General features: G+C 43.0%; 1 protein-coding gene across 3 annotated transcripts; it reads right to left on the reverse strand.

Annotated features, from left to right (window-relative positions):
* Window positions 1–41,264: 41,264 nt before the first annotated feature.
* Window positions 41,265–224,915, reverse strand: TBC1D1 (TBC1 domain family member 1). Of its 3 annotated transcripts, none has more exons than XM_065405016.1 (21): window positions 224,499–224,915; window positions 137,532–138,065; window positions 133,722–133,811; window positions 128,781–128,885; window positions 128,102–128,234; window positions 126,142–126,233; window positions 121,580–121,690; window positions 117,355–117,483; window positions 113,291–113,377; window positions 109,862–110,097; window positions 108,068–108,226; window positions 105,794–105,913; window positions 104,418–104,557; window positions 83,653–83,838; window positions 75,282–75,443; window positions 71,744–71,902; window positions 58,589–58,833; window positions 57,852–58,011; window positions 48,683–48,852; window positions 42,821–42,991; window positions 41,265–41,465 (listed from the first exon to the last, which is right to left on the reverse strand). In XM_065405016.1, exons 1-21 carry the CDS (start codon window positions 224,913–224,915, stop codon window positions 41,265–41,267), a joined length of 3,807 nt encoding a protein of 1,268 aa, XP_065261088.1. The 3 variants fall into 3 exon arrangements, with proteins under 3 accessions (XP_065261088.1, XP_065261087.1, XP_065261089.1); XM_065405015.1 differs by having other exon boundaries at window positions 109,823–110,097; XM_065405017.1 differs by lacking the exons at window positions 105,794–105,913; window positions 108,068–108,226.
* Window positions 224,916–258,016: the final 33,101 nt, after the last annotated feature.

Here is a 258,016-nt window from a genome sequence, read left to right on the forward strand (position 1 = left end):
GCTTTCTATAAGATTTATCCAGAAGTTATGAGGACTCGTACAGAAATTACTGGGTGAAATTCTATGGCCTGTATTATGCAGGAAGTCAGACTAAATGATCATAGTGGTCTTTCTTTATCTTAAAACCCATGTAAAAATCAGTCATTTTCCCTGAGGTGTACAAGTCGGTAATATGAAGTGGACAAAACCATTGCACCAGAGGCCAAATGGTACGATAAAAGATGATTAATTGAACCCAGCAAGAAACATATCACTTTACTCACAAAAGCCAACATCAGAAAGACCAGTCCTGCCACTGCTGTCAGTAAGTTACTTAATGGCTGAAGATTAACATCTGGGGCTGGATGCTCAAAAGGAATTAGGAGCTCAGTTTAGGCACCTAAGTGCCACTTTTGGCTCCACAGTGATGCCCAAAACCTCCCCTCGAATGCTGTAGGCGACTGAACAGAGTCAGTGCCTAGACTAGGCTTTCATGGTTAAAGTTCCCTAAGCACATAAATTGTCACTGGTAAAGTGCCCTCCGTATCTCAGCACCCACCCATGGGCACATGCACTGCTACCTTACTCCAGGAGTCTGGGTGCCTCTCTCATCCCTCAGCCCCAGAGTAATGCTCAAAACACCTGGGGATAGACGTCCACACACCTATCATGTCTGCAGGGCCTGATCTAGTAAGTGTGTGCAGACCACGCCTAACACCTGATTTCTCCCCACCACCACGGGGCAGAATGAAGGGCACCGATGAGTACACAGCCCCCTAGTCCATACATAGAAGCCACATAGGGGCCACAGAGAAGTATAAGGTGAGTGAGAGAGAGGTGTCTAGCCTGAGCCAGTGAAACAGAGAGTGAGAGACAGCAATTCGGGGACCCAGCAGACTAGATAGAGCTAGATGTAGGGTGCAGATGGGAATGGGGATTGGGTTAGTATGTAGGTGGACAAAGCAGAGGTTAAGGACAGCTGGGGTAAACAGCTAAGGAGGGGAAGGGGAACCACCGATAGAGCAGGGAAGCAGAGAGGGTATCCTAGGGAGGGAGACGGACAACTTGGATTAAGCTAGAGGGAGGGGGAAGGACAACTGTAGGTGGAAGAGGGTGAGGGAGGGGGAACGGCTGCTTGGCAGAGAAGGGGCAACCAGACCTACACCAATGATGAGCAACAGCACATTCATGCTGCAGCACTGTCTCCAGCAGCAGCATCAAGACGGGGAGCAGAGGCAGAGGGCAGAGGTGCCCCACCCTGAGCCCCAGTCCAAGCCTGATGGCAGCTGGCTATGCTGCAACTTCCTGGGCCTTTTATGGGGGACATGTATGCAGTGCTACCATTCGGACCCAGACACAGTGCCACACCAATGCAACATGCTGCAGAACAGTCTCACCATCACCACACACAGGAGCCATGCATCCTTCATCTCCATGCGGATCAGCATAGCCCTGGCTGCACTGTCCTCGGGATCCTTTCAACAAGTCACTGCCCAGACCTTCAACATCACTTCGACCCTGGCCTTCAAGGTACTACAACAGTTTCTGGGGCCACCATCAACCACGGGGGAGAATACAATCAGCTCTTTTCCGACCCAGCCACCCAAAGGTGAAATATGCTAGATTTTTCCCTTACTGCAGTCTTCCCACACATGCTATGGCTGGTGGATGGCACGTATGTTACTATCAGAAAACCCCAGCACAAGGCGCATATCTACATCTCCAGGCATTGAATGGATGCCATGAACATGATGGTCATCAACAATGCACATCTCAAAAGCCACTATTATTTACACTTGCCGTTCAGAGGTGAGCACCATCACCAGACACCCGAGAGTGCCAACCTTGAGGACCTCCTCTGGATTCACATTGTGTAATGCATAAAACAGATACTTTCATTGACCTGCTCTCCTGGGACAGGGAAGGGGGAGGTGGGTTGGAGGGGGCTAGAGCAGAGGATGAAGGGAAACAGAACCTTCCTGCTTGGTCATTGTGGCTTGTGCCTTTGCAGTGGTGTAAGTACCTTACCCAGCCAGCTGCCTTCTGTAACTGATGACCCATAAAGTGCCTTCCAATGTTTTCTTGAATCTGTCCTACTTCTATTACTTATGGCATGGCCAGTGAGTGATCCACATGGTGTCCAGCTACCCAATCTCCAGCACTGCCAGGGCAGAGAGGGTGACCATTGCCACTCTCAGATGTTTGGGGAGCTGGGACACCCAGGCTTTCCCCACACTGGACCTCCCCTTCACCTAACAATCACCTGCAAGGCAACCTTAGCCTGCTTCCAAATAAGCCTCCCCTTCTTCTTAATGTCCTCCAGTCCCTGTGACCTCCCAGGGCATTGACCCAGGAGCTGCCTCCAATGCCTGTCACTATCAGCGGAGCTCCATTCCTGAGGCCAGGCATGGGTGAGTTCCTCAGCGTGGGCTGCCATAAAGTTGTTAATGGTTTCAGTTTCAGGCTCAGTGAAATTAGGCCTACACTGAGCATACCACCACCTCCATCCTTGTGCCCAGTGGCTGCTCCCTTGCTCTGGGGCCTGGGACTTTTCATGCTGGTGCTGGGGTACAGACCAGATAGGACCCAGGCTTCAGCTTTATTGAGTGGTCAAAAGTGGTACTGTACTGTGACTTCATGAGCCCATGCTTGTGTGTGCTGCTGAAACCTGATCCTTTCTCAGCACAGAGCAACTGTGTAATGCCCAGGTCCAGCCGCTTGTGTGCTACTAAGCATCTCTCTCTGCCATAGGCAGTTAAGTAGTTGCTGAACTCCTACCTTGTTTGGCTGCATCTCTCTACAGACTGGCAGCACGCCAGCCTGACCTGGAGCTGGGCGCTGGGTTGCACAGCAACCAACAGCTGGCACTGAGCCCAGTTGTAGAGTAATGCAAGACATTCTGGCAGCAGGCGGGAGGGAAGAGGGAGGACTACCCATGCCCGGGAGTTTTGAAGCAAAGGATTGCTCTCCGTTGAGGGTCAGGATGTGAGGGGATCCCTTTCCCTGACACAGATTTGTGTCTCCCCACGTTCATACTTATCTCTTCCTATGGCTGTGTATGGCCCTGATGGAGTGGTGGGGTTCCCCAGCTGGGTCCCGTGGAAGGGGGTGGGCTGTGCCTGTTCTGGGGTGGCTGTTGATGCTGTGTCCAGGTGTATGACTCCTGTTCTTCCCCTGCTCATTCTGTCCACAGCACTGGTGAGTATTATGGTGCTGGGCGTCCTATTGTGGTGTTCTGTGGGAGCTATGTATTGTGGGGGGGGGCAGTGTTTGGGGTGCACGGGCCAGGGTGGCAGGGGTGCCTGGTGGGGGTGTTGTTTTGGAGAGTGGGCAGGGGCCATCTGTGCTGTCTTCCCTGCCATCTTGAGGCTGCCATGTGGTCCCAGAGTGTGTGTTTCAGCATAGGAATGAGTTGATGGTGGATTTTTGCAGTGGCCAGCTGGCACTGTGACAGACATTTGGATCACCAGGTCCTCTAGGGCAGCGACTAGTCCTAGAGGGAGAACAGCCTTATTACAGCTGCCATGACAGGAGACAGCACCCCTCCCTATGAAGATCAGATCAGGGAAGACCATTATCTTAAACTGCTCTAATGCATAGACCCATGGGTCCGCTGCTGCCAGAAGGTGCAGGGCTTCTCTGATGTTCCCTGGAATGTGACTGAGTGTGACTTCTGCTAGAATGTGCCTTGGCTGGATCTGCCAGGTTGCTGAGCCTGTGGAAAAGGGATAAGGCAGTGGGTATGTGTGTATGGAGTTTCCCTTGTTCACACCTTGGTTACTTTACCCTCCTCCTTGTGTCTGAGGCTACATGTTTCTCCAGTGATTTGGAAGGATTTTTAAACGTGTACAGTCGGTTGCCTGTGTATCTAGAGTACTGGAGCAGCGGAGCTGCTTGACAGTCAAGTGAAATGGTGTTTTTTGAGAGGAGCGGGTGTCTGCTTAGTCGGTGTCCTTGCGATTTCATGTTTTAAGATAGCAGTTTTTAGGAGGTTCTGTACGTGTCCGTCTGATTACATCAGAGCTGACTTTCAGTGGGTCTATTGCTCTCCTTGACCATCAGAGGTGGAGAGGCTGTCATGTGCATGTCAGTCAAGGCTGCCGTGTGTGGGCCTTGCCAAGTCTCTGGGCTGGAGTGAACACATCCTCACAGGTATTTACTTCTGACTTCCATTGACATCAATGGCAGTTAGTCACCTACATACCATTGACCATCTGGCCAATGGAACCTCACTTGGTTTTCTTCCGAGCACCGTTTGGTAAAGCGTCTCTCTCTCCCCATTCATACCATGGGAGCCTAAGAGGCTAACTCAGGCTTTGAGCAGCTCCGTGCTGTTCCTGTGATATTTTTAGCAGCCTAACAGTTAGGCAGTATGACGCTCAGTGTCACAACACCTAAATCCTTTCAAGCATCCAGCCCCTGCTCCATAGGAATACTGCTCAGATGAGAGTAGAAATGGATATGACTGATGCCTTGAACTCTTGGCTAACCAGAAGTTGAAACAGACAGACTGAATAGAGACTCTTTCAAACCCCTGGAGAAACTTCACCAGATGAATCATCCAGACTGTTAAGATGTTTTAATGTCAAATTGCATATATTTAAATTTATCCATACAGACTCACTTTGGTTTAAATCTTGGTCCTTTTCAAGTCCATGGAAGCTTAGCCATGGACTTCAGTTGAAACAGGATTTAGCCTTTTTAACATTTAGAATGGAAACATTGGGCCTGATTCTCTTCTCACTTACACTCATTTTACACCAGTATAACACCATTGAGTTCATTTACCCCTCAAAAGGATCAAGCCCAGTCATCTTCTGGACAAATGTATTCTTATATTGAAAGAGACACAAAACAAGAGAATAACTGCAATGACCCTAAGGGACATCTTAATTCACATAGGGGGAACTGAGAGCCGAATTTGGCCAATAACGTTAAAGCAAAATGGACAAAATTGATCAGAATGGCATAACCCGGTAATACAATTATCCGGTTTCCTTTGCCAGTCTGATGTTCAAACAAATCATAAATGGTGTGTTTGAAATGCATTAGTTCACTGGAAGGCATCTGGCCTCAGGTCAGGAACTGAATGACAAAGTGTATGACTTCAGGCATTTACTTTAGGATTGTATAGCAACCTGCATGGATACACCCTCCCTACTGAAACGTATCCAGCTGATCTGGTTCATCAGGTCAAAATAGTCTTTGCTTCCAGTTCCAACCCCATCCAACATCCCCCTAAAGACTAAGCATGCAGTACACTTTTAAATTGGTAGTGACGGCAGAATAATATCAAGAAGAGCTCTGTGTAAGCTCAAAAGCTTGTCTCTTTCACCAACAGAAGCTGGTCCAATAAAAGATATTACCTCACTCACTGTTTTCTCTCAATCTAAACTGGCAAGACTCTATTACAAATGTACAGTACAATGATCCACCTTTCGAAAAGTATGTGCTGAACTGAGAATCTAGTGTGAGGGGCCAAAACAAAACACAGAAACCTCTTCATTCCTGTTAAACCATCTCAGGTTTTCAAACACACTTTTCTAACTCTCGTCCCTTTGAAGTCGATAGTAAAACTCCCATTCGCTTCAATGGGAGCGGAGTTAGGTCAGTCATGAGTGCTTCTGAAAATCCCACTCACTCATCCATCCAGTAATTTAATCAGTGAATCCGCTCTTCCAGTTGAATTCATTTATTTTTACAGCACCCAGAACTGTGCTTGATGCTTCAGAGTACAAAGAAAAAGCCAGAGACCCAGATCCTCAAAGTTTTTTAGGTGCCTAACTCGCACTGTGGATGCCTTTGAGGCTCTGGGCCAGAGTCTCTTCCTGAAAAGTTTACAGTCAAGCTTTTGAATGAAACACAAGAATAATAAAACAGAAAGGGGAAGGGCTGAGGCAGGACAAGCAAAAGCGCCGACTCTGGGGGGTGCTCCGGGGCTGGAGCACCCACTCAGGGGCGGCTCCAGGCACCAGCACAGCGTGTGCCTGGGGCAGCAAGCCGCGGGGGGCGGCCTGCCGGTCATCGTGAGGGCAGCAGTGAGGCAGCCTTCGGTGGCATGCCTGCGGGAGGTCCGCCGGTCCCGCGGCTTTGGCGGCAATTCGGCAGCGGGTACAGCGAAGGCGCGAGACCGGCAGATCACCCGCAGAAACGCCGCCGAATCCGCTTGAGCAGCGGACTGCCCGCAGGCATGCCACCAAAGGCTGCCTGACTGCCGTGCTTGGGGCGGCAAAAAACAGAGCGGCCCCTGCACCCACTGGGGGGAAATGGTGGGTGCTGAGCACCCACCGGCAGCCCTCCATCAGCTTCCCCACCCACCCCCCGCAGATCAGCGCTTCCCGCCTGTCATAAACAGCTGTTTCGCAGCATGCAAGAGGCTGGGGGGGAAGGGCGCAGGGCGGAGGAGCGAGGACGTGGAGCACTTGGGAGGAGGGGGTGGAACAGGGCAGGAAGAAGGGAGGTGGGGGTGGAGTGGGGGCAGGAAGAAGTGGGGCCTTGGGGGAAGAGGTGGAGTGGGGGCAGGACCTGGGGTGGAGCCGGGGTTGAACACCCCCCGGCACTTTGAAAAGTCGGCACCTGTGAGAACAAGTGTTAATGACACAATGATGTAGTCACACAGTTATGGCATGCGCATAAACTGGCTGTTCCACTGTTTGTAGTATTTTCTTTTACCCCTGGTGCTCAGTTAAACCCTCTTCCAACAGCCCCCTTGATTTCTCCTTCCAGTCCCTCCATACTACAAATCTCTTCCCCTCACTTCCCTCAGGACAATAAACAGTCCTTTGCTGCAGACACAGTCACACCTGGAGTGTGTTACTAATCACGTCTGGGGGACTCTGAGCTCCAGGACTAGTGAAGGGGTCTCTCCTAGTGCTCCTACTCTTCTGCCTGGGGAAGAAGGGGCCTTTCACCCTGGGAGGTTTGTGGGAGGGGGCATCTCCTGTCCATGTGGTAGCTAGAGGGGAAAGGCTAAAGGCCCTACTTCCCTCAAACTCCTCAGCCCCTGAGCTTCTGGCCCTGATTGTTTAAAAAAATAAAATGAATACTGAAAACTCAACTAGGCTACCGCATTAAGGTTCTAATCTATTTGCACCAAGTCCTTAATTAGGGGGGTGAAAACGTGCTGGAGGGCATTTTTTCTATAGATAAATCTCCACACAACATTCTGCTACATTTGCCCCCAAAAGCGAGCTGAACTATACACTAGCAATTAGATGACCCGGAGCAAATAATTTGGAGCTTAAGCAGAAATATAAACAACTGTTTTCTCTTCACTAAAGAAACGATCAGTGACTTCTCATAACTGAAATAATCTGTGGAGAAAAGACATACTCTGGCTCTTCCCTACCCTTCTCCCAATGCAGAAAGGCATGTCCTGCTACCGCCTTCCCTCTCCTTTGTCATGCCCTGCAGAACGTACTTCCACTGCCTCCTTCACTCCCATAACTGACCTGAATCCAGGTGTCCATCCTAGCCACGCATTTCGTCCCTCTCCACTTGACTCTGCTCCACAACACAAACCCCCTAACCAGCTGTACCTTCCTTACCTTACACTATCATAGTGAAATGGGAGAAGTGGGTGTGTTACATGTGTGCTTGTCCTGGCGGGTGACTGGCTGCTGTTGTACTTGCTGAGAAAGGACTTTGGAGGGTTAGTGCAGTATCAACCCTCGCCAAATTGGTGTCTCTCCAAAGGAATTAAGATGAGCACACAATAGAAAAAATATAAACAAACCTCTTTGAATCTTTGTACAAAGTATTGATGAGGCTTAGCTCAATTAGCTGCTAATCAGTGGCTGCCCCTAGAAACTATTATAGTTTCAGTTTGTTAATATAAACTATCTGGCAGTAATTTTGTAGGTTTATTGGTTAGGTTGTCTCAATACTAAAGAGTCACAGTATGTATTGCATCCACCATTTTAGAAAGACATCCTGGCGTATGGGTGGAGACTGGAGTCTAAACAAGTGAGCAATACTGTATGAAGCCAGAATATGAGAAGACATCCTGTATACCATGTCACAGAGGAACTTCCACAAAGAAATGTGTGAGGCACCTCAGCCAGTGACAGCCAAGGAACTATCATTATCTCTCAGTGCCTGTATTGGCTGTCTGGCAAGTAGGTATGTGTGGTATTCATTGAAGTAGTTTTCCTATCAAGTAAGCATCCTCAACTCTTATTATCTCCAGCTGGTGAGGAGGATGGTCATCCCCTATTTGGCAGCAGGCCAATGAACACCTGGTAGGATTGGGTCCCTCAGTAATGCCAAAATGTTCTTATTGGATCATGTTAAATATTTGGATTTTTTTAAATGAAATAAATAGTGAAAACCCAGCGGTGCTATGTAATAATATGCTAATTTCTTGCGTTAAGACCCTGAAGTCCCATGTTTAGGCTCCCCTGCAATCCACAAGACTCCGACTGAACCCTGCAGGCACCTAAACTCACTCAGCGCCTACGTTTCCAGGATAAAAGTTCCCTAGGTGTCTAACTTTCTGCCTCTTGCACATGCACTGCTGTACATCCAGATGCCTATCTCCTGCCTAAGCCCCATAGTGACACACAAACTAGGGAAAGAAAGGCATTTGCGTGCGGGTTTTGAGCTGGTAGGCATTCTGAGAGACTGCCTACCAGAGCAGGTTCCATTCAGAATTTGGCCATCACAGGAGAAGGAAGAGGTGGTGGTGCTGCTGCCACCCACAGTATAGTTTTTATCCCAGTGGTTAGAGCAGTCACCTGGGATATGGGAAACCCAGCTTCAACTCCCCACTCAGGAAGAGGAGAGAAAGGATTTGAACACAGGACTCCCACATCTCAGGCATGTACTGTGACCACCGAGCTATGGGGATATTCTGATGTGAGGCTCCCTCACTTTCTCCTGTTGAAGCTCCTCCACTGGAACCCCCTGCCTAGCATGCTGGCATTTGTGGATCACAGTCGAAGGCCCCTGTCTCTCCCCATTCATTGTATAGGGAGCCATGGTGCTTAAACTCTGGCTTTGTGGATTGCAGTGTAGTTCCTGTGATTTTCTAGGCATTGTGACACTGAGCGCAGCAACACCTAGATCATTTTGTGCATCCAAGCTAGGGTGACCAGATGTGCCAATTGTATAGGGACAGTCCTGATATTTGGGGCTTTTTCTTATATAGGTACCTATTACTCATCACCCCTTGTCCTGATTTTTCACACTTGCTAGCTGGTCATCCTAATCCAAGCACAAACGTCTCTCCACTAATTTGGGATTTGTAAACATACTGCAGTGTACTTCAGCTAAACAAGCCTTGTATGCATTCTCTTTTAGTGTAAACTAAATATTAGCTAAGTGACCAGGAGCCAGCAGTTTAGAGAGGACAGCAATGCTAGCACAAATATAATAAACACAAGCATTCTCTCTTCACCAAAAAAACTATCAGGGGCTGCTGATGCCCCAAGTTATTGGTCGTGCAAAGACAATGCAGATGTTTCTTATGCTGCCCCCAGAACAAAGCTCTCTTCCCTCTGTACAGAGCCCGTCTCTGCTACCTGTTTCTCTCACTCTTTTACTGCTGAACCTTCTACTTCTCCCACACCCTACCCAGGACCAGGTGCCCAGCTCAGCCACCCCTTCCTTCCCTCTTCATCTGAATCTGCCCTAGAGACATGCCCCAAGAAGCCACCTGCTCCTTCCTTTCCTTACACAACTTTGGTGGGACAGAAGAAGTGGTAACAGCAAGATTGATTTTAAATTATGGGCTATATTCTTCCTCTCCATAGTACAGATGCTGCTTGTGGGGGACGGCACAAGGAGCCTTGCCCCACTCTGTGCACTTGCTATGAATGGGATACAGCAAATAGCACACTCTGTGCTTATCGGAGTATCAGGACTGTTCCTTCCAGGGGCGGCTCCAGGCACCAGCGCAGCAAGAGCGTGCCTGGGGCGGCCTGCCGGTCGCTGTGAGGGCGGCAGGCAGGCGGCTTTCGGCGGCATGCCTGCGGGAAGTCCTCCGGTCCCGCGGCTTCGGTGGCAATTCGGCGGCGGGGACGCCGATGGCGCGGCACCGGTGGACCTCCCGCAGGCATGCCGCCGAATCCGCGTGACCCGCAGGCGCGCCGTTGAAAGCCGCCTGCCTGCCGTACTTGGGGCAGCAAAACACATAGAGCCGCCCCTGGTTCCTTCCTAGCACCTCACGGTACAAACAAGGAGACTGAGCAATACCAGTTCTCCCACCTTCCACACCAGCTCACAGAGCTGGCTAGACATGGCAGGATGAGCAGTCTGCACCATCCAAAGGCATAATGCAGAGTCCACACTTACGCTTTGTGTGGAGGAGCTCCTGAAGTAATTGTGTAACCTTTGGCTAGCATTTACTTCACCTCTCCACTCCTAATGCTCCAACACAACTCATATAGTAAAGCACACGAGACCTAGAATTCAGTCATTGAGGATTTTCAGCAAGGATTGCATAGAGTCAATCTCCTCACAATCAAGTCCAAAAAGAACAAAAGGAATTAACTTAATTCTTAAGTACCAATTTTATATAATCTTATAATGCTAAAAAAAATAATCATAATTTCTACTAACAAGGCCACATCATAATCCACATAATCTTCAGTGATACATAAATATAAACAAAAGAAAAATTAAATCTAAACCAATCAGTACCCTTAGGGTATGTCTACACCCAGCCGCTAGTTCGGCGGCTGGGAATCGAAGTTCTGGGTTCGACTTATCGCGTCTTGTCTGGACGCGATAAGTCGAACCAGGAAGTGATCGCCGTCGACTGCGGTACTCCAGCTAGACGAGAGGAGTACCGCGGCATCGACGGGGGAGCCTGCCTGCCGTGTGTGGACCGAGGTAAGTTCGAACTAAGGTACTTCGAACTTCAGCTACGTTATTCACGTAGCTGAAGTTGCGTACCTTAGTTCGAATTGGGGGGTAAGTGTAGACCAAGCCACAGAAACACTGCAAGAAGTAGTTCAGTTTCAAAAGTTGAAATTGAGTTCATCTGTGTCAGTCTTTGTTCATCAACTCTATACAGTCTGCTGAGTCAAAAGCAGCACAATAATATCTTCCCTCTTCTTGCTTACAAAAATCTTCAGTTGGAATCCATGCAGATTCTTTCTCCTTCTCTGGTGGATTGTGGCATTACTCAATTAGCTAATCAGCTAACTAATTAAACAGCCAATCAGTATTACCTATATAAATGAAAAACCATGATGCAAAATGCTTCAGAGTTAGGGGAAATGAGCCTGCTTTCTGATGCTATGGTTGAGCTTCTCCCTACCCATGCAGGTCACATGTCTTATTGCAAAGCAGCTGCCCTGACTACTTGCTTTCAATGGAATCTATTAATCCAGCTACAAGAAATCTATTGAGGATGCCTAAATCACCACACCCAATGCCAGAAACTTCTGGGCATGGAATGCTAATTGTGCATCAGCCTAGCAATAGTGATCTAGAGTAGACAACTCATTCCTCTCCCCTCCTTCTCTCTAGATCTCTTTAAGAGATCCCTATTAGGCATGTGGTTAGAATGCAGGCCAGAGGCTAAATGTCAGAGTCTGGCTCTTTGCAGAACTAATTATTCACCAAATACATACACAAGTATTGTCACACAATTCACTGGCACTGGACAGGTCGGGAATTTTCTTCTGGCCATTAATGAAATTCTGACTTCCAGAGTCAGGAATCACTACCAAGATGTATCGAACATATGAGATCCATGTCCAAATGTACTGACATAATGTACAAAATGAACAATGCAAGTCTTGACTGCTGGTGCCATAACCAAAACTTTTACCATGTAGTAATTAAGGATTTGTAAACTGATTTGGATCAAAGTAAGAGCCATGCGCATATTACACTAAAGTCAAACCAAAGTGTGGACATCAAAATAAGTTAAATTTAAAAAAGAAAACACTTCTACATAAGCCTGCACTTCCTGGGTTTGGCTGAGACTGGAAGTACCAACATACCACAAAAAAGGCAGCTGTTCTAATGTTTCCAGCCCAAACTGTGCATCAAAAAATTGAGCTAACATCCTCAACTGCTTTGGATAAGAGCACAAACTTTTTAATGACTTATCCAAACACAGCTACTGAATCTTCTGAGCTTCACTCATCCCTAGCTGTCATGGAGTTCTCTCATGACTCTTCCTGGCTCAGGAAAGGTAGTCTTTACATTACAGGTATCTATGGGACAATAGCTATAAACTGACTGACGTGGCAGACTGGCAGGGGAATCTCGAATAGGAGCAGAGAGGTTATTTTACCTCTGTATTTGGCACTGGGGTGACCACTGCTGGAATACTGTGTCCAGGTAAAGGTGCCAGAGTGGCATACAAACTTGTGGGGAGGATTTCCTTGGTGCAGAAACAGAGGGAGACAAGACTTAAGGCTTCCTTCTGGGCTTTGCCAGAGGCAGAGGCTTTGCCAGGGGCAGGACAGCAGCATGCAGTGCTATGGAGATTCTGTGCAGCACTACAGTCCATGTGGCAGCCCTTGGAGGCTGTTGTAACTTAGGGTACCTCTACACCAGTGCTACAAGGTGTAAACGCAAGCTCGAGGAGACACACCAACACTAGCACTCTAAAAATAGGGTTTCACTGCTGTGGCTATTGGGTTAACTGCCCCGAGTACATACCCATTCAAGACACTCTACTTTTAGCACAGTAGCTCGCTCAGAGCTAGCGGGAGTATGTCTTCTCAAGCTGGGAATTACACCCCCCACTCTGAAGTGCAGCCATATCCCTATGTAAGCGGGGGAATGGTCCCGCTATTGTGGGGAACTTTCCTGGCTTCTGCACTACCCCGGTGAAGTGGGCTAGCGAAAGGATCCGAGTCCTCGCTCCCACTTCCTTTACCCAGAGGCCTCCCTGCCCTTGAGGACTCCCCTTCCACTCTCCTGTCTGGCAGAGTCCTCGTAAACCCCGACAAGGCTGGGCCCAGGATTCCTGGGGGGCTTGACCCCCAACCCTGCTGTGGTCACCTAGGACAGGGGCTAGGGTGTCCCCACTCCGGGGTACTCTCTTTGCACTGGGCACCTCCCTGACCCACTGATCATCTTATACAATTTAAAGCAAATACAAGTTATTTAATTAACAATTACTTTTAAAAAAGAATAAGGAAAAATGGAAAAGGTTAAAGGAAACACATCACCCTGCTCTGAGGCAGGGAATATCACAAGCAGTGTCTCTGGAACGTCAGGGCAGTTCACAGTCTGTTCCTTGTAGGTCCCGGGCCTCCTTCTCAGGCCCTGGCTGTGCTGCAGGGACGCTGTGGGTTGGGCACTTGCTCTGGCGGTGGCCACACGCTCTCAGGCTCTAGGTGGCAGGACCCTTCTTCCCAGCGTCGCCCCCGCCCTGTCAGGGTTACGATCCCCCTCCAAGTCTGGCCTGCAAGGCCTCTTGGCTGAGGTATCTCCCTGCGCTGGGCCCACTGCCAGGGTCCCCCTCACTCTCCCCAGCTGCTCACCGCACCCAGCTCCGGACTGCTCCAGCCCCAGCTCCAGCTCCACTCTGCCTCAGCACGGCTGCTGCTGCTGCTCTGCCTCCAGCTCCCTGGGCTGCTTCTCTGGCCCCTCTGGCTCTGGTTGCTGCAGCTCTCCTCCCAGGACAGGTCTGCTCTGCAGGCTGCTTCTGTAACTGCTTTGGGGCTGCAGCTCTGCTCCCAGCAACTTAGCTCAGGCCCCTCTCTCTCCTGGCTGTGCTCTGGCTTTGGGGCTGCAGCTCTGCTCCCAGCAACTTAGCTCAGCCCCCTGCTCTCTCCTGGCTGTGCTCTGGCTTTGGGGCTGCAGCTCTGCTCCCAGCAACTTAGCTCAGGCCCCTGCTCTCTCCTGGCTGTGCTCTGGCTTTGGGGCTGCGGCTCTGCTCCCAGCAACTTAGCTCAGGCCCCTGCTCTCTCCTGGCTGTGCTCTGGCTTTGGGGCTGCAGCTCTGCTCCCAGCAACTTAGCTCAGGCCCCTGCTCTCTCCTTAGCTCGGCCCCACTCAGTCTGACCCAGGCAATTCCAGCTCACACGGAGGACGGGGCCTCCCTCGCCTCCTGACCCTCTGATTAGCCTGGCCGCCCTGTCAATCAGGCTGATCTGGAGCATTGGCCTCTCCCCATTGTTCCTGGGGACTGTCAGTCTCAGGCTCCTGATTTGCCATCGACCCTTCCCCTTTTAGTACTGGGAGCAAGCCAATCAAAACACCCCCACTGAATGTTAGTAAGGGGGCAACAGTCCCCTTACATTCCCCCTTGCTAAAATACTGCCATATCCACAATATTCACACCGGTACATCCGGGCCCCATAGTAACAACATATACCCACATCATTTTATATCAACAACCCATTAACAATTATCAAAAGAACATTTAACATATTTAACATTCCACATCTACTTCTTAATACCATACATAACAATATTCATTAAAACACTACATAGAACCAATAACATAATTATCTCTAAATCTAACAGGAAGTACACCCTTATTAGCCCTCTGCGACCTTCTTAAGACTGGTGGTTCGTTACCCATATTTTCTATTTCCCTATCCTCAGGTAATACTGGGTCAGTTTGAAGGATCTGGCCATTCTCGTTAGGGTTTGGGTTTGCCCCACTCTGTCCCCCTCTGTATTCGGTTTGTGGGACTAGAACCATTTCCCAATTGGTTTCAGCCTCCTCGGGGTGTACTGATCTACGCCTCCTATGGTCCCTATCTGGACTAAGAGTGCAATGTTTCAACTGGTCCCTATGTACTACTCTCTCAGGACCCCCTCGTTCAGGCCGGATGGTGTAAACTGGTAGCTCGGGATTGTTGTGAGCGACTACAATGTGGGGATTTGACTCCCATTTGTCCTGTATTTTATTACATCTCCGGCGTCTATGGCTACGAACTGGTACACAGTCACCAGATCTGATGAGAGCCCCACTGGACTTGCTATCATAAGTCCTTTTCCTACTTTGGGCTGTGTCTTTAGTTGTACTGAGAGCAACTTTCCAGGCTGTCTTCAGCCTGTCATGGTGACCTTTGACCTGGTCATCATAATTGGTCACCTCATCCTTAGAAAAGACTTCTTGATGCTTCTCTGGCAACGCCCTTATGTTAGCCACATGTGCAGGAATCAGCCCTTGGCGTGCCGCTTGAACTGGAACTGGCAGTCTCCCATCACATCTTTCTTGAAGAAAGGTAACTCGTCCTCTCTTCTCCCTCGTCACCTGCAGCTCATTTCCTGGTACACAGCTGTGTTCGTCAAGGATCTTCCCTCTCCAAGGAGGAATAATGGTCTTCCGTTTTCTGCCCACTTTAACATTTCCCATATGCCTTGTGGGGCCCAGAGAAAGACTCTGCCTCTCCGCTCGAGCCAGTACTTTACTCAGCACAGCATTCTTCGTAGAGTGCTCGTGACAGTTCATCCTCCTGGTCCCTTTTCCTGGTAAGAGTAGCTCCTTCAGCTCACTAATGATGTTCATCCCTAGAATCCCTGAAACTCCTTCTCCTATATGGCTCCCTTTTGAGGCTTTGTCTTTCAGGATGAAGATGCATTTTCCTGGCAGTGTCTGGCCCATATACTCTATGTCTGCTTCAAGGCACCCCACCACTGGGATTGCCAGTCCATTAACAGCTGTTAGACGTACAAACCGTGTGCTGTGCATGGTCAGGTCCTTGTCCTTCAGATATTTTTGAAAATGCGACTCAGTAATGGTGGTGACTTCTGAGCCAGTATCTAACAAACATCTGGTCTTCACCCCTGCTATACATACTTCAGCAGTTAGACAGTCTCCAAATGCTCGCTTACAGAAGTCGCTAGATATGCTGGCACTGCCCACGTTCCTCTCAACACTGTATGCAGAGGGATTTTCCACGAAGGACAGGCCTAGGAATCCTTCTGCCACTGCTTGGCCTTCTACTGTAGATGGACCACTTGCTCCTGGTGCCCCATTGGTTTCGAGTGCCTGGGACTCTGTTCTCCTTCTCAGTGGACATTCTCGGCTAGTATGTCCTGGCCTTTCACAAGTGTAACAAATGTATCTTCCCAGCTCGTCCTTCAGTGGGGCTCTTCGGGATCCCGGTGCCCTTGGATACTTTGGCATACTAATGGGATTTTTTTCTTTCATCAACTCGGTCATCACTTTCAGCATCTCCCCCTGTTGGACCGCCAGTTTTTGGACAGCTTCACTTAAGCTTTCCAATGTTAGCTCTGTTTGAGGCAGGGCCTTTTCCCCAGCAGCTGCATTCACTAGGCCCCCACTTCGTGTATGGGGGTTAGGCTTGGCCGTCTCTGCCACAGGAACTTCCTCTTCTTCTGACCACATAATGGCAGCCTGCATGAGTTCATGGAACTTCTTACTGGGCTCTTCTTTAAACCTCCTTTTCATTTCACGTCGGAGGGAGTCGTCTCGGAGCCCCAGCACCAACTGCTCTTTCAGAACCGTATCTGGGTCTGGAACTCGCTGAGGGTCTCGCCGCTCCACTTTGCTCATTCTCTCCTGGAGGTCATATGCGTATGCCCGGACAGTTTCACCAGGCTCCTGCTTTTTCTCAAAAAACTCCTTTAGTCGGGTTCCAATAGGTACCTTGTCTCCATACACTTCTAGGAGGAGTTCAAATACCTTTTCCACATCTTTCTTGTCTGCCACTGCCATGAACTTTACTGTGGCCTTGGCCTGGCCCTTGAGGTGCTCCTCTATGAAGTCCACATGATCTTCTTCAGGTACTCTTAGCACACGCAGAGCCGCCTTCACAGACTTGACCCACTCCTCTACTGTAATGTCTCCTGGTCTAGTCGGGAAGCCACCAAACTCTGTGACCTTCCGCTCCCGTGGGACATAAATAGTAGGGGGTTTCTTAGCTTCTGCTGTCTGTTGGTCTATTACTGCCTTGGCCAGCGATAAGGCTTCTCTCTGTTCAGTTCTAGCTTGCTGTAATGCCTCCGCTTGGTCTGATAATCTGCGCTGAAGTTCAGCAAACTGGGTTCGTAGTTCTTCAATTCCAGCCATGGTAGGGTGCTCAACCAGGCCCGGACCGTGCTACTAGAACTTAACCAGAAAACCAATGGGATGGACCCTGTGGATAGGATCCTGTTCGTGACGCCAATTATGTAAGCGGGGGAATGGTCCCGCTATTGTGGGGAACTTTCCTGGCTTCTGCACTACCCCGGTGAAGTGGGCTAGCGAAAGGATCCGAGTCCTCGCTCCCACTTCCTTTACCCAGAGGCCTCCCTGCCCTTGAGGACTCCCCTTCCACTCTCCTGTCTGGCAGAGTCCTCGTAAACCCCGACAAGGCTGGGCCCAGGATTCCTGGGGGGCTTGACCCCCAACCCTGCTGTGGTCACCTAGGACAGGGGCTAGGGTGTCCCCACTCCGGGGTACTCTCTTTGCACTGGGCACCTCCCTGACCCACTGATCATCTTATACAATTTAAAGCAAATACAAGTTATTTAATTAACAATTACTTTTAAAAAAGAATAAGGAAAAATGGAAAAGGTTAAAGGAAACACATCACCCTGCTCTGAGGCAGGGAATATCACAAGCAGTGTCTCTGGAACGTCAGGGCAGTTCACAGTCTGTTCCTTGTAGGTCCCGGGCCTCCTTCTCAGGCCCTGGCTGTGCTGCAGGGACGCTGTGGGTTGGGCACTTGCTCTGGCGGTGGCCACACGCTCTCAGGCTCTAGGTGGCAGGACCCTTCTTCCCAGCGTCGCCCCCGCCCTGTCAGGGTTACGATCCCCCTCCAAGTCTGGCCTGCAAGGCCTCTTGGCTGAGGTATCTCCCTGCGCTGGGCCCACTGCCAGGGTCCCCCTCACTCTCCCCAGCTGCTCACCGCACCCAGCTCCGGACTGCTCCAGCCCCAGCTCCAGCTCCACTCTGCCTCAGCACGGCTGCTGCTGCTGCTCTGCCTCCAGCTCCCTGGGCTGCTTCTCTGGCCCCTCTGGCTCTGGTTGCTGCAGCTCTCCTCCCAGGACAGGTCTGCTCTGCAGGCTGCTTCTGTAACTGCTTTGGGGCTGCAGCTCTGCTCCCAGCAACTTAGCTCAGGCCCCTCTCTCTCCTGGCTGTGCTCTGGCTTTGGGGCTGCAGCTCTGCTCCCAGCAACTTAGCTCAGCCCCCTGCTCTCTCCTGGCTGTGCTCTGGCTTTGGGGCTGCAGCTCTGCTCCCAGCAACTTAGCTCAGGCCCCTGCTCTCTCCTGGCTGTGCTCTGGCTTTGGGGCTGCGGCTCTGCTCCCAGCAACTTAGCTCAGGCCCCTTCTCTCTCCTGGCTGTGCTCTGGCTTTGGGGCTGCAGCTCTGCTCCCAGCAACTTAGCTCAGGCCCCTCTCTCTCCTGGCTGTGCTCTGGCTTTGGGGCTGCAGCTCTGCTCCCAGCAACTTAGCTCAGGCCCCTGCTCTCTCCTGGCTGTGCTCTGGCTTTGGGGCTGCAGCTCTGCTCCCAGCAACTTAGCTCAGGCCCCTGCTCTCTCTGGGCTGTGCTCTGGCTTTGGGGCTGCGGCTCTGCTCCCAGCAACTTAGCTCAGGCCCCTGCTCTCTCCTGGCTGTGCTCTGGCTTTGGGGCTGCAGCTCTGCTCCCAGCAACTTAGCTCAGGCCCCTGCTCTCTCCTTAGCTCGGCCCCACTCAGTCTGACCCAGGCAATTCCAGCTCACACGGAGGACGGGGCCTCCCTCGCCTCCTGACCCTCTGATTAGCCTGGCCGCCCTGTCAATCAGGCTGATCTGGAGCATTGGCCTCTCCCCATTGTTCCTGGGGACTGTCAGTCTCAGGCTCCTGATTTGCCATCGACCCTTCCCCTTTTAGTACTGGGAGCAAGCCAATCAAAACACCCCCACTGAATGTTAGTAAGGGGGCAACAGTCCCCTTACACCTAGATAGGCCAGGTCCCTGTCTGGAAAGGGTTAATCAGCAGCCTGAGGCTTAAGGAGTCTCACTCTGCTGCATCTTGTTAAGCTTGAGAAGGGAATTTAAAAGGGGGAAGCCCAGCAGAGCAGACAGGCTGCATTGTGGTGTCTGGCTTATATCAGAAGCCAAACAAGTGCTACAGCCTGCTTGAGGCTCTGGGTAGGGGGAGGCTGTGCTAGTCTCTAGATGGTGAGTTTGAAGCTCAGGAATAGGGGGGGTTGGCATTGGCACAGTTTATTGTAGCTGGTGCTTTCCTGCAAAGAACAGGGCTAATCACTGAGACTATGTGGGCTGAAGATTTGGCTGTTTTATTATTTTCTGTTGGACTCTAAGCAAAGGCCCTGGAAGGAGCTGGACTCTATAAAGTTGCCTGGCTAGAGAAGACACTGGGGAAACTGGAGTGGAGCTGCTGCAACACTACTTCTGGCCATGAAAAAGAGTGCTAGAATGGTAGGGTTTGTCTCAGATACACCAGAAGTAGCCCAGGATTGGGGTATGTGTGTGTGCGTGCAAAGATAGCCCCACCCTCTCCCTAGGCTGTGAGTTCTGTGCTGTCACTCCACTATGTTGTGTCCTGAGGAAGGTGTGGTTGGTGGCAGAGAGGGAGAACTGGCTATTCCAGTGGAAGGCAACGATCTGCTGGAATCCAGCCATTCATAGCAGATCTCCCCCTTTTCCTCACACTCCCCGATGTCCTCTCAAGTGCTCACACCACAACTCTTATCTGTCTGGCACCACCAAGCCAGCCCCTCCTCCATGTTACCTCCCGTCCACAGCTGGGTAAAGCTGCAGAAGGCGAGGCACTGTTGCTCATGCAGCAGTGCATTTTGCATTTTTAACGTACTTGTTCCTGAAAAGGGAACATGCTGCACAGTCAGGATATTCTCCACACACTACTCTCTCTTGCTTTACCATGTCCCTTTCACCCCTCTCCCCAGCATTCCATAGCTTCTGTGGGGCTAGCAGCAGCTATGCTCGGAGGGGGATACTTCTACATAGATACCATTTTCTTCTTGGCAGGTGTCCCATTGGCTCTGCTTCCCTCCTCACTGTGTGGCAGAGATGGACGATATGTACCTTTATGACTTCCCATAAGTACAAAGGACTGAAGAGACCTCCTGGGTCATCAAGTCCAGACCCCTGCTATCTCAGGCAACCACATCATCTAATCAAATCCTTATCAGCCTCTTGCTATCAACATGTCTAGTCTTACAAAAGTCTGCCACTTTGAGTCTGCAACACTCCCTTTTGCTGAGTAACTCAGCACAATCTCAGAGCTAGGCTCATACTGCTATGTGACCTTGCAAGTCTCCTTATTGTTGGGTTAGCACAGCCCGGCCAAATCCCTGCAATAACGCTGCCGGTGTGAATTCAGTTTCACAGAACAACATGTATTTGTTACTGGGCGAGGGTACAAGGGCAGCGTTCCTCGTGCTGCTGGTAAAAACAGCTTCCCTTCCTTCCCAGGGCAGGAAGTGCACACCCCCTTCAACTTCCTCTCAGAGTTACTTACTGAGACGGGGTCCTTTCTCACTGAGAGAAGTCACACCCTTAGGGTTGGGTGTGGATATACCACATACAGACCCAGCCAGAACAGAAACTATTACAATATTCAGCCCTGCATTGGAATCCCCCAGGCTGCATCTACGCTGGCCTGTATGGGATCATAACTAATCACTAGTGCCCTTGTATTCAGAGCAGGGTTAGACAAGGCCCCTGTTAAGGCAACTTTGCATAGACTTTTGCTGTCTTATCACTTGATTCCTTAAATGCTGAAGTTCTCTCTGTGTTTGTTAGATTGTTATGCTCCCAAAATAGTCGGTTAGCTACAATAAAAAGGTGTGGGGTGGGAGGAAGAGTTGTTGGGATGGCCACAACATTTTTTTGTTTGCAGTTCTTAATCCTGAAACACTCTAAGGACTGAAGAAAATATGGTTGCTCCAGTGTTTGTCAGTAGACATGCAGTTGGGTGTGAATTACTTCACAGGGAAATCTTATCTTTTAGAATCTTCAGCCAATCAGGTTTTTCAGACAATTAAATCAGAGGATCAGCTTGCTAATTTGGACTCTGAATGTTCAGATTTAGGCAGTGTGATCTCTAGTTCCCATAATGTTGCCTGTAGCATCTTGCAGAAGTTATTTCACTTCTATATTTGTGTTACAAATAGTTGGCACTTACTGTGTGTGTTTCACTTTTGTGTGTTTTGTGAAAATACCCATTTCAGGGTCTCTGTCTATCGAAACACATTCATTCGGAGCAATGGAAGTTAGTAGCCTTTTGCTAAAGTAAATCACCCACTGTACTTTCCCTCCCATTCAAAGCTGTCAATAATATGAACCTGGGTCATTGTATTTTTATGGCACTCTGTCTGAAGAATGTGTAAATATTTCTGCTATTTAAGGGTTAAGATTTCAAGTAAATGATTAACCATGCTCTTGCATTATGCACTTTTTCATTTACCCTCCTGTTTCATTACATTCCCCCTTCTTGTACTATCCATCACACACACAACTAAATTCTGTATTTATTTGGGCAGTAGATTGTTACAGTTCTCTGTTCAAAATGTATATGTGACATGGCTGAAATGCTGTCAGTGGTTAGGACTCGGCAATAATTTAGTTTCAGCTCAGTTTTTCTGAGAACAAAGGATGCTATCTAGCATTTGCTATTCATCACTTGAGTGAGACTAATATGGAATTCCAGTATTTAATTGTAAAAGGCTCGTATGAGAGTATATAAGGATCTAGGTTGCATGCATGCATAAATCCAGTGTACATTTTCTTGGGGGGGGGGGGAGGGGGATGTTGTGGGAGAACCCTAATATCTAATTACATTCATTGCCTGTTGCTGAAAATGTCTCTTTCACACAAGGTAATACTCCTGTTCCTTTGCGCCATGCGACTGATTAGTAGTGTTCTGCATGTTAGCTAATATTCTGTATTTATTTTTATGAAAGGCAGTGTGGCCCAGTGGCTAGGTCATTGGATCAGGACTGAGGACACCCGGCTACCATTCCTAGCTTTGTCTCTAGCCTCCAGGGTGCCCCTGAGCAAATCAATTCATCTTGCTGTGCTTCCATTTCTCTGCCTGTGAAGTGGGGATAATAATATCTACCATCTTTGTAAAGTACTTTGAGATTTACAGAGAAAAAGTGCTATGTAAGAGCTAAGTAGAGCTGGTTGTAAAATAGAATTTTACACAAAATGCGCACTACTCAAAATTTGTTTTTGTTCTGAACTAGAACAAAAAGCTGAAATTTCAAAATTCCTTACAGGCAGGAAATTCCAAAACATCTTGATTCGGAAACAGTAAAACATTACATTTTTGTAATGTCAAAACATAATATTAATGGATATTATATATTAACATTAGAATACAATATAAAAGTCAAAATGAAATGATAACATATGACTTTCCTTTTGAAAATGTCTCAAATAGACACATGCATACAAAAAGTTAATCTTAGACAAAACTGGACTTTCTGACAGAAAAGTGTTCCATCAAGAATCTTCTGGCTAGCTAGAGCTAACTTTTTTTAAAAATACAAATCTAGGGGATAAAATCAACGTGACATGAATCATATGCACTGGTATGCTACCAGTGAGCCCATTTGTGTCCAAAATAGTCATGTGCAAGGCAAAAGTGACATAAGGCAGGCCATCTATTGTCCCTCTTTCCCCCATAAACAGCAGAACAAGTGAAATTGTTGGGGTCAAATTCTACTCGCACATATGTCAATGTAAATCCAGAGCAACTCCTTTGATTTTTGAATCTATACTGATAGAGCTGGTACATGGAAATAGACGCAAACTGAGATAAAGGTGGTGGTTTCTCACACTTCCCATGCTTTGTATATGAAATCCACCAAATTGACTGTACTGGCTCTGCAGTCAAGCATGCTAGAGAAAGAAGTGACTGTAACACCCACATATGACTTATCATTCAGCATGCTTTCAATTTTGTGTGGTTTAATAAAGCCAAGGGAGAGGCTCTGGGTGTGGGTGACACACCTGCCTTGTTTTTGTTTTTAGAGGTTGGCTGCTCAGTGTTTTCCCTGAACAGGAACACCTTGTTCACAAGAGCTAGTCGCAGTCTGGGTGCAGATAGACCACAATATGAAGAGATGAATTCTTACACCAATGGAGGCTAGTGATGGACTTATTACTGATGATAATGAAAAGGTTAATTTTTAATTGCTCATATTAAAACAGCTGTTTGACAGAGGGCTAGATTCTGATCTCAGTTACACCAGTGAGATTGAGATCAGACTATGAGCCAAGGTGTCCAAGAACCATGTAACTCTACTCTTTTAAAATAAGACCATCATCACGCTGAACACAAGCTTCTCCTCAGATTAACTTGTTCTTTAATCTACAGGCACCCAGTCCTACTATTTGTATTTGCTCCTTCCTTACCTAAGCAATACCCCTGTAGTGGTGGTTTTGCTTGTGCAAAGACTGCAGGGTTTAGCATGATTATAACTTAAAGCAGGCTTACACATTATAATTGCATGTCTTGTTTGAGATATAAAGACCTGAAATAGATGGATGTAACTATGACACTGTAGAACAGTGAGTAAGAGAGGATTCAGGACTGTTCTGTACTAGATAACTAAAGATAGCGCCACAGTTGCATGATACAGACGTGTTTATGGTACATGGTACTTACAGGGGACCTGCAAAGATTTCAGAAAGTATGAACTAACAGCAGGGTTATGAGTGCGATGAAGGCTTCAAAACAGCCAAGGCACCAATAAATAGCTTAGTTTATAATTAGATATTTATTATCTTTACCAAAAAGTCCAGGTTTCCCATCAATAGGCATTTGTTACCTGACTGCACTGTGTCTCATTCTGGGATGTCACAAGTACCACTCAGCCTTTCTTGGGGTGACCAGATATCAAAGGATATTTAACCCTTTATCCCGTGTCCTGATCAATGTACGATCAGGACGCCATTTGTCCCGATATTCAGGTAAGGAGGCGAGCGGGAGGGGAAAATTTCAGCCAAGCTCCCCCCTCCTCGCCTCCTTCTCCTCTCCTCCAGTGCTTCCCGCTGCCTAACAGCTGTTTGGCAGCACTTAGTGCTTTCCAGGAGCGAGGGGGGAAGAGCAGGGATGCAGCGCGCTCAGGAGAGGAGGTGGAGAAGAGGCAGGGCAGGGGCGGGGACTTGGAGAAAGGGGTGGAATGGAGGCGGAGCAAGGGCGGATGCTTGGGCAGGAAGAGGCGGGGGGTGGGCGAACACCCACCCAGCAGAGGGAAAGTCGGTGCCATAGGGGTGAGTGGCAGGTGGGCGGGGAGGTGAAGAGGCGAGTGGCGGGCAGGCAGGGTGAAGAAGCGAGCGGGCGAGGTGAGCGGTGGGTGGGGGACTGAGGAGGGATGCAGCAAGCCAGCAGGGGGCTGGAGGATGAGGAAGGGTGCGGTGGGGGCTGAGCGGGGGGAGGGCGGGACCTGGGGCAGAGTGGGTTCAGAGCCTGGGAGGAGCGGGGGTGGACTGTGGGCGGGGCTGACAGCACCCCATTGTGTCACTACTCTGACGATAGACTACTGGTGGCCAGTGGTTAAAGCAGCACCTTCTACTGTGAGAAAATCACTCATCACTTTGATTTAAAGAAAGGGTTGGCTTTGTTATCCATGCCATGATCAAACTGCATATCAAAACTCGCATAGCAAACAGAAACACACACCCCCAGCACCGTCCCCGCAGCTCCCATTGGTCGAGAACTGGCCAATGGGAGCTGTAGGGGCAGCGGGTGCGGGCAGCACATGGAGACACGCTGTCCCCCTCCCTCCAGAGGCGCACAGAGATGACTGCTTCTTGGAGCAGCATGGGGCCATGATAGGCAGGCAGCCTGCCTGAGCCCTGCTGGCTGGGAGCTGCCTGTGGTAAGCGCCTCCCGACTGGAGTGTGCACCTCGCACCCCAACCACCTGCCCCAGGTCAGAATCCCCTTCTGCACCCAAACTCCCTCCCAGAGCCCACACCCCTCACCCTCTCCTGCACCCCAACACTTTGCTCCAGCCTGGAGCCCCCTCCTGCACCCAATCTCCCTCCCAGAAAGAAACTAATATAACAGCTGTTCTAAGGTAAGAAGTAGGCTATTTTGAATTAACTTAACTATATTCTACATGTTTTAAGACTGAAATGTAACCACAGAATGGCTTTATGTTAATTAAAAGGCAAGTTTAGTATAGCATTAGTAGCCTCGATGCCACAATTGTGATCATTTTGTTTTAAATTAGGATAAAGGGCCCCACAAAATCTAATAGCCCAGGGCCCACAGGAGAGTTAATCCAGCCCTGCTCCAATCAGTCCATTCCCTCTTTTGTTCCTGGCACACAGGTAACGTAAATATTAAGAGTATATCTGTATGGAGCTAGTACAGGTAGAAATGCCAAGGTACTTAGTTTTGACCTTTCCTACTATATACACCTCTACCTCGATATAACGCCATCCTCGGGAGCCAAAAAATCTTACCGTGTTATAGGTGAAACCGCGTTATATTGAACTTGCTTTGATCCACTGGAGTGCGCAGCCCCGCCCCCCCGGAGCGCAGCTTTACCGCGTTATATCTGAATTCGTGTTATATCGGGTGGCGTTATATCGGGGTAGAGGTGTATATATATTGAAGCATTCCAAACACAGTATATGAAGTGAAGTCAGTGGTTAGGGTGCTAGCATGGAATGCAGGAGACCTGAGTTCAAGTCCTAGTTCTGTCTTGAACTACCTGTCTGACCATCAGTAAGTGATTTAGTCTTTCTGTACTTCATTTCCTCCTCTGTAAAATGGGGATAATAGTACCTTCTTACAACATCCCTGTGAGGTAGGGATCAAGGCACCAAAGATTTTGAGGTTCTCAGATACTATAGTAATACCTGAGATAAGTAGTATAATTGTATAAGGTATTATACTAGTCTTTCCCAAAGGTTCTCCCCACCCCAGTAGTTGCTCATGCGTTAGGATTCTCTTGAAAGTTATCAGCGCTGGTCAAATTTTCTATAAAAAAATATTTTCAACAAAAAATGTTTATTAAATGGAAATTGTCACAAAAAATAGATTGTGTGTGTGTGTGTGTGTGTGTGCGCGCGCGTGTGTGTGTGAGAGAGAGAGAGCGAGAGAGAGAGAAAATCTGTACTGGGGAAAAAATGACTTCCTGACCAGCTCTTCTCATAACTACCACCACCTTGAGGAGTTTGTTTCTTGGCCAGGGAAAACATCTTTAAACACAAGTTGTCTGAAACAACATCGCCATCTAGTGGAGAACTAAATTCACTGTTAAAGAGTATTCCTTAAATAAACAACGAGATACTGTCCCCATCTAAGACGTTCCTCCATCCAAATCTCTCAAAGATTTACAAACAGTGAGTATATCCCTACTTTGCAATGGGAAAACTAAAGCACAGAAAAGTTAAGTGACTTGCCCAAAGTCACAAAGATATTCCAGTCCAAAATATGAATCCAAGGGCCAAGATTTTCAGAAATGCATGCGTGACGTTACGCTCCTAATTCCACATTTAACTACTTAAAGGGGTTAGTAGAAGCTGCTGGGAGCTCAGCACTTTTGAAAATGTTTAGCTGCCTATATGTGGCCTTAAGAGCCTAACTTTAGATACCCATTTTGAAACTCAAGGCCTATTCACCACTTTAAGAACATAAGGGTCTTTGATTTGTCCTGTAGTTCAGGTCTTTATAGAAAACTCTTTAACAGTGAACAAGAGCCTATAAATATCATTTGTAACTCCATATTTATAACCTTTTCAAAAGGAAAGCATTTAAATGTTTACTCCACCACCTTTTCTTTTTCTGAAAGAAAAAAAAAATAGAGACAATTCAGCTGACTTCTAAATACATATCAAATTTGGAGACTAAGTCAATCAGTAAAGGATTTTTTTTTTTAGCAATGCTGTAAGTGGAAATCAGAACACAGCCTTAACTAGGGAGTTGCTCCTGATGCCTCAATAATTGGGCATGACCAACCCCCTTGTCCTTTAAAAATGATTTTTCCATTTATAGGAAGGTTGGTACCAGTGAGGATGAAGACTGTAGTGGTTTCAACTGATGTAACATCTGTTACAGTTGATTGGTCTATTAACGAAGTAGTGCTGGCTACAGGAGTTTCAGTTCCTTCTCCTTCACCCCTTCCTATCTACATTTTCCTCATTAACATATGCCTTGTTTACCAGTTCTCTTTAAAACACTTTTTCAGGGCCAGTTGATTTCTTGGTACTGGCATAGGAAGCTATGGATTGTTTGGGGTGAGTTGGGAAATTCAGAACAATCAGGAACCTTCAAATTGCGCAAAAGTTACCTATTTAACAGTGATCTTATTTTTGTTACCCATATCCTCCCATCCCTCCTTTTGTCTGTCATATTCTTGTTGCATCTTTTCTCAAATGAGATTGTAAGCTCTTTGGAGCAGTGTATGGGATCAGAATCCATCCCTATAGATTGGATAGATTTGCTCTACTTCAACCAGAAATTATGGACTTGATGAAAGAATTACTGGCTGGGGTTTTATGGCCTGTGTTATGCAGGAAGTCAGACTATGTCATAATGGTTCCTTATGGCCTTAAAACCTATGAATTTAGCAAGAAAACAGTATTAAACAGAGAAAAATACCCCTCTCTGTGAACAATTTACCATTTTGTGAGGCATTCGGATGTCAGTGACAGATTTGGTACTTGGTGCAAGAGAGAGTGTGGATGGTGGGAGGGCATGTCAGGCAGTTACGGCTCCCTGATTCTCAGGGCCAGTGTGCATTAGCTCCATCAATAGAGCAGCCCCGCAACTGCTCTAAGTTAAGCCACAGGGGTAGGTTCCATTAAAGGTGTACTTCCTATGCCAGTAGAGGTTAGGCATAGAAGAGCTCTGGGCTGATACATCTCTTCTCTCCACTCTTTTCTTCCACCAATGCAGTTCTATGCTGGGAGGGTGCAGAGTGGGAGCAGGGTGATAGCACAGGACCGAGTAGTGGCACAGTTACACCAGTAGGGAGCTCTCATCTCAGAGGGGGATTCTCTGCTGGCCATTCGCGTCTCTGCTCTGCCCGAGTGATACAAAGTGTAAACTACATTTAACCTGCACCACACTGAGTAGAACTAAGTGCCTCTCATACCTACTTCGGTCAGAGAAAAACTGCTTATCTGCTTTGGAGAATCATAGGCCTAGGTCTAAACTTTAGGGGGAATAAATGCACGAGGGGGGAAAAAAACTGCTCCCCCCCCAGCAGACTGCCCATCTAATATGGAAAAAAGTAAGGGCCAGATCATGTCCCTGTTGAAATTAATTATAAAACTCTCTCTGGAAACAAGTCTGGGTCCCTAATATTAAGCAATAAAGAGGAGATAAAATGAAACAAGAAGAGGGGGCTCTGCCAAAAGGGGTCTTTTCTTTAAAAGCTACTTCTTCCCTTCCTGATAAACATAAAATAATTTTAAAAAATATAAGTGCAGAAAAGTCACAAATTACTTGATAGCTGGAGAAAATGCCTTACAGTGAGACTTACAGAGCTCAATCTATCTAGTGTATCAAAAAGAAGACTCAGCGGTGCCTTGATTAGGATGAATAAGTACCTTCACTGGGGATAAAATACTTGGCACTGAAGGGCTCTTTAATCTACTGGAGAATGGCATAACAAGAACCAATGGCTGGAAGCTGGAGCCAGACAAACTCAAATTACAAACAAGGCATAACTTTAAACAGTGAGGGTGATTCCCAAGGGAATTGATGGGTTCTCCATCTCTTCATGTCTTCCAGTCAAGACTCTGTGCTGTTCTGGATGATATGCTCTAGCCAATCACAAGCTACTGGGCACAATACAGGGGAAACTGTGTGAAATTTAATATCCTGCAATACACACAAGGCCAAACTAGATGATCTAATGGTCCCTTCTAGCCTTAAACTCTATGGATACTCCAGCAAGTACCTCAGTATTCAACTACTATGGCTGTTACATCTTAATGCCATTAGGCTAAGTGGTAGGCAACACAGCTCACAGAAGACTCATCTTGGGTCTTTGTGTCCCATCTTTGGTTTATGAGATATGGTGGATGATGGGAGAGGAATTGAGAATGGGCTTTTAATGGAAAGTCTACAACAACCTTCCTTATGGAATCAAAACACTATGGCTTCATCTTTTTTTTCCAAAGTCACCCATGTAGTCCACAGTGCAGAGACATTTCATGGCACTTGCTGGGCTCTGGCTGGGTTTGCTAAAACCTACAAGTCACCCAGAGGTTTTGGATAAATCCCTGTTGTCAGCTCTTTACTTCTTAAACTCTCATTTCCTCCTTCTTTCACGCATGCTTTTATTCTAAAATGTCCTATAACCATTGAACTTCCTACTTCTTTTTTAAGTAAAGGCTGACAATGGAATTTTTTTTCCCCTTTGGGTGAGGCATGAAGCCATAAAAAAGGGGAAACAAGATTTACTGCCTTTCAAGGCATAAGCAAATGCCTGGTGATTAATAATTTATATGAACCCATTAACACTAAGCTCTTAGTTAGCCCAGAATCTGCAGTCAGGGCTGCCCCATTCTGAGGCAGTTTAATAATGTCTTGTAAACATCTGGTGGAAGGAAAATAGACATTCTCTTCTTTCTGAAACTAATGTACATGGTTTGAAAGAGGCATCCATTTCACAATGCACCTTCTAAAGGAGAGGATCTACAATGTTGCATTGGTAGAATAGAAATAATGAACAGTAATTAAATACGCTACCTAAAGATGTTCTGAGGATAAGACACGCCAACAATTTTGTTCACCATGGGACAGATTCTGTGAGAAAGAAGTTTTATGGAACTTTCTCCTTCCCCCATGCAATGTCTACCACAATTGGAATGCAGATGCAAGTATGCCTTACCATCCTACCTTCTACACTTGCCAACAGAACTGACGTGAGATATGCATGGTTCAGCTTTTCAAAGGAGAGGGGATATGTGGCACCACCATGGGCTCCCCTTAAGCTCCAATAGGAACCCTGAGTGAGTCAGCTGCAGTTTCCGCTGGGGCTCCCACTTCAATACCCCACCTCCCTTTTCCCAGCCCCCCCCCCAACAAAGTCAGTGAATTAAAGCAGTGATCTGACCCTATTGATCTAGTTTAGCAACCTAATGATTACAAAGATTTTATGGCCACACTGTTGAACTCAGGTGCCTAAAAATTAAATCCATATTTAAGTACCTTCATCTTTTTTCAGGCATTTAAAGAGGAGACTGTGGGAAGGTTTGAGGTTAACTGCGGATAGCTTAGTGATACGATTCTGGTGAGGAGCTTCGAGTTGTAGGGCAGTGCAATGGACTAACTATATTTATTTCTGTCTGACCCAAGGCACTGAACTGCTGCTTGTTACTATTTAGAAACCAAAATTAAATAATGAATGGCCTGGTTGTCTGAAGTATTGCGCCCCCACTGATATCTCAGATGCAGTTTGAAGAGGTTTTCCTATTACGCAGACCACTTTCCCCTCTCTCTCTTGCAACAGTCACAAACCTTCACGACACCAAGGCTCAGTTACTGTAATTGGTTCTTGGTAGGGCTTCTTCACTGCTTAGAATTGGACAGTGCATTTACTCACTGGTTTGAGAAGCCATGAACACACTTAGGCCATCCCGCATGCATTCCACTGGCTGCAAATAAAGTTGCACGTTTTGTTAAGCTGGCACAGTCAATTTTGTAGGCCTTGGATGTACTTAACTAAGCACAAAATCATGTCTCTGAGACGATGGGCCTGAAGGTACATTGCTTATGCTCCTTTGCCGTCAAGCTCAGTCCACTTCTCCCAACTTCTAAAAAGTACCCAAATATTTACCCCTTCTGAAAAAAGTAGCAAAATACTTATTACCTCTCTGATGGCTCATTTTTCCTGTATGGAGTCGACTCAAAATGCATTATTATTATTGCTCACTTTAATATTTCTAATTTCATTGCACTGTAGCCATTTGTAGGGTCCCATATTCTTTTTTATCTGTATATTGCTTCAACTCCCAACACTGAAATCACTGTTCTGGATTCCTCACCAAAAATACTTGATATGGATCACACTCTGTGGTACTGGCCTCTCTGATGGTTTGGCTTGGGATGAGGTGCCCCTACAGAAACAAACTATTTTCCTCAGTTGAAAGCCACGACACCTAGCGGTGTCATTTCAAGTATCTCTGGCTTGACTGAGAACACAAAACTCAACAACTATTCAATTTTCCAGGCTCCTCTGCTCTTTCTAACACTGGCAAGAAATGCAGCTGTGAAGGGACCAAGGCTACACTTCCATTCCAAAACCTTTCAAACTGCAGAAGCCAGTACTGACAGGGAAAACATCCTGAAACAGAGGAAATCCAGTGCTGGAAATGTACAAGAAACAGACTCCAGGCAGGAGTAGTAATACGCCTATACATTCTACAATAGATTTTGCAAATAAATCTGCGAAAACAGGACAAACCATGCTGTTTCTGGAAACAGAGGACAACTTCCTAGTTAACTAGTCAGGAACAAGCACTTTCTGAGGAACAAGAAGTATCAAGGAGTAGCGAGCAGGCTCTCTCCTCCCAAGGGTCACCCTGAGTAAGTTTACTTACAAATAACCTTTTAATTGGAAACTTGCCATCTTGGAAGAAGAGAAAGCCACAGTTGGGTAATGGCCACATTCCACTTTTAGTCAGAAGAAAAGAAACTTAGTCACATTTTAAATCAGTTATTCTAGCACATCATGTTAAAGCAAGGAGAGAGATTAAAGAATTGTCATAGTCACTTCTGAGGGAAATAGTCATCTTATCAAAATGATACCTGGGGGCTGATATGATCATGTAATATCAGAGTGTTTTCCTTCCTGGGACCTGGATCCAATTCCAGAGCAGATTTAGGATTCCACACCTCTCACTCTCTCTCACCACCTCCTGCTAGAGAAACATTCCCTTTTAGAAATATCAGATAAAAGTTTCCCAAAACCTCTTTGTGGTTTCCAAATAATGCATATAGTTTTACATTACTGATTGGGGCGAGGGGGACGTCCCTAAAACACCCAGAACATCCCTATGCCTTCCTTATAATCACAATTTTATTGTCTCCATCTATTCTCTATAAGAATAGCCCATTCTGTCTTGCTTTTCATATATAAACTACAATCGTGACAACTTCAGTGGTGTCCAGTTTGTTAAAAGAGTAATCCCCTTTAAGCCATTTATATAAAGAGGCCAGAAGAGTCTCCCTGGTTATGAAATATTTGTTGACTTGCTTTTGGTTAACCTGAAAAGGCCTGTTTTGAGGGACTGGACCTTGCAGCCTCAGACTATTCAGGTGAAAGGAACATTTTCTGGCAACATCATTCATCAGCAAACGATCCACCCTGTGTTAGGTTATATAAAACTAAGGAGGGGTAACCATCACATTCGCCTTTCAAAGGAGGTGTCCGGGTTCTACCCGAATCAGTTAGTTTTATTGCCCATTCTTTGTCCTCCCACATTCATTTTAGTGAAGCTCTATTAAAGAAAGACTATTCCACATCACAGGGTGTCTGTGGTCATAAGTGAAACTCTACACCCAGTAGATCAACCTAAGGAAGGTTTGGCCTCCTGTATTCAAAGCATGTGGTCATCATATTTACTGGGTAATCAATTCTATCTAGGTACTTACGTGGCCACATCGCCATGGCATTATATCATTTCACAGTCTTTAACATATTTATTCTTGCGACACTCCTGGTAAGGGAAGGATGTAAATCCCAATCTCTCTAAACAGATGGAGAATGAAGGTAGAGAGAGACTAAAGCCCTCCAAAGGGTATGTGTACACAGCAACTAGACACCCGCGGCTGGCCCGTGCCAGCTGACTCAGGCTCGGGCTGTGGGGCTGTTTCATTGCTGTGTGCACTTCTGGGCTCAGGCTGGAGCACCCTGTGAGGTGGGAGGCCGCAGGCTCTAGCCCAAACCCAGAAGTCCACACAGCAATGAAACAGCCCTGCAGCCCAAGCTGGCTGGCATGGGCCAGCTGCAGGTTTTTCTTTGCCGTGTACACATACCTGAAAGTTTTTAGGCACCTAACATTCACAGAGTTAGGTGCTTAAATACCTCTGAGGATCTGGAATTAAGTGACATGCCCAAAGTCACAGAAACTATGTGGGGGAGTAGGGAATTGAACCTCTACCACCTGAGTTCCAAGTCAGCACACTAACCACTGGGCCATTCTTCTGGTGTTACTATGTTTAAATTTGGGGAAAAAAAATCTTAGGACAGAGGTTTGACGGCAGTGCTGTACTGTGTAATTGTTAGATGGTTTTTGGCAACACTCTCGCACTGACTAACTACATCACTAATGCTACAAGGTGCTAGACATTCAGAGTATTTTGGGGGGAGGGGAAAAATGACACTGCAGCAGTCACTATTAGAACTTATCAAACAGGGTACAATGATTTTTCAATTAAGAAACAGGGATATTAGCCAAATATCATGGAACAAATAGTATTCAATCAGCTCTGGTCACCATTAGGAAGTCACCGTTTAGGTACAGGTGCCACACAATGGTATCTGAGATACCTCCATTGCAGCCTCTTGTGTATATAGGGAAATACCCATAAAAAACTGCTCAGCTGTTACAGGTTACTCTAGTGTCTCCCTCAGTTGCATTATGCTTTAAATGAAAGTTATGTGCACACAAGTAAAAACACTCTTCTAAAAATAGGTCACTTGCAAGAGGGGGAAAAAACCTAGTAAAATATCAAGATTAATTATAGTAATCAGATCATGTACAGGAAAAGATTTTTGGATTTGAGAGAGAAAATTGTCAAAACCATTTCAATGAAAAGGAAGGCACCATCTGCCTACACTCAGGCCGAAAGACTGAGCAAGCATAATGTTTAGCATATGGTTCCTTGCTCCCCTCCCAAACTTCTAGCACACAGCATAAATAGTATATAATGCAGCTCAAGTCTATCCATAGGGGGCAGGGAACTGTCCTGCTAAAAGAACTGTGGGGTATTTTTTTTTTTTTGGTTGCTAAACAGGGAACAGAAAATACTATTGATACAATTAAAGCCTGGCTCATATATGTGTTAGATTTTCTAAATTCCTTTTAAAGTGTCTTATAGCCATCAGTCTATTCACCAGCTCCCCACATTTGTTCCATTATAAGTCTTAAATGAAAATGTAGAATACTACAGTTGCCCTCCTACTATTGGGCCATTGCCTTCAGATTCCTGGAAGTACCTTCCAACTACATAACCAAAACCCATGGAACCATATTGGCAAAGGAGAAACATTCACCCAGATGTTCAGCCCTCAGAATCCCCATTCACCCAATCAACACTCCAATTAGCCGGCAACTTGGAGACATTCGATGGGCAAATGGAGGCTATGATGCTGGTATGATCCATTCCCTCATACCCTCACCCTTTTAGTACAGATGCAACCTAACTGTAAAATGTTTCAACTCCAGACATATTGGCAGGGAAGTTTGAGTTTTGGAGAGAAAGGAAATGGGATCTGGGAGTGACATGGGATGGGCTTCTGTACAGGATGGAGAGAAACAGCAGCTGGAAGGAATCAGCAACAAAGATCAGACGTGTCTAGAAAAAACAGGAATTCCTTCAGCTGGTAATGACGTGATTTAAAATGTTAAATCCATTAGATTTAGGAAAATATTTTTCTCTGCTCTGGTCTTCCATGCCTTCTGTATTCAGTAAGGGGAGTGCAGAGGAGAAGTGGGATATAAAGATCTTATGTTTTCATATATAGACTGAGTGAAATCCTGGTCCCGTTGCAGTCAGTGGCAAAACTCCCACTGACTGCAATGAGGCCAGGATTTCAGCCATTGAGCATTTTGTTCTTTTAAAATTAAAGCATGCAGTTTAATGGTCATATTATCGTGTAATACATGCTCGTCTGTACTGACAGAAGAGGAGTGTAAAAAGTTAGTAATACACGTATCCAATCTGGGTGTGAATGCATCAGACTGATCATTGTGGAAGACAGTTCCATACATCATTGACTTGGATGGCGCTTGGGTCTTTCAAACCTTAGCAATTGGTTTTGCCCTATGCAATAGAAGCCCATCAAATAGATTTCAATTTTAAGTTATATAAATATTCCAGTGCTTTATTTTCATTTTGTTAATCAGCTGTATATTCAGTTATAGCGCACTAACCTCCATGCAGAATGTGCTTACTATAGCAAAAAATATACAGGTGGAAATGAGTGTAATGGAAACACCGATATTCACACACACTATCACTACAGTAATTTGATAAAACAAGACCAGAAGAGGTTAACATTCAAAAATTAAATTTACTGGGTAAAAACTGCAATGTGCAAACTTAAGTTCACTGATATAAAAATACAAGTCATTTATATGTTGTATACACACAAAATATATATGGAAATCATTTACACAGCTAGAAACCAGGAATAAAGTTCAGGATATGATCATGCAAAGCTTCACTCCTGTCACTCGCAATGATACAGGTCTGTCTCATCTTACGCGGGGGTTCCGTTCCACGGTTAACGCGTAAAGCGAAAACCGCGTATAGCCAAAACCCCATTGAGTTCAATGGCGGGCGAAATCGCCCGCACTACAGGTATAGTATTACAATTGTTGTTTTTCTCTTTTTTTGCTTTTGCTGACCGCGTAAAGTTGAAATCGCGCATGTTAAATGTGCGTAAGATGCGACAGACCTGTACTGCCCAGAGACTGCTCACATATGTAAGGCTCGCAGGAATGGTCTTAAGTCTCTTAAATTCAAGGGGAGAAATGTGTAATTGTTAAGGTTGAATGTGGAGACCATTACTGGGTAGCCTTAAAACTTGACAGATGTGTTGTTCTTATTCCATAATAAGGGTGAAATTGTCTTCAAATAGACATGATACGTGCACTGAAAAGAATGGGAAAGGTGTATGCATATAAAGTAAAAATGTGGCTTATTCTTCTCCCGCGAGCCAGCTACAGAATTTCTATTAATTAATGGATGTTTATTTGAATGCAACATAAAAGAATGCCCATGCTGGGTTCTCATTAATATTCAAATACAATACACAAATCATTGTAGGGCCCCAACCTCCCCAGATGCTCTCCCCTGCCCAAAGGAACTCACACTTCTACCCCATTCTTTCCTCTGACCAATGAGAGAAATAGGATTCTACGAAATTCTATGTCCTTTTGTGGAACTTGCTCTCATCCCTGCTCTCTAGCCTAGACCTAGCAATTGATTCCTAATGACTAGCAAAAACAGACAGAATCTCTCACCCTCAGGCCAAAAGGATTTGCTGCCCATCGCATCTCTGCCCCCTGACACCAGACCACCTTGTCTGTGTTATAGGAGTGCTCTATAAAAGAGATGTCTGTACATCTGTTAAGAGTTAGTTGATAAAGTACCAGTAGATAGCACTCAGGAATACACAGCACACTTCCCAGGTCTTTCAGGTCCAAAACTCTTGTTGCTGTGCATTTCCAAAGGCTTCTTTACTTCACCTCTCAATAGCTTGGGAAAGGGAACCAATTTAACAAATATTAATCTGCTCCAAGAAAGGGAAAGTGGCCAAACCACCCAAATAAAGGTATACCCTTTTTGCCAATACACCCATTTTCAAATGAGTCCCACAGCCCAACACAAGACGCCCCCATACGGCAAGCACTGATGAAACAAACAAAGCTTAATTTTCACTACAGTAAACAAATAACGCTTTAGTTCAATATTCAAATTCTGCAATTGTGAGGGCAGAATTTTTTTTAAAAATTGCTCCAGCAGTTCCGTAATATCTACATGTGTCTCAGAGATGGGGACACATACGTTAATGTAGCGCATTAAGTAGGGTGGGTCAGAAATTTTCCATCAAACCTGGTTTTGGGCAGAAAATTGGGTTTTGACTAAATGAAATGCTTAATGTGAAGTGTTTGGTTTCCATGGAAAATTTCAATGTGTGTTGAAAAACCAAAGACCCAAAACCTCCAATATGAAAATACATTCATGGTGCCTCAGGCTCCCATTCTTCTCCATGAGCCAAGCTTCCCAGCTGAACTACGCCTGCCCATCAGGCTCTGAGGGTGTGTGGGTGTGAGATCAATGGGCGAAGAGTGTAATTACAGTCATTGGATCAGATTCCAGCCCGTGCTCTGCCCATGCTCTGCTTTTTACACTGCTCCAGCACTGTGTCCTCTGGACATTCTGGGCTGCAGAATAGCGGATTAGAAAGTCTGAGGAAGCTGTTAGTAGTCAGACCAGCCCCAAGACACTGCTCTAATTAGTGCTAGAATCTGAGAGCCACAAAGTTAGGCTGAAGCCACCATCGATCCCCTCTGCCTTCCCGTGTTGTCTCTCCTGAGAGTTGCAGCACAGAATCTGGCCTAAGGTTTATCCACCTCCTTTGAAAGTGTGAAGAAGCACTCTCATTTTGGAGCGGGGAGGGGGAGGAAAAAGGGGAATTGAAAGTGAAAAGAAAATGTCACGGCTCTGAAGACCATAGTAACATCACACTTCAACTGCTAGCAGAGGACCTCACCCTCCCTGATTGAACTAACCTCGTTATCTCCAGACTGATTCTTGCCAGCATATTTATACCTGCCTCTGGAAATTTCCATTACATGCATCCGACGAAGTGGGCATTCACCCACGAAAGCTTATGCTCCAATACATCTGTTAGTCTTAAAGGTGCCACAGGGCTCTCTGTTGCTTTTTACAGATCCAGACTAACACGGCTACCCCTCTGATACAGTAACATCAGAGAAAGCCAGAGATTTTGCAGTAACCAACGAGGGGCAGAATTATTTAGTGTTTGAGAGCGCAGGTCTGGGACTCAGAAGACCTGGATTTTAGTCCCAGCTACCACTAACACATTGTGCAACCTGTGACAAGTCTCTCAACTCCTTTGTGACTCACTTCCTCACTCTGTATTAAAGGGGAATCATAATGCTTACCCACCTTTGTAAAGTGCATCGACCTCCTCAGATGATGGGCGCTGTGTCATTATTCTCAGGTTCTATATAATGATCTCTTAAAAATAAATGGGCCAAGGTATTGACATGCCAATTAGCCAGCAATGAGGGCAGCGGCATGTTCTCAGATGCGGGACAAGGAAAAGAAAGCCTGCTATTGCAGGGTGGCATTCCACATGCCAGACCAGCTCCGCAGTCCACGGGGCACTGTTGACTGCAAAGCACTAGTGGAGCAGATTCTTTCTTGTCACAGACGGCATGATTAGCTCCTGCCACATTACAGGCCAAGTCTCTCTTCTGCACTAGCTGACACCCTCTCCTGTTCACAGTGCATCTCTGAGCTGGTACGCTAGTGTGCGTCATCAGCACCCTTATATTAGTCACAGAACGAGCACAGCAGAGCACCTCATAAGACGCAAGTTGTGCATGGAAATGAACTCTTGGGACCATCTCCTGGGGAATCCTTGGAAGTCGCTCTCTTTTTCCCCCTTTCTTTTTTCTCCCCCTTTTCTGTGCACCATTGGGGTTGGGGGGGGGGGGGGGGAAGGGAGAGAGACTAATCACCTGTGGGAGAGGCAAGGGGGAGAAAATTCTGTGAGCTTCAACTTGCAGCTTTCCTCAGACCGTTCCCTCGGGAGGGAGGAGTTTTCCCTTTTGGAGGCTAGGACATGGATTTATGGGTTTCCAACTCGCTAGTATCTCTTAACTACAGGTAAGGGAGCTGCCTTCTGTTCTGATACAGCAGCCAGCCTGTAGGGATAGTTCAGGATCCTCTCCACCTGGCAACACAGAACTATACTGCTATTGGTAGAGTCCCCAGAAGCAGAGGGGACCTGAAGGTGTGTGTCAGGGGTGTCATACAGCACCAAGCTGTATTACTTCTCTCTCATTTCTGCATGGAAACGCCTGGGCTTTGCAAGGGTTGGTGACTTGGAGCAGGGCACCTCCCTTACTCCATGTTCTTCCTTCCTGCCCCCCCTTGAGATCTAGTGGCACAGGGCAGAAGAGGCAGGAAAATGATCCCACAGAAACAGCATGCTCATCTGATTCCATGTAAGCAAGGGAGATCCTAATGCAGTTGTCCCATTAATGCTCAGATCCTGTGCTGGGGATGGCCTGGGCCTCAGTGTGTCAGTCAGGTATGCTATTTGCAACTTTAGCAAAATCTGGTGCATTTGTACATGGACAGGTTTCACCCTGGAAAGCTCTGCTTCTTGGCAAAATCAAACTGTCACAAACATGTGGACACTTGAGACTGAAAACGGATGCCTACCTACTAACCACACTCTCCTCTGGGAACAGTTGTTCTAACCCCCTTTCAACTCAGCATCATATTGTCTGAAGGAAAATAAATTCTTGAAAAAGTCGTTGGGCCAGAGGCTTTCCTCCACTTACACTGGGAGAGAAGCAGAACATGAGCCGAATTACTGCACAACTTGAGTCATACCAAAAATATACATCCTGAGCCAAGAGATATAGACGCAGGTCCCAAGTTCACAATTGGGGTTCTTAGTGTGTCTAAAAAAGTTTGATGTCCATCAGTTTTCATTAATAACTATTTAAAAATGATACTGTGATCTCAGGGAAACTCTTAACATATTAGCTTCTGAACTATCACACAGAAAACTTTGTTTTTGTTCTTAGATGCAACAAAACGTGCAAACATAAATTTTGGCATGGATCACTAACTTTTCTCTGTTGCTCTTTTGTTTAATGTAAAAAGCCAGTGTATGAGTAATGGCCCCTAGATGTCCAAATGCAACATAACTTAGCCCTCAAACTGTAAAAGGGTATGATGTAAAGAGATTTTAAAATGTGAAGTGTGAGCTTCTGTATGGTTTCTCAATTCAAAAAAAAACAACACAAGAGGTAAACAGATTTGTAACGTCTGGCTTGTATGGAATTTAGACTCTAAGCAAACAATGTGGATTTGGAGAACCAGCCACATCTAAGAAATTACAGGAATCAATCTGTAACATAGAAATTAAAGAGCAAATTCTCCACTTTAATCCACATGCTGGTATTGGATTCGCACCAGAGTGCACATTACAGCTGTAAGCAGAATGTACCATAGAGAAACATGCATGAAGTAAAAGATCTTCCACCACATTGTGGATTAGAGAAATAAATGTGCCTTAAAATTTTAAGAATAAGAAATTGACAATTTAGGAAACTCACATCTGAAATACTAATCTCCACTATAGCAGCAAGTTGATACCTGTAACACTGAGTTTGGGGAAGAAGAAATTTGTGATACTATTTGGTCTAATTAAACAACAAGTTAACTGGATCTCCTTGGATATTATTGCACCTGTAGTTGAAACAGTGGTGCTTTAACTGGCCGGAAAACTACTTTCATTGTATATTCCAGAAAAGTGAACTTTTTAAAATGTGTAATCTTCCTCAAAAGAGGCATTTTAAATAGGCCGCGGTCCTAATTCATACTTTAGCCCAATATCCTTTATAAAGCAGTGTAAGTATGTCTGGCACAAAATCAAGCTCTGAAGTGCCTCCATCATTTCAGAGAAAGAGTCTTAAATATTGTTTTTCTCCAAAGGGTGGATGGGCACCGAGTACCAAATGAAACTAAAAATCAGCAGGCATTCAGTTCCCCGAAAGAGGCTGTCTGACATCACACAGCAGATCAGAAATAAATAAAATGATGCCTTTAGGCATGATGATAAATCTACTACAATGCTGTGAGAGTGACAGACTCCGCCATGACAATGTCAGTGTATTCTGTTGAGAAAGTAAAATGCAGTTACCTTCAATGGTACATTTATCAGATCATGTCAATCAACAGTACTAAAACAATGGATGTCAAAACAAAACGTATTAAAACAGTATGTTTTATAAAGACTGATGGCAAAATGCCCCACAATTATAGTTACGTATAACCAAGTCCAGCTCTCCAGGGTCCACTAAGTTAACACCTTTAAGCACACAAAGCAGTTATCAGAGGCCTTAATAACATGATTAGTTGAACCCAGCCAAGCCGCAGGAGAATTACACCCTCAGAAATCTATCGAGTGTGATCACAAACCTATCTGTGAATGCTAATACTTTGTAGTCCCAAAAAGGCAGAGTCAGTTCAAAAGCTCTTCACTGCTGTAGTTCTCCAGCCTTTTACAGGACACCTATTAAACGTGGAGTTTTCTAATAGAAAAAGGAACACACGTAACCAATATGAAGCACTTAGGTTTAGAAGCACTTATGGAAGAGTCCATGACCGCAGATATTTACAGTACATTGTATCTGGAGTGTACATATGTTATTTAGTTATTTATTCCTGCCCATCATTATATTGCATATTTTATAGTTCACAAGAATTCTATAAGTTAACAAGCAAGAGTCTCCTCCCTGAGAAACGTGCTTCTCGTATTTTTGCAGACACTCCCATTCCCTCACTCGGCTACAGTAAGGCATGGACAATGCTAAGAAGACAGTGTCAAATCCCAATGATGACAGTAAAAAACAGTTCTTCCCTTTCTCTTTGTGGAACTTGTCTGCTCCATTACAATTGCAGCTGTCAGTTGGCATCCATGCACTCTTGCCTGGTAAGTAGATGTTTTCCACCTGGGCTGCCTGTCTGCGTGCGTAGATCTTCCACTGTCTGCAGCAAAGCTTTCCTCTCCAACTCTAAAGTGAGAATGGATTGCTTCAATTTGCACTCGTTGTTCAGTAAAAATTCTACTGTAGCTTCTAGGTTTTGGATCTTTCCATTTGCCACCTTAAGGGGAAAAAGAAAACAAGAATTTCCTAAAAACTGTGAAACCAGTGGACCTTACAGACGGAGTTCTCCTCAGTCCTTCAGGCTTTTAAAAAGTCCTACTGAGATATGTCATGTTTGCAACAGATTTTCTAATTATGTAGAAAACACACACTGAATTAAAGCGCAAGTACCGCTACTTCCACAAACTTAGTATTACTTATAAATAGCATTGTCTACAGACAACAATCCATTTTTTTCTCTTTCTCTCTCTAATCTTTATTGTTTAGGCTCTAATATGATTAAACCTAGAATATACTACAGAGCAGATTAAAAGTTAAATCTACATATAATTAGCTAATAGATCTTTACATTTATTAGCTGCCACCTTTTAATTAAAGATAGCATCACTATTAATCCAGGGCTCTACTCACTACAAAACTACACTCCATAGGTATCAAGGTGCAGAAACATCATGACTCAGAAGGAAAAAATGTGTCTGCCAACGATTGAGGAACAAACCAAGCTGAGTAGGATTTGAATAAGCATCCAAAGGCCTGTATTCCATCTTACCTACTCTGTCATCTAGCTTCCAAGTTTTTGTTTTTGATCCAAGAAGCTTGAAAATCTAAATATAGAGCCCATCATTTACCCCCATATTCCCTTTAAACTACCCATGTACTCAGAAGTTGTATTAACATGTTTCTTTGCAAATCAGACAGAAAGAAGGAGCCCTGAGGAGTTCAGAGTGGATCAGCTCCTTCAGAGACCAACTGTACCATCTCTGAAGACCTGCCTTGTCTCTCTCATCCCACAGAGGTCAAGTTTTGAAGCAGCCACCAACACAACTGCAGACTGAATGGACTGAGGGCAGATACTGGACATCCAAGATGTACTATTTCATGTCTTTCTCATCATCCTGGATCATGGGTTCTCAAACTTTCTCATAACAAGGATCGCCTCTTAATAGAGAATGTGTCTCAGACATCTCTCCCGTTTGTGACTGCCTGACTACAGCAATTGCTTAAATGCGAAAATAATGTTAAGACTGCATTAATGTATCTTCAGCTGTCTTCTCCAGCTGCTAAATTTCATTAATTGAAGTGAGCCAGCATCATGTGACCCCAGCCAGCTTTCCACAGGCCACCAGCAAGCCCTACATTCGGGAACCTCTGCTCCAGACAAACTTAAAAGGTTTTAAATACTGGTAAGTTCACCTGGTACCAACTGTAAATAGGAAATACTGAAGACAGTAATTTCAGTTATGCCTTAACCTGGATCAAATCTGGCCCCCGTCTCCTCTATACAATGGTCTCTTCTGAAAATATGTACAAACAATGGTTCAATGGCTCGTTAGCTGGAAATATAAACAGTACCTGCAACTCCTCCAGTAGATCAAAGTTCTGTTTTCTCAAACTAGTGTTTGCCTTTTCCAACTTATCCATTCTCTGATTGTCATTGAGAGACGAATCTATCAACTCATCCTGAAGCACGTGATATTCAACTTCGTAAGCTTGCAACTGCTTGGCGATATCCATTTCAAACACCTGTTATATACATATCGGTATTAGATGTTATGAAGATCAAGAGAATCAAATGCATAAAAATTCTGTTGGTTTATTTTTAGGGTGTAGAGTACTTTTCTAGCTTATGTCCCATAGTCTCGAGACAGTGATGTCCAATGGGTAGAGGACACGCACGGGAGTCAGACATGAGTTCATTTCAAATTCTGACATTAACTTGTTGTATGACTTTGAGAGGTCACTTACACCAAAGTTTCCAAAAAGTGGCCACCGTTTTAGGTGTTTCCATTTTTAGGTATCAAACTTAAGTCAAGTTGGGCATCCAAAAATGGAGGTGCCCAAATTTAGGTGTCACTTTTGAAAACTGTAGCTCAAACCCCTTTGTGCCTCAGCCACCACACATGTAAAATGTGGATAATACCTATCTACCTTCATATAGCACAGTAAAAGCTTCACATGAAAAGTACTGTGTGCAAACTACTTCACCTATTTCTGATCTCGTTATATAACAACATTTTTAGTGTCTGAAAAAATATTAAAATTCTATCATTACTTCAAAAGATTTAATAGAGCAAACATTAAACCATGTTGGAGCAGAATTCTATTTTTAATCAATAGCTGTTAATTATTGACAGTATCCTCAGTCTGTATCAAGACAAATATTGAGCCACACCCTGCTCAAGAGACCTTATACTTTAAAGGCAGACAAATAAAGCAAAGTACATTGAGAGACAGCCAGAGGAAAGAAATACTATAATGTTCTCCCCTCTGCTTGTGGTCTTAGTATATCTGCTTTCCAATTTTCCAGGAAAGCTAAGTGGTAGACCGTATTACTCTAAGGCCCCTGAAGTACCTCACTGAATGCAATGAAAAGATGAAATGAGAATGACACAAATGTCAAATCACAGAAACGAATGGAAAACTAAACTTGAGTCACTCAATAAAGATACAATAGGAAAATACCCCAAGTACGGAAGTTAATCATTGTTCCTTATTTTAACTTCTTGTATCATATTTCTCTTGGAAAGGAGTCAAAAGTCAATTCCCATCTGAGATACTCATTGAAGTAATGAGAAATATTGCCCGTTTCCCTCCTTTGCTTTGGGACACAAGGGGTAAAGTTTTCATTGCTACAGGAGGGATATAATTTAAGAAGATATCAGCTATATAATAAAATGACTGTAACAATCTTAGAATTCATGTTACCTGTTTATTACTCACACTATAAAAATGATCCCTAATAGTTTTACTGCAGCATGAGTGTAAATGTTTGGGCTTCTGAACATTAAAGACTGGATCTCAAACATAGTTTAGGTACAAGTAAATCACAGAATCATAGAAACATAAGATTAGAGGGGACCTCAAGAAACAGGACCGAGAATACATAGATTATCCCTGACACCATCTTCTTAATAGCAGCCCTTAACATATTTGAAGATTGTTATAGGTCCCCCCCGGTCTTCTTTTCCCAAGACTAAACAAACCAGGTTTTTTTTAAATTTACAGGTCAGGTTTTCTAAAACTTTTAACATTTTTGCTGCTCTCCTCTGGACTCTCTCCAATTTGTCCACATCTTTCCTAAAGCGTGGCACCCAGAACTGGACACAGTACTCCAGCTGAGGCCTCACCAGTGCTGAGTGGAGCAGGACAAGTACCTCCCATGTCTTATATATGACACTCCTGTTAACATACCTCAGAATTATATTAGCCTTTTTAGAAGGTGCATCACACTGTTGACTCATATTCAATTTGTGACCCACTATAACCCCCAGATCCTTTTGATCAGTACTGCTGCCCAGGCAGTTATTCCTCATTTTATAGTTGTGCATTTGATTTTTCCTCCCTAAAGGTAGTACTTTATTGAATCTCATCTTGTTGATTTCAGACCAATTCTCCAATTTATCAAGGTCATTTTGAATTCTAATCCTATCCTCCCTAGTGCTTGCAACCCCTCCCAGCTTGGTGTTATCTGCAAATTTTATAAGTGTACTCTCCACTCCATTATCCAAGTCATTAATGAAAATATTGAATAGTATCGGGCCAAGGCCAGATCTATGCTGGACCCACTAGATATAGCCTCCCAGTTTGACAGCGAACCATTGATAACTACTACTTGAATATGGTCTTTCAACCCATCTTACAGTAATTTCATCTAGACAACTTCTCCTAGTTTACTTATGAGAATGTCATGTGGGTCTGTAAAAACCTTACTAAAATCAAGATATATCACATCTACAGTTTCCCCTGATCCACTAGGCTAGTAACCCTGTCAAAGAAGGATGTGAGGTTGGTTTGGCATGAATTGTTCTTGACAAATACATGTTGGCTATTACTTATTATCCTATTATCCTCTAGATGTTTACAAATTGACTGTTTAATAACTTGTTCCAGTATCTTTCCATGTATCTATGTTTGGTTGACTGGTCTAGAATTCCCTGGCACTTCTTTGTTCCCTTTAAAAAAGAACAGTTACTATGTTTGCCCTTCTTCAGTCCTCTGGGACCTCACCCATCACCCATGAGATCTTGAAGATAATCGCTAATGGTTCTGAGATTGAATTGGCTAGTTTGTTAAGTACTCTAGGGTGAATTTCATAAGCCTCTGCTGTTAGATGTATACATCTAACTTATCTAAATATTGTTTAACTTTTTCTTTCCCTATTTTGGCTTGTGTTCCTTCCCCCTTGTTAACATTAAGGCTTGGTCTACACTTACCCCCCAATTCGAACTAAGGTACGCAACTTCAGCTACGTGAATAACGTAGCTGAAGTTCGAAGTACCTTAGCTCGAACTTACCTCGGTCCACACGCGGCAGGCAGGCTCCCCCGTCGACGCCGCGGTACTCCTCTCGTCTAGCTGGAGTACCGCAGTCGACGGCGATCACTTCCTGGTTCGACTTATCGCGTCCAGACAAGACGCGATAAGTCGAACCCAGAACTTCGATTCCCAGCCGCCGAACTAGCGGCTGGGTGTAGACATACCCTAATTGTGTTAAGAATCTGGTCACAATTTACCTTTTTAGTAAAGACTGAAGCAAAATAGGAATTGAACACCTCAGCTTTCTTGATGGCATCCATTAGCAATCCTTCCCCACTAAGTAGAGGACCTACACTTTCCTTCAGCTTTTCCTTGCTCCCAATGTATTTATGGAACCTCTTCTTATTGCTTTTTATGTCCCTTGCAAGGTATAACTCATGTTGTGCCTTAGCCTTTCTGATTTTGTCCTTATATGCTTTTGCTATCTTTTGTACTCATCTGTAGCAATTTGTCCACATTTCCACTTTTTGTAGGATTTCTTTTTGATTTTCAGGTAATTAAAGAGCTCCTGAGGGAGCCTCATTGGCCGCTTACTATTCTTCCTATTTTTCATTTGCATGTATGGGATTTCCATTTTCTATGAAAATGAAAGTTTCAGTAGAAAATACACAGTTGTGACTTTCAGAATCAACCTATGCAATTCAGCAAAGCAAACTGTTAGTTTTGTCATGACCGCTGTCTTCCAAACTCCTTTGCACTCAGAGAGGGGAGGGAAGTCCCTGCTGTCATAACCAAAGCATCAACTCCAAAAGGACAGAACATTAGGCAAATCAAAAATTTCACCTAAAAAGCTAACAAACTTAGGGCAAGTTATGGCATGGAAGCCACAGGCTACAGTTGGGGGAGGTGGGAGGATACGGAGTTGCCTAGTAGCCTTGTAGAATCTGCGATCAATTAGCTGCTCTCTCTAGCAGCAGTCCTTATCAAAGGAGAGCAGCTGTTCAGTCCTCAGGTCATTTTACCTGCCTGCTCTGAAACTAGAGCAGTTTGAACGCGGGGCAAAATACCCCGTCGCTTCTGCTCAGACCTAGCAGTTTCCCTCAGCTCACCTAGGCATAGGTCTCTCTGTACAACCCTGCACTCTGGCTTTTGTGCACTGTACATAATCTACCCCTCCGGAGAGTACCAACACTGTTAATGTCCTTCCCCCTTAGACACCAATCCCCTCTAATTTTGCCCACCTTCCTCTGATATTAAGTGTTGGGGAAAATCCTTAGCTACTTTAATGAGCCTGTTTGTTTTAAAGGAGCATTGCTGCAAGCAAATGGAAAGCCATTCCCCCAAGGCCATTCTGCAGGGTTGTAGTGCTTTCACCATGGATCCTTCTGGTTTGAAGCCCACTCTCACTTCTCGCCCCCAAGGCTATCTGTGGACAGGCAAATGCAGCTCCAACTGCAGAGTGAACCTCACCATGCTTTGGGGAAAGGAAAGGGGAAAAAGTCACCACATTTCTGTTCTGTGTTTGTACAGCACCTAGCACAAGGAGATCCTGGTCCATGATTAGGGCTCCTAGGCACTACAGCAATACAGATAATAAAATAGCAATACTTGCTGTCTGTATTTCCCCTCACTGTGAATCAGTTGTCATGGCCAGGTCGTTTTCAGGATAATAGGGTCTATATGCAGATCACTGCAAACACGGGTTATCCGTGTTCTTTACAGACCCACAAATACAGTATACTCCCGATTATCCAAACATCCTGGGCGACAGATAATCGGGATTTCGGATAATCGACAGGGCAGGAGCCGTTCAGCAGTGGGGTGGCCACCAGGTCCTCCTCCTTGCAGTCCAGGCTAGGGGGAGTTGTCTCTGCTCTATCCTGCCAGAACCACAGCCACCCTACCATCCCCCGGCACCTTCTGGGATCAGGTGTCACTGGTCCTGCAGCAGTGACGGGAGAACTCTGCAGCTCTGCTGTCATGACCCGGCTCCCTCACTCATGTGACAGCGAGGCTGCAGAGGTCTCCCTGGCTGCCACAGGAGCCATTCAGCAGCAGGGTGGCCTCCTCTGCACCCGGGGTCTCGTCCTCCTCTTCGCAATGCTGACTGTGGGTCTTTTCTCTATTATCCAGACCTCCACATTATCCCAATCCCTTCCTTGTCCCCCAGCATGAGATAGATGCCCTCTGTAGCATGTACCTCACACTGAGGGACAAGGAAGAGATTTGGATAAATGAGACTACACTGTGCATCCGTTAGAACCACCTTTTAATCACAGTAGTGTTTCATCATTTCCCTCCCCAATGGAATAACTGCCATCTTGAGGGATGACTCAATGTTTCCCAGTACTATGACTGAATGCAGGAGACTGCACCATCCCATCTCCTCTGCCTGGAAGACAAGTTTGATGTTCCACAGCATTTTGCTACGTATTAACAAACTTGCATCATACAACTTGGCAGAGCAGACATCATCAACAAAGAGAAGTCTATGGCGTGGGTAAGACAAGTTAACATGCACGAGGCTCTTGTAAAACTATTTTTTTCTTCTGAAATTAGATGTAGAGAATCAGACTCTGGAAATGGGTAAGCCTAGTAGTCATTCAGCCCACCTTATTGCCTATCCTGTAGAATGCACTGTATCTGGGATACAGTATTATTGCCAACAAAATGAAAATCAATTAAATACACTTAGTAAAAATCAGAACTGTAAATGTAATTAACAATGTAATTAATGATGACTTACTAATATGTAAGGATGCCCAGGTACTGTATAAGTAATATGGTTTGAAAGCTTCTTTAACATATTCCACTACAATTAGTAACCTATTCTCAACTAGGAATAGCACAAGCACTTTTCTCCATTGTGATTTTACAAAAGAATACTACTGCTCCTAACTTCTGCTAATAAGAACTTCATTTCTCTTGATAATAGGTAAATGTTCAGATTGTCTCATACTTGATTAATGGTCTTTTCCATCTGTACCAAGCCCAGGTTTGGGAGAGTGTTTTTAATAAAATCCACTATGGTTTCTAAGTTCTCATGTTGCAGAATCAAGGGTTTGTGACTTCCCAACAGGCTTAAAGCCACTTTAAATATAACCTCTGATCCCTGAAGAAAGAGCATATCTGTGAAAACAAAGAAAAACCAAAAGTATATAAAACAAGCACATCTTTTGATAAGAATAATACAACAGTAAAATTTCCAAAGTATAACACCTTCATATACTATAGAGATCAAGAGGCTAGAAATATTCACCAATCAGGCATTTTTGTAATTGTGTTTTCTAGTTAAACAATTTTTTTTTTTTAATAGTACCTTCCACTGAAAGGGGAAACGGAACTTTTGTAAAAGTTTTACATTGAAAAAGAAACATTTCTTTAATCCATGGAATCTGCATCACAGGAAGTCAATAAGACACACAGTGTGTGGGATTTTTGAAAGGATCATATATACATATATTTTATGTAGGAACTGTATTTTCAGCTATGCTAGCTAAGTCATATGCTTCAAGGGCATGAACTGAGCAATGCTATGTAAAGGAGTTCCTTCTCCTGTTCTGCCGAAATAGTGTACAAATAGCCACATGTAAGAGAGAGTGAATGTGCGTGTGTCCACACATGCATGCGTTGTGTAGTGGGCTGTGATTTTTTCTAAAGCATTAATATACATGTGGCATTATGCCCCATATTCTTCATAGCAATATTATTATATGGTATGATTATGGCATAACTATGATGTATTTTATGCAAGAGGGGTCATGTAAGATATCATTGAAAAGATATGATTCACTGAATATGATTATCCTATTTGTATGCGTGTATCATTTTGGTATCTGAAGTTAGGAATATTGCCTATGCACCTATTACAAATGTGTTTACACCTGGGGAATGCCCAGTAGGCAGAAGGCAATCAGTCTAGATGGCTGGCTGGGAAGGGCCATTAGGTCTTAGAAGATGCTAATCTCCCACCAGGGAGCCTTCCTGAGGACGCTATAAACAGCCTCTGACTCATGGCTGCTATGACCCTATAGGGACATGTGACCAAGTCACCTGGTACTGGACTCCATCTTGGAATACCAGTGTGTTTCCACTGAAAGGCATGGGAACTAAAGTTGGAGACAAAGAGTTCCTGCCATATGCAAAAGCTATTTAAGGGGAGTGACATCACGTGGTTCTTCACTGACTCCCCGCCCAAAGGAGATGCTTAGAAACACCTTAGAAAAAAGGACTGAACTGGGGGAGAAGGGATGAACCCAGGCTAGAGGGATTTCTAGCCTGTGAAAGGAATACCTGGGGTTTTAAGCTGCAAGCAAGTGAAGCATGCCCTTAAGAGCCCCCAGCCAGCTTAAATCATCATTTAGGGTGAGAATTTGCTACTCATATCCAATTTCTTTAGTATATTAAGCTCAGATTGCGTTTTTGTTTTATTTGCTAGGTAATCTGCTTTGATCTGTTTGCTATCCTTATAATCACTTAGAATCTATCTTTTGTAGTTAATAAACTTGTTTTTGTTTTGTCTAAAACCAGTGTGTGCAGGAGTTATTAGTTGGGGCAGAAACCTGTGTATATTCCTCTCTACATTGAGGGAGGGGGCTAATTTCATGAGATTATACTGTACAGTTTCCTGTGCAACGCAAAACGGTACAATTTTGGGTTTACACTCCAGAGGTGAGTGCGTGCCTTAGGAACTGGGAGGTACCTTAGCTGAGCCTTCCCTTGAAGAGCTGATCTCAGCATCTCTGTGTAGCTGCAGCTGGGTGTGTCCCTACCTGTACGTGTGCTGGAGGGGGGTTGAGGGCCTGTCACAGCAATATAGTGTAAAGGGAGCCCAGGCTGGTGGGTCAGGTGGGCTCAGTGGTACCCCAGTTCCAGGTGGCACCCCAGGGGGAACCCGTCACAATACATCAGGACCATTATTATTCAATTTTTTAAGTGACAATAGTGTGTTTCACTAGCTAGATCAATTGCCCTGGTTGGTAGGGTGATCAGACAGCAAATGTGAAAAATCAGGATGGGGGTGGGGAGTAATAGGAGCCTATATAAGAAAAAGACCCAAAAATCGGAACTGTCCCTATAAAATCGGGACATCTGGTCACCCTACTGGTTGGTGAGTTATCACCCGAGACATCCAGTACATATTTAAGCTATGTATAAGCTAGGCAATGCAGTGAAATTGGACAGTGTTACTTCTTCTTGTATGTGTTATGTTTTTTGAAGGGGGTCATGAGAACTCTATGAGGAAGTAAATGGAAGCAGCAGAATTTATTGTTCAGCTGTCAGTTCTGAGCTTGAATGGGATTACAAATTAAAGAACTTTAATAAATCAGTAGGTACCTACACTTTAATTATAAGGACTGAGTGTAATCTTTCTTCAGCCCTATTTCTTACCTACTGGAGGGAAGTGGAAAACTGCATTAGGAAAACATACCACACTGTGTATGGGACTTGAGTTAAAGAAATCAGTTTTCTAACAGCATCTGGTTTATTTGCTTTTTAATATGAGTATCTGATAAACATATTAATATCCTAACAAGCCACACTAGTAATCACATTTGTAGTGTATCTTGATATCTCACTAATGTAGGCTGTGTATTAATGCTGCAGGTGGCCCCATAAAGACAGCATCCTGGTACACATTCAGCACAGTGCAGCCACAGTATCTAGCTACCTTTCAGCATTAACTTCCTTTCCATCTCTTCCTTTTTCCTTTACAAACAGCCTACAATCTAGCACAGATCTTTACGGAGACAGGAAATACATGAGAGCAACCCTGCAGCAGCCAACGATACCGCTCACAATCCATCTGGCCAGGGGAGATACAAAAAGCTCTTTTCCTCCATAGACTCTCTTGCTACTAGACCTCAAAATCTGCTCTGGGTTTTAAAGAGCGACTTTCATACAGGAGGAAGTATCCAGTATATTACAAAAAGTTATTAAGGGGAGGAGGAAACCATATGGAGAGTAAGTGGATTTTTGTTTTCAGTTCAGGTTTGCTAATTACCAAATATATCTGTGTTTATACAAAGGCTTCCTATCTCTCTTCCTTCTACTTGAACCTGCAAATGAAGTCATGCTGCTGAACTGGTAGCATCACAATAACTTACATGGTAATAGGCTGATGCCAAACACATTAGGACTTCATGATCAAATAGAAGAAGAAACTGAACAATGAGGGAAAATGCTGATGTCAAAACCTCAAGTCTCTCCAGTGCAGCAAAGAACATAAGAAAACACTTGCTGACTACATTTCTCTGTATAAATATTCTCCCCTTTGAAGCTTGTATCAGAATGAAAGTTTCCCCCTACAGTTCCTTGACTTTACCCTGAAGTCATAACTCATTTCACTCCTTTCCTGTATTCATCTCTCTCTCACACAGAGGGACAGAAAGAGCATGAAGCACATGCAAAAACTGATAATAAATCTTATATTTCTGCCCCAGTCATCCTAAAAACAGTGCAAACAGCTCCAGTTCCAATTCAGTACATTCTATAAGAGGTAGGGCTGCTCTGAAAGATGTAATGGAAAGTGAGCATCTGTCTTCATATGTCTATAGAAATCAGAGAGTATCAGGGTTGGAAGGGACCTCAGGAGATCTGCTTTGAGCAGGGGGTTGGACTAGATGGACAAATCCTCAGACATTTTTTTTTTTTTTTTTACCCCAGTTCCCTAAATGGCCCCCTCAAGGATTGAGCTCACAACCCTGGGTTTAGCAGGCCAATGCTCAAACCACTGAGCTAAACTTCAAAAATACAGGACATTGCTCTTTAAGGGAATCTACAGTATTTAATATTAATATAGCGAACACCAAGCAAGAATCAAGAAAGATGAAGTACAAAGCAGAACCTAATTAAGCAGAGAATAATACATCTACATGACCCAACACCTGCCCCTAGAAAAAATGCAGATTAACTCAAAGTGACCTATTCGGTATTAAGGTATGAGCTAGATTGATTATATACTTCTGAAATCCCTCACTCGTATATAAAATAGTGAGCAGTGAACAAAGGCCCATTTGTTTTAGGAGCTTATCCATCCCTAAGGCTTCCTGTAAGTGGGCTGCAAGCCAGCGACAATGCAATGTAGGCATCCAAATTAACGTCAGCATGACTGGCAGACATCAGGATTTAAAATCAAGTTATCTACAATCTTGGAACAGAATAAATGTTGTTCTTCCAAGTCTCCTCCACCACTAAGTAAATAGGAGGTTTTAGAGAACCTTTGTTTTGCAGTACCCTCACATGACCTTCTATTCTGAAGTGTTGAAAGTTTGGACAGATGGAGAAAAAAGGAAAAAGGCAATTTTGCTACTTTCTAGCATAACACAGCTTTGTAACTCCAGAACTTCTTTATAACCTATGGCTTTAATACACTGGAGTATAGCCTTCAGAAGACAGTGGGCTCTAAGGTAGACTAAACGCATTGTACCTTTAACTACTACATTGTTACATAGCAATTGGGTTGCAGGAGTCAATGGCCTGTCCACTATTGGTGCACATGTGCCTCATGCACTTCAGTCCAGAGTCTTTAGCCAGCAGTATCCTGGCATGCACCCTGGTCTTTACCCAGCAGGACCAGGCAGTGTGCATGCGCCCTGAGAATCCTCATGCTCTGCATCAAGGGCATGTAAGGGCAGAGTGCACCAGTGCTCCTCAGTGCTTCTGGCTTTGAGAGGGAGCTTGCAGTCTGTGCGACTGCCAGCTAATTTCTACTGAGTAGTTAATAGTTTTGATATTTTTAATAGCTTTCAGTATGAAGTGGTCAAAGCGGAGACTCTGAGGTTACTGCCTGGGAGTAAGCAATACTGGAATGTGCATATGGACAACCATGCGAAGGAGAATGGGAAGTTACTTACCTGTACAGTAACAGGAGTTCTTCGAGATGTGTTGTCTATATGCACATTCCACAACTTACCCACCACCCCTCACCTTTAGAGTCCTTATCCTTGAGATGCTGCAGTTGAGAGGAAACTGAGGAGCACTGGTGCACTCTGTTCTTATATGCCCTCGATGCAGAGCATGAGAACTCAGGGTGCACGCACACTGTTTGGATACTGCTGGCCAAAGATTCCAGACTCAAGGGAATGAGGTGCCCATGCACCTATAATGGAAAGTGCATATGGACAACACCTCTCAAAGAACTCCAGTTCCTGTAGGGTAAGTAGCTTTCCATTGAATGGGCTGCACAGTCAAAAGTTGGCAGGTAAATCAGTTTGCCTGGTTAGTCTGCATTTGAGACACTAGAATTCAACTTTTTTTTCTTCCTTCCTAGGAATCTAATAAATGAGTGATAAAACCAAAACCTGTCAGGTTGTGCAAAACTGAGTGACCAGTTGTGTAGGAATTACTTGGTTCCCAGCACTATGTGCAGTATTGCCAACTCCAACCATTCAAAAATCATAAGATTGGCTTAAAATCGTGACAATTAAGAAAGAAGTTTGAGGTTTCTATCTTTCTTCAGGTTTCTGAGCCTTTGGCATGGCTGAGGGTGAGAAACTTTCATTTTATAAAGGTGTCAGTTCAAGATTCTCACCTAATCATATGCTTCCAGGAGTTGCTGTTTAAAGAAAGCCACCAAATATTGTGAGACTTTCAACGCTGGACTTGTTCTTCTGGGAAACAACAATGATTTTTAGAAGGTGGTTTTAGTCTCACATGCTCCTCTGCTGTGACAAGACCCTAGTTCCACATAGGTCATTTACTTATCTCAAGCTTTTATTCCACTGTAAATTCTTTGCTTTTTAAAGCTCTATAATCTTCCAGTGGCAAATTAAAAGCAAAACACATGATATGCAAATCTATATATTGAGGAGTCACAAATGTATTAGGTTGGGCATAAACTAAAAGCATGTGTCTTTTGTATATCTGCAGTCAAGCAGTTCACACAGGAGCATACTGAAACATGATAATTGATAATACAGTTAATCATGGATGATTGAAAAGAGGAATGTTGATTATAAACTCAGTGCATGACACTTTCATTTTCATTCCATTCCTGAACAGAATTATTGTCAGTTAGACATTGATTATTGTGAGGCTAACCTGTTTAGAACACAACCTTGTTCCTTGATTAGGTGCTGTGCTCACCATAACTAGCTGTGTATCAAAAAATGCAGCAAATATAGATTTTATCTATATAATCTATTCCATCCTTATCACCATGGTATCTTCCAATTCCATATTTTGCATTGACTTAAATAGGAACAGGACTATTCTCCTTGAAATATATATTTATTATTTGCTTTTGTATTGAAAAAGAGACTGATTAAAAAGGTTAGGAAAGTGGTCATTTTAATGCATGAGTAAATCATTGCACCTTGTATGCTTGAGCCCTCAAATCTATTTACCAAGATAGGAAATGAGAATGATTAGAGGTACAGAAACAACTTCCATATAAAGAAAGCTTTAAAAGATTGGGAAGAGAGGAGACAAATGAGAGGACACGCTAAAGATATATGCAATGATGAAGGGCATAGAGAAGGTAGACTGGTAAATAGAAGTGCTCATTCTCATAAGAATAAGATCATGGGGACATTCAATGAAATAGAAAAGCAGAACATTTAAAACTGATAAAGGGACATAAATACCTTTTCACGTAACATGAAGTTAGTATACGGAACTCATTGCCACATGATATTATTGAGGCCAAGTTCTTAATAGGATTTTTTTTTTTTTTTTAAAGAATTGGACATTTACATGGATGCAGACAATGGGTAACAATTTTCAAAAAAGTGATACAGCAGCCTAAATCACGTTGGGACTTAAGTGCTTTTGAAAATTTTACTCAATAGCCAGAGTTAAAATAGCCAGGATTATTCTTTGGGGCATCACCCAAACTCTAACTAACTAAATGTTATTTAGGAAGAAACTTTCCCTGTGGAGAAGTTGTTCCATAACTGTGACTGAAAGGTTTTTTGCACCACTTTCAGAAGCAGCTGGCCCAGACAATTTTGGACGCAAGCATACTGGAGTATGTGGACCACTGATTTTACAACAATTCCTATGCTCTGAAAACAATGCTTGATTGTATGTTTCTCTCAATGTGTTTCTCTGTGGGGTGAAGCTAATGTATTTCTAGGATATATAGCACCACTGTGCTATACTGTCTCCTTGGCTCTTACATGCATCAGCTCCTGCCTACTGCCTAAGCCAGTTGCTCTCCAGACTACTGTACCCCTTTCAGGAGTCTGATCTGTCTTGCATACCCCCAAGTTTTACCTCACTTAAAAACTACTAGCTTACAAAATCAGACATAAAAATACAAGTGTCATAGCACACTCTTACTGAAAAATTGCTTACTTTCTCATTTTTACCATATAATTACTAAATAAATCAACTGGAATATAAATATTGTATTTCCATTTCAGTGTACAGTATATATAGCAATATAAACAAGCCATTGTCTGTATGAAATTTTAGTTTGCACTGACTTCACTAGTGCTTTTTATGTAGCCTGTTGTAAAACTAGGCAAATATCTAGATGAGTTGATGTACCCCAGGGGTACGCGTACCCTTGGTGAGAACCACTGCCCTAAGCAAGCAACTAATCTGGTTGAAATAAGTCATTCTTGCTGTGTCTTATTAACTTTTGGCCACTGTATTTGTTCTTAGTGAGGCAAGTCATTCATCTAAGCGTGGCTCCACTACAGTGATCCAGGCAAAAACACACTTTTTATTTCAATATGTACGTATAGTTAGTTGAGCCACCCATTTATGGGTATACTGATTTAGTCATGGGACACCAATTGCCTGGTTTCGTGCCCCTCTTGAGTATGTATTGTATTGTATTCCTAGACCACTGTGTGACAATACTGGTCTTGTTCACCTAATAATAAAATGTTAGGCATATAGCTCCTAGAATATCTAGCCCCATATTCATTGGGAGATATTGGAAAGAGAAAATGCTGATGAAAGAGATGGACCACAAGTTCTAATGCAAAGGATCAAAGAGATTGATCCAGGATTCAGAATGATCTACCTGTTGAAGTCAGGGTGGAAGCAACGTACAGAAAGTCAACAGATCTACACTACCACTTAAGTCGATGTAACTTACCTCATTCAGGGGTGTGAAAACAACACCCCCCTGAGCGGTGTAAGTTACATCGACTTAAAACAGTGTCCACACCACACTATGTTGTTGGGAGACTCTCTCCCGTTGACATAGCTTCCACCCCTTGCAGAGGTGGAGTAATTATGCCGATGGGAAAGCGCTCTCCCATCGGCATAGTGCATCTTCACCAGATGTGCTGCAGCACCGATGTAGCACGGTAGCGTAGGCTTGCCCTAAGGTGTAAAGAGAAAGACAGAGAGACCTACCCACCACTTGTACGCAGCACTCTGTGATGTCAGCAAGAGGGGATGAGAGGGAACAGGCTCTATGAGTTCGTTTATGCAAGCTAAATTGAAGGGACGGACAAAAATCTAACAGTTACTATTATAACAAAGGTACACCAGAAATAAGATATGAGAGGATTAGTGCATATGGAATACTGGTGAACCTTGAAAATATATAAGGAATAGTTACATCAACAACAGATGTAATGCCTGCAAGAGAATGGGCAATGATGGGTCTGGAGTCAGGCAAGCAGAACAGTGTAAAATCTCAGACAGTGTCCGACCAGATGTTATATGAAAAGATTAGATACACACTGAATACTTCAGGAGCAAAGCAGGCTAAAGTTAGCACGATTATACAGCACAGAACAATGTTGGTAGAGCCTCACTGCAGCAATGCCAGCATTCCTTTGTGAAGGGAAAGCCTGGGACATTGCTGAAGTGGGATTTCCAACTTAATGAACGCAGGAGGGCTCAGTAATTGGGAAGTATTATAGCACTCAGCTGAAATGAGAAGAATGAGGAAATCCAAAGAGAAAAAAAATTAACAATCGAGGTGAAGAGACAAGACAGTCAGTTCCAACCTTCTACTGTCTCTGAACAGCATTTTGCTATAAACTCCACACCTTCACTTCCTATAAGTTGACTTTTGTCACTACACAATACATCAGTGGCAGGGACTATTAATCAAAAATAGCATAAATATTGTCTTAGGTGTATGAAACAGGCTGGAACCTGTAGCAATGCAAACACAGTTTCAAGAAGACCAGAAAGGTATTTTTATGAAGAGTTACCGAACACTCTGGCAACAAATCCCAGGGGAAACTGAGAGGCAAACATGGTCAGAAACCAGGGGGCAGCATAGAGACTAGGGCCAATCTCATGCTCCTCCAAGTGATTGTAGAGATCTCTATGGTAATCGTGAAGAAGTCTGGAAAGTTGATACATCTGGATCTGCAAAGAAGAGAAAGAGAAAAAGAAATGAAGAACTGACTAAGAATAACAGACTAGCTGGAAGTTATAAGAACAAAGCTCATGCTACACTTTCTCATGAGAAAGAAGGAGTGAAAAATATCTACCAATTAATGTTCAAACACACTTATAAGAAACTAAAGTAACCTGGAGCCTTTTCAGTGACTCAATGGGTAGCACTTCATGATTGCCCACATTAACCATCCCTCTCACCCCTAAGCTGGCAGAGGTAATGCTCCCTGTTTCAGGGTTCCCTGTATTTTCTCCCTACAATAGCAAACTATGCAGGGCTATCTGAAGACACACTTTCATACAAGGACTACTTGAATGTAAATTAGTCTTAAGCAACAGAGTTGTGTGTGTTTTTCATAATTTCCCAATGGCCTCTCTCAAACTGAAACATTAATCTCTTTAAGATCTAATCCTCTTTATAGCGCCCCTTCTCCTCTTTAGTGATTCTGCAGTGGAGTCAAAAAGCAGAATCTGACAATCACATCACTAACAAATTATATTGCTATTATTAGCAGCATCCTTTTTACAGAGGCATAAAAACAAATACCTGTAAAATAGTCATGTCGGGACGATACTGTTTCCTTAGGCCCATGTCAAACATAAGAAACTTCAACATCTTAAAAGCATCTTCTTCAGTCATATGAAGCAGCAGAACTCCTGCTACAAAACTAAGGCCCTGGCAATACCCTACTTCTGGGTCCAGAAGAGAATAGGCCTTCAAAATATTGTAGAGTGACAGCTGCCCAGCTCCCAGTTGTGCTGAGAAATAAGGATGTGTTGGAAAGGTGCGTCCTGTGAAAACAACTGAGGTTAGCAATTCGAACTTTAAACAAAACAAAACAAGCTTGCTAGGTTACCAAGTTAAACAAACAATCTTTTAAAGTCAACTTTCAATGCTGACATTATTGAGTTTATTATATAAGGCAAGGAGAGCTTTTGTACCTTAGAAATATATATTTTTGTAATTTAAAAAAAGACATGGCTTATGGACAACTGCTGGGGTTCAAATAAAGGAGTCTTAGACCAATGTTCAGCTATCTGGGCCAGATTCTGATCTCAGTTTCTCAATCATAAATTGAAGTCAATGGTGTAAACTTCAGATTTACAGTGATGCAATGATAAGAATCTGATCCTCTAAACCTAAAGCAAACAGGACCACCACTTCCCCCCTCTACTCAATTATCAATTAAAATCAGGTTTTTTATCAAACAGAGCCATTTTATTGAACTTTCCCTACAGATTCCTATCAGTATGTAAATGATCACATTGAAGGTCTAATGTTCACAGAATATTAGCAGGTGTTTCAGAAACAGAACATTTACCTTTTTGGAAGAATAAAAAACAACCATGAGATTTCCCCCCAACAAGTTATCTGAATTCAGAGGAAGTTTTAATACTTCTTTTGTTCCAGGGCAAGTGAAGTGTCTTTTGTAGTTGCCCGCTTGTTAAATATCACCCCACCCTTCAGCTTCTGGAATGTTGCTGTATTGCTCCTGCTGGAGGTGTGCTGGCAGATAGCATCAGGGCTCTTGTTTCAAAAAGACAAAGCCTGGGGCCGGTTCTTCCTGCATTCTGGTTAGTGCTCTGCGCTACCAAGTGAAAAACCCGCATTTGATTATTTCTGAGTCTGGTCTCATGGCTGCCAAGGCTGTTAAGGAATTGAGCGCTGCAGAGGCAGTGTGATTAGCTTCCCAAGCGAAAGAGCAGCTTGCATTTTTCTGCAGGGACTTCTTTGCCTAAGCTAGAAGTTATTCTAATACATTCTGATGAGAGACCCATGTAGCTTCTCTCTGTCAGCAGCAAGGCCCCTCCGGCACAAGTCATTCAGGGAGAAGGTATAAATTGGGGTCTGGAAAAAATCCAGTACAGAGGGGTCCTGAAAAAGGAGTGGGTGGGCTGGAAGCAATGTTGCTAATCTCACTATTTGGTGTATTTCTTAAAGCTCTAGCTGCTGCTGGAGTCCTGTAATTAGATGAAAATCAGCTTTTCCTTAAAACAAAAAAGTTTGTGGCCCTCATAACTGCAGAGAAAAAGCTTTAAAATGTGATCTAAATGCACCCTTAAAGGCTCAGATACTAAAAGGTAAATAAAAAAAACCCTACATTTATTTTTGAAAAATACTAATTTTTACGCTAATCTTGTGATTTTTGAATGCTTGAAGTTGGTAAGTTTGGGAGGAGCAAGAATACTGCAGGCATTTACCTCTGAACATGGCACATCCCTACACTGTAGCGCCAAAAAGCCACAAGCCAACAAGCTCAGCAGGAGAAAAAAGTGAATGTAAATCCAGTTATTTGTTCCACATTCACTCGTGCATTTTGGGTCAGAAGTCTCCCATTGACTTCAATAGGCTTTGGATCAAGTTCCATGAAAGGCAAAATATAAAAGTCATCTTAAAGTTAAGTAGACTGATTTTTTTTTTTTAAAATGTACTGAAGCTACAACAAACTCCTAAGAGTTCTGTAACTGAAAGATGAGACCAAAAAAATCCTCTAATTCTTAGTTTATTTTGTTCATACACAAAGTGCTGTCAAATCCACAAGCGAGACAATCTCAGATTATCCCCCTCAACTCGCCAGTTAAGACTTTGGAGGATCAGGACCTACATCAAATGAACCTCGTGGCTCTAAGGTGAGCAGAGATGCTCATGTGTAAGTCTTTGCAGGATTGGCCCCTCAGTTTGTATAGATATTTCACAGAACAAGAGGGAAAAGACGTTTTTTAAAAACCCAAACAGGAAAATGTGATTAAAAAAATAATTTAAAAAAAAAATGGCAGAGAAACTGAGGCAGGTGCAGTACATGATTCTACATTTTTTTTAATTGAGCAGAGTGTAAGCTCCTTGGGGCAGGGACTGATTTTTTGTTCCATGTTTATACAGTGCCTAGCACAATGGGGTCCTAGTCACTATCGCAATACCAATACAAGTACATTTCAAGTAGACAGTGATCATCTGATGGTTCTGATAACAATGGCTGTACCACTGTACAATTCAGTGTGACTTCAGAATGAGACACAAATATTTAAATATTTCTACTAATCCATAATCACAACGGGGGGGGGGGAGGAATAGCTCAGTGGTTTGAGCATTGGCCTGCTAAACCCAGGGTTGTGAATTCAATCCTTGAGGGGGCCACCTAGGGATCTGGGACAAAATCAGTACTTGGTCCTGCTAATGAAGGCAGGGGGCTGGACTCGATGACCTTTCAAGGTCCCTTCCAGTTCTAGGAGATAGGATATCTCCATTAATTTATTTTTATTTTATTTATTTTAACTGGATGCTCCAGCTGAACTGATTTATATTGATTCATGGCAGCTGTGCTGTCAATGCAGAGTCTTCAGTGCCTAGCAGCACACTGGGCATTGTTTAATACAATTCACGTCCTTTTGAACCTTGTTTTCTTAGGCAAGGTTAACATCAACAAGGATTTGTCTTTCTTCGCTATTCCAGCTCTGACAAGGTCAGATTCCGACGCCCTTACTCATAGTTAGCTGTACTTTTCAATTCCGTGAATTCATTGGCACTTCTTGTGCTGCTCATTAGTCTTAACTATGAGCCTGGCTGTGCACCTGCTCAGGAGTGGGGGCATGAACTACTCACATTGCCAGCTGCAACACAGGGAGGGAGAAAAGGCCGGCATCTTCCAGTGGGCTGCTACTGCATGTGGGCAGAGAATGGCAAGAGCCATGGCCCAGCAATACCAGGAGAGATGAGCTGGAGTGCCGATGAGAAGCACAGTCAGGAAAGTAACAAATACTTTCCTCATGGACAACCAACCTAATTCTCAATTACTGAGGGACAACCTCCACTTATTGATATATTTTGCTTTCCACAACCAAATCTCTGTACAACTTTTCATGAGTGATGTACCCGAGTATTCAGATTCTAATACACCTCTACCCCGATATAACGCTGTCCTCGGGAGCCAAAAAAATCTTACTGCGTTATAGGTGAAACCACGTTATATCGAACTTGCTTTGATCCGCCGGAGTGCGCAGCCCCGCCCCCCCGGAGCACTGCTTTACTGCGTTATATCCGAATTCGTGTTATATCGGATCATGTTATATCGGCATAGAGGTGTATCTAAACTTTATTATTAAATCTATTCACCTAAATTTGGGTTATTGCTGATTATGTACTCTATGTATCATGCCTCGAAAAACAAACTCTGTATTTGTGGATAATCTAAGCACTATATCCAGATGTACAGATACTCTTTTCTCAACCTATGTATTATATAATTTTTTTAACATTAGCTTTAATAAAAAATTTAAGCTACATGTTGAGAAAATCCCTCTTGTCCTCAGAACACACAGGTTCCACCACACAGCTATGCATTCTTACACAAGAATTCTTGAAGATCTATTTCAGATAAACGTAGCCTAGAGAAATGCTAGTTGAAACATGCAAATTCTTTGCAACTACCTGTCCAGCTGTTGCTGCTTGCCTGTTCACAACATTTTTTTTTTACCTCCCTCCTTAGGAGTATTTAGTTTTCTTGGTTCATCTTATTAAAGTTTTAGGGCTTGGTCCATCTTTCAGATACAGCTTTCTCATACAGCTTGAAAACATTAACGACTGAATTTATGCAAAAGCGCACAATTACTACTTTTGCCAGGACATGCATTTGTTTTATATATCTGAGCACATAACTGAGACCATGAAGAGACAGTGTGTGCACACACACTTTTATTAGCATGGGGCAAAAGACCTGTAGACTACTGAACCATCAAGCCCCAAAAGTCTGCTGGTGAGCCATACCATGCACTATTGACTAACTACAGGAAAGGCTAGCCAACCCCCCCCTACCCCCCCAAAAAAACCCACCTTCATACTGTGGAGCTGACTAGCCAGAGTTGATTTCAAATAAGATCACTGAAGCCTATATTCCCTTCTCTATTCTTAGCTTATCTGTGTCACACTGGGGCATGACCCAGGTACCCCTTGGTGCCAACTGGCAGAGGAAACAGGGATTGTACAGGGTTTTAGAGGGATCCCCTGGGTTGGATATCTGCATAATAGTTCACCAAAGGTGGCATGTGAGGTCTCTACCAAGAGTCAGTTGCTCACTGGTCGACACAATCATTGTGAGATGTACATATAGATAATCCTTAAAGAGTTGGGTATCTATACTGAAAATTATGCTCTTAAGATCTTAGAGTTAAGTCAGGTCACCGAGAGGTGACATACCTTGGAAATGTTCCTGTCAGGCAGGTCGTAACTGACACGTATAGTTGGTCCAATAAAAGATATTACCACAACCACTTTGTTTCTCTAATATCCTGGTGCTGACGTGGCTACAACACTGCATACACCTATCTCCCTTTCTGGCCATTTGTGTATTGTATGTCTCTCAGTGTATGCTATTTTGCAAACTGATCCAGGTGCAAATTGAGAGATTGCAAAATTTACAGGAGAGGAAATCTACAGCAGAGGGTCTCAACCTTTCCAGGCTATTGTACCCCTTTCAGGAGTCTGATTTGTCTTGCATACCCCAAGTTTCACCTCACTTAAAAACTACACCTCTACCCCGATATAACACTGTCCTCGGGAGCCAAAAAATCTTATCGCGTTATAGTGAAATTGCTTTGATCCGCCGGAGTGCGCAGCCCCGCCCCCCCGGAGCACTGCTTTACCGCGTTATATCCGAATTCGTGTTATATCGGGATAGAGGTGTACTTGCTTACAAAATCAGACAGAAAAATACTAGTGTCACAGCACACTATTACTGAAAAATTGCTTACTTTCTCATTTTTACCATATAATTATAAAATAAAATTGGAATATAAATATTGTATTTACATGTCAGTGTATAGTATATAAAGCAGTATAAACAAGTCATTGTATGAAATTTGAGTTTGTACTGACTTCAATAGTGCTTTTTATGTAACTTGTAGAATTAGGCAAATATCTAGATAAGATGATGTATCCCCTGGAAGACCTCTGCGTACCCCTGGTTGAGAACCACTGATCTACAGGACCAAACAAACAGCAGGGAGCTGCCCTGTTAATGAATCCAGACAAAGGATCGGTGTGGTACATCTTGGAGTTCAAAGAAACACCTTCACCTAGGAGGCAACTGACAGCATGCCTGCCTCATGGAAGAAGGGTCATAGCCTACCTGCTATAAAGCACTGCAAGGATTTTGGATCAGCAATACTTGGTTAGACATGAGAGTATCTTGTTAATTAACTCTAGGCTCAGTCTAGAACATGTGTTAGGAGGGGGCGGAAGCCGGAAAGAGGTGTGGCGGGGGTGGGGACTTGGGGGGAAGGGGTGGAATGGGGGCATGAGAGGGCGAAGCAGGGGCAGGAAGAGGTGGGGAAGAGGCGGGGCAGGGGCAGAGCAGGGGCTGGAAGAGGCGGGACAGAGCAGGCTGGGGCCAGGTCGCTCCCTGCTGCCGGTGCCAAGCCCCCCGCTATCTCTCAGGCCGCCCTGGACCCCAAATCCCCCTGAAGCACAGGGTCCCCCAACACGCAGGGCCCCGGGCAGTTGCCCCAGTCTGTCCTATGGACAGCCCAAACATTGGTGGAGCCGGGCCCACGTTCCTGAATATTGGTGGAGCACGGGCACCACGGGCCCATATAACTTGCCGCCTATGTGCAGAGGGACAGTGGGTCCTGCGAGGCGTAGAGTAGAGTGCTTGTGTGTTGCCTGTGGCCGGTGAAGATGGGGAGCTGACCAGGGCAGGCACAGCCAAGGCTTCCTGATGCTAAGGACAGGTAGTGCCTCACAACACTAGGTACCGCTGGGAAGTGTCACATTGGGACCATTCTTAAAAGTTATTAAAGGCAGATCAATGGCCACTGCTCAGCCAACAAACTGTACAACCGGAAGTGCTCTATATTCTTTTTCTTTTTTCTTATTTTTTGTGCTGCTAAATGTTGGAATGCGATAGGCTAATAATCCTCAGCACTGGCTGTGACAGAGCAGTGGCACTGGGTAACACAAATATTTAAATACTCATAATGTGAATTGCAAGCAGTTGGTTGGCAGCCGTAGAAGTAATATCATGATCAAATCTACGTCAGCCAAAAACCCTGCACAAAAATGTCCTCATTTTTAATGTGCTTTTGGCCTTTTACTATCAGCCATAAAACAAACAGCTTTGTAATATAACAAAAATATTTAGTCAGATTCCCTCTCCTTTATTAGTAATTATACATCTCTCTCCACTTTTCCGAAGAATGCTAAGCTCTTTGTAGTAGATGCAAGTGTGGCCATCCACCAACTAGAGGGGAGAGGAAACATTCTTCTCTACCATACAACATGTGTGTCACTTTAACTAATCCTAGCCAATTCCCTCACAGCTTGGTACCTGTGTAAGCTCACCTGCCTCTGCTGAAGGAATTTACCTCTGTTCCTCACAAGTAAGAGCTTGTCTACACATAGAGTTGTTCAGGTACAACCCTAACCACTAAGATAATCTCTTACAGTAGTTATCTCAGAGTTATGAACACCAGAGTTACAAACTGACCAGTCAACCACACACCTCATTTGGAACCAGAAATATGCAATCAGGCAGCAGCAGAGATCCCCCCCCCCCCCCCCAAAAAGCAAATACAGAACAGTGCTGTGTTAAACCTAAACTACTAAAAAATAAAGGGAAAGCAGCATTTTTCTTCTACCTAGTAAAGTTCAAAGCTGTATTAAGTCAATGTTCAGTTGCAAACGTTTGGAAGAACCATGACGTTTTTTTCAGAGTTACAAATAACCTCCATTCCCGAGGTGTTCATAACTCTGAGGTTCTACTGCATTTCAGGAAAGGATGTAAAACCTCCTCATACCCAACTACTTCTGGTAAACCTAGATTCTAGGTTTAAAGTATAGTTCATTCAGTTATACTCTCTATACAAAGAATTGTAGTTTGTCTTCCCACATGCATATTATTGCCAAAGTTTACTGATTTTATTAGTCTCAAACACAATTTTACCATAATACTTGGTTACTGGGGAAAACCAACCTAGGGCCCCAATCCCGCAAGGGGTTGATTACGGCTCTGTGCTGATGCAAAAAAATAAAAATAAAAAGATCCAATTGCAGGATCAGAATCTGAAGGCTCAGTTGTGCCCAACCTCTCAGAGAGAGCAAAGACTGTATATTGTATCGATGACAACTTCTATATGAAGAATCAGGCCATGGCCAACCTATTCCACACTAGCCAGTGATATTAGATAGGGGCAGACGGAGAAAATGTTACACCCTCTTCAAGGGTGACACAGCAGCCATGCTTTCTTGCCACTCCTGAAAGCATCGACCTTGTGTGAGGCACAATGCCTCGCAGGTGCTCTTGCTGGAGTGGTGAGTGCATCTCCCTAACATGGAGCTGAGGTTTAATGCAGCAGTTTAGCCCCTATTGCTCTCAGCTAAATTACTATTCTACAAAAATTCTTTATTGGACTAATAATAATAATAAATATGAGGTCCACTAGGTTAGCTATGTGCTACCTCTTTAGGATTACCAAACGTCATCTAAAATGCACAACGTGTATTAGTCATTTAGATTAAAGCAAAAAGTAGTACCGATTTTCCCTCAAGTTTTAACCAATTAACCAAATGACAGTTGGTTAGCTATTTACAATTCATGCCTTCCATAAATGACAACAGTTTCATTACAATTTTTAGTAATCGATCCTAAAGATTATTCTTTCATGGACACGTGAAAAAGACCAAATCATAAACCACATTCTCCTTCCATAGTACTCTGAAATACAGGACCAGTTTATTCATTTATTATTGTAGAATTCAATGCATGTTCTTTAGTCTTAGAGTTAATCAGGGATTACAACCGAGGAATAGTTGGAGTCTTCTTAGAAAAATAGATTAAATGTTTGTGTTTGAGACTGTACACGGCATTAAAACAATATCTAGGAGGAAAAAGGAGAATATTTATTTGAATTCTAATATGTTTTCAACATGGCTACAGGCCACAACATACCAAGTAATTATGGCTATGTAGGCAAAATTTTAATTGCCCTTCAGCCCCTAGCAGATTACTCCTGGGGGAATTCCGTGCCAAAAAATTCTGTGCACAATATTTCAAAATTCTGCATATTTTATTTGTTAAAATAATACCAAAATAATTGAAACTGGCCTGATTATATTGTAATTTATTTTAGAATATCTGTCAGCAAGTATTCCTGTAACAATACAGACAACAAAAAAGATTCAGGAAATGTTTTTTGACAAACAGATTCCTTACTAGGCATAGTAATACTGAACTCTGAATGCAAATTAATTTAAACTACAATACAGAAACGTATTCCCTGCACCCCTCAAAAGCAGTGCAAAGGCTGTGGGAAGGGGTGTGTGTGGGGGGTAACAGAGGAGCTGAGGGACGTAATTGCTCAGAAGGAGCCTGGGTGTGATCTTGGAAAGTTGTTGGGCGCGCGTGGGAAAAGTATGCAACAGAGGGTTTTTTGTGGGGGAGGGACCGTTAGGGAGTTGGGGAGCCTCCCCCGTGCAGACCCTGGCTGACCCCTAGCCTCTCCCATTTAGTCAAGCACATCTGTCCTTGTATGTCCCTGCACCCTCCCATGTGTCCCTGCATCCCCACTCGGCCACCGCTCCTCCCCCCATCCTCACGTGTCCCTGCATCCCCACATAGCCAACCCGTCTCCCTCCAGCCCCAATTGTCCCTGCACCCCCACTCAGCTACCTGTGCTCCCCCATCCCCATGTATCCTGCACCCCCACTCAGCCAACCATCCTCTCCTGTTCCCATATGTCCCTGCACCCCCTGGTCCCCGCAGCCCCATGTGGCCCTGCACCCCCACTCCCATTTAGCCCCTAGCTCAATGCTGTCACCCCACTAGCTCCTGTGACCCCACCCCATCTGTTCCCACCACTAGCCCCTCCACTAGTCTACGTGACCCCCCCCCCACCCCCAACAGCTCCTCATGCCCTGCTCTATCCATCCCCCTTATATCCCGTACATCTTTACTTGGCTCCCGGGCAAGGAGCTGTGAGTAAGGCAGCCTCTCCCCCTTCCTCGCCACGGTTGGCTTAGCTGGCTGCCCTCTCTTCTGGTGCCACAGCAGCCCCTGATGGGCGAAAGGTGTAATTGCAGCACCTTCCTGGCAGAACGTATTTTTCTGCGGGGGGAGGGGAGAGTAGTCTGTAGGGGACATGAATTCTGTGCATGCAAAGTGGCACAGAATTCCTCCAAGAGTAGTAGATGCCCCAAGATATCTGGGTTCCAATGAGGAAAGACAGCTAACGGTAAGGATAAGCCTGTGGCTGGGATCATGGAAGGTAGGGACAGTCATGGGAAACCTATCTCGGAACAGAAAAAACAAATCTCTTTTGGGTGGAAGGTATATACTGCCAGTGGGGAGGAGAGGCTGGAGTTGGTAGGGAACTACCGTTGAAAGAGGAGAAAGACTGCAATAGAAAATACCAGGAGAGGACAAGAAAGCAGACTAACAAAGTTTGTGAAACAAATTGAGTCAACATGGCTGGTATGCTGGCCGGAGAAGAGCATCGCTGCTGGTCACAGCTCTTAAGAGGTCAGTCTTGGCAATGCGCCGACATAATAGTGTTCAATAGGGATCCACATCTTAAAGAACACATGCTTTTAGGATTCAAAGTCTTTTGAGCTTAGTCCTCTTTTGTGTTTTGGGGCAGAACTGTTATATTTTGGCAATTTGAGAGAGAGAAGTAATGCTGACAAGGACAGAGAAAAGGAAAAGGAAAATGAACTGATATGTATTGTGACAAAGTTCCTCCTCTATCTTGGTGGGTTCTGCGCTTATTGGCGGATTTTCTTGCCTCAGAGATTCACCATGTGGGTTGGGGAACAGCCCAGAGACCTTCCCCTCTGGAAGAACCCACAGTCCAGGTCAATTGGGAGGTTTGGGGGGAACCCAGGCCCGCCCTCTACTCCGGGTTCCAGCCCAGGGCCCTGTGGACTGCAGCTGTCTATAGTGCCTCCTGTAACAGCTGCATGACAGCTACAACTCCCTGGGCTACTTCCCCATGGCCTCCTCCAAACACCTGCCTTATTCTCACAACAGGACCTTCCTCCTGGTGTCTGATAACGCTTGTGCTCCTCAGTCCTCCAGCAGCACACCCTCACCCTCTCACTCTCAGCTCCTTGCGCCTCTTGCTCCCAGCTCCTCACACTCGCACCACAAACTGAAGTGAGCTCCTTTTTAAAGCCCAGGTGCCCTGATTAGCCTGCCTTAATTGATTCTAGCAGTTTCTTCTTAATTGGCTCCAGGTGTCCTAATTAGCCTGCCTGCCTTAACTGGTTCTAGCAGGTTCCTGATTACTCTAGTGCAGCCCCTGCTCTGGTCACTCAGGGAACAGAAAACTACTCATCCAGTGACCAGTATATTTGCCCTCTACCAGACTCCTGTACCCCACTGGTCTGGGTCTGTCACAGTATGAAATAATGTCTTTTGGGTGGCCAAAGACTGTCACCTTTAACTCCCTCTCACTCTTAATAAAATTAGCTCAAATCACTCCTCCTTGACCCCACCCTAAAACAACAGTTTCACACAATTTAGTCTTAGTATCTTGTATTTCATCCTGATATTATGAACACCCTGACAAGCTTTAAATGAGATACAAGAATGAAATGGAAGGTGGGTACAGGCTACGATTTTCTAAAATGTTTGCCTAAGGTTAAGACTCCTAAATCCATAGTAACTGGCTTGACTAACAAGGGTGCTGAACATTCAATAGCTCCCTATGAAGCCCAAGGGCAACTGCTGAGTGCTCAGCACCTTTGAAAGTCAGGCTGCTTGTTCAGGTGCCTAGATATGAATTTAAGAACCTAATCTAGGCTCCTCTTTTTAAAAACCTTGACCATAGTGTGACGCTGGCAGACCAGATGCCAGCTCATGCCAAGGCCTCAGGCCTCACTGAACACTTACAAATTCATAGCTGGAAACCAGTCTTCCTTACCTGTGTGTCAGCATTATCAAAATAAATGTTAGATGTTATGTTGATAAGAATGTGTTTAGTGTTTTCTGAAATGCTTGTAGGATGCTGCATGGTATTGTTCTCACTCAGCTATATCCCATGTTGTAAAGCGAAAGCAATCATTTGCATTGTAAACCTCTGTAACTATGTAACTCATCAAACAGGAAAAAAACATTGTGTAATGAAAATGAAGGTGGTCTGACAAGAAAATGTTAAATTCTGTTAATTAAATGCAAATGAGCCATGGTATGGAATCATAGATCAAAGACTTTAAGCGCATTCGCCCTCCACATGAAGAAGGGACCTGTGTGGGGACTGTCAGTTTGGTTTCTGTGAGAATAAGCTATAAATCGGACACAAGAAAAAATCCTTCATATCTGGAGTGTCCGGATCAGTGGTTCTCAACCAGTGGCCCAATTAGCACACAGCTGCGGGTCCAGGGGTGGGGTCCAGGACTGCAGCCTGGCTCCGTGAACTCCGGGGCAGCCGCGCAGCAGGTGTCTGGGGCTTCCAGCCAGCCCCATGGGGTCAGGCGCAGCCGCCTGGCCCCGCAAGCTCCAGGGCAGACGTGCCACAGGAGTCTGGTGCCCAGGGGGCTGGGCATGTGGGCAGCTGGCTGGCCCTGCACGGCGGGGGTCGGGGGCAGGGCTGCCGCTGCCATGCCACCCGGTCCCTGCGGCCCAGGTAACACATTGTAGGCCACGATAGATAAGTTGAGAACCACTGGTCTGGATTCTAACAGAGCAGAATAACTGAACAAGAAGTTTGAGATCCCCAGAGTTACTCTGGGTAGCCCTTAAAGACTTTTAGGAAACGGTCAGAGTACTACATCTCTGCTGCCTTTTGAAATTACAGACCGTGACTCACATGTACATATATTTTTACCTGCTTTAACCTCTCAATAACTCTCATTCCTTTTTCTTAGCTAATAAATCTTTGGTTAGTTTACTATGGAAGTAACTTCTATAGCGTTGTCTATGGTGTGAGATCTATGGTGCAAACTGACCTGGGTGAGTGACTGGTCTCTTGGGAGTCAGTGTAAACTGAATATTTTGTAATTTTTGGTGTAAGTGACCATTTATCACATAGTCCAGCTTGCCTGGGTGGCAACATAGCCTGGAGTGTCGAAGGACGCTGTCTGTGACTCCACTATAAGACTACTGTATTACTTTGGGAGTTCACATTTGGTTCTGGGTTTGTGAAGTCTAATGATAGAACATACCAGGGTGGGGTGTCTGCCTTGCTTTTTGACAGTCTGCCCGGAGGTTGGCATTCTGGTCGTGAGCCACTCCAGACAGCATGACACACAGTATTTTAGAGGAGAAACTGAGTGAGACTCAATAAATATCTTGCAAGATATTTGAACTTCCGTCAGAGAGAGTTGTTTTACCAAAATAAAACACCTATTTTTAAACAAGCCTCAACTCTTACAAACAGATTTGATTCCCTGACAGTTTCTGTCCCATTGACTTTAGCAGCTCCCTGTCAATATCTGAAATATAGCTGCATTAATCACATATACCAAAGTGCTTATTAATGCCCTATCTAATGAGAGGAGATTGTAGAACATTTCTGTATTTGAAATATGGATTTAACGATTTGCTAATAATGTGAAGTAATTATTGTCAGTTATATCAGATTAAAATCACTTCTCACCCATAATCTGTTATTAACCCAAGAAACATTTTTACTAGTTATTTTCTTTGTTAGAATTCTCCGGCTCCAAAGGTTGTGAAACTTTAGTTCTCATTTCACAATACTGCTGTAGACTTACCAAGGTCGATAAGTATTGCATGTTGCTGGGAAGTTAATTGTTTTAAGAGTTCTTTGTAGGGAGTGTCCTTTGGCTGCTGCTTACTTGGAAACTGATGTTTAAGATGGTATTGTTCTGCTAAAAACTTCCAGATCTCACCCCTGTGATGACGTGGTACTCCTTGCAAGAAAGGGAAAAAAATAAGGGTGAGTGGGAAATACATTACTCTTCTAATCACAAGAGTTAAAATATGTCTCAAGTAAACAGTCCAGTAGAACCTGAGAGTTCTGAACCCCAGAGTTACGAACAACCTCCATTCCTGAGGTGTTCATAACTCTGAGGTTCTACTGTATTAGCAGGAGTGAGGCTTGGGAGATCTATCTAACAGAAATTATCTGTAACATTCCTGCGAAAGACTATAGAAGCTGGCTATGCAGCACGCCTACCTAGTTGGAATTCAGGTTGATCTGGTTTGCAAAATGTACCCTCTTTCCCCCACCTGCCAAAGCATAAAAATCCTAACAGGGGAGGCGCACACTGGTCATGGGGTTGGCCTGGCAGCTGCATAAGGCTGAAATTAGCATTATGCATCCATTTCGAGAGAAAAGCACCATTAACAAACAGCTGCTGTACCAGCTTCCTTACGCAAGTACCAGCCACATAGGCCTCTAAGCAACCTAAGACTGTCAAACTGTGAAGTTACTAGTCTTCTCCACAGCTTTCCAAGCTGAAGTACACAACTTAAAGCTTTTTGATGGAATTGATATAGATTACTTTCTAATACCGCAAACTGCACTGTTGTCCTTCTGGTTGGCACAAGGTACAGTGCACTAGGATTCATGCACACCATAAGCACCCAGCATGTGCAATTCAGACATCATCTAGAGATTAAAACACAGGCCTGACAGTTAGGAGACATGTGTCCTATTCCTACTTCTGCTACAGGCTTGCTGTGTGACCGTGGGCAAGTAACCATGTTTTAAAGCCTCACTTTCCCCATCTGGAAGAGGAGATAATGCTACGTTCCCAAATCACATAGGTGATGGGAGGCTTAATTCATAATTACTTGCAATGCACTGAAATCTGTAGATAGAGAAGTGCAAAGTATTATCATAACTAGGGCCCTACCAAATTCACGGTCCATTTTGGTCAATTTCACGGCCATAGGATTTAAAAAATCATAAGTTTCATGATTTCAGCTATTTAAATCTGAAATTTCATGGTGTTGTAATTGTAGGGGTCCTGACCCAAAAAAGAGTTGTGGGGGGGCCACACGGTTATTGTAGGGCAGGTTGCGGATCCGCTATACTTACTTCTGTGCTGCTGTTGGCTTTCAGCTCATGAAGAGTTGCTTTCAGAGCTGGGCAGCTGGAGAACAGTGGCTGCTGGCTGGGATCCCAGCTCTGAAGGCAGAGCTGCCGCCAGCAGCAGCGCAGAATTAAGGATGACATGGTATGCTATTGCCACCCTTACTTCTGTGCTGCTGCTGGTGGGGCACTGCCTTCAGAGCTGGGCATCTGGCCAACAGCCACTGCTCTCTGGCTCTACCCAGCTCTGAAGGCAGTGCAGAAGTAAGGGTGGCAATACCGCAATTCCCCCCTAAAATAACCTTGCGAACTCCCTGCAACTCCCTTTTAGGTCAGGACCCCCAATTTGAGAAAAACTGGTCTCCCCGTGTAATCTGTATAGTATAGGGCAAAAGACCAGATTTCATGGTCTGTGACGTGTTTTTCATGGCTGTGAATTTGGTAGGGCCCTAATTATACTGGGTCAGGCTGTGTTACTATTCAACATGCGTAAAGGTACACTAAGAAGTCAATAGGACTACTCATAGCATAAGATTCTACTCAATGCAAATAAGGATATTCCAATCTAATCTTAAATGTGTTGGAATCAAGGGTTCAGTTTTAGAGTAATCTGTGAGTTATGGTTTTTATTGTTTCTTTTGGTAAATATTTAAAACATAGGAAGAGGTCAATACAGGAGGTCAAAATTAACTCAATTATCAAATACGGGCTGAGTGAAGTCAGACCAAAACTTTTTTCTTTTTTCTTTTGGGGGGGGGGGGGAGAGGAATGCAGATTCTGCTACACTAAAACAACTTTTGTCAATTTCACTCAATTGTTTCAATTGGGGGAAAAACATAAATGTTTCATTTTTGATATTTGTGAGAAAAATTATTTTTATTCAAAACAGCTTTGTGTTTTGAAATTTCTTTTAATTTTATTTTAAATTTAAAAAAAAAAACATTGAAAGGTTGAAATCAAAGATGTTTTGTTAAACAAAACAAAAATTTTCCTTGACTTTTCAGAATTGCCCATGAATTGAAAAAATCTGTTATTGGCCTAGCTCTAGAAGAAATATATACAAGAACAATTTTACAGTACTTCCTTACATAAAAACTAAAATGAATAAGTATTTTTCTGATATGTATTTTTAATAGACCATCGTTATCTCCAGATCATTACTTTATAATGAAACTTCAGTAGAAACAAGTTAAGAGCAAAACTGATATTTGAAGCAAAACCACAGCACAATGTACAGAGGGAGTATTTTCACAAACTACTTTCAGTGTTTTGAATTTGGTTACTGAATAAAAACACATCAAATGGTGTAAACAGGCTTTTGGATTCACTGAAGGAACCAGATTCTGTTCTCAGTTACGCTCCTGCAATTCCATTAGCTTCAATTGGGTGAATAGGTAATTGACAGTAGACTTTGGCCAACAGTATAAATCTATTGCTACTGTATACACCATTATAGATCAATTAAATCCCCTTCAGGGCAAATAGTTGATAAATTATTCCCATATCAATTATAGCTGTGCACACTGCAACATCCACATAAACAAGGTATTTAGTCCAGCATTTCCACAATTGAAGATATTTTGTATTTAGATTCTATTATTGACTAAGACTCATACTGGTTGAAGCAAGCAGATAAATATATTTAGTATAACAGTAAAAAGTTACTAGAAAAAACTCATTTTGAATTAGGATTTGGTGTATAATATATGTTTGTTAAATTCTGCCTTTTTTTTTTTTTTTGCCATTCATCTCATGTTTTCCTCCCCGTTTTTTTCTTTTTTGGTGGAGTTTCTTTCTAAAATCAATTTAAGGACATTTTTTTCATGGTCAGGAATTAAGTTAGAAACTTGAAGCCTCACACTGGTATTTTGGAGTTATAAATCAACTGGTCTGGTGTCACTTGCCTATCTAACAGTGGATAGATAGACAGGCTCAACAATTTTGCTGTCCAAATCTCTTTTCCCCTTAGGATGAAGTTTATTAAAAGTGAATGTCACATACTTTATACTCAGCTCCATGGTTGCAACTATGGTTTAAAATCAATGGGGGTGGCACATGTGTAGCTAAGGGGCAGTGGACCTCAAATGTATCAATTTGAACAGTGTCAATTGTTTATTTAGACCACTGTGAACACCCCCATTTAATAAGGTGATAAGAGAGAACTGATATTGGTAGAGAAAAGCAATTAGAGTGACTTCTAACATTAAGTTGTACATGAATTCCACCATTTCAAAAACATAGGCTATGCTTACCTCGCCCAACAGCAGAATGTATTGTTTCCATGTCAATTTTTGTCTTTGACCTTCCTGGTGTACTCAGCATTTTTTCCCAAACCAAAGTTACATCTTTCAAGCACGGAGTGATTTCTTCATAATCAAGTTTCAGACGCCTGTTCAGCAAATTGTTTTCAGAAGCTAAGAAATGATATTAACAGTGTACCAGTTAAGACTGACAATACTATCAAACAAATTCACTTACACAGGGCCTTATCATGCAAACATCCACGCTGATGCCTGTCTACATAACTGAAGACGTAGAACTTTTGACAAGCACCGTAAGAATTTCAGGATGCTTTTTTGTTTTAAACTGTTCTAGTTGTGCCGTTCTGTTGGAAGCCATTCTGTTAAAATACATTCTGCATGGCAGCTCAGATGAAGAGCCTCACAACTAGTAAAATCTTTAAAACTGAAAGAGACATTGAAGATGGTTAATGAAATAGGCAAGATATCACAATTGTCTAACTTTTTCCTCTTCACAAAAAGGATTTAGTGTAAACAAGACCAAAACTGAATATGAGATATAAAAGTAATATAGTCTGCCCCTTTGTAAGCTACTCTCCCTTTCAATTCAGAATTATCGAGGAGTACTGCTATTTATTAGGAGTACAACACAGTTACAACAGAGCACATGCCATAATAAAAGTCTGTGGCAAGTTTACCGAGAATTTTAGGGATAGCATTTTTTAACAGGATTTTGAAGGGATCAGGGAGTCAGTTGATTTTGTTGGAGGATGGTGGTGATATGGTCAGAGTCTTTGCACATGTGGGAAAGTGAGCAGAAGCACTATTTTGAGCATGGGGAGGCTTGGGGAGACCCTAGAAATGAGAGAGAGACAAGAGGAGATAAAGGGTATGTCTACACTGTAGACACCCGCTCTGGCTTGTGGGGCTCGGGCTAACTGTGGTGTCAGCAGGATCCTAGTGCCTGGGCTGTAGCCCGAGCCTGAATGTCTACATTGCAATTAAACAGTCCCTTAGCCTGAGTCAGCTGGCACAGGCCAGCTGCAGACTTTTGATTGCTGTGCAGGCATACCCAAAGAGGAATGAGGATTTAAAGTGTTAAAAAAATTAACTCATATTAAATCCCAAGCAGCTCTCCTGAGTTGAAACCATGTTTAAAAAGTAGTGTCATAAAGTTTCCATCTCTCTAATGATGTTTGTGTGATATATGCATAATACCTAGTTGCTGTGACGATGCATTACTGTAATGCATTACAGTGTACCGTCATTCTGAGGACATATTACCATACATCATAAGACTACTGTCACTTTGGTGATTTAATACCATAATACTTCATCAAAACAACACTCCTATTTATTACTGTGTTGAGACAATCTAAGTTAAAAGGACAAAGTAATTTTTTAATAGTTTAACTCTCAATTGTTAAAGCTGTTTATACAAATTTAAGTCTTGTTTTCCTTGCTGGTTTTTCCTCTCTCCCATTTGCTGTAGTTAGTATATTGAGAACAATACTTTAAAAAAAAATTAATTTACAGAATCTCTGATCATGCCAAAATACTTTGTGTAACAGCACTATTGACTGTGTCATTACAGCTCTGGGTACAGTTTGTTATATAACTACTGCCACTGAAGTTTTTAAAGCACTGATTTTTGTAGGTCATATGAAGCAAGGGCTATTTTTCAATTTGTCAGAAAAGAATGGTAAATTGGATATAGTTAGAAAATTTTCACCTTTAAATTATATAACAATTCAGGCCCTGATCCTGCCAGCTTTTATGCATGTGAACAACTCAGTGGAATTACTTGTGCGAGTTAAATTATGAGTTTTTGCAGGATCAGGGCTGTTTAGTTTCCCAATGAATCAATTTGTAGGCCTTTTATGACATTTCATTAAGCTGAATAACCTAAATCCTTGAAATGTATTTAAAAAAATTTTTTGTTTATAAATCCATTTTGAGGTAACAGGTTTCCTAGAAAGTAAATTAAAGGCATCAGCAGAGACTTTAATCACGGCAGTGTTTTCCAGGGCAAGCGAGCCCATCTTATAACTTAGTTTACTGGGGCTCAGGCAAGCAAAAGTAACCAGTGAATCCAGCTGTTTTGTTTCACATCCCACACTAGTATGATATACTCTTCTAGAATGCTATCTGGCCTTAGAAGCATAGATTGCAGCACTGAATACTGAATTCAGACTGTGTAGGGAAGATTACGCAAACTAAACAGTTACACTCATATGGCACAAGACTGAATTCCCACTTCTGTTTCAACTATGTGGTTTTTCCTCCTCCCAAGTTAACTACGTAGGAATTTACAAAATTAAAAACAAAAATGCTTCACCCTTACTGGATAACATTATAATGACCACCATTTTCCAGATGGATAAACCGAGTCACAGGGACATCACAGATTAGATTTACAAAGGCATGTGCCTAAAGATGCAGACAGGCACCTTACAAAAACACCTAGTCGGGTTAGGCACTTAACTCCCATTGAGTTAGGTGCCTAACCTGCTTATGTACATCTGTAAATCCCACTGGGTACCTGACTGCATCTTTAGGGGCTTAAATACACCTCTACCTCAATATAACGCGACCCGATATAACACGAATTCGGATATAAAGCGGTAAAGCAGTGCTCCGGGGGGGCGGGGCTGCGCACTCCGGTGGATCAAAGCAACTTCAATATAACATGGTTTCACCTACAACACGGTAAGATTTTTTGGCTCCCAAACGATAACAGCGTTATATTGAGGTAGAGGTGTATCTTTATAAAGATAGCTCCAAGTGACCTGCCCAAACCTTTGATGATGTCAAATATGAAATTGCTTAACATTAATCTTCAAGATAACTGACTGCAGTAATGATAAGAACTAACATGAGAATTAGTGGTATAGTTTACTATATGCTTCTAATCTCTGTCTGTTACCCTAAACTTTCTGATAAAGAACCTCTCTGTTTCCATACTCAAAAGTCCTTAAGATTGATTTGTTTTAGGATTTCAAATGATGCATTCTAACTAGAAATTATTATTTAAAATGCTTGTAAGAGGTCGCTTTTTTCATGTTTGTCTGTTTCCAAATCACAGTTGCCAACTTTCACGTGGTAAATAAGCACCCCGTCTTTCACAATAAGCCAAAAATCAAGCTAATCCCATTTCAAAACAAGGCCAAAACAAGCCAATCCCTAAGAACCCCAACACTCTATGTGACTAGATCCCCCCAGCGTGCAGTCTGGGACTGTGGTAGGCCCTCTGTGCACCCCTGACTCTCTCTCCACCCCTCGTCCCTGCTTGCCGGGAGCCGATCAAAAAAACAGAAGCAACAAGCTACAACAAGCAACAAGCCAAACAAGCAACAAGCTACAAGCCAAAAACTAGCCAACAAGCAACTCACAAGTCAAGTAAGCCAAAAACAAGCCTGATTTCTGCATTTTTTTTGCGGGTTTGGCATGTCTGTTCCACATATCCATCCTGCTATGCCAAAGGTATGGTTAAAAAACCCAAACATAAATTTTATCCAGAATTTTCTTTTAATATACCAGAGATTTGATTCCGAGGAAAGGAATGTGGGGGGGAGGGGGGCAGGAGGGCCATTTGGCCTGGGTCTCAAGCTCAAAGGGGGCCTCAAATTTAGACATTTGTTAATTCTTTGGCATTTGATAAGTTTCGCAACTTGTTTTTATGTGCATCCCTATCGGACCAGAAAAGCATTTGTTAAATAAAAAAATATTCAAATTATGTCTCACTCTTTTTTTGATGCCTTACTTTGTTTTCGTGTGTTGTCTTTTTTTTTTTTTTTTTTTTTTTTACTATGGCTAGGGTCCTCAAAAGCTGGAAGTGGCCTGGGCCCCTCTGGACCTCAGAGAGGGCCTGCCCAGGGTCATACAAAGTTGGCCCAGGAATGGAATTACAACCACAAAACAAAGGACACATCTACATGGGGACTTTTGGTGAGAAGCCATGAGAGGAGTTAGTGAAACTAGGATACAAAAAGAAACCCTAAAGATTAAAAGAAAGCAATGCACCTTTGTTTTTGTAATGGTTGGCTGCAAATTAAAAAAAAAGTCTAATCCTTAACTTCTCCTTCTCTTTCCTCCTCTTCACACTGCCATCATGGCTGTTTACCTTCAGTACTGCTGAAAGCAAGGCTTCAAAGAATCTAACCTCCTGTGACCTCACTCTTCAATTTCTGCAGTCTGGAGATGTCCCTCCTTCAAATGATGAGACTTTTGCAGTGAACGTGAGCAGTGCTAGTGACAAAGGAGGTTTGTGCAGAGAATAACATACAAATAATGTGATTTATTCTCCCGTAGGTCTGTGCACCTACCTACCAAAGGGAGGGAGCTCCAGACTGAAGGGAAAAAAATTGTCTGTTGCTATGTTAGCCAGGACTACTCCTTTCAGATCCGTGTTTAGACTCACTGTACTGTTATGGTCAACAAATATGCAATATGTAATTAGAGGTGAGCCAAACTACTATAGCAAAATTAGAATAGGGTATTATACATGTTGATCTTTCTGTAGGACAAGAATTAGGCACTCTCGGGCTAAACGAATTCAGACATATTGTGCTTACACTTCTATTGAAGTGTGATTTATCTACACGTTCTTGTTAGGACATGTCATAAGTTACACCCTGATGATCCAACATCTTTTTTACTACAAATTGATCTATGCTTAAACATTGAATTAAAAGAATTACAGCACCAATGAGCATTATAGTTATGTGTCAGCTTAGAAAGTAACTCTATATCTCTAAATAAATGCAACTCCATTCAATAGAGGAGCCAACTTGTTCACATTTTCTTCAAGTCAAAAAGAATATCATATAAAAAAAACCAACAACAACCAGGAGGCCCCTGGTTTTCCTACCTGAAGATAATTTTAAAATAAGCTCCACAGTGGCAGCTTGCATTAGAGCTGATGGGCAAACTCACTGTTAGTCACTTTTTGTTTATCTTTTGCAATTAACAGTATTATCTGGTCCTTGAACATTTGGAAGCATAATTTTACCTTGCTATTCAACATACAGAATGCCCATGAAAGTCAATGGTAGTGGTATGCAAAGACTGAGGGTAGGATATACCCTTAGTAAGTGAGAACACCTGGACAGCAACAGTAAATATTTAAATGTGCAATAATGTATCAGGAGCTAAAGATGGTAAGTAATGAATATTATACTGCACATTTAATGTTAGCACTTTTACTGCTTAATTTAGTAGTAGTCAAAATGAACGTATTCTGTGCTTATTGAAACATTATTGCATATTAAAATATTTACTGTTAGTTCCCAAAGATGAAAACCCCAGAATATGTGGCTGCCAAGCCTGCTAAAGCATGTTCTCATCTGCTTTTCAAAACGTGTCACGGGCTGGTTCCTTTATATAACAGCAACTCAGAACACTTCTTGAAATGTATCTGCCTGCAAGGAAGAAGAAAAAGCAATTCCAAGATGCATGTGCTCCCGTTTCTTTGAAATTCATAGCACACACCCAAGACTTGTTTCTTTCATTTATTGACAAGTTTCAGACATACCTATTTTTAGTGTATTTGTGGTTGTTTAGTAATTAGTGTCTATTTTCTCTGGACAGAGTGGTGATCAACATCTGACTAAGCTTATTTTCTTACTTTTCATAGATATAAGTGTCACACAGTGATTTAACATGTTATCCGTGGGTTTCATGTGGGTTTCACTTTGAAAGTGGAAGAGGCAAGAAATAAATCATCGGAGTATTTAAAGAAAAAAAAGAGGAAAAATATACTTTTTAACGTTAAGTCCCCTAAGAACAGAAAAAACCTTAGGTTCCCACATGTTCAGAAATTCCCACAGCAACTGCATAATACAGCTACCAGCTAAAGTTCCAACTGGAAGTTTTAGAAATCTCTGCCTGAGTTGAGCTTCCATATTACACAAAATCTTTCAGGACTGGCACGGACCTCTGCCTAAACCAACCTTCCCTGGGTTGGGCTAATCTTTCAAGACTAGACTCCCAGGCTAGGCTAGGTCTTTCAAGACTGGCGCAAATCTTTTGTGTTGGGCAGGCCTTTGCCTGAGCCAGGCTTCCAAGCTAACTTCAGTTACAGGCTGACTTCAGAAATTGGAGCAGGAGTTTGCCTAAGCCAAGCTCCCAGGCTAGACTTGACACTTTCACAGTTGGGACAAGCTTTGTAGCTCCTTAACCCCACCCCCATTAAACTCCAATCCATCAGCAATCACTCAGTCAATGACCACTCCATCACAGCTATCTAGGACAACGGATAACATTGTTAAAAGTGACTCAGGTACGTAAGTTCCATTTTCAGAAGTGACTTGGGCTGATTTTTCAAGTGCACAAATGGCACTTAGGTACCTAACTCCCACTGAAAGTCAATGGGAGTTAGGAGCTAAATATACCTTTGAAAAATCTGCCCCCAAGTCAAGACTGAAAATGGGACTTAGGCACTTTTGAAAATTTTACCCTAGGTCTCAATATTTTGACTTTGTAGTGAGACACCAAATTAAGTCAACCTTATTTTAATGTCAACAACCTGATCCTTAAAACAAGAAGGGCTAATAATGGAATGATGTAGATTCTTTCTAAAAAAAGGTAAGGCAAGTACAGAAACACAAGTAGATGCTTAAGGAAATACCACACAGTGCACATCATATAGCTCAATCATCCATTCAGATTTCAAGGTACCACAGAAACCTGAACCCAGGTTTCACTGTCTCCCAAGAGCTTTAGCTCAGCTTTGAGAGAGGATTCCATTCAGGACTACTGCAGCTCCTACAACCCTAGGCCTCTTTCTATACATTTGTCCACCTTGATAGACAACCCTTCCTCTCCACACATCTTACTCAGAGATTTATCCGAGGGTGGGGGGAAGGAGGGGTGTTCACCCTCACACACAATCTTGGTGCCAGGTGCTCCCTCCCTCAGAAGTCTTCAGAGGATCATCATGGCCACTCTCACCATTAGTGTCTTTGACAGGGCTAAGAGGTCCTCCTCCTCCAAATCCCAAACGGTCTTTGGACTCCCTCTGATCTCACCTCAAATCAGAGAGGCATGGCCAAGCCAACAAACAAAGTTTAATCTTGGGCTTTCTGTAAAATGGAGGACTGGAGAATAGGGAAAGAAATGAATAGGAAGGCCAGAAACCTCATCTATTTAAGTAACCATTAAAGACATTTTCAAAATACTTTAATAGTGGTACCTCCGTCTATTTAAATTAAAGGAAATATACATTAAAAAGGGAGTCATAAGTGCTGGAGATGATGTGAGGGAATAGTGACCTTTCTGCATATATGGTGGGAATGCCCTAAGTTAATAGTGTTCTAGAGGATAAACAACAAATAAAAATGTCAAAATAACTGAAGTTAGGTTACCCACAGAACCCATAATGATTCTTTTAGGTTACAGTCCAAAGGAGGTTACTGACTCAGGGAAGGACCCACCGATAACACAATTACACTGCTAGCAGACAGATATAACATATCTCACTTTTGGAAAAGGACAGGTCCCCCCAACATTAGCATCATGGAGAAAAGTATAGGGAACCCTTTTAATGGAAAAATGACAGACCCCTTTGCATCAGGATCAAGTAGATGTTGCAGTCTTTTGGAATTTGTATAAGAGGTTGACTATACACAAATAGGTCTATGAAAAAGGTAACAAAACCAGGTTATGCATAAGATTTGTTAATATTTGTATGGAAATTTCATGTATATTAAAAATGACAAAATAAAAAGATTAAAAAACAATTAAGCAGAAGGGAGAAACTCTACTAGGATGAAAAGCACTTAAGTATTACTACCCTATCTTCATTTCTAATACTTTATAACTGTTTTCTGATCTTCCTACACAAAACGCACAGTTAACATTATATTACACAGTTCCTATTATGTTACTAAGTGTCTACATAATGTGCGCATAATTGTCAGCACCATGGTAATCAATATTTCACCCATAGCTTAAAGTACAAGGCCAACTCTTTGAGGACTCTGTTTAACTCCCGGAACGGCTAAACAGGATTTAGTGAATGACCAATATTTAAACAATCACCTGTGCATCAGAATATACTAAAGAGGCAGTTCAGAAGGACAGCACTGAGCTTCTTATCAGCACTTCCAGGCACCAGTCTAAAAACATCCAATGAAATGCCAACAATAAAGTGGCAATTAAGATAATCTTTTACCTATGGCTTATTTACTTTAAGAGTAAATGAAGGAAAGAAGGAAACACCATACATAAATAAAGAGGATTGGGAGAGACAGTGCTAGATTGACTTATCTATATTGCTTCTAAAACATTTTGTTAAGACCTGATCCTATTCACCGCGAAAGCTTCAATACAAACCAAGAACACAATTTGTTCTCCATAGGATCTAATCAAAATTTTTACTAACCTTGCAACTTTTGATTTTCTTTTTCCATTCTGAGGAGCAGTATCTGTTGAAGAATGGCTTTCTGCCACAGTTCTCGAAGCTCCCGAGTTGTCCGTTTCCTGTCTTCTTTCACTGGCCCAAAGGGGCCATTTTCACAAACTGGTTCTAACGGGGACCTGGGTGGAAGATCTCCCAATTCAGAGTAATCTTCAAGAGACAGAAATGAGCATTACCCATTTAGGTTTCATAGTCAAATAAAAGGGCACTTTTTCAAAGGCCTGCTGCCACTTGTGCACATGTAAAAAATGTACTATGTATGCATCTAAACTTTGCAAGCGCAAACATCTGTGTGCACTTTAACCCATGCATAAGCAGTCTCAATAGTCTAAACACCTATCCAAGTGCAAGTGGAACCAATGGATTTTGCAGATGCAAGTGTTAATATTTGTGTGTGCAGGTGCTTAACTATTGGAAGTACTGGTGTAGGTATTAGAATTTCTGAAGTGCACACAGAGATATATTTGCTCTCGCATATGTACAGAATTTTGGACACTCGTGTCAAGAGAATGCCTTTTGTAAAAGAGAATCCCTTTTGTAAATCTATCTTATGTTACCAGGATAGGGCTACATTATTTAAACAATGCATTTGTATTGGAAACCTAAAACTGGAAATTTCATGCTTAATTGGACATGCACTTGCATTGTGCCCATATCTGTACCTTCTATCTATTCAGGCTCTCTTTCCTTAACATCAAATGTGTTATCAAATGTTGTTATCAAATGTTGTTATCAAATGTGAATTTAAAGTCTCCACACTCTTAACCCATCTTTATTCTTTCTTCAGGTGTCTCTCTCTCATCCAGTTTGAACACCATCCAATCTAAACATGTTTAATCCAGGTGCTGATATTGGCCATTTGTATCAATGGGAGTTTTCAGACACTGACTTCAGAGGAAGCAAAACTGGAGAAATATGGGCCTGATTTCCACCTTATGAAATTTCAATTCCAGCATTTTATTACTGACAATATCTTTCTGTTCCCAGTATTTCCTGTCTGTTGGAAATAGCGCTGAATACCATTCTGCAGTGGTTAAGAACTATTTTATCTCATAGTCTGAATATTGTACTTATACCATATAATCCTGTTTCTTCAGTGAGCTCTATGTGAGCGGACCACATGCAGACCCAGTGACTCTGTGTAGGTGCAGGGTTCTAGCTACACACAGCTCATCTTCCTGATCGGTTAGAAATTCTAATCGATACACCACAAATTTTCATGAGATCAGATGCACTAATTAATAGGCCAGACAGTTCAGGATGCTAGCTGTTTGTTTATTATTATTTGACATATTTTACATTTGTGCAAATAAAATATGGGACTCCATCCAGGCAAAATTATAAACAGCCCAGTATCAATTCCATAGACACCACGGATACAAAACACACTTCTCCCTCCCTCCCCTTTTAAAAATAGGCTTGGTAACATAAAAACATAAGAACGGCCCTACTGGATCAGACCGAAAGGTCCATCTAGCCCAGTATCCTGTCTTCCGACAGTGGCCAATGCCAGGTGCCCCAGAGGGAATGAACAAAACAGGTAATCATCAAGTGATCCATCCCCTATCACCCATTCCCAGCTTCTGGCAAACAGAGGCTAGGGACACCATTTCTGTCCATCCTGGCTAATAGCCATTGATGGACCTATCCTCCATAAACTTATCTAGTTCTTTTTTGAACCTTGTTCTAGTCTTGGCCTTCACAACATCCTCTGGCAAGGAGTTCCACAGGCTGACTGTACATTGTACATTTTCGTCTTTCCTTCTCTTCTTCCCAGCTAATACTCCAGACTGAAATAAATTAATTTACCAAAGAACAGACAGCACAAGCAGTAGATGGGCCAGATTCTCTAATACCTCCCTGCCCATGTCTCTCAACTCTGACCTAGAGGAATTTAACTTATAGGGTTGAAACTATAGTTCAGGCACATGCAGTCAGTCCTTGACCATTTGGCTGAGACCTCCAAGAAGGGAACTAAGGGTGATGATGGCAGAGATTTTTGGTGATGTGCAGAATTCTCCCTTAGGAACCTGACAATAACATAGGCCTCATAGAAGAATTATGTTTTCATGAGGGACCTGTTGGTGGAGTGAAGACATAGACCAGGTCAAGGAGAGGGATTCGAGCATAATCATTAGCTTTATCCTCAAATCTAGTTGCATGCTGCTCAAGATAGTACTACCTGGTGGTGAAATGGGAAGCCCAAAGGGTATACCACTTTTACAGCACCTTTATCTGGATACCTCAGGGCTGTTCTCTAATTTATACTGGCTTGTATCAGCCCTACGGCAGCACTTATGCCAGCAAAGGAGTGCTGTAGCACCTCCCCTACCCAACACACTTCCTACGCCAGAGGGAGCGGAGTTGGCAGAGAAATGGCTTTGCCAGGCAAAATTTCACCAGCTGCCAGTTTAGGGCAGCTTTCAGCTCTTTTGCACCACTGGAGTGACTCAAAGGATCTGTAGCAGAGGCCAGAGACTGGCCCATTATTTCTCAAAACTATAAAGGCATTAAAACCACATACTTATCCAATGGCCTGCTAACTAAAGCTTTATAAACAGGACACTTCAATTAATTACAGAAGCATATGCTAGCAACTGAAAGCTAGTATGACTCAGAATTTTTAAAATAATCAAAATTAGTATATAAAAAAATAGCTAAACTAGGCTTGACATAGAAAACACACAAACCTTAACTGCATAAACACAGCACCAATACAGTTCATAATACAGTGGGATGAATACCAGTTCCCAATGTAAATATTCAGCAATGTAGTCACGAACCCCTACGACTAATGCAAACAGAACAACATTCAAGAAGTGTTTGTTCTAGCTTCTAGCTTTTCTGTCACGTCATAACCTTTACCTTTCACCAAATTTTTCACTTATGATTGTGTACTTAAGTACCTTTTGCAGTAAGTCAAGCATGCAGATAGCCCACTTAAAAAATTAATTACAGCAGAACTCTTAAATTAGTCACAGAAAAAAAATTCATGAGAATATAAGAGGAATTATTCTTTATTTTTAGCGAAACATTGAACAATATTGTTCCTTACCAAAATAAGTACTTAAGCTTTTATTTTTTATTTTTTTGGTAACTCCTGCTACAACAACACCAGTAATTAATTTAATCTGTCAACTCTATATATACAGATTTAATTTCACCCATCCACTGATGTGTAGCCATTTTATATCACTACACTGATGGACTCATTAGCCTTAGATGCATACAGTATCTAGAGGAAAAATAACTGATTTCCCCACCCATGTGTCCTGTCTCCCATGCATAGTTGTGGTTGAAAATATACATGTCTTTATCCCAAGTTCCAACTATAAGGCCATGGGACTTCTCCCTTCAGCCAAACAGAATGGCTGCACACCCTATCCCAAGGGAAGAGCCAGGTCAGTTTGAGGTTGCCTGGTTCCAGAACATAGGTTGTCAAACACAAGGCAAAACTGATTGGACACACGCAAACCAGCCTTTCTAACTCTTCCATAACGTTAGAAGTAAATACACCCAGAGAATGTGATCAGAATTCCAATCTTCCTATTTTTCATCTGTACATCCTCCCCTCTCAGTGAAAATATGAGCATATTGATCTTCTCCAGTTTTAGGGAAAACCTACGACGGATCATCTTTTAGTTCACTGCACGTGTTATTTAAACAATTTTAGCTCTTGTGAATTCTCCAATAAAAAACTTCATCATACCAACATGCATCAGTGTGGGATATTAACTAGTCAACATGACAGTTTTTGCTTCCAGTTCAGCCAATAATTTTAAACTGCAGGAGGGGAGAAAATTTTGTGTCATTTTTGCCTAAACTGATCCTGGTTATTAGACAGGAAACCTTAAACCATGGCACTTAAGGCTATAAAAGAGGGATCCATAATATGGAGATTATGGAAATTATAAAATAAATTATCATGGTGACCAACCCTACCTCTAATCCCACCAAGAATGTATCCTAGGCTCAGTTTTCCCCTTACAATTGTCGGCTCCTCTTGTGTTTTTTTCTTCTTATTGTTACCAGACATTAAACAGACATCTTAGTCTTCTCAGACAGAGTTTAATACACTAATTTACCTTCTCTCCCTTGGGAAGCTGTATCAAAAAGGAAACAGACACTTGACAATTCAGCCCTTACCAGTATTCATGAACATACAACTGTATCAATGATGGCCATGCAGTACAGCTTCCAGAATCAGAACAGGAGTCAAAGGACTATTTAAAAAAACATTTGAATGTTTCAATCTTTCCTGCAAATGTTTTGAAGGAAGACAAAGAAAGGAGAGATAAAAGGGAGAATAATTCATTTGAAAGTAATTAGAAGTGCACATTCCAGTGAATCCAACTGTCATGTGCAAAAGGTTAAACAATGTGCAACTTTCAAGACCTATAAAAGGATAGCAAGTGCACTGCGGCACAACTTGAATATCTAAGCATACTATTAGTGGAAACTGAAGGAATCAGCTTCCCTGTTCACTTGCCAACCTTATAGGATTTTGTTGACCCTGCTTTGCATCTAACCCATATAACTTTAATGCACTGTGAATGAAAAATAGCCCTGTGACGGGTTGGATCACAGAAACCCCCTTGGGAGCTGCCACCTAATGTGCAAAGACTACCCCTGCTCCTGTTTTCCCTGCCAGCTCTAGACTCCAGCACCCTGTCTTGCTGAGCCAGACACTCCAGTCTGCTCTAACAAAGACTCAGGGTCTGAATCACTTGTCCTAAAGCTGCAAGTTTACCCAAAAACAGCTCACAGGAGTGTGCTTGTCTTTAGCACTCAGATGCCCAACTCCCAATGGGGTCTAAACCCAGATAAATCCGTTTTACCCTGCATAAAGCTTATGCAGGGCAAACTCATAAATTGTTCGCCCTCTATAACACTGATAGAGAGATATGCACAGTTGTTTGCTCCCCCAGGTATTAATACATAATCTGAGTAAATTACTAAATAAAAAGTGATTTTATTAAATACAGACAGTAGGATTTAAGTGGTTCAAAGTAGTAACAGACAGAACAAAGTAAGTCACAAGCAAAATAAAATAAAATGCGCAAATCTATGCCTAATCAAACTAAATACAGATAAGTTCCTCACCAGTTCCAGAATGCTCCCTTTTACAGGCTAATCTCCCTTTAGCCTGGGTCCAGCAATCTCTCACAACCCCTGTAGTCTCTGTCTTTTGTTTCAGTTTCTTTCAAGTATCCTGGGGGGGTGGAGAGGCTCCTTCTTTAGCCAGCTGAAGACAAAATGGAGGGGTCTCCCCCAGGTTTAAATAGGCTCTCTCTTGTGGGAGGAGACCCCCCTCCTCCCTCCTATGCAAAGTCCAGCTCCAAGATGGAGTTTTGGAGACACCTGGGCAAGTCACATGCCCCTGCATGACTCAGTCTTTACAGGCCGACGCCATTGTCCACATGGTATCTTGCATGTCTCCAGGAAGACTTCTTATGTGGATTGGAGCATTCCAAGATGCATTGTTCCCCAAGTGTTTCCCGATCAGGTACTTAACCTGGCAAATTCCTTCCTAAAGAAGCTGACCAAATGCCTCACCAAGCTTACTTAGAAATCAAGCAAGCATACAGCCCATATTCTTAACCTCAAGTAGAAAATGGTATATAAGTACAAAGGATGAATAGATATAGTAGACCATAACCTTTACGGAGATATGTTACATGGCACAGGCAGCACAAAACATATTTCAGTTATATCATACATACATTTATAAACACCCCCCCCATAAAGCCTTATGGGGTACGCTGTCACAAGCCCTCCCTAGGAAAATTAGATATAAAACTCTAATTTAAATTCATAAAATGCTTTGCTGGTTCATATTTCCTGGCTGGAGACAATTTTTTAGTTCAGAAGGTGGAGAAAGCTATTGGGGAGAGGCTGTTCTAGATTTGATTTTGACAAATAGGGTGGAACTGGCTGAGAATTTGAAAGTAGAAGGCAGCTTGGGTGAAAGTGATCATGAAATGGTAGAGTTCATGATTCTAAGGAACGGTAGGAGGGAGAACAGCAAAATAAAGACAATGGATTTCAAGAAGACAGACTTGAGCAGACTCAGGGAGTTGGTAGGTAAGAGCCCATGGGAAGCTAGTCTAAGGGGAAAACAGTTCAAGAGAGTTGGCAGTTTTTTTAAGGGCACAAAAGCAAACTATCCCACTGTGTAAGAAAGATACCAAGTATAGCAAGAGACCACTCTGGCTTAATCAGGAAGTCTTCAGTGAGCTGAAACTCAAAAAAGAATCCTACAAAAAGTGGAAAATAAGTCAAATTACAAAGGATCAATATAAACAAATAACACAAGTATGTAGGGACAAAATTAGAAAGGCCAAGCCACAAAACGAGATTAAACTAGCTAGAAATATAAAGGCTAACAAGAAAACATTCAACAAATACAGTAGAAGCAAGAGGAAGACCAAGGATAGGGTAAGGGCCCTTACTCAATGAAGGGGGAAAAACAATAACAGAAAATGTGGAAATGGCAGAAGTATTAAATTACTTTTTTGTTTCAGTTTTCACCAAAAAGGTTAGTAGCAATTGGATGGCTAACATAGGGAATGCCAGTGAAAATGAGGTAGGCTCAGAGGCTAAATAGGGAAAGAACAAGTTAAAAATTACTTAGGCAAGTAAGATGTCTTCAAGTCAGCAGGGCCTGATGAAATACATCCTAGAATACTCAAGGAGTTGACTGAGGTGGTATCTGAGCCATTAGTGATTATCTCTAAAAAGTCATGGAAGACAGGAGAGATTCCAGAGGACCTGAAAAGGGCAAACATAGTGCCCACCTATAAAAAGGGAAATAAGGACAACCCAGGGAATTACAGAGCAGTCAGCTTATCTTCAGTACCCGGAAATATAATGGAGCAAATAATTAAGCAATCAATTTGCAAACACCTAGAAGAAAATAAGGTGATAAGTATCAGTCAGCATGGATTTCTCAAGAACAAATCATGTCAAACCAACCTAATAGCTTTCTTTGACAGGGTAACAAGCATTGTGGATAGAGAGGAAGCGGTAGATGTGATATATCTTGACTTTAGTAAGTCTTTTGATACTGTCTTGCATGACCTTCTCATAAACAAAAGAGGGAAGTACAATCTAGATGGAACTACTATAAGGTGGGTGCATAACTGGTTCTCAGAGAGTAGTTATCAGTGGTTCACAGTCAAGCTGGAAGGATATAACGAGTGGGGTACCGCAGAGATCAGTTCTGGGTCCGGTTTTGTTCAGTATCTTCATCAATGATTAGATAACAGCATAGAGAGTACACGTATAAAGTTTGCAGATGATACCAAGCTGGGAGGAGTTGCAAGTGTTTTGGAGGATAGGATTAAAATTCAAAATGATCTGGACAAACTGGAGAAATGGTCTGAAGTAAATAGGATGAAATTCAAAAAGGACAAATGCAAAGTACACCACTTAGGACAAAACAATCAGTTGCACATATGTAAAATGGGAAATCACTGCATAGAAAGGAGTACGGCAGAAAGGGATCTAGGGGTCAGAGGGGATCACAAGCTAAATATAAATCAGCAGTGTAACAAACACTACTGCAAAAAAAGCAAACATCATTCTGGGATGTTTTAGCAGGAGTGTTATAAGCAAGACACGAGAAGTAATTCTTCCGCTCTACTCCTCACTGATTAGGCCTCAGCTGGAGTATTGTCTCCAGTTCTGGACACCATATTTCAAGAAAGATATGGACAAACTGGAGAAAGTCCAGAGAAGAGAAACAAAAATGATTAAATATCTAGCAAACATGACCTATGAGGGAAGATTGAAAAAATTAGGTTTGTTTAGTCTGGAGAACAGAAGACTGAGCGGGGACATGATAACAGTTTTCAAGTACATAAAAGGTTGTTACAAGGAGGAAGAAAAATTATTCTCCTTAACCTCTGAGGATAGGCTAAGAAGCAATGTGCTTAAATTGCAACAAGGGCGGTTTAGGTTGGACATTAGGAAAAACTTCCTGTCAGAGAGGTTAAGCACTGGAATAAATTGCCTAGGGAGGTTATGGAATCTGTGTCATTGGGGATTTTTAAGAGCAGGTTGGATAAACACCTGTCAGGGATGGTCTAGATAATACTTAGTTCTGCCATGAATGTAGGGGACTGGACTAGATGACCTCTCAAGGTCCCTTCCGGTCCTATGATTCTATATTCTGAGGTAGGAACTTCAGCTTTATAATTATTACATCTGGTCCAAAAACTGTATTTTGTTTTACATAAAAAAGAATATTTTTGTCTACATTTTCCATGGAATTTCTCTTAGTTCCATAGAAAATCTCCATGAAAATTTTCAGTTTTTCAACAAAGGTGGACATTTTCATGAGAATTTCTAAGTTGCCCAAAACTGATTCATTTTTCATTAAAAAAAAAGAGTTTTGACTCCCTCCCCCCCCCCCCCCAGCTCTCATAATCATACTTCTACAGAATATACATCACTAGCCTGTGATCGCCAATGACGAATACATGGAGAGATTCATGTGGTGTGGTGGGCCGGCAGAAGGCCCTCTTCATTACTAATTGCCCTGCACAGGTGTGAGCTGGGGATGGCACTGAAGTGCAAAAGTACTGGTGCACTTCATACTTGTCATGGAAAGGATTTCTGTGCTGGTCACATATCCTACTGCCTGTGAAAGGACATGCTGGGAGCAGGCCAAATATCGGTGTTTACTCTTACCCGATAGACTACACCCCCTGCACAATTGTCTGCCTATAGGCTGGAATAGAATCTGTGCAGCAGCTCCACCCTCCTATATCCAGACCAATCCCTTGAGCTTGATGTGAGCGGAGTTAATTCATTATATGCATTAACAAGCTCCTGCCCTGAGAAGACTAAACAAACGTATGCACAAAGATGAGACACACAAAACAATAGGCCACAAAATATTACAAAGAAGGCACTACAGTACAGTATCGTCACAGAGCACATGAGAAAAGTTTAAGGAAACTGGTGACTGAATGTGATACAAATGAAGTCAAACAATATTTATCTGTTAGAGTAACAGAATTTGCAACCTATGCTACTGGACTTTATAAGCTTCAAGAGAAGAAACAGAAATAGAAAACATCGCTGGGACCTCACAGAGATTCATACTTTCATAACAAGTAACTAAAATTTTGCCTTCAACCTTTTTTCAAAAGATAAAATGAGTTCCCTATACTAGTTTTCAATGAGAACAGTTTTGTTGTATTCGCCAGTAGTTTCTTGGTCACACAATCTCATTTTTTAAATATGACTTTACCAAAAAGCCTATTTTAAAAAATTATCTCAGAAGCACATAGTTCAATTAACCTCAAATATCCAGAATAAGATGTGTATCCAGTTAGAGACCACAACATTTTAGGTAGAAAAGAGGATTTTGTTGTTATTTGTTTTAAAGAATATTAGGGGGAGGAAATTTAACTTAGAATGTTAAGTGTTACATTGGTAAGCCTGTTACAGACTACAGAATTGCTACATGGCTCTATAATCTGACGTTTTGATTCCTGCTCCTATCAAACTTGCCCTCTGGGGTGTCCATGAAAACAAAACCAGAAAAAAAGAATTGCTATCTTACAGCCATATCCCCGTGGACATGTGACCTTTTCAGAGTTTATAAACTAAGCAAGATATGCCTTGGTCTGAACTCGGAGAGGACAATTCCAAGGAGTTTTCTCTTTTGTGCACTAGAATATTCATACTTTCTCTTGTTGCACTTCTCCCACTTTAAAATAATTAAATTTTTTAAAATAGGAAATTCTTTGCAATCCCTCATTTTAAATTGCACAAAGAAGCGGATTTCACAATAACCTTAACTCTTCCCAAACGTTTGCATGCATGTATTTCAACAGTTTATTTCATACATGATCACAACATGAGGCAATGCTGCATGCTATTCAGCTAGTAATACAAAATCAAAGAGAAACTGCATCTACTGCTATAATTGTAGATGTACAAGTACACCATTTTGCATTATTTTACATACATGTCTGGAGTTTTTAAGTCTACAACAGATGCTATAAAGCACATATAGCTAAAATAGTCAGAGTCCTTTTGCTTCCAGTAGAGTCAAAAACTGGAACCACATTAAGTAACAAATTCCTTTAGTCTCATACACTGTTCTAAGGGCGGAGGAGAAAGACAACTGAATAGCTAAATTAGGAGCTTTTGAAAAACTGTATATTTTAAGATAGCTGTTTAAATATCAGCACTGGGAAATTGTTTTGGGTTTTTTGTTTGTTTTTTAGCCAAGAACTTGCTATATTCTGCCAAAGCAATACTATATTCTGCTTACAAAATCACCTCATTTGCTTATGTTATTAAGACTTCACAAATTAAAACCCAGGCATTTCAATGGGCACACCAGCTGTCAGATCCCAGTGGATTACAAGTGGCAAAGTCTACACCCATAATCCTGCCCAGCAGGTCAATGTGGGCACATGAAAGCTATCAACAAGTATGTGTCTGAAGGGAAGAAAACCGAAGAAGAGCTCTCTATAAGCTCAAAAGCTTCTCTTTGTCAGCAACAGAAGTTGGTCCAATAAAAGATATTACCTTGCCTACCTTGTCTCTCAAACTTTTTGTGAGAGTAGATATTTCAAACTCTAAACTCTTTTGTTCCAATGTCAGCTCTCAGCTTAACTATTCTGAGTTTCGAGACTAAAGCTATTTCAAAAAGATCTGTCCCCTTTGAAAAGACAATACACTACATGGGCTCCAAAAGAGGAGGTACATTCCAAAGTATGTTAATGAATTGGACCCATCAAATTTAAGGCACCAGGCAGAGGGTGTGTCTGCAGGAGGCCTGCTAACCCCCGACTCACCCCTGGAGCAACTAATTATCATAAAAGAGTGGGATCTAGAAAATAAACCTCTCTGACTAGCCTTCTGCAGAGTTGCAATATTTTCCACCGAGTTCAAAGCTGAACAAAACAGTTACATATACTTCATGTTCTCTAAATAAAGTATTATAATTAGGAAACGTAGAATGAAATGGGCCTTAGAAGTTTCTTCCCCATGGGCCCAGCTGTAGCACTCTAAGACCTGGTCTACACTAGAAAATTAGGTCACCATAACCATGTTGCTCAGAGTTGTGAAAAATCCATACCCTAGTTAAGCCGACCTAAGTCCCCACATAGACAGTGCTATGTGGATGGAAGAATTCTTCCATTGACCTAGCTACCGCTTCTTGGGGACTACCTATGCTGATAGGAAAATCGCTCCTGTCGGTGTAGGTAGCATCTAAACTGAAGCGCTGCAGTTGAGCAGATGTGCTGCTGTAGTATTTTAAGTATAGATATATCCCAAAACAGATTTTGAGTAAGACTAAGGTAGAGAAGAAATTTTCTTTGAGGAAGGTTTTGTGGTAAATAATGCTACAAAACATAAGATGATAAGACTTCTTATAGTTAAGTAATAGTAAAACTTATTCTACATATTTAAACTAGGATTTCTAAATATTGTAACCCAAGAAACAAACTATAATAGTTCTCTCTGCAGGAAAACAAGGGTTGTTAAAACAGTGGTGGAAGAAAGTTTCAAGTAAATAATTCACTGACTCAAATTGTATACATTTTCTGAGTTATGTGCATCAAACAGAGAAATAAAATACAATCCTTAAAGTATTTGCCATTATGCACTGTTGCTAAATGAATTTATGAGTATTTTTACAAATAATTGCTAATGTTTTATGTTTTTTTGTATAAATGATAAAACTGAAATAGTCTTTGTTTATCCACTTACCAAATAAACTGGCAAGCTTGGAGAACAGGATTCCCCCAAGACTTTTCTAGCACTATAAAGCTGAAGTATTTTTTAGGACCTGCTGTTCACTAATATGCTGTAATATTAATGCTATAATATAGTCTATCTCAAGCATGACTACAGTTTGCCAGAGTTGGAAACCTGATGAAAAGATTTTATTTCTAATATGCTTCTTTTTTTTTGTATTTTTTGAAAAAATGGAAGTAATTCTTACACGCAGGGAGTCAGATATCCAAGTGCGGTATAATTACTTTGGAAAAGCAGTCTCTTTGTTTCATCTGAAAGCCTTCTCTGAAATTCTGAGTATTGCTAAGCAGTACTGAATTTCTCATTCTCCGAAATTATGGTTTGATTCTTATATCCCACTATAATGCCCATCCCAAAACAGATCATTACTCATTCTCGAATCTGAAACTGACAGAGCTGTCATAAAAATCTTATTAACCCTCCTATTACTAAAACACCACTCACAGCTGCCAGCATGATACTTTCAGTACAAAAAATGGATTGTTTCCCCACCATTTATTCCAGGAGATTATATACACGTCTATTTAAACCTGATATTTTATTTTTATGTTAATCTCTACTAAGAATTTTTGATGTAGTGTTTGAATATGTAGCCATTATGATAAATTCTGAAAAATTATGTACTAAATCAAGAATTGAAACTGGAAATAAAACTATGAAAATATACTGCAGCACCAGGATTTAATCTTTCCAGCCATTTAAGAAAGAGGGCTAACGAGCAAATTAAGGCCCCCACACCTGCAATTAGATCCAGAGGAGCAGACCCTTGCACTTACAGTTTCTGAGCACAATCAATGAGGCTCCATACAGGTGCAAGAACAGTCTGTGTGAATCTGACTGCAAGTTGGGGCTCAGAGAAGCATAGCTTACAAATCCAGGAATTCTAAACATTTGAACATTTTCAAAGGATTGTTTGTGATGTTTCTTTTGAGGATTTAGTCATTCCCTAGAAACAGACAAAAGATTAGAATTGAATGAAGAACCAGATTATTCTGCTCTCAGAAGAAATACTGTAGCAAGTCATAATGCATAAAAGGACTAAGATCAGAAGCTACATTTTCCAGTAGGAACACAACACCAGAAAGACAGAGAAAACAAAACAGTAGCATACAAATTTAATATGAATTCTCAACAGTTCTAGCATGAGAAACACCACCACCTAGTGTTCATACGACTACAGCTATTCACAGTAAATTTATTCAACTGTATTTTGCTCTCTTATCCATAAACAAAATAATATAATATAATATAATATAATATAATATAATATAATATAATATAATATAATAATAATAATAATATAACATTTGTTTTTGTATTAATTTGTTTTTTGAAACTGTTGTAACACTTTACAAAGACTGTGTCCACAAACTATGTCTTAGACTGTTTTTGGTGTGTGACTGGGGAATAGTCACATGGCAATGTTCCTTCCTGCTCAGACTGGATGACCAAAAAAAGAAAGGATATTAAAGAGGGCTTCATGGACACATTTTTCAGAAGACTAACACATCAGGACTGTTCTTGTGATTGTGAACAATTTATGTTACTTTATGTTCTTACTTTATGTTAATTACACTGGTCTACAATTTTTGAGAAGTTGTCTGCTTCAGAGATAAAATGTGCTATTTATTATGTATTTTGATGTGCTGAATTCAAATATGACAATTAAAACAACTGATTGGCTACTGTTTCTAAGATATTTAAGTTTTTACATTTTATGTCTATGTATATTGTGTAGATAGTAGATTTTACAATCATAAATTGTAAACCTAGGTCTTTTCATGTGTTTATGGTTGCTTTACATGATAATATTTCACCTGTCCTGTTTATGTAACACTTTAAAAATCAGCAAAAGGGTTATATAAATAAAATGTATTATGAAACAAAAGGCAAAAAACTATTATGTACATAGTTTAGTCCTATTCAGTGTCTACTCGGTGCTTCTTGGCTTGTCTCTTGTATTCATTAAATGGAGCATCTCTTGTCACTGTCCAGCAATAGTCTGCAAGCATTGATGGGCTCCATTTGCCCTGATAGCGTTTCTCCATTGTTGCAATGTCCTGGTGAAATCGCTCGCCGTGCTCGTCGCTCACTGCTCCGCAGTTCAGTGGAAAAAAATCTAGATGAGAGTGCAAAAAAATGTATCTTTAGTGACATGTTGCAACCAAGGCTTTTGTATGCCTTGAGGAGGTTTTCCACCAACAACCTTGTTGTTTCCGAGAAAATGTATTGCCACTAACTGGAAGGCTTTCCATGCCGTCTTTTCCTTGCCACGCAGTGCATGGTCAAATGCATCATCTCGAAGAAGTTCACGAATCTGAGGACCAACAAAGACACCTTCCTTTATCTTAGCTTCACTTAACCTTGGAAATTTTCCACGGAGGTACTTGAAAGCTGCTTGTGTTTTGTCAATGGCCTTGACAAAGTTCTTCATCAGACCCAGCTTGATGTGTAAGGGTGGTAACAAAATCTTCCTTGATTCAACAAGTGGTGGATGCTGAACACTTTTTTCCTCCCAGGCTCCAATGACTGTCGGAGTGGCCAATCTTTCTTGATGTAGTGGGAATCTCTTGCACGACTATCCCATTCGCAGAGAAAACAGCCGTACTTTGTATATCCAGTCTGCAGACCAAGCAAGAGAGCAACAACCTTCAAATTGCCACAAAGCTGCCACTGATGTTGGTCATAGTTTATGCACCTCAAAAGTTGTTTCATGTTGTCATAGGTTTCCTTCCTATGGACTGCATGACCAACTGGAACTGATGGCAAAACATTGCCATTATGCAGTAAAACAGCTTTAAGACTCGTCTTCGATGAATCAATGAACAGTCTCCACTCATCTGGATCGTGAACGATGTTGAGGGCTGCCATCACACCATCGATGTTGTTGCAGGCTACAAGATCACCTTCCAAGAAGAAGAATGGGACAAGATCCTTTTGACGGTCACGGAACATGGAAACCCTAACATCACCTGCCAGGAGATTCCACTGCTGTAGTCTGGAGCCCAACAGCTCTGCCTTACTCTTGGGTAGTTCCAAATCCCTGACAAGGTCATTCAGTTCACCTTGTGTTATGAGGTGTGGTGAGGATGGGAGAAAATGTGGGTCCTGTGACATTGATGGTTCAGGACCAGAAGTTTCATCCTCTTCCTCTTCCTCGTCTGACTCAAGTGAGAATGATTCTGGTGCATCAGGAACCGGCAGTCCTTCTCGGTGGGGTACTGGGCGTATAGCTGATGGAATGTTTGGATAATGCACAGTCCACTTTTTCTTCTTTGACACACCTTTCCCAACTGGAGGCACCATGCAGAAGTAACAATTGCTGGTATGATCTGTTGTCTCTCTCCAAATCATTGGCACTGCAAAAGGCATAGATTTCCTTTTCCTGTTCAACCACTGGCGAAGATTTGTTGCACAAGTGTTGCAGCATATGTGTGGGGCCCACCTCTTGTCCTGATCTCCAATTTTGCAGCCAAAATAAAGGTGATAGGCTTTCTTAACCATAGTGGTTATACTGCGCTTTTGTGATGCAAAAGTCACTTCACCACAAACATAGCAGAAGTTATCTGCACTGTTCACACAAGTACGAGGCATCTCTGCTCACTTTGGCTAAACAGAAATGTGTCCCTTTGCAAAATCAAACACTGACAAATAAGAGAGCATGACACTGTATGATTTCTAGAGCTGATATAGGGCAATTTGTTCAGCAGAGTGATGTAAGCTTCGTTATGATTGCATCATCCATGACTTCTAGGAATAACATGATGCAATTCATATCATGTATGACGCAATACCAGCTTCAGATTGCATCATTCATTGTTTTGCCTAAAAAGCAAGTACTGTCCAAACCCAGTCATAGATTTATTCATAGATCCAGTCAAAGATGTATTTTAGTCATTTCTGGTTTAAATTGAGATCCCTTCCCTTTATAACTCACTTATCCTCCGCCATTCCCAAGTCAAGGGTCGTATATACTGACCCAATAGCATATCTTGAAAACTAGAGCCAATCAACAATGTTAAGCATCATTTTCATTCTCAGTGACCCAGAATTAGTTAAGTTTGACTACATTTATTTCAGAAGCATTTTGGCTGTAGAGCAGTGTTATTATTTACTATAGTTCTATTATGTACTTAACAAGGCAGTATATCTAGCAGCAGCGAACAGAACATTCATTTTAACAAGTCTTTCACTGGGTCATTTGCTTGTAAAAAACTACTCAAATAAGCGTCACTCCAATCTAGATCTGCCTATTTTTATTTTTTGATCTAGAGATGTAAAGCTTGAAAGGTTCCATGGTTTGTGACATTTACACCCACACCCAATTTATCCTATGAAGTTTAATAGAGAACTCAGTCTTTTCCCTAATATTTTTTAAAACCACATATAGGTGGTACAAAAGCAAGTATAAAGTGCTCTATTCAGTTCTTCAGGCTGATTTAGAACTTTTATAGGAAGGACCTTTTACACACTATATGTTTAAGAGTAATTTTTATAGAAGATGGTTGGTTTCATCCTTTTGAAATTCTACTGACCTGATTCTCAGGTCTGGGCAAGCTTGTCTTTTCCACTACCCCAGATTATGAGGCTGTTCAGGCAACTAGCTATTCCTAGAGTGCAGAAGCATTCCAGCTACTGTACCTTTCCGTTGGCCACATCCCCTATGAAATGCATTGTCACAGAACTGCTGAAATCAATTTACAGCCTGAAGCATGAAAGTTTATTACCCCATTATTGCATGAAAACTATCCAGGTAGGAATTGTGCAAAATATTATAAGAACGTAAGAATGGCCATAGTGGGTTGGACCAATGGTCCATCAAGCCCAGTATCCTGTCTTCTGACAAGTGGCTGGTGCCAGATGCTTCAGAGAGAATGAACAGAACAGGGTAATTATCGAGTGATCCACCCCATCATCCAGTCCTAGCTTCTGGCAATCAGAGGTTTAGGGACACCCAGAGCATGGGGTTGCATCCCTGACCATCTTGGCTAATAGCCATTGATGGACCTATCCTCAAATGAACTTATATCATTCTTTTTTAAACCCGGTTATACTTTTGGCCTTCACAACATCCCCTGGCAACAAGTTCCACAGTGCGTTGTGTGCTGTGTGAAGAAATATTTCCTTTTCTTTGTTTTAAATTAGCTGCCTATTCATTTCATTGGGTGACCCCTGGTTCTTGTATTATGTGAAGTGATAAATAACACTTCCTTATTCACTTTCTCCATATCACGCATGATTTTATAGACCTCTATCAGGTCCCCTTCTCAGTTGTCTCTTTTCTAAACTGAGGAGTCCCAGGCTTTTTTAATCTCTCCTCATTTGGAAGCAGTTTAATACCCCTAATCATTTTTATTGCCCTTCCCTGTACTTTTTCCAATTCTAATATATCTTTTTTAGAGATGGGGTGACCAGAACTGCACATAGTATTCAAGATGGGGGTGTGCTATGCATTTATATAGTGGCATTATGATATTTTCTGTCTTATTAGCTATCCCTTTCCTAATGGTTCCTAACATTCTGTTAACTTTTTTGACTGCAGCTGCACATTGAGCAGATGTTTTCAGAGAACTATCTACAAGGACTCCAAGATCTCTTTCTTGAGTGGTAAAAGCTAATTTATACCCCTCGTTTTGTATGTAGAGTTGGGATTATGTATTCCAATGTGCATTACTCTGCATTTATCAACATTGAATTTCATCTGTCATTTCGTTGCCCAGTCACTCAGTTTTGTGAGATCCCTTTGTAACTCTTCGCAGTCAGTGTTGGACTTAACTATCTTAAGTAATTTGTTATTGTCTGCAAACTTTGCCACCCGGCTGTTTACCCTTTTTTCCAGATGATTTATGAATATGTTGAACAGCATAGGAGCCAGTACAGATCCTTTGGGGACACCACTATTTACCTCTCTCCACTGTGAAAACTGTCCATTACTCCTAATCTTTATTCCCTATCTTGTACTCAATTACTGATTCATGAGGGGACCTTCCTTCCTATCCAATGACTGCTTTACTTCTGGGGAATTCTTCGCCAAAAATTAAAAATTCTGCATCAAAAAATTAAAAGTTTTGCATACAATATTGTAAAATTCTGCAAATTTTATTTGTCAAAATAATACTACATAATCACGCCAGTTTCAATTATTTTGTTTATTTCAAAACTAGGGTGACCAGATGTTCCAATTTTATAGGGACTGTCCCGATTTTTGGGTCTTTTTCTTATATTGGCTCCTATTACCCCCCACCCCCTGTCCTGATTTTACACATTTGCTGTCTGGTCACCCTATTTCAAAACACCTGTCAGCAAGAATGTCTCTAACAACACAGACACACACAAGAATTCCCTCAGGAGTAGAGTGTTAAAGAAACACCTATGACCAACCCAGTTCCTGTTTCTCTGCACCCACCCCCATCCAAGAGCCCAGCCGGGAGGGCAGCCACCAACAACCCCTCCCCCAGAGTCCACGCACAGGGCCCCCCGCAGCCAATACACCCAAACCTCCTTCCCCCCCAAGCCTAGCCGTGGGCCCCCCCCCCCAGCCCAGACACCAGCCCCCCTCCCTCCCAGAACCCAGCCATGTCCCCCCCCAACCCAGACACCAGCCCCCCTCCCTCCCCGAATGCAGCCGCGGCTCCCCCAGCAAAGACATTAACCCACCCCCTCCCAGAACCCAGCTGCCCCCTAGTGGCGATCAGCAGCACTGCAGTCCGTTTCTGTGGGGGAAAGGAAATTCTGTGCAAAAACCATTAATTTCTGCAAAATTCTGCATTGCACAGTGGTGCAGAATTCCCCCAGCAGTACTGCTCACTTTATCTAAGAGCCTTTGGTGTTTGCCCTTTTCAAAGGCTTTCTGAAAATCCAAGTACACTGTATCAATTGGATCACTCTTGTCCATATGCTTGTTGACATCCTCAAAGAATTCTAACAGACTGGTGAGGCATGACTTCCCTTTACCAAAGCCATGTTGACTCTTTCCCAACATATCATATTTATCTTTGTATCTTATAATTCTGTTCTTTACTATATTTCAACCAATTTGTCTACTGCTGAAGTTAACAAGTTCTTTGAAAAGAAGCCAAGATAAAGTAGAGCAGTTGTGCATATACTAAGCTAGTCTTAACTGTCCATCATGATAAACCCTTGGGAGCGAGAGATGCACAAAAGGTAAATATCTTACATTAGTAAGAAATTCAAAGTAGAAAAAGTGAATAGTAAGCTATAGTGAATGAGTTTAACACTCTGGTTTCTATTCATAAATAGATATATACATGAGGGAAGAGAAAGAAATTCACATAGATTTACACAGAAAAGGGAGAAAAGTGACCAAATCATGTAAATAGATCCCCTAATTAATACTTACTGCTCACATCTTAGCTTCCCTTATTTCTGCAGCTACAATGTTTATCCAGCTGTAGATTGTTAAGACAGTATCTTGCAGCTGCAGTGCACAGCCAAGCCCCAGAGGAAGAGCCAGAATAGGCAATCTAGGTGGTATTTCTTTTTTAAAAAGAGAAACTTTGAAATCACGTGTAAGACTATTTCTGTCAAGGACGTCAAACTTGCAAAACTTAGCAGATTCACTGCATAGCTCAAGTTAAGCAGCACTCTATATCCCTATTCTGTTCAAGTTCTTATACTGTGCCCTCACCATGGTATCTGAGCACTTGTGAGCGATGAATTAAGTGGTGTGACTGGTATCTGTCATGTACGGTGACTTTCCCATTCCTCTGCTCTTTCCAGCAGGGGAAAAAGGTGTAAGGATTTGTCTTTGTTTGGCATGAAGCACTAGGGTTTTATTACAGAAGGCCAGGTTGAAGAATTGTGCTTTGCACTTGGAACTGAAAGTAGTGAGCTTTGGGGTGATGCTTTAGAGAAAAACCACACAGCAAATCTGTAAAATTACAAAGGAGGTATATAAACCCCTTTATGCTATTTGTGGGCTCCTCTTGCTCTTGCATGTTGCATTAACATTTGGAAGTCAGAAATCCTGACTCTATGGGCAATGGTCTTCAGTTTCATTTTTGCTTGTTCAACTTTTAGTCCAAAATAATAAAAGCCTTGTGGGACAAGACTCCCTTTTCATTGTTCTTGGTGTGCCTTATGGAAACTCCCTATAAGATTTCTACAAATGGTTTAAGAAATTCACAGTAATGAACACCACCTAATTAGAGGTAGGCAAAAATTCACTAGCTACTCTCTGGGAGAGTTTTTTATTTTCAGCCCTTCCTACAGCCATATTCTATTTTTTTTAAAAGTCAATCGATTGAGATTCCTTAAAGGAATTAAAGGAAAAAATTAAGAGGAGGGAGATAAGAAATCACTATTTAAGATGAAGGTTTAAAGAAGGCAAATGTTATGGACTGAGGGTACATAGTTAGAGCTAAATTCAGACCAGTTTTAAGCAGATATAACTCCACTGTGATCAGAAATGTTACATCCCTTTGCACCAGGTAGATGTGAATTTTGCCTTTGAGAGCTCAGTTCTATGGCCAATACGCCAATATATAGCGATACTGTAGTTTCTTTTCATGATACATAGTGATCCTCACTCTGTACTAAAAGGCATCACTGAGAAAACAATTATTTTCACAGAATTAATTAAAGGAAATAGGTATAACAAGGTATGCCCCATCCTCTGCCCCCACTTTTCTTTAGCTAGCTGGTATAATGCAGTCACAAATATTATTGTAGATATAACCTAGAGTTGAAAAATAAAAGCTCCATAGCTGAGTAAGCCATGCTATGACACAAAAGAGGGTGGGAAACTGACAATGGAAATGAGCCACCTGGCAGCTGATTAAATAGCAACCAAAAATTAATACAGGTAGTTCTCCTCAAGCTGTTTAAATTGTCACCACCCTACTTACTAATCTCCTGTACGTATGTTTGCTACTTCAGCGGTCATTTAGGGCTGTTTGTGTGCAGCCAGATATGGATCTTACCATCATGTCGGCTGGGAGAATCACATCCTTTCTGTGGAGTTGCCACTCGAAGGAATATCTGTTGTCTCCATGAATGCCGGCGAGTCCTTACAGGGGTGTCATTGCCAACATCCAGCTGGCTTTGTTTAGACTCATAGTCACTAAAATTACAGAGTACAGAATGTCTTATGAATAAGTTATGACAGACACAAGAGTCGTCTAATGACATTGAAGTGTTAGGTTTCAGGGGACATAAAAACCAAAGCTATCAAGGAAGGAAGGCTGTGTCCCCCACACATGCTTGGTCAGCATCCATGTGTTAAATGGGTGAAATTCACCCCATTGCTGCAGGCCTGCACAAGGACATATGTATCACTCAAGTTAGTGATTGGGCATATGGCTTTGTGCAGAGTTTGCTTTCCAAGATTTAATGAACTTATTGTCAACATTTTACAATTTATTTTGTGATAATACCTAAATACACACAATGTGTAGCAGGTGTACATACAGAACGGTGAAAACAGTGCATATACACACTAACAAACCTTTACATTATTTGTTAACAGCACTTTTCATTTCTCTAATGCCTTTAATTAGTGGATCTCAAGGAGCTCTATTAACATCAGTTAAAACTCTCAACTCCCTGTGAATTAGATGCATATCATACTCCTTTTTCATATACATAAAATAAGTAACATAGAGGTTAAGTGACTTTCTCCAAGTCACACTATAAAAATCAGTCACAGAGCTAAAAATAGTCCCCAGAAACCGGCCTTCTATTCCTTTGGTCTAATTGATAGGCTTCACAAAGAGCGTTTTGTTAAAATTCAGAATTAAATAATGAACAACAATGATATCTGTCCATTTAAAAATCCCACTATTACCTCTTCTAGGAACTCAAATCATTCTTTATTTTTCTTTTCAGCTACCATGGATTGAGAGTGTTGAGGGAATTTGTGTTGAATGCTGAAGGGGACAAATAAGCTTCAAAGAGCACTGGTAGTAACTGATTTTCTAGGCCAGGAACCATTTCAATAGGCTCATTCCAGCCTGAGAACATTGATGTAGTGTGGGATGTATCCTGTATTTTCTTAATGGTGAACTGGTAATATGGATATGCCCCTTTGGGCAGGAGTAGTCAGATAGTGGGAATTAAAGTTGTATTATCACAACATCTGGGTTCAGAAATGGACAGCAGATCCATAGTCATTTTAGAACAGAAACCATGGTAACCTCCCGACCTTTGATGGCATCCTCATTTAGCTTACTTCATCTATTACATGCAAGTGAATGATAAATTATTAATTTCTACAAATGCATAAAGTGCTCTCAAAATTAAAACAAAGAATCCTTTGAATGATACAGTTTTACCTCCAGGCTTAAAGACAGAACCCTACCTTTTTGCGCTCCTAAAGTCAGAGGTGTTATTTTCATCTACAGGAGCCAGAAATTTTAAGAAATTTGGCACAGAGGAGGAAGAATGAAGCTTTTTCCGTAGGGCAATACGGTAGGAGATGCTGAGAGTGCAGTTGGGAAAAGTGCAGTTTAGAATGAGGAAGTGTAAATATGCAGAATAAAAAAAATACACAGTGCAAGCTTCAAAAAAAAAATACTTTCAGGCATGAATACCAAGGAAAATAAAGTAAAAACTAAAATTGTGTAACAAGTTCTACTCTGAAATCATATTTGGGTCACCTAACTGTTCCGGTATTAATATACTTTAATAAATTAATTATCTGCTATGTTCAAGGATTCATCACCCATGTTTCAACTATATTTATTTAATCCTGTAAGAATTCATGGCTATTCTATAGCCAAACAACTGCTAAAATTGGTAGGTACATGTTCCAGTTTCCTACATTTTTGGAGGGGTGGGGGTGGAAAAAAGTTGACACTTCTGTAACTGGTATGGGGAGGGAGGGCAGCAACTGAATAAGCTGACTATGCAAAAGTGCCTACTAACATAGTAACTTTCACACAATAGAATTTTCAGCATCTGATTGTCTGGGTTTGTTATTCTTGTGTGACAGGTAGAAGCACCAATCAAATCTCACTAGAAGCATTTCAGCAAATATAACTCTTGTTCCGAACCTTTGTCTCCTCAACTACCTACATGAAGCTCCTACGGCACTGGTTTAACAAAAGCAGCTGAGTTAATGACAATTTCTGTCTGGAATGGAAGCTGATAAAGTCATCTGGTGTGTGGTAACTAAAAGGTAACATTGCTAAGAACTAAGATATCATACCAAAATACGCTACTTGGGGTGGGTTATTCTGTATGGGTCTCTGTAAGTCTCTCTTGTTGAAGCTGTTCCACTTTGTATAAAACACTTGAATAGTCATTGAGCTAGAAAGAATTATTCTATAGCCTGGTGGTTAGAACGCTCGCTGGGAAGGTGGGAGACCCAAGTTTATGACCCTACTCCAATGATGAATTATTTATACACAATGGGACAGATTCAGCATGAGATTGAGATCCCCCACACCAGAATATCCCATAACCCAATGGCTAGGATGCTCTTCTGCAATGTTGGAGACACAAGAACAAATCTCTTTTCCACAACAGGCAAAAGGGGGAATTGAACCCTGGTCTCCCACATTCCAAGTGCGGGCCCTAGCAACTGTGATAAAAGTTATAAAGGGAGGCCATGGCGACACCTCTTCCCCATCTCTTTCTGTTTTGTGAATGGTGCCTAGTCCCAAAAGAAAAAATGTTTTGACTGAAACTATTTGGTGAATTCACATCAAAGTCACAAACAGTTTCAGGTTGATTAAAATTGCATTTTTGGTGAATAAATTATTCATCCAAAAAATTTCACCCATCTCTAGTTTTAGGGAGCAGGGGTCTTCTCACCATAAGGTGAAAAGGCAGAGTGAGTAGCCCTGTCTGTAATTTTCCTCTCCAAAAATGCTTTGGCTAAAAGGGCAAGAATATCAAACTATCACTTGATATTGGGAGAGTGATAGCTCAGTGGCTTGAGCATTGGCCTGCTAAACCCAGGGTTGTGAGTTTAATCCTTGAAGGGGCCATTTGGGGATTGGTTCTGCTTTGAGCAGGGGGTTGGACTAGATAACCTCCTGAGGTCCCTTCCAACCCTGATATTCTATGGTGCTGAATAACTCTCCACAAGTCAGACTTTTATTACCCTTTTCACCTGGTCAAATTTCCAACTCTTAGCAAGTCACTTTCTCCCTCTCCCCTTTTCAACCACAAAGGAGCAGGGACCAGTATCAGTGTTACTTTGAACAAGGCAGAGAGTGAAACTGAAAAATTCTGGCGAAACAGAGAGAGTGAGAGAGTCCTTGGCATCGAAGCCTCAGGCACAGTTTAACCAGCACTGCTTTCTGATTCATCACAAGAGCAACTGACCCCAACATATCAGCTGTGTGTGAGAGCACCTGAAGTAATTTCATTCAGTCAAAATGAAAAATTAGATCAAGTGCCCTATGATAAAATGCTCTGCTACAAAATGTTAGGAGAGGAGTTTACTTTCCCCTCATGTAAACACATGCCCTCTGGTAGGACTGTATTAATAATTATTATTTATTATTAATTATTATTATTATTATTCAGTCACTGTGCACATAGTGAGTGAGGATAATGCAGTGTTGTGTGTTTATGGTACAATAAAACAAAACACTCCCAAAATTATATACAGCTGCTATCTCACCTCTTTTGTGCAACATGCCCACATTGTTCTCTGCTTGAATTATGCTTTAGATATTTTAAAAAAGTGGGTGAAGAGGTCGAGGGATTAAGACGAGCTAGAGGAGAGGGAGAAGAAGATTGACCAGAACAGCTTTCAGACTCGCCAACAGATGTGCTCAAACTGAACAGTGGGATTCCAGCCATGTGGGAGGGATGAGGTAAGAAAGAGAGAGAGAACAAATCTCAGAAACAGAGAAAAATGAAATGAGATTGCTTATCTAGCCTCATTTTAAAATGTCCTACTACTGCCAGATAACAATTACATAAATTTCTGATTTACAGCTCTATCTGCAAGGCACTGAGCACTGTAACCTAATCCGGCAAAGTACAGAAGTGTTTGCTTACAGGCCCTGATTCAGCAGGGTACTTAAGCACATGCCTGTGGAAACTACCTCTAAACCAGGGGTAAGATTTTTCAAAGGAATCTAAGTAATTTACTAATCTAAATCTCACTGAAAGTTATTGGGATTTGGGCCTAAATCCCTTGGGCTCTTTTGAAAATTTTATCCTACAAATTTTTCTGAGAGCTCCATTTCCCCAACATCATGTACTTATTGCTTTTATTAGCTTGCCGTAGTATACCACTAAGGGCCCAATCCTTTGAGGATTAAGTGCTCTCAGCTGCTCCCACTGACATCCTAGGATGGGACCAAAACAGGAATGGCAAAGGAAATTAAACATATATTCAACGTTTAGCTATAGTCCCACAGTAAAATAGGAATGAACTGAGAAAGCAGAAGCAAGTAGAAAGTTTTAAGGAGGCACTTGTAAAGTTAAACCAACAAGTGCTAAATTGCACCACAAAAGCCATTTAGCATTTAAGGAACAAAAAGGTTCAAAGAAGAGACAAAAAGGCAACTCGGGTTATGTTTCCTTTTAAATAACAAAATTCTCTTTTTTCACTGTCATCATCTATCTCAAGCATTTACCTTTACCACTCTGCCTTCTGCAGGAAAAGTGAGCCAGCACAGAGACAGATTTACTACTGTCTAACTTGTGTAAACCAGCAGTTTTGGCAGAGAAACAGAAGTCTACAGACAAGAATGTTTCCACAGTAACTGGAAAAAGCCAGAGAGAGAGGGAGGGTGAGGGGTGGTGGAGGGGAAGTCCCATAAAGCTTAGTGAGATTTCACGGATGTGTAAGCAAGCCCTTAAAGGAGGACATCTGAAGAGTATTAGCAAGAAGTCTATTAAAAATTTATTTTTGTTAGTGAAACTTTGCAGCTTAATGAAGAATTGCTTTTATTGCACTGGCTGGTTAAAACTGGACCAGGGTCTGTCCTCTGACACCGATTAGAGGATTTTATCATTTTTTAAACAGGATTCCTCTTCATAAATATGAAATAGAGAGGCACCACAAGAACCAGCTATTATTTAGACTGCTTTCAGATACACCCAGCAAGAACTATTTCACATTAGTTGCACAGGCAAACTAATCTCTCATCATCCACTTATATCATGCTTGTGTAGTAAAATGGCTTTCTGACACTTACTGTGGAATTGCAAGTTTCAGGTTTCATCTCCCTCCTTGAACAATACCAAATGAGCAGAGAAGATGCTCTTAAATATAACGTGTTTTAAGCGGATGACACACTGCTCTAACACTAAGCATTACGTTTCTCTTTTGCTAAATGAACATACCTGATATGCAATGAACATCCCACAATTTGCCCCAAATATCTATCAAACAATATCCTGCTTTTAAAATGAGTCTTACTTTCGCCTGTGAGGAGTCTCTGTGCTCACTGAATGATACCTCATAAGTTTCCTTTGTGGAACAGATGGTGATGTTTCAACTGGTTCCAAAGATTCCTGGTATTCGATAGGCAAGTGACTCAATGTGTTTGCTCGCCGGCGAAAGCCTTGCTGAGGTAATTTATCAGGCTGCTCGATGGGGTGACTAACTGGGTCACTGGAGACATCTCCCACAGATCCATTGGTCTTGGCAGGAGTCTCTGGAAGTGGGCCTTCTTTTTCACACAAAGATGGTTCCTAGCAATATAAAAATATTTACCCATGTAAAATATGATTTATAAATAATAATTTGAGGTTCTCTATCCCAGGCCTATTTTTTGACACAATAAACAAATCTCCTTCCTGCTACAAAGACATTTATTTCTAAACTTTTAGTCCCAGCTGAACATTTCCTGAAAATAAATACAGTCCAACACTTACAAGCTTTCCTGCCTAAACTCAGGCACCCAAATAAGAGTGGCTGAGATTTTCAAATAGTGTTGAGAACCTGCATTTCCCAATATGCTGGTGGAAGCTCAACAACTCTCCAAGTCAGGCAACTCTTATTTAGATACCTAACTTTAGACACTATAGTTTGAACATTTAGGCCATGGTATCTCACACAATGACCTAACCTTTAATGTTTCATTACTAATCAGCAAGGCAGACACATGCTATTATATTTATGCTTTATAAAGGGAAAAAAGGCTGAATAATAGTTATCCTCAACACTTTGAAGAGGAAAACCTGAGACAAGAAAGGGGCAAATGAATATATAGTACGTTATTGTCATGAAAACTGCAATGTAAAAGGAAGCATTTCAGACTACACAGATTCCATTTACATTGAAGATTTAACATAAAACTGCACTTTTTATTGGATCCTTTTCTTAAAAAAAAAATCACTCATGATTACAAATGCAGATGCATGAGTCTATCTAGGTACTCATATTGACCCTATGCCCATTGTATCTGAGCTCCTCACAAATAATGAATTTATCTTCACAACAAACCTGTAATGGAGAACTGAGGCACAGGCACACTAGGAGTGGAACTGTGGCCCACTCAAGTCAGGACTTATTCAAGGTCACATAGGAAGCTTATGACAGAACCAACAACTGACCTTAGTCCTGACTGGTCAGTGGCCATACCACAAGACCATCCTTCCTCTCTGCTTCATATTTAACTTATTTTACTAGACTCTGAAACCATACCATCAATATATAAATTCTTTACATTTAGAAGTTTAATTCTATAGTCCTTATGAATGTATAACTCCCACTGAAATCCAAAAAGTTGCGTTTACTTTCAGTGATGTTAACTAATCACCACATTGGAATCAACAGTCCTGAAGCTGACGCATCATTTACGTTCATTGTTGCAATCTCAGAGAATGAATAATTGCCCAAATTGGGCCCACTAACCCCATCTTTTCTTAGCACCAGGAAAGAAATAATTTATAATCAAAATGCCTAAAGACAGCCTAAAATTTCTGAAAAAGAGAAAGTGACATGGAGATATCAGTTCACATCTCTTGGAGAAGCTGCCAGGATAAGAAATTCCATTATGATCTCTCAACATGTTAACTCAAAATTGCTGTTTCTTTATTAGAGAGACAAGGTGAGAGGTAATATCTTTCATTGGACAAATTTCAGTTGGTGAAAGAGAGAAGATTTCGAGGTACACAGAGCTCTTCTTCAGGTCTGGGAAAGGTACTTAGGCTATGTCTACACTGCACATCTTACAGAGACGGTTGTGTCGCTGTAAGATACGCGGTGTAGCTGCTCTTTGTCGGCAGGAGAGAGTTCTCCTGCTGACAAAATAAAACCACCCCCAAAGAGGAGCGGTAGCTCTGTTGGCGGGCAAAGCACTGTCCACTCCGGCACTTTGGTAAAACTTTTGTCAGTCAGAGGGGTGTTTTTTTCACATCGCCGACCGACAAAAGTTTTACTGATGAAAGTGTGGTGTAGACGTAGCCTTTGAGTGTCACTGCTAAACAAGGTGGAGCAGATTGTTTAGCACAAGTAATTAGCACATTATGAGAGACCATTCAATGTGAAGTGGCACATTACCACCCCTGCAGTCACAGGACAAAAAAAGAGGGTTTCAGTTTGTTGTAATAAACCATAAACCCACGGTCTTTATTTAAATAATGATTTTTAGTGTCTAGCAAAGTTATGAATTTAAGCTCCCAGGCTCATGTTTTGAAGGTGTTGTGCAGGTTTCCTTTAAGGACAAGGACTGAAAGATCAGATGTGGAGTGTTTGTTTTGTGAAAAGTGTTCGCCTAAGGGTGATACAGTATTTTTGTCTTTTATGATTTTTCTGTGTGAGTTCATTCAAGAGCTTAGGTCTGGTCTTCACTATGTTGCTCAGGGGGTGTGAAAAATTCATACCCCCCATGAGCAATGTAGTTATGCCGACCTAACCTCCCAATGTAGACAGCACTATGTTGGTGGAAAAGCTTCTCCCATTGACATAGCTACTGCCTCTCGGGGAGGTGGATTAACTACGCCAGCAGAAAAGTATTTGCCATTGCTCTTGTAGACTTGCCATTAGTAATTATCTGGTTTCAGCCATATAGTGATTATCGGGGCATTTAATGCAGTGGATGAGGTACACCACAAACTGTGATAGCAATTTGTAGGACTCATGGATCTTAAAAGGTGTGTTGTGGGGGGCATTGATCATTGTAGCAGTGGAAACATGTCTGCAGGTTTTGCATCTGCTGTTATGGCAGGGTCTGGTGCTGCTTTGAGTTGGTGGATCCTGGTGAGTGGAGAGCTTGCTTCTGACGATTAGCTTGACAAGGTTGGAGGGGGCGTTGTTTGAAGGCATGAAGAGAGGGTTTGGAAAAGATTTCTTTCAGGATGTGGAACCCATTGAGTATGGGTTGTTATTGTTTAATGATAGCCCATAGGGGTTCCAGTGTGGGGTGGTAGTCTCATATCCAAGGATGTGGTTTATGATCATACCATTGCTCAGGGGATTCAGATGCATTTTAATGTGGAGTGCACACCTGAGTTGGTTACACACATTTCTTAAGTTGCCTGCAGCAATGGGGTGAGCAGAAGGCAGAATTTAGGCCCTGATGTTGCAAGCTGATATCATGGGCAAAGCACCATTGACTTCTATGTGGCTCTGCATGGGACTAAGGATCTGCCCTCTGGGCCAGCATGCAAGAACAGAGCTCCCCTTGGTAGGAAAAAAAACCACATTCTTAGCAGCAAACTCTATCATATTACTTGTATAGCTACATTTTTCATGTCTGGTGTTTTGTTTTTCTTCCCACACAATCAATCGGATTTTTATTAATGAATTCATGAAAAAATAACAAATATAAGACATTAAAATAGACTGATTACACCTACACATCACATGATTGTAAATAATTTTACAAAAAAAGTTATCGGAAGATTCTCAATTTATTCAGTCATTATGGTGATTACTTACTTTACTTGTGCTGCTTAATGTACTGGATAAGGAGCTGTCCAAATCCACACTTCCAGAACTTTCTAGTGAACCTCTGGCTTTACTACCCTTTAGAAATAAAGTATATGAAGCAATCAGAATTAGAACACAAAAAATTGCATTCCAACAGAACATCCTTGCTGGAATTGTTAAATCACTGATTCTGCCAGTATCAAATTCAATTTCCTGAAATGCCTAAGAATAACCTGCCTCTCCACAAGAAACAGGTGCTTCCTTCAGGAAGGCCACAAATATTTTAAGGACCCTAGCAATTAATACACTCATGCAGGTCAAATTATTTTTTTTTCCAGCCAGGATTGCTGTTGGCAGCATCATATCCTACAAAATATATATGTGGAAAGGGTTTGAATAATCATGTGCTTGAGACTGAATTACAACTATTATTACAGCACCTCCCTCAGACCATAAAATGAATTTTCACATTAGGCTATCTCCATCATAATGCAAAGATAGGAATTGACTAGTACAGAGGACTGAAGACTACATCAGCACACTGGACTCATGTAGACTTTCCCAACAAACATCACCTCTGTTATACTGATTTGCATGTCTCTAGATCAGAGTGAAAATCCATAGAGTTTGGTACAATCTCTTGGACTGCAGCCTTATTAGGTTACCCAGAGGAATGCATAGAAACCTGATAATGGGTAGCTATGCAGCTGTATTTCTATGGAGCAAACATGCTCTTGACCACAGGCAGCTAATAGTTGGCTTATGTTCTGAAGCACAAAGTTTAAAGTCCTGTATGAAATTTTATTCCAGCTGCAATCGAGTAATTGTTGACATCATCATTACCATGAATAATTAATATTCTTTTTCTGAATCTTACTAACCTTTTTGCTTCAGGACTGTCTATGCTTAAGGTTTATCAATATAGTTATATTGAACAGGGGCGTGATTTTTTTACTGACATAGCTATGCCAATAAAAGCCCTAATGTAGATGCAGTTATATTCACAGAATCATAGAAATTCGGGGCTGGAAGGGACCTCAAGAAGCCATCAAGTCCAGTACCCTGCACTAAAGCAGGACCAAGCTTGACAAGGTTGGAGGGGGCGTTGTTTGAAGGCATGAAGAGAGGATTTGGAAAAGATTTCTTTCAGGATGTGGAACCCAGGGCCGGCTCCAGGCACCAGCGAAGGAAGCAGGTGCCTGGGGCGGCATGTCCGGGTCTTCCGCAGCAGGGAAGGACCCGCCACCGAATTGCTGCCGAAGAATGGAGTGGCATGATTAAGCTGCCACCGAAGTGCCGCCAATCGGCTTTATTTTATTTATTTATTTGTCCCCCGCTTGGGGCGGCAAAAAAGCTGGAGCTGGCCCTGGTGGAACCCATTGAGTATGGGTTGTATTGTTTAATGATAGCCCATAGGGGTTCCAGTGTGGGGTGGTAGTCTCATATCCAAGGATGTGGTTTATGATCATACCATTGCTCAGGGGATTCAGATACATTTTAATATGGAGTGCACACCTGAGTTGGTTGTGAACCAAGTAAACCTAGACCATCCCTGACAGGTGTTTGTCCAATCTGTTCTTAAAAACCTCCAACAAAAGGGATTCCACAATCTCCTTTGGAAGCCTATTTCAGAGCTTAACTACCCTGACAGTTTGAAAGTTTTCCCTATTATCTAACTTAAACCTTCCTTGCTGCAGATTAAGCCCATTATTTCTTGTCCTACCTTCTGTGGACATGGAGAACAATTGATCACCGTCCTCTTTATAATGGCTCTTAACATATTTGAAGATGGTTATCAGGTCCCCCCCTCGGTCATCTTTTCTCAAGACTAAACATGCCTAGTTTTTTTAACCTTTCCTCATAGGTCAGGTTTTCTAAACCTTTTATCATTTTTGTCGCTCTCCTCTGGACTCTGTCCAATTTGTCCACACATTTCCTAACATGTAGCACCCAGAACTGGACACAGTACTCCAGCTGAGGCCTCACCAGTGCCAAGTAGAGTGGGACAATTGCCTCCTGTGGCTTACATATGACTTTCCCGTTAATACACCACAAAATAATATTAGTCTTTTTTGCAACTGCATCACATTGTTGACACACATTCCATTTGTGATCCACTATAACCCCCAGATACTTTTGAACAGCACCATCACTTAGCCAGTTATTCCCCATTTTGTAGTTGTGCATTTAATTTTTCATTCCCCAGTGTAGTACTTCGCACTTTTACTGAATTTGATCTTGCTGAATTCAGACCAATTTGTTAAGGTCACTTTGAATTCTAGACCTGTCCTCCAAAGTGCTTGCAACCCCTCCCTGCTCAGGGTCATCTGCAAATTTTATAAATGCACTTTCCACTCTATTATCATATTGGTGCAACATATCTGTCCACAACTTGTACTTATACCAATATAGCTTATGCCAGTCAGGCACTTTTACACCGATATAGCAATGTCCACAAGAGGATTTTATGGCAGAGCTCTTCAGATGTTATCATATGTTGTGTAAGGGCACATTTCTTTTATCATCCTAGGCCAGTCTATATGATAAACTTTTGCTGGGATAGTTGGTCGGGGAAGTGATGAAGTGTGATTTGTAAGCAAAAAATTTCCAATGTAGACACAGTTATCCTAGCAATACTGTGATTTTGCTGGGAGAGCTTAGTTTGCTTCAGGGTGGGTAGCTGTAATAAACTACGTTGGTAAAAGTGCAATTTTGCTACTATGAACTGCATCCATGCTAGGAGTACTTTGCCAGTGCAGTATACAGGGAGAGCTAAATTGGCAAAACACTTCTAGAGTAGACCTGCCCTTAATTTAACTGAATATCTTCTTGCCCTTGTATTATGAGAGAGGATAAATGGCACTCCATGATAAATCTTCTCTACCATTCATTGTTTTGTAAAATTTATCTTGTCAACTTTTATCCATCACCTCTCCAAACTAAATGGCCCTGAATGTTCAATCTCACTTCATATAGAAATCTTTGCAAGCCCCTAATCATTCTTGTTAGACCATTTTCTGGACATTTTCTACTTTGTATTATATCCTTTTAGAGACCAAAATAACAGTATCCAGACAGAAGGGATTCCACAGGTTTAAGTGGTGGCATTATAATCTTTTCAGTATTTTTCTCTGTTCTTATCCTAATACAACCTGATATCTTATTTGTTTTTTTAACTGCCTTGGTGTATTGAGCAAATATTGCCAGCCATCTGACCATGATATGTGGATCTTTGTCCAGTGTGTTTACAGGTACACCTCTACCTGGATATAATGCGACCTGATATAACACGAATTCGGATATAACACGGTAAAGCAGTGCTCCGGGGGGGCGGGGCTGCGCAGTCCGGTGGATCAAAGCAAGTTCAGTATAACGCAGTTTCACCTATAACGCAGTAAGATTTTTTTGGCTCCCAAAGACAGCATTATATCGAGGTAGAAGTATAATTGAGAGACCATCAGTGTGTAAAGGTTCAAAGAGTTCCTTCCAATGTTTATCACCTGCCACTTGTTTACACTGAATTTCATCCTCCATCATATTGTCCAAATAACTATCTCTGTAATCTCCTTCTGAAGTTCATACTAATCTTCTCTAGGCCTGACTTACAAAGAATTCTGTGGTATCTACAGATTTTTGCCACCACATTGTTCACCCCCCCCCCCCCATGTCATTAATAAATATTATTTTAAAAATCTGCCCTATTAAAGGTCCTTGGTCAGCCCACTATTAATTTCCTTATGTTAAAAATTGAACAGATTTTTCTATTTCTCTTAACCAGTTTCTAAATCCATGAGAGAATTTTACTGCTAATGCCATAACTGCTTAGCTTCCTTTATTGCCTCTTGTGACGTTTTTGAAAAGTCCATATAAAAATATTTACTGCTTCTTTATCCACTAATTTGTTCTTCTCTTCAGTCTTAGAAAGGTATGATTTTCATTACAAAGCCCAAGTTCACCTAAGTATTTCTAGAACTCTCTTTAATAATTGTTCAATTTTTCCTGGAAGGAAACAAAAGTAGATGTAGACTGTGTGTCTATCGCTCAAAAAAAGTCAATACAAAGATGATACCTACCCGTGACAAGATACTTTCTAATGATTCTGTTAGTGACCGTTTAGCTTTGCTCTTCAACATATCTAGTCTGAACCTGGAAGCACTGCTTGGCATCTCATTTCCAGTAGTCTCTCCACAAGGCTGTGAAGCCTATAATATTTAAGAAAGCAGGTGTAAAATACAGGGTTGTACAGAACAAAAACTCACTGAAAGATTTTTAACATCTTAGTAGCACATTTCCAAGCTTTTCTAAACCTATACTAAGCTCTGAATCCTCTCATGCATTGTGTTTCTACTGACATAACAGCGCTGAAGCTTATTGAGTTAACCTACTACTAGATCTAGGAATCTCTTTTCCAAATGACATTTATTTGTTAACTGAAGTAAGTGAGCACCAGGAATATTGTATTTCATAACAAAAATATGTCTCTTCACATGTTTACCTCAATGGCGGAGCACAATTATATCATCTGTAAGTACAAGAGGAATAGATTCAGGATGCCATGGGGAATTATTTATCTTAACTCCTCAGATTAGACTTGACCAATTTATTTATTTTATTTTTCACGGCAATCGTCTCCTAGGACTTTGAATGAGTTAGCTGCAAGAACGTATACCACTCCTCCAACTCCATTCCTTCGAACGCAAGGTGCACTGAGGTCCAGGAAGACATGCAATATTTAACTCTTGCATATATATAGCACCACTAGGAACACTTCCACATTATGGATGACAGTCAACTCATAGCTGATTTTTTTTTTTTTTTTAGTTAAAAGTTTAAGCTCAATTTTAGTGCTTGTGAAAGTCAGACAGCTCTGGAAACTGAACACAGAACGGGTATAGCACCACAGAAGTGGGAATGGAGGGATAAATGTTGTGCCTCAAACCTAACCTAGTCTTATCAACTATATAGACCAAAGAGTAATTCTCTGTGTCCATTAAATCTTGAACTTTTCTCTTGAGGCTCCCAACATTAGTGCCAGATATACACAGTGGTAACAGTATCAGAGATGTGAATGCATTAGACCAGTTGATATCACATGGACAAGTGAACAGCTCTCAGACAGCAATAAGTTTTGGTCATTACCAATCCAGGCTGTTGACAGTTCCAACAAAATGACACTACATCCTATTTCCAATCCCCCAAACAAATAATTTAGTCTTTTTCCTCTAACTCAACTCTCCTCAACCCTACATAGTAAGTCCTTGCAGTTTTCTGGTGAAAAACACTTATTTTGAAAAGACTTTTTGGTTCAAAAATATTAATGTTCTATGAAATCTCTTGCAGCTGTTTAAATTTAAATTCTTCCAATTTAACAGAGAACTTGAGTAGGATTCCTCACCCAGAAAGCAAGTGTGAGTAGCAATGCAGGAGAGAAGGCAAAAAAATTCAGGGTGTTTGGGTTATTCATCTTTGAGAGATGAAGTCCAAAGGTATTTACTGTTCCACAGCTCTGAAGATAAAAGATCAAAGTAGATATGACATTTTCTACTAAGAAGAATGGTTGGGTGAGAGGCAAATCAAGTTTGCTGCTAGAACTTTGGCATCTTTACAAGCGTCAGAGTATTATTTTTTGGCTTCAGGAGCTGAAAAAGACTAAAGCATGTCTCAGCAGCATTAAAATCACACACAGTTTTTATATTAAGATATCATCTTCTTCCTTAAACACCCACTTTCCAACTGTTTTGAACCTGAAACTGTTTGATAAAAATAATTGGCACTAATCCCAAATGAAAATATTTCACATCTGTTAACAAAAAAACCCAAAACACTATTTCCTCCTGTCCTACCTCAGCCCACACTGCTCTTTCTAAGTCCACACATATCTGGACAGACACGTAAATGACTGGAGAGTTGACAAAAACAGTAAATCAGAAAACAAGAATGTGAAGCTTTTTTCCTGTTTTCTCGGCAATGCTAATAATTAACCAATAAGCAATAAAAGGATAAGAGATTAAAATAAACACAGAGCTAGTCACAAAAAAGTGGGTGATGCCTCTCTAATTACTTCATGCTTTAAATCTGAATACTTAGAGGGAGCAGAGTTCGAGGCCGCTGCACATAGGGACTTCAATGAATCTGACCCTCGAGTGTGTTCACTGTGTACCTAGCCAGCAGGAGGAGACTGCCTGGAGCAGGCATTACAGTACATTTCCTGCTATTGGTAGATATTGAAAGAAATGTTGACCAAGATTTTCAAAAGTGGCTATGGTTTTGGGTGCCTCAGTTTTGTGGTGCCCAGATTGAGTCACCTTAAAGGGGACTGGTTTTCAGAGGGGTGGTGCTCAGCCTTTTCTATAAAATCAGGCGCCTTTAAGATATTTCAAGTTGGGCACCCCAAAACTGAGAGATTCAAAATCACTAGTCTCTTTTTAAAATCTCATCCATGCCTGAGATCTTTTTAAACCCCTCCTCTGATGAGAGAGAGGGAGGAGAGGCAAGCTGCTGCAAGGCTAGTGGCAGTAGGGAGATAGGTTTAGTTATTTCCCCTATGGAGAGGAAAGCAGCCTCTCACCCTGGAGAAGCCTAAGTGTCTGTTTAAGGGAAGGACTGACACCCCGGGTCCAACAACATGACAACACACACCCCGCAGCAGCGAGGGGGCAGGGAAATGTGTTTGTAATTTTTTTTCCTTTTGCTTATTGGAGGAGACCCACCTTGGGCCTGCTCTGAGGCCTACATTGAAAATACTGACAAGTAAACACAGAGGGAAGACAAACACTGTTCAGAGCGGAGCTGATTTACCCCAGGCCTTGCCACCGCCAGAGGGGGAAGAGCTAAATCTGGCGAGACGGGGGAGATACCTGGTCACAATACCTGCATTTGAAGGACAATCTGCCCACGTTCTTTTCTAGCCATATTGCATGTAAGGTTGGTTACCTCCCAGCTCCTTCAAATTTTTTGGCTATGTCTACACTACGGACCTTAGAGCGGTACAGCTGTAAGATCTCCTGTGTAGCCGCTCTATGCTGGCAGGAAAGAGGTCTTCTGCCAGCATAATTAAACCACTCCTAATGAGTGGCGGTAGCTATGTCAGGAGGAAAGCGTCTCCCACCGACATAGCACAGTCCACACCAGTGCTTTTGTCGGTGAAACTTTTGTCAGTCGGGGAGTGTTGTTTTCACACCCGATTGACAAAAGTGCTAGTGTAGACAAAGCCTTAAAGACTGAACAGTAGTTTTGTCCTTCCTTTCTCAAGTGAAGAACACTGTCTCCTCTGTCAGTTCTGCAGCAATGTTTAACAACAACCTCTGTTTGCATCAGCCTCAATGATATTTCCACACAAACAAAGAAATATCCCCCATATTACCGGGCAACCCCAGCAGTCCTTCCTCAGGATAAATTCCAGTGGGCTTGATTCACCATTGAACTCGACTGGGACTGACAGGGAGCCAGAAAATGAAAGCTGAGTCTTTTTGAAATTACACATATATGCTTCAGCTGTAATTAGTAACTGTGACAGAATGTAGTATTTTCATATGAATGTTTTCTATATCCACTGTATTGAGAAGATAAGAACAGACTAACTGCAAAGACCAGTGGTCCAGCTAGACTGGTACCAGCCAGTACCAGATGCTTCAGAGGAAGGTGCAAGAGACTCCATAGCGGACAGTGCAACTAGTGGTTTTCTTATGCCCCAAAGCATAAGGGTTTATATCCTTTCCTCCCTTGCTATTAGCACATGGGATACAAGCATATTCTGACTGGACTTTCTCTGCCCACTGCTGAGTGGCTGTTGCTCCAACCCTCCAGCTCTCCCTCCCTCAGTGATTCCACTTCAGCTTCACTGCACACCTGCCCCTCCTTCCCCTGGCTTTCTCTGCCCTGTCCCCCTCCACTTCACTTTCTTTCCATTTAGAATATCCCCTCCTAAGTAAACTCACCCCCCAAAAAATCATGGGACTAAAATGACATTTGCTGCCAACCCATTGTTCACTCTGCTTCTGTGTTCTACCCCTTCCCCCAAACCCTGTGTCTGTCTTGTTTATTTAGATTGTAAGCCCTTTGGGGCAAGGCCTGTCTTTGTACTGTGTTTGCACAGTGCCTGGCCCAATGGGACCCCACTCTCGGTTGGCTCTTAGGTCCTACTGTAATAAACATGTTAAATAATAAATATCCCACCAGGAAAGAGCAAAGTGGGCTTTCAGTTCAGTGTTAATTTTACATTAAATACAAAGATGGAAATTCACCATTGAGAAGTTAGTAGGAAAGGAAAACGACTTTTTTAAATGAAGGCTCACATACCTGCTTTGCTTCCCCAATGTGAACATGATCCTTCTGTTTTTCTTCATACATGTTTCTTAGAATAGCGATAATCAACTCATTCTCTTTCTGATCATTTCTTGGTCTTAATTTCTTTTTAAAAAAACAGACACACGAAAAAATAAGAGTTGCATTCATATAGTAGCTTTAAAATTATTCCCCTCTATTTTAACTTTTGTGATTGCCAGTGTGTAGTTAATGCACACTGAATAGTTTAATCTAGTTGATGCTGCTGTATAATTCCACTAGAGGACACCAGTGATTCAAGCAATGCAGCAACACAGCCAGATAAATATTTTAATGATATTTCACAAATACCACACAGTGCTGTGACTAACAACAGCAGATATCAGCTGCTGAAAGTCACTTGAAGCATATTTTAGAAAGCATAACATTGTCATAGCTAGAACAATTCTTAGTATAAATATCATTTATCAATATGATTCCAAAATAAAATTATAGTTTTACCTCTGTAGTGCATATGTAATATTTCTCTCAGTTATCTGACCGTTTTACTATGGATCCAATTTTCATTATATAAAACTTCATATTTGTAACAAGCATCTCAGCAGAACGTGGCAGGTACTTCAAAAATTAAACTTATATTTTAAATCCTGCTATTAGCTTTTAATCCTAAAGTTTTGAAGTAGTTTAAATTAGAAATAAATACCCAATGCAACTGTTATATTTTGCACAAAAATATTCAAAACATTTAGAAAAAATCATTATAGTTAATTACATTAATTAATTGCAAGTATACCTGCCAATTTAGCTAAATGTTGTTTTGGTTATAGAGATACTCAGTTATAACCACAAGAGAGTTTAGAATGCATTAATGCACTGGTCCTAAAACAGGTACAATCTATTATTAAGGAACATCAGAGGGGAGAGCAGATTAAAATATTTATCTCTGCTTATTCAGATTTCCAACCTAGCCTTTACGATTATTAGAGGAGAAAATATTTGTAAAATGGTAACTACTGTAGTACGTATCACAAAGATGAAGCTTTTTAAATTCATGTAATTCTCACAATTATGCATATAATGTATGTGATATATTATGAGCAAATATCATATGTGACTGGGAGCAACTCTGGTTATGGCAAATATTTTTAGAAAGATAATTATCTCAAAAATGGAAATCAGGAAAACGTATTGAAATCCCAGACCACCAAAATTTGTATTAAAAAAGTGCAAAGAGATGACAGATTTTTTGTTATGTTTTATCCAGTGGTTTATTTTCTACAGCCTTACAATAAAATAAAAATCATCTTCAACAGATATGTTTTAGGGACCTCAATGCAATAAGACAAGCTTAGGTTACAGAAATGCCCAGTCAGCTGAGGCACTAGTGCCAGTTTACCCCAAAATACCCAGGAGTTACTATGTTTCTCAACTAAACTAGATGTTTCATTTTTGGTTTGGCTGACCCAAATCTAAATATTCCAGTTTGTCAAAACGTTTAGTTTTGGATTAGTTCCACATTAAAGTGAGTCTGCCTGAGCTTCCATGTGCCTTATGTTCCCATTCTCGTCCTAATAAAACTACTTTTCCCATGATGCATCACAGTCCCAAACTTACTTCCGTGAGACACCACAACTCAGCAGGATACAGATTAATGTGAAACTACTCCAAAACCAAACCAGTTTGATTTGGTTCAACAAACTGAAATATTTAGATTAAGGCTGTTGATTAATCACAGTTAACTCACACGATTAACTCTAAAAAATTAATCGCAGTTTTAATCGTAGTGTTAAACAATAAATACCAACTGAAATTTATTAAATATTTTTGGATGTTTTTCTACATTTTCAAATATATTGATTTCAATTACAACACAGAATACAAAGTGTACAGAGCTCACTTAATATTACTTTTGATTACAAATATTTGCACTGTAAAAATGACAAACAAAAGAAATAGTATTTTTCAATTCACTTCATACTAGTACTGCAGTGCAATCTCTTTATCGTGAAAATGCAACTTACAAACGTAGATTTTTGTTTTGTTACATAACTACACTCGATAACAAAACAATGTAAAACTTTAGAGCCTCCAAGTCCACTCAGTCCTACTTCTCGTTCAGCCAATCGCTAAGAGAAACAAGTTTGTTTACATTTATGGGAGATAATGCTGTGTGCTTCTTATTTACAATATCACCTGAAAGTGAGAACAGGCGTTCACACGGCACTTTTGTAGCCGGAATAGCAAGGTATTTACGTGCCAGATATGCTAAACATTCATATGCCTCTTCATGCTTCAAACACCATTCCAGAGGACATGCTTCCACGCTGTAGATACTTGTTAAAAAAAAAAAAAAAGTGTTAATTAAATTTGTGACTGAACTCCTTGGAGGAGAATTGTATGTCTCCTGCTCCATGATTTCACCCGCATTCTACCATATATTTTGTGTTATAGCAGTCTCGGATGATGACCCAGCACATGTTGTTCGATTTAAGAACACTTTCTCTGCAGATTTCACAAAACGCAAAAAAGGTTCCAATATCAGATTTCTAAAGATAGCTACAGCACTTGACCCAACCTTTAAGAATGTAAAGTGCCTTCCAAAATCTGAGAAGGATGAGGTGTGGAGCATGCTTTCAGAAGTCTTAAAAGAGAAACACTCTGATGCAGAAACTACAAAACCCGAACCACCAAAAAAGAAAATCAACCTTCTGTTGGTGGTATCTGACTCAGATGCTGAAAATGAACATGTGTCAGTCCACACTGCTTTGGATTGTTATCGAGCAGAATCGGTCATCAGCATGGACGCATGTCCTCTGGAATGGTGGCTGAAGCATGAAGGGACATATGAATCTTTAGTGCATCTGGTACGTAAATATCTTGCGACGCCGGCTACAATGTCATGCAAATGCCTGTGCTCACTTTCAGGTGATATTGTAAACAAGAAGTGGGCAGCATTATCTCCTGCAAACTGTAACCAAACTTGTTTGAGTGACTGGGTGAACAACAAGTAGGACTGAGTGGACTTGTAGGCTCTAAAGTTTTACATTGTTTTATTTTTGAATGGAGTTTTATTTTATTTTTTTACATAATTCTACATTTGTAAAATTAACTTTCATGATAAAGAGATTGCACTACAGTATTTGTATTAGGTGAACTGAAAAATACTATTTCTTTTGTTTTTTATAGTGCAAATATTTGTAATAAAAATAAATATAAAGTGAGCACTGTACTCTGTCCACATATCTATTCAAGGGACACCATCATAGGATCTAACTACATCATGTACATCTACATCCAGAGCTTGTTCACCTGCACATCTACCAATGTGATATATGCCATCATGTGCCAGCAATGCCCCTCTGCCATGTACATTGGCCAAACCGGACAGTCTCTACGCAAAAGAATAAATGGACACAAATCTGACATAAGGAATCATAACATTCAAAAACCAGTAGGAGAACACTTCAATCTCTCTGGTCACTCAATAACAGACCTAAAAGTGGCAATTCTTCAACAAAAAAAACCTTCAAAAACAGACTCCAACGTGAAGCTGCAGAACTGGAATTAATTTGCAAACTGGATACCATCAGATTAGCCCTGAATAAAGACTGTGAATGGTTGGGTCATTACAAAACCTACACTTAATTTCCCCAATACTAATTTCTCCCTACTGTTACTCACACCTTCTTGTCAACTGTCTGTAATGGGCCACTCTTTTACCACTTCAAAAGTTATTTTTCCTCCCTTGGTATTCTGCTGTTAATTGATTTATCTCGCTAGACTGACCTCACACTTGGAAAAGCAACCCCTATCCTTTCATGTATTTTACCTGCTCCTGTATTTTTCACTTCATTCATCTGACGAAGTGGGCTCTAGCCCATGAAAGCTTATGCCCAAATAAATTTGTTAGTCTCTAAGGTGCCACAAGGACTCCTCGTTGTTTTTGCTGATACAGACTAAAACAGCTACCACTCTGAAACTGTACACTTGTATTCTGTGTTGTAATTGAAATCAATATATTTGAAAATGTAGAAAACATCCAAAAATATTTAAATAAATGATATTCTATTATTGTTTAACAACGTGATTAATTGCATTATTAATCAAAATAAATTTTTTTAATCGCTTGATTTAATCCTAATTTAGATTCAGGTTGAATAACAAACCAAGCTGAAATGAAGTATCAATTCAGGAACATCAAAACGTTTTGTTTTGATCATAAGTGTCAAAACAATGTTTCACATCTCCAAATTGAACGTTCTGGCACTTGGTTTTTTCATGAAAAGTAAAATTCTCTACAGACACTTTTTGTAAAAATTTCATTAGTCAAAAATCCAGTTTTCCATCAGAAAAACAGTTTAGTCTGAAGATCTGATCAGCCCTAGAAACAATAGTGAATGACCCAGAATTTAAAACAAATGGCGATTTCCAGATTGTCACTGAATACCGTAAGAAGCTGAAGAACAATTCTCATGAAAATAAAAGCTTTCATGCTGGACACAGATTGTAAATAAAGACCGTAGCAATATAACTTCTAATTTAAAAACAAAAACACGCAATCAAAAAACACACATTACCTGAACCTGCTCAAAAAGAGCAGCCTGCTCCTGGTTATTTAGTGTTGTTAGATGCTTCTGGAGTTCTAGTTTAGTTTTAGAAGGATGTTGTCCTAATAAGCGATGAACCAAGATAAAATGGACAAGTATTGTAATAAGCAAGCTTTAAACTGATACAATACACTAATCATATGATATGCACAGAAGTTTAAATAACAGGTATAAGCATTGCTATTTAAATGAGTTATCTGCATTAGTTTTAGCAGATGGGCGCTTTAGTACACATATTTTAAAAAAGTGTACTTTGTTTTATATCAGGGGTCGGCAACCTTTCAGAAGTGGTGTGCCGAGTCTTCATTTATACACTCTAATTTACGGTTTCGCGTGCCAGTAATACATTTTAACGTTTTTAGAAGGTCTCTTTCTATAAGTCTATAATATATAACTGAACTATTGTTGTACTATTGCTGTATGTAATGTAAATAAGGTTTTTAAAATGTTTAAGAAGCTTCATTTAAAATTAAATTAAAATGCAGAGCCCCCCGGACCGGTGCCCAGGACCTGGGCAGTGTGAGTGCCACTGAAAATCAGCTCGCGTGCTGCCTTCAGCACACGTGCCATAGGTTGCCTACCCGTTTTATATAATTACTTACATCAATCCGTAAATATGAACTTTATAATGCATATGAAATGAGGAAGTGCAATCTTTTGCAACAAGGAGTTTTGCTGGAATAAAGTGCAGGATTAGGCTTCTTAGCTGACTTAGAAGATTGCATGATCATGTAACACAGACTGAACCTAGATTCTGCTGTGGCTTATCAACAGACTCCTTATTGAGGTTTTATGCAGTATAGGTTTTGGGAGTTTGGTTTTTAAAAAAAATATATTTTCTATTAACTATTTTCTCATTTATATGCCTTGGTTTATAATTTGCCTCTTCAAGAGTTTTGCCAAGATACATGAAATACTGTATTCTCCAGCTTTTTTCTTTTGCTGAATTCGTTTACTGATATTTAAAAGCATACAATCCTGTGGCTCTCATTAGTTCTTCTTTTTCTTATCCTTGATTAAATTCCTTTTCTAGATTTTTTTTAGCACCAACAGGTTTCTGTACTTGTTAAGCATCTGATTGTGGGGTGTATATACTTCCCCATCAAGCTGGAGGTGGACAATAATATTTAATCAGACTCAATTGTCCTTTTAGTGCTCTCAGAATCATAGCTAGCTGAAGGCCAAGAAAAAGTACAGGTAGTGTAGTTCTGTAAATTCTCCTGTTCCTACAGATTAATACCAGAGATGTCTTGGTCCAACAAGATACTGTGGCTTTTCATTGATCTGACAGCTACTGCTGTCCCTCATTCACCCCAGCCCTGCCCTAAATGGCTAAATTCTTAGCTGCGAAACTTGCTGAAATGCAAAAATGTTCCTGACTTCATGTCTTTGCCACTTTCTGTACAATGGACGTAAGCTGCAATTACTTTGTTTCCTACCAGAAGTACAGGTCAAACACATTAAAAGGATCCACCGTTTGAGATCATGTCTGATAGCAGAACACCACCTCTATCTAACTCAGTTCATTAACAGGACATGCAGTTCTCAGCTAGGGCAGTATATTCCTTAAAAGTTCATTTAAAAATTATTTCCAATTTTTTTATTGTTTATAAATTCAAGAACCAAGTAATTTTCAATGCAATTATATTTAACTTTTATTTCTTTTTAAAAATTAAGTAAATACACAGTATGAATCAATTTAGCTTTTATTTGATCATTCTTGACACTAGTACTCTGATCTTATACTGTATTGAAGTTATTTCTTAATTAACTGACCATGCTTCAAGTGTCCAAAGTTAATACAGTCCTCGGTTTAAAAATTGTGTATTCCTTTAGATCAATGTTCACACATACAAATATTGCTCTGGTAAGTAAGTTAGATAGAATACATTTTCAAGAGGTTTCATTGTCAACATTGCTTAATACTTACCTTCAATCTTTTCACAGAGTTTATGCAGGAATTGCATAGGGCATCCTTCGCAAAGTTGGAGCTGAGCTTTGGAGGTTTGTTGCACAGCAGCTACAGTGAAAGCCTGTTTCAAAGTCATCATGATTTCATCAACCTAACGAGAACAAGAGAGGAAATCAAGGCTAATGAATTAAAAGTGATTTCTGCTACACTAAGTTGGTCTTGTTTTCAACCCAACAAAGTCAGTCTCTTTAAAAAGGATACCTTCATTGTTTTGGGATTAGATTAGGATAATGATCAGGGAATCCCCTGAGGTACTGACCTTCTGATTGTGGGTTTGGCTTTCAAAACTGATATACCTACTGAATGTAATCAGACCTCTCCATTCATTTAATGGGAGTTCTACTTTTAAAAACAAACAAACAAAAAAAACACCCCACGATATACAACTTGACTTAATGCTTGGTGAAGTATGAAGTGCTCCATGGCCTCTGACCACTCCAGATATGCCAGTGTAGAGGTTATATTTATTTTGAATAGGATACATATTCTAACCTCTGCCTTCAACACAAATTCAGTTTCTTAACAGTTTTCTATCTTAAGAAGAATTAAATTTTTATAAATGCAATGGAAGTTGAGAGCAAACAACAACAAAAACTTAGCACCTTATGATATCAGGCCTTTAATTAGCATCTCTTACCAGGGCTTCATCTGTGCACTGAAACACGTAGCAGACAAAGTAGCAGCCACCGTTTCCTGAAGACTCTCTACAGATGAACCCAAAGTGATCCACATGTCTAATACCCTGGCACAAAAGAAGTAGTAACAAAAGAGTCAGTCATGTTTACAAGTTGATTTCATACGTGTAATTATCACACCAATACATTAGACAGATGTCCAACAGCATTACAGCATCATGGTAAACCAAATATCTCATTCCATCCATATAAAAACCATCTAGCCCACTAAAGGATCTTTTAAATATATTTAAATCATAAATACTCATTTACAAATGTAACAAACTGTAATGGATCTGTTGGGGAAGAACTTGCATGGACAGACAAGTGCATGACCACATGACCAGACCAGATTAAGTTTGATCTCCAATGTACAGCAGTAAATGTTAAAACTCCTCCAAAGACATTGCATCCACTCTAGGGACTTAATTCAGTGACTCTTCCTCAAATTCAATAGTACTTACTACTCAATTGTACTACTATTGTCAGTACATATATCTCAGAAAGAAGAAAGGTTGCAAAATCAGGCCCAAGAATCAGAAACAAAACCCATATTACATTATTCTGGCAGTACCCACAATGTGATGGCCCCAATTCTGCAAAGATTTATTTATGTGCTTAACTTTACTCGATTTGAATAGTTCAGCTGAATTCAGTGCAGCTACTTTCGGTGTACAAAATTCAGCATGCACAAAAGGCTTTGCAAAATCAGAGCTTCTGATAAGCAGTGTACAAAGGCTGCAAGAGAGAAATATAATCACATTTTGTGCAATTTATTTTATTTCATAAATACAAATTTATCTGTATCTCTACCTATCCGTTATTAGTTGGTCAATTTCATGTAAGTGTCATGCCACAAGTGGGTTTTGCATATTAAAGTCAACCTTCCATTAAGGATAGTAGAAAAGAGGCATTTGATTTGTTAAACCAAAAACCAGGAGCAGATTCTCAAGAAAAACCTGAGTTTCAGTCAGTTATAACTAATCTGGATATTAGCAAACAAGACATTTCTCTGGTATTCCCTATCAACGTTGAATACTCAAGATTGTCACTGTATTATGAGGATACCAAAATCATAAAACATGAATATTTTTGGACACATATTGGCCAGGAGCACCAAAAACGAGAGTAGGTATATGTAGCAGAGCAAGGCCAGTCATCCTAAAGTAATGTGAACAGCACAATCTCCTTGCTATAAATATTAATAACCTTCCATCAAGCGCCAACTGAATAAAGAAAAATAACTTAATATACATGTAGATATCCAAATTCTCATAATATGATGGTTGCATACTCATACCACTTGGAAAAAGTATTATGACAAAGGCAAACATTTGACATTAATATTTCAACAGAAGATATTAATTAGAAAGATAATTAAATGATCTAGAGGCCTCAGGTTCTTAAATTCTAATTTCCTGTAAATGCCCAGGCTAGCTCTCTTACGGTGTATACTGCAGAGCCCATTGTTATAATATCTGAAGTCAGTTCCAGAAAATATAAGGCGGCTTGATTTTGACCTCCCTTATATATATTTGCAACTCCATTGACTTCAAGAGGGTTTACTCCCACTGAATACCACCATTAGCAAGATCAAGATGAAACTCATAACATTTCTCTGTTGGTTACTCAGAATGTTGCACACTTCATGAAATTTTATTCTTGTAAAATCTCTTCATGAGTCTGAGTGAGTTCTTAGATCTGAGAAAATGGAAATTCTATACTGATTCTGAATAATCTGCTAAATAGGATTTGCTTTGGAATTAGTCCGTATTCTTTGGAATATGTTAAAGCATAAGTAGATTACCCACAGCAGGCACAAAGGAATCCTTTATAACCCTCCCCACCCCTCCACAGACAAGTCTCTCAGAAGAATCAAGTATTTTTCTGCTCCTGGAACCAGTTTTCTGAACTTGATGAATTACAAAAAACAGTGATATAGCGACTCCTATGTTCCTATGTTATTATCTACAAGTTTGGGTAGACAGTTTATAGCGAAGACTGTTGGATTCAGAGGCCACAGTACTCTTCAATTTCTAGATTGGTCTTAAAGCCTATTTTATGGTTATGGGACACATCTTGTTTATTTATTTTAAAAGAGAATCAGTTCCATTTCTTGATGGACTGTTGGAGCAGGTCTCTCCTGACATTCTCAGAATTATTTTAGCAGACATATCCCTATCCATGCTTCAGATGGAACAATACCACAAGTCATTTTCAATATATAATAATTTTCTGGTGTAAAGAAGGAACACTATTTGATCTCCATCTTTACAGAGAAACAAACTTCAGAAACATGCTAACATGGCACCATCAGTCCTTCTTCAGTAGGTGGTGTCCTTCACTTCATTACAAACACTTTAAAAAATGCCCTAGTTTTTCAAAAAGAATTGCTGACTAATGCAACAAGCACAGCATGTGTCCCTTCACCAAGTAGCTAGAACAGGGGTGGGCAAACTACAGCTAGGGTGACCAGACAGCAAGTGTGACAAATCGGGACGGGGGTGGGGGGTAATAGGAGCCTATATAAGAAAACGACCCAAAAATCGGGACTCTCCCTATAAAATCGGGACATCTGGTCACCCTAACTACAGCCCGCGAGACTGTCCTGCCCGGCCCCCGAGCTCCTGGCCAGGGAGGCTAGCCCCCGGCCCGTCCCCTGCTATCCCCCCTCCCCCGCAGCTTCAGCTCGCTCGCTCCGCCGCCGGCGCAATGCTCTGGGTGGCAGGGCTGAGAGCTCCTGGGGCAGCGCAGCTGCAGAGCCCGGCCTGACCCCTGTGTGGTGGCGGCGGCGGCGTGGCCGTAGTGCCGCCAGCCACCGGTGCTCCAGGCAGCGCGGTAAGGGGGCACGGAGCAGGGGGGGTTGGATAGAGAGCAGGTGAGTTCGGGGTGGTGGTCAGGGGGCGGGGATGTGGACGGTGGTCGGGGGGGAACAGGGCATTGAATGGGGGTAGGAGTCCCGGGGGGCAGTCAGGAAGGAGGGGGGGGGGTTGGATGGGGCAGCAGGGGGCAGTCAGGGGACAGGGAGAAGGGGTGGTTGGATGGGGCAGGAGTCCCAGGGGTCTGTCAGGAATGAAAGGAGGGGCTAGATGGGGCGGCGGGAATCCAGGGGCAGTCGGGGAGAGAGAGCGGGTGTGTGTGGATGGGGCAGGGGTCCCAGAGGGGCAGTCAGGGAACGGGTGTGTGTGTGTGTGGATGGGGCAGGAGTCCCGGGGGGGGGGGGGGAGGGAGAGAGAGCCAGATAGGAGGTGGGGGCCGGGCCACGACCCCCTCCCCTAACCAGCCCTCCATACAATTTACGAAACCCGATGCGGCCCTCAGGCCAAAAAGTTTGCCCGCCCCTGAGCTAGAACGTACCCCAGCTTGTTTTCTTAAAGCTCCCCAAACATACATCAGCCCACTAACATGGACTGTAACACTATTAACATGCCAACTATTCTGCAGAGCAATCCACTAACAAATTCACAACTTTCACCTTGTTCATAACCACAAACGCAGTCACCCTATATCTTTGGTTTTGAGTGGTAAGGGCAGTGAAACATAAGGACTCCCAGGCCTCTCATCACCTAACCAGCAAAGCACAAAGCATCTGCTTAGGTTAAGCACTCATGTATTCCCATGAATTCAAGGGGATCTCAAGGTTAAACACAGGCTTACGTGCTTGGCTGGATCAGGACTGGATCAATAAGAGTCTTGCATCACTAAAAACTCTGCCATATTCACAAGACTAATAATACTTGCGAGCAAGGCAGAGTATTAATGTAATCAGGATTCCACTTTGAGAGCATGTGTTTGTTTCAATATCCCAATTGCTTCTAAGAACAAGAACACAGCAGGCAGAGCAACTGAGACAGGCAACCTTACCCTCCTGCCTTGTATCATAGTGGCAGCCATGTCCCAGCACTAACAGCAGAGTCAGGAGTCGGTGCCAACAGGCTCCAAGCATTAGCATAGTTTGGGGGGAAGGCACGACGGGCATTGTCTTCCCAAACTGCAAGCCTCGGGCAGGTGTGGAATTTGCTGCCTCCACCCCATGCACAGCCCCATTGGCCTGACTGGAGGTACTCTGTTCCTGGCCCCGGGCCAAGGCTGGGGGCAGAGCTGGGAGCAGAGCAGCACCTGGCCATGGGCCCAGCTGCCAGCCTACACTACAGCCCAGCTGTGGCTCTGCTCTGGCCTCCACCCCCAGCCTCGGCCCAGACCCACCCCCAGCTGTGGCCCCAGCCTCGCCCCCCTTCCCCTGTCCGCACACCTCCCCGCCCCCGGAGCCGCAGCCACTCCTGGCCTCGGAGGTGCGCGGACTGGAGTAAGAGGCGGTGCGACCCCCAAAAGTTTGGGGATCACTGCACTACAGTAAACAACCTCCATCTTCCCTCTATAACCCTGGAGGCATAGCATCTGCCTTCACAAGCTCCTACTGGGGTAGTGTATCTCTGCACCCCCTTACTATGAGCTGAGTGCAATAACTGTATATATCTGTGTGGTCTACAAAGTAAAAGTAACCTGAGTTTGACTGTTATTTATGAAGAGTGTTCAATTAACTCTGAAGTACTATTTACACAGTCTATTTCAGTGACTGATAACGCACTGCACAACACACATACAGCCGAGGGAACCCTGAACTTGCACAACAGTGAATCATGTCTTCTGGAATCTGAAAGCAGAACTTGACAGGATATTCGGTCCACTTATTTTTTTATTGCACAGAGAAGACAGTCTTGACCTCAGACATTACAAGGCTAAACATTAAACAAGAAATGAAGGCCTTACAAAATTACAGACTGCCAAGGGGTCTACTCACCCATGACATGTGGGTATCCACTTGGAACGAATGGGGAGGGGAGAATCAATGAGTATTCATGAATGGCAGAACCACCAAAAAAATTAATGCACTATCAGTTTACCTGAGAGCAAAAGGATATTTCCTTGAAACTTTTCTCAAGTGCTACTTTTTTCGTGTCAGGACTGATGAGATAAACTGCAGACTGCCCAATCTAAAAACAGTTGAATAAAAAGAGGATTACATTTAGCTTCAAGAAACATTATGTCAAATTTGTTCCAACTAAGAAATGTTCCTTGTGTATGAGAAATCTCAAAATGCCTTCCACTCCATACTTTGACTCAATGTAGATTTAAATTACAATAGTACAACACACACCACATTTTGCATGAGAGAGAAAAAAATGACGCAAGGTTGGACTTGCACTTACTATTAAATTTATAGCATTGTAAAATACTGAATTGGAATTTTGTTCTGTTTACGAGGCAAAGGAAAAATTAAAGGACCTGCATTTAACTAGACAATAACAAAACTATACTTACAGCAAATCCTGTATCTTGGCAGGGGGTCAGACTAGATGACACTTGCGGTCCCTTCTAACCCTATAGTTCTATGATTCTACAAAAAATCAGTTTTCCCACAACCTTAGCACATGTCAATTTAATCAAAGTTATGTGATGAAACTGCAGTGAAATCAAAAGGCAGGCCTGGAAGCTGACCGAACCCCCACTTACATTTTTTTTTTAAAGTGTTGTTAGATGTACACAGTACTTAATTTAAAGGCAATGTATCTCAAGCTATAAAAATGAGGTGACTGGAGTACATTTTGATGTACATTTAGCTGTAGACCAGTTTTGTAGCAGTAACCCTGTAGCTGCCGAGAAGCACTGCCAGGTTTGAACAGGAAACTTTTTCCCAGACAGGCACTAATTTTAAGGTGAAACAGCTGTTCAGGATTTTTCATGAGACTGGACATGGGCCAATATATAATGTTTAAATTGCAAAATTGTTGCCAAGTCTCTGGGGGCTTCTTCCTAGTTGCCAGAAGATTGTATCTGCAGCCTGGTGAATTTTAGGATGTTTTCCTCTTAGAAAGGTGGAATCCCCATACATGCACACAAAAAACCAAACTAACCCAAAAAACTACAGCCACCTACAATTCCCAGAATGTACATTAAACCATCGTATGTCCCAGACACCTAGCTTATTGGAAAGAATCATCCAAGAGTGTAGGAGAGGAGAGTTGGGCCTCCTTCTTTTGTTTGTTCTAAGCATTTCCCCATGGATTCATTCTTGACCCTTTCTCTCACTTGAGCCTCCATAAAACTTCCCACCATCTCCTTGCCCCCATGGCTTGTTTTCCTTTGCTTTCCCCCAGGGCTGACCTTTCAGCTTTTACTTGGGGGGAGGCCATTAATCTCCTTGCCGTTCAGCAGACCTCTCCTCTGTTTTTTGCTGGCTGCCTATTCCTGTGGCAGGCAGCTAGCTCCCACTTCTACCCCATGCAGTTGCAACTGTCAGAGGAGTGGGTCACTGTACCTAGGACACTGGCCAGGATAGCAATCTCCCAAGATGGTTTATTAAAACAAATGACTCTGCCAGCCAGATTAAGGGAATTGGCAAGCATCCTAGTCTAAATGTTTTTCATAACATCTAATGTGCCAAATACTCAGCCTCTACTATACATTTCATAGAAAGCCACAACAATAACCACTGCACTCAAATAAAGGGTAGTTCAACATCTGAACAATGTTAATTCAAGATTGATCAATATTAGTTGGCTAACCAATGAATTCCAGCACTGTGATCAGCTATGGGATGGTGGATACTGCAGTCCCTGACCAAGTCATTTCACTTCCTGCTCCTGAGAGGCGTTCCAACCAGATGTGTCATACAAGAAATCCAACTTTGCGGATTAAAGAAGCACCTTTTGTGAAATATTAGGAGACTAGGATGCCACCAGGCAAAAGTAACCAAAGTTAAAAGCTCAGAAAGAAGCCACATCTGAAAGTCACACCACTTTTTTGGGTGGCTAACTCTATACATTCAAGTCTGAAGCACATAGAGGTTCGAGTCAAAATTTTCAGTTTTCACATCTGTAAAACAGGGGTTTAAATTACACACCTCTTTCAGCGTTGTGGCAATTTAGTTAAAGCGCTACGTAAGTCCCAAAGTTTACCAGGTGGGGGGTTGGACCTAAATATCCTCCTATGCACTCTCCCCTCATCCTGCAAATGTTTGCCATAGTTTAATAGTTTCAAAAAGTATTTGTTTAAAAACTAAGACTTAATTATTTTAAACGGGGCTATTGTATTTTCAAGGTTACAGAACCTGCCCTGCGGAAAGATGGTACATAAGGTTTGGCTTTAGTGGGGCGTGCACATTTTCCCACACACACATCCAATGTACCTCCCGGAAGAAGCCAGTGTACAGCTGCAGAGCAGCTCTAGAGTTCTAGAATAGTCATAGCTAATGCTGTCCTTAAGCTCATCCCTCAAGACATAATGATTACACTTCTATTCTGCAGGTGTAATGCCTCTTAAAACAGTGCATCTCCTCCACTACTCAAGGGAAGGCCTTGGCTCAGAGCCATAAGAAAGCCCTATGAATTTAGTCTGACACAATAAGGGCATGTCTACACTGCAAAATTAAGTCGACTTAACTTACATCAGCATACAGTCTCCGCAGTAATTACATTGCTTGTGCGTGTCTACACTTTATTCATTGTGTCAGCAGCGTGTGTCCTCATCAAGAGCATTTATACTGATTGCACTGTCAGCATGGGGCATTGTGGGGTGGCTTCTGACAGCCAGTAACAGTTGATATAAGCAGCACAGTGTCTACACTTACTTTATGCCTCTTGTGAATATGGCGTTATTAAGTCAGCATAGCGAGGCTGTTACATCGGCGAGAGCAAAATGTTAGTGTAGATACTTACATAGTTAGGTCTGCCTGGCATCGACCTAACTCGGTAGTGTAGCCCAGGCCTAAATTTTAAAAGTATTGCACTGTATTTAAAAAACTTTGTACTAAAAAGCACAGAACCACCATCCCTTCTCTCGCCACCTCCATCTCCAGGGATAGCCAGTCAAAAGAAACACACACAAGTACTTAATGTACCCAAGAGATGCGCTCAAGATAACCAGCCAAAATATTGTCTACTATACTACCTCTAATTAACCAGTGTTGTACAGAATATAGTAAACATGAATGTATTTGCAATATAGCAGGAAAGTGAAGCAAAACTAACCTATACACTCTTCAAATCCTGACCTTAAACCACAGTAGGGGTGTAGCTGGCTAGGTGAATTTTGGATACAGAGAGGTCAACCTGATGCCAACCTCAACCTCAGTTTGCTCAGAACTACCCACAATAGCAGCCCACAGTTACACATACACACCGATTACTACTGGGAGTCGGTGCAGTTAAACTGCAAGAGCACCTTAACTAAACTGCTTGTTATGGGACACAAAGTGAGTGCTTGCCTGCAGCCAAGTTCCAAAGATTCTGTGCTCTAAACAGGTAGCATCTCTCACCTATAAAGTTGTTTCTGCTGTAATTATTTAGCATAATACACACACAATATATATATATATCACAGAAATAATAAAAGTTAGTCCCAGCCTTTACATCAGATAATTATCAATAATATTTCCTAATAGTTTCTCAACACTGTCCTTTTGAAGCTCAATGTTTTACGTGGTGCTGTTTTAAACTGTTTCACTTAATATACTTTGACAACGTAAAACAGATTTTTACACTGAATGATAAAACTCTACAAAGAAATATATAAAATTGTATGTGTAACTTAAGCTCCAATAACTGCAGGAAGTTATTCAAGGAGGAACTCCCATCTTTGTAGGACATTTCTTTTGCATTTCCTATCCAGTGTTTAGAGACATAAAATGCTTGCAAAGTTGCAATTTGTTTTACCGTGAACAACATAGTCCGGTTTCCTGCAATATCTGTTGGCTGCACAACGTTGTGTCCATAGCCAAGTTGACGTTTTAGGTTCAGCGAAGTCTCAGTTTCATCAAAAGAGCTGGCAAAACTGTTACTCCTGCAACTCCCATCTTGCAAGTCCCTCTTAAAAGAAAAGGAACGCAGCCCAGGCTGAGAATAAGATTTCCTAATTGGCCTTTTCTCTTCTTCTTCACCGACCAAGGGTTGGAAAACAGATCGCAATTTATCACTGAATGATAATCCTCCAGAATTACTGGCAGTTTCACGTTGTTGGGACAATGAATTAAATTCCAATTTTTTGGTACAACTAACATGGTTAAATTTTTCGATACATTCATCTATTAATGCTGGGGGCGCATTTTTGTGTGCTACTGTCACTCGTCCACAGAACAACACCTCAAACTTTTTGGAAAAAGGGTCTTCAACTTCAGATGGATTATTCTGGAACTCTTCTTGGCGAGCGATTTTTCCAGCCTGTCGAATGGAGCCAATAATCTCAGGCACCTACGAGAAAGAGAAAAAAAACAGTATCAACAAATGGTTCTTTATGCCTAAGACATTGGAATGCTAAAAGGAGACTCCTTATGTCAAATTTCCATTTCCAATTTCCAAGTGGCCACTAATTTTGGGTGCCACCTTTTCTGAGAGACCACCTGGGGACATCGTGAATTTATCTCAAACATGTGCATTAGCAGTTAGATATTGTTCGATAGAAAACCTTGCAGGGAGGACAAAAACTGGTTAATATATGGAGATATACCTATCTCATAGAACTGGAAGGGACCCCAAAAGGTCATAGAGTCCATCCCCCTGCCATTACTAGCAGGACCAAGTACTGATTTTGCCCCAGATCCCTAAGTGGCCCCCTCAAGGATTGAACTCACAACCCTGGGTTTAGAAGGCCAATGCTCAAACCACTGAGCTATCCCTCCCCCCTTCATTTGCTTCCCTAACAAGAGATCATTATCATTATTACACAATCAGTGGACCTGATCTGTCAAAGTGCTGAGGATTTCCAAGGAAGCCTCTGGACTGATTTAAATCAAAACAATTTAAATCACAAATTTTAATCATGATTTAAATCAGCAAGCAGAAAATCTTGATTTAAATAATCAATTTTAATTATGTCTGCATTTGTACGTTTTAGTTATTTTCCTGAAGAAAGGTTGATTCTCATTGGTTGGTAACCATTAAAACATGTTGATTTGCAACTAATTATAGCTTTTGGACTACATTTGGTGCTTCTTTTTGCTAACTAGGAGAATAAAATATATTTATTTAAGCAATTATATAGCTTAATTTAGGTTTATTCAGATCCTCAATTTTTATATTTTTATTATGTTAAGAAATGCATCATTCACCATGCTGTGCGGAGAATAAAATGATGTCCTCCATGCAGTAAAAGTGTCAGAACACCGTTTGTGTGTTCTAGCCCTGGCTCAAGGGACAGACTACTGAATTACCTATGGTGGACCCCACAAGAGTCCAGGGATTCCACTGTACTAGATGATTCATTTTTTACTTCTGATTTGTGTCAAGCTCCGTTTGGCTGGAAATCGAATGAATAAAAAATGTGCAAAAACCAGCATTTAAAATCTATTTATTAGTTAAATAAAACTACTTTAAATGTACTGGATACATAAGAAGAAAAGTTTATTAAAATGTTTTGCATTTAAAACTGATTTATTAAAAAAAGGAAATATCATCAATAGTTAATGAATTGCATTGACTGTTTCTGTTCACCATGTCATTGAAAATTGTAGAACTAGTAGGTCTCATCCTCCCACAGCTATTTTTCATTCATAGATTGAAGGAGAAAAACAAACTTTCCTGCATTTTCAGCTCCCAACTGGTTTCTAAACATTGAATGAAATAGTCATTGAAGTGAACTAGTGTGCTAAGTCGGAGCGCGCAAATGAAATTTGCTGAGGATACCAAGTTTGGAGGCATGATCAATACGGAGGAGGATCGGAACATTATACAGGAAGATCTGGATGAACTTGAAGACTGGAATGACAGGAATGGGATGAAATTCAACAGTACTAAGTGAAAGATAATGCACTAAACATTTCTGCTGCAACCTGGGGCTCCTTAGTTGGAAGCAACAGAGACCTGAGTGTGTGGGTCAATTACAGGATAACTATGAGCCACCAATGAGATGGGGCTGTGAAAAGGGTAAATGTGATCCAAGGATGTATTAGGCGAGGCATTTCTAGTAGAGATATAGAAGTATTAATGCCATTGTTCAAGGCACTGGTAAGACTTCATTTGGAATATTGTGTACAAATCTGGTCATATATACAGAATATAACAGTAGCCACAAAACAATCAGGAATGCCAAGCATTAATGTTATTGGTAGATTAATGGCATATCTTGCACACTTGTTATAACCTTCATAGTAGCACATTCTACCATTAAACCAAAATGTTTTTGACAGAAAGTAATTTTGTTTGAAAGAAACAAAATAATTCCTTTTGTCATATATTTCTATAATTCCACACAGTGGGAGCCCTATCTAAATTAATTTAAACATTCCACCATTTTCAGGGAATCCACGTTAGGAAATACTCAGTTATGATCCACAGAAACTATAAATTATAAAAAAAAGCCCAACTACTATCAGAGGCCAATATTTTAATTAATTAACATGAACTGAATCAATAATAGTTGGAAATCGCTTCTGCTGTCTGAATAGCACATGCAAGTCTTCTTCCAATGGTCTGCTAGGCTCATATTTATATACTTGGTTATGTCACACTACTTTGTGTTCTTTCGCAGCCTTTGATTGGAGTAAGGGATTATATTATCATATCAGCAACAAAGGCTGTAGAACAAACACAAACCTGGTGCAATAGTGTATTCATCCAGCGGAGAATACTGCCAGATATTTAACAATCCAGAATGATTTTGACAAAAGACCAATGAATACATAATTTTCTCCAGAAATGGATCTCATCTAGTGAAAGAAGAAATTTAGGATTAAACCCACTTTCAGAATGATTGTGTTCATGAAAATTTGATTGCTGATGCTGCAGCAGGAGGTCTGGAATAGCATTCTAAAACATCAAACCAGGAGAACCATCTCCCCAGACAAGTACTGAGATGGTGAGGTATGCTTGAACCCCAGAGAACCCTTCTGGAGGTCACCTCTGCTTTTAATAAACATATCCATTTTTTTTTAAACAGTTGAAGTACAACAGGACTATGCAGAAACAATTGAAAGGTTTTACCTTCAAGAGTTCAGAAACTCAGCACTGTTTTTTTTTTTTTATAGATAAGGAAGTATGGCAAAAAGCATTAGTCAGAGGATGAATATGACAAATAACAACAATCAGTCAGGAAACATTACTTCACCCTTGAGCATGATGCATTAATCATCAGTTAAATCATACACAGAGGAAAAAGACAATGGGTCAGGACTTCAAAATTCTATTCCCAGCTACACCACTAATTAGCTGAGCAGCCTTGGGCCTAGACAGCTCTGTGCCTTGGTTTTAACATATGTAAAACGGAGATGATAGTTCTTGTTACCTCCAAGGGTGTTGTGAGGCTTATTATTTAATAGGCCAGACCGTGTGTTCTTCCCTTTCTAGATTGGAAGAGAAAACGGCTGTGGGGGACTTTAAGCCATTTCTGCACCCTCCATAATTCTGGCCCTGTCCAGAGACACTACTGAGAGTAGACATAAGGTTGCGCGTGCCAAGTTTTAGGTGACCATCTATGGACTGTTACTCCAGCACAATAGCTTCCTCTCACACCCTCTCTACCCATTGCAGAGCCAATACACCAGACCCTTAGGACTCAGTGCTTTTAAAGTAAAGTACTTTGAGACACTCTCCTGAAAGCTGCTACTTAAGTGCAAAGTGATATTCCTGGAATTGAAGAGAAACTGGGAGTTGGATGAGGTTTGGCAATTTCCGATTCAGATTTGTTAATTGTAAGGAAAAAGACCTTTCATCTAGCCACATAACTTATGTAGTGTGTCAATTACACATATAATTTGGTTATACATAGCCACATTTCAGGCTATGTCTGCATGAGTGTTTTCTAGGAAATCTTCCCTTGTTCCATCACCAGTACAGCTCCACCAATGGGAGTGCCAGAGTAGACCAATTACAAGTATTCATATTACCATGTTATCCAGACATGCTCTGAGCAGGTTAGAGGACACAATAGGCTAAAGACACTGACAGCTGAGCTACATTCCCATTCTCATCATTGCTACCATTACCAGGACTGTGCTGGTGGTGATGCAATAGAGGCAGATTTCCTGGAAAATGCTAACATCTGCAATGCAAAAATAGCCACTAAATGGAGCTTACCCCAAATCAGTGAAACAGCAGTTTTATCCCTCCAAGCTAGGAGTTTGCACCAGTACAGCTACTCCAAAAGGTGTAGTAGGGGAAAATTCCCAGTGTAGATAGGCCTGTGACCAATTGCTAATGCATTGTTACTGAATTTGTTTTCTTCAGTGTTTATATCCCTCAGATACCCTTCGGACCTTCATTAGACTGCTGTTCTATAGCAAACCGGGCCCTCTATGCAGCTATAATTTAACAAACAAAAAAGACAAACCTAAAATCCTAGGTTTACTTTAAAACAGTTAACGAACTTCACATTCAAAAAGATACACAATGGGCCTTAAAAGGGAGGGATAGTTTTTATTTTGCCTTGGGCTTGAATTTCCTGGTATTACATCATTTATAAATAGCAGCTGGGCTTCAATGCTGTGTCTATTTAAGAGTATTTCCTCCTTTGTTGTGTAAGAACATGAAATGTGTACCTAAGCTCGACACCTAAAGGGCATCCAAAGAGCAAAAAAAGGGGAGAAGTACTGCCACTTGCAACGTACATTAGATTCTAATGGTCAACCTAGAACATTACTTCAGTGGCATAACTGCAACCATTTCTTTAATACATGTGCACACCACCAGGCTGATCAGGCAAACTGATGCAGCATGGTTCTAATATTTAATACTGACATTGAGTATAAGTGATAAATCTGCACTTGGCTGTGCATTTAAACATTTTCCTTAATTTGTTAGGGGGATGAGACAGGGGAGAAAGAGAGAGGGGGAAAACCCACAACTGTTTCCCAAAGGTCCTCTAGGGCTGGATGAAATTGTTTAAAAATATTTTTACTATTAGACTTCAGTAGTACACCAGACCTTCATGTACAGGTTTGCATAGAGGTCTAGGAACCAGTAATTCATAAATTTTAATGTTTGCTCTGGCCCCAACTCCCTCTGTGCTCCCTGGGAAGGAGAAATCACTACACCACTCTGTGTCTCAGTTTCACCAATTGTAAAATGAGTATAATGCTTAGCTGCCTCAGTGAGGTACGGTAAAGATTAACTAGTTTAAAAATTGTTAAGTACTTTCAAGTTGAAATGTTATAATTGCTAAGAATTATTAAAAAGTCAGTCATGCCTGGCTGACAGGCATACAAACAGGATGTTAGGAATCATTAAAAAAGGGATAGAGAATAAGACAGAGAATAGCTTATTGCCCTTATATAAATCCATGGTACGCCCACATCTTGAATACTGCATACAGATGTGGTCTCCTCATCTCAAAAAAGATACACTGGCATTAGAAAAAGTTCAGAAAAGGGCAACTAAAATGATTAGGGGTTTGGAACGGGTCCATATGAGGAGAGATTACAAAGGCTAGGACTTTTCAGCTTGGAAAAGAGGAGACTAAGGGAGGATATGATAGAGGTATATAAAATCATGAGTCGTGTGGAGAAAGTGAATAAGGAAAAGTTATTTACTTGTTCCCATAATATAAGAACTAGGGGCCATCAAATGAAATTAATGGGCAGCAGGTTTAAAACAAATAAAAATAAGTTCTTCTTCACACAGCGCACAGTCAACCTGTGGAACTCCTTGCCTGAGGAGGTTGTGAAGGCTAGGACTATAACAGGGTTTAAAAGAGAACTAGATAAATTCATGGAGGTTAAGTCCATTAATGGCTATTAGCCAGGATGGGTAAGGAATGGTGTCCCTAGCCTCTGTTTGTCAGAGGGTGGAGATGGATGGCAGGATAGAGATCACTTGATCATTACCTGTTAGGTTCACTCCCTCTGGGGCACCTGGCATTGGCCACTGTCAGTAGACAGGATACTGGGCTCGATGGACCTTTGGTCTGACCCAGTATCGCCGTTCTTATGCCGTCCTTTTGCTGGAAAAGTTACCATCAAGTACAATGAGAATTTTGTCCAAGAACTGCATGATCAAGCTAATTGTAAACATGGCCACTGCAAATGCCTAGCCAGGTGGACCTAAATTCTGTGGCAAGTTCCCTGGCTTCTTCAGCACTGTGATGAAAACTCTCTTCTAGCTTGACAAGTTACAAGATGGAGATTACTACTGAATTAAATTGGTGTAATTATGGAATTTAGAAACAGACTAAGTAGGGGCTATATGATGGTGGCAGATGTGGGAATGATGAAGCTGTGTTGATAACTGAATTGATGTTTAATTGTTTTGGCAAGATTTTGAAATCAAGTAATAATGTTTGGTGGGATGATATGTTGCTGAAAGAGTTTCCACATGGGGTTGGATATTCTCCTGGGGACTTGTTCCTTGGTGTCCCTTCTTGGGGGTCTGGTGAATCATCCCTTATGCAGTGGTGAGAGACAAGAGGTCTAGCTACATGTATACGGTAGCTTATTGTTGCCTCGCTCTCCCCCTTCTCCGCAATACACAACTAGAGATGTGGAGCAGCACCCTACTCTAGCTGTGGTTGCAGCTGTACGACGGGAAGGGAGCCCATTTTTGGGGTCAGGGGTTTCAGGGTTATTTTAATCCTACTTTGTCATCGTTATTTATCTGAATTCATTGTCTCTATTGATGGCATTCACAGTCTCTGCTAGACAAGTACGCAGCTCTGGCAACTATGCCAGTGACACAATGTGGTGGACAAGAGGGATGTGTGGTACTGCCACAGGCAGAGGACTCTGAAGACTAAGGATAAAAGACTGGTACTGGGGGATCTGGTCCCTTAATCCCTGCAGAGCTGGGCATGGAGAAAACTACAGAGCAGAGTATTTCCCAGATATAGACTAGGCATTTGACATTTAGTATCAGAGCCACTGGCCTTGTGTAGTATGCTATCTTAAAAGCAAGGAGGAGGGACTCTATTCTACAGTTCATGCTACTTAATTCAAGATCAGTAGCCAATAACCATTTTGGCCATCTATGATCTAATTCTTGATGAAGCACCTGATTTTGAATGTTACCGGGGCCAGCCAGGTGATGTTGCTTTTCCAACCTTGACAGTCACCTCTGTTATGCAGATCACCATGAGCAAAGGGGCAAGTAAGGAGGTAGAGTAGCTGTGCTGGTCACAATTGATTTTACATTTTGGAGGCCTCCACTCTAACCCTGTAGTTGTAATCATAAATAAAATAAACAAACAACCACCACCACATAGGTACGACATTTTCAAACGGTACTGTGCTTTTTGAATTACTTTTCAAGTGGTCTTCACATAATAACTCCATCTTTTGACATTTTCCTTCCTTAATCTTTTTGGAGTTGTGATAGTGGAATACAATTGTTAAGACTGTTTGCTAGTAAAATAAACAGACTTGAACATACATAAAGGGAACAAATAACATATATGAACACTATGGGTATGTCTACACAGCAAACAAACAAACAAACAACCCCCCCCCCCCCGCAACAGTGAGTATCAGAGCCTGGGTCTACAGACTTGGGCTCACAGAGGTTGTGCTACGGTGCTAAAAATAGCTATGTAGACGTTCGGGTTCAGGCTAGCACGCCTGGGCTCTGAAGCCCGGGGGCGGAGGGGAGGGTTTTTTTTTAGCACCACAGCCCAAGTCTGAGTCCATAGACCCGGGGCTCTGAAATGCTGCAATGGTTTTGTATTGGTTTTTTTTGTTGTGTAGACATACCCCGTATGTACACTGTATGTACCTGGGCTTTCAGAACAAACAAGCCAACAATATTCAATACTGTTTGACTCAGATCCATTTGGTGAAAAAACCATTGGGCTTGGGAAAACGTTTATGAGAGAGATCCGACAGGACCAGTGTGACCGCTGGAGGGAGCTGATTGAAACAATAAACCTCAGCCACAATAGCAAAAAAAAAAAAAAAAAAAAAAAAAAAAGGGAAGGGAAGGGGGTGACTATTCAGTATCAGAACCCGGATGGACAACCACCAAAGCACATCCTTACAATCTCTCCCATCCAAGTCACACACCAACTCATCTTAAATAGTAAACAGCCCACAAAGCAAAGCACAAAACAAAACAAATCAAGTAGGAGTTTTTGCTCACTGCTCAGAGACAGCAAAAGTCCCCAGTCAGCAACTCAATATTGAGAAGCTGACAACAGTTACAGAAACCCTGAAGTGTGGAAAGGCAGCTGGACTTAATGGTATACCTAATGAACTATTACTACACTTTGGGATGAGAGCATAGAAGTGGCTACTTGACTTCCTCAGCTCTCTCCTAGAGACACTGCAGATAGCCAGGTTTCAGAGTAGCAGCCGTGTTAGTCTGTATCCGCAAAAATAACAGGAGTACTTGTGGCACCTTAGAGACTAACAAATTTATTAGAGCATAAGCTTTCGTGGGGTTGTAGCCCACGAAAGCTTATGCTCTAATAAATTTGTTAGTCTCTAAGGTGCCACAAGTACTCCTGTTATTTTTGCAGATAGCCAGGCTGCGAAGACAGGCCCAAGTGGCTCCACTACTCAAACCCCATAAAGACACCAATTCTGCAAAGAGCTACAGCCCAATATCCTTACTCTGCTGAACCTACAAGCTATATGAGCAGATGATAGTGGATGGAATAATGCTAATAGTGGAAGGGCAGCCAACTGATGACCAAGCCAGTTTCCACCCAGGACATTCATGCTGTGGCCAAGTTGCAAACCTAACTCAATACATCAAAGATGGCTTCATAACCTACAAAATTACAGGGATTGCATTTGTTGATCTGTCAGCTGCTTATGACACCATGAACTATCATGCACTTCTACTGTAACTGGCAAGAATTTTGAGAAATAGGAAGATGGTCCAAGTCATCTCCTCCCTGCTTGCTAGTCAATGTTTCTTTGTTGAGATGAATGGTCAAAAAAGTCGATAGCGAACTCATCAGAATGGCTTGCCCCAAGACTCAGTGCTAGCACCCTTATTACTTAACGTCTACACAAATGACCAGCTGGAATTCCCCAACGTGCAAAGATTCATTTATGTAGATGATCATTACGTTACCACCAAACAGGAAAGATCTGAGGACACTGAGCACATTCTAACTGGCTCCCCGAGCATTCTTGGAGAAAACTATTGCACACAGTTTCTGACTGCCACCCCTAGCAAGACACAAGTGTGCACCTTCCGCCTGAAAAACTTTCAGGCCAAGGAAAAGCTCCAGATATTGTGGGATGGTACAATCCTTGAGCATATGAACATCTGGAGTATCTTGGGGTCATGTTAGGCTGAATCCAGACATTCAAAGAGCACATCAAGAAGCTGAAAAAGCAAGTGAACTCCAGGAACTGTGAACTCCAGAAATTGGCCATTACAAAATGGCAAACTGACCGCAAAACACTCTGAGCAACCAGTGTGTCTCTGCTACTCAGTTGCAGAGTACTGTCCCTCAGTATGATCACACTTGAGGCAGGCACACAAAATTGATACTGATCTCAAACAATCCTGTAAGATCATCACAGGGACTTTGAAACAGATTCCCACATTGCCGATGTATTGTCTCATAGGGATTGCACCACCACCAGTGAGGCGAGATGCCTTCAGTAGAAAGAAGGCACAAAAACAAGTGAAGGATTCCAGACATCCACTCTTGAATTCCACCATCCAAGAGATTAAGTCTAGAGACATCTTTGACTGTGAAAATCCCTTATCCCCAAATACCACTGGGAAAGTCTACAGAGTAACGAAATGGCAGGAAATGCCAATGATTCTGGCAAACCTGGCTCCTTCAGAACTCCTTCTCCCAGGCGCTGACCTTAAGCGGAAATACTAATATCAGGCATGACCTGGAATGGAAAAGTCTGGTGACAATATGACCAAGTGTAAGCTGAGGAATGATTCCAAATGTCAATGTGGAGAGCTTAGAGTAGACAAACAATTGAACACTGCCTGATGCAGTGCCCTATGTCAAAATCCTGTACCCGCGAGGAACTATTCAACATAAGTGACACCACCAGGTCTTGGCTGCAGTTTTGGAGCAACAAGCTATCATGATGATGAGATAATGAACGTTAAATAAGAAAGTGGTGTTTTTATAGTCACGTTTACCATGACACATACTGTACAGGAACTAGTAATTGCATGAACTTTGCACCCTAAACATTTCCCCTGTTCCTCCCGCCTTGCCTGTCATCATTTCAACCTATGTCATGGTGTATGTCATCTAGTTTGTAAATAACTTTGGACCATGTCTTTTAATTGCCTGGGTTATACCATGCTCATATTGTTCTGTATAAATTAGAATATTCACCATGGAGTGACAGTTTCTCTCGAGTCCCAGAGCCCTTCTCATCAATATCTTATCTAAATCAAATCACATTTAAAGGGCCTGATTGTTAAAAAGAGCTTCTGTCTCTTCTTGCATTCCCAATGTGCTGCTTGCAAATAACTGTGGGTGAAAATGAGGACAGAGGCTTACCTGATTTGCAGGTATAATTAGAAAGTTAGATGCCAGCATCCTTTTATTTGTGCACATAACCACTGTGTCCACAAAATGAAACCCACAACAATTTGTGGGCACAAATAAGGGAAGCCTGTTATATACATATATAATTTCACATGCACAATTTTTGGTTCCCGGAATACTTGTATTCTTAAGTCTTCTCTGGTTCACTTTCTCTATTTAAATATATATTAGTGGATACAGATTCTTTTTGTAAATCAGATAAACAGCTACTGAGGATAAAAAATTGGTTCCCAAAGCCACAAGACAAAGTATTGCGCAACAGTGCAAATAAAGATGTAACTTCACCAAATGGGGCAGTGCTTTATCAAGCGAGCTCCCCGCTTCTTCCTTCTCCTCCCCCCTCCCACCCCCACACACTATGAGGACTGTTTTGGGAAACAGAAGATATAACTAAAGCAGGAGAACAAATGTTTATATTTTAGATGCTGTGAATGTGGTATCTAAATATTGTATGCTTAAAGGATTCATTAATTCACTAACGCAACAGTCCAAGACAAACTGTACATTTATTTAAGTGTGCTGCCTGGATTATTTCTGTTATGATTAAATGGACATCGAATGGAAGCAGATATAGAAAGGTGAAATATACATGCAAACTATAAAATTAAGAAATTGCAAGCAACCCCTTGTCTTTATATTGTTGGTTAATCTAGTGAGAGACAAACCAGCACCTACAGCTTCTTAATATTTGTTTATATTGGTTTACTAGATTAAGACAATTAGCACTTCTACATCCTGAACTGAATCATGAGAAAAATTAGTCATTTTATGGATGTTAGTTTGTTTTATTCCATAATTTATGGTATTTTGAAAAGCAAGAAGCTGCTCCTCCCAGAGCTGACTTTCTCCTCAAAGGGCAAGAAATCAACCCTTTCATTTTTTTCCCACCAAAAGTTATCCCCTGGGGTCTATGCAAAGACACACATTAAAAAGTCCCATGTCTTCAGCAGGTCCAAGAAAAAGAGTGATAAACTATTTTAATTAAGAACGATCCGTAACAGCTGAATGCAACAGCTGCCTTTTGGTAAATATATGCTGACTAAAAAAAGACTATTTATCTAACAAGACATAAGTAGCAGGGTAATGTATTCCGCTGAAGATGAACTGTGTAATACATAAACACTTTAATGCCACAAGACTGCAAAAATGCCAGTATGATTTTCGATGCCAGACACATGCGTCACAACATTGACGGCTTGTCGACTCTTACAGCGCCACTGTAGCGCTCAGTGAAGATGCTACCTACACTGACGGGAGAGCTTCTCCTGTTGACGTAGTAACTCCACCTCCCCGAGAGGCAGTAGCTATGTCAACAAGAGAAGTCCTCCTACCGACATAGCTGTTCACACCGGAGGTTAAGTCGGCATAATTACGTCACTCAGGGATGTGGATTTTACGCACCCCTAAGTGACGTAGCTATACCAAGATAAATTCCTAGTGCAGACCAAGCCTGAATACAGTGGTAACAGTCCCTCCTTATGGCACTAATTCAGAAATGCACTTCAGCATGTGCTTCGTTTTATGAACATGTGTAGTCCTGGAGCTACTTGTAATTAAAGTGAAGCAGATGATTTAATTATTTTGCTGAATTAGGGCCTACGTGGCTATAAGACCTCACCTAGAATAATAAAGTGTCTCAAGGTGCAGATCTTGTAATGCAGCACTTCTAAATTCCTGGAGACTAAGGCCATATCTACACTAGGGATGTAAATACCGTTTAAAATGTTAATTGTTCAAATGATTAAAAAATATGTCATTTAAACCGTTAACCGTTTAAGCGGCTGGGGCCCATCTGGCTGGCATGGCTGGGGCCGCTCCAGCTGCATGCCGCTGCTCCGGCCACACACCAGCACGGCTGGGTCCACTATGGCCAGGGGCCGCTGATGGAACTGTTCTGGCCAGGCACCGCTGCTGGATCCGCTCCGGACGGGCGCCGCTGCGGGACCTGCTCTATGTTTACCAGTTAACCGATTAATCTTTTACATCCCTAGTCTAAGCTACAAAATTAAGTCGACCTAATTTACGTCGGCATAGAGCCACTGCAGTAATTACATGGCTTGTGAGAGTCTACACTTTACTCCTTGTGTTGGCAGTGCATGTCCTCACCAGGAGCACTTGTATCGATCGTACTGTCAGTGTGTGGCATTTTGGGCCAGCTCCCAAAAGCCAGTAGCAGTCAACATAAACATCATAATATCTACACTGACACTGAGTTATTAAGTTGGCATTACGGGGTTGTTATGTCAGCAAGAGCAAAATTTAAGTGTAGACACTTCCATAGTTAGGGTGACGTAAACTGCATTGCATCGACCTATCTCTGTAATGTAGACCAGACCTGAAGCTGAAACATTATTAGACCTTTGGACAAAAAAGCATTTTGATTAATTTGCAGTTTTACTAGTCAGTAGCTGACTATTATATATGACAGATTATTTTAATTACTTTTAAAAGGGTGTTTACTTCCCCATTATTCAGTTAACAAAGCGCTAACTAAAACACAAGGGATTTGTCATTTGATATTTAGCAGAAAATCTAATCGGCTACAAGCTCCTTTCTTTTTCCTTCTCCCAGCAAAGCTCCATAGGGCTGAATATAAGCTCCACAAGAGTGCAGCTGCACAGGAACTCCACTCCTGCAGTTTAGGAGCTCTACAGAAGCTATACTCTGATGTAGGCCATGTCTACACTAGCACTTATGTTGGCAAAACTTTTGTCGCTCAGGGGACTGAAAAAAACACCCCCCTGAGCGACATATGTTTTGCTGGCATAAGCACTTGTGTGCTCTCCCACCAACATAGCTATCACTGTTCATTGAGCTGGTTTTATATTGTCGATGGGAGAGCACTGTCTCGTCGGCATAACACAGCTACATGAGTGATCTTACAGCAGCACAGCAGTAAGCTTGTAAGTGTAGACATGGCCTAAGTCAAGTATTGCAATATTTTAGTTACTAATACAGTAAGCATCCTTTAGTATATTTTGCAAAAGTAATGAATTTTAGCACTGAGCCCTCACTACACAACTATTAAATCTTTGCCAAGACATGGGAACATTTATGAGACACACGGAATTTATTGCTAGAAGACATTGTACTGTATTTTATTTATTTAAATTTGGGAAATGACAAAGAGGCACTTATCTTAGACTTTCTGAGTCTGACAATGATTGAAAAACACAATAAATCACATCAAAGCAAACAATAGCCCTCACAGCATACAAGCATACCAAACAACCATGTAGCATGAAAAATCAAACAGTATTTCCCACTTCTCTTGAACGATATCAGCATTCATTAGTAACTGTATTTTGAACAGCCTTTTTCTGCTTGCCTGATTTAAACCTGTGATATTGGCAGGTTTATAATATTTTATTGTTAACTTCTCCACAGAAAGTGAAACTGATCGTGAAACCCTGGGTTTAAATCTCTGCACTGTTACCTTCCTACTCAATAGGAAACATACTTTTTCAAAAAGTAAAATTCTAACATGAAGACAGAGGTGAAAGTAAGCCAGTACGCCCCAGTACGGCGTACCGGCGAGAGCCGGTTTGCCATACCGGGGCGGCCCGGCTTCCCCAGGGGGCAATTTAAAGGGCCTGGGGCTCTGCCGCTCCGGTCCTTTAAATAGCCGCGGGAGCCCTGCCACTTCCCCAGGGCTCCGGCGGCTATTTACAGGGCTGGGGCTGTAGAAGCAAGGGAGCCGCAGGCCCTTTAAATAGCCCCTGGAGCCCAGGGGTAGCGTGGGGGGGGGGGCTCCAGGGGCTATTTAAAGGGCCCAGGGCTCCAGCTGTCTCTGCCGCCCCGGTCCTTTAAATAGCCGCGGGAGCCCCGCTGCTTCCCCAGGGCTCCCACAGCTATTTAAAGGGCTGGGGTGGTAGAAGCAGGGGAGCCGTGGGCCCTTTAAATAGCCCCTGGAGCCCAGGGGTAGCGGGGGGGCTCCAGGGGCTATTTAAAGGGCCCAGGGCTCCAGCTGCCTCTGCCGCCCTGGTCCTTTAAATAGCTGCTGGAGCCCCGCCGCTTCCCCAGGGTTCCCGCGGCTATTTACAGGGCCGGGGCGGTAGAAGCAGGGGAGCCCCGGGCCCTTTAAATAGCCCCAGAGCCCCGGGCTGCTGCTGCTACCCCGGTGGGGGGGACACTTACCTTACAGGGTGGGCTGGGGCTGGCTCTGACTCCCTCAGCCACGCCCCTTCCAGGGGCCAGAGCTGGCCCCAGCATACCGGTAAATCACTGGACTTACTTTCACCCCTGCATGAAGATAATGAAGATTTATTTCACAGATATAAGCAGTACACATGCCTACAAGATTAACTGGAGAATGAAGTGCAAACATTCTACTCAAAACTACAACACTTTAGTCTCCTACCAAGGCCAAAAAAATAAAAATTAGAAATTCCTACAATTTGATATTTGCAGAGAATCAAGGTAGAAGAAAATAACTAGGTCACCTAGCCCATTTCAACTTCAATGCAGGACACTATTTACATTCCAACCTAATTTTAAGTGTCTTAAACAACAGGGCTCCTTCCTTTCTACTACGTATTTCTTTTTCAAGATTATTCCTCAGCCTAAAAGATCTCCCTGACATTTAGCGGAAAATCTCTTTTTGTCAATTTCATCCTTTGACTCCTAATTATTCCCCCTTATAATACCATGAATTATTCTCCTCCTTCTATATTGCTGACTCATGTCCCCTCCCCTGTTAATCATCCTTGAGCCAACTTTCAGTCTTGCTTCATAAATCAATCCGTCCATCTCCTGAATGATTTTATTTGTTCTTTTATGAGCCCCCTCCAGTTTGTCCTACTTTTCTACACACAAGTGCATGTACTGCACTTGGAACAGTGCAATCAAATCCACAGTAACATTTTATTAGAGGTTTTCAAGGCACTTAACAAAAGCTAAGTAGGCAAGAGATGATAGGTTGTTCCCTCCCTGCTCAATGATCCAAGGAGCTGGCAGAGTAGAGCGGGCTGGAGCCGGGTTGCTCCACTTCCCGCTGCTGCCGGTGAGTGCGGGGTCGCTGGGGGAAGGAGTGGAATGGGTGCGGACCAGGGGGGAAGGGTAAGAGGCAGGGCGGAGGGAATTGTCCGGGGCCCCACACCCCCGTAGGGACGGCCCTGCCCCTTGGAGAGGGGGGCCGGCTGAGGGATAGGGCTAGTCGCCAGGGCTGATGCTGATGCTTATGCAGCACGCAGCTGCCATGGGCATCATGAAATTTGGGGCAATTTGGTGCCCCAAATTTCATGGTGCCCTACGCAGCTGTGTATGCCTAAGGACGGCCCTGGGTAGATGACTCCAGCAGCTCAAGTCTGGCTTTCTGAAACAGCAGCTTATCCTCTAGGCTAGCCTGATCAAATCCTGTCCTAGCCAGCAGAATGCCTAGAGCAGAGACTCACCCACCAGAATCTTCCAGCTGGAAAGGGCAAGATCTGGACTTAGATATTTTCATTTACCTTGATAAGCATAATGTAAACTGAATTTCCATCAGTGACCAATAAATAGGGGCTTTTACCATGGGGCTCTGCTGTTGCAGAAATCCTTTCTTTTCCAGGGATGGTAATTGTCATGAGTCCTCAGGAAACTACTCACACAATTTGATCTTCCCTCCAAGATTCTGACTTGGCCTCAGATCCAACATATAGATCAGTAATACTGGCTTCACAAGATGGAAAGAGAGAAGTGGAGTGGGTGGCCAGAACTTTTCAAAGGAGGGAAGTTTATGATTAACTAATTACACTGGTATATGTGATTAAGATGCCAGCAGCTGCTGATGCATTGCCTAGGCTAGAGTTCCCATGGTAACGAGAGTGCTCTGTATCTGTATCTATGTAAATACTTACTAGCTAAGGTGCCAGCACCTAGTTAGCACTCAAGAATTTGTAGCATAGTTCCTGAGTTTTGTAAAACTTCTTGTTGTGCATTGCAAATGGCTCTCTGCAGCTCTTTACAACAGCTCTTGACACCCATCATTGCTGCCTGCGGTGAAACTGCACCAATGTTAGCAAAGATAGCTTATTTTTCTAAAATTCTTTTCTGTGGACAAGGCCAAAGAGAGTACATCATCACAGATCAAGGAATACTTTAGCCTGTCATAGCACAAATAGTGATGTAAATAGCTCTAAGACAGCAATAGCATAAACTCCACTATTCAATAAGTACTGTGTACCCAACAAATACTCCTGTTTTAGTTGGTTACCATATAAAGTCATAATGGGAACTGTAAATTTTCAGTCTGTTATAAATGACGACTTAATAAAATTGCTAAGTAAACCAGACCGATACAGTACATGCTTTCTCAGATCACAATCCTTTTAATACTACTGGCAACTTGAGCTTGAGAATTTTCCATGTAACTGATGAGAACTACATTCCAAAGACTACCCTTTTTACATGGTCATGTGAGCAGAGAGTACTTCATGAAACTTAAACTGACTCAAAAGTTTTCCTTTCCCTTCTAAAAAACAATGTCTTAAATAAGTGTTCACTGATCACTATAAACAAGACCAGAAATAGAACAAAACTGTACTCTGGGTTATACTAAAATAGGAAAGACTGGTGGGGTTTTTGTTGGTTTTGATTGATAGATAACATTACTGATGTGATCCAACTTTCACCTTCGTCCTTTAAGGCTCCCCTCAAAATACACTTTTTCCATGAAGCCTGAAGTACCAGACCCACCACTCTACTAAACATATTAAATATAAATACAATGCACATGCCCAAAATTGCTGCACGCTTCTGGCCATCTCCTAGTCACATAGAGCCTGATCCAAAACCTATAGACGTCAATGGAAAGATTCCCTTTGACTTCAGTGAGTTTTGGATCAGGTCCAATGTGCTTTAGGCATCTGATCTGCTTTTCTGGGGGACCATCCTGCAAACTCTCCTCTTGTGAAACATCCCAATAGACCATATATAGAGAGCTTACATGATCACATACTTGGATACTATGCATTCCTTGGATCAGGGACCATGCCTTATTTGGTCCTACACATCCCTGAACACATTTGTAGGAGCTTAAACAAGGTGTTAATTGCTGAACTATTTTTATCTCTCCAGGTGATGTTTCTGTAACACTTCTTACAGAAACCTGTTTCTTAAAAGCGAGAATTGTATTCCTCCTTTTACCCCACCACAGGCTTGTCTCCGGTGAACATTCAATTTGTGGCAAGCTGGGGTGTGAATCTACCCTGCACTAGCCTGTCACACAATAACTGTGTGGGCCTGATGATGCACACTAACAGTTTGTTAGTGTTTATTCTGGATGAGGACAGAAACAAATCAGAGTCTGATATACAGTAGTAGCAAAAAGTGAAATTTGAATGATGCAGTTATACCGATGTAAGTCTGTAGTATAGCCCAGACCTAACTAGTAATTCAAGCGAACCGTTGCAGTGAAGACATACCCTAAGTCACATCACCTCCCTAAAAATCATAAACAAATATTATAGAATTAAGGCCCCAAGGACACGAACTGACTTTTTAAAAAGTGAAATATACAAATGGGTTTGTAGGAGTAGGGAAGCCAGAGACCATTCTTCTCTCACCCAGCAACCTCGGTCCAATTCCCAGTTACACTGCTGTAAATCCAAATTTAGTACACTAACGCCAATGGCGTAACTCCAGATTTAAACCCATGTAACAGATTAAAATTTAAACCTTAGTTACTCATATATGAACATTTAATATTTTCCCACTTTTTTTGTTCTGTGTTTGTATCTAAAATGGCTGAACTGCAATATGTTTAACTCTGTCACAAGTTTGGTATTTTAATAGTGGGGTTACTATCTCCCATGCGCAATTTAAAAAAATTCACATCCATTGGCTTGATAGTTGTGGCTTCAAAACTTGACAATGCTTACCATTATGACATTCTTTGGTGTGGGAGACATCTCCTCTCCTTCTGATCACTCTGGCTGACTGTAGACATTCACAACAAGAACAGGAGTACTTGTGGCACCTTAGAGACTAACAAATTTATTAGAGCATAAGCTTTCGTGGGCTACAGCCTTTCGCTGTAGCCCACGAAAGCTTATGCTCTAATAAATTTGTTAGTCTCTAAGGTGCCACAAGTACTCCTGTTCTTTTTGCGGATACAGACTAACACGGCTGCTACTCTGAAACCTGTAGACATTCAGGGAGTCTTTCCTTTGGCTTGAATGGACACTGGATCAGTCCATTGGTGCATTTTGGGGGGATTCTACTTTAGCATCAAAGGTCCACTTTATCTCTGCCAAATAAGAGCTTTAATAGCTAGGTCATCACTTTCAAAAGTGATTTTTGGATGCCTTTCTTTTTTGGGTGCTTGACTTGAAGCACTTGGAACCTGATTGTCAGAGACGCTAAGCATTCAAAACTGCATTTGAATTCAATGGGATATGCAGTTTTTAAGTACAGTGGTCTTAGGAAAAATTGGGAAGGTCAGAATTTAGGGGGACATAATTACAGGAAGTTTCCCCACACAATGAGGAATAAAACTAGTAGCTAGATAGTTTTAAGAAGAAGGAGACAAATCTTATTTGTCTATCAATATTTAAATTCCCCTGCGGATGAGGAAGTGTTTACTGCTTGGTCACTTAAGTGGCACATTTGAACTTCCTCAGGTCTCTGCAGAGAAGGACAAGACTCCCAAAAGGACTGGTTAATCATGCAGTGACTGAGAAACAGATTATTTCACAAGGGCAAAACCATCTTGAAAAGTCCCTTCGGTTTTACTTAAGAGAACCAGCCACCTTTTTGTAAATAGTACTGCACTAGTAAGCCTTTTAGTGATGTTAAATAAAATGAAATATTTTTAAGGGTTAAAAATGTATCAGATGTTTTTACAAGAATGTTTCTTTGGGAAGAAGAATGATGTAACAAGTTATTGACCTTTAATCAAGCATTTTAATATTAAAAACACTCATTTAAATTTATTTTTACAAGTAATCCATGCTTTTCATAGAGACTGCTGTCTAGGATTCGATATTTCTAAAATATTACAGGATAATCACCCAACTTATAAACTTTTGAAAGTTACTTTGACCTGAAAATAACCTAACAAACAGGAGTGTCTGCAAATTTAGTTTCACAATGCACCTACATGCGCCTTTCTGAAGTGCTCATCACTTATGATATCTAGGCATTTATGACGGGCTGTTTTAAATTATTGATGTGTACAATGTATTAATCCACAATGCATTAAGGCAAGAAGAAAGAAAATAATGCATTTAGTGAAACAAGTACTTATCTCCAAGCAAAAAGTTTTGTTATGCAAGGAATCTGTAGGGAAATTTTAACCAACACAACAGAGAAAGAATGATATTTTGCATTTTGAAATGAGTCCAAGAAAACGTACTGACTTCCTTGTGATTCAGCAGGGCCGTTAAACCTAAATCTTTCATTGTGTGACCTGAATGAGAACTATTCAACTGTCTGAGAAAAACTTAACCACAATGGCCACAAAGAGGATGCTAGCCATAGTCCCGGCTCCCCTCTTTGTTGTCAGCTACTAAATTTCATTAGCAAAGACAGTTAAAATACATTACTTCCCTAATGATGTTTTTCCATTTAGCGTAAGCTAGTTCTGTAGTTCTCAAGGAGATGGTACATGACAGTGACATGGCCAGTCCACATTATGAGACTTCTCAAGCAGGGTTCTCAAATTATTTCAGGAGAGGGACATTACTGAAGATCACTCACTGAGAGGGTAGTCCGTGTCTCCCCCCCCCCCCCACCGCCATACATCGTTGGAGAGAAAACCACACCATCCTCCTTCCAATTAAGGTGTGCAACTGTCTTAAAAATCCCATATGACAAGCTGAGTGATCAGCTTAAACATACATCAAGGATTTGGCTTGCTCGATACTTTTCCACAGATCAACGAAAGGAATGATTTGGCAAACATCCTGCAGAGCAAAAAGAGAGTGGAAAGATGTGTGCATGTAGCACTACCACACACCTATTTGCGGTGCAGATGTAAAGAGGCACCCAGCTCATCAGCTGGGGTTTTAAAGGGACAATATCAACATAAATATTACAATTGTCGCCATTTTAAAAAAAAACTTTCTATTGTGACAAATACCACCTAGGACTACTTGAGAGATTAGAACATAGATTGTTTTTTTTCTTTTAACTTTTTGTATTTGACAGCAACTGTTTCTCCTTCTGTGTGAGTCTTTCACACATGACATCCATAGAGAAAAGAAACTTCGAAACAAAAATAACCCTCCCCACCACACCAAAAAAACAAAAACAAAAAAACCCAGGAAAGTGTGATTGGTACCAAAATAATTGGTAGGGAGACTGGATTTTGAGTTAAAGGTGTCCCCACGTTGGATAAAGGGCTGACTGGCATAGAAAGAGCTATTAAGTGTGTGTTCAGTGAGCTGATGGATAGGTGGGGAAAGTGGGACCTCCGAATGTGTGTCTCCAAATAAACTGAATGATAGAGGAATACATTATTGAGTACTGATAAATAAAAGAAACACATTTGTCCATACACTTCAAATAATAAATTTTCACTTCTGACTATAAAATCTCTGAAACTCCCATAATTTGTTTATATTTGCCACTTAATAGATACCTCCTTTGATCTACATAATACTCCAACTCCTTTGATGCGCAAAAGAAATTCTCAATCTCTGTTCCCGTTTTAAGATTAAGAGACATCCCCCGTTGAACATTTCAAGTCTCTTAAAACATCACAAGTTTTCCTTTATGCTATTTTTCTTGTTCTGTAAAATATTAAGGCTGGAATTTTCAAAGGAACCTAGGGGAGTTAGGCACCCAGAACACATTGACATTCAGAAGGAGTTGGGCAGCTCACTCTTAGGCTGCCGTGAAAATTCCACCCTAAATTCCGACCTTCCCAATTTTTCCTAAGACTACTGTACTTAAAAACTGCATATCCCATTAAATTCAATGCAGTTTTGAATGCTCAGCATCTTCGAAAATCAGTTCCAAGTGCCTCAAGTCGAGCACCCAAAAAAGAAAGGCATCCAAAAATCACTTTTGAAAGTGATGACCTGGCTATTCAAGCTCTCATCTGGCAGATATAAAGTGGTATAGGACCTTTGATGCTAAAGTAGAATCCCCAAAAAATGAACCAATGGACTGATCCAATGCCCATTCAAGCCAGTGGAAAGACTCCCTGAATGTCTACAGTCAGCCAGAGTGATCAGAAGGAGAGGACATGTCTCCCACACCAAAGAATGATGTCATAATGGTAAGCATTGTCAAGTTTTGAAGCCACAACTATCAAGCCAATGGATGTGAATTTTTTTTAATTGCGCATGGGAGATATTAACTCCACTATTACAATACCAAACTTGTGACAGAGATAAACCTATTGCAATTCTGCCATCTTTAATATACAGTTTCTTAGATTGTAAGCTCTTTGGGGAAAGGACTGTCTTTTTGTTCTGTGTTTGTAAAGCCCCTAGCAAAATAGGGTTCTAGGTATTATAAGAATACAAATAAAAACACAATACAAACCTTCATATACTACACTGTACTCCATGAACAAAAGACAGCAATGGCTCTTTAAAAATAGGTTCTCTCATCAAAAATGCACTTCTGAATTCTGTTACAGTGTGTCCTACTACCTCTGTTTTAGGAATACATATCAAATGAATGAGTCAGGCACTTCCCCATCTAGCTGTACCCTATAGCTGGGGTTCTCACAACAAAACTTTTGGTGGCCTCAGAGTGCGGTCACCAACTCTTGCTGGTGGCCACACTGACACTTGAAATCATTGAAATCATTGCAATGTACTTATGTAGGTTTATTTTTTTTTTTTTTGCAGACTCAATAATAAAAACAATGCTGTGAAAAGTGATATTTGCATGTTTGTTAATATCACTTTTCGCAGCAAGTCCCAGGACAAATTAAGCCCTGGATGGATGGATTGGAGGGGGAATCAGCAGGGGCCAGGGGCAATGGGGGAGGGGTTTGGATGCAGGGCCGGGGGAGGGAGTGGGGACCAGGGATGATGGGGGTGGGTGGTGAGCCCCACGATCAGAGCTGGGGGTCAGCAGCCATGCAACTGGGGATCAGTGCCCGCAGCCAGAGCCCGGGGGCAGGATCTGCACAGTCGGAGTCGGGGGCACTAGCTGCACAGCTGGAGCTGAGGTCAGAGCCTGCTGCCATGTGCCCAGAGCTGTGGCTCAGCGCCCAGGGCCAGCACGTGCCAGAGCTTGGGTAGACACTCACGGCGGCAGCTGGGGGGCTAGCACCTGGGACCAGTGGCCACTGCCGCAAGGCCAGAGCGAGGGGTCGGCAGCCAGGGCCAGGGGTCAGCGGCCAGGGCTGGGGAACCATGGCTGGGGGTTGGCGACCACTGCTGGGGATTGACGCCCAGGACCAGCACCCGCCAGAGCCCAGGGTCGATGCCTGCTGCCGCACAGCCGGGGCTAGAGTTTGGCATCCAGGGCTGGAAGCTAGGGGTTGGTGGCCAGGGCTAGCGCCTGGGGTCAGCGGCCAAGGCTGGGAATCAGATCATGCAGCCAGGGGTTGTCACCATTCGGCCAGAGTCAGGGATCAGAGCCTGCTGCTGCGCGACCAGGGATTGGAGCCTGAAGCCCCGTGGGCCTGGTCACAGGCGAGCGCCACATGGCCAAAGTTAGGGGGCAGCGCCCAAAACATCACGGCTGGAGCTGGGTGTTGGCACCCGAAGCTCTATGGCTGGTGACCTGGTCCGCAAAGCCAGGCTCCCTAAGTCCTGCCACCTGAGCCCACCACCCAAGCACCCCAGGACTGAAGCCTGACCCCCACTGCGCTCCCCCCATAGGTCGAGAACTCACCTTGCTCCTTCAGTGTTGTGCCCCACCTGTCTCCACAGGTGGTGCAGCCAGGAGCAACAGGAAGGGCGGGGGAGGGGATGATGCTTTGCCCCCCTCCCCCAATCATCACCCAGGCAGGCTGTGGCCGCACAATGCAGCCATAGTGGCCGCATTTGAGAAAGGATACATTCCCACTGAGATGTTAATTGAAATGTGAAATTCCTGTCTTTTTTTCAAGTCAAAACTCTGGTAACTACCAATATGTCTTTAAAAATAGAGCTTGTACACATAATACTTTTAAAAATGCAAGACTTTTTTTTTTCTATGTATCTCTGGTTGCATTTTAGGAGGTTTGGGCTGTAGAAAGGCCCAAAGAAACAAAAAGAGAAAAGTATGCAACATTTAAAGAGAAGTTGGAACCATCCACATTTCCATGACAACAGCTTCAGTGAGCTCACCTGATTGGTGCTATAACAGCAGACCAATAATCCAACAAATGTGCAGAGGCAGCTCCTAAAATCTAACAAAATGTAACACTTCTTGGTGCCAAAGCTCCTTGAAGTCAAAATCAATTTGATAGAGAAGGGTTGTTCACTTAGCTCGGTGTTGCCTATTCTGTGGTATATTTACTGAATGTGTGTGTGCACTTTCTTTACCTATCCCCTGGAATTTTCGGGGCATCTGCAGTCTAGAATCCTGTTTCCTTGAAACCTGCCAAATCTGGCAATTCTTGGGACCTGGCAGTGGGACCAGGGAAGTGTCTTCATCAGGAAAAAGGTATGTTCTTTACTCAAGTTAACTATAACAAGGTAAAATCCCAGTGAAGACAGGACAGTTTGTTGCTTTTACATGAGTTAGCACATCGAATTAAAGGCTATAGGGGAGCATAGAGTATACCTAACCTAGACTTATCCTGGTTTTCCAGTCACCATAGACTCTGGGTAAAGGATTTTTTTCAGACTGGTTTGGTTTTGGTATAATTTATTTAGCTCTAATACCTATCATACACTTGGAGGATATCTCTATTAAAGATTCAAAATCTCTATCTCTTCTATTCTGGTCACAGTTTACAACATCCCCAAGATTTCCCCCACAAGACCAGATTTCATATTCCCAATAGTTATAAAATAAATAATGTCTACCTCCCCCTCCCCCCCCCCCAATTTAAAAATAAACTCCTCAGGCCTTAAAAAACCTCAAACCAACAATAGAGTGGAAAGAAACCCAATTTAAAGAAACTCCTTTGCAAGTTTCCCTTGAAGGAACTCCATTTACTCTAATCAATGCTTACTAGGTATGTGTATGATCTTGTTCTAACTCCATTGAATGGGTTCTATTCTAGTCTATATAGGGTTTTAGGCCATGCTCATTCCCATAGTATCTGAGCACCTAGCCAACTGGTCCAAGAATACTGGCTCAGCCTTTCAGTAGCATGACACAGAAAAGGACGTGGTGGAAACCTAGGCAGAATGTCTGTTACAAAAACCTTACCAGATAAAAAGCAACAGAGAGTCCTGTGGCACCTTTAAGGCTAACAGATGTATTGGAGCATAAGCTTTCGTGGGTGAATGCCCACTTTGTCTGATGCATGTGGGACGAAGTGGGTATTCACCCACGAAAGCTTATGCTCCAATACAACTGTTAGGCCTTGGCTACACTTGCGAGTTACAGTGCTTTAAAGGCTCCCCCAGCACTGTAACTCACTCCCCGTCCACACTGGCAAGGCATTTGCAGCGCTGTATCTCCGTGGTTGCAGCACTGCATGTACTCCACCTCTCCGAGAGGAATAGCGAGTATTGCGCTGCCGCTGCAGCGCTGCGGCGCCAGTGTGGCCGCCCAATGTGCTGTGAATGGCCTCCAGAATTATTCGACAGTATCCCACAATGCCTGTTCTAGCCACTCTGGTCATCAGTTCAAACTCTACTGCCCTGGCCTCAGGTAACCAACCATGTGACCGACCCTTTACATTCCCCGGGAATTTTAAAAATCCCCTTCCTGTTTGCTCAGCCCGGCGTGGCGTGGAGTGCTATCAGCGAATCTTTCCAGGTGACCATGCCTCCACGCGCCAAGCGAGCCCCAGCATGGAGCAATGGCGAGTTGCTGGACCTCATCAGTGTTTGGGGGGAGGAAGCTGTACAGTCCCAGCTGCGCTCCAGCCGTAGGAATTACGATACCTTCGGGAAGGTATCAAAGGACATGATGGAAAGGGGCCATGACCGGGACGCCCTGCAGTGCAGGATTAAAGTGAAGGAGCTGCGGAGTGCCTACCGCAAAGCCCGCGACGCAAACAGCCGCTCGGGTGCTCCCCCCGCGACCTGCCGATCCTACAAAGAGCTGGATGCGATACTTGGGGTTAACCCCACCTCCACTCCGAGCACCACCATGGACACTTCAGAGCCGGTGTGGGGGGGGGGGGTGAGGAGGAGGAGGAGGAAAACGGGAGTGATGGTGATGGGCCGGATGGAGACACCCCGGAATCCCTGGAGCCATGCAGCCAGGAGCTCTTCTCAAGCCAGGAGGAAGGTAGCCAGTCGCAGCGGCCGGTACTTGGTGGAGGACAAACAGAAGAGCAGGTTCCCAGTAAGCGGGTTTTTTTTTCGGGAAGGGATTTTTTCGGTGCGGGCTCTTTGGGAGAGGAGGGTTAGGCATGCATGCCTAGATGCGGAATAGTGCATTGATGTGGTTTATCACATCACGGTAATCGGCCTCGGTAATCTCCTCGAATGTCTCATCCAGAACGTGTGCAATGCGCTTGCGCAGGTTTATCGGGAGAGCCTCCGTGGTCCTTGTCCCAGCCAGGCTAACATGTCCGCGCCACTGTGCCGCGAGGGGACCATTGCTGCACACAGACAAGCTGCATATGGGCCAGGGCGGAAGCCACATTGCAGTAGAAGACCCTCTCTTGCTTCCCAGGTCACCCCCAGCAGCGAGATATCATAGAATCATAGAATATCAGGGTTGGAAGGGACCTCAGGAGGTCATCTAGTCAAACCCCCTGCTCAAAGCAGGACCAATTCCCAACTAAATCATCCCAGCCAGGGCTTTGTCAAGCGTGGCCTTAAAAACCTCCAAGGAAGGAGACTCCACCACCTCCCTAGGTAACGCATTCCAGTGCTTCACCACCCTCCTAGTGAAATAGTGTTTCCTAATATCCAACCTAAACCTCCCCCACTGCAACTTGAGACCATTGCTCCTTGTTCTGTCATCTGCCACCATTGAGAACAGCCGAGTTCCATCCTCTTTGGAACCCCCCTTCAGGTAGTTGTAGGCTGCTATCAAATCCCCCCTCATTCTTCTCTTCTGGAGACTAAACAATCCCAGTTCCCTCAGCCTCTCCTCATAAGTCATGCACTCCAGACCCCTAATCATTTTTGTTGCCCTCCGCTGGACTCTTTCCAATTTTTCCACATCCTTCTTGTAGTGTGGGGCCCAAAACTGGACACAGTACTCCAGATGAGGCCTCACCAATGTCGAATAAAGGGGAACGATCAAGTCCCTCGATCTGCTGGCAATGCCCCTACTTATACAGCCCAAAATGCTGTTAGCCTTCTTGGCAACAAGAGCACACTGTTGACTCATATCCAGCTTCTCGTCCACTGTGACCCCTAGGTCCTTTTCTGCAGAACTGCTACCTAGCCATTCGGTCCCTAGTCTGTAGCTGTGCATGGGATTCTTCCGTCCTAAGTGCAGGACTCTGCACTTGTCCTTGTTGAACCTCATCAGGTTTCTTTTGGCCCAATCCTCTAATTTGTCTAGGTCCCTCTGTATCCGATCCCTACCCTCTAGTGTGTCTACCACGCCTCCTAGTTTAGTGTCATCGACAAACTTGCTGAGAGTGCAGTCCACTCCATCCTCCAGATCATTAATAAAGATATTAAACAAAACCGGCCCCAGGACCGACCCTTGGGGCACTCCGCTTGAAACTGGCTGCCAACTAGACATGGAGCCATTGATCACTACCCGTTGAGCCCGACGATCTAGCCAGCTTTCTATCCACCTTACAGTCCATTCATCCAGTCCATACTTCTTTAACTTGGCAGCAAGAATACTGTGGGAGACCGTATCAAAAGCTTTGCTAAAGTCAAGGAATAACACATCCACTGCTTTCCCCTCATCCACAGAGCCAGTTATCTCATCATAGAAGGCAATTAGGTTAGTCAGGCACGACTTCCCCTTGGTGAATCCATGCTGACTGTTCCTGATCACTTTCCTCTCCTCTAAGTGTTTCATAATTGATTCCTTGAGGACCTGCTCCATGATTTTTCCAAGGACTGAGGTGAGGCTGACTGGCCTGTAGTTCCCCGGATCCTCCTTCTTCCCTATTTTAAAGATGGGCACTACATTAGCCTTTTTCCAGTCATCCGGGACCTCCAGGACAAACTCCTGTGGAAAATGTTGGGACAGTGTTCAGTGTAGGTGCCCCCTGAAGCTGTTGGCTCTCCCCAAGGCACAGAAACCCAGAGGACAGTGCAGCCCTGAAACAATCAGTCCCCCTTACTCACCGTTTTGAGGCTCACGTGGGATATGTGTGCTCTGTTTCGGACGGGAAAATTATGCTATTGTGTAGACCCTGTGTGTTTTCTACTCCTTAAGTGCGGGGGGAATCATTACTCTGTCTGGTATAAACAATGCTGCCTCTGTTAAATGTTGCATTTTGCCTATACAGCTGCATCAACCTTGAGACCTCAGCCGTCCCTCTTATCGCCTGCTCAGAGACTGCAAAGACTCAGGAAGAGACCGCGAAAAAGCAAAGAAGACATGCTGCAAGAAGTGATGCGGCAATCTATTAAAGAGAATGAGAAACCACAGGACTGGAGGGAGAGAGAAAGCAGGATCCGCCAGGAAAACGCAGCGCACCGGCGGCAAAGCACTGATAGGCTCATAAGCATCCTGGAGCGCCAAGCAGATGCTATCCAGGAGCTGGTAGCCATGCAGAAAGAGGAGCAGTACCGCAAACGCAAACGCCACCCCGCCCTACAGCCCTTGTCCCAAAACTCTATCCGTTGTGCCCCACTGTCACCTCCAACCCACTTTCCCCAACTTCCGTGTTTTTCACGCCACCCGCTGCCTTCAACACCAGTATCTTCACCACCCAGCCCTGAAAACCACAACCCTTACCCTCTGCACTCAACCCCCATCACCATGCAGTATAGCTATCCTGAAGTGCAGCACTCACTGCACAGCACACCAGACAGGACATATGCGAATCTGTGATTGTACTGTTCCCCACCCCACCCCCTTGTTTCTTTTCAATAAATAATTTTTTTTCTTTTCAATAAATGGATTCTTTGGCTTTGAAAACATTCTTTATTATTGCATAAAGTAAAAGAGTCCTTAGCCCAGGAAATAAACAGGCACTGCAAGTCTGCTTGTCTGCTTAGCAAACACTGATTCCTAAAGATTGGAACTACTGCACTTCACTCCCGTGCAGGGCACCAGATATCACTGCTGGTTTTCAGCCTCAAATTGCTCCCTCAAGGCATCCCTAATCCTTGAAGCCCCACGCTGGGCCCCTGTAATAGCCCTGCTCTCTGGCTGTGCAAATTCAGCCTCCAGGTGTTGAACCTCGGAGGTCCATGCCTGAGTGAAGCTTTCACCCTTCCCTTCACAAATATTATGGAGGGCACAGCACGCGGATATAACCGCGGGGATGCTGTTTTCGGCCAAGTCCAGCTTCCCATACAGAGATCGCCAGCGGCCCTTTAAACGGCCAAAGGCACACTCCACAGTCATTCGGCACCGGCTCAGCCTGTAGTTGAACCGTTCCTTGCTGCTGTCAAGGCTCCCTGTGTAGGGTTTCATGAGCCACGGCATTAACGGGTAAGCGGGATCTCCAAGGATCACAATGGGCATTTCAACTTCCCCTACCGTGATCTTCCGCTCTGGGAAAAAAGTCCCGGCCTGCATCTTCCTGAACAGCCAAGTGTTCCGAAAGATGCGTGCGTCATGCACCTTTCCGGGCCAGCCTGTGTTAATGTCAATGAAACGCCCACGGTGATCCACAAGCGCCTGGAGAACCATAGAGAAATACCCCTTCTGATTAACGTACTCGGATCCTAGGTGGGGTGGTGCCAGAACAGGAATGTGCGTCCCATCTATCGCCCCTCCACAGTTAGGGAACCCCATTTGTGCAAAGCCATCCACTATTTCCTGCACGTTACCCAGAGTCACGGTTCTTCTGAGTAGGATGCGATTAATGGCCTTGCAAACTTGCATCAACACGATTCCAACGGTCGACTTTCCCACTCCAAACTGGTTTGCGACCGACCGGTAGCTGTCTGGAGTTGCCAGCTTCCAGATTGCAATAGCCACCCGCTTCTCCACTGGCTGGGCAGCTCTCAATCTCGTGTCCTTGCACCGCAGGGTGGGGGCAAGCTCCTCACACAGTCCCATGAAAGTGGCTTTTCTGATCCGAAAGTTCTGCAGCCACTGCTCGTCATCCCAGACTTCCATGACGATGTGATCCCACCACTCGGTGCTTGTTTCCCGAGCCCAAAAGCGGCGTTCCACGGTGCTGAGCATGTCCGTGAATGCCACAAGCAATTTCGTGTCATATGCGTTACGCAGCTCGATAGCATCGTCGGACTCCTCACCCTCACTCTCACTGTCACTTTGGATCTTAAGGAATAGTTCGACAGCCAAACGTGACGTGCTGGTGAGACTCGTCAGCATACGCCTCAGCAGTTCGGACTCCATTTCCCGCAGACAGATCGCGCTGCACAGAAACCGTTGAAAGATGGCGCCAAAGGTGGATGGAAACAAAGGGATTTCTGGGATGCGAAGCGATGCATCACTGGGCATTGGGACAGGACCCAGAATCCCCCGCACCCACGCCCCCTTCCCACAACCCACGGCGCCAGAATGGGAAAAGGTGCTCTGTGGGATAGCTGCCCATAATGCACCGCTCCCAATAGCGCTGCAATTGCCGCAAATGTGGCCACGACAGTGCGCTGGGCAGCTGTCAGTGTGGACAGACTGCAGCGCTTTCCCTACTCAGCTGCACGAAGTCAGGTTTAACTCACAGCGCTGTACAGCTGCAAGTGTAGCCAAGGCCTTAGTCTTAAAGGTGCCACAGGACTCTCTGTTGCTTTTTTACAGATCCAGACTAACACGGCTACCCCTCTGATACCTTACCAGATAAAGATACCTATTAACCTCTTCCCTATTCTTAGGGAAGCAACTTCACAGCTTTTGAAAAATCTTGCTGCAAATCCTTTCTTGCTACAAGAAAGGTCTCCCGGCGACAAAATAAAACCACCCCCAATGAGGAGCAGTAGCTTCATCGACAGAAGAGTGGTTCCTGCCGAAGAAGCGCTGTCCACACCGGCACTTTTCATCATTAAAACTTTTGTCTGTTGTTCGGGGTGTGGTGGGCTGGGGGTGTTTTTCACACCCCTGAGCGACAAAAGTTTTAACAATGAAAGTACAGTGTAGACAAAGCATAAGTCTTCACAGCTTCTCTCCCCTGAATTACTATCCTGTGCATCTGAGTTAATTGATAAGATCTGTTTAGGGCATGTCCCCTCACAGGTTTTGCATATCTCTCTATGCCAAGAAAGCAAAGGAACTCAGCTTTTTTTGTCTTGATAATATACCTCTCCCATTTATGGGTCCATCAGTATTCCAGCTCTAACTTGCTAGTTTTAAGGGCATCTGGCTTGGTAAAATAAGTTTACTTCAGGCTGTATTTTGGTTAACAGGATCTCTGCTGAAGATTTACCTCCTACATCCTCTCGCCAATGCCTGTGCCACACATACTGCCCCAAGTCCATCAACCTTTGAGATGTCTTTTTATAAGTGTTTGATTTTTGAGAATGCAAGTGTTTACTAGCTGGCACAGGGATCAATGTATTCTCAACATCTTTTTAGGGCGGAGGCTTCTCAGAGACGATACGACTTTTAGATTCTCAGGAGGAGAAATATGAGCTGCAACATTCCTGCAACCCTGTGAACTGATCCATTAAATGACACTGATGGATGCTGGACTTGGCAAAGGCTGCATGGCCTGCCTTTTTGTGAAGCTGGAGCAGAGGAAGGTGAAAGGTGATGATCCCCAAAATGTTGATATGGCCAACATCCCTTCTTAGAATTCGTACTGTTGTTGCGGATGGTCCAAGAAGCAGAAGCTAAAGGAGGGTGTCTGTAGAGGCTAGGGAGTGAATAATATTTGTTTACTTCTTTTGCTCAACTGCTATTTCAGCATTGGCTGAGTTTTCCCAAAAGTCACTGGTGCCTGGGGATTTCAGTGCTGAATTGCAGGCTGAGTATTCTCGATCACATTCATCTCTAATGTGCATTCCTAAAATAGACATTTCATCACATTTGCGGTATGTCTACAGTACCAGCACTACAGCAACCAAAGGGGTTTTTCTGTTGCTGTAGTAAATCCATCCCCTCAAAAGGTGGTTACTAGTTAAATGGAAGAATTCTTCTGTTGACCTAGCTGAGTCTACAGTGGGGTTAGACTGACTTAAGGCGTGAAATTTTTCACAGCCCTGAGCAATGTTGCTAGGTCAACCTAGGTTTTAGGTATAGACCAGGCCTGAGCCTCTTAGCAAGGTGGCTTAAAACATAACTAATATTTCAGACTATAAAGCTGATAGCAAGAGAACTAAATAAAGATGAACTGCATAGTCAAATGTAAAGTTTAAACCACTCTGTAGTATCGTCTCATATTACCTAAGGGGCCAATAACACTAGTCTGCTCCCACTGAACCTAACGATTGTTTTGCCACTGATTTGGCCCCCAAAACTGTGCTTGCCTTGTTGTTACAGGTAGTACTACCGACTTCAATAGGACTACTTGGGTGAGTAACGGAAGGAGGACTGAGCTGGGATCTAAATGTTGTATTTAGATTTGTAGAGGCTAGACCAGGGGTGGGCAAACTTTTTGGCCCGAGGGCCAGATTGGGGTTGCGAAATGGTATGGAGGGCCAGGTAGGGAAGGCTGTGCCTCCCCAAACAGCCTGGCCCCCGCTCCCTATCCGCTCCCTCGCACTTCCCGCCCCCTGACTGCACCCCTCAGAGCCCCCAACCCATCCAACCTCCCCTGCTCCTTGTCCCCTGAACGCCCCCTCCCGGGACCGCCCCCTATCCAACCCCTCCCCCTGCTCCCTGTCCCCTGACTGCCCCGACCCCTATCCACACCCCCGCCCCCTGACAGGCCCCCCGGGGACTCCCACACCTATCCAACCCCCCCACCCCATTCCCCATCCCCTGACCACCCCCAGAACCTCCACCCCATTGAACCGCCCCCTGCTCCCTATCCTCTGACCGTCCCCCGGGACCCCCCACCGCTAACCGTCCCCCGGGACCCCACCCCCTATCCAACCACCCCCTGCTCCCTAGTCTACAAATCTAAATACAACATTTAGATCCCAGCTCAGTCCTCCTGCCCCCCCGGGATCCCCTAACCCCTTATCCAACCCCACCGCTCCCCGACCCCTTACCATGCCACTCAGAGCGGCAGGACAGGCTTACTGGAAAGCCTGTGAGGTGGGCGAGCGCAAGCCGCGCAACTGGGCAGGATTGGTCGGCCAGAGTGCTCCCAGCATGGCTACAGGGGAGGGGGGACAGCAGGGGAGGGGCCGGGCATAGCCTCCCTGGCTGGGAGCTCAGCAGCCGGGCAGGATGGTCCCGCGGACCGTAGTTTGCCCACCTCTGGGCTAGACCCTGGTAAGAGTTATAAAGTAGCAAGCTCAGCTAGTCATTCAGTCTGGCTGGAGATCAGTTCGTTATTAGATTTGGAGGTCGACCGGGATCTGAAAGCAGATGCTTATTAGAACTTCACTCCAAAAGGCTTCAGTGATTCAGTAGAAAACCTTTGCAAGCTGAAACTTACACAGCCAGGAACTTCACTTTAGAAAGAACTATTATTCATTTAGCACCATAAATGTATGGTGGTATTTCACAAATACAGATAGTTTTTACACTGAAGAATTTATAATCTTAAAAAGACACTGGAAGTAGTTATATTATTGTTAAATTAGCAACACAACTGGATATGAAGTGACTGAAGTGTTCATACCCTGTACAACTGTACAACTGGACAGTTGTACCCTGGACAACTGTAAATAGCATATTACACTTGTTTTTTTAATATGACTTCTCTGAAGCTGTGGGGAAATAAACAACATCACAAACTTATTGCAGAACATAAGTTCAGCTGTAAGGACCATTGCTATGTATGTGCTTGGCACAGTACAACACAGTGGAGTTACAATCCTAACGGGGGCCCGTGGGCACTATGGTAACTAAATCAATTAGCTGTTTTATGCATACTTTGATATATTATGGCTGTACAGTAAGGCCCTTTATTTTCAGTAATTTTTTTTTTTAAATCCCAGGAGTTTATCAGTGTTCATTCTAAAATTTTAAAAAGTGTGAAAATTGTAAATACTAAAATTGAAGAGCAGCAGGCAGAGGGTAGAGGAGGGTAGGGGTGCAGCGGAAGCAGACGAGGTTCTCTTCAGCAGGGGGGTCAGTACTCACAAGGTGCAGCCTTCTGCTCCCCTCCTGACCCCTCCCTTCAGCATGGCTGCATCCATTTCCTCTGTGAAAAACTGCTGGTTTTGGGTGAAATTTGGATAAAATGGTAAAACCCACACATCAGCTTCTTCAAAACTTGGGAATTTTTCAGAGCAAATGGGAAATACCAAAACGAAGGGCTTTGAATGTGGGCCAGCTACAAGAATACAATGAGCCCAATTCTACCTTGCCTTGCATGTTCTATATTCATTCACATCTGAGCAAAGAGGGCATGAACCAGGCCCAATGTTCACAGCATGAAAGAAACATACAGACCTGAAGAACCCCAGGGAACATCCCCATTAAACTGAACATTTCCATTTTAAATATCTGCAAGCAAACAATGACGACTTTTTTTTGCCCAAAGAAACAAATGAGACTAGATTATCAGATAAATAGTTGAAAAATGTCTTGGTAAATTCTGAGACACCAACGGTTTGTACAGGGGTGTGAAATCTGGTCCACTGAAGACAATGACAAAATTCCCATTGACTTCAACAAGGCCAGGATTTCAACCCAGGTCCTATGTTTTTCTTGACCTGACCAATCCATTGTTATTTTGCTCTATCACATATTGCTGCCATTCTGTTTTGAAGAGTAATAGGTGCCCAATCCTTCAACTCTTACACAAGCAGTCCCACGGACTTCAACGAGCCCAAGCACACGAGCAGGGTTGGGGTATTTTCTCCCCTAACTACCCACTCTCCTTCACTAAATTCTGCTCTTACAAAACACTTATCCAGAATATCATACTTACTGTTCTTTTTACATTACTCTGTCACCCACATTAAACATTCTTCAGATTTAGTGAAAGTTATGTTGGAATTAATACAGCAGCTTGAGCATGTATTGTACTTTACAGACAAACAACATGATGGGTTCCTGCCCCACACAGTTTATAATCTAAAAGGATGATCCTGAATGGAGCCTTCTTAACAAAGGCCAAATCCCTCATCCATATAGGTAAAAATTAGGGCTGTCAAATGATTAAAAAAATTAATCATGATTAATTGCACGATTACAAAAATTAATCATGCTGTTAAACAATAATAGAATACCGTTTATTTAAATATTTTGGATACATTTTCAAATATATTGATTTCAATTACAACACAGAATACAAAGTGTACAGTGCTCACTTTACATTTATTTTTATTAGAAATATTTGCACTGTAAAAAAAACAAAAGAAATAGTATTTTTCAATTCACCTAATACAAGTACTGTAATGCAATCTCTTTATCATGAAAGTGCAACTTACAAATGTAGAATTATGTACCAAAAAAAGCCTGCATTCAAAAATAAAACAATGTAAAACTTTAGAGCCTACAAGTCCAATCGCTCCTACTTCTTGTTCAGCCAATCGCTCAGACAAATAAGTTTGTTTACATTTGCAGAAGATAATGCTGCCTTCTTGTTTACAATGTCACCAGAAAGTGAGAACAGGCATTTGCATGGCACTGTTGTAGCCCGCGTCGCAAGATATTTTCATGCAAGATGCACTAAAGATTCATATTTCCCTTCATGCTTCAACCATCATTCCATGCTGATGACGGGTTCTGCTCGATAATGATCCAAAGCAGTGCGGACCGATGCATGTTCATTTTCATCATCTGAGTCAGATGCCACCAGCAGAAGGTTGATTTTCTTTTTTAGTGGTTTGGGTTCTGTAGTTTCTGCATTGGAGTGTTGCTCTTTTAAGACTTCTGAAAGCAGGCTCCACACCTCATCCCTCTGAGATTTTGAAAGGCACTTCAGATTCTTAAACCTTGATTGAATGCTGTAGCTATCTTTAGAAATTTCACATTGGTATCTCCTCAAATTTGCAGTGAAAGTGTTCTTAAAATGAACAACATGTGCTGGGTCATCATCCGAGACTGCTATAACATGAAATATATGGCAGAATGCGGGTAAAACAGAACAGGAGACCTACAATTTTCCCCCAAGGAGTTCAGTCACAAATTTAATTAACACATTTTTTCAACAAGCATCATCAGCATGGAAGCATGTCCTCTGGAATGATGGCTGAAGCATGAAGAGGCATATAAATCTTTAGCGCATCTGGCACGTAAATATCTTGCGATGTCAGCTACAACACTGCCATGCGAACACCTGTTCTCCCTTTCAGGTAACATTGTAATTAAGAAGTGTGCAGCAGCATCTTCCGTAAATGTAAACAAACTTGTTTCTCTTAGCAATTGGCTGAAAAAGAAGTAGGACTGAGTGGACTTGGAGGCTCTAAAGTTTTACATTGTTTTGGTTTTGAGTGCAGTTATGTAACAAAAAACGACATTTGTAAGTTGCACTTTTATAATAAAGAGATTGCACTATAGTACTTGTATGAGGTGAATTGAAAAATACTATTTCTTTTGTTTATCATTTTAGAGTCCAAATATTTGTAATCAAAAATAATATAAAGTGAGCACTGTACACTTTGTATTCTGTGTTGTAATTGAAATTGATATATTTGAAAATGTAGAAAAGCATCCCAAAATATTTAATAAATTTCAATTGGTATTCTATTGTTTAACAGTGCGATTAATCACGAATAATTTTTTTGAGTTATCGTGTGAGTTAACCGTGGTTAATCGACAGCCCTAGTAAAAATATTTGCAATGCAAGTCACTCATTGACGGTCAAGAAAAGGAGAGGTGGAGCCAAGCATAGTTGACTGCAGTGTGTGTTTGTAGGGAATCAAGTGCTAGTTTAACAAAACATTAAGAAAATGGGCAATAGATACTGTAGTGATTTGTATTTAAAAAGACATCGTAAAAAGGAAGAAAAAATTATTTTAAAACCCATATTTAAAAACAAACAATAGCAGCTTTGCCCTCCGGACTTCCTGAACATAAACCCTTTGCCTCTAAGCCAGATCAATTTGTAGTTTCATCCTAGGCCAAGAACTTGATCACTATATCTTGTCTCAGAGACACGTATTATAAGAAACATCCAAATATAGTTTTATAATAGAAATCATGGCAGAACTTTAGCAAGGGGAATTCTAATGGGTAGCACTAGATTGTATCAGAATACGAAGAAACATTTCATAGTCAGAGATCACTCTTAAAAATTCAGCATTTTTTGGTATCATTTTATTTAGTTACCTAAGGCTACTGACAAGTTTAAGGGTGCACAGCACAGCACACACACAAAGGATACGACTTCACTGCACAGGTAGCCTGGGTGATTGGCACGCAGGTCTGAGCTCCTGGATTAGCCTAGCCCAGATGCGAGCAGCAGACCCGGCACTGCAAAGCCACACCCAAGTTACTGTGTCCTAACTGGTGCTGCACTCCCGTCTGTGTCACATGGGCTACTGGTTCTTTGTGCTGCAGTAAGCTAAGCTGATCTATGATTCTTTCCCAATGAATTGTGGGAAAACTTGTCTGTTGTTCTGGGCACACAGACGGAATTGTGGAAAGGCACTGGAGGACTATCAGCAATCAAGTGCTTTAGCCTGCTACTCATTATGAAGTGGGTGGGTTACCAGCCCATGTGAAAGCCTAACTCAGGCTTTAGCCTATACCCCAGGGCAGGCCAGCTAGCTCAGGTTCAAAGCACCACGAAACTTGGGCAAGAGGATTGTGTGTTGATGGGAGCATGAGCAGCGAGTATAAGAGGCTTGGAGAGGCTAAGCATCTCCAAACGGGGCAAGAAATGCTGGATGTGGCGCACCTCCCTCTGGAGGTATGCTGGCCTGCTGCCTTTGGAGCGCCACTTCCGGAAGCTCCTGAGAAATGGGGTGGCCACCAGCACCCGGACCATGGCCCTACCCACACTCCACCCCAAGGCCCTACTCCCACTCTGTCTCTTCCCCCATGGCCCTGCCCATGCTGCGCCTCTTTCCCCCCGCCCCAGGCCCCTCGCTCCACCTCTACCCGCCCTCAACTCCACCTCTTCCCCCTAGGTCCTCCCCACCTGCCACTTGCCCCTCTCTACCCTCTTCCCCCCGTCACTCACCCTTAAGACAGGAGGGGGTAGAAAGGAGCAAGCAGCATAGAGTTCGGGGGAGGGGATGGAAAGGAGCAAGTGGTGAGTTGAGCCTCAGGAAGGGGGGCAGAGAGGAGCGAGCAGCAAGCAGGGGGGCATCAGGAGAAGAGGCTGAGCAAGAATGGGGCCTCGGGGCAGAGCAGAGGGTGGAGTGTGGGCAGAGCCTCAGGGGGAGGAGGCAGAGTGTGTGGGGGTCACAGTCTGGGCGCCAGTGGGCTCCCCCACTTCTAGAGAGCTTCTGCACTTGCGCACAACCTCCTCAAATGCAAGAGTCATGCGCTGCCTAGGGATGGGAGCCAGGTTAAGGGCAACACCCAAATAAGAGCCTGGGTTAAATCTGCAAGGAAGATGTACCCAGAGGCAGCGTCAATGCCCAATCAGGGGCCTAATTCTGTGAACACATGTTACTTCAAAGGGATTGTTCCTGTGAATAAAGTTACTGTCATGCATAGGTGTTTACAGGACTGAAGCCTTAACAGATGCTACTAAGCACCTGCTCTATTGGGAAGCATTTTGTTTGTTTTTAAGAGGTGGAGTTAGAGAAGGCTCTGTTTTCTGGGCAGTTTTGTCACTTTGTACCACTCACTATTCTGGAATGGACCAGGATGTGGTGAGGAGCAGATAGCTGGGATGGCTTACAAAGATTGGCAGGACCTTATGTTTGTTTTTAAAATGTAAATAAGTATTTACCAGTAGGTAGACTCCTCCTAATTGGCTTTTACTGATCTGGTTTTGGCAGCCAGAACACTTCTGTGTTAACAGCCTAATTAGAAATTTCTACACACCCGTTTTGTTTCACTTTCTATCCAAATTAGTAATATTGATTAACTTCCATAAAAAGTAGAATAAAATTAAACACAAAACAGCTTAAAATATTAGAGTTTTTTTAAAGCCATGAGATATTCTTATAAACAGAGTTAGGAGTGTTGTCAGCAGTGCTACCTACTACTGAGAACTAGCCAAGCCGATGTACTAAAAGTACTGCCTTGTAAAGTTCCAACCTTAGCTTCTTTTTGACCCACTGCTTTGTCCAGCTGACAAGTTATCCCAGTTAGCCCAGTCTGATAATTGTTTCAATATTTACACAACAAAATCATCATTTTTTGGCAACAATCATCCATAAGACTGGGTATGTTTGTGACAGCTCGCATGGAAGTCAGAGAATGTCATTTCCAGGGCAACCACAACAAATGAGTGTTCATGCAACACACAGAGAATATGTAAGCGGGGGGACATATTGCTGTGAGGGCGAGACAGGACCAGACCCAGTGACAGTAGAGGGGACTGTAATTTTCAACATGCCACTAGTGTGATAACCACTTAAGCAGAGAATAAAGGCCAGGCTGGCAAATAAAGGGGAACACTGCCCTGCAAAATAACTAGAGTTTAAATTTAAAGAGGCTCTTTTTTCAAGATATTTTGCAAGATGGAATAGAAAACAAAACCTTTTATCTGAAAAGCTCAACAAAATTAACAAAGGTGGTCAAGTATTACACAGACATTCATGAACGTATTCTCATAACACTTCCATGAGGAAGGCGTCGCATCAATTTTGCATTTGGGGAAACCGAGGCATGGGGAAGTTAGGTGACTTGCACATTATTTGCCTACATCCAAAATTGGTTTCATATTCACTGTGAACCTCTGGCTAAAATTCTGAACAAGAACAGTGCGAGTGCCATTACATCTTTTCCAAAGCAAACAAGAACTACTACACTCAAATAAGCTATAAGACCAGACTTACAGTACAGTTTTAATTATACTTTTCTTGATTTCACAAAATCAGCTGTAAGATACAACATCCAACAATAACCATAACTTCAGTTTATCTCAACACCATTTTATATACCTATATATTACAAAAAGTCCTTCTAATTTTACTTGACACAATTAAAAAGTGCAATATGGCTCTTCACCCCATGCCTCATTTCTGTGATTTAACAGTGTAAAAAAAATCTGGTAGTTCTTACACTTTTTAAAAAAAGAATACATAAGAAAGTGAGTGAAAACTCCTCCTACCTTAGCCACCCAGCTGAACAATGGTGACATCTTACAAGATCAGACACAGATCACCACAAGCTGTTGTAACTTTAGCCACTTTCACTGCCTCTTTTTTCCACTTCTTGCCTGCTTTTGTCTGATAAACAACCCTCTTACATTTGCATCAAGCAGTAGCCTAATTTATTGTGAAAAGGAGAAAAAGCCTTCTTTAGAAACAGTTTTTTAGGCAGCCCGTCTCATGCTGCAAAGAAGCATGTTCACTTCCCAGACTCTACAGTAACTATGAGGTCACTGGTCTTTGAGACTTCGCAATTCCACACAGTCTATCTCAGAGATTCAGTGAAAGAAAGGAAAGGGCTGGGTGGGTAAGGGGAGGAGGGGAATATGCCACAGGCAGCTTTGAGAAGAGACTCCACCTACTCGGACTAAAAGGGAGAGACAGAAAAGTACTAACAGAGTGCTGCTGTGTGGATTATTCAGGAAGTTGTGAAATGTGGTAGCTTGCGCTTAACTGCACTGTAATAACATATCAATGATTTAAAGGAAAAAAAATACAAACTATACTGCCAACCAGCGCTGAACTTTTAAGTAGCTCAGCATAAAGACAGTATTCATAGCCGGTGTTTAAAAAAAAAACAAAACAGTTAACGTAGCTTTCTAGAAAAATGCCAATGTCAAATAAATGTTTTAAATATGAATTGAAAGCAAAAACAAGCTTCTCTTTTAAACCAGCAAAAATGCAAGTTTCCTAAATAATCTTAGTTATTTCAAAGTAAGCAATTGACATTAAACCCAAAATACTAGTCTCCCTAGTTTAAAAAACAAACTGACATTAACAGAGAATAAAACAAAAAATAACCTTTGAATCAATGTAAAGTGAATTTCAGGCAGATCAAGACATGTTATTTGCCATCCAAACCAGATGTGCTTCAACTACCATACCACTGCTCCGTCTGTTAAAAATGCTAGGAGTGTCTGTAAACATACCTGAAGAAATAACAGGAGTACTTGTGGCACCTTAGAGACTAACAAATTTATTAGAGCATAAGCTTTCGTGGGCTACAACCCACTTCTTCGGATGCATATAGAATGCTTGTCTCGTATTGGACCAACTTCTGTTAGTGAAAAAGATATTACCTCACCCACCTTGTCTCTGTAATCATATACGTTTACATCAATATACACATACTTACATCAACTGACATTAAGAAGCAAGTCACTACTCAGCTGGGAGTAGAATATGGCATTAAGTCTCTTATTTGACATCAAAAGGCTATGCTGAATTTGAATTCATCAAAGAATGGTTGCACTCAACCTTAGAAACAAAGTGTAAAGGTCTGTAACATGCAAATACATGTGTTTGTTTACTCTGTGTCAGTGTGTCACAACTCTCCATCCTGTATATCCAAGCCCTGCTCATAAAAGAGAGCATAGTACAGTATTATTCTGTGAAGCAGCAATGGAATGAGAGGGCCGCAATCAAGACATAGGTCCTGCACCGTTTGGTACAGTAGCTACAACATTTCAATCAATTTCCACATCACTAAACGGCAAGCAACTCTGGCAGAAAGTCTGACTTAAGTTTTAAGTTCTTCTAGGATATTCTTTGAAAATGTCTCATGTGAGAAACCTGTCCCAATCTGGGCTATGGAACACAGTACATTACTGCACTATTATTTATTTATATTGCTGCAGCACCTAGAGGCCATAATCAGGGATCAGGTCACTTCACACTGAGTGAAAAGACAATCTCTGAACCAAAGAACTTACAATCTAAGTATACGATTAGAGACAACAGAAGGATACAACAAACAGACAAGGGGAAATACAAAGTTACAGTGAGGCAATTATGATTATTGCAATAAGAAGTGGTCACTAGCCTTTCACCCTTTGGTGACCCGCTCATAACTGAGATGATAATCATGGATGTTGAACGCCCAGAATGCTAGTTAGTGATAATGCAGGAGGGAGCTTACAAAGCACTGCTTGGACTATGCCTCAGTCTAGACAGGGCCATTAGATTTCTCACTCTCATGGACAGTCATCAACTTCATCAAGGAGGGAAAAAACCTATTTACCAATATAATATATTTAAACATTTTGCACCTTTTAGCTGAGGATCTTAAAGTCCGTTGACATAAATATTATGTTCATTTTACAGATGGGTAAATTAAGCTACTGAAAGGTTAAGTGACTTGCTCAAGGTCACACATTTAGTCAGTGGAAGAACCATATAAAGAACTGCGGAGCCCTGATTCAAAGTCCTTTGCTCTAAACCAGTGGTTCTCAACCTACGGCCCATAGGCTGCTTGCGGCCCAATCAGTGCAGAGCTGCAGCCTATATGACATCCTCAGGGCCATACAGGTAGTATTGGATGCGGCCCACATAATACATTGTGGGGCGCATAGGCGGCTCAAAATGGTAAATAGGTTGAGAACCACTGCTCTAAACACTAGACTGCAGTGTTTGTCCATGAAGCCAGAGTAAGTTGTCCAATTTCAGCCAATAAGGAGAGATTCATTGTCAGGCGAAATGGACTTTTACATTATTCTTTATCCCAGATATGTTTTATTTTAGTGATCCTCCCACCTAAAATGCAGGAAGGGCTCTATCATGTAACCTTTGCTCACAGAGGGCCTGATCCAAAGCCCACTGAAATCAATAGGAATCTTTCAGGTCCAAAGTTTGGGTTGTAGGTTCTGGCCCTACAACAATAAAAATGCAAGTTATTCCAAAGTTTCATAAAGGTGAATGGAAAACAGGGGTGTGTTTTTCAAAATAATTTGGAATTTTAAGCTTCTGGTAATAACATGGAATGGGTTGAAGGTCTCAGTCTGTTCTTCAGGCATCCACATTCAATGCCACTATCCCAACTTGAACTAATTGGCTCTCATAGCAAAGAGCCTGAGAATAAAATTATGCATGCAGTATGCACTATGCTTACTCTCTGAAGGTGGTCTCTCCAGAGGCATTTTGGCAAGGCAACGGAGAAGTTTTCACTGCCGCTGATCATAATGCAGGTGTTCTGTAGATGAATAAAAGGCATCTCTTTTCAGGGCTTCAAATCTGGCACCTTTCATGAGCACTAGATGTACTTTTAAATCTAAGTGTATTTGTAAGTTAGGCCCAGATTTCTAAAGGTATTTTGATGTTGTGGCACTCAGCGTTGCAAGACCTAACTGATATAGGAGCCTAAATTTCATTTTCAAAAATTACTGAGTGCCGCAATACCTAAATATCTTTAGAAATCTGGGCCTTAGTCCGCTTTTTTTAAATAAAGCAATTGGGGGCATGAGGAAAGGAGCACTTATTTAGTGCTCATAATAGCGGGACCGGTCATCCGTTATGTGAGAGTGTTGAAGTCATATTCTTCCAACACTGATCATAAACACGTCTCTAAAGCTACTCTTTCTCTCCCTGCTTCACTGTAGATCTTCTATCTATACAGAAGCTTTCCCAGCTGTCCCTTCCTGGCTGGGTTCCTGCTGCAGTTACAGTTTTAAACAAACAATACTCATATCCTTCCAGTTTCCATTAGATGATGTTGTAGGTCAGGAGAACTGACTGGAACTGACTCGGTGTGTGATCCTGAGCCAGCCACTTAACATCACTCTCTACATCAGCTTCCAAATCTGGGAATTGTAATAGTAATGTTTACATGGCTTTGTAAAGGGCTCTGAGGATCCTTTTGATTCGGATTCAGAAAATTAGGCGTTGAAGTCCAAGTTCTGCCACAGATTTGATTTTGGGCAAATTGCTTACACTTTGTACTTCCCAGCCTTGCAAGGGTGAGGGGGAGCATACATTAATTAATATTATGAGATACATAGATACTATATTGATGGAGAGTTTGAGTGCATAGAGAAATATTTAATATCATCTGAAATATTTTAGCATAAATGGAAACAATTTCAATATTTCCCCCATCCTCCAAAAAATAGTTTCAGCAATTTAATAGGAATAGTAACTGTATTGATCTTCTAAGACGTCAGACATTCTAAAAATAGAACCTCTGTATTTTTCTATTTTTAAAGCCTAGCTTTGCAAAGTTTAAGCAAATAACTTCTTTTCCAAAAGTATTGTACATCCATTTTGAGTAAGTGGAAAAATTACGTGGGTAAGGAACACATTTCTACGTATAAACACTAAAAAGGAGCATTTGAAACACCTTGTCTAAATTAAAGATCTTTACACCAAAACAGTCTACTGGATATTATAATGGAAAATATTAGCAGATAATTGCTACTATTTCAAAAAGTTCAGTCACTAGTAGTAGCAATTTACTTGCAGGAATACTTTAAAGCCATATTTTTAACTTTACATAATCAGAAAATGGCTTGTTCAGTTCTGCAGATGTCCACCATCAACTTACAAAAAACAAACAAAACAACTTACTTCTCCTTAATGACAGCAGTCTGCTTTCAAAAAAGCATTTGTAAATTTGTAAGAAGAATTTAAAGTTCAAAGATCTTTTAGGTCATTTAGTTTGTCTTCTGGGCAATGCAAAGACCATTCCCTGTTATACTCTAATTTTAAAGGCTGTAATTATCTTTGAAACTTCATGGGAAGCTAACAATGACGGGCTCATAAGAATTCAGACTACACAGAGCACTGGCTAGGTTACTAGCTCCAACACTTAGTCTCTGAGCATTTGCACCTCACTTTCCAAATTATAATTCTGAATGCATTAGCAAGGTAGACTCTTAGCTGCTGTCATGGTGCCAAGATTAGATGTTTGCTCAGTGGTGCCTTTACAGCAGGAGGGCCTAGTTCAATCCATTTCTTTTTGGAATTTTTCCCGTGGTGGTGCATTCAGTTATTCACCCCTCCTTTTATGAACACCCCCACTTTCACCTTTATGGTTCAATAGGTTTCTTGAAGTTTTCCTCCATTGGCCCAAGCAAGTATAACTTTTTTTCCCCAGCAGAGAGCGACAGGGAAAGGAAATGAAGAAAAGTTCTTATGGTGTCACTCTCCCTTAAGAAGGCTGGCTGATAAAGATTTCTTACATGAATTCACTGATTGATAATTGCACCCCATTTCTTGACATGCTTGAATAAAAAAAATGTTGAGCCTGCTTGAAGAATGCCAGACCTCCATTCCACCTACCTACACCCTCCTTTTCCCTCCCCTTTCATCTCTCTTCTCCCATTTTATTACTGTAACCCCCACCCTCATGTGTTCTGCATAGTATTGTCTTGTACTTTTGAAGCTTTGACAAGCTGCAAAATTGCATAATTCTATTGGCGATCTCATGAAGAGAAGGTATTTGGGAACATTCACAAGCTGCTGTAAGTCATTTTCAATTTTGGACTTGTTATTGTCCATTTCTTTAAAAAGAAAATCAATTAAAATTAATTTAAAAAAATACTGGCTGGCTTACCAGGCTTAGTTTGGGATTTTCTCAGCAATAAGGAAAAAAATAAATGTTATCACCATCCCTGGTCCCCTAAGTGGCCCTTTTACTTCTGTGGAATGCTGACTGGTAGAGGAGCATTCAGACACTGCATCAGACAGCCAAAGTGAACTTGTGATGCTGTCCTGCAGAGAGCTCCACACATACAGAGCTGATATGAATGTCTTCTTTTCAACCATGGCACTTCTTCCCTCTTGTATACACACAGCTAACAGAACTCTCATGCTGGCTCCAACACAGACCTAAGTGACTGCTTCCTCAAGGGAAGGGAGGGCTCTAAGTGGATCTGTTATCACCACTTGTCTTCTGCAGATCTGAGACTTCACCTCTGTGAAGCCAGCAAGGTAAAAGGTGTGTATATGGATTTGAGAAAGCCAAGCGGGACTAGCAAAACCATTCACATGGAGCTACCGCAGGCAGAGAGAAAGACAGGCTTTCCTCTCCTGTGTAGCCCAGCCTCCAAGGACCTGGGTCAAACTAGAACTTCGGGCCAGCTCTTCAAAAAATATATGAGAAAAGATCGTTTTTTGTTCTTTTGTTTTTAATTATAGCTAACTTGTTGTCAAGAACAAGAAAAAGAAAATGACTAAACACAGACAAAGATGGCTTCCTAACCTAAACGATCCAGCCACACAAGATCTGCCTCCACCTACTAGAGAGAGGGACCAAAAATACTGTCATCCAGTTAGCCCTTTGTCTAAGCGAAAATACATTAGTCAAGTGCTGATGGGGGATGGCTACTATTGTACCTTAAAATGAATTACACAAAACGTAACATTTCTATAAGAGGGAATTCAAATAGTCTGCTTCCCTTATCAGAATTTGCTGCATAGTAGAACAATGCTGATAAGCATACAATACTGAATGCAGTGGTAGACATTAGAAAAGCATTGGTTGGGTCAAGAAAAAAAAAAGCAAATTATAAAATTAAAAAACAGTAAGAAGGAAGATTAGCTATGGTGATCATAAGAATTTTCCTGAGATGGACCTCTTTTTGTCAGGGTTGGCCACACAGCACTGAACAATATACTAGTGAGGGGAAAGCAGATCTGCCTTTTCTCAGCCTCATTCTAAGTGTGTTCTAGGTGAAGGTGGAGGTGGGGTTGCAGGTTCAAATACAGTGAATGAGTTCAACGAAAGCCTCTCCCTCTTTGCTAGGGAACAGGTAGCGCTAATCATCTGATTCAGAATGCTCAGAGGAGGAAAACTTCCTTCATCAAGGACTAGGGTGAATACTATGTGCCAGGGAATCGGCATAAGAGGTCTTTTTGCTGGCTTTGAGGGGTGGATTTATGGCCCTTCTGTCAAGAGTCTTAGGGACACTGGCAAACAGCTAAGGAGAAGCCCCCAAAACAGAGATGTAGAAATTGAGGGGTGGGGTGGGGAAGCTGGTATCATGCAGTGCGAAACATGCTATCATCTGGCAATCTCCAGCCTTCCTTAAAACATCTACCGTAGACCAAGCCGGAGGGAAAAGGAGGCAGCAAAAAAATCCTGAGGAAAGGAGGTCTCAGCTGCTTAGGAAACTTTTGCCTCTGAGTACAGAAGCAAGAAGCCTTGGGAGCAGCATCAATACAGTTCTGCAGGCCTGCCCGTAGAGGGTGCTGACCGGCAACAGTACTGGGATTCAAAACCAATAACCAGCCTTTCAGGCTTGGAAAAAGCAAAAAACCCAGCAGCTCCAAGCCTCCCGGAGCAGTGAATTCCCACGATTATTTAAACTTAGAAACTTCCAATAAGGCTGAAGATCTAATTTCAATGTTTGTAGTTCATGTTCACTCACAGCATCTAATTCAAGCAGAGCATAACAATCAAATAGACATATCAGTGGCAGTGGAATATAATTGATTTAATGATGTTTAGTGGTTGAATTCCTTCGATGATAGGATATTAGGAATAGGACAATTAAATACAGATTAACCATGTCTAACACTAAAGTTACAATGAAAGTTTCATTCACATCATCTGATTTCCTACTCTTTTCTCTCCCTTTCCTCCCCTCCCCCTCCCCCCCAAGTGTTATATTTCCTTTCTCTTGGAGTCTTCAACTGTTCCCTGGCGATTACTCTAGTTAGTCATCAAGAAAGAGAACAGTTTGGCCAAAAAAAGCTTTAGGACGTTTAAGGAAGGGAGTAAAAAAATTCTTAAGAGGAAGGACTGCAAACCACTGAAACTCTGAATAAACAGACACATGATTGGAGCAACTTTCAATTTGAATCAAAGTTCTTAAAGATTAAAATAAAATTTCCCTTCATTTTGAAATATGTTGTTAAAGGGAATTATTTAGCTAGAAGGAAACTACTTGATTTGGGAAGACATCTCATTCCTTTATAGGGGGGCATTCCTGAACACTGGAAAACTATTTTATTTATATATGTGTGTGTATATATATATACACACACACATATATTTTAAGTACTAAATAAGGATTTCAGCTTGTGTAGTCATAGAACTATAAGAAAATACTTTTTCCAGTAATGTTGAGGCAAAGGATGCAGGGAGTGGACATGAGATCTCATTTGATTGATTAAATCAAAACTCTTAGCTATACAATGATAGCTTTCCAATGTGCTATACAATCAATAACCACGACTAGCTACTTACATTAAATGGCACATCACATTAGATAAATCATAGATGGTACATAATAAAATAATTCTGCACATATACTTTTACAGCCTAAGGCCTTGATCCTGTAAAGACATGCGTGTGATTAATTTTAAGCATGGGAGTAGTCCCATTGACTTAAGCACATGAGTAAGTCATTGCAGAAACAGGGGCCCAAGAGGATAGATTTTAATACTCTAGAAGACTATTAAAAGTAGATTATGCTCCCAGTACTGCACAATGTGGCATCTTTTTAAATCTACTTATGACAGCATTCATGGTATATTTGCCATAATCATACAGTTTTTTATCATTAAAAAACACTTTTTACTAATTGATTGAAATAATATCAATTTAATCTTTGTTTTCCAGTAGATCATTGATACTACTTTTAAACACATGCAAACACATACAACTGAAATCAACTAATTTGGTACCAGAAACATATAATCATAAATTACAAGACATGATGTCTCGGCAGATATTTTTAAATGCCTGATTTTGAATTGGTCCTTAATTTCCTCATAATGCTGATGAGTAAAGAGTCACAATCTTCAAAAGAAGTCCATAAGTTCTATTGAAATTTCTCTTTATTTTGGGTGTTCTAAGACAACAGCCATTGTCTAATAAATTAAAGAAAATGACACTATTGAACAGAACAAACCAAACCACAGCATAGCAACACACTAATTTTCTAATAAAAACATAGCTATTCACTTTTTTTGTTTTTAGTTAAAGTAGCAGTTCCACTGGAAAGGAAGCTAACAGTAAAAACTCATAGTCAGGGCTAGAGCTCAGTGGGTGTAAATCACCATGGATTCACTAAAATCAAGGAAGCAACTTATATCTGCTGAGAAACTGGCCCGCAGGATGTAAAACTTTTTTTTAACCGGAAGGGCTCCATCCTGCTCCCACTGAAATCAATAGCTCATTTCCCACTGTATCTTTTATGAATGCTAACTTCACCAAAGCAAGCAAAGGTAACACAAGGAAAAATGAATACCATGTTTTCCTGTTCTTTTCCAGAATCCAGCTGTAGAAATCTTAATTTCTGTAATGTTGCCCTCATATCACAGACCTCACTGCTCCAGGCCTCTCACAAAACAAGCACTAGAACTTCAGCAGGACAGAACTAATTCTTTCCAGACTGGCTTGTATAGGCTACTTACCGCATCTTAACCAATTAAAAAGCACCTTCGGCAATACTGACCAATCAAACCTCAGTGTTAGTGATTCTTTTTCACTACCAGCCTTCATCTGATTAGAAGCTGCAGCATACCCAGAGATGCCATTTCCTGTGTAATGTTGTATTCAAATAATTACTGTCAACTTGCAATATGTGCAATAATTTTGCATGAGACATAATTGTATTTGTCTTTTGATAGAATTATCCATGATTTTTATGTTGCACTGTGGTGTTACTTATTGTATTCTACTTCAAAAACACTGGGAATAGGAAATTAAATAAGCAATGTTTGCTTGTATGTATGTTTCATCTCCTGTTTCTCATTTTTCCTCCTCCAGTTTATTAACCCCTGCAGTGTACCTAGACAAACAGTGTGGACTCTATTCTCTTATGCTGTATATAACATGCTGTCTTTAGCTAAGAGCAAGAGCAACAAACATTTGGTACAAGCTCAGAAATGAGATTCAAGCAATGACTATCACCCCCCCAAAATCCCCTTTTTTCATTCCAATTAATATGTTATTAATTAAAAAGTACACATTCCAGAATTTCATCAATTATGCTTTACCTTCTCATTCTTAGCAAATTCTTTCTAGAAGAAACATTTTCTAAAAGTACATTGCAAAATAATTAAATATAAAACAAAACTGACTGTTAAAATGTTGCAATGAGATTTGTCCCCAGTGATCTTCCATGTTTTTGATCAAGCTTAAACACTTCAAAGGCCTTAGCATATTTTACTGTAAGACACAACTGCATACTTCTGCCACATGTGCTGACTGCACTTTCATTTTCCTGTTAGAACAATGGACTCCTTAACTAGCTTGATCTGTTGTCCTATAATTATATGAATCCAAGCTGATTCATTTAGTATGGGTTCCTCTAACTGTTTTACATGATAGATCATCCCTTATACTTAATAACTAATGCCCCAATTCTGCAAACACTGATGCATGTCTATGACTTCATACATGCAAGTGGTATGTGCGTGGATACCACAGTTAAGCCCATGTGTAAGTGTTTTCAGGATCAGGACCTAAAATATTATTTCAAATGTGGCAGATTGTTTAATACAAATAAAATAAAATAGTTATACTTTTTCTTAATAATAATTTGAGCACTGATCCTGCCACTGGCTTTGTGTGGGTAGCCCCCTGTGTTCATGCAGAGTGCTGTGACTCCTCGGGGCTTAGGACATGGGCAGAGGTCAACCTGCGCAGAGACAGCTGCAGGGATGAGATTACAGTGCCTTTCATCTCAAACAATCCTAAAGTGCATTAAAAATAAGAACCAGCCCACCTACCATGGAAATGCAGCAACCTCTGAAGCAGAATACTATATGGCAATTTAGGCTGGAACACAGAGAAATGCTAGATCCCACTGTAATTGCAAGCATAATACAATTACCCATATTATGGACAATACTTTGATTTTATGTCTCACCCCAAAAAATACATGTCTGGTATCATGGTGCCACTTACCACCAGGATGGAGTATTGGTTTAGTTCTCATTTAAAATGGTGTCAGAGGCCATTGAATACAGAAACCCATGTAATGTCTAAAAATTTTCTTAATCTCTGTATACTTTATCATTTCTAAAAGTATGAACTGGCATTCCTTTGTATTTTCTTAATGTCTTTTATTGCATTTATGGAGGACCCAGTGTAGGAATCAAAAGAGGGAAATGACATACTCAGGTCAATAAGAAACAAAGATAATTTTGGCAGCAATATTTAAGCAATAGTTATCAGGATGGATAAAAATAGTTTTTTAAAATTTAAAGCAATTTTTAACAAATATAAGTTTTGTTTTGATTTAAATAAACCTATTTTGAAATAAACATGAAATTGATAACCTATGCCAAGGCCTAAATTTATTATAATCTATTAAAAACCACAAATTACAAACAAAAAACATATGAAGCAGTATATGTTCTGCCAAGTTTTAAAGAAAGTCACTAAGCCACTGAAAGGCATTGCTAAGCTCCTGGACCCAGTTTGTTGAAGTGCTAAACAAGCTTTTGACAGCAGTAGCTTCTTCTGCAGGTGCAGAGACACTATCTTCTTAATTTTAGTTTAGTTCAGTTCAATGATGAATTCATTCAAAGCTTAGAAACCAATTGGGAGTTGAAAAAGCAGACAAGCTTGTTTTCCTCTTCCAATCTGAATAAAAACTAGGTGTGAGAGGGAGAGATCTACTAGTTCTAAAATCTTGAAGGACATGGTGACCAGAATAATCAGTTCAGTTCATTAGCTGCAAATAATATTTCCTTTGTTCAATAAATCAGTTAGTGATAAGTGCAAAACATGGTTTGATGAACTTCGATAAATATTTTTTCTTATGTATTTAGCACTTTTAAGGTAGCGTTGTTTAATAAAAAAATTGTAAATGCTGATTTTAATTTAATTTGAATTTCCATTCAAATACAACTTGACACAAATCACAGGTAAAAAATCATCATCTAGTAAATAAAAAATGCATCATTCACCATTTTCTAACATAAAAATATAAAAATTAAAAATCTGAATATAGGTAAATTAAGCTAAATAACTGTTTAAATAAATGTATATAGATACAGTGTATTCTCCTGGTTAGCAGAAACAAAAAAACAAAACAAACAGCAGCAGCACCACATTTAGAGTAAAAGTTATATTTAATTACCAAATACCATGTGTCATAGGGTGTCCACCCTATACAGGAGTGGAAGCCCTGGGGTCCTACAATACCATGCCCCAGAAAGGAGCAGTTGGGGTGAGTCCTCCAAGCAGCACAGAGAAGCTGTGTGGAGTGCAGCCAATCAGAGAAGGGCTGCAGGAAGCAGCCAATCCAGGGCCAGCAGGCCCATATAAGAAGAGCTGCAGTGCAGAACAGGGTGAGTCCCTGCTGAGGAGTACCTTGGACAGAGCAGCTGCTGGCAGGGACTAGGGGAGCAAGAGCGAGTTCCTGACTGGCTGCTGGGACTGGGTAGCTGAATGCCCTGAGGTGAGAGTGAAGAAGGTGCTGGGGCTGTGGGGAAGTGGCCCAGGGAATCATAGCAGCATTGAAGGAAGTTAAAGAGGCAGAGAAAGAGGTTGCTATTTACAGGGTCCCTGGGTTGGGACCCAGAGTAGTGGGCAGGCCCGGGTCCCTCCCACTCGCCACTGAGGAAGTGTCTGGATTATTGCACAGTGATACCCCTCCCCTATCCCCCAGAAGGGGGAAACACAGAGCAACCCAACCAGAGAGCTGAGTCATGAAGAGGACGTGGCAGTTCCTGAGGCTGAGAAAGGGGCTGCGGGTCAGACGGAGAGCGAGAGCAACGGTGTGCAAACCACAAATGGGGGCACTGACCTCAAGAAAATCCACAAAGTGACTAGGAGGAGGTAACTGCCCAGCGGTGAGAGGTGCACTCCATGACACCATGTTTTAATGTTCATCACTTAGTGAGAATCAACCTTTCTTTAGGAAAATAACTAAAATGTACAAATGCAAAACAAAATTAAAACTGATGATTTAAACAAGTTTTCCTATTTGTAGATTTAAATTGGTGATTTAAATTGCATTGATCTCAATCAATTTACCCTCATAGTTATTGCTAATGCCACCAATAATAATATAATTAATATAATATAAGATTATTAGATAAAATGAGTCACGATCTAAATAAATTTTGGAGTTCCTTAATTATCACCACCTAATAATGTGGCAGCCTGCTCAATGTATAAAGCTTTTTACATTTAAAAATATATATTCAAGTCAAAAGTTATTTCTTTCTGATGAAACAAATTATGACTGTCTCTCTCCTTTTGTTCTGTTCAATATTCTTAATCTTTGCTGAAATACTTCTTTTGATAACTTAATGGTTAATGTCTTCAAAGTGCTTTCCATGTTAAAGCTCAAACCATGTTAGCCAGAACAGGCTAGCTAACACATTTTGAATTCTAGTGTAGAGTAAGCAGGTCCTTAGGACTATTTTACCTAGTAAATACCATGCTGAGGTCAGGGAACGTGCTTTTGGTTTGGCCTGTTTAAATAGCACTAAACCCTATTACAAAGAGAGCTAGATGAAAAATGGGTACAAGATGTAACGAAAAAAACTGAAGGTGTTTCCATTTTGCCATTTGAAATTTTCCCAAATATTTACACTTAAACTTTTATTGAAATCATTTTCAAAATAGTTTTTGAACATTTTCACTGACCTAAAATACAATTTCTGATCAAACAAAAAATTTCTACAGGCATTCTGAAAATGAGAGAATCAACCCCTTTACATGCTGAAATCTGAGTTACTCCTGCAGATTACCAGAAGACAAAAATTGGCCCTCACAGCCTAGTATCTGGATATGGGCGTATTACGTCAAGCCTATAGCATTTCTGACAGTTAACATGTTTTCGCGCCTACCAGATATCCTGGAGAAGGAACTAACAGAGACATTCCAGAACATTAACTGATGCCAGATACCAATCACTGTTGAGCATATGCCTTGTTTTATCTATTTAACAGATAAAAATAAACTGAATTTTCCTAGAAAAATGCTGTCCCTTAGAAAGCTAGTATTTCAAACCCAGAGGCACCACTTTACCTGAATTCTGCATTTTGCCACTGACTTCAAAGAGTTTTGGATCAGGCTCTAAACTTAAAGACAAGAAATTCCTCTGGTGGTAAGAAAGTGAACAAAGGCCTGGTCTACACTATGAGTTTAGGTCGAATTTAGCAGCGTTAAATCGAATTAACCCTGCACCCGTCCACACAATGAAGCCATTTACTTCGACATAAAGGGCTCTTAAAATCGATTTCTGTACTCCTCCCCGACGAGGGGAGTAGCGCCGAAATCGACATTGCCATTTCAAATTAGGGTTAGTATGGCCGCAATTCAACGGTATTGGCCTCCGGGAGCTATCCCACAGTGCACCATTGTGACCACTCTGGACAGCAATCTGAACTTGAAAGCACTGGCCAGGTAGACAGGAAAAGCCCCGGGAACTTTTGAATTTCATTTCCTGTTTGCCCAGTGTGGAGAGCACAGGTGACCACACAGAGCTCATCAGCACAGGTAACCATGCAGTCAGAGAATCGAAAGAGCACCAGCATGGACCGTACGGGAGGTACTGGATCTGATCGCTATATGGGGAGAGGACTCCGTGCTAGCAGAACTACATTCCAAAAGACGAAATGCCAAAACATTTGAAAAAATCTCCAAGGGCATGATGGAGAGAGGCCACAATAGGGACTCACTACAGTGCCGCGTGAAAGTTAAGGAGCTCAGGCAAGCCTACCAGAAAACCAAAGAAGCAAACGGAAGGTCCGGGGCAGAGCTGCAGACATGCCACTTCTACGCTGAGCTGCATGCAATTCTAGGGGGGGCCGCCACCACTACCCCACCTCTGACTGTGGATTCCGAGGAGGGGGTAATCTCAGCCATACCTGAGGATTCTGCAGACGGGGAAGATGAGGAGGAGGACGACGAGCTTGCGGAGAGCACACAGCACTCTGTTCTCCCCAACAGCCACGGTCTTTTTCTCAGCCTGAATGAAGTACCCTCCCAACCTTCCCAAGGCAGTATCCCAGACCATGAAGCCATGGAAGGGACCTCTGGTGAGTGTACCTTTGTAAATATAAAACATGGTTTAAAAGCAAGCGTTTTTTAATGATTAATTTGCTCTGAGGACTTGGGATGCATTCACGGCCAGTACAGCTACTGGAAAAGTCTGTTAACGTGTCTGGGGATGGAGCGGAAATCCTCCAGGGACATCTCCATGAAGCTCTCCTGGAGGTACTCCAAAAGCCTTTGCAGAAGGTTTCTGGGCAGTGCAGCCTTATTCCGTCCTCCATGGTAGGACACTTGACCACGCCATGCTAGTAGCAAGTAATCTGGTATCATTGCATGACTGGCAGCGTATGGTCCCGGTGTTTGCTGGCATTCAAGCAACATCCGTTCTTTATCTCGCTGTGTTATCCTCAGGAGAGTGATATCGTTCACGGTAACCTGGTTGAAATACGGGAATTTAATTAAGGGGACAGAGGTGGCCGTTCCTACTGGGCTGTTTGCCTGTGGCTGAAAAGAAATCCTTCCCTGCAGTTAGCCAAGCGGGGGGGCATTGGCACTGAGCTTTTCGCGTTTGGCTAGCAGGGATCTTCCCTGATACCAGCCACACGGTGGAGGGAGGGGTAAAACGATCATCCCAGAGAATTGGATGGGGGCGGGGGTTAGTTTGGTTTCTGCTGCTGCATGTTAACAGGAAAACCGCAGCACTCAACGGGCTTTGCTTGGTATGTGGGAAAGGAGGGCGCTGCTTTTATGAAGTCTGCAGAAGCCGAAAGACAATGGCTTACCATGGCCGCATGCAAGCCGAATTCTGTTGCCCAGACCATCGTCTGTGATCTCTAACACCAAAGCCGCAGGCACTCAATATTAAGATGCAAAATGTGACTTTGTACTGAAATCACATATGCTATGTAATGTGAATTGTGTTGTTCACCGTGAAAGAGTATAAGCACTGTTTTGTAAAATGTATCTTTTTAAATACTTCTCTCCTTTTTTCCCTCCCTCCCGCAGCTGCAAATTTTTCAAGCCTCCCTCCTCCATCCCGAAGGCTATCTCAGATAAGGCGGCAAAAAAAATGGACGCGAGACGAAATGTTCTCTGAAATCATGGAATCGATCCACAATGAAAGAGCTCATCTGAATGAGTGGAAGGACACGGTATCAAAGTAAAGGAAAGATGCCAGTGAACGTGAGGACAGAAGGGACCAACGTGAGGAGAGGAGAGACGCTCGAGATGAGAGGTGGCGGCAGGAAGATCAGAGGAGGCAGGATGCAATGCTGGGGCTGCTACGTGAGTAAACGGACTTGCTCCCGCGTCTGGTGGAGTTTCAGGAACGGCAGCAGGATCACAGAGTGCCGCTGCAGCCCCTGTATAACTGCCCTCCCCATTAACCATGTTCCATAGCCTCCTCACCCAGACTTGTAAGAATGCGGGGGGTGGGGGGGAGGCTCCGTGCACCCTCCCACTCCACCCCAGTGGACAGCCCAAGCAAAAGGCTGTCATTATTTTGAACTTTTTTAGTGGCCTTTTCCTTCCCTCCTATCCTCCTCCCAAACCCCACCCAGGTTACCTTGTCAGTTCTCTCCCTCTTTTTATAATCAATTAATAAAGAACACATGATTTTTAAACGATAGTGACTTTATTTCCTTTGAAAGCAAGCTGTGATCGAAGGGGGAAGGTGGGTTGCTTACAGAGAATGAGTCAATCAAGGGGGCGGGTTTTCATCAAGGAGAAACAAACAGAACTTTCACACCGTAGCCTGGCCAGTCATGAAACTGGTTTTCAAAGCTTCTCTGATGCGCAGCGCTTCCTGGTGTGCTCTTCTAATCGCTCTGGTGTCTGGCTGCGCGTAATCAGCGGCCATCCGATTTGCCTCAGCCTCCCACCCCACCATAAAGGTCTCCCCCTTACTCTCAGAGAGATTGTGGAGCACACAGCAAGCAGCAATAACAATGGGAATATTGGTTTTGCTGAGGTCTGAGCAAGTCAGTAACGTGCGCCAGCAATCCTTTAAACGTCCAAATGCACATTCTACCACCATTCTGCACTTGCTCAGCCTGTAGTTGAACAGGTCCTGACTACTGTCCAGGCTGCCTGTGTATGGCTTCATGAGCCATGGCATTAAGGGGTAGGCTGGGTCCCCAACGATAACTATAGACATTTCAACATCCCCAACTGTTATTTTCTGGTCTGGGAAGTAAATCCCGTGCTGCAGCCATTTAAACAGATTAGTGTTCCTGAAGATATGAGCGTCATGAACCCTTCCCGGCCATCCCACGTTGATGTTGGTGAAACGTCCCTTGTGATCCACCAGTGCTTGCAGCACCATTGGAAAGTACCCCTTGCGGTTTATGTACTGGCTGCCCTGGTGCTCCGGTGCCAAGATAGGGATATGGGTTCCATCTATCGCCCCACCACAGTTAGGGAATCCCATTGCAGCAAAGCCATCCACTATGACCTGCACATTTCCCAGAGTCACTACCTTTGGTAGCAGCAGCTCAGTGATTGCTTTGGCTACTTGCATCACAGCAGCCCCCACAGTAGATTTGCCCACTCCAAATTGATTCCCGACTGACCGGTAGCTGTCTGGCGTTGCAAGCTTCCACAGGGCTATCGCCACTCACTTCTTAACTGTGAGGGCTGCTCTCATCTTGGTATTCTGGCGCTTCAGGGCAGGGGAAAGCAAGTCACAAAGTTCCATGAAAGTGCCCTTACGCATGCGAAAGTTTCGCAGCCACTGGGACTCATCCCAGACCTGCAACACTATGCGGTCCCACCACTCTGTGCTTGTTTCCCGGGCCCAGAATCGGCGTTCCACAGCTATAACCTGCCCCATTAACAGCATGATCTCCAATCGCCGGGGCCCACGGTTTGAGAGAATTCTGTGTCCATGTCCTCATCGCTCTCGACGCCGCGCTGCCGTCGCCGCCTCCTCCTCGCCTGGTTTTTCAGGTCCTGGTTCAGCATAAACTGCACGATAATGCGCGAGGTGTTTACAATGTTCATGACTGCTGTCTTGAGCTGAGTGGGCTCCATGCTTGCCGTGGTATGGCGTCTGCAGTGTTCATCCAGGAAAAAAGGCACGAAACGGTTGTCTGCCGTTGCTTTCATGGAGGGAGGGGGTGAGGCTGCGCCCAGAACCACCAGCGACAATGTATTTTGCCCCATCAGGCATTGGGATCTCAACCCAGAATTCCAATGGGCGGGGGAGACTGCCGGAACTATGGGAGAGCTATGGGAGAGCTACCCACAGTGCAACGCTCCGGAAGTCGATGCTAGCCTCGGTATATGGATGCACACAGCTGAATTAATGTGCTTAGTGTGACCGCATGCACTCGACTTTATATAATCGGTTGCCAAAAATCGAATTCTGTAAATTCGGAGTAATCCCGTAGTGTAGACATACCCTGAGTAAACCCCTCCTTCATAAAAGTTGTGTTACAAATATCACAGTATCTTACATTTGCTTTGGATAGCCACTAAGTGGCACTTGAACACTTCATCATAAGATGTTACAAACTGTTGTGGTGAAGGTGGGGAAAAATAATCAGCCATCCCCTGGATGTCTAATCTTATGTGAAGAATGAAATTTACATTCTGCTATTATAGGAACTCCTAAGGCCTTGACTACATGGCAAAATGTTTCTGGGAAAGATTTTGTGCTGTTCCTCATGAAATAAACAAACTTTTTTTTTTTCTAAATTCCAATTCTGCTGAGGAAATCAGAGGGCCTAATTTCAATAAATCTTCATCCACAGTCATTCCATTTTGAAATACACCCCACCTCAGCTGGGAACACCAAACTACAGTCTCATAAGAAATTGGGTTGAAGCTATTTTGGTGAAGGGCAAATTTAAGAGGCTCTGAGTTCTTGACGCGACTTTTATAAATGCCTAAGAGTTAGATTTCAATTAGAGGTCTCTGTAAAGGCTGCTGATGTTTGTACGGGCAGAGGTATACTATGGCAGTTTTTAGTAGTTGGCAGAGAGATAAAAATGACAAATGATGCTACGCTCTTCTTTAGACCCTAGTGTTTTATAACTTCTGAGTCAGATGCTACACTGACATTTGCATTTTTAATTAAAGGCATAAACCTGGACTGTTTTTTCTATCAGCAAAGCTAAACCAACTATGTTAATTAATCAGTAAAATTCTACTGAATACTCTATTGCATTCTATTTTAAATTTTCCATTCCATCTTTAAAGAAATTTTGCCTCTTTGGTTAAAAAAATCCTATTATGTAATGAAACATACATAAAAAAAATCAATTACATAAATTAGGATAATTCTCTCTGATCCAACCCATATGAAAGCATCTCAGACATCTCAACTGTTATTGGAAAAAGCCAATTATAAGACAAAAACTGTGACTGCAATGTTAAGTTTGAGGTTTGAGACCTCCATGCTGTAGACATTTATACATGCAAGTGGTCCTGTTGACTTTAATGGAACTATTCACACAGGTAATATTAAGTATGTGTGTTAAGTATTTGCAGCAGTAAAATTTTAGGGTTAAGATTTACATAGTAGCCTAAAAGGTAAACTGCAAAGAAACACCACAATTTAATTAATCCCAGGTTCATGTGTTGAATGCCCCTCTAATACTAACCTCCAACTTTAACACTTATTTTTGTGCTCAATGCTGCACAAAGAGTGGGACATTCAACACAGAAATCCAGGACTGACTGAATTATGAACTTTACCTTTAACTCTGCCTCCTTGTGAAAGCACAACAGAGGAAGGTCTTTCATTACATGGTACACAGTACTGGATAACAGGCTCTACAGCACAACTCAACAGATTACACAAGATATCATCACTAAGAGGAACTGCACTATTTAATAATGTTTTGCTTATTATCTGCGTGTGACCGTAGTGCTCTTGAAAAATGATGGCATAACATCCCTGGAAACTGAAAGCCCATTGAACCAGCTACATATAGGGATTCAGCTTAACCCACTGTATGGCAGGGGGTGGGGGTCCTCCAGTGGGTGTGAAGGTCATGGGTGGGACAAAGGGGCATGACCAGTTCTAGGATAATGAAGTCCAAATAGGCCTAATGGTCCCAATCTCAGATCCACGTGGCTGGACCCTGGAGCTCCACCTGTGCAGATCCAGTTGCTGGCCTGTGGCCTATATTTGTCCAGCCACAGAAGTCATTCTCTTGGAAAATATTTCCCAAAGTCCCATCTGCAGAGTGAAATTAATGGAGTGCAAAGAAGCAGCAGCATAAGACTCTCATACCTTCACCAGGCAAAGGAAAGTATTGATTCTTATTATGTGGTTTATTACTCTTCTTCACTTTGACGTAGAACAGGAGGAGAAGTCGTGCTGCTGAAGTATTTTCATAATAAATAGTTTCTGCACTTATAAAATGTCTCCTCAGCTTTGCTTTTGTGTTGAACTCATTAGTCAGTCAGAGCCCAAATCTGCTGACCTTGAGGGCACAGGTTAAGGTCTGGCTGTTCACTCAGGCTTTTGCTTGAGTGGGGCTGATTGTAGAGAGGATTTGGAGCCGTTTCAGGAAGGTAGTCCATTTCGTTTGATATTATTAGGATTTTTTTTTCATTTTAAAAAAAATACATGCTTAGAGCTTTTCCTACTAATCCATTTTTGAAACAGAAAAATAAATAAAAATACCTGTAATAGCTTCATACTGCCTTGTGATCCCACAGTTATGAACATTAACTCCATATATCAAACTGTCTCAGAGAGAATTAAAATCACAAAGTTCCAGATAAGCTTGTAAAGCATCAAAGAGAAAATGAAAAGTATTTTATTTTTATTGGGTCGTATCGGACACTAGAAAAAATAATTGTTCCAGCGGGCCCCGCTCCTGCAATCTGATCCAAGCCAGAAGATCTTTGAGTCCGTGTAGACACAAGGGATTGCCTACGCAGATCTGTCCATGGGATAGGGCACGTAGTTTGTTATTTGTGTTTGGCCAACATTGATCTTTTAAACTATTTTTAAAAATATAATGTCTGCTTTTAAACACTATTTTCTGTTAGCTAAAATTACATTTTTCATAGTGTTTTGTTATGTATAAAAGCTGACATTGAACAGTATGAGTCAAGACTGAATATTTTTATGGAAACCTGCTCTTTATCAGGCCAGTTTAGTCTCTTCTCTCAAAATTTCACAGTTCTAAAACTGATCATCATCAGGTACATGTTTTAAAAAATAATAAAAATCTGGACCTTACATGCTTTGATTTCTTAAGATCACTTTTAATTACAAAATACATGCTGAGGAATTCAGATTTTCTGACTTCTTAATGCGGAACTGTACTCCAAATTCACATTTGTTCTTCTAAATGTCTTTCAGTCTTCAATTAGCTTTAATAAACCACAGCAAAGATTAACTTCAGGAAATGCAAGAAACTTCCTTTCTCATCAAACCCGGTACCTTTGCAGTCTCATACATTCAGCTCAAATGCCTATGTACATGTAAGCCATATCTTATGTTGAAAAGAATAAATCAGCATTCTTTGTAATGTTAATTTTATATTTGCTTGTTCATCTATTTTGTTATTTGTATTGCTGTAGTGCCCAGAAGGCTCACTCTTGGTTGGGGCCCTGTTGTGCTAGGTGATGTACAAACACAGTCTCTCACCTGAGGATCTTACAGTCTATTTCAGGGATCGGCAACCTTTGGCACGCGGCTCGACAGGGTAAGCACCCTGGCGGCACAGGCCGAGGGATGTGCTGGCCGCTGCTTCCCGCCCATTGGCCTGGAACGGCGAACCGCCGCCAGTGGGAGCTGCGATTAGCCAAACCTGCGGACGCGGCAGGTAAACAAACCGGCCCAGCCCACCAGGGTGCTTACCCTGGCGAGCCTCGTGCCAAAGGTGGCCGATCCCTGGTCTATTTTATGACTAAATGCAACGTTAGTATTAACAGAAGGAACACTATGGTCTTTAATGGGATTGCCAAATGTTCAAATTCATTTTCCAAATTAAGTTATCCTTAAACTACAGCTCCACCAAAACTTTCTTCTAAGAGACTAAAGTTTTAAAAATAGGTTGCAAAGGGATAACTTCTTTTGGTCAAGTATCAGAGGGGTAGCCGTGTTAGTCTGAATCTGTAAAAAGCAACAGAGGGTCCTGTGGCACCTTTAAGACTAAGGGTACGTCTACACTTACCAGAGGGTCCGGCGGCAGGCAATCGATGTTCTGGGATCGATCCCGGAAGTGCTCGCCGTCGACGCCGGTACTCCAGCTCGGCGAGAGGAGTACGCGGCATCGATGGGGGAGCCTGCCTGCAGCGTCTGGACCCGCGGTAAGTTCGGACTAAGGTACTTCGAATTCAGCTACGTTATTAACGTAGCTGAATTTGCGTACCTTAGTCCGAAGTGGGGGCTTAGTGGGGACCAGGCCTAACAGAAGTATTGGAGCATAAGCTGATGAAGTGGGCATTCACCCACGAAAGCTTATGCTCCAATACTTCTGTTAGTCTTAAAGGTGCCACAGGACCCTCTGTTGCTTCTTTTGGTCAGAATATTACCAGTAAAGCAAGAAGACGGCCGACACCAGTGCCAGTGAGACAATGCAATAAGGAAAAACAGGGTAGTGCATTTAATTAAGCACCAAAAAGTTTGGGAATAAGGTTAAAACCACAAAAGCAAAGAAGAGATTGCCACACCCCATTCTACTGCAACATATTCAGTTGTCTAGATGTGGGTCCACCACCATCTCTAAGGCATAGTACAAACTGATTGTCATCTTTTACAAACAGATTATGAAACTTAAGTAAGAGATTTATTTAGATCCTCAAATCTCCAAAAGAAGTAGGGACAAGAGTGAAAAATGACTAGGGGTCAGATTCTCCCCAGGCAGGGTTAAGAAAACTCCATTACTTGGACGTCATGGTTTCCTTGGTATTTATTCGCCTAGGTCTACAAGATTTGCCTCCCACACAAAGAGCAGGAGGTTCTGACTCCAAAGCCTGTGACTCTCCCATTATTTATGCAGTTCTGTGCCATTTACTTTTGCAGGGCCTCCTGTGCTCTTCCATCTGAAGGTACTTTTCGCAGTGCAAGTTAATACTGTCCCTGTCATTGTTAATTTATTTATCAAACCCCTTTGGGAGATAGGAATTGCTCCCATCTGTGGAGCCCAGCCCCATTGGAGCATCCCTAGAACAGCATTCTCTCCCTCCACCCCCACTTTCATCTCCTCTCTATGTACAGGTGTCCCAAATTAAATTACTCTATACTCTCTTTTTTTCTCCCCAAGTTTGCCTTAGCGTGAAAGCCTGTCTTGGAGACACCTATATCCCAATTCTCAGGCCTGGTCAAGCTGAGCTCAGCACAGGAGCCCGGACAGGCAAAGGTGGATTTACACCATAGAACTGCTTTAAATTATGCCCAGCTGTCCACAGGGGCCATTCTGCCAACTGGGGATCATTGGCCCACAGAGGCACTATGGACGTACACTCTGTATCCAGTCCCCTACCCCACAGTGCTGGAGCTAGTGAGTGGGTGGCACCGAGCTGGTTATATGGTATTCACCACTTGGGAACTGCCCCACACTGGGTCAGACTGTTATCAACTCAACAGTTTCTTTTGCATAAAATGCCTACCAATCACCTGTTTATAGAAACAGAGAAACACAAGACCCCTTCTTTTCTTTTTTTGTAATCACATACTGTTACTTATTGAACTTCAAGCATATGGAATCTTAGAACACAGCCATGAACAATAGTGCTATGTAAAAAAGGCTGTGTAATGTGTGCTCATACTTTTCCTTCACCCATCCTCCCCTGCCCCAGTACCATATATGATTGGGAAACTGCATTTCATTGCACAGTGGCGCAATTATCATTTCCAGCATTAAAAACATATAAATGACTTCTTATGCAATAAAGTTCCTGAAACAAGTTGTGATGTTATGCAGTCTATATGGTTTTATAAAAATATGATAATAAGTGAATACAATGTAACTGGGATATGCTTCATGCAAAAGGTCTCTTGTAAGGTACCATTACAAAGCTTATAATCTACTGAGTGTGATCATCCTATTTGTATAAATGTACCACTCTTGTATCTGAAACTAGAAATATGAAATATAACTCTGAGGGCCTACTGTAATTATGCAAAGTGTGGGCCATTAATGGTAGTTTGGAATCTTGATGACTCCCATTAACCAGGACCATTGTCTGCAGATGGCTGTGTTTTACCTGTGAGTCTTCCTGTATGTGTGTGTGCTGGCAAGTGGGTAATGAAGTCTTGCAGTGACATGTGATCATGTCACCTGAACTGGAATCCATCTTTAACCTGGTGCTTTTCCAGTGAGGGGGAGTGGAAACCCAGAGGGACAAAGGGTTCCCGCCTTATGCAAAAGATATATAAAGGAGTGGAACAGAACAAAGGAGGAGAGAGGAGCCATCATGAAAAATCCCCTAGCTACCACCTGAGCTAGAACAAGAGCTGTACCAGGGGAAAGAATTGTGCCCAGGCCTGGAAGGTGTCCAGTCTGAGGAAAAAACTTACTGAAGCATCTCTGAGGGTGAGATTATCTGTATTCGGCTTGATTAGACATAGATTTGCGCATTTTATTTTATTTTGCTTGGTGACTTTGTTCTGTCTGCTACTACTTGGAACCATTTAAAACCTACTTTCTGGATTTAATAAAATCACTTTTTCCTTATTAATTAACTCAGAGTATGTATTAATACCTGGGGGAGCAAACAATTGTGCATATCTCTCTATCAGTGTTATAGAGGGCGAACAATTTATGAGTTTACCCTGCATAAGCTTTATTCAGGGTAAAATGGATTTATTTGGGTTTAGACCCCATTGGGAGTCGGGCATCTGAGTGTTAAAGACAAGCACATTTCTGTGAGCTGCTTTCAGGTAAACCTGCAGCTTTGGGGCAAGTAATTCAGACCCTGGGTCTTTGTTGGAGCAGATGGAAGTGTCTGGCTCAGTCCTGATCTGGCAGGGAAAGGGGGAACAGAGGTAGTCTTGGCACATCAGGTGGCAGCTCCCGGGGGGTTTCTGTGATCCAACCTGTCACACAAGCCAACAGTGATTTTACAGTCAGTAGGCTCTAAACACCACTGCACAAGTATATTGAACCTGTTACAACCTGTACGTGGGAAGTCTCAGGGAAATTTTTGGCACAAGATGCCAAGGTTTCCATGCCCAGAGGTAAGGGGAATGAAAGAAGCAAAGCACATAGAGATTTGCAACACCTAAGAGAGGAAAAATTTGTCTGAAGGAGCTCTTGAGCCCTCAAACAACTTCTAATATTGTGAGAGAAAGAAACCAAATACAGACTGTTGGGAATGTGGCTGGTATTGTGGTAGATAAATATTGCCTTCTAGAGAGGAATAATGGTCAAGTGGTTAAGGCATTACCCTTGGATCCGGAAGATCCAAGTTCAATCCCCTACTCTGATAGATGCTTCCTGAATAGCTTTAGGCAAATCACTTAGGGTATGTCTACACTGGAAACTTCAAAGCGCTGCTGTGGGAACGCTCCCACGGCAGCGCTTTGAAGTGCGAGTGTGGTCACGTGCAAGCACTCGGAGAGAGCACTCCTGGTAATCCACCTCCACAAGAGGATTAGTGCTGGGAGCACGGCTCGGAGCCTGTCTACACTAGCACTTTAAAGTGCTCAGACTTGCTGCTCTCAGGAGGGTGATTTTTCACACCCCTGAGCCAGCAAGTTAGAGCGCTATAAAATGTAAGTGTAGACAAGCCCTTAGTTTCTCTGTACCTCAGTTCCTCATCTGTAAAATGGAAATACTAGTTCTTCCCTATCAAACAGGGGCATTTATTAGGATAGCTACATTATAGACTGTGAGATGCTCAGATACTATATTAATCATAGACCTGTTTAACCGGTCTCAGGACATGTACTGGTCCTGATAAGCCAGCAGCACCAAAACTCTGATACTCAACAATGGAAAATGCCAGTGGTTAAATCAGCAGCAAGTTTGTAAGCACTTTTTGTAACCTCAGTTCCACTATTCTGCATTTCTCATATATATTTCTCGATTCTCAACAATAAGAGTGAGAGAACACCAAATTTATGATGAATGTAGGCAACTTGGCTCTGAGATGAGGGTCACTGTAGCAATATGGAAACACACTGTGATATTACAGATACTAACTATCTGGATAGTGCTTATTTTTAAGGGTCAAAATCTTAGGCCCAGAACTTCTCCATGTCACCACCAGGCCATCCACTGCTTCTGAATGTTGTTGACCCTTCTACCTCAGTCGCATAACGCCTATATAGCCACCCAACACAATGACCTCCTCGTATACCACATACCTGCCACAGAGCTGGGGGGGGGGGGGGGGAGAGGACTTCAGGAGGAGCAGTGCTTCCTCAGTGTCCTAATGGGAGCAGGTTTGTCTGCAGCTGACAACTAGGAAGGCTGAATGAGCCACAAAGCTTAAAACATTCTCCTTGGCCCTAAGCCAGGGAACGAAGACGGTATTGGGCTGAAGATTTCCGCCATGTGGCAATCCGGGGTTGTTGACGGAAGATTACACAACACAACTCCTTCCCCCATCCCCCTAAAAATCATAGGAGATTAAATCCTTGCCCCTCTGAAGCCCATGGCAAAACTCCCACTGACTACCTGCACAGCTTCTCTGCCTGTACCTCCCCTCACACAGAAGTACTGCAAGTATACTACTATGTGCAGGGCACTGAGTAGGGGTCCTCTCAATGTGTGAACTGCACCATCAAATCCCCTTGCCCTAGAATAGCTAGAAAACGAACATTACCCCAGTCAGATACACTAGAGCAGGTGTTCTCAAACTGCGGGTCAGGACCCCAAAGTGGGTCACAACCTCCTTTGAACGGGGTCACCAGGGCTGAATTAGATTTGCTGGGGCCTGGGGCTGAAGCGCGAGCCCCACTGCCCAGGGTTGAAGCCAAAGCCTGAGGGCTTCAGCCCAGAGTGGCGGGGCTCAGGTTGCAGGCCCCCTCCCTGGGGCTGAAGCCCTTGAGCTCGGGCTTTGGCGCTCCCCCCATCTGGGGCAGTGGGGCTCGGGCGGGCTCAGGCTTTGGTCCCCACTCCGGGGGTCGTGAAGTAATTTTTGTTGTCAGAAGGGGGTCACGGTGCAATGAAGTTTGAGAACCCCTGCACTAGAGAAACAAATGAAACGCTCCACCTCTCATGCATACTTTCAGACTTTGGCAGGATTTCACCCAGGAACTCCAAGAACCTGTTCTAGTCTCTTTTCCTTCTGCAAGAGCCCTACAAAGGTGATGGAAGCTGAGGAGAGTCAGAAAAAGGGTCAGAGAAAGAGCTGCAGAAAGTTCCCTGAGAAAAAGGGGGGACTCATGCATGTATCCCCTACTCTTTCCTTTGTACAGCTCCCAAGCACAGAGTAGCCTCAGGAAAAGCTGGGCCAGCGTGGATCCTGTTTACTCTGTGACAACTTGTTACTGAACCCTGGCAGTCACATTACATAGTGCCATGTTTGGATTCTACACTCTAAAACCCAGGGTCACTCTGTTAAGAATTGTAGGCCTAAAAAATTGACCTACAAGTTCACATTGTTCTTAGTTTGTTTTTCTTTCTTTGCTTTGTTTTCATTTTTTTAACAAATGCCTCAGAATTTTGTTCCCCCTCTCTCCCCCCTACCAAAAATAAGTAGCAGCAGCTTGCAATTTATGAGCAATCCTGCAAGAATAAACCAGTATGTGCTGATGATTTAGGAACAAAAAGAATAGGGCCAGATTCAGCTGTGGGTTACTCTGAAATGAATATGGAGTAACTCCACTGAAGCCAACAGAGTTTTGCTGGTTTTACACTGATGTAACCAAGAGTGCAGTCAGACTCACAGGTTAAATCCCCATAGGGTTATCAGAAACAATAGTATATAAAACAAATTGCTTTAAAAATTATTCCAACAAATACCTTGCTTAAGTTCTTCTAACAAAGAGATGCTTAGGAACACTGCTGTCTTGGCATCTAATATCAAAAATAAATTACATAATAATCTTCAATCATGAGGCTAAACCTACAACAAATACTTTGAAGTTCATTGGGTCTTTGCTGTCCTTTTTATAGCTAAATAATGTAGCCCAACTCTCACCCAGACTCTCTGTGCAGCCTGGCAGAGAGCTAAGTGTTGATTACCTGAAACCAGTGTATGTCAGCCTATAATCCCACTCAAGTCAGATCACCTACAACTCACAACACAGTGTGCTGTACTTAATGTGATGCAACATTACGTGTGTTAGTATGAATGTCACGTACCATAGCACATTTAGAACACAGGGTTCCTACAAAGCCATTTGCCAGAGTAACCGCTTAGACAATGTATGAGATTAAAAAAAAAAATCAATAAACCTGCCAAAAAAGGATAAAATTTCTGTGCACCAAAGACGACTAAAATAACAGGAATAAGTGTTTGCAATGTTGTCGTAGCCATGTTGGCCCCAGGATCTTAGACAGAAAGTAGGTGAGGTAATATCTTCTATTGGATCAACTTCTGTTGTGGCAGGGACAAGCTTTCGAGGTCATGTCACCTGAGGAAGAGCTTTGTGTTACTCGAAAGCTTGTCCCTTCCACCAACAGAAATTGGTCCAATAAAAGATATTACCTCACCTACCATGTCTCTCAGAAATAAGTATTCCATTTTTAAAATACAATAAATGCAGATGCTCCCCCATCTGTGTCCACCAGGGGGCAGATCCAGCAGCAGTGAACCAACAGGAATTTTGCCATGAGTAGGATGGGCCCTATTCTGGAGTAACTATCCACTGGTTCTGCACAAGCATGGATTCAGTGGCCCCTTAGAGTATGTCTACACAGTAATTAAACACCTGCAGTTGGCCTGTGTCAGCTAACTCAGGCTCGCAGGGCTCAAGCTGTGGGGCTGTAAAATTGCAGTGTAAATGTTCAGATTTGGGCTGGAGCCCAAGCTCTGAGACCCTGCGAAGGTCCCAGAGTTATACTTGTGTAAAGTTGGTGTAACAGAGTGGAGAATCAGACTCTACACGTTTTTTTGCCTTCTGTAAAAATGTTGATGAAAAGGTTTAATAATAAACCATATCCCTGCATGTTATGAACTGAAACCCAATAGCATTATGGGACAGAGTTATCACAGCAACATGGGCCCTCGAATGAGCTCCACTGCTGTGCCTTCCATGCCTGGAAATTGACACCCAAGGAACAAAATTATGAAATCTATGATAAAGTGTTACCGGCCATCAAGGCTGCATGTTAGCAGTGGTGCCACCAATTAGAAGGTGCACACTTTCCAGTCCAGGTGTTCACAGATCATAAAAATTTGTTACATCTCCGAACTGCCACAGCTCTTAATCAACGTCAGATACGTTGGTCCCTCTTCTTTTCTAGATTTCATGACCTACCGTCTGGAACGCAAAATGGCAAATCCGAAGCATTATCCCGCAAGGGGGGAGTACCTAAATAAGGGGGATAAACTTCCTGAACCTGTCCTATACTGAAGTCCTGCCATTCTGTAAATGTGCTGGCCAACACCGATCTTTTGGCCCTTGCAAAGTCTTCACTGCCCAATGAACTGCTTGCGGTGACATTAATGTCAGCCAATTCTGACCCAAACTTCTCGGTCAGAAATGAGGTACTCTGGTTCAAGGATCACATTTATGTCCCTCACAGTACCTGCTTACTGTGAGGCATGTGGCCAGGAAAAGAACCCCATGCCAAACTTCTAGATGCCCTGATCCTGCTTCCAACCCCACCCCAACCCTAGGCATCTATCTCAATGGACTTCACCATTAATCTCCCTAACTCTCAGGTCTGCACAGCTATACCATCCATCATCCATTTCTCACCAAAAGGGGCGTATTTCATGTCTTGTCAGAAGATTTCCACTGCAGACGCGACGGTTCATTTATTTTTTGACCACATCTTCAAGCTCCACGGATTACCAACCAACATTACATCCGATCATGGGCCATAATTTGTCTCTGATTTTTGGAGAGAACTGTTCAAACTCCTGTAAGACACCCTTCGCATTTCATCCTCTTCCCACCCCAGACAGAGACAAACAGACAGTTGGAATGGGTAAAGCAAATTCTAGAACAATAGCTTCGCTGTTTTATTAAACATCATGAACACAAATGGTTCTGACTTTTGCTGGATTTGCCTTCAACAACTTCAATCACAGATCAAGCCACCAAAGTCCCTTCTATAACAATTATGGCTTTCACCCCCGATTCCACCCATCTGTACCACCAACCGCCCATGTCGCCGCAGCCTCTGATTTGGTTCAACACTCCACCACATTCAAGAAAAATTAAAATCACACTGAAACTCTGACAAGAAGTAATACAAATGATATGCTGACCCCCACCGACAGAACCATCCTCCAAGAGTTGAGTCTGACCGCCATTGGATACCCCCCAACCTTCAAGGAACCTAAACCACCATTAGCATACCCCCATTCTAGACCAAACAACAGATTAACCCAGTGACCTTCAAGCTCCGGTTACCCCTTATTATGAAGATACATCCAGTATTCCCTGTTTTCTTGTTAAAGAAATATGTGGACAACTTCTTTCCTGGATGCACACAACCACCTCCATCCCCCCATCATGGTTCAGGATCAGGAAGAATATGTGGTGAGACAGATCCTGGATTCTAAGTTCCTCCAAGGATGATTTATATACCTCGTTGACTGGGAAGGGTATGCCCCAGCTGACCATGGGAACCAGCCAGTAACATACATGCACCCGACCTCCTTCAGGAATTCCATCGATCACACCCTGACAAGCCAGCCAATGACGCTTGGAAAGCATCCCAGGGGGATTGGGGGGTCTATAAGGTGATGAATCAGCCCTGAACTAGAGCCTGATTAAGCCACATGCAGTGATGAGTCACTCCTGTGTTAGGCTCCAATCCACAAGCCAGGAGCTGTCTGGTGACTCTCAGGGCACATATATAAACCTCACAGGAGAAACAGCAGCTCAGTCTGCTCAATATCGCTTCATGGCTTGGAATTCTCCTTTGCATGATAGTGCAGTGTGGTGACACACTCCACAGGCCTTAACCTGCTCCAGCCCTGTTCTGGCTGCAGCCTCGCTCCCAGCCCTACTCTTACCTTGTTTCAACCCTGCTCTTGACTGCTGATTCCAACTCTGACTCCTGTCTCTGTCCTCGACCCAACTGTCACCACTCCAACCACTAGACCCACATCTACCACTGCTCCAGGCACTAGGCCGGATTATCTTTGTCTCAGTTTCTAACACATAGGGCCAAGAATCGATCACTGTAGGACCCTACCAGAAACACACCCACTCAATGATTATTGTCTTTTTACAATTACATTTTGAGACCTGCAAGTTAACCAATTTGTAATGCATTTAATGAGTGCCATGTTTATTTTATATCATTCCAGTTTTTTAATCAAAATGTCTTGTGTTACCAAGTCAAATGCCTTACAGAAGTCTAAATCTATTATGTCAACACTATTACCATTATCAACCAAACTTGTAATCGCATCAAAAACAAAATCAAGTTAGTTTGACAGGATCCATTTTCCATTAAACCCATGGGTATTGGCATTAATTATATTACCCTCCCTTAATTCTTTATTAATCAAGTCCCATATCTGCTGCTCCATTATCTTGCCTGGGATCAATGTCAGACTGACAGGCCTATAATTACCAAGGTCATCCTGTTTACCCTTTTAAAATATTGGCACATTAGCTTTCTTCCAGTCTTCTGGAACTTCCCCAGTGTTCCGAGACATATTGAAAATCAACATTCTTGGTCTGACAACATCCTCAGTCAGCTCCTTTAAAGCTGTTGGATGCAAGTTATCAGGACCCACTGATTTAAAAATATTTAACTTTAGGAGCTGCTATTTAACATCCTCCTGAGATATTAATGCAATGGAAAGTGTATTATCATACAACATGACTACATCACCTGTTTTCTTCGCAAATATAGATCAGATATTTATTGAACACTTCTGAATTTTCTGCATTATTATTGATAATTACACCATGGTCATCAAGTAATGGATTAATACCATTGTTAGGATTCTTTTTGTTCCTAATATAGTTTAAAACTCCTCATTTTCCTTAACTCTGTTGGGCATAGATTTCTTTTTGTGTCCCTTTGCTTCTCTTATCAATTTTCTACAATTCCTAGCTTCTTTGATTCATTACTATCAACTTCCCCTTTTTTCCATTTGTTTTTATATAAAAATAATTTATAGCTGCCTCCACTTTCCCTCTAAACAGGGTCAGTTTTTTTTAACTCATATGGCCTTCTTCCTCAATTCTGACATTTTTGGGCACCTAGTAAAGTGTCTTAAACAATTCCCAATTATCATTCACATTTTTCTGATTAAATTCTTCCTTCCAGCTGATTTGGCTCATAATGGTTTTAAGCTTTGTGAAACTGACCATTTTAAAGTTGTGTGTGTGTGTGTGTGTGTGTGTGTGTGTGTGTGTGTGTGTGTGTGTGTGTGTGTGTGTGTGTGTGTGTGTGTGTAAAAAACTGGTTTGGATTTTATTTTGTTTGCACATTATAAATGTAATCAAGTCATGATCACTTGCACCTAAGCTACTATTAGTTTTTAGTTCTGTGATCAGTTCCTCTTTATATGTCAAGACAAGGTCTAATATGGAATTCCCCCTTGTGGGCTACAACACTTTTGGAGTTAGGAAATTGTCATCTATAATATTTAGAAATTCCGAGGATGTTTTAAGACTCATAGCATGAGATCTCCAGCTTGTGTCACTCCAATTGCAGTCACGCATGATCATAAAGCTTCTTCCCTATGCATTATAGATAGGTGCATAAGAAGACGGTCATCCTGTTCCCTAATGTGATTGGTGGGTCTGTAGCAGACACCAACTAATACCCATCTTATGCTTTGTCTGTTAGGACACTGATTCATAAGCATTCAAGATAATTTTTCTTCCCTGACCCGCCTTCAGTTCTCCCTTCTACGCCAACATATCTGCAGCCAACATGAAGCATACCTACCAGACCCTCAGGCAATCAAAGGTCAGCCTGTACAGTTGCTCTGACCGTGGCTCCCCAAATAGAAGTACTGCAGGGATTCTGCTGTGTGGAAGGCATTGTGTGGGAGTCCCCTCAAAGAGTGAACTGCACCCATTATGAGTCAAATCTTCTTGCTGTAGAGCAGGGGTTCTCAGCCTTTTTCTTTCTGAGCCACCCCGCAACATGCTATAAAAACTCCACGACCCACCTGTGCCACAACAACTGTTTTTCTGCACATAAAAGCCAGGGCAGGCATTAGGGGCTAGCAAGCAGGGCAACCCTGCAAAGCTAAATTGCTCAGGCTTCCGTTTCAGCCCCGGGTGGCGGGGCTTCAGCTTTCTACCCTGGGCCCCAGTGAGTCTAATGCCAGCCCTGCTTGGTAGACCCCCTGAAACCTGCTTGCGGCCCCCCAGGGGGCTTCAGACCCCTGGTTGAGAACTGCTCCTGTAGAGTAGCTAGAAAACTAACATTATCCCAGACAGATACATCAGAGGAACAATTGAGACACCACCTCGCAGGCACACTTTCACTCTCTGCAGAATGAAGCCTTTGGGGGTGCACATATCTGCCTTCTTCAAAGATGCCCATCAGAATCCTGCTTGAATCAGTTGTAACATTTCTCTCCACAATAAAAGTGAATGATTCTATCCCTTGTTTTTCATTAAAGGATTAACATGCCTAATAAACACAAGCATGCTTTTCTATTGCCTATGGAGTTAGAATTACAGTTTGTTGTGGTTTGTGGGTTTCCCTAACTTGTGCTCCTTCTAAGAATGGCAAACATTTTTTCCCCTAATCAAAGAACTGAAGTTAACCTTTTCCCAAAGCTGAACTTTTGTGCGGCTTTCATTTGTGCATGCTTCTGCTTTCCGGGTTCTCCAGGAAACATTGGAAATCTCACAGAAATTCCTGTTCCCATAAGATGTCCAGCCTAGGTTTGCAGACTGAAAAAATTTGGAGGGTTTGAATAAACAGCCAAACTTCAGTTCTTATCAGAAATGAACCTTCAAACATGCTACTTCACTAACCCTTAGAGAGTGGTGAGAAGGATTTTTCATCACTGCATTGCCAAGTGGAATTTCTGACTGCCAATCAGATTGTTGGATCTGATTGTTGGATTCACTGATCACTTAAAATAAACACAACTCTGCTCTAAAGAACACATTTCTGGATAAGTTGGTCTCTGATGTATTGTATCACAGATTTTGCCTGATGCTTCTCTCACACTTACGTAAATCAAGAATATCATTATAGAACTTAATTGCTTTACAGAAGTCTAAAACTTGTTTAAGTACAAGTATAATTATGCCCAATTTATCCTATATCTAAGGCCTGGTCTACACTAGGAGCTTATATCGAATTTAGCGCCGTTACATCGAATTAACCCTGCACCCGTCCACACCAGGAAGCTACTTAGTTCGAAATAGAGCTCTTTTAAATTCGACTTCTGTAATCCTCGAAAACGAGAGGAGTAGCGCTAAATTCGAAATGGCAATATCGAATTAGGCTAGGTGTGGATGGAAATCGACGGTAATAGCTCCAGGAGCTATCCCACAGTGCACCACTCTGTTGACGCTCTGGACAGCAGTCTGAGCTCGGATGCTCTGACCAGCCACACAGGAAAAGCCCCGGGAAAATTTGAATTCCTTTTCCTGTCTGGCCACTTTGAATCTCATTTTCTGTTTGGACAGCGTGGAGAGCTCAGCAGCACTAGCAACGATGCAGAGCTCTCCAGCAGAGTTGGCCGTGCAATCTAATAGAAAGAGGGCCCCAGCATGGACTGATCGGGAGGTCTTGGATCTCATCGCTGTGTGGGGCGATGAGTCCGTGCTTTCAGAGCTGCGCTCCAAAAGAAGGAATGCAAAGATCTATGAGAAGATCTCTAAAGCCATGGCAGAGAGAGGATACAGCCGGGATGCAACGCAGTGCCGCGTGAAAATCAAGGAGCTGAGACAAGGCTACCAAAAAACCAAAGAGGCAAACCGACGCTCCGGATCCCAGCCCCACACATCACGTTTCTACGAGGCACTGCATTCCATCCTAGGTGCGGCCGCCACCACTACCCCACCAGTGACCGTGGACTCCGAGGATGGGATATTGTCCACGGCCGGTTCCTCCTCGGAAATGTTAGGTGACGGGGAAGATGAGGAAGGAGATGAGGAGGACGAGGCAGTCGACAGCGCTTGCACCGCTGATTTCAACGACAGCCAGGAGCTCTTCATCACCCTTACCGAGATCCCCTACCAACCGTCCACAGCCCTTACCCCGGACACCGAATCAGGGGAAGGATCAAGCAGTGAGTGCTTTAAACATCTAAACATTTCATTTTAACATAAGTGGAATATTTATATTGTTAAGAATGGGCTTTTCAGTCACTCAGTTAAACATAGAAACTTTTATTTATAACAAAACAGGAATAATAACTATATCAGTAATTTGTTGTTCATGATTTAGTTGGCTTAGTAAACTTTTTTCTAATAACTATGTATAGAAAATCAAGTACTGTCCGGATATTCATGATTAGTCCACAACACGGCCCCTCCACTCTGTAGTCCGTTATGCTCAACTTAAAGGAAAAGGCGGTCAATGTGCCCGGGAATGGACAGACAGTCCTCCTGTGATAGCTCCGCATAGCTCTCCTGGAGGTACCGCTCCAGCATGCGCACGAGGTTCAACGGCAGGGCAATCTTGTTTGGTCCCCCGTGGTAGCACACGTTCCCACGCCATGAGTCCATGAGGTAGTCGGGGATCAGTGCGCGGCACAGCATGGCGGCATATGGCCCAGGCCTCTGCATGCATTCACGCAGCATCCTTCCCCTCTCGGTCTCCGAGATCCTCATGAGGGTTATGTCACACATGACGCCCTGCTTTAAATTAGGGAGGGGGATGTTAGTATTTGGACTGCTTTACAGCCACGCGGTGGAGGCGGCAGAGGGGCAGCATACAGGGATCTTTCCCGGGGACAGCCGCGAGGTGGTGGGACAGGGGCAGAGCTCATGCTTCCCTGATTGCTGCCAGCAGAGAGTGGCCTTGCATTCAGTGCGAAAGGAGCCCAGTGCTACTATTACATGTTTAAGCTGCCACAAGTCTACGGCTTACCATGTTTTCCCGCAGCAGAAGTAGAGGTGTCCTGCAACGCTTCTCTGATCGCAACTGCAGGACCCCAGACACATAAGGCGAGGGCCGAAAATTCGACCTTGTCCTGAGTGCGCATGTGAAAGGTGCAGTGCATGGTGTTGTTCACAGAGAAAGACTATGCTCTTTGTTAGCAACTTCATTTATCTGTCTCACGAATTTACTCCCTTTTTCCCATTCCAACAGACACATCTGCGACTGTCTCCCAACCCAGCCTGGCATCACACTCCCAGAGGCTAGCGCAGATTAGAAGAAGGAAGAGAAAAACTCGTGAAGACATGTTTTATGAACTTATGGAGTGCTCACGAGAGCAGGCAGCCCAGACGACATAGTGGAGGGAGAACTTGTCACAAATGCACAGAGCAGTCATGGAACGGGAGGAGAGGTGGCGCCAGGAGGACCAGCAGGCTACTCAAACCCTGCTTGGACTAATGAGGGAGCAAACGGAGACGCTCCGGCGCCTAGTGGATGTTCTGCAAGACCGGAGGCAGGAGGACAGAGCACTGCTGCTGTCTATCTCTAACCGCCCTCCCCCGCCACCAAGTCCCACACCCCCCTCACCAAAAGTACAAAGAAGGAGGGGCGGCAAGGGCCGTTAAAACTGTCAGTCGGCCACTGCACACTGCTGCAGCAATGGAAGGCTCTCGTTCCAAAGTTTGGTTTCCTACCCATCTCACACTAGCCCATGTCCAAGTTTCCTTCCCCCCCCCCCCCCTTTCATGTGCGGTTCGTAATAAAACATCGGTTTCTGTTAAGTACTGTTTCCGAGAGTGTCTTTTGGAGGGGATTCTGTCTGAAGGGGGGGAAGGGGTTTGTTACTTGGACAGGACAGTCACCTGTAGCAGGCTACAGAGGCGGGGGCAGGTCCAGCATCAGGACACATACACAGCACAGTCACCAGTTACCCTGGTCAGTCTGGGAGGCGGTTTTCTTGTTCTGGGGTGCGAGGGGGTTGATCTGTGACTTTGTGTCAGGGGAGGGCAGTTAGAGATCCTATGCCGCGGTCCTTATCCTGGATCACAGAGCCACGCAGCAGGGGATCTGTTACCCTCCGCCCCCTGCCAGAAAGTCACTTGGCCGACACATACATCCAGTCCCGCCCAGGACTGCTGGCAGGCTGCGTTGAAACAACCAATGCAGCACTGCGGAGCCTGTCATTCCCGGACTTTAGAAGCATCATTTGCATCAAAACAGTAAGCCCGCCCCCCGCCACAGTCTGCGTCCCCGGTTTAAAACATTCCCGCGAAAACAGTAAAAAAGAGAACCTTGTTCATTAACAGAACAGAACAGATTTTATTTGTTGGGAAGGTGGGGAAGGGGGTATGTAACTTGGAAGGATAGTCAACAGTAACTGGGTAAAGAAACGGGGGCAGGTTCAGCATCTGTGTCCACAAAGTAAAAAGTCACTGGAGACCCTGTTCAGTCAGGAACCTGGCTTTCAAAGCCTCCCTGATGCACAGTGCGTCCCGCTGTGATCTTCTAATCGCCCTGCTGTCTGGCTGGACGTAATCAGAAGCCAGGCTATTTGCCTCAACCTCCCACCCCGACATATAGGTCTCCCCCTTGCTCTCACACAAATTGTGGAGCACACAGCAAGCAGCTATCACAATGGGGATATTGGTCTCGCTGAGATCACAGCGAGTGAGTAGGCTTCTCCATCTGCCCTTGAGACGGCCAAAAGCACACTCCACCACCATTCTGCACTTGCTGAGCCGGTAGTTGAATAGTTCTTTCCCTGAGTCCAGTGCGCCAGTGTAGGGCTTCATGAGCCAGGGCATTAGCGGGTATGCAGGGTCCCCGAGGATGACTGTAGGCATCTCCACATCCCCAACAGTTACTTTGTGGTCCGGGAAGTAAATACCTTCCTGCAGCCGTCTACACAGACCAGAGTTCCTGAACACCCTAGCGTCATGAACCTTGCCAGGCCATCCAACGTAGATATTGGTAAAACGTCCCTGATGGTCCACCAGTGCTTGCAGCACCATGGAAAAGTATCCCTTTCTGTTTATGTACTGGCTGGCCTGGTGGTCCGGTCCCAGGATAGGGATGTGAGTCCCATCTATAGCCCCACCGCAGTTTGGGAATCCCATCTCGGCAAAGCCATCTCTGATGAGCTCAACGTTTCCCAGGGTCACTACCTTAGATAGCAGTAGCTTGACGATTGCCCTGGCTACTTGCATAACAGCAACCCCCACGGTAGACTTGCCCACGCCAAACTGGTTAGCGACGGACCGGTAGCTGTCTGGCGTTGCGAGCTTCCAGAGGGCTATGGCCACTCGCTTCTGGACAGTCAGGGCTGCCCGCATCCGGGTGTCCTTTCGCTTCAGGGCAGGGGACAGCAACTCACACAGTTCGAGGAAAGTCCCCTTCCGCATGCGAAAGTTGCGCAGCCACTGGGATTCATCCCAGACCTGCAGCACTATGCGGTCCCACCATTCCGTGCTGGTTTCACGGGCCCAGAATCGCCGTTCAACAGTATCAACAAGACCCAGTGACAGCGAGATGTCCTGGGCGCTGGGTCTCATGTTCTCAGAGAGGTCGGAGCTAGTGTCCGACTTCATGCCGTCACGGTAGTGCCGTAGCCTCCTCTCATGATTGATCTGCAGCTGCCTCTGGTACAGGTGGAGGAGAAGCTGCGAGGCGTTGAGAACTGCCACAACTGCAGCGATGGTCGCAGCGGGATCCATGCTCGCACTGCTGTGGCGTCCGCGCTGTCAGTAATCAGAAAAGCGCGCGAAATTATTTCCCGCCGGCGCTTTCAGGGAGGGAGGGAGGGAGGGAGGGCTTGAGTGACGGACGGATGACGACAGGCGCCCAAAAGCACCCTCGACACATTTTTTTACCCAGAAGGCATTTGGGGCTCGACCCAGAATTCCAAAGGGCAGGGGGGACTGCGGGAACTGTGGGATAGCTGCCCACAGTGCACCGCTTCCAATGTCGACGCTTGCCCCGTTAGTGTGGACTCACAAAGTCTCACAAAGTCGAATTACTGTCCTTAGTGTGGACACACACGTTCGACTTAGTAATATCGATTCCACATAGTCGAATTAACTAAAATCGAAGTACTCTCGTAGTGTAGACAAGGCTTAAGCCGTCCTTAATACATCATTAGATCAATTACAGTAAAGTGATCAAATTTCCATTTGCTATACAAAACACCCATCAGGTAAAATGAATACATCTACATGAAGCCAATGATTTGATATACCAAAGAAAAATCATTGTAATGTGGTACAAAATCAATGTCTCCTAAACTGAAAATAAATATAGAGCTTTACCACTACATTTATTTTCTATGAAAATCTTGTCAGTTATGTAGCAGTAGGAGACCAATATCCTGTAACAATGCTCTATCAGCTTGTAATTATCTGTCTCTCATTCAGTTCTCCCCAAAGTGGATTTAAATGCTCAAAAAGGTGACAGACTAGAAAGAGCAACCACTAAAGTACTCCGTCTACCCCTGGAGAACAGCAGTACAGGTTTCCCCACCTTCACTTCAGTCCACCATACCTCTCCATCCATAAAATCCCAACTGGGGGAAGGAGGGAGGGAACCGTATTTTAAAAAAAGGCAAATAGAAATTCTGCATTTCTGATGTAAATAATTTTCAGCAATAAAGCTGAGGAAATATTACATTTGTGTGGAACATAAGCCACCTTGGGACCAAAACGAATGATCCATCAAAATGAGGGCCACTGGGCACCGTACCAACATACAAGTCTACACTATGACCTAGAGGGAATATCTCTAGGAATTACAAAGCCCACTCAATACCCAATCACTCTGCTGAGACTGCCAACAAGGTTACAACATGTGATGATGAATTGTGTGTTGTAGAACCCTGTCCATTAGAAATCAGACTCAAATCACCAGCTTGTTTGTTTTATGTATGTCATCAACTGGAGGTGACTTTTAGTCTAGCAGCTTGGGAGTCACATTGTACTCTCCTGTGGTTAACTCGCGGTCTGAGGACAAAGAGTTTAGGAAACTACAATAGTGTCACCTTGCAGAATTTTCAACTAATGGTCCCCTCAGAGTGGGACCATAGATGAATCATGTGGTTCAGCCTCCTAATCCTACAGAGTTCAGGGATTTGCATGAAATGGGGAGTTCTAGGCCCTTTGACCCTGTCCCTCTGTAAAGATGCTCTTGGCTCTTCTGCCGACACCTGTGCAAAAAAACCCTCTTAAGGCATGATCAAATGCAGAACAGAACATAATACTGTGTGGGGCAGAAGGATTGCGTGTGCAGACATTTGCATGGTTCTGAGCCAGGTCCCCAAGGGAGTTTGCCACATACTGTATGCTCCCTGATACTCTCCTCCATTTACCCCTATACTCCATCCAGTGCAGCTAAGCCCTAGCCTCATGGTGCTGCAACAGAAGGGGTTCTATAAGTTCCTAGGGAGTGATGGAACCATACCACAATAGGTCATTGCTTCCTTCTTGGGCAGGGCATTTCAGAAGAAGGGAAGTGTGGCTACAAAATCTTAACACAGAATCATGGCATTATTTGGAATTATGTAGAGTTCATTACTTGGAATAGTAGGATACAGAACCTTTTACCCTCTAAATCTCTGGTTTAAATCCAGGCAAAATACAAGGGCACCCTTTCTTACCCACAGGAGGATATGCCCACTGGTCTGGATTTGAGTCAATGCTCCAAAGGCAAAAGGCTCTGTATCTCATTACCAAAATATTTTACCCCAGAATAGGAACAACATTCTTTCACAAGTGATCAAGCCTACATTCTGGTTCAGTATGCATATAAAAAAGTGTTCAGCTAATGATATCTGGTCTATTCAGAACACTGTTGCAGAGATACTTTCTCACTCTCTGTTGTTATGACTATGCTACCCCCTCCCTTCAACACTCTCCACTGGCTGTCTCATTTCCATGCACTAAGTTCAAGCTTTCTATCACCACTTTCAAGGACCTTCACAATTCTGCTCCTGTCTCTTACTGCATTGCCCCCTCCTCACCCTGTCAATTATACTAGTCTTTCTTATTTGCTTCTCCCACAGCCATCTTCCTGCCTTCTTCTGTCCACTGCCCTCTCCTCCTTCAAATTCCACGTTTGGACTTGCTTCTTCCCTGATGCCCACAAGCAATTGGCCAATTAATTATGGATAAGGCAAGAGGTAGTGAGGTATATATAGTCAACATGTATTTGTTAATTTATGTGAATTTTTAAAGAATACTTAATTTACTGCCCAGCAACAGCCTTACATTCAATGTTTAAAATTATCCTATATAAAGAAGAGTGACGTGGTTTCACGAATGGTTTGGTAGTAGGATTGCCACCCTTCTAATTGCTGGCAACTGGACCCCCAAGACCCCGCCCCTACTCTGCCTCTTCCCCAGACTCCTCCACCCCACCTCTTCACCCAAAGCCCCATCCCTTCCCTCAAGGCCCTGCCCCCATCGCTCACTCCTCTCCCCCCACCGTCACTCGCAGGATCATCTTAAGGAGCCTGCCTGTAGGTAGGAGGTGGCCCTGGTTGAGCAGGGGCTGGCACAAGTTAATAGAATCATAGAAGATTAGGGCTGGAAGAGACCTCAAGAGGTCATCTAGTTCAACCCCCTGCTCAAAGCAGGACCAACACCAACTAAATCATCCCAGCCAGGGCTTTGTCAAGCCGGGCTTTAAAAACCTCTAAGGATGGAGATTCCACCACCTCCCTAGGTAACCCATTCCAGTGCTTCAACACCCTCCTAGTGAAATACTGTTTCCTAATATCCAACCTAGACCTCCCCAACTGCAACTTGAGACCATTGCTCCTTGTTCTGTCACCTCCCACCACTGAGAACAGCCTAGCTCCATCCTCTTTGGAACCCCCCTTCAGGTAGTTGAAGGCTGCTATCAAATCCCCCCTCACTCTTCTCTTCTGCAGACTAAAGTAGGGTGACCAGATCACCCAGGTCAAATATCGGGACACGGGGGGGGACGGAGAAAAAAAAAAAAAAAAAAAAACGGCGGCAGAGCAAAAAAACAACCCCCCCTTCCTTCTCCCCCCTCCGCAAGCGCTGGAGGGAGGCCCCGTAGACACAGGGGGAGCGCAGGGCCGGGGTGAGTGAGAGTCCGGCCTGGCCCCGAGCGCAGGCAGGACTCAGTCGGGCAGTACCTGGAGGGAGAGTAGGGGGGTGGCCCGCGGGGCCAGGCGGCGGCTGTTCTCCCCACCTGGGCAGCGGGACTCGGGAGCAGCCACTGCTGCAGCTCCTACTGCCGCGGCCGGAGGAAGCGGCCATGGCGCTCAGCGGCTGCGGCTTTGGCGCCCGGGCCCGAACCCCCCGAGCCCGGGCCTGCTGCGTGGACCCCGCACGCGTGCTGCGCCCAGCCCCTGGGCTGGCTGGCTGGGCTGCCCAGCTGGTGCAATCCCGCGGGCGGTCCCAGAGTGGGGGGCAGCAGGCCCCAGCCCCCCCGTCCCGCTCGGGTCCCGCCAGGGAATGAACGGGGCTGGGCTGCCGATGCCTCCGCCCCGGGACTGCCGCGGGATTGCACCAGCTGGGCAGCCAGCCCAGATGCGACTGGCCAGGGGATGGGCGCAGCGTGCGCGCTGCTGGGTCCCCGCAACAGGCCCGGGCTCGGGGGGTTCGGGCCCGGGCGCCAGAGCCGCAGCCGCCAAGCGCCATGGCCGCTTCCTCCGGCTGCGGCAGTAGGAGCTGGAGCAGCGGCTGCTCCCGAGTCCCACTGCCCAGGTGGGGAGAACAGCCGCTGCCTGGCCCCTCGGGCCGCCCCCCTACTCTCCCTACCGCCCGACTGAGTCCTGCCTGCTCGGGGCCAGGCCGGACTCTCACTAACCCCGGCCCCGCGCTCCCCCTGCGTCTCCGGGGCCTCCCTCCAGCGCTTGTGGAGGGAGGAGGAATGGCGTGCTTGGGGAAGAGGCGGGGATTTGGGGAGGGAGCCAATGGGGGAAGGAGGGGCCGGAGTCGGGGTGGGGGGAGGGGGTGCGAGCCCTTCTGGGCTCCGAAGCCTTTGCTTGTTTGTCCAGTGTCCCGACCTAACATTGGTCGGGACGCGGGACAAACAAGCAAATATCGGGACAGTCCCAATAAAATCAGGGCGTCTGGTCGCCCTACAAACAAGTCATGTGCCCCATCCCCTGATAATTTTCATTGCCCTACACTGGACTCTCTCGAATTTGTCCACATCCTTTCTGTAGTGGGGGTCCCAAAACTGGATGCAATACTCCAGATGTGGCCTCACCAGTGCCGAATAGAGGGGAATAATCACTTTCCTCAATTTGCTGGCAATGCTCCTACTAATGCAGCCCAATATGCCATTAGTCTTCTTGGCAACAAGGGCACACTGCTGACTCATATCCAGCTTCTTGTCCACTGTAATCCCCAGGTCCTTTTCTGTAGAACTGCTGCTTAGCCAGCCAGTGAGTCCCCAGCCTGTAACAGTGCATGGGATTCTTCCATCCTAAGTGCAGGTCTCTGCACTTGTCCTTGTTGAACCTCATCAGATTTCTTTTGGCCCAATCCTCCAATTTGTCTAGGTCACTCTGGACCCCATCCCTACCCTCCAGTGTATCTACCTCTCCCCCCAGTTTAGTGTCATCCGCAAACGTGCTGAGGGTGTAATCTATCCCATCATCCAGATCATTAATAAAGATGTTGAACAAAACTGGACCCAGGACCGACTCCTGGGGCACTCCGCTTGATACCGGCTGCCAACTAGACATCGAGCCATTGATCACTACCCGTTGAGCCTGACAATCTAGCCAGCTTTCTATCCACCTTATAGTCCATTCATCCAATTCATACTTTTTTAACTGGCTGGCAAGAATACTGTGGGAGACCGTATCAAAAGCTTTGCTAAAGTCAAGATATATCACGCCCACTGCTTTCCCCATATCCACAGTTATCTCATCATAGAAGGCAATCAGGTTGGTCAGGCATGACTTGCCCTTGGTGAATCCATGTTGATTGTTCCTGATCACCATCCTCTCCTCCAAATGCTTCAAAATCTTGAGGACCTGCTCCATGATTTTTCCAGGGACTGAGGTGAGGCTGACCAGCCTGTAGTTCCCCGGGTTCTCCTTCTTTCCTTTTTTAAAGATGGGCCTATATTTGCCTTTTTCCAATGACCCAGTGCCTCCCACACCCTGCAGTAACCAAACTTTTGGTTCAGGTGTCATTTAGGGTTGCCAGGTCCCCTTTTCAACCGGACTTTCCAGTCAAAAACCAGGCACCTGGCAACCCTAAATAGCACCTGGACACAGAAGCCAAAAACTGGACTATCTGGGTAAAATCCAGAAGGGTGGCAACCCTATTTGATAGCGCTTGTGAACTCATAACCATATATTTTTGTTGTAATTCAAGACTGGTTTTTCAATCTAATTTGCAAAGGAGCCCTGTCTTAATGTGAATTCCATCTACATCAGCCATAGCCTTTTCCAGATTCATCCACAGAGATGCAAGTGGTTATGAACCTTGTATCTTATAACGTTTTAATCGTGGAGACCTCTTGTCCTATAAAATAGATCAGATGTCTATCTAATTATTACAACATTTTGGAGAGAGTCTGAGGGGGGTGGGTAATGAAAAGTAACAGTGAGAATAAGTAATTAAATTTACCATAGCTGCAACCACTGTATTAAGAAGTTATATTTGACCCAATGGAGAGATTTAATTTCTCCAATGTAGCCAAATTATGCCTGAGTTTTTCACAAAGGTGAGATCATAACTTCTAAACTTTTATTCAGTAAGACTGGACTGATAAATAAGTATCGTGAATCCAGTGCAAGTTCAAGACCCGCTCTGTGGGGGGTTCGTATACAACAAGGTTTTAATACTTCAGCTCTGTCACCAAGCTAATTTGGACTGCTGTGTCTCTTTCTGAATAACAAGCACAAATAGAAAAAATATGCAGAACATTTTTTGTCCATCCTAGGAGCAACAGAGAGGAAGCTGACCATGCCAACACAATCTAAATATGGAAAACTGCTGTCTGATTCCTCAGAGCAAATGTTGCAGGCAGTGAAAGGAGTCCTCTGGGACAAGAGATCTAATGGACTGGAGCAAGAGACTGCTGAGTCACTCAGTCCACAGAAGTTAGACTTCTAATATTTGTTTCTTCTATAGGAGAACAAAATGGAGATAGGCAATTCCAAATTAAAACAATAATGATCCTAGACTATGGCCCGCGGGCCGGATCCGGCCCTTCAGGGCTTTGGATTGCCCCCCGTGGCGCTGTGGGCCCCGCGCCACTCTCAGAAGCGGCCGGCACCACTTCCCTGCGGCCCCCAGGCGGGGGGGCAGAGCGCTCTGTGCATTGCCATTGCCTCCAGGCACTGCCCCCGCAACTCCCATTGGCTGGGAATGGGGAACCCCGGCCAATGGGAGCTTCGGGGGAGGTACCTTGAGGCGCGGCAAGGGCAGCGCACGCGGAGCCCTCCGCCCTCCCCTCCCCCAGGGGCCGCAGCGCTTCCTGAAGCCTGCACCCCGCTCCCCAGCTCCCTGCCCTAAGCCCCCTGCCTGCACCTCGCACCCCAACTCCCTGCCCTGAGCCCCCTGCCGCATCCCGCACCCTTCCTGCACTCCGCATCCCTCCTGCACCCCAGCCTCCTGCCCCGGCCCTGCATACAATTTCCCCACCCAGATGTGGCCCTCAGCCCCAACAGTTTGCCCACCCCGTCCTAGACACTGCTGTGCTCCCAATCTGGGTACCCTGCTGTCTCAATACATAGATATCTCTCTCACACACACTTTGATAAGCATACACAACTTTCAGTAATGTTAATGGGAGTTACACACATGCATCAGAGACAGAATAAATGGACGCTGTAAAGGAGAACAAACGGAGATAAGGCAATTCCAAATTAAAACAATAATGATCATAGACACTGGCATCCAAAATCTATGGATACAGTTGAAACTGTAAACCCAAATCTTTATATTTCCCCCTCTCTCTTATTTCAAACAGCTCCAGAAGTCTGATCAAGCAAGTGGAAATAGTACTTTGCTTTTCGCTCTGTTGTTACAGAAGAAATTGTACTGGAGGTGATCAAAGTTGTTTATTAACCATGATCCTAACTAAACCACAACCCACACAATGAAGTACATAAGTACATATTTAACAGCTTCTTTCTACTCAGTGCTAAGTCCTAAAACATCTACTCCCCACCCTTAAATGCATACATCTTATCTTATCGAGTAGGCCATTTTTAATTTGACAGTATTTTCTCACTTAAGTGCTTGTGATTTAAGTCCTATTTGGCTGTTAGTTTACTTAGCTGCCTTTTTATCTTGGGGGAATTTAATTAAAGCTGTGTCCATAACCAGGTATCCAGCTCTGAGCCAGGCACCATGAGTTTGGTGTTATACCCTGTCTTGCTCCAGAGCAGGTAGCTGTAAGTACATAAATCAATCCGATCAACTGTACGCATGCAAACAGTCCCTCTGAGGTGCTTCAGTGGGGCTACTCTCGTGAATAAGGCATAAAGAATTTGGACCAATGTGAGCTCTGCCTCCAATATTAATAACTACAACTTATACCTCAATGGTGTCGCTGCTTTGCCCACTAAACATTACTGGTCAGCTGCAGAAACCTAATACCCAGTTTTACTCACCTTATTCATGTGAGGATGTGGCTTTAGCAGATTACTCACTTGGATCAGAAGAGCAGAATTGGATGCCTATTTTTAGCACTACAACCTTCTCAGAGGGAACACAAGCTACTCATATAATGTAGGATTAGAGAAGGTCCAGGGCAGTTTATGGGTGAAATCCTAGCCCCACTGACATCAATAGAAAAACTCCCACTGACTTCAACGGGGCCAGGATTTCAGCCCATATCACTAGCTTATAGTAAACTAAGCCCCGATCCTGCAAAGATTGACACGGGCCTAACTTCACATAGTAAAACTGAGAGTGTGTAAAGTTCAGCCCATGTGTTAAGTCTTTGCAAGACTGAGGTCTTACTTTGTAAAAAGAGTTTCAGGAACTCAGACTGTAATGAAAAGATCCAAAGATCAGAAAAGCTACCTCATTTTGAAATACACAGTATTAACTTCTCTTGTGCATTTACATCATGCCCTATAAATCAGCTTCTAATATCTCATGGAGCGAAGCAAGCTCTGAGAATTGCTTTTTTACTTACTTTTGTTGGATCAGCAGCTCTGAATACATAACAGATACTTTGCTGATTTACTGCTCCATCCTTTATCAGACAAGCAAAGTAACTTGGATCGTGGCTATTGTGAATCAGTTTGTGGACATGCTGTGGCTTATACTCAAACAGGCTGGAACAAATCAAAGGATCCCACTGTTGGCTCTTTCCTGTGTCTGGTTCACATCGCAGGCTTGCTGGTGAAACATAAAGCCGGATTTGGCTGGTGCTAGGTTCTTCCATGGAAGACTGCATACTGAGCCGCCGAATCTCTGCCACAATCCAAGGCAGCACTGGCATGGTGATTAGAGAATGCACTGGCAGAGAACCAACAAGCTGGAGACTAAAATCCACTGAGATATCAGTGGGTGCTTGAAGTTTTTTAACTTTGAATGATAGGGGCTCCATTTTATAATCATCAAGGAAACCAGGAATAATCCACCAGTTTCAATTCCCAGGAATGAAGATTCCTTTCATTGCACAGTAGTGGAATTCTGAAAGGAAAGATATTTATACAGTTACAGTAACAGTCATTTAGAATTTTCTATTTAAAAATAATCACCAATAATGGAAATATTCATAGGGCATTTCTACACTGCAATGTAAACCCAGGGTTCAAACTCAGGTTCAAGCCTAATCCTCCTTCCAGCTACATACAAATCATGCTAACCCAGAGCTTCGACCCCATGGTTTGAGGATTTGACCCTGAGTCAAGCTGGGACGCAGTGTTCAAGCCCTTCTGCTCTGCAGTATGGGCACAACCCTACTAGAATCATGCTCTGGGAGTCTGACAAAAGTATCCCACAGTTCCACAGGCTTTCTTTGTCCTCTTGACAGTCAAGTTTGGTGAACAGTCAAATTTTCCCACACTTCACCACGAACAAAGGGCTAGAACAGCTGCATTTTGGGAGGGCTCTAGGAAGTCTGGGATCTAGGTAGTTCAACTCAGGCCCGCATAATGCAGTGTAGATGCCGGAGCGCCAGGTTGGGACTCAGGATTCAACAATTCCAAATCTGGAGTTACAAATAGGTAGAAATGCTCAAGCCCCGTGTTAACAAACCCAGAGTCTGCTAACTCAAGTTCTACTAACCCTGGGCTTACATTGCAGTGTAACCATACCCATAGATTTCAAGACCAGAAGGGACCATGTAGTCCCCTTATAATCATCTAGTCTAACCTTCTGTATATCCATAGGTCTTCGCTGAATTAATTCCTGCTTCAGATCCAATAGCTCTGGTTGAACTAGACCATATATATTAGAAAAACATCCAATCTTGATTTTTAAATTGCCATAGATGGAGAATCTACCACAATCCTGGTAAATTGTTCCTTGAATCTGTCATTATAAGGCATGTTTTCCAATCCTTTAGACATTCTTGTGACTTTCCTTTGAGCCCTCTCGAATTTATCAACATCCTTCTTGAATTGTGGGCACCAGAACTGGACACAGTGTTCCAGCAGCAGTCACACCAGTGCCAAATACAGAGACAATATCACCCCTCTCTACACTTCCTCAAGATTCCCGTGTTTATACATCCAAGCATTGCATTAGCCCTTTTGGCCACAGCTTTGCACTGGGAGCTCGCATTCAGCAGATTATACACCATGATCCCAAAGTCTTTTTCAGTCATTGCTTCCCAGGATAGAGTGTCCAATCCTGTAATTCTGGTGTGCATTCTTTGTTCCTAAATGTATGACCTTACATTTGTCTATATTGAAATGTGTATTATTTGCTTGTGCCCATCTTACCAAGTGACCCAGAGCGCTCTATCAGTGTCCTGCCCTCTTGATTATTTATCACTCTCACAATATTGGTGTTACTTGCAAACTTTAGCAATGATGATTTTATGTTTTCTTCCAGATCGTTGGTAAAAATGCTAAATAGCATAGAGCCAAGAACCAATCCCTGCAGGACCTCACAAGAAAAACAACAGCGCAGTGATGATTCCCCTTTAAAATGACATTTTTAGACTTTATCTCCAACCCCTCAGACAGAGACCAACACCTACAAGATCTTCACCAAGCATTCTCAAAACTACGATACCCACACAAGGAAATAAGGAAACAAATCAACAGAGCCAGACATGTACCCAGAAGCCTCCTGTTACAAGACAAGCCCAAGAAAGAAACCAACAGAACTCCACTGGCCATCACCTACAGTCCTCAGCTTAAACCTCTCCAACGCATCATCAGTGATCTACAACCCATCCTGGACAATGATCCCTCGATTTCACAGACCTTGGGAGGCAGGCCAGTCCTCGCGCACAGACAACCCGCCAACCTTAAGCATATTCTCACCAGCAACCAAGCACCGCACCATAACAACTCTAACTTAGGAACCAATCCATGCAACAAACCTCAATGCCAACTCTGCCCACATATCTACACCAGCAACACCATCACAGGACCTAACCAGATCAGCTACATCATCACCGGTTCATTCACCTGCACGTCCACCAATGTTATATATGCCATCATGTGCCAGCAATGCCCCTCTGCTATATACATTGGCCAAACTGGACAGTCACTACGTAAGAGGATAAATGGACACAAGTCAGATATCAGGAATGGCAATATACAAAAACCTGTAGGAGAACACTTCAACCTCCCTGGCCACACAATAGCAGATGTAAAGGTAGCCATCTTACCGCAAAAAAACTTCAGGACCAGACTCCAAAGAGAAACTGCTGAGCTTCAGTTCATTTGCAAATTTGACACCATCAGATCAGGATTAAACAAAGACTGTGAATGGCTATCCAACTACAGAAGCAGTTTCTCCTCCCTTGGTGTTCACACCTCAACTGCTAGCAGAGGACCTCACCCTCCCTGATTGAACTAACCTCGTTATCTCCATACTGATTCTTGCCTGCATATTTATTCCTGCCTCTGGAAACTTCCATTACATGCGTCTGACGAAGTGGGCATTCACCCACGAAAGCTTATGCTCCAATACATCTGTTAGTCTTAAAGGTGCCACAGGACCCTCTGTTGCTTTTTACAGATCCAGACTAACACGGCTACCCCTCTGATTTTTAGACTTATTAGCTAGCCAGTTTTTAATCCATTTAATGCGTGCTGTGATAATTTTGTATCCTTCTAATTTCTAAATCCAAGTGCTATGTGGTATCAACTCAAATACTTCACAGAAATCTAACTATGTAACAAACAACACTATTACCTTTTTCAATCAAACTTACAACCTCATCAAAAAATTATATCAGGCTAGTTTGACAAGATCCATTTTCGATAAAACCATGTTATTTATATAATCCTCCTTTAATTATTATTTAATCTAGAGAACATAAGAACAGCCATACTGGGTCAGACCAATGGTCCATCTAGCCCAGTATCCTGTCTTCTAACAAGGGCCAGTGCCAGACACTTTAAAGGGAATGAACAGAAAGAGGCAATTTTTGAGTGGTCCATCCCCTGTCGTCTACTCCCAGTTTCTGGAAGTCAGAGGCTAGGAACTCCCAGAGCATGAGGTTGCGTCCCTGACTATCTGGCTAATAGCCATTGATGGACCAATCCTCCATGAACTTATCTAATTCTTTTTTGAACAGTTATACTTTTGGCCTTCACAATGTCCCCCAGCAACAAGCTCCACAAATGGACTGTGTTGTGTGAAGAAGTACTTTATGTTTATTTTAAACTTGCTGCCTATGAATTTCATTGGTGACCCCTGGTTCTTGTGTTATGTGATACAGTAAATAACACCTGCCTATTCACTTTCTTCATACCATTCATTTTATAGACCTCTGTCATATCACCCCTAGTCATCTATGTTCTAAACTAAACAGTCCCAGACTTTTTAATCTCTCCTCATATGAAAGCTGTTCCATACCCCTATTGAATTCTGCAGCCCTTCTGTGTATCTTTTCCAATTCTAATATAACTTTTTTGAGATGGGGTGACCAGAACTGCACACAGTATAGCAAGTGTGGGTGTACCATGAATGTATAGTGGCTCTATGATATTTATCCCTTTCCTAATCTTTCCTGACATTGTTAGCTTTTTTGACTGCCATATTGAACAGATGTTTTCAAAGAACTAGCCATAATGACTCCAAGATCTCTTTCTTGAATGATAACAGCAAATTTAGTCCCATCATTTTGAATGTACAGTTGGGATTATGTTTTTCCAATGTGCATTACTTTACATTTATTAACACTGAATTTAATCTGTCATTTTGTTGCCCAGTTACCCAATTTTGTGAAATCCCTTTGTAACTCTTCAGTGTCAGCTTTGGATTTTAACTATCTTGAGTAATTTAGTATCATTTGCAAAATTTGCTACCTCACTCTTTACCCCATTTTCCAGATCATTTATGAACATGTTGAACAGTACCGGTCCCAGCACAGATCCTTAGTGGATGCTGCCAATTATCTCTCTCCACTGTGAAAACTGACCACTTATTCCTACCCTTTGTTTCCTATCTTTTTGTCAGTTACTGATCTATGAAAGGACCTTTTCTTTTATCCCAGGACTGCTTACTTTGCTTCAGAGCTTTTGGTGTGGGCCCTTGTCAAAGGCTTTCTGAAAGTCCATGTACACTATATTGACTGGATCACCCTTGTCTACATGCTTGTTGATACCCTCAAATAATTCTAGTAGGTTGGTGAGGCATGATTTCTCTTTAAAAAAGCCATATTGACTCTTCTCCAACACATTGTGTTTATCTGCGTGTCTAATAATTCTGTCCTTTGCTATAGTTTCAACCAGTTTGCCTGGTATTGAACTTAAGTTTACTGGCCTGTAGTTGCCAGAATTGCCTCTGGATCCTTTTTAATAAAAAAAAAAAAAAAAATCAGCCTTACATTAGTGATCTTCTAGTCATCTGGTACAGAGGCTGATTTCTGCAATAGGTTACATACCACAGTAATTCGTGATTAAAGTTGATTACTGATTACCATTAGTATTTCTGCATATCTGAGTTCCTTCAGAACTCTTAGATGAATACCATCCATAAATGGTGACTTATTACTATTTAATGACAGGTTTCAGAGTAGCAGCCGTGTTAGTCTGTATCCACAAAAAGAACAGGAGTACTTGTGGCACCTTAGAGACTAACAAATTTATTAGAGCATAAGCTTTCGTGGGCTACAGCCCACTTCTTCGGATGCATATAGAGTGAAACATATTGAGGAGATATATATACACACACATACAGAGAGCATGAACAGGTGGGAGCTGTCTTACCAACTCTGAGAGGCCAATTAAGTAAGAGAAAAAAACTTTTGAAGTGATAATCAAGATAGCTCAGTACAGACAGTTTGATAAGAAGTGTGAGAATACTTACAAGGGGAGATAGATTCAATGTTTGTAATGGCTCAGCCATTCCCAGTCCTTATTCAATCCTGAGTTGATTGTATCTAGTTTGCATATCAATTCCAGCTCAGCAGTCTCTCATTGGAGTCTGTTTTTGAAGTTTTTCTGTTGTAAGATAGCCACCTGCAGGTCTGTCATTGAATGACCAGACAGGTTAAAGTGTTCTCCCACGGGTTTTTGAGTATTATGATTCCTGATGTCAGATTTGTGTCCATTAATTCTTTTGCGTAGAGACTGTCCGGTTTGGCCAATGTACATGGCAGAGGGGCATTGCTGGCACATGATGGCATATATCACATTGGTAGATGTGCAGGTGAACGAGCCCCTGATGGTATGGCTGATGTGATTAGGCCCTGTGATGATGTCACTTGAATAGATATGTGGACAGAGTTGGCATCGGGCTTTGTTACAAGGATAGGTTCCTGGGTCAGTGTTTTTGTTCAGTGATGTGTGGTTGCTGGTGAGTATTTGCTTTAGGTTGGGGGGTTGTCTGTAAGCAAGGACAGGTCTGTCTCCCAAGATCTGTGAGAGTAAAGGATCATCTTTCAGGATAGGTTGTAGATCTTTGATGATGCGCTGGAGAGGTTTTAGTTGGGGGCTGAAGGTGACAGCTAGTGGTGTTCTGTTATTTTCTTTGTTGGGCCTGTCTTGTAGGAGGTGACTTCTGGGTACTCGTCTGGCTCTGTCAATCTGTTTTTTCACTTCAGCAGGTGGGTATTGTAGTTTTAAGAATGCTTGATAGAGATCTTGTAGGTGCTTGTCTCTATCTGAGGGATTGGAGCAAATGCGGTTATATCTTAGAGCTTGGCTGTAGACAATGGATCGTGTGGTGTGTCCTGGATGGAAGCTGGAGGCATGTAGGTAAGTGTAGCGGTCAGTAGGTTTCCGGTATAGGGTGGTATTTATGTGACCATCGCTTATTAGCACAGTAGCGTCCAGGAAATAGACCGCTTGTGTGGATTGATCTAGGCTGAGGTTGATGGTGGGATGGAAATTATTGAAATCATGGTGGAATTCCTCAAGAGCTTCTTTTCCATGGGTCCAGATGATGAAGATGTCATCAATATAGCGCAAGTAGAGTAGGGGAATTGATATGCAAACTAGATACGATCAACTCAGGATTGAATAAGGACTGGGAATGGCTGAGCCATTACAAACATTGAATCTATCTCCCCTTGTAAGTATTCTCACACTTCTTATCAAACTGTCTGTACTGAGCTATCTTGATTATCACTTCAAAAGTTTTTTTCTCTTACTTAATTGGCCTCTCAGAGTTGGTAAGACAATTCCCACCTGTTCATGCTCTCTGTATGTGTGTGTATATATATCTCCTCAATATGTTTCACTCTATATGCATCCGAAGAAGTGGGCTGTAGCCCACGAAAGCTTATGCGCTAATAAATTTGTTAGTCTCTAAGGTGCCACAAGTACTCCTGTTCTTATTACTATTTAAGTTATCAATTTGTTCCAAAACCTCCTCTACTGACTCCTCAGTTTAGGACAGTTACTCAAATTTGTCAGCTAAAAAGAATGGCTCAGGTTTGGGACTCTCCTTCACATCCTCTGCAGTGAAGACTTATCTAGTCCTGTATCAGCCATTTCCCCTTTTTTTTTTTTTTTTCCCAAGGGTTAATGTCAGGCTGACAGGCCTATAATTACCCAGGTTATCCCATTTTTAAATAATGACACAACATTAGCTTAGTTCCAGTCTTCTGGAACTTCCCCAGTGTTCCAGGACTTATTAAAAAGAAATGTTAATGATCCAGATAGAAACTTGACCAGCTCTTTTAAAACTCTTTATTATGAATTTTCTTTTTCAAGAGACAGCTATAACTAGGGTTACCATCCGTCCGTATTTCCCCGGACATGTCCGGCTTTTGCATCTCTAAATTGCCGTCCGGGAGGAATTGGTAACAAGGTTAAAATGTCCGGGGGGTTTTTCTCCCTCGCCTCCCTCCCTCCCTCCCATGCAGAGTGTGGCGGCTGATTGAGCCGCTCCCATTGGCCTCCAGTAGCCAGAGCCCTCCCCTGCTCCCCCCTCCCTCTGTCTGCAGCCCTGTGTAACACACAAACTGACCCAGCGGGCAGCGTGTTTTGCCTACATGTGGAGCCAGAATGGTAAGGGGAGTCGGGGGGGGGGGGCAGTCAGGGAGCGGGGGAGTGTTGGATGGGTCCCCGGCCTCCACCTGCCACCCCCCCCTCCGCGCGTCGTCCCACCCGTGGGGCCCCCCCTCCCTGCCTGCCTCTCCCTTGCCTGCTTGTACTGCCAGAGCCAGCAGCAACTGCTGTCTGCTGCCCCCGGGTCCTAGCATCCCCCATCCACTAACAGGAAGATAGGCTGCCCTTACCCTGCCCTTCCACCCTAGACCCAAGCCTCTCCAACGCCCCCAACCCCTCATCCCCATCCCCCCACACCCTAATCCTCTGCCCCAGCCCTGAGCCCCCTCCTGCATCATGAACCCCTCATCCTCAGCCCCAACCCTCATCCCCCTGCACCCTAATCCTCTGCCCCAGCCCTGAGCCCCCTCCTGCATCATGAACCCCTCATCCTCAGCCCCAACCCTCATCCCCCCTCACCCTAATCCTCTGCTCCATCCCTGAGCCCCCTCCTGCATCATGAACCCCTCATCCTCAGACTTCACCCCTGCATCCCCTCCTATCCCCAAACTCCCTCCCAACCCCCCTCCCCCTTCCCACCCACCACCTCAAACTCCCTCCCAAAGCCTGCACCCCCTCCCTTTGCACCGCCTCCCACCCCCAAACTCCATCCCAGAGCTTACACGCCTCACCCCCTCCTGCACACCCACCCCCTGCCCCAGCCCGGAGCCTGCACCCAGCACCCAAACTCTATCCCAGAGCCTGCACCCTACACCCCTCCTGCACCCTAATCCCCAGCCCAGGACCTGCACCCCAGACCTCCTCCCCCCACCCAACCCCCCTCACAGAGCCTTAGGCAGGTTGGGGGGGGGGTTCTGGGCACCACCAAAATTTCTACAACCCTGCCACCCATGCAAGTGGACAAGGGTCAGGGCAGTCAGGGGACAAGAAGCAGGGGGGGGTTGGGGTTCTGAGGAGGGCAGTCAGCAGGTGGAAAGTGGGAGGGAGTGGATGGGGGCAGGGCTTTCCCCCCCTTCCCCCAGTGTCCTCTTTTTTGATTGTGGAAATATGGCAACCCTACTATAACACTGTAAACAATCATCTTTATTGTAAGTTTATTTTAGCAAATCTATTATACTAAATCACGTACTCCTTTCTTTATTATAGCTACAGTAAATTTGTTTGTCTTTCTTCATTTATAGAGTTGGCCAAAACAATGGGGCGGGGGGGAAATTGCAAAAATTTTCATGAAAAATTAGGCTGTTTTACCCATCAAAAAATTTGAAAAGTTTCTATCAGCTGTGTGAGTAGTTGCAAAGATTAGATGCATTTTTCCAAGGGATTTTGGGGGAGTGGGGCAGGAATATAGTACTATTAGAAATATTACATTGCATGTAAAACACAACATTTTCAAAAATGAAAAAACGACCACTTTACCAACAACAACAAAAGGGAAAACATGGTTCTGTAACTACTTTGCAGGGAGAAAAAAAAACCAAAAAAAGCAAGATTTAAAGATGGATACAGGTGCTGGGCCTTTTTATAGCCTTCTCTTCTGGAACGTTTGGATCCAACTGTGGATGAATGCCCTTTTTGGCTTTATTATTAATGATTCCACGGCTGGTGAGCTTAGCAAGAGAATCCTACAGTGTAGGCCTGCAAAGACAATCCATGAGCCAGAACTCTGAATCTGCTAACAATCTAGATGCATGAAGCATTTAAGAAGGCCCCTTAACAGATGTAAATACTATAAGAAATATATATTTGTAGGCCTCATTTCAATTATATTAAACATCTTCCATGTACAGCTCTTGTTTCATATACAGAAAGCAAGGGAACAGTCCAGAAATCTCTTCATTTATAAACACACTGTCACAGAAGTTGACCTCAGCTTAACAAAGCACTTCTATATTTGTCTAACCAACAAAATGCTCTAACATTATTACTGCTGTGCTCTTGCAAAGGCTTCTGTCAGGGATGCAAACGCCCAATAGGGAAATGAAGTTCTCTCTTCCCTGTTTGAGACGCAATTGTGAAACTTTTTTGTTAACAGTGAAAATGGAAAACAATTCAGCAACTCTCCAGGAGATTTTGATTCGTTTAGGGCTCAGCAGGCACACAGCGCAAAGACCATGAAAATCGAGTAACTTTGTTGTTACTTAAGGGCGAGCATAATGGTCTCAGCATAACAAGGCTAAGTAAAGTCTGTTCTCAGTTGAAATCAATATGGTTAACATGTGCAGCAGGACTGAATTTGAGCCATTATCTTCACATAACAGTAAATCAAAACTTTGCTTTCCATTTTCAATTTTTTTGAGTAAACATAGTGATCCTTTTCTGCTCAGGAAAGAGAGAGGCAGACACCACTTCCAAGAACCAGGCACAGTGATAGGCAGGTGCTATGCAAACTTCTTTACAAAAAAGTCTTTTACCCTGACCTGCAACTGTAAATGTGGGTCTCATGAGCACAAACTGATCACAAATTATGACCAACTAGGGACTATCTTTGTGTCATGCACTAAAACCAGCAAACTCATTTAATCTGTGACTCAAACTAACTATGAACTCAGGGCTCTGTATGTGATACCACACTCCATCCATATTCTCCTTCTCTGTGCTGAGGCTAAAATACAGAATAATCACATATAAATGAATAGCACTGCTGCTTCTCAACACAAATATCAAACAACAGCTAATCTCTTTATCTTAGGTACTTGTATGGCTCCCACTGCCACAGTATCTGAGAACCTCACATCTTTAGTGTATTTTTCCCCTCACACCACTCCCGTGAGGGAGGGAAGTATTGTTATCCCAGTTAACTGATGGAAAACTGCAGCAAAGAGAGACTAAGGGCTTGTCTACGCTACCGCTTAAGTTGATATAACTTACTGTAAACAAGTTACATTGACTCTAAGCTCTGCCTCCATCTCCCACCAACATAGCTTCCGCCTCATTGAGGGAGGGGGAGTAAATGCGTCAATGGGAAAGTGCTCTCCCATCGATATAGCGCGTCTTCACCAGAAGAGCTCTATCAGTGCCACTGCATCGATGCAGCAGCACTGATGTAGTGCAGTAGTGAATACAAGCCCAGAGTGACTTGGCCAAGGTCATAAGAAAGCTGTGGCAGAGCAGGAACTTGAATCAAGGTCTCCACACTCCCAGGTTAGCACCCTAACAACTGGACTATCCTTCTTCTCTATTTATGGCATTAGCTCAGGGGTGGGCAAACTACGGCCCACGGGCTGCATGCGGCCCGCGAGCTGCACCAGCAGCTCGGCCCCGCTCCAGCGCTCCGGCCGGGGTGCTGGGTTGGGGGCCGGACCACATGGCTCAGCCCCGCTCCGGCCAAGGCACTGGCTCAGGGCTAGACCACCATTTTGTAGTTGTGCATTTTATTTTTCCTTCCTATGTCAAGTACTATGCACTTGTCTTTATTAAATTTCATCTTGTTGAATTCAGACCAATTTGACAATTTGTCAAAGTTGTTTTGAATTCAATCCTGTCCTCCAAAATGCTTGCAACCCCTCCCATCTTGGTGTCATCTGCAAATTTTATAAACATACTCTTCACGCAATTATCCAAGTCATTAATGAAAACATTGAATAGCTCCAGACTCACAACTGACACCGGTAGGCCCCCACTAGATACGCCCTCCCAGTTGACAATGAACCATTGATAACTCTTCTAAATATGGTCTTTCAATTAGTTGTGCACCCACCTTATAGTAAGTTCATCTAGACCACATTTCCCAGTTTTCCTTTTCCCAGTTTCCTTGAAAAAAGGTTTTTTTTTTAATTTTAATCAAACATTTTCATGAAAATTTTCCAATTTAAAAAAGGTCATTTTTGATTTTAAAAAAGTTGTATTCATAAAATTGTGCCCCACTCTAATCACAACCTCCAGTTCTCTTTTATTCCAGTACTAGAAAATGTTGCATCCCTAACTAGAGATATCTAACATTACAGCAGAGAGTAACATGTTATTTTCAATGTTAAGTCTAAGGATTTAACTATATTAAACAGTGAGCTGTTTTGTCATACTTCAATAAGTACTGAACCGCTGGAGTGTATTTAATATAAACTCAGAGATTCTTGACATCAACTTGCTTTTTTAAAAAAATAAATACTTGAATCACTTTCCATGTCCACACCAATACTATTTTCAAATGGACCTTCTTTAAAAAACAAAACAAAAAAACCCACACCAAAACCTAACTTTTTGGAACTAAAATTATGAACAGTAATAGAAAAATCAGATTCTCAGGGTTCAATTTTAGTAGTGCCCAAGAAGTAAAGGAACATAATTTCAATCCCTAAAACATGCATCTCATTAATCTAACTAGCCTCAGAATCTCCCTGTAGTCAGCCTCCTCTTCCCTTCCTCATATGAATTCTTTCTGTGTCACTTCCTTCTGTTGTTCTTGTCCTAACTTAAGGACAGATTCTACCCTAAATTACACCAGTTTAATGCCACTGAATTCAATGGGGCCTATTTAATGTAAACTAAGGGCTAAATTCTGCTTTAGGAATTGATCCTACAAACATGTATGTACATGCTTAACTTTAGGTCTATGGGTAGTCCTATTAACTTGAATGGGACTACTCACAAGCATAAAGTTAAGCACATGTGTCACAGTTACAAAGTGAGCTATGCTTTCATCCCCTAACAGTCCCTCTTGAGTGCCCTCTCAGGGAACAGGCTGTGCTATCTTCAACCCCCTCAAGGTGGAACTACACAGACCTACCCCTCTTTCAACGGTTGTGGTGAGTGCTCCATCATTAACAATTTTTAAATCAAGATTGAATGGTTTTTCTAAAAGATCTACTCTAGGAATTATTTGGGGGAATTGTGTGTGTTATACAGGAGACCAGACTAGATGATCACAATAGTCCCTTCCAGCCTTGGAATCTAGACTGGATCTTTAGGCTGTAGCCCCCCTATTTACCAACCGTGTTAACTCGACAGACCCAATGGTATTTGTATGCCCTTTTCCTCTGCAGTCTGAGACAGTGGCTGAATAAAGTGACCCAAAAACAACTTCAAAATAAAGCACTATTTATTGATTCACCCAAAGGTACACACTATGCAGAGCAAAGGGATAAAACAATAAAGGCCTATACACATGTTTTCCCTTACCTAAATCTTAATCTTTCCTTACAGGCTTCAAGTTACCACCATCTTTGGGTTGAGACAAGCAGACTGTTTTGCTGCCACATGCTTTCTGGATCTCCTTGCACCCAGTCAGCACTCACTCACACTCCTTGGGCAGCTCCAAGCAACTCATTCAGCCTCACTCCAATTCCTGCCTAGGCCAGCAACATTTAAGGCTTTAATGTCTCCTTTGAGTCTGACTCAGATCTGGAAAGAGCAAACCTTGCCAGCCTGGTAGCGGCATTCCCCAATTAACCAGATGGATCTGCGCACCACAGATTACCCTTATCGTAAGGGGAGTCCCTGAGAATGGATGGCCAGCGTAATGGACCTATGTCACACTTCATCACAGTCTCTGCTGCAGGACATCCTGGGGAAAGAAGGAAATGTGAAGGGACAAAAGATGTAGCTGGAAATCTGTGCTTCAGCCATTCTGGGCTGCCAGACAGTCCCTTGGAAATCACAGCAGCGAAGGCGTAAGTCAGAGCAGCCAGTGTCAATACACTAGTTTATGCCCAGGGTCAAACGGGATCCTAGCAGCCCAAGAGTTCAGGAGGGGCAACAGCAGTGCCCTACTCCCTCTCCTGGGCTGCATCTACAACAAGTTCAGCCCAGAATTGGGGCCCAAAATCTTTGATTCTTATGGCAGCAAAAATAACATTCTGAATATGCAGGGCTGGACCTGCGGACAAGTAATTAAACTGATAAGAACAGAAACTACACTTGATCATAGCTCAGTTAAGTGCCAAACACACCACAGCTCCTGGCTACAGAGGAAGACAAACCTCACAGAAAAATTAGCATGATTTGGCAGTGTGGCAGGGCAGTATAAGGAAGTGGTCAGGACTCCACCACTACATAAATCCAGAGGCCTACCTCCCCAGATAGCGGAAGAACAAAGGCCCCAGCTGTCACGTCAGCCCATGGAGGTTAGTTGCAGAACAGCCATGCAACCACTCCACACCAGACTACTGAGTTGGAGAAAGGATTCCTTTTTTCCCTGTATCCTCTTAGCTACCCTGAGAGAGGCACAGTTGGTCTTAAAAGAGGCAAAAATTTACCCCATTTGTCTCTACAAAGTGTTGGCTGTGAAGCCTAATGACAATTCAAACATCAACATTGTAAAATACTTCACTGCTGATCATTTTAGCAGAAACATCAAACTACTCTGGGATTCCAGGTAGAGTTTTTGCCTGTGGGCAGACTAGGGTGACCAGGCAGCAAGTGTGAAAAATCAGGACGGGGGTGGGGGGCTAATAAGAGCCTATATGAGAAAAAGACCCCAAAATCAGGACTGTCCCTATAAAATCAGGACATCTGGTCACCCTAGGGCAGAATTCTGGAATGTGGACAACAGTTAAGTAGCACCGCTTTGCCTCTCAATCTGACCCCCGAGATACAGGTTGCCTGCACCCATCCTGATAGATTCATTTAAAACACATCAGCCTTACAGCACATATAAGTATAAATGACAAGACTATGCTTGAGATATGTGAATGACAGGTGGCGGGAAGTGTCACTGTTATTAAGTAAAAGTTTTCACCCTTTTGGTAAAGATTACACACTCAATTCCCCCCTATCCTCTATCGCGTCACATAAAAACTAATAGATTGTTCTCTGGGGCAGGTGGTTATAAATTGATAATTGCTATCCTTTTGTTTTCAGCTTCATTTTAGGTTTTCAATCCGTTTTATTGTTATAGAATTAAAATAAGTACACAGAACTGCTTAGATCATATCATGTAAGCACTACTATTGTATCTGTGTCGGTCCCAGGACACACTGTATCATATGTCATAGGATGCTTTTAATTTTCAAATAGTTTTAATTTGATCAGCTACACAACAAAGAAAAACAACAACAGACATCTTAAGGGTGCTTTTACACAATATATCCTGCCTCTGCACTAACCAGTACTCGGCAGACTCACAGCAATTTATTATCTATTCCTTCACTTCTTCTACAACCCTAATTGGTATATACGCATAATGTCACGGCCAATTCCAGAAATCAATGCTTCTCATAAAATTCCCAAGTAACTTCTCAGCTACCATGTACTTTCATAAAATCCTGGCTCTTCAAGGAGTCTTTCCATTGACTTCAGTGGGCTTTGGATCAGGCCACACATTTCACTCTGTTTTCAAACCTGGGTAAGTCCTTTGCCTTGATAATAACCACACCTAAAATAATTACTGTCACAGCTATTTTAACTAGCACTTTGTTCTATGGCCTCAGATGAATTAAATACAGTTAAATAGAGTGTAAAGAAAAAATTAAGCTTATTTTCAGGAAAGTGGCAACAGACTCTTGATTATGCTATGAATTACAAAATGAACGGTGTAACAAACAAATCTGGAAACCATCAGCAAATTAAGAAAAATGTTTACTGTTCCTGCTCTTGACATCTGTTGCTATGTGCTATTGCTGACAATAGAAATTAATACTCTGCTGCCTGACATTTTGGGTATTGAAGCTTCTGAAACAGTTTAATATCATCTAAACTAAAAAAATTAATAGATGCATTAACAATCAGCACCCAAAAGTCAGAAAAAACTGCTGTTTGCAAAGGATATAGACACAAGCCAGCTTGCTAGACAAGTTATAATGTTGAACCATGAAAAAAGTATGCAGCTGCCAATCATGTTACACCCTCAACTTCATTTCACTTTATCTATTCAAAGACATGAACGTCACAAAAATGTACACCTAGAGGCACCAATTTTTCATTTGACTAAGTTCTATGAATTCATGTGAAGAAGCCACATCATGGAATGCATCCATTTCCCTTTTGACTTGTCATTTTTCCTCCTCTCGTAGTACTTCAGCCAATAGTATTTTTGTACAGTGCTTACAGAAAGTTTCATAGTTTGACCATTTTATATTTCATTACTTATAAAGTAGCTCATGAGCATTCTTATACCGTTATTACCATTGTCCACAGCTCAGAGCCATTTGTGCTTTAATACATGGCAAGAGTACATTTTATTCACTGTGTACAGTAATGTTCCACTCAATCTCTGGATTTAACTGGGGTCACAAATCCCTCCATCTGTACTGCAGCGGTTTTCTACTGTAGAGCTGCAATATTAGCTTCTTTTCTAAATAAAATGCAAGACACAAGGTCTCAATCTTTTAGAACTGCACTAAAAATAGTTACACATACGTCATAACTCTCCTGCACACTCTTCTTTTAAATGAATGTTAACATTAAAGGGATTGTAGTCCTATTAACTGTGTTTAAGGGATCTATATTTGCATTCTGAGACCCCTGGACTACCAGAGGCTGGCTTCACCCTTATGAGAAGAGCACAGTGTTGCTCTCAAAAGATCACTATTGTTCATTCTGACACATGGAGCAATGTTGACAGGTTCTGGAGGGAATTAAGTCTTGTGCTCCTGAGCTGAAGGAAGGATTGTAGAGATAATGATATGGACCCTTTTAGGGAAGAGTAAAGAGAAGGAAATTGTGGACTCTTGAGGTGCTCAGACTCCACAACATACACTCTACACAAAAATTAAGCAAACTTTTTTAAAATGGCAAGGTTGGTTTAGTTTATACTAACAACCACCAGAATATTCTGGGTGCACCCACAGCAGACAATGAAGTATCCATTTTCCAGCACTGGTGCAGCTTTATCCTGCCAGTGACAGTATATTGGGCTCAGGTGTTTTGACCACTCTGCAATGAAAAAATCACACATTGGTACAAATGCCTGCTTACACAGTTAGCTCTTGTACAGTTTCAGTCTTTCTAGTAAATGGATACTAAACTGTTTAGTGTGTAAAAACCCCAGAACAAAGGCAGTATGTAAGATTACCCTGAACTCATTCTGTTGTGCTTCAGTGCTGTAAATAATATGATCCTCTATCAAACGATCTCAAAACAGAAGGTGTTCTTACATAAACATACAGGTTCAGGGTGTTCAGAGCAGAGAGGGCATCTCTATCTCCCTGCTTGCGTCAATTTAAACCAGACACTAAAGTCATTTTGGCAGAGCTTTTGAGCCTCAATGAACACGGATCTAATCTGAGGACTTAATCCACACCACTATCAGCCCAAACAAGGGGGAAGTGGAACAGGCAGATGTCACCAGAACGGCTAAACATCATTTCATTTTGGCATTTCCATAAACTCGTTTCAATTATTTTACTTCACACAACTATAAAATTGCCCCAGATTTTAAAATATTCAAAACTTTCGTACTTACCATGCTGGGGGAGAGGGCAGGTGTATTACAACGGAGAGAATGCACTGAACAATTTATACCCACACCTATTAAACCCTGCCACCCAACCACCCCATCCCACTCTAGGTAGCACTGCCCCCAAGTTCGGCCCGTCTCAAGCAGATCCACGGAAGGGTTGCAAACGCTCAAACGACTTACCTAAGTTGGCAGGATGTGCTGGCGCGCAAGGAAGCGCCGCTCTGCGAGCGCCAGAGAAGGAGTCCGACCCCACACGGTATTTAGGGCGCGGAAGGGCAGAACCCAGAGCTGAGCGGGCTGGGGACAGCGGCCATGCAGCCCCAGGGTAGGGGAGGAGGTGGCGGCTGCTGTATGTTGCCTCGGGGGCAGCAAGCAGCGCGCTGGATGTACCTGCTGGTGCCTGAGCCCCCTGCCGGTCTCTGGAGGCGCCGGAGGGCCCCGCCGTGGCTGCTCACTGCCGCCGCCCGCCTGCTGTTCTCTTCCCCAGAGGAGGCTGCCCCGGCTGGGGAGGGGGAGTCGCGACACGCGCTGCTCCTGGGGCCCGAGAGAGGGGCCCCCTCCTGCCTGCGGGGCGCAGTTGCAGGTCGGCGCGGTGCATGAGGGGCCGGCGCTGGGCGGGGGGGGCGCCTCCTCTTCCCCCCCGCGTGTGTGACTCTGTGCCGGGGGCGGGAGGTAGCCCCGCTCCGGCCTGGGAGGCGCCGCTCGGAGAAGCCGGCACGTACCGAACGATCCGAAAGCAACAGGAGCCCGCCCCGGCGCCCCCGCTCTCGCCTCGGGGCACTGGGACGAAGTGCAAACCTGGTGCAGCAGGGACAGCCCTGGGCTGCCGGTCACATGCGAGCAACAGCTGCACTGCAGGGAGATCTGCTGGGTGCGAGCCGCTTCCTGGCTCCCGGCCTGGTTGTCTGTGCTGGGGGGACGGGGTGTGCGACAGACAAACCCCAGCTCGTCCTCTCCTCCAGGGACCTTCTGTGCCGGAGCTGCCTAGGCAGCGCCTCGCCCTCCTGAGGGGTGGCCTGCCCCAGCGTTGCCCAGCAGGGGAGAGGCTCATTCACTAGATTCACTTTAAGCAGAGCTGAGGCCTAAGCAGAGCTGGAGGGGAAAGCAAGAGGAAACAATTTCGGGGAGGGGATATTCAAAATTTGACGTTTTCATTTTGCAGGGCTCAAAACAGACCAATTTTTGAACCCTCCCACCCCCGAAATTTGTTTTGATCATATTTTTTAAAATAAAAAAAAAAAAAGTGTTCTAAATGGTTATCAGAACTTTTTGATTTCCCCCAACCAGGTTTTTGGTAAACAAAAAATTTCTACAGCAGTTGTAGCAATATGAATGTTGATTAAAAGGGTTATGAGAAGTAGTATCACACAGAACAATTTGGGGGGGAAATTACAGATTTTTGTGAAAAAAAATGTTAAATAAAAGGCCATTTAAAAAAAATATTTTCAACCAGCTCTAGTCCCACGATTAGCAATCCCTTTGGTCCAGTTTGTTGGTTTGGGCCCATCTCTAATTATAAGGTAAGTCTTTAAAAGTACCCCATTGTTCTCTGAAATAAAGTTACTGCTGTCATTCCATTTCTCCAGTGCAGCTATCCACATGACATAAATCACTGCCACAGTTGGCACCGTTTGATTTCCTCCTTACCAGAGTGGCTAAGGTGTGAATGGGCCTGGAAAATGAACTATCCTTTCAATCTCCAAGGTGCTCCTTTCACCCTAGGCTCCAATTCTGAAAAATACTTCGGCCTTGTCTACACTGGCAAGTTTCTACGCTGTAACTCCTGTGATGTACACACTGCTAAGCCACTTAGTGTGTAGAAACTGTGCAGTTGCAGCGCTGTAAAAAATAACACCCTGAGAAGAGGTGTACAGCTTTCTGCGCTGGGGCTACAGCGCCACTGTGCCGTGTAGACACCCTGGTCGATTACAGCGCTGCAGTTGGCCTCCGGGAGGTGTCCCACAATGCCTGTTCTCACCTCTCTGGTCATCGGTTTCAACTCTACTGCCCTGCCCTCAGGTGACCAACCGTGAGCCCCACCCCTTAAATTCCTTGGGAATTTTGAAAGTCCCCTTCCTGTTTGCTCGGTGATGCATGCAGTGGTCTCAGCGCATCTTTCCAGGTGACGATGCCTGCTCCACGATGCCAGGCAATCCCCCACTTGGAACAATGCCGAGCTACTGGACCTCATCAGCATTTGGAGAGAGGAGGCTGTCCAGTCCCAGCTGCGCTACAGCCGTAGGAATTATGATACTTACGGACAGATTTCACAATGCATGACAGAAAGGGGCCATGACCGGGACACCCTGCAGTGCAGGGTCAAAGTGAAGGAGCTGCGGAACACCTACCACAAGGCACGGGAGGAAAACCACCGCTCCAGTGCTGCACCCATGAGCTGCCGGTTCTACAAAGAGCTGGATGCGATACTTGGTGGCGACCTCGCCTCCACTGCAAAGGCCAGTCAAGAGTGGACCGAGCCAGGAGGAGGAAATCTTGGAGGGGGACCCAAAGGCAGAGGACTCTGAAGTCAGAGATGCATGCAGCCAGGAGCTCTTCTCTACCCCAGAGGAGACTAGCCAGTCACAGCTGTCGGAGCTTGGCGAATCGCAAAGAGGAGAGGACGACTCTGGTAAGTGGCTTTGATTTTGGGAATCGCTGAAGCGAGTTGTTGGGGGCAGGAGGGTTGCAGAAAGCAGGCTTGTGTCTGTATGATGCGTGTACCACCACATGCCTAGTCTGAGCGGCGGAACAGGGTGTTGACTCCCTCACTTCACAGGAATCTGCCTCAGATCTCCACGAAACTCTCATGGAGATACTGGGTAATCCACTGCCACAGGCTCTTTGGCAGAGCTGCTTTGTTCCGTGCCCCATTAAGGGTAACTTTCCTGTGCCACTCTGCCATCACTGGGTGGGAGGAGACCATGGCTGCATCCAGGCGAGCCACATAAGGGCCAGGGCAGAAGCCGCATGCTTGGCGAAGACCCTCCCTGGATTCCCTGCTGTAGAAGAGCGGACTCACCCCTGTGGCGCCTCCTGCTGGTCTCTTCTGGGAATTTGGTCTTCCAGCATCCTGGAGTGCCCTCTGCAGGCCGGTGATCTGCCTGTCCTCTGGCCCCCGTGTCCCTCCCTGGACCCCAGTGCCCTTGTACCTGGGGTGCTGCCGCCTAGCAGTAACCCCTCAGTCTCAGGGTTTCCCCTCCTCAGGGAACCCCCACCCAATATCCCCACCTCGCCTCAGTGTACGGCTACTGCCAGTCATCGTCTAGCCCCACGCCCTAGGGCAGACTGCAGTATCAGCCTAATCATCGCTGGCAAGGTTGGGTTTGGACCTGCTGCCTTGGCCTATCCCTGGGCTGCCCTCTGCAACCCCCAGTACCCCTTGGCCTTCTGCTAGGCCACAGTCTGGGGCTTTCCAGGCTGGAGCTCCCCAGCCTTTCCCCAGCCCTGCTCCACTCAGGTACCCTGTCTCTAGCTCCCTGCAACCAGGCCCATCTCCCTCTACAGCTAGAGAGAGACTGTTGAGCTCCTGGCTCCCAGCCTTTTATATAGTGCCAGCTGAGGCCTGATTGGGGCGAGGCCCAGCTGCGGCTGCTTCCCCAATCAGCCCAGCTTTTAGAGCTGAAGCCCTTTCCAGGGCTGCTTTTACCCTTCAGGGCAGGAGCAGGTGTCCACCCCGCTACACCTGCTCACCCTCAGCAGCGAGATATCTTCCATAATGAACACAGCCTGTGGAAAATGTGGGGAAAGTAATGATTATAAGGCCCCTCCCTACAGTGCTGGCTCTCCCCAAGAGCCATGTGCCCAGTGTACCGTATGGTCCTGGAACACTGATTTCCCCTGCAGTTACTCATTACTTTGGGGGCCTTATGGCTCATGTGCGCTTGCCTGGAGTTAGCCAGTTAGTGACAGGTATGTGAACAGTGGCTGTGTTTTAAATCACTGAATCAGTGGTTTGTGTGTTGCAAACAATACTGCTTCTGTAAAATGTTGCATTTTGGCTTCACAGATATGACCTTGGGAACCCAGCCTCCCTCTTTGTTATCTCTGTCTGAATGGCTGCGCAGAATTAGAAAGCAGCCACAAAGAACTAAAGCATTAAGGGGGGAGGCAGGGTCTCCCAGGATCACAATGGGCATTTTGACTTCCCCTATGGTGATCTTCTGGTCCGGGAAGAAAGTCCTTGCTTGCAGCTTCCTGAACAGGCCAGTGTTCCGAAAGATGCATGCATCATGCACCTTTCCAGACCAGCCTGTGTTAATGTCCATGAAACGCCCACGGTGATCCACAAGCGCCTGGAGAACCATTGAGAAATACCCCTTCCGATTAATGTACTCGGTGGTTAGATGGTCTGGTGCCAGAATTGGAATGTGTGCGCCATCTATCGCCCCTCCGCAGTTAGAGAAGCCCATTTGTGCAAAGCCATCCACAATGTCACGCATGGTGCCCAGAGTCACGGTCTTTCATCAACATGAGTCCAACGGTCGACTTTCCCACTCCAAACTGGTTAGTGACTGATCGGTAGCAGTCTGGAGTAGCCAGCTTCCACAGTGCAATCGCCACATGCTTCTCCAGTGACAGAGCAGCTCTCATTCTTGTGTCCTTGCGCATGCGCTGCAGGGCTGGGGTGAGCTCACACAGTTCCATGAATGTGGCTTTCCTCATCTGAAAGTTCTGCAGCCAGTGCTTGTCATCCCAGACGTGTATGACGATGTGATCCCACCACTCAGTGCTTGTTTCCTGAGCCCAAAAGTGGCGTTCCAATGTGGTCAGCACCTCCAGGAATGCCACAAGCAATCTCGTGTCGTGGCTGCTACGCGTGGTGAGATCAATGTCAAGCTCCTCTTACCTTTGTAGTTTAAGGAATAACTCCACTGCCACTCGTGACATGTTAGTGAAAGCAAGCAGCATATTGGTCAATAATGCGGGATCTATTCCTGCAGACCGAAGAGGCAGAGCACGCAGTACATAAACCATTGAAAGATGGTGCCAAATGCAGACGGAAGTACAGGGATTGCTGGGATGCAAAGCAATGCATCACGGTGCATTGGGACAGGACCCAGGATGCCCCACATCCCCCTCTGCCTTCCCACAGATCTTAGCGGCAGAAGAGGAAGAGATGCTCTGTGGGATAGCTGCCCAGAGTGCACCGCTCTGAATACTACTGCAAGTGTCGCAAGCGTGAACATGCTATTGCACAGGCAGCTGACAGGGTGAACACACAACAGCGGTTTCCCTTCAGCCATCTCTGAGCGGCGCTGTAACTCTGCCAGTGTAGACATACCCTTCCATGTGTACTTAACTTTAAACCTGTGAGTAGTCTTATAGGCAATGGGAGTGCTCACCTGCTTAAAGTTAAGCATGCACATGTTTGCAAGATCAAGGCCATAGGAAACTTTCTGCTGCTGCACCTGTTGTAACTGTTCAGTGAATAGAGGACTCTGATCTAGTAAACTATGAATCAGACACCTTTCATAAGCACTACAGTAACAAAAATTAAGAACTCAATTCTAACTTTGATGCACAGGCTCGTACACATATTTAGGTTTGTGAGATTTAATTTTTTTATAATTTCAATGAATATCAATTTTAAAGCTTTTTTGATGTTTATCAATTTAAATTTTCACAGGTGTGCAAAATTATTGGAGGGGGATCAGACAATGGGGGGGTCTGACAATTATTTAATGATAGTGGTGTGTCTCAGATTTTGCAGTCAGACAGCTCCAATTCCTGTGCTGTGGCCCATACAGTGAAATTAGCAAGATTCTAGTCAGTTTCGTGGCTGCTTTTCAGAGAGCAGCAGCCCTGACAGACACCAGAACTACTCACAGGGGATGAGGAAACAAAATTAGCTGAGGACCCCCCCCAAGCAGCCAGGAGGCTGGAGAAAGGATAGAGTAAAAGGGACAACCACTCAACTTAGAAAGAAAGAGAGAGCTGCTTTTCCCAATAGGTGGGGGTGAGGAGTTCAAATATATCAGATATCTAATAGCCAGAGGCTGATATGAAAGACGGAGCCATAAACTGAACAGCACCTCAAGTAGAAATCCTAGCTCACTCTTCATCACCAGCAGGAAATGGCAGTGAGGCTAGATTTGGTCTGCGCAGGAGTTCATTTAGGGGGCCCTCCATTGTCTTTCTTATCACCTCTAGCTCATATGCTTAATCCTCTAGCTAATAGATGTTTTGTCAATTTTTCAAGCTCTGATGCAGGGTTTTATAGACCAAAATAAATTCTTTGAATGGCAATTACATTTGCTGTGGTTTAGCAGTCCCATTTTCTTTGGTTTTGGTAACTTTCCCCCCTTCTCTTTCAATACAAGGTTTTTTGCTACAGCTAAAGTGAGAGAAAAACAAAAGCATTCATCTTTATACTGGCAAACAGCTTAAACATTTAAATTCAGGAGCCCATATAAGCAGAGAGAGATGATCTATTTAATATAACCAATCTATCTAGGCTTTTGTATTGTATTTATCAGCATAGTATAGTATCAGTGTAGTATTGAATCATCTCAGAACACAGCTAATTACCCAGAGTAAAGAAATTTGCAATTCATTGTATTAAGAAATAACTGTACAGATATACAAAATTGCACAACTAGTGTACAGGGATTTGCATACTGTACTATTATTGAGAAATAACTCAAGATTGGTTATACAGATTGAAATTTCCAGAACAAGCCCGAGTTAATTGTATGTATGAGAAAACAATATACAGTTAGTGATAGGTAATTAACACATCCCTACACCCTGGCTATGACAATTTTATTTCAGAATATTCTATTTTTTTTAATTAAAAATCATTCAAATTCATCAATATCAACAAATAAATAGCAGTGGCTTTAGAAAGTAATTATTTTTCTTGTAGTCACCAGTTTAACAATGTACATGAATGCAAGATATAGTGGAGAGATACACAGGTCACAACAAGCAGGGCCAAATTCTGCTGTCAGTGGCAACAGTGTAAATCTAGAGTAACTCCATTGATTTCAGTGGAATTACGCTGGACTTACACTACTGTAACTAATAACAAAATATGATGTTTATGAACTATATACAAGAAAGTCGATGGTGAGACTGAATTATTTTAATGAGGAGAAGCATTGTTATAAACATCAGTTTTATTGCTGATAAGAGAAGAACAATTGGCTCACTCATATGAGACAGGAAGTGCTACTGAATAGCAGCGCAGTGAAGCTGCAACTATTTTTTCAGATTCTGCCTTTGCAGCAAAAGAACACTTCAGAAGTGATTTTGCTGTTTACTTGCTATTCTTTCCTCTTTCTTATTGCTGTCACATTTATCTACCTCACAAACAAAGTTTGAGTATATCCACCCTCGTACAATGAAACATTACAACAATACTAAATAGCACCATTATGCTACAAAAACACATCATTGTATCCGTTTGGTCACAGAATGCCTGTAAAGCAGTGGTTCTCAAACTTTTTTCCCCGCGGACTTGAAAATTGCTGAGGGTCTCGGCGGACCACTTAACGATCTTTCCAAATGTTGTTGTACCGTTCGCTAACTATTGTAAAGCACTTTGAATAAAAGCGCTATATAAAAAAACCTTAATAATAATTAAAATGTCTTTGTTCTACAAATAAAAGCACACAACTTATATTTTAATATCAGTAGTCTTACCTTTCTAATGCGATGGATGTACCCCCTCTCCCCCACCGCGGCAGCCCCCGAGCTGGGACTGGAAAGGAGGGGGATCTCCCCCACTGTGGCAGCCCCCGAGCTGGGGCTGGGAAGGAGGGGGTCTCTCCCACCGCAGCAGCCCCTGAACTGGAGCTGGGAGGAGGGGACTCTCTCCCCCGCCACAGCAGCCACAGAGCCAAGGCTGGGGAAGGAGGGCCATATCTCCCCGGCAGCCACAGCCCTGGAGCTGGGGAAAGTCGCCTCTTTCTCTGGCTGTTGAAGCCCTGCACGTCCCAAATTCCCCCCACCCCCTCTTCTCACCCCACTGCCCTCTCCCACCTACCCCTTATTCCCCCCAAGGCCACCACCTCACCTTACATGTGGGTCTTCTCCAGGGTCCAGGTACCTAATTAGTGGAGCAGCGCCTGCACAGCTCCACTAATTAGGTGGGTGGCCCTTCATGCTCTCGTGCGCAGCTGCCCAGGCGCGCATCTTAGAGGGAACTATCCGTGGACCACCTGAACATGTACCACAGTTTGAGAATCTTTCCAGTTTGCTGTAAAGAATAGAAGACAGTAATTGGTGTATCATCTTATTTTCATTATAACAAAAGAGCTTGTGTTGCTATTTCTGGTTTATTTGATGAAAAATTATTTAATACATGTTTAAGGGCCTGATCCAAATCCTACTGAAGTCAATGGGAGACTTTCGATTGACATCAGTAGGCTTTGGATAAATCACGGGTTCTCAAACTGGGGGTTGGGACCCCTCAGGGGGTTGCAAGGTTATTACATGGGGGGTCGCAAGCTGTCAAGCTCCACCCCAAACCCTGCTTTGCCTCCAGCATTTATAATGGTGTTAAATATATTAAAAAGTGTTTTTAATTTGTAAGGGGGGAAGGGTCGCACGCAGAGGCTTGCTATGTGAAAGTGATCACCAGTAAAAGAGTTTGAGAACCACTGCACTAAATTCTTATCTAATGACATCTTCTTCTGGTTCTATTTATATATTGTTCCAGCTACTCCTATAAGCAGAATTTGAATGATGGTATTTATCACAGTGTATGTTTGCATGATTTATATTTTGCAAGAACACATAACAGAATTTGTTTATAATTGTCTTCACAGGCAAGGAGAGTTCTGATAATACAACCACAAGTAAATAGTCATAAAAGAGCTGAGCTGTTGTCACATATTAGGCATGTTGCTTTTGTATTTTTGCACACTTATTTTAGATTTTCTGATTTATTACCCACCCCCATAAGTACATTTAAAAATGACTTGCCAGTGAACATACCCGTATTTTAGGCTTTTCCTTTTGTTCAGAAGCTGCTGTTATGCTATCATCTAGATCATATTTTATTTAGATGTGCCTGAGAATGTGATCAGATAATTTAATATGCTCATCCCATTGTTCAAAATGTCTGGACAGTGTGTGACCTGATTTCATTTACCTGGTTTTCTGAAGACCAATAGCCAGAAAACAATTATTCCTTCCAATGGGGAGCTGAACTACAGAATATAGCATTTTGGCTGCATTTGTGTGCTTTTATAATGCAAGGAAATGCTATTTAAAGAATGAAATTTGCTAAACAAAGAAAACTTTGTCAGTTCAGTCATGCTCATGCCTAACTTCTCCTGTTTCCATCACTCTTCCTTGCAGGCTGGAGGGTGGGTTGAGAGTTTTGGTGCTGGAGATCTTTTGCTGGGTGTTTTTTCTTGGTATATGATTAAAATTATTTGTTTTATTTATGTATAGGACGCAGGTGCCCTCAGGCCATGGAGTCCCAAGAGGCCACTGTCCTGTAAGGATTTATGCAGATGCGTAAACTTTACTCACTGTAGATAGTCCTACTGACTTTAATGTGGCTAGTCACACATGTACTTTATTTAGGCACTGTAAGTCTTTGCAGCACTAGGGCCACAGTCAGCACTCAGGGCTGGTTATTGTTTGTATACTGAAATCAATATCAGAAGGATTGAAATATTAAAACTTTAAAAAGCAGCTACCAAGCAGAAAAGTTTAATTCACAGTAACTTTAGAAAGGATATTAATGACAAGTTTAAGCAATATACATATACAATACAAGTCATTTTATTTTATAGACCAATTAATGTGCATGTTAAAAGTATCATTTTTATAGGCACTTGTTAGCTCAGTGAACAACAACAGTATCAAGTGTTCCCTTCCATATCTCAAATAAATAATTTATTTTAAATATGTGCTATTGTGTATTAGAAGTCACAGTTCAGGGCAGCAGCACCCACATTGCCCCTCTATGGGGCAGCAAGGATACCCACTCTTGAGCTTCTGGACCCCAAGTTGTCACCTCTCTTGGGTAGAGACATGTGTCTCTCTCCCCGCTCTGCACAGGGTTATTTCCAGGCTGCACCAGTTCACTGTGTTATTCCCAGCAAAAGACAGACTGCCTAACTAGACCTGCGTCGCTTCTCTCCACAGAAATGATACACATTGTAGTAGCTACAGTTAGAAGTTACCATACAATTCTTCCTAAGCAAGCCTATGTTATTCTTATGATAAAAGCACGACAGAAAGCACATGAAGAACAATAAAAAAGCCTACACGGATGCTAATAAGCTTACCACAGATCACACCCTTGAACATGGGTTCTAGCAGGAGCAGTCCTTCAAAACTCCACCCAGGAGTTTGCCTATGATTTCATATTCATCCCACTCTTTGTTGAGAATAAGCACCCAGTCTTATCAGGCCTTACTCCATCAAAGTCCTTCTAACCCTTCCCTAAGGACTGGGGCCCTGGATCAGAACAAAAGCCTAGAATCAGTTCACCACCATGTTATTTATCCCAACATCCTTTCTTTGTCCGCTGGTCTCTAGAGAATCCAGTCTTAACATTTGAAGAGATTATTAATAGATAATGAGCCAGACAATGGGTCCCCTCTCCATGGCAAAGCTTCAAGGGGTTGGTAACCAGAGAAATTATATAGGCATAACACCTCCTCCTAGAGAAGTTACACATACAATCTGACAATAACACATAATGAACAATTGCATTTTTAATACAATAGACCTTACAGGTATTAATCTTGATTCACTAAGGTTTAACCAGTATATTGTGTATCTGTCACACTAGATGCACAATTTGCAATGAAGATAAAATGTATTTACTTCTTTCTAGCCAAATTACTTTAGGAAATTTAAAATGAAGGTAATCCAATCTACATTTAAATCATATTTAGGTTGCAGCTAATCAACAAAACTACCAATTTCAAAATGAAAGGTGTCAATCCATCATTAGCATATCCCATTGTGCTTTTAAATATATATCATTGCCAGTTTCTCATCTTAGGCCTGGTCCACACTAGCCCCCCACTTCGAACTAAGATACGCAACTTCAGCTACGTGAATAACGTAGCTGAAGTCGAAGTATCTTAGTTCGAACTTACCGCGGGTCCACACGCGGCAGGCAGGCTCCCCCGTCGACTCCGCGTACTCCTCTCACGGAGCAGGAGTACCGGCGTCGACGGCAAGCACTTCCGGGATCGATCCCAGAAGATCGATTGCTTACCGCCGGACCCGGAGGTAAGTATAGACATACCTTATATCCAACAGCATTTTTCTCATTAGTGAGTCAACCAGCTCATTTGCCTGGGGCCTGATTTTCTTAGATGATGAGCGATTGAAGCTTCTGTTGACTAACTGGAATTGCAGGTGCTCATCACTTCTAAAGATCAGGCTCATTATGCTCATCTGTAGTGATTTTGGGAGCCAGCTCTCACTAAAACCAACTAGGATTTTCCTTGTGCTCTGGGGCTCAGTTCAGATCACAAACATTCTTGATTATTATTTCTGGAGAAAATGCCAGACAGTTCCTAGATATTGCACCTATTTAGTGCAATACTTTCAGCATAGATCTCAATGGTGAGTATTCATTTTCTTTGCATGTATTCCAGATTCAAGCCTGGTTATTCAGACAGCCCATTTGTCCAGTTGTGTGTCTATGGTGGGAATAAACATCTCTGTGTTATCTAACTTCAGATTTATTATCTCTCACACAAATTTTGTACTGTACTACCTGAGGGATGGGAGATGAAGACAACTGTGAGGAAGATTTTCTAATTTAATAATGTCTGTTGGAATACATGATCATAGAAATCTAGGGCTGGAAGGAAAGGTCATCTAGTCTATCCCACCCGTCCTGTATACCTAGACCATCCCTTACCTGTGTTTATCTAACCTGTTCAGAAATCTTGGACACAGAATTGGACAAATGAACTGAGTAATCAGTCTTGAACCTTTCCTTCAGAGTTCTTTTTCTTCTTTATCTTCAGTTCTTCATTTTAGTTTCAGTTCTGTTTTCTCCTCCCCCCGAAATATGTAAGAGAAGGTTGAGTAAAATCTCTGGAATTAAGTAATGGCTGAGTGACGGTTAGCTCAATCCTCTAAACAAGAGATTTGTTCCTCTGATGTTGGCCTGTTTTAGAGATGTTCGGGAAAGAAGCAGCAGATTTTTCATCACTGAGGAGGCAGAATTAGATATTTTCTTGTATTTAGGGTCTTTTAAATCCTTGCATTAATCAAAAGGCATTTAATATACAAAGTTAGTAGGCACATGCACCTTTTCAAATATAATTATACAAATCATAATTGTCAAAGTCATCAAAAAGCATCTCCCTTCCCCAGTACTGAAATGCCATCTTTTTTTCCTCCACCCACTCTACCAATAATAATTACCCACCCATATGAATGCTCTACCCAGCTCATTCACACAGGGAAGTTAGGACAAGCACAGCATCTGACCCAGGAGCGCCGCCAGCTTTTCTGCTGCCCTAGGTGGCGGAAGGTCCCGCCGCCAAAATACCGCCGCGGTCGCCGCCCCCCAAAGTCGCCGAATGGGTTGTGCCGCCCCGATCTGACCTCAACTGTCAGTCTGCATGGGCAGAGAGGTGGTATCTCATATAGTTAGGAGCCAAAGCATGTAAAACTTTATAAGTCAACATCTATATTCTCTTAATATATATCCCTTGCAAAATCTAGGTTGTGCAACACATCATACATGTGTATATATACAAATCCGGCCCTCCTGACATTTTCATTGAGCCCTCAAGCTCCCGCCAGGGAGCAGGGTCCAGGGCTTGCCCCGCTCTGGCACTCCAGCCGGGGAGCGGGGTCGGGGGCTTGCCCCACTCCACATGGTTCCTGAAAGCAGCGGTATGTCCCCCTCTGGCTTCTATGCGTAGGGGCAGCCAGGGGGCTCCACACACTACCCGTGCCCCAAGCACCACCCCTGCAGCTCCCATTGGCTGGGAACCACGGCCAATGGGAGCTGCAGGGGCAGCGCCTGCAGATGGGGCAGCGTGCAGAGCTGCCTGGCTGCCCCTACATGTAGGAGCCAGATGGGGGACATGCCGCTGCTTCTGGGAGCTGCTTGAAGTAAGTGCCACCTGGAGCCTGGACCCCTGATCCCCTCCCACACCCTAACCCCCTGCCCCAGCCCTGATCCCTCTCCTGCTCTCAAACCCCTCAGTCCCAGCCCAGAGCACTCTCCTGCACCCCCAACCCCTTATCTCTCTCAAAACCTGCTCTCAAACCCCGCAGCCCCAGCTGGAGCCCTCACCCCCTCCCGCACCCCAACCCCCAATTTCACGAGCATTCATGGCCCGCCATACTATTTCCATACCCAGATGTGGCCCTCGGGCCACAAAGTTTGCTCACCCCTGTCCTAGGCAATTCTCACACTGAGTGGGCCCTACAAATGCTGACTGTTATTCATCGGACAAGAAACAGGATGTGGGTAGTTTGCTAGAATGGGTCTTGTCCTCATGCATCTGTTCCTTTTACATATGACAGAAAACTGATTTAGGCATCTTGCATTTCACAAGCCTACTTACAGTTTTAACAAATTAATTCAGAGGACATAAGTAGCTCTCCTCTGGGTTCTCACTAGTATCATTCAAGCACTATAATGCATTTCAAAACAAAAGAGAATTCATGTGAGACTTCCTGCAGAATGACTCAGCTGCTGAAAGCATGATTTTAGTTTACATAAAAAATAATACACATATGTCTAATAGCTTACTCTTGATCACCTAGAGTGGTGGCAGAAGGAAAGATAGTCAAGTTCATCTCCTGCTTTACAGCAGGAGCATGCTGCTCTGCTAGTACAGAGCTGCCTTGAAACCAGTTTACACCTAGCCTCTGGAGGACTTTTCCCCATGCAGGGATCCTCAGGTAATGTAGAGCTGCCAGCCACAGAGACTGAGGAAAATGAGGTATGGACAGGACTCCCTGGCTGCTGTACCATCCCATTCAGGTTGCTCTAACTTGCACCACAGAACTGGCCCAGTGCAGAGCGCCCTCAGGATTGGCAGAGAAGTAGAAGCACCTTTACACACACATACATACATACTCTGTTGCATCCAGTGTGCCTGGGCCAGAGTTTAGTATTTATCCCTAAACATACAGTGCATCTTTGCTAATTCAATCTGCCTATTATTTTATATTGTAATAAAGACTTTCAGTAAACATATAGGAGCATAAATGGGTAAGTGGTGAGGATGGAGCCAGACACTGTTAGCAAAAGTCAATTTCAGAACCAAAGCAAAGTTAAGTGGTTTAAAATATATGGGTTCCGACGGTTTGGGAATCCCAAGACAGTCAGAAAAGCCAAGACACATTTTTGCCCTTCACAAAGAGAAAAGCAAGAGTGGAAAGTAAGCAAGGGTTTGGGGACTTTTCCATAGGGGCAGCACAAAACCCAATAGCTGCACCTTGAATTTTTTTTTTTTTTTTTAAGAATTTTGATAGTTATTTTGATAGCATCCTAAGTAATGTTTCTGGTAATTCTGGGGTAAATAATAGTAAAGGTTTGGGTTTAAGTTTTAAAAATTGGAAATAACGTCTAATGCAGGCATAGAACAAAAAGGAGAGGCCAATGTATAAATAAATATTTAAGGAAGGAATAATAATGGTTGATAGCAGACTAGGACAAACATGGAAAAATATCTGGAAAAACACTAACTGGGCTAAGGACCTCATTTGTTGTATTATGTGTTAGGGTGCCAAGACCCTGGGATGGATATCTAAATAAATAAATCTAAAGCCCATTGAAGTCAAGAGATACTGCTGATGACTTCAGTGAGTTTTGGATCAAGGCCTAAAATCATTAGTTTCTAGATTCCTGCATGTGTTACCCTTTAGAAACACAGAAACCAAAGACCATGAGAGCCTCAGTTCAGCAACGTCCACTCACTGTAATTACAGAAAGATCAGTCGTGTGGAATATGCCCAGCCAATCCTAGCAGATGATCCCTGCTCAATACTCCAAAGAAAAATGAGCAACCATAAGTCCCTTCCCAACCCTAGCTCTGGTAACCAGTTCAGACCTCTGCATGTGAGCAAGAATCACCATGCTTAAGTACCTAAGCCACACACACATTTTTGTTAAGGTGAAATTAAGATTGTGGACACACAGGTATGGTTTGAGTATACCTATCAAGAATGTGAGTTGAAAAAAATAATTAAAACCCATGAAATTCAGAGAGTTTTGGTTAAAAACTTACAAGATATCCAAAACCTTGACAATATTCAAATTGTTAAGGTTGAACTAGGTCCCCACAGAATCTCATAAGCATGGGTCTTTTAATGCAAGTGCGGAAAGACTTCTTCTGCATGCTATTTGTTTAATCATGAAAGAGCAAACGTTTTTTATATGTACTGGCAAGGAGTATAAAGGAAACCATAAAATGGCACAACCACTATACAATTAAAAGTAAGGTGTTCCATTGTCTGTGGTCACTGATAAAATGAAACTGTTATGGATGCAGAAGACCGCACGATTTTCTCAAGGCATCACTATAAAGCAGGTTACTTACATTAACTGAATTTCCAGTGCTTTCAAATATTTGGGAAAACAGCTCCCCCACCCCATTCCCAGTGCCTCCCACCCACCGGCAACCCTGCCGATCAGCACCTCCCCGTCCCTCCCAATCAGCTCTTTCATGGTGTGCAGGAGGCTCAGGGGAGGAGCGAGGGCATAGCAGGCTTAGGGGAGGGGGCGGGAAGAGGTGGAGTGGTGGCAGGACCTGTTGCAGAGCCAGGGGTTGAGCAGTGAGCACCCCTCAGCACATTGGAAAGTTGGCACCTGTAGCTCCAGCCCCGGCGTCGGTGCCTATACAAGGAGCCACATGTTAACTTCTGAAAAGCCGCATGTGGCTCCAGAGCCACAGGTTGGCCATCCCTGCATTATTGTCTCCTACCTAGTTTTGTGGTTTTTTTGCTCCCCTCCTCCACCACTTTTCAGCATCCAGCATGCAACTATTGAAAAGTTAACCCAGTATTGAGCCTGGCACATGCACACATAAAAAAAAGACCGTAATAAAACTTGCAAGCTTTGGATTTGACCAGTTACACGTGTATTCATGCAAAACCAATGTGGCCATGCTCAAGAATGGTGAAGACGACCAAGAAATCTCTTATCGATTATCTAAGATTCACAAGAACTCCAGTTTAATAACGTATTTGTATTATTATATGCATCTAGCCTCAAATCAAGGAGTCCACTCAACTATTTAAATGTGTCAGGTAGGATAAATACCATGAATGTGCTCAAGCATGGTTCGACTTGCATGGTGATAATTGATACATTGCTGAAGCATTTCAACAGCAGTTGTCAAAAGAATTTGATGACATCCCCAGTGACTCAGGATTCCATCGCACCTGCTATAGATATTCTATAGATAAAAAGCACATAGAGAATGCAAGAAAATGCTGTGTCCAGCAGTTAATATTACAGGGAAACAGATTGATGGACAGTACCTCTTCCAGCACCAGTTCCACATCTTTGCCCAACCCCAGGAAGACACTTTGGTCAATATCTGCCTTCCCTGTTTGTGCATCTGGACCAGTCTTTCCTGCCATCTGCATCATATACCAAAAAAGGAAGTGATACATCACTGTGGCCCATAAATGCAAGATTAACTAGACCAGGCAGAAATGATAGATGCAGTAAAGATCAAAAGAGCTGCAGCACTGAAGGATCAGAATATTGTCATCACATACCAGGACAGTATGGCAGTTGAAGTCCGGTACCATAAAACATGTTAC

The sequence above is a fragment of the Emys orbicularis genome, chromosome 5 (genome assembly GCF_028017835.1).
Source record: "Emys orbicularis isolate rEmyOrb1 chromosome 5, rEmyOrb1.hap1, whole genome shotgun sequence".
NCBI lineage: Eukaryota > Metazoa > Chordata > Testudines > Emydidae > Emys > Emys orbicularis.

Coding starts and splice junctions, on each gene's coding strand:
- TBC1D1 (XM_065405015.1), bottom strand. CDS start 224,915: ATGGAGCCCCTATCATTCAAAGTTAAAAAACTTCAAGCACCCACTGAT. Junction 133,812..137,531: donor ACCGGACTATGTTGTTCACG/GTAAAACAAATT, acceptor AACTGTTTTTAG/ATTGGGCAGTCTGCAGTTTA. Junction 121,691..126,141: donor CTCTTTTTGAGCAGGTTCAG/GTAATGTGTGTT, acceptor TTTTTTAAAAAG/AAATTAAGACCAAGAAATGA.